The sequence below is a fragment of the Melopsittacus undulatus genome, chromosome 13 (genome assembly GCF_012275295.1).
Source record: "Melopsittacus undulatus isolate bMelUnd1 chromosome 13, bMelUnd1.mat.Z, whole genome shotgun sequence".
Lineage (NCBI taxonomy): Eukaryota > Metazoa > Chordata > Aves > Psittaciformes > Psittaculidae > Melopsittacus > Melopsittacus undulatus.
The window spans coordinates 9,176,391-9,433,504 of record NC_047539.1 but is presented as its reverse complement, the minus strand read 5'-3'; the positions used below and the strand labels follow the sequence as shown (position 1 = coordinate 9,433,504).

Genomic DNA, 257,114 nt, shown 5'->3' with positions numbered 1-257,114 from the left:
AAATCACAAGCCAGTGAAATAGTGCCATGGGTTATGTGACAGATTTGGGAGAAAACAAGTGGAAAAGCAGAATGGGGACAACTAAGAATAGCGACTGGTTGGAGCAGCAGCAGTTTTGCTGTCAGTTGTTGCCAGTTTGCAGAGACTTGCTCCAGACAATTGAACAGAAAACAAACTCTGAGCACTGGAAAGCACTGGGATATAATTAGCACCTTCCTTTTTCTGTCTCCTGGTCCCTTAATGATAGCAGCAGCCAGGCAGCAGCGTGGCATTTGCGCCATCTCCAGGATAGCTCAGGTATTGCAACCATAAACACCAGCCACACATGGATTAAAAGCTTTGGCTTTCCCGTTAATTCTTGTTGGCAAGATGTTAAAAACACTGTGTCACATTAAGTTTGTGGCCTTCAGTTGTATCAGAGCTCCATTGATCTCTAAGTGGAAATAGCACTAAATCATCCTCTCTTTGCTGTGCTGAAGTTCCCTGCTGTACTCTTCTTTCCAAAATAAGCAGTTGTGGTTGTGTTAATCTCTGCTTAGCTGCCCCAAAGTCAGTGTCCTTGCAGCCTGTAATCAGTCACAGTGTCCCCCTGGTTGTCCTGTTCTGAAGGGTTTGCAAGGACAAAGACTTGGTGCCTCACTCAGCCTTTCTGAATGCTGAAACACAGCATCTGAATGTGCAAGTTCCCATCTGTGGGTTAGCCCCTGTGCTTTGTGTAGCAGGTTGTTTGCTTGCTTGGGATATGGGAAGAATCTGTGCCTTGCCTTTCATGCAGATTTCCAGCTCACTACTGCTGGGAGATGGGAATGGATTTCCCAAACTCACTTTTCTACCCTTTTACAAGAAAAAATCTCTTTACTTTGGGCCCTTCTTTATATGATTATGTGGAGAGTTTAAAGTTTTAGGGCATCAAGAACTTGGAGGCTTTTTCTCCATCTTGGTCTCAGCTTAGAGTAGGCACTTTTAGCAAGACCTCAGACACTGTTGCACACCATTCATCTTGGCCAACCCTTGCAGTTAAATGCTTTCATATGCTCACGTCAGTGGCACCCAGCATCACCATCTGGTTATTTCTGTAGGGCACACAAAGCTGTAACATGACAAGAGGCACATTGAGAACACAAAACCACCTTTCATGACTTACCCTGGACTGCATGGTCAGTTGATGAGTTTTTTCTCATTAATGGCTTTTGCAGCAGCATGGGGGTTTACTTGCAATTTCTTGCCAGTCTGGAGCCTTTGGGGCATAATATAAATGACAGACTTGGGATTTCAGGCAGTACCCTCCACTTTATCTTGGATGTGAAAGACTTCCAAGTGCTGTACTGAGCCAGTTCCAGAATTCCACAAAGTATTCCTTGCATTGGCAGGTAAAATACTAATGATTTCTGGAAAGTGTGAAAAAAGAGGAAGAAAACTGACTTTACACAAGATGTGATCTTGAAGAGTTTTGCAGTTCTCTACAGGTAAAGCAACTGTAGGTCCAATTCCCAATGCCAGCACAAGGATGGGAAACATCAAATTCCCTAATAACAGTCGTACCAGCTGTACTAAGAGCTTAATAGTAATTCTGCAAGTGTGTCTGATTCACTGCCAGTAAGAGGATAGGAACAATCTTCCAAATAACACAAAAACAAATCCTAAAGTATTTATTTGTTCCCAGTTTTTGCTTAGTTAGGAATCAGACTGTGTTTAGAAGCTATTAGAATTGGCTTTGGGATAACAGAAATTCTGATTGCCCTTCCCTGTTATTTTCTAAGCTGACTGAGCTGGGAAATACATCTGGGCATTAGAGGGGTTTTGGAGAGGTTTTGTGATTTCAACTGTTTTGAGAGCGCATTTGGGTGGAGAAAGCTGCTTCTGAGAACCTACAAACTGCTACTACACATAACCTCTCCTGCCTCTTCCTTTTCTTAGGAGGAATTGCTATTTTCTGACTGTTGATGGACTCTCCAGTATCTGACTTTTACAACATCATCCATCAATATTTCCCGTCTGTCAGAGGAACTCTTTGAATTATCACATGAGAACTGCACCACTGACAAACAGGAAAAGGAAACCGTTGGTTGGTTCCTCAACAATCCAAAGGTCTTTATGAGGATTTGCAAAGGATATAAACTAAAGAAAGCAACAGCACTCAAACACAGTGGGCATGAATTGGTTTTGGTTTTTCAGTCTAACCTAGGCATCTTTTTATCAGTTGGATGTTGTTTTTGTTGTGATCTTAGTTTATAGTTACAGGCATAAAGCTTCCTTTGCTGAACTGTAGCAAGTTAGGATTGTTCCCATGTTATTTCCACTCCATCAGTTGGAAAGAGTTTAGGTTTTGATCCTCTTTGAACCATTTCCTGCAAACTGACAGGAGTTAAGTGGTCTGTTCCTCAATTACATGCTGCTATACTGCACTGCTGGAGTGGTGCTGGGCCACTTCATTCCATCACCTCTGTGGTGTCCTCTTACTTCCATGCACCTGAGAAGAGCCTGAGGTTCTTCTGGATCCAGCCATCCCTTGTGCTACACAGGACAAACTTCCTCAGCCTCTGTATGGAGCATGTGGCTTCTCAATCATCTTCTCAACTGTCTCAATTCTTACTCCCCCAGTTGAGGGCTGCTGATCACATTAGTGATACTTCCTTTAGGACACAAGAGCAGAGCGACCCAGTTAACATCATAGCCACAGGAGCTGTTAGTGGGAAATCACATACTGATTTGATTCACATTTTAAACTACTGCTCAAAAACAATCCCACTGCCTGTGAGATACAAGTGGGGGATAACAAAGCCACTAAGCAAGAGCACACAGCTATTGATTCTTACCAAGGTACAGGTTTTCATGGGCTGTTACCACTGAGAAAAAGTTTGTTCAACTGCCTTTAGAGTCCTCAGAGTGGAAGAAACAGCTATTTCCCTTTCTCTTCCCTACTCCTGCTTACAAAGAACTTAGAAAAGTGCTGAGCATAAAGGCAAAAACTCTTTCTGCCAGATTAGCTTCATCTCCTATAACGTGTTTCAGCCATACTATTGTATAAGCTGTACAGGGAAATAGCTGGGCAAGAGCTGTGGAGATAAGCAGATGCTGGACAATACTTTAAATACTTAAATGAACAAAAACTGGCTTGGAAACTGTTTTTAGTTTGTTAAACTCGATCCTCATCACTGCTGCCATGGGCAACACAAATGTTAAACTCCAGAGAAAAAGTGACTCTCTTTGGCTGCTCTGCCCCTCATAGATAGCATAAAGGAAAGAAAAGAATCGGTATAATGTCATAAGCAGAAGGGCTTTGAAAGACTAAAATACTGACCTTTTGGAAGGGAAAAGCACCCCCAGAACAACACATGCATTACTCACAATGAAAATATTGTGCATAATAGTGCTTCCCAAGGGACCTGGCTTTGTTTCAGAGCCACCAGGGTTCGGCATCAAGTACAAGGCTGTTTACTTGCCTTGATGCAAGTAGCAGCATGGAGCAGAGGCTCTGTATTACAGACACATGAAGCAAGAAAGGACCTCGGGAGCTGAGGTCCATCCCTCTGCCAAAAGAAGCATCAGCTCACCCAGTTCTGACACGTTCTTCCGTAACCTGTCCTTAAGGAGCCTGAACCAGGGAGGCATCACACATCCTCAGGCAATCTATTCCAGCTCTTCACTATCTGCACCACCAGAAAGCTTTTCCCAATCTCACCAAGTTTTGCTGCAGTTAAAGCCCACAACTTTTTGATCAATTTATCATAAGCAGTTAAATCTAAATTCCCTTCTTTAAAGTATCTATTTATCAATTAAAAGATGATGACATCTCCCCTTTTCTCTGAACACCATTTTTTCAGCCTTTTACTAGGCAGTTTCCAGTCCCTGATCATTCTTACCACTCTTCTTTACATTCATTTTGATCTGCACCTTCCCTGAGGTGCAGTATCCTAACGTACCTAACTCCACTCCAGCTCACTCCCCAGCAACCTTAGGCAGAACTGGGGAACTTTACCTATCTTGTAGCCATTTCAGTTTATACACCCCAGTATTACCTTATTCCATAGGAATATTCAATCAATCATGATGCTTTTACATTTCTTTCCACACCAAACTCAGTCTACACTTGCTCTGCATACTCTGTGTACCCAGTTACTCCTGGCTGGGCAGCATTTCTCACATCATACACATTTGCATAGTTCAACAGATCACATTGACAAGCATAGAGTATGTATCAGAAAGCACCAAAATATTCTGACAATAACCTGATAATTAAATATATTGTACAAATCAGCTATTTAACAGTAACCAGGTAACTGAAAGGTGTGCCCAGACTTGCATTGATAACTGCATGGGATGCATGCTCCTGCCAGTCAGCACTGCAGGTGACAGAAAACCTTGATATAAGCCCAGGATAACATGAACTAAACTTTGCTAGAGAGGAATCAAACCACAGGATCTCTGTACTGCCAAGACACATTCAGAGTACATTCTGTACATTCAATGTACACCTCCTGCACACCTCTGCAGAAAACACTGCAAAGGGGACAGTCTCTTACACCATTCCAGGACAGCAATACCATCCTAATGCTGTTCCACACTCAATTGTCTTACCCTAACCAGCACTCCTGCCCTTGAGGGAACACTTGAGGGAATGTTAATCACAGCAGGTTGAATCATCTTGGATGGCTCTCCTAGACAAACCCAAATCTGGACTTCATTCAGCAGGCAACACAGACATGATTCAGCTTGGCATTTTTAGTGTATGTACACATATGCACATGTATTTGTACAACCATCATAGGATACACTTTCATAGTCATTTAGGAACTTTAACCTCTGCTGTCCAAATGGAACAAAAGTCAAACCAAACTGTGGAGTATCACAGCAATAAACATCCTTTTTTTGCCTGCGCTTAAGCACCATCTATCTGCTACCCACGGTAGCTGACACTCGTGTTGCAGTGTGGTTCTTTATCCTCACTTACCCTCTTACTTGCCTGTGACTAAACCTACTGCAGAACAGGAAAACTATCAGGGTGGACACAAAACCAGCCCACCATTCTGGCACTATTTAAATCTAAGGATTAGTTCTGTGCTCAAGCTACTTGAGTGCCTGTACCACAGGAGATACTGTATTTGTCTTTGTTCAGTGAAAGAAGCATCTTTAACTACAGAGAACAAGCAGCATGTTCCCCTCATACATTCACATCTGCCTCACTTAATTTGTTCGTAGGTCACTAACATCTTCCCATTGCATTAGTTCCATGAGGCTCATTTAAAGAAAGAAGAAAACACAACTGTAGCAGTCACTTTAGAAAGTGTTTATTCAAAAGCTTCATAGCACCATCTTGTTTTTTAAAACATCCAAATAAAATGCAGCAATTAAAACATTGGGGTTTTTTTCTGTTGAGCATGACACTAACTCCACCTGGAAACATACTTATGGTTATTCTTGCTAATGGAACTGGAAAATAGCGCTCCTGTGCACACAGACATGGCACTGGGCCTTGACAGGGGTTATCCAGTCCTAGCTCAGTAATGGAAGAATAAAACCAAACGAAACAGGAAGCCTCAAGGAAACATACACCCAACCCCCCAATTCCTGCTGGAAAACAGTATTTTCAAAAAGGTAATTTTAGCAATTTCAATTTTTGTCCTCTTTGAAACTTCAGCAAATGCAGAAGTGTAAATGTATAAAATCTTTGGGGCATTCTTGTACGGTACCAGTCAAAGCGTGGATGGTTAATTTATAAAGATCTCAATGTATTTGTTCTAACAATCAGCTGGTAATTTTAAAGGGCCTTTTATGGCCATCTTTTCTAGGGAAAACACTGGACAAAGTCATTCTACTAAGTTACAATGGTGACTTTTACTCAAAATTTCAGGTGAAATTAAAGTGCCATTGACAGCACTTGTAATACTTTTCCATGATGAGGTTTTGGCCTTTCCCCTGTTTAGCTTTTGGAGGAGCCTGAGAGCTTCATTCAGGTGAGTCAGTAAAGCGCTATTTCCCAATGATCCTTAACTTACATTTCAAGAGTATGGACCATGCTGAGGGCTTGGTCACATCATCATCTGGCTATGGCTTCCAACCACCGGAATTCTCTATTGCATCTAATTCTGGTTGACCATTAAGAGGCAAATATTCACTTGGCTAAAGCCCCCATAGGGTCCCACGCTGGCAAAACAATTGGTTCCTGCTCCATCACTGCCAGGATGTCTTCTGGTACATGCTTCTTGTCCACCACCACTTCATACACGTACTCAGAAAACCAGTCATCAGTCATGATCAGGTAACCTGGAGATGAAAACAGCTCATTACAAGAGAACCACCACTAATAGAGTGAAGCAGATAAAGTTTCACTTGTGTATGATGTGTTAAATAGGACTAGTCAGATATGGTATCTCTCAAGACAAAGAAATTAACCTTCAGGCTGACCAGATGTACTTCATGGGCACTGAAAGACCAGGCAAGAAGCCTGCTAGGAAAAACAAGACCCAGAATATTCATTATTTATGCTCCCTCTGCTAAAACAGGCATTGAGAATATTCAAGTGAATTATAATGCCTTGAGAAGGCATTTAAGGCAGTTAAGTCCCTGGCTTTAGATGTTTTCAGGGTTTGGTTAAGAAAAGGGAAATTTTCTGGGTGAATATCCAACCATCTGTGGCTTAAGGAAACTTTGCTGGTTTAGTTCTTGCAGTGAGAGGAGGCCATCTGCTCTCCTCAAGCATAAACCATCTCAATCACACTTTAGCTGAACTAAATCTTCATTTGTAACTCCTTAATATAGTTCTTACTGAGAATTTCAGTGAACAGCCTTTGAACTGGGGGGAAACAGTCACTCTGACAGTATCAGAGGCTTTAACAGAAAGCTGCCATTGGAAAGAAACTGTTCAAGGTGAACTGAAAATAAAGAGAGGCTGGGAGAAAGCAAACACTTCGAAGACAGATGAGCAGGCTTTATGTAATAAAGTTCCTCATGTCCTTATACAGTATCATCCACAATCAAATGAAACAAGAAAATGTCTAAAGAATATGGACAATAAATGCATCTATCTACAGCATCTTGTTTCTAAAGCAAGAGATCAGATAATTCCCATAAATTAAAAACCCTATCAATTGTAATCCAAGCTAGAAGCCATTTTGGAAACACTGCCAAAGGGAGCTGCCCTGATTATTCTCTCTTCAGGATATGAGTTCTTGGGACACACAAAAACCTCTCACTCCCAAGAGCCAACAAGTAATTGCACCCTGAGAGGATAATGAACTCTGCTGCTGACATCCTGTATCTCAGAGCTTGGCAGTGCTGATTAGGATCACAGTGTCTGAACAAGGAGGAAGCGTCAAGCAGGACTTCAGAACATGCAAATAAGTAAGGACACTGTTTGAGAAGGCCTGTGCCCAGTGGCACAATGAAAGCCATTATCAATTTCTTCATTAAAAGCAGATACATACTTTACACGCAGCAGTATATATACACCTAAGATCCTACCTAAGGCAACCCTGAGCCCTGCACTGCAGCCAGGTGATGGGCAGAAGTGAAAAAGAAACAGGAAAGTTTCCTGCTCTTCTAGGCAGGGTACACAATGGAGTTTCACCTCAGGAAACTGATCTATTGCTTCTGTTCAAACCAGTTCTGTGTTAAGGCCAGAATACTGAAAAGAACTTGGAACAACATCACCTTGTAACACAACACAGCACCTGCCTACAAAGAGTACTCCTCTGTATACCAGGTTAGTCCACACTTCTCTAACTTAGCCAAAGGAAAAGCATTTTACACTCCCAGCTGCTGGCCAGGGAGATGTCAGTTGAGGACCAATGGCCTGCAAATTATTCCATAACCTAGGATGTGGGCACCTGAAAATAAAGCCCTGGAAAATCCCCAAAGGACTACTACAAGCTACGTTGTGCTTGTGCTGTGATTCCTCTCTTGGAGGAGAAACTAAGTGTCCTTCTGTCATAGCATACTTATGGGATGATATACACACACATACAAATACAGACATTAAATATCTATAAGTAAATCTGTTAGGTATGTATGCAACAGCCAGTACAAGAGATTAGAAAAGGCAAAAGGGAGCTGACTTCTAGCTGGAGATGTATCACAAGAAGGTCTTTTTCATGCCAAAACAAGCAGATAGACCCCTATCAGCTGGATGTGATAAGGTGGACTTGGGCTTCCTCTTGTGCTTGGTTTCAAAAAGAGATACCCAATGGGATAAGCTGGGTTCAAACCTAGGTAATAATGTCCTGTGTCAGGACAAAAGAGCACACAGGATAATTGCATGGTTGACAGAGTGCCAGTGAAACACACAAAGGAAACATTTGACTGGGAAGAGCCTTTTTTTACCTCAAAAAACAAGCAGTGTTTGCCAGCAGCTGTGTTCGTTCCTTGAGGGAAACCAGACAGGATTCCAAGAAACACTTTTTCAACAGATCTGAGTGTAGTTACTAGCTATCTATGAAAGGCAATCAATACTTGGCTATTCCCAGGGCTTCCCTGCCTCCAGGACAAGCACTACCACCAGAACTCAGTTCTGTGCACTCAGTGTGGTTTGACCATGTAACCAACTTCATCCCACAACACCCAAACCAGGAATCACAGGCTTTCCAGTCCTGCACCATGCAAGTCTGGGGAAGCAGGTGGTATCCGGCACCTTGGGCTGTACTGGAAGCAAAGCAACAGGAACCCCATATGAAAACACAGTTCCATTTCCTACCAGCACCAAGTCATTTGTTTGCTTGGTTTTTAATGACTCAAAGCCTGTCTCTGGTGGTTTGCTGTGGCCTTTGACATCCTGTCCAAGAAATAAAGGAGTTGGGGCTTACTCGTATCCCCCACACCCAACTGGGCCTCAGCTGGGATGTGCCAAGTTTAACATCATTCTTGGCCTCTTTTACTGATGTGGATTCTGGTTCTCTGCACAGGACTTGTCCAAACACAACTGCCCAATTCCTTAACAAGGCAGATAAGATTAAAAACCCACTGCTAGAGAGATTCCATGGCATAGGAAGAGAGCTAGGACAGACCACAGATCCTCACCCTCCTACACCAGCTAGTGCTGGACACTGAGGAGTCAAAAGGCAAGAGAAAGGGGAGGAAATTCTGCCAAGTCACCTCTTCTAACATCCAAGAATGGGCTCTGAAGGACAGTGCAACTGCCTTCAGCTCAACAGGGGTTTGCTTGGTCATGCCCAAGAAAGTCACTCAGGGAATCACCTCCCTGACAAAAATAACTCTGAAATACAGTCAAGCTTCCTAATCCTGATGGGATTTTCTCTCAAGGCACTTTTCCAGGCAACTCCCTAACCAAAGCAAAACATACACAGTGAGCAAGACTTCCCAGAGACCACAAGCTCTACCAGCACAGAACAAGCAAGTGACAGTGACTAACCCAGAGTGCACATGGATGCCATGCACATAATATGTGCATACAAAGTACAAGCAGGGTCCTGTTAGATCTCAAAGAAACCACCAGCTCTTCTTAAGAACAAGTCATTTTAGAGCCATTTAAAAAGTGAACCTGTGTTTGGAAAAGAGAAAGTCTAAGGAGGATAAACTATTAGCAAACCAAGCAGCAAGTTAAGCTTACAAAGCTAGCAAACAAGTTCAAAGTAATCTTCAAGATGACTAGGGAACTGGGTTAGCTTAGTGTTTCCTAACTTGAAGCCCGAGGCACTGCACTATTCATTTCCTGTTGCTGGAGCTTTTCTTCTTTGCTTTTGGATTGTATGTTTGAAGTGAGGAAAGCCAAAAACGCAAACCTGGCTCTCCACACATCAGTCACAGCCTCTGCAGCTCCATCACAGCATTCCCTGGTGCTCCAGCCAGTAACACCAACACAAAACTGCTTCTGTTCAGTCACAGCTCCACAGGTACAACTCCTGCAAGCAGTGCCAGGCTTCAGTCCACTGCACTGTTTGGGAGTATTAGCCAGTATCCCAAAACTGAGCCAGTTTTTGTCCAGGTCTAGTAAAGAACAACTCAACCTTGGCCAAGCAGCACAGCCAAAGCTCTGACACGCACCTGTGAACTCCAGAATGTTTGGAGTACAAACTTAAGCCCACAGAGTGGTTGTAAAGCAAGATGAGTAAGGCACTTCCTTCCTGGAAGCATTCCAGTAACACTAGTAGTATCAAACATCACAAACTGAGTATCTGGAGTGTCTCTACTATACATAAAGGTCCTTCATTACCTTTGGAGACATGAAAAGTTTTGATGTCACTTCTTACTATTTGGCTTCTTTCCTTAATCCACCATTCCAAAGTACATTTTACTGCTGTCACACTGATGAGCGCTGAAGGCTGAACATCAACACAGCTTCATTGTTTGGTCAAGACTGAAGATTGTTATTGGAATACTTTGCTGTGAATGTACACAGCTAACTCAGAACAGACACTACTGCAGCACCAAGGGGCCAGAACACCAATTAAGACACTTACAAGAATACCCTACACTGCAGCTAGCTGTTTGTAAGATATCAAAAGCTTATGAACAAGACCACATCCTAAACCAGATGTTTTCTAAAATAGCCTATTCCCATAAGAAAACCCAGACATCCTGAGAAATTTCAGCCATACCAAGTCTTGTGAGAACAACATTTGGGATTAATGTGCAGCAATGACTGTTGTGCAGTGCCCTAGCACACACTGGAGTCTGTCACAGCATGCTCATCAGTGAGCCTGTGCCAGGCATGAGTTTGCATCCGGCCTGCCTCAGACAGGGGATGACTAAAGTCATGGAGTTTCCCTCCACTCCACTTTACCATATGCTCTGCCAGTTAAAATAAAGTATTTAAACTTTGATATGAGCTTTAAAGTCTACCAGTATCTTCCTATACATGAAAAGTTTGGTTACTGGATCATCAAACACTGTAAAGATAATACATGCCCTGTATCATTAAGCTATCTACACTCAAGAGTTCCAGTTCTCGCCCCCAGCATAGGAGCCTCTGTTAACTGCATCCTCCTGCCTTTGGGACCAAAGGCTCTATCTGTCAAGAAGTGTCAGGATCAATCACTTATGGCCACCTCCCACAACCACAATCACCTCTACAGCTGAACTTGTAGCCACAGTGTCAGCTTTATCCAGTGACCATTTCCTGCTTCTCCAATGTTTACATTCAATTTACTTAGCTGTAAATCACATCTAAGTGAGGAATGTTTGTCTTCCAGGAATACAGTGCCATAACTCAGGGATGTGCATACATGTGCAGGCTTGTTTCATGCATGTCCTGGTGAAGGGCACACAGCACATCCCCTTTCCCCCTCCCACCTCCGTATTTCCAAACACTAAGTTCAGCTCTCCATTCCCGTGACTGTAGATTACCTTTATTACCACGGTCTTCACCCCAGGAGTTTTCCACTCTCCATTTTTCAAATGCATCTTCTTGCCCATCCTGTGACAAAACAAGGTGATGGCTATTCAGTAGTGAAGGACCACACGAGTTTGTAGCAGCCAATCCTTCCTAGTCTAAATCCAGCAACCCACAGAGCTCCACTCCTAAAAGGCATCAGCAGCTTTCAGACAATGGTCAGAATGATTGGAGAAATGTGATCTCCTAAAATACTTGTCTACCTGCTTACAAGAGGAAGTGTGGTTGAGAAGAGCCTGCAAGAAGTATTTATTTTCACCAGATGATTTAAATTTAACCAAATTTGAGCTTGGACTTAACTGACAGAATTTAAGCAGCCTTCCCTATGACCTGTCATGGGGTCTTCTGAAACACAGAACACAACTCGCTTGAAGTAGGAATCAAGAGGAAAGGAGCAAGGACAATGAAGCAACTCTAAGAATTTATAACAGTAAGAGCAAAGACAAACACTTCAGGATCTGGCTGAAGGACACAGCTCCAAGTCTGCTGCTCTGAAAGAAAAGATGAGGCTTCTAATGAGCATGGAGTACATGAGTTCATGTTCAGGAACGTGCAGTATTCCAGCCTGCATTAGGTACACTCATTTGCTCCTAAAGTAGTTTTCTAATACAAAAAACTAACCTGCAAAGCATCCCATAAATCCATTTTTATTATTCAGTGGAATATTGCTGTATTGCTTCTATTCTCACTTTAAAAAACAGGACACTCGGGAGTTACCAGACTAGGGATAAGTCAGCTCCTGCTGCCCTCAGACACACTGGGATAAGCACGTTTATGTACATTATGTTGAACCAAAAGGTGCCTTTAATCCACCTCAGTTTTATGTTGTAAAATTGTAATAGGTTTTTTTAAATCCTCAAAGCTTTTTTATAAAGTAGGTAAACCCAAGGTATTACATTTTATAACTCAGTTTATCAAAGTTCCTTTAGATTAAGTTAAGGTTTAATGTAAGACAACATGTTCAAATAAAAAGTAGAAACAACTTAGTCCATTTTGAATGTGGAAAAGCCTCTAAATGCTGAGCTTGTTTTAGGATTATTTCTTTTAAACTATCTTTGGGTTTTGAGCTACCATCCTTACTGCTCTTATACACATCCTTTTGAAAATCAGAGATCAGGTCACATTTCATGCAACGATACATTTAGGCATGTAAAAGAATTAATTTAAAAACACAGCCCATAGACTACAGCTGCAATGAATACAGCCACAAACTGGCTACAATAAGAACAAACAGGCTTCAGTCTCAAGTAAGTAATAGGTATTAAATATTAGAAAAGTAATGTCCAGCTGAAAAACAATGGCTTTAGAGATGTGTTCATGCAACACATTTCTACACAAACTGGAAGTGTTGAGAGCTCAGAATGCAGAACAGGAGAAATAATACACTGAGTTGTAAAAAGGAACTCCAAAGTTCTGACTCAGCATTCCCATCTCGAGTCTTCCAGCTCCAGAGCTCAAACAAACTTTCAGTTCTGTGCAAGCAGCTGTTTAAGCCAAGGTCATGTTGGACAGGAAGAGATCACTTCAAAGAAACTTTAATAATGACAGCTTCTGGAAGTTCATGGAAAACAACACTGCAGATAACCCCAAGTTGTAAGTTTTCACATGGTTCTTTTTACTCCACATGTGCTTTGTTATACTGCCAGGAGCTGATTTAGTTGTGGATTCATCTCAGCCTACTGTCTTGCCACAGAGCTATTTTGGACACCATCTTCCTTCCCTAACTATGAGTAGGTCAGGGAGGTCACATGCCAGAGTTGCAGGAGGTTTAGACCATTGCAAAGTGCCTCCTACTGGCATTTTAGCAGTAAGAGCTTCCTGCTGTAAAACGACTAACCCATGCAGTGGAAACATTTGATGTGATACTTGATTGCTTGCTCAGCAAGATACATCAGGAATCTGTAGTTAAAAATCAGTTACTGTAGGTTTTCTGGTTTGTTAAAAATAGAAGCTTACTTCCTTTTCCCTTTCTTCAGTAAATGTTTGTGGGCAGAAAGAAAGAAATCCTGGACTTGTCACAAATTCTTCCCTCTTTGTTAAATATTTATAGTTCTGAACACCTGAACACCACAGGGACAAAAACCCAGAGTGCTGTGGTACACATGAACACTGTGAATGAGCCCAGAACACAAACACGCTGCCAGAACAGTCAGATACATCCATGCAAGCATCAGAACTTGAGGAGGAGGACTCACCTTCTCACTGACAGCTGTCAGCACCATGGCATGGGTCATCATGGATTCCCCAAAGATTAACCGTTCCGCTTTGTTCAAGTTCTTGACAGAGACACCAAACACCAGCTCATGATTGTATCTATTGGGAAGGCACATAAGCAATATCAAAAGGGATGCAGGGAGAAATTCTCACTAGTAGTAAACCAGGGAACCAGTAAACTAAATCAGGAGCCAGTGCACAGGCATAAAACTCTTTTTAGTATCAGAATAAATGTAAAAGTTGATCTCTTTAGGAGTTTCACCAAGTACTAAACAATTCAAATGAGTAAGAATGTTTAACAACCACTCGTGCATCTTTAAAGGACTCAGAGTTTAGCTAACAAGTGAAAAAACATTATGTTGCTGCTGAATTACTTAAATATACTCTTGGGGGGTTATATAATCTAAAGTATGTACAAATTAGTTTCTTAAGCAGCTTAAGGACTCTTTATGTCCTAGCCAACTATCCCAAATGCTACCCCATTTCAATTGTCTACTTACATATTCAAGTCATTGATTCCCAGCTTGCTATAGAAGTGCTTTGCAACATCACAGCCAAACCACACAGCCTACAAACAGAAAGCAGAGTCACATCTGGGCCACATCCCAGCCAGTTTTACAAGGGCTGCCCTGTACCATCCACAAAGAGAAACCAAACCAACCTCGCCATCCTTAATGGATGCTGCAGCTAGTTTTTTCAGGACATCCACAGGCTGGTTGTTGTAGAGTGTTTTCCTCCCTCCTGCCATGTTGCCCAGGTACTCCACTGTGTACAGCCTGTTGTATGGATTCTGAGGCCGAGGATCATTCACTAGACAAATCTGCCAAAACCCAAAACGTCACAAATGAAAGTGCAACTTCACTGAAACCTTGGAGAAGTGAATCCAGCTGGATTTCAGAGGATTACTTTGGTCCCAGCTGCCTGTCCCATCAGCAAACAAACCACTTGGCTGCAGTACCAGAGTTTTTAAGGTTTTGTTTGGTTTTGGTTTATTAGTTCACCTCCTAACTGGCATAGCAGCTTTGCATGTTATTCCTCCACTCTAATAGCTGTCTCATGGCAGTTTATGACTGATTAGATCATCACGTATCTCATCATTACAAAATCAGGATGGAAATGCAATATGGGAACACAGCTAATTGTAGGGTAGAACACAAACAGGCGAACGGGAAGAATAAACATCTTTGACTTGTGGGTGTATTACCCATAACATATGGGTTACAGGGGTGTACAGGACACTTGCAACAGTGGAAATAAGTGACTTGGCAGCAAAGAAAGGTCTTGGGAAGCTTGGAAAGCCTTTTAGCATCCCCACCTTGTCCTCCATGTTGAAGTAAGGCTTCACATGCTCATTGTAGAACTGCACTGGTGTCATGGGGCCATATTTGTGGTAGTTCTTCTCCTTATCCCGGAATTCCCAGCAGAAAGTCTCCGGAGGGTTGCCCAGGCAAGTGCTCACTATTCTGAATACCTGCCCAGAGAAGCAAACTGCTGTGAACTTGCTGGAACATGCAGCAGTGCCTCTCCTACCACAGCAATGCCACTGAGGAGTGGATTTGTCCATGTGAGAACCAACTGGAGAAATGGGATCTTACCACCACCTCTGAAGAACATGAGTAAGCACACACACAAATTACTTGCATTCAGCTCTGGAATTCTACATGTTTCAACAGTCCCAAAGGAAAACTGAAAGGCCACAAGAAAAATGCAGAATCTCTCTCCAGTTTCACACCCCATGTTAGCATCAGGCAAAACAGAATCTGCACACAAATTCCAGGTTTTCTAGGAATGCAGCGGCCAGAGCAAAGGCCAATACACTGCCCAGGCTCATGCCAACATTTCATAAGTAATTCTGAAGCTCCTCCAACAAGATGCTTTCCCAGTGCAAAAGAAGCTTTATCAAACTGATTCTAGAAAGGCTTAAGCATCCAGCATCACATATTCCACCAGGTGGTTTGCCCCATGCAAATGCAAAGACAAACCAATCTTTCTGCCATGCATATAACAAAGCATTCTATGCCAGTGTTTCCCCTGTACTGATCTTTCTTTCATGTAATGTTCATTTAGATTTCAAACAGACTTTTGCTTCTTTTCAACAGTAATCTTCCCATCCTTTTAATATGTTTGACAATGTCTGTTTAGGGTTGAGCTGGCAGGCTATTTAATTTCATCTAGGATCCCTGCCTGCTGACTGTGACATCCTTCACAGATGGCAGCTTTCTGTTGCTTCTTAGCATAAAAAGCTGACCAGATTTCAAGTCATCAGCATCCCTATAAATCAGAATATGAAGCTACACTTAACCACTACTGTACTTTCTCACAAGGCTTATCATAAAATGTGCTAACTCGTAGGCAGTGGAACCAGATGACTGTCTCTAAGGATATTAGCAGGACCCGCCACAGGTACCCTGGGGACAAAACAATTCAGTCGTATTAAAACAGGTTTGAATATGGTTTACTTCAAGCTGACACTGGTCTGCTTCAGTGCTGGCCATGTCCTGAGTCCTCTCCTTGCAAGAAAACAACAGGTTATTTAAAACGGGAGAAAGGGGAAGTCAAATCCCAACTGCACCTTCTGCACTAGGATCCAGTCACTGGTTTGTGGCAGCTTTCTGAGGCTGTCAGTCTTCACACCTTCCTCTCACTGACTTTTCACAGGGGAGGAGACAGAATACCTTCCCCAGAGCTGACTTACCCTTTCTGAAGCTAGTTGAGCTGTTTTATAGGGATCCTAAGGCTCCCTAAGAATTAGCTTTGTGCTGATGGCAAAAGGAGCACAGTTCTCATGCTAAATAACACTATTTGGCTGTGCACAAAATATAAGTAAAGGTGTTGTTGCTCCAAGCAGTTTAAGAAAACAAGGAGAGATAATTATGGGTTGAATCAAGGGTGTGGGCTTAGTGTTTGCATTGGAGGAGCTCGCACATTTATCTCTCAATAAATATGTTAAAGAGCAAATGTAAATCCCTAAACTACTATAAATATTTAACTTTGCACAGACTGCACAAAAAGTAGCATTTGCTGTGGATACACCCACATTACCTCAAATAACCACAAGTGGTGAGGGACGAGGTTACGAAAACAAAATAGCCAGAAAAAATATGCCTGAAAGGAGAGCAACACACAAGCAGGCTCCAGCCAGAGGAAGGAAAGTGATGGAGACAGAAGTCTTCAGGGGCAGTGGAACTTGGGAATGGCCTCCCTCACTTGTTTTGCCACCACACCCAGCACAGCCCATCTCAGGATCTCACAAGCTTCCTCTATCAATCAATAAATAAGCAGACATTTAAACTAAAAGGTGACTTATATCACTCCAGTGACAACTAGAACCAAGATAAGGCAAAGATACAGTGGCTTGTGCTAAAATCCCAAATGAACAAGGGGGAAAGGATACTCCTGATAAGGAAGAGTCTACAAAGGAAAACAGTGAAGGAAGAAAAAGTCAATCACATGCAGTGCACTGATTTCAGCTTCTGACCTGCTGTGCACTGGCTTGATAAGAAGAATGTTTATACAGTTCTGGAGTGAGTATTTAATCTTGTGTGCCAATGACTGCCCTATTTTAGACAGAGCACTGACTCCCTGCAGGAGCAAACCAAGATTTGCTATGCAAATAAAACCACACAGAACAAACCCAAGCTTTGTTTTGCCACATACAAAAATAGATGCAGTATTACTTGTATACATATAAACACATGAAACAAGAGCAATCACAAGCCTCTCAAACTAAGTGTTTTTAAAGTACACAAGAGAGGCACAATTGCATATTTCAACTACAAAGTGGATTTACTTTCAGTCAACAAAAGTTGCAAACCACTTGCAGGAGAAAACACTGTTAACATCAGCAAACTAAACACAGCCTTTCTACAGAACAAACTGCAATCACTTAATAAGCCTTTAATGTCAGGTCCAGGATCTCTCATTGGAGGGCAAGATGCTCTAAACAAATGAAGAGCCATTGTGCAGTCAACTGCATGCCACTGCCCTGAAAATTAACATCTCTAGGAAGCTTTTGATGTCTGCTGTAAAATCCTCCAAGGGCTTCTGGACACACACTGGATGTCAATCATGTTAATTCACTTGTGAACTAAGTACTGGTTGGCAACAGAGTTGGGTAGGCTCAAAAAACTGAGTTCATCTGAAGTCATACCATAAAGGTTTTTGTTTCAATAATATAACCCTGCCTAACACTGATGTTTACTGGGGTGCAGAAAAACTAACATACATAACCAAACCATTTGACTTCCTGAGTCCTCTAATGACAGATATTAAAACCACTTTGCATTGAAGTGAAATAGATCTTTCCTTTTAAAATGCACAGGGTCAACCTAAAACAGTCTGAGCTTTCAACATTACCTTTGGCTACTTAAGAATCAAGTATGAGGACTATGATGCGTGTCACTCATTCAGTGTGACCAGATGGAGGGCAGCCACTACCCATACTGGGTACTACAGACTTGCCAATTGGTTTGATTTTGAGTTAACTCACAGAGCCAGGAACAGATGCTTCAGTTCCTTCCTTTGCCGCCCTTCAGTATCAGACCACAGCTGGATTCAGCCTTGTGTTCAGCTCACAGAGAACTCCCTTTTGTTGTTCTCTTCTGCTCTCTCGTGGGGGATTTATGCAACAACACTTGTGCAGTAAGATTCTACTTTCAAAGCCAGCAGAAAGCAGTTCTCAGACTCTTTCCTACTAATAAAAGCTTGATAGCCCACTATTTTGCTCTCTAAAGATACAAAATAATGCTTTCCCACAAGAAAGGGCAGATGTGTCTAAAATGTCATAGTTTGTGGTTCTATAAATTCAAGATATTTGTTTGAAAGTATTAGAAAAACTCATAATGACATAAGCAAGCCACTTCGAGAACACATAGTGAATACCTCCAAGCACTCTGCCATACAAAACACTGCTACTTAGGCGAACAAAAGGCAATTGGTTTGGATGATCCATTAGCTGTAGAACAAGAGTAAGAAATCTCATCCATCCTAGCCTTGCTTTCAACAAGATTGATGTCATACAAGTGTATTTACCTCTTCTATCATCGTGTCCATCGCAGCACAAAGTTCTCCTCTCATTGTTCCACTTTCCACCATATTTCTTAGCCGCAAACAATATTCTCTCATCTGTTTAAAGAGAGTCATTTTATTCTAAGGATCTGAAAGGGTCACCTATTATGTTTTGGGGACTTCCTATCTGGTTGTTTCAAGCACTGTTTTACTCTCCATGTTTTCAAAATCAAAAGAAAAACCCTTGCAGAAGCTTTGTTAGATACTGATTCTTTTCAAAAGATATTTGAATGATTTAGAAGATATCACAAAAATAATCTGAAATGAACAAATACTTGCAACTCAATTACTATTTTCCAACCATTCATTTGAAGCTTGCAGCCATTAGCTCTTCTTAAGGCTGGATTTCTCAGTTCTGTAACTGATGCTGCAACATCCACTCATATCACCTCTGACTCAGAACAGACTGTCTTTATACTGTAAAATTTATGTTGCAATTCTAATGCATAATTGATCTCTTGGTTGATAAACGCAGTGGAGCATTTCCCCACTGCCTGCAGAACTGCAGCAAGAGCAGCACACACTTCCCATTACTGTCACAATCCATAAGGCCAGGAACAGTGAGCAGGGCTCCCTCAAGACCAGCTGGCTTGCCATGTTCAAGACTAGAATAACATTAACACCATTCATTATGTCTCAGCTTTTCAGCACATTTTACTTTTTTTAATGTTGATTTCTGCAGGCATTTTTCCCTGAGCATGTAGCAAATGAAGTGGAGAAAAATTAACCACAGCTCACTGGAAAAAAGCTTTAATTGCCTTTTTATCTAGATACCTATTCTAGCATCTTCCCAGATGGATTCAATCTGCAGTTCAAGGAGCAAGCTTGTATCTTCCTTCAGACAAAGCTGCTCTTTCTGTTCTGAATGCTGATTTGTAAGATTCAGTGTTTTGAAAATACTTTTAATTTTTTCCATCAAGTTTGTCAGTAAAAACGTCAGATGCCAAGTGCTAGTTTTGCATTAACAGACTTAAATCAGCCACACATCAGGAATTCACTTCTTAGAAATCCGAGGATTAGGAACAATTGCTACTCAACCCATGCAGGGTACTTTCAAGTTACTGAAGCCCTGCAGTGGACATCTTCAACAAATGCTTTCCTGCTCCGTGCTCTAAGATTAACAAATTGCTGAGACTTTAGGCTGTTTTTTGAATAAAAGCAAAGGAAATTGCTGACACACACTTAATACTTCAGTCAGTAAAGAGAAATGAAGGTGTCTAGAACACTTGAAACAGGCTCAGCCTCATCCTTTCCCCTTAGTTACATCAATTTTACCTTATGATTCAAGATCTCATTCATCCTTCTAGTAGCCTCTGTAGTATGAGACTCCGGGAAGTTTTTCTTGGGGACAACACCGTACTTTTCTAAAGGAAAGTAAAAATACTACAGATTAACCATTACCTAATTCCTATCTACATAATACTATAATATTATCTTCTAATAATTATCTACACAGTAGATGTTAATATTCTGCCTATACCCATCTAAAAGCTACATATACTTGAGGGTTGTGCAGAGATTACAATGGAAAGTCTCTTATTTAAAGGTTATTAGTAGTCAAAGTTTACATCTTAATTTGTGACTGAATGTTGACCTCTGGTCTGTATTCCACACGGTCCCTGGAAGTGGAATCCCTGAACTGTTCAGTATCATGTAATCTATAACTTTTAGGTGTTGAATTAAGTTGTGCTCTTTAAGAAGCTCTTCTCACCAGAAAAAACAATATTGAAAATTAAGCCCCTGAATTACCTTTGAGAACTGGGTCTCTTACAAATTATTCCATGTATTTTATTTAAGGTTAAGTGACTGACTTCCCAGACTCTTTTCCTCCTAAACATCTATAAGACACCAGCAACAGCTCAACTACTTCCCGTATTATGGCACCAGTCAAATATTGCACTGGCTAATAATGCTCTGGGTGTAACAGCAGCATCCAAACCCTCCTCTGCCCTGAGTAAATATTTGTAACAACTGGATGGGGAAAAAAGTAACCTCCAGGCTTCAAAGAAACAAATTCCTTTTGTGATTCTAAACTTACATTATTGGCTTGTTGATTTACAAAGTGTCACATTGTTTCATAACACAAAAGCAAACCCTAGTGTAATTTAGACACAGAGAAGTATCTCCTTAATCTGTGTATCAAAGATCTCACTTCAGCTGGGTCTTTGCAAGACCAGCACTGCCACATTCCACATCATTTCCCTCACTGATCTTTACAACACCTATCTTCAAACTTCAGCCCTAAGTAGTTTTGCTTCTGCCTTGTAGACACGCCCTAGTCTAGCAATGGGTTTTTTCCTTACCATATGCCCTAAGAATTGAATACATTAATATAAATATATATATAAAATCAGTGTTGAGTTGATGACTGAAGGGGATTGAACCTTTTTACTGAACACAAAGTCCAAGATATCTCATTACTTCTGTTGATCATCTGAGCTTCTGTCATCCACAGCAATATGCAAGAGTTAAGATCCCACACAAGATTTAAACCTTGTATTTATGAACTGGCATGATAAAGGTCTTTGATTTAAAAAGGTAGTGGTTAATGGCATCATGCTCCTTAGCAAACCCCCAAGTCTCAAACTGAATTATTTCTTCTATTTCACTCATTTCTCAAACCAGCATGCCATTTCAAGAAGGGATCAATGCTCTTACCAATAATATTAACCAACATATCCCACTGGCCACCATCATTCGTGGGGTTGGCGAGCAGGAACTGCACCAGTCTGCCTCCCACAGGCTCATTCTGCATAGCTGTTTCCACAAAGGCATTTAAAAAGTAGTAACAACGTTCCACCTGAAATGGATGGGAAAAAATACTCTTAAGTCTGGCACATTATGCATTCATTCCTGAGTATTCAGTTCTTCAGAAGTCCTAACTAGATCATCCACCTTATTTTCCATCTGACATTCCAGGGCTTGTATTATAAACTTCTTTCTGTTACAGACCAAGGAGTTAGCACAGAGCTCAAGGGTAGGGGAACAGAAAATGCAAAACATGAGTTTTCCAGGAAGCATGGCCCAAAGTAGTCCTAGAATGTCTCTGTTTCCTTTAGGGGAAGCAAGGAGACACAGCTCAGAGCAGGGCAAAGGTTGCCCAGAGAAGCTGTGGCTGCCCCATCCCTGGCAGTGTTCAAGGCCAGGTTGGACACAGGGGCTTGGAGCAGCTGCTCCAGTGGAAGGGGTCCCTGCCCATGGCAGGGGTTGGAGCTGGATGAGCTTTAAGGTCCCTTTCAACCCAAACCATTCCATGATTTTATGATTAACATCTTGATAACTTCCTTCTCAGGCTGGAAATCCCACTTTGCTTGACTAGTACTTAAAATCCTGATTTAAGTAACTTTTGACAGTTCTTCTCATGATTTCCACCTGTAATGTTAAAATAGTCCAGGCTAAAAGAAAAGCTGTCCCAGTACTAACACCCAATTGCACAAGCTGTCCTAGCATAACCTGCAACCTGTGCTACCATACCTTATCCCAGAAAAAGAGATAGGACTGGCTGAATTCAAACTCTTCAATGTTGTATTTCTTCATGAAGGGAAGGCGCATTGCATTGAGACATGAGAAAATCCAACATCTCCCTGAGAGATCAAAGGAACAAGGATTAAACTGGAAAGCCTGCACTCCAGTGCTCTGTAACGTCTCTGTTTTAAACACAAGATCCATGACACAGCTTTGCCGCAAGGCTTTGGCCAGGATGACAAAACACCAAACAGCTTGTGAGAAGTTCAGAGCCCTTTTACTGCGAATGCAGCAAAAATCAACTGATTTTATCTTGCACGATGCAGACGGGAACAGAGGCAAGCACTGAGTCTGAAGACTGTTACTAACCCAAGAGGATGCTGCAGGGATACAGCTTTACCCCAACGCCAATGAAGTGATGTCAGAGGAACACCACAGCCGCTGAGAGAGCACACCGCACCCCGAGGACACCAAACCCCGTCCCGGAGCCCCTTACCGGAGTTCTTCTGGTTGGTGACGGGCTTGCCCTCGGCGGGCACGGCGTGCTGGAACACCTGCACCGTGTCCTGCACCACCTGCCGCTGCAGGCACACCTCCAGCGGGTCGTTGCATGTCGCCACGTTCTGGGCCAGCACGAACTGCGGCTCGGCCCGCAGCCGCCGGGCGAAGGCGAAGGCCTTCTCCGTGCTCAGCCCTGCGGGACGAGCGTGGGGGGGAACCGTCACCACCGGTAGCACACACACACCCCCCAACCCCCCCACTGCTCAGGTAACGGGGGGTACATCCCCCCCCCCATGGCAACAGGACCCCCCGCGCGTTGCCATGGTAACGGGACGGACGGACGGACACACACCCGCACCGGACAGCCGCTCACCGCGGGCGTTCATGGCACAGCTGGCGTGAGCTCCGCACGGAAACGGCACCTCCGCGTCCGGGCCCACCGCACGTCGAGCGCGCCCGGGCGGAAGCGGTTCTTATAGCCCCGGCACCGGAAGCCGGAAGAAGGGGCCGCACGGCACCGGCCGCGGTGGGAGGGGGGAGCCCGGCGTGGGGGCGGACGGCGCGCAGCGAGGGACAAGATTGAGGCGGCTCCGCGCTCCGCTCGCTCCACCCCCGGCGCTCGAACCGTCCGCGGGGCCCCCTGAGGCAGAGCCGGCTGCGGCCTGCGGCTCTGCAGGGGCCGGGGTGCGAGGCTGACCCCAGCCCGCTGCCCCAGGGTCTGACCCACTGCTCCGGGTGGAACGCGGCTCCGCAGGCCCGGCGCCGGGAGCGCTGGTGTTGCACGGTGCTTGTGAACGTTAGTCCAGGCCGCGCTCCAGGTCACGGTGCGGATGCTTCCTGTTGAGTAAGAGCCCTGCTCCTCCGAGCAGAGTGTTTGCAAGTCACAGGCTGGAGTTAATTTACAGCACACAACATGTGTTTACAGTAAGGCACCATTCCGACGTGTGGAGAGGCCTGGAAAGCTTGCCAGGACCTTGAGGAAAGCGCTGGAGTGGTGGTACTGCAGAGAGGGATGGAGAGCGTTCACACTGGGATTCCCACTGTGTTCCTGAGGGCTTGGGGCTGAGTGCCCATCCCCTGCTCAGCACCCACGGAGACACAAGGTATGACAGCAGTGCAGAGTACCAGGCGGCTTTCCCCTTGTCCAGAAGGAGCTGTGATGCCCACAGGATGCCAAGGAAGGGAATCCCAGGTGGCTGCCACCTCTAACACATTGTGGTGCTGTAGGACAGGGACGAGAAAGCAGCTGCCAGGTCAACACCTCACTTCATCTGGAGCAGCATCGTTCTGTGTGGCAGCACACTGTGGATTCCTCAGCAGGGCGATGCACAACCCGCATGCCTGGCTGCACGTGTGTACTTTGTAGGAGTAAGTATGGAAGGCAAGACGTGGCAGCAGCTCCAGCAGTCCACCCCCCATGGCACTGCTCTAAGCAGTAGGTTAGACTGAACACATGCAAAGAACCAATTATATTTTGAAAAGATCATATAAACTTGACCCAAAAAAACTTGTTTCAGTGCTTTTATCTCAACATCTCACTCAAGGGCTTCATTCCAGCAGTAGAAATTATGATTTCTGGGTGTGCACAGGATCCTTGTGGTCTTCACCTGCAGCAAAATGGAAAGAACAAAGGAAAAATCACCTACAGGGGGGGAAAAAAACCCATGTGAGTTGAATTTACCTGGGCTGCATTCAGCTCCAGGAAGCACACCGAGTGCTCTTCTGGTTTAAGCCTTAAGACAAGGCTTAAAAGAAGAGGGTTGGTTTGGAAGTTGCGTGAATAAGCAAATACTTACAGAGCTGTTTCATTTGATGTCTTGAAGCACTGAAAATAAAGAAGCAGATTCATTATCTTTTGTGTTTCCTGACCATAGGGATATTTAGATTAATGTATTACAAGTGCATAATGCCCTCCACCTTAAAATATCTACTCTTTGATTACCTACTACTAGTTCTAAAGCAGGAGGTCGTATGTGGAGTTCCTTAACTGTGGAAAGCAACCCAAGAAAGTAGAATGGCAAAGGCAGAAGAAGACAGGGCATTGCCACAAAACAATGCTATTTTTTCCTAATAAATTAGAGCTTTTCATACCTTAAAAATGTTATCTTTTTGAGCCACAATTCCAAAAAGGATAGTGAGTGTAACCACCACAGCAGCAGCAATAATGGCCTCCGTGGGGAAAACAGGCTGTTTGTCTGTCAGGAGAGAAGAGGTGGAATATGTGATCGATTGGTACAGTCACATAAACCAGGACATTTCACAGAACTGACTTATTTCTGACTAGACTTATTTCTCCTCCTGTGGCTATCACTGCTGATTTGAAGTGTTGCTTTCTGCTGTCTGCAGTCTGAATGTGTGCATTAATCCCCTGGAAAGAAGGGAGCCAAGTCTGGTTTAGTAACTGAAGGAAGAATGGAAACGTTGGTCCCTGAAGAAGAAGGAGGGCCCCGAAGCACTCTTACACATGGTGATAAGGGTGTCCAGAAGTGTCCCTGACACAACTGATGTTGCTTTCCTTCCTGATCTGAGAGTGCAGAAGTGAGGGGGATCTGCACAGTTGGTGGACAATGGATGCCTGAGACCAGAGCATCCAGCCCCAGCAAGGCTTCCACCACCCAGTTGTTCACAGAGCTACAGTTGCTTATAGAGGACACCTTCTCTCGCCTTAAGCAGCTCTTTTGGCATGACGGAACACGATGGTCAGGGTAAGATGCTTCAAGTAAGACCTAAGGTGCTTTAAGCCACAGTTGAATGTGCCCTGTCAGTGTGGGAAGTGAGAGTGGGATGACCCTGCCTCAGGTCATGCTTGCCACACTCCTTGGAATAACAGGTAGGGCAGGAAAGGCCCTTCCTAGTGCTGTAGTCCCACGTGCAGGTGCAAGGAGAGCTCCTTGCTGTTGCTGCACCCTCAAAAGTCTACTGCTTACTATATTTCACTTAGATTTCATTATATAAATGTATTGATATCATTGTAAAATAGAATGGAGAGTTACTTGTAAAGCTTATTGTTTGGCAGCAGCTGTGTTACCTTCAACTATCAAGTGGAAATCCTTTCTCCACTCGCTGAAAGGATAACTCATCACACAGGTGTAGGTCCCGTTGTCAGACATCTGCACTTGTTTGATGGAGAGCTGAAAGACCTCACTGGTCTGGTGGATCTGGTAACGGTGCTCCTGCAGGGTCAGGGTGGTGTTGTTCTTGTACCAAGCTGCATGGGCCTGAGGGTTGGATTTGGAGTTGCAGGACAGAGTAACGTCTTTGTCTTCTTCAATGTGGAAGGACTCTTCTCCAGACAGGTGGGGAGGAACTGCTTGCAGTAATGCAATGCAACAGGTCATTAATAAAGCTGCTCATCATGTAACACAACAGAAGTGCCCTTTACACATCCTTTGTACACCTTGCTCAGTGGTAGAACATAGCACAGTTGAGCAGTCTTTCCTGATTCCCGGGAATCAGCAGGTCACTCCCATAACTCCTCTGCCCTGACTTGTATCCTTGGGAAATAATCTAGGTGGAGACAGGGACATAGGTGGAGGCAGGGACATATCCAGCACATCTTCTTACTTAAGGGCCCACCCACTAACTGTAAAAGAGGCATTAGATCAGGTCATGAACACCAAGGTGGAAAGGGAGTGTCTTATCACATGAGCTATCTCTTCCTAGATGCATTTTTTCTTGGTGAAGGCAGCATACAAGGGTACAAAACACCCCCCTTCACCTAGTGCCCAGACACTGAGGTGCTTGGCCCTCGATTTCATCCCACCCCTGCCATTCTGCACACTTACCCACCACTACAACTCACACTGGACATCCAGGATCACAGACACCTGCACAGACGTGTCCCGTGCCAGCTTGCACGTGAAGGTGACTCCGTTGTCGGACTCAGTGACTGGGGATATGCAGATGTTACTGATGTTCACTTTATTCCCATCTTTCAGATCCACTTTTCCATCTCCTCGGTACCAGAGCAGCTCCTCAGCCTCACTGCTGTTCTGTACCAGGCAGGAGAGGGAGAGAGCAGGGCCAGGTGATGTAAGCAGGGAGAAGTCAGCATTGTGGTTATTTACTGACAACTCCAGACCTGCAAAAGAAGGAGAATGAGGGCACTGAGTATCCTAAGCTGTTCTCTTCCCACAGAAGCTGCCCTGCTACCTTCTCCAGCCCTTGACCTTGAGGAGGGACTGAGAGTTTCAGCCTCAATGTAAAAGCTCTTTTCAGGTGGGACTTTAGTTTTGGAGACAAGTCTCATTTCAAAGCTCCCTTCACACTTAAAGTCAGGGGTTTGCAACTGACTGTGAGAACACCAACGCCTGACCTGTAGTAACAAAACATCTCAAACCCAGCAGTGACCATGTAACACACAGCGAAAGATCATTCCACCAGTCGTGCTCACCCTCTTGCTGCAAATCACCATTGCAGCATACCTGTGTCCTCAGGTTTTGTGCTCATGGGTTGACAATGTGCTGGTTTTTGGTTGGAGCTGAATGGGCTTGGGAGTATAAATGGGTTAATCAGCCCCTTGGCCATATCCTGGCCAGTCTGAGTCTGGAAACTGAAGAGTTGCAGTTTGTGTAAAGGACAAACCTCAGGACATGCGACATAAAGAACCAGTATGGGGAAGAAATGTTTCTAATGGGCTGAATCTTGCTACTGTAGCCTGGGTTGTAGATGAAGGAACTAAAAATACAGCTCAGAATATAAAGGTGCTATAGTCGTGTGAATGTAAACCAGGCTGGAGCTCCCTGTCCCTTCCCTGGAGTTGCCAGCTGGCCAGAGCTACCGCACTTCTCATGCTTAGAGCAGGTTTGGGAACGGTGTCCTCATCCCTGTGCAGCTGCTGCAATGGGAAACGCTGAAGCTTCCCCATTGCCTTCTCTGCTACTCTCAATATCAGACCAGTTTCCAGGCAGTCCTCTGGGGGTGACCTCCAGAACATCTGTGTTCTGGGCTGCTGGTGTGGCACACCACCCTGGGCACTGTGGCACACCACCCTGGGCACTGTGGCACACCACCCTGGGCACTGCCCAGCCCGGGCCAGCTTCCCATGATGGGGCTTGGGCAAAGCCAGGAGGGATTTATTCCATTGCTTACCTGTGGCTACACGCACCAAAAGGCAAACAGCAAGAAGAGGAACCTCATAGGGGACTGCGAGGCTGCTCCTCTGTGCCATCTCAGAGGGATGTCTGTGGAGAGAGGTTAATTCCTTGCTGCCATCGGCCACCCTGGGGAGAGCCCTCCCAGATAGGTACAGGATCATGGAATAAACTAAGTTGATTTATTGCAGGGATTGCTCCAGCTCAGAGCAGAATCAAGGGGGATTTTCCATCTCTAATCTCTGTTGTGTGAGTTCATTGCCTCCCATCATCTGTCTGCCAAGAGGAACCTATCTCCAGTCATGCAGCACTGGACTTACCTAGGGAAGAGTCTCTGGAGAAGCTGCTTCTGCCAAGAACTGCACAGCTCCTTTCCCTCCTCATTTATAAGGTTTCAATTTTAGTATTTTATGGTAGCTTAGTAAGAAGTGACTCCATAAAATGGGTTCAAGGCCTCGTTCAGTCCGTGGGTTTCTGAGCTCTCAGAACAATGAAGAAAAGTATTCGCTGGGCTCTGCTGGGTGTTTTATGAGACTTGCCAAGGCAATGAGTAACTAATGAGAGTTTCTGCATTGGCTGTAAAGACCTTCAGCCAAAAAGAATACCTTTTCCCTCTCAGCTTTCTGGGCTTCCATGACATGTTTCAAGACATAGGAAGTTTATCCTGGATTCCCCTAGGGCAGGAGCAGACTGATTTGCTCCTCTCTGATTTGCCCTGAAGCTTTGTTGCCGTGTCCTGCTTTACCTGAAAATGGTAAAATGCACTGATTCAGACTTTGAACTGAAGCTCCTGCCTTGTAGCATGTTGGCAGAGGAGAGAGCAGAGCCACTGTCCTGCTCACTGATGTGTGCCTGCTCACATCAGTGCCTTCAGCAGGATGACAGCGATGTGATTGCAAAGGATGGGGTTCTTGCAGCCTCCAGAACATGTTCTCACTGTTGGCAGTGTCCCCACAGGCACAGGGCATGTCACTCCTCAGGACCTGGCTCAGCAGAGCCATGAAGAGCATTTCACAAGCAGCAGGAGCCTGGAACACCTCCTCAGCATTTTCTCTGCGTGCAGAGTAAGCGGCCCAGCTCCGTGGCTATTATACACGGAGCACAGGAGCACACACCTCTGTTCAGTTGTGGGGCTGTTGCAAACATAGGGCATCTCTGAGTGTTTCTTAATACAACTTTGTTCTGTGTTCATTGGTTTATTCTTAAAACTAAGAGGAAACCATTTTCAGGTTAAAAATATATGTATCCAAAAGTCCCTTAAAGAGACAAGCGTTCAGGCTGAAAATTGCTGTTTCAGAGCTCAGTGTCCAGCCTTTAACTTGCTCTTTACCTTCAAACTCAAATTAAGGCACTTTTAGCTTCATTCACCACTTTTTGGAAGTTGTGTGTCCTCTCCTTATAGCATTGGTTTGAATGTTGGCTTATGGCTCAGGACAAACTTCAATCAAAATGCTCTTCCTAGAAGGAAAGTGACATTTGTGGTTAGGTATAAAGCTGAGTTGGGATAGAGAGGGATGCCAAAGTGGTCACAGCGGGACCAGGAGAAGAAGGAGGTGTTTAAAGTGAGAATGTAAAGGATGAAAGAACAGAGTTTTGGGGTATTTTTTTAGTCTAGAAATGAGAGTGAAGGAAAAGGTTGTTGGACAAGAGCTGTTCTGTGGTGGGTTTGTCATGAAGGATAGCACAGCATCAAGCAGGACCTGGGGAAAGCTCTGTGCCAGGCTTGCAGCAGGTCTGTGGTAGGTGAGCTTAGGTTCATCAGGTTTATGTTTCCTAAATGAAGGCATTATTGCAGTGTTCTGTTTTGCAATGGGCTCTGAGATGTGCTGAAGGAAGAGGAACTAGAAAAGCAACGTTTACTTGGCCAGAGGCACTCAAAGGCAGCAGTTTTAACTGGTAGCAATTGCATTCACAATGGCTTTTTACACTTTTCGTTTTATACGAGGTGTAATTAACTTGTGGGTGTTAATTACTGAGGTCTGGAGTTCTGTGGGATGCATTATCCACCTTTCCATTACGTTTAGGAGGGATGTAAACTTCATGCTCCAGAATGTGAAGCAGCCGTTAGTGACTCAGAGTGGAAGGAACCTCTTCAGTGGGGTACGTCCTCCTTAGCTCTCCACACAAAGCATCCAGCCCTCTCATTTGAGGTATTTGGATCAGGCAGTGTCAAGGCAGGATTAGACAGACTAGAGCCAGAATAATCCACTGTTCATCATCCTTATGGCAACACCAGCCCAACAAACCCAGAATAATACTGTTAGATATGACTCTAAGCAGGCCCAAAGGGAATTAATTAATAAACACCAGTCTATTCCTGGGTGTAATCCAAGCCTTGGAAACCTGAGAAGAGAAGATTCAGAACAGGATAGAGATTGGGCAGAAGTTTTTTTCCACTGGGTCTCTTTAACCTCCAGCTCCAAACTTCACAGTGGGTTGGGTTCCACTTGGTTGTCCTCAGTGCCTGCAGAATGGGGGTAACAACTCATAATCCTCTGCATTTCCACTGGCAGATGAGCACTCAATTTATACCCAGGAGGGTTGTGAGGGCTGAAGGTTGCTCCTGGAGTTGGGAGCATGGCAGGATCTGTGCAGATGTGTGGAAGCTGGGCTTAATTTGTCAAGCAAACAATGCCTGTACCATGGCTGTAACCCCACTCCAGAAAACACGTTTCAACAGTGCCTGAGGCTCTGCTCAAAGACTGCTCCTATCTTCCTACTCAGTGCACTTCCCTGCTCCTAATCCCTTTTTAATATGTGGTGCTACATATTTTGCAACACTTCCATTGTTGGAGAATGATTGTGATACCCGAACTCACTGCCTCTGCTTGCCAGTAGCTGGGTTGGAAAGCCAGGCTATCAGGGAATGCTCCTGCATCTTACTCAGCACTCCTGCTCCCTCCCACAAAACCTATTTTTCCCAAGTGTCAGGATGATGGAGATGTGATGTGTCCTGATTCCTCTGATTGCCAGCCTGTACCCCACATGTTTTCCACTGCTGAAGTGGACAGAGTTTGTTAATAATTCTATTTTCTGATTGTCCTTATGTAAAAGGTCCCACTCTCTGTCACTGAACGCAGAGTGATCTTCAGTCTAGTTATTATGTGTAAGATTAGCAAAAGCAGCACCAAAGCAGTGAGTATCTGGAAATTGCTTCGAGGGCATTAAAGATTCAAGTGAAAAGTGGGCATTGATGAAGAAACGGCTCCCGAGGTGGATCAAGAGGAAGTCTTCAGGCAGGTGAAGTGCTGGGCGCTAATGCCATCTACTGGAGAGACACCCACAAGAGCTGGCACCCAGAAACCAGGCTCTGGGAAGGAGGAACATCACCTCCTGGGTGAGATCCCTCTGACCACCAGGGTGGAAGCTCAGAGGCAGCAAACCCTGCAGGAGCCTAAAGCAATGTCTCACTCATGGACGGCTTTGCCCAGAGCTGTGTTCAGGGGAGGATGTTCCTGAGGTGGGAATTCCCTTTGTGTGGTTTTTGTCGGTGCTGTGGGAAGTCCCCCGCAGAGTCCGTGCTCCTGGTGATGCAAGAAGAAACCCTATCTTGGGCTTTTACTGCTACTGCTCGGCTCGTATTTCCTTTCCAGAAGTGTGAGTACATTGGGTTTAGAGAACCTCAGTCATCACTTTCAACAATTGCTCTTTTAAACCCCCCTTTTGGAAGCAAGTGCAAGAAATGGAATCATGTTCCAGGAGGGCAAGTCTAACCTTTAATGAGGAGCACTGAGGCACTTGCCAGTGTTCTCTGTGCTGTGAAGAAGGCAGCCAAGGGACTGTAGCAAGGCTCAGGGCAGTGAATGAAAGCCCCAGCAAACTGCTGCAGTGCAGAAGGTGCAGCTGCCTGATCAGTCAGCACTAATCCCCCTGTTCCCTGGCTTCTCTGGGTTACATCCAGCACTGCAATCACCAATCTTGACTTACAAGACTGAAGGTAATACCCTAATGTGGCTGTTGCTACCCTACTCTGAGAAATATGGTGCCAAATAAAGGAAATGGGAAAAGAACCTGACATTAAATTAGCAATAGAGGTCTCCTGCAGGAGATAAAAGTGACTCATCTGTATTAAACTCCACTTAAATGTTGGCACCTGTAGTTTCCCATCTCAGGAGGTCTGGTTAGCAGCTTCCAACTTTCACACCTAGCAATGCTCAGGGAAATGAATACCATCAGTCTTTGCACCATCCACTGCTGAAACTCCGTTTTCTACCTGATTGAACCAACTTGTGTCCTGCCTGAGCTGTGGGGCTAAACTGCATCATAGCAGTGATGGTGTGTCAGGTTCCCATGACTTGGTTCTTTTCCTAGACAGAAAATGCGTCTCTGCTGCTGATGAGTTGGATTTCAAGGGGGGTTTGTTTCCTCTGGGAAACAAAAATGGGTGAGGATGATGCTAAACTGGGTGCCTGTTTCTTGCCTGGTTTAGATGCTCTCTGACGGCCGGCACAGGACATTCCCTAGCAGCATTCCAAGATGTGCTTCTTCTTCAAGACTCTGTTCTGCTGTGGCCTGGACCTCAGATATTTTTATCTACCTAGGAACTTTCATCACCAGTGGGATTTCTTGGAAATGCTCTGCTGGAAAACCAAGTGCTGATTTGATCTTGTGAAGTGCTGCCAAACCATATTAGCAGCTTTAACCTCCCTGCTGTGGCGTCATCCCTCATTCCCTCTGCAAGGAATCTGTGGAGACAGAGCTGCTCCATCTTTCCAGTTCATGGGGAACCATTTGCTGCCAGTCTTTAGGAGGAAACCACACTCTTCCTCCATGGCTGGAACAACTTCAGAGTGTCTTAAGGCAGAAGCCCCAGCCCTCAATAAACACCTTCTCAGGTGCCAGCGTTGCAGATCTTGGCAAGCATGACCACAGGATTGAGCTGAGGAGGAGGAGAAAAAGGAAGAAGGAGGAGGCAGTTCTTGCAGGTGGGTCCCTGTGCGGCAGAGCTGCTCACCCAGGGACCTGGAGGGCAGAGCTGTCTTAGGTTGGCCCAAGGAAATGGGAAGCTTTTGTTGTTACTGGCTGCTGAGAAAATGATTGGGTGACTCAGCAGCCTTCAGCCCCACGCTGCTTTTACAGTTGGTTTGTTGAATTTACAGACAATTGGGCTTTTATCAGCTGAAAAGGGAAATGAGCTCAGTTACTCTGTGTAAATCCAGAGCAATTTATTTGTAGACTGGGGACTTAAAGCTATGTAATGGTGATCACTTTTGCGACAGCCAAACTCCCTCTTGTCGTTTCTTCTTCCCTTTTGGATTAAGAACATCCTGATGGCTGAGGTCTTTTGGCTTTTCCAGTTTAATTAGATGGATAATCCCTGTTCCTTGCTTATCCCTCTCTTAATGACTCTGCAGCACACATGAGCCCCAAGAAAGAGAAGCCAATTTACTCTCCTTTTCCTCAGCACCCTTTTGAGCTGTACCACAGTTGGCTTACACCAGGGTTTGCATCATCTGATGTCTCACGCAAAGGATCCTGGATTGCAAGGAGGTGAAAGGCTCATACCATGAAGTGTTCTCTCAAAATCAGTTTTATGTGCTAGACTCAGAGCTTGTGTCTCCACAGGAAATGCCGGAGCTGGGAAGCAGATGTGAGCGTGAGACACCACCGAGAAGTTAAACAGAGTCGATGGGAATTTGCTCTTGGAGATGGAGACTTTGACGTTTTATGGACTGCAGAGTAAGCTGTTCTGTTTGTTATTCCTTATCATCCCACCTGCCCCAGAAAAAAGAATTGGCAAAGATCTGAATGGAGGAAACCCCAAGTACTGATGCGCGGATAGACTCCACAACTAGTTAAAGTTGTAAAGTAGGTATGCTTTTATTCAGCGCTGAGGTGTATGGGGATGGCTCCTCCAAAGCATGCACACCTCAGGGTTGTTCTCCCTTTACATTTATTCTCTTAAGGTATACATAGACACGAGGTTGCTCAATCTGCCTATACATATTTATTATCTATCCCCGCTTCGTATTACAATGAGCCGGAAGGTCCTTTGCACCTGCGCAGTGCCCTTCTGGTCATGGGCAGGGGTCTGAGGATGGAGTAAATGAGTCTTCCTCTTGTGGGTAGGGGTCTTCAAGATGATTCTTCTCATTTACGAGTCTTCCTCTTCTTAAACTTTACACCTTTTAACCTTCAGACATGGCCTTAGGGGTTGGTCGGCGCCCAGTCTGCTTCTCCCCTGCTTCTCAGTAGGACCAAACACCTGTGCTTTTGTCAGTAGAACTAACACCTGCTTCTCCCCCTCCAGCAGTAATCAATGCCTTGGCAAGATGGCAATGGCAGGTACTTAGGACAGACAATACTTTTGTTTAAGCAAAGGAATTCCTTTAACCCCCTGGTACAATTTCTCTGTATTACCCCCCTGTACATTGGTTACCCCTGTATCAGTACTATGTCTACATCTCCTCAGGCCCACAGCCCTGCAGTAGTTTGCAGTACAGCAACATGCAGCACAGAAAGTCAAATGGTGTGAAAATGTTTCTGATCCCCTGGAGGCCCCGTCTAAGCTGGTGGCACAGGAGGGCAGGCACAGGAGTGCTCAGCTTGTTCCGCTGTACACAGTAACTTGGTCTTGGGTTGTTGTTGGCATCTGCTGCACCCGTGCACAGGCTCCGTGGGCTCCAGCCCTGGGGCTTTGGCAGGGGAAGGCTGAGCTCTTTTCCGGGGGAGGAGGAGGAAATTCCGCTCTCCGACAAATCAAATCCCTCCCGTTGTCCGCTCGCCCCCAGGGCCGTGAGCGTCCCCCCTCGCTGCGGCCGGGACTGGGGCCGGGGGCAGCACGGGCCACAGCAGCGGAGCGGCCGGCAGGGGGCGCCACAATGCTCCTCGGCGCCCCACCCCATGGTGATGCGGCGCTCACCGCCGCCTCTCATTGGTGCCTCACCACCCCGCCCTGGCGGCTCCGCCTCCGCGGCCGGCGCTCATTGGCTGGCGGCGGAGAGAGCGCCCGCCCGTGGGCGGGGCCAGCGCCGGTACCGCCTCCTCCGGCTGCCCGGCGGCTCCCGGAGCGGTGAGGCCGGGCGGGCGGCGGGGCCATGGCGAGCGCGGTGCGGGGCTTGGGCCGGGGGCTGCCGGCGCTGCTGCTGCTGTGCGCGGTGCTGCTGGGCCCGGCCCAAGCTGTCCACATTAAGAAGGCGGAGGCGGCGGCGCCCGGTGAGGGGCTGCGGTACCTGCACTCGGCCGAGCTGGGCGAGGCGCTGCGGGCGCTGGCGGCCGCGGCCCCCCCGGGCCTGGCGCGGCTCTTCAGCATCGGTGACTCGGTGGAGGGGCGGCCGCTGTGGGTGCTGCGGCTGACGGCCGGGCTGCCGCCGGAGGGGGACGGTGAAGAGCCCGGCGGGGCGGCCGTTCCCGGCCGGCCGCAGGTGAAGCTGGTGGGGAACATGCACGGGGACGAGCCCCTGGCGCGGCCGCTGCTGCTGCGCCTGGCCCAGGAGCTGGTGCGGGGCTGGGCCGGCGGCGACGCGCGCATCGGCCGCCTGCTCAACAGCACCGACCTCTACCTGCTGCCCAGCCTCAACCCCGACGGCTTCGAGCGCGCTCGGGAGGGTGACTGCCGCGGCGGCGGTGAGCAGAGCGGCCGCGAGAACAGCCGCGGCCGGGACCTCAACCGCAGCTTCCCCGACCAGTTCGGGGCAGCCAAGCCCGACCTGGAGCCCGTGCCCGAGGTGCGAGCCCTCATCAACTGGATGAGCCGTAACAAGTGAGTGTGACCCCCCCGCCTGGTTCCCCTTTCCGCTCCGAGGAGAGCCTTGGCTCCTCTCCCCGGCAGTTCGGGCTGCCTTCAGCCTTTCCCTGCGCTTCTGAGCAGGGCTCGGGGGGTGGAATTTCTCCCCAGTGTTCATCGCAGCCCGGTCAGCTCTGCACTCAGCGGCCGGGCTGACCCTCCTGTGCCAGCCTGTGCAGGGCTGGGGCTTGCTGTGCACCTGCGGGAAGCTCCACTAGCCCCGCTGGGCACAGGCATTCCCGGCCTCTGTGGCCTGCTGTGTGTCCCACTTTTCCAGGAGCCCACAACTGGAAACTTCTCCTTACCTGCTTCATCATTAGGTTGTGTGTGTGTCTTGCTCTTGGCGTCAGCAGTGTTTTCACCATGAGCTGTAGGGTGCTTAAAGCATTGGGGGTTTAAGTATATAGCTAGTCTGTGTACAAGCATGTTGAGAAGGCTGTGCTGAACAGGGCTTTCCCCCATCTCTGTGCTTCATGGAAAATTCCCTGAATTCAGCAATAACCCTGTGCAACAGCGTTTCCTCACACAGGTGCTACTCCTGCAGCTCTCTTTGCCATCTCTCTTCCTGTGGATGTAGGACTGAGCCTTGAGCCCTGCGCTGACCCTCAGGCTCTCACCCTCCAAGAGGGTGAATGGTGGGAAGCTGCGGTGGCCAGAGCAGGGCAGGAGAGATGGTGCCTTTGAAGCCCAACAACCTGCTCTAGTGAAAGGTGTCCCTGTGCATAGTAGGGGACTGGAACTGGATGAGCTTTAAGGTCCCTTCCAACGCAAACCATCTGAGGATTCTTTAGAGAACTATGGAAGGTCCAAACCACTGAGGTCAGTGTGACCAAGTGTGTGAAGCTGTGCGGAGGAAACCAGAATGCAGCACACTGAAACAAGCTGTGGCTCTCTTCCTAAAGTTGAGATAGAGGGAGAAGTGGGGAGGGGATGGATGCCTGCCACCTCTGATCTACCTGGTTGGCTGGATCAAACCAAAGCACACAGCATTTGGTGCTCGATAGTGTTGGGTCGGTTTTAGGGACAAAATTTGCTTGGCCAGACTATTAAAGCTTGGTGGATGCAGTGCCCATGGGGGTTATTGCTCTGGAGGGATTTCATGAGCTGCATCAGTAATGGCTTGTCCCAGGGATCCTTTAGGACAGCTCAGATGCAGCAGTTTGCACTGAAATCCCTCCAGACTTGGTTCAACGCAGAATTAGTTACTAGGGAAACTCATGCATCTTCTTAATATCAGTTTGGAAATACCCCAGGCTTTTAGGTGTTGTGTTGGAGGTGGGATTGGCCTCCAAGCCAGGGTGAAGCAGGAAGAACATGGGGCTTTGTGTTTGCCTCTACCTGGCAGCACCAGTTAATGCTGGTACGATTGTATCGGACTAACACAACCTGCGTTAGAAAAATGAGTGGGTAAACACAAGTGTTTGATTAAAAAAGAGATTGTGGGTGTAATGCAATTCGTGTGAGCTATTTTAAGCAAGTATTGGTCATGTTACCTCTGCTCAGAAACTAAATCCCATTTGACCAAATGAAGGGGAGAGCTCTTTTCCCTCAGTGCTCTGTGTGGTGGAAAGATAAAGAGTGTGTGTGCAGCTGTTAACATAACCTTGGTGTAGCTGCAACCCTGTGGGTGTTCTCCTTGCTCAGGGCTGCTGGAGCAGGGTCTGATCTCTTCCAAAGGGTCACTGCCACTGGGCAGCTCATCCAGTGGGCACATTCTGCTTCATTGATCCCAAATAGAGTTTGGAGGCTCCCAAGAGTGTGGTTTGGGTGGGAAAGCAGCAGAATAACTGGCTGGGCAGCTGTAGCCAGCATCCTGTTGAAGTTGTTCCAGTATGACTCTCTTTTTCCTTGTATCCTTCCCAGGTTTCTGCTCTCTGGCAATCTTCATGGTGGCTCAGTGGTCGCAAGCTACCCCTATGATGACTCTCCCACACACAAGCCCACAGGAGTCTACAGTAAATCAGCTGATGATGAAGTCTTCAGATACTTGGCAAAAGCTTATGCGTCGCATCACCCCATAATGAGAACTGGCAGACCCAATTGCCCTGGCGAGGAGAGAGAGACCTTCCAAGATGGTATCACAAATGGTGCTCAGTGGTATGATGTAGAAGGTAAGATGTGCTGACAAGTCACTCTGGCTCTAAGTCACCTACCAGAGTGTCGCATAGAAATAGCTCCTTGCTCCCGCTGAGATCTGCCATCCAAACCAGTGGTGATGATCACAGAGGAAAGGATGGTGGGGGAAGTGATATTTTTAGCTTTGAATGTGTTCTAGCAGCTCAGAATGAAGGGAGGTAGCATCACAGGCACACCAGTAAGGGCTTGATGAATCACAGCTTGGGAGATGTTTGTAGGGAAGAGATCACAGCAAACTGGAGGATTATTCCTGACCTTGTTGGATGCTGGAGAGTCATCCTGCATGCAGGAGGCTTCGTTTGCCAAGTGAACTGTCCATAGGTCTCTATATGGTTACTGAATTTTGATACAGGAAAGAGAAAACTATTGTTAAAGGCATTAAACCAAAGCCAGTATTCCTTGAAGGATTTTTTTCTAGCCTTCAAACTTGTGATTTTGTAAATTATTATAGAATAGCCTGCTGTACAGCTATATGAAATGTAAATGTGTGGCCTGAGCTCACCTTGCTGTTCTGAAAGTGGGGAGAACAGCTTTCCTATGGACTGCTCTGCTGCTAGACCTGTGTTAGACATGAGGAGAGGTGGGATCTAGAAGGGATCTGAAGTTCAATCTCTGGGGCTGCTAGGAGAGCTCTTGATACCAGCCAGTTTACCCCAGGTGCCACCGCTCTGTGTGTGTGTGGAGGTGGCTGGCCTGGCTCAGCCGTGCAGTGTGTGTGCTGCTTTTGCTGGCAATGGGATTTAAATGATAATTTAAGTGATGAGAGGCTCTGGTGGGGAGAGAAATCTTGGCTGTGTCATTAGAAGTGGCACCATTGCCGTGCTCCTCAGCGGATGTTGTACAACCACGGCCTCGCCAGACACTGCAGGAACTCCTGTGGTGAGGCCACCACAAAAACCTTGCAGAAATGATCTGAGGAAGCTCTGTTGCTTTGCTGTGCCCAATCTGCTTTGCTTTCCCTCCTGCTCGGGCTGAGGGGTGATGGCAGCAGCACTGAGCAAGCAGGGACATGGGATTTTGTTTGTCCTTCAGAGCGTAACAAACTAGTAAGACCTGCCCAAAACAAGGCTTCAGAGCTGAGTCCTGCACTAACCCTGCATCCACCTTGCTTGGGAAGCAGGGAGAGGGATCTGTTATTTGGCCTAAACACATCACCTCTGTGCTGGCAGTCTTAGTTTCAGTGGTGGCTGAATCATTCCTCAGGATTTCAGTGGTCAAATAAGATGCAGTTTTATCTTTCTTTAGCAGCTGTCTCCTTCCTTCCACCCTCTCGAGTACACTGGCCATGGTGTTTGCTGGCTCAAGGTTCACTCTGCTGCTGTGAAAAGTCCAGCAGGAGGAAGGTTTGTGTAATCTGCTGAATTTGTTTATGAAGGAACAGGATATCCTGGATGATCTGTGCTGCCTTGTTCTGGTGGCAGTTGTTATCGGCCAACACCTCAGTCAGGTTTGTTAGCTGCAGCTCTAAGGTTTTCTGCCCTTCCAGTGAAGTGGGGTGAGTGGTTCCAGAGCTTTGGGCCAGTGTTCCTGGGCCCCTTGTGAGCAGCGTTTTTTGCTGCAGGGTTAACTCCTTCATCCTCCTGCTAGGATGTGAAGTGCCTGGCTAATGGCTGTGGCACTGATGTGTGAGCCTTTCAGGCTGCCTCTGCCTTGCCAGCCAGCAGAGCAGAGGTTTCACCTACTTTCCTTTCACAGGAAATGGCAAAGTGTGACCTGAAAACCAGTTTTCTCTGTGCTGCCATTGCTGTGGTTCATATTCTGTCCAAAAGCCTCCAGCATCCGGCCTCTGCAGAAATAAACCCCTTTGCTGTGACAGACCATGGTCTTGGCCTCAGCGCTGATGGCTGCAGGTGGTTCACGGGCAGAGATTATAGAAGGTGCAATGACACCAAGTCTCAGAATGGAGCATTGCTGAAGTGGCAGACAGGAGCCTGTGTTGTCTCTTCCTGAAGCAATAAAGTTGGACTTGCTGAACTTAAATGGCTTTTCCAACCTACTTGATTCTATGGTTCTGATTAACCTCTTACTGCTGTTGAAAATGCAGCTGTGGAGGATGGTGGCAGCCCTTGGAGCACCTCCCAGGCTGAGGGGTTAACCCACAGGTGAACCAACCAATACCAGAGGCTGGTACATGTGTAATTTGAGGTTGTATGAATTTAGTGTGTCCCTTTGGGGTTTAACGTTTCTTTTCAGTAGTGGATGAAGAGCAGGCGAAGGGGAGTCAGGTGTATGCAGTGTGACAGGAGCAGCAAAACCACCACGGTGGCTGCACTGAGTCATCTGACTCGCTCAGCTCCGTGCCAAAGACTGCTGAGGCTCACACAGGGACCAGGAGGCTTTTCCCAGCGACTGCAGCATTTAAATGTGTGGTGGAATGAGGCTGGGGAAATCCCAGTATCCTGCAGGAGATAACCGGAGCGCATGGTTCTGTGCGCAGTGCAGGGCACACACCTGTGGCCTTCAGATCAGGAGAAAATGCAGGCTCCAAGTAACGCCAGGAGAAACAAAGCAATAAGAACTAATGTTTCCACAGGTGGAATTTTTCCTGCCACGTTTTCTCATGTGGAATCAAACAAACTGGAAAGCAAACTGCCATGGGATTCATTGTGCTGGAGTTAACCGGTGCAGGTTTATGCTGGTGCCAGATCTCATTAACTTTCATTTGAGCTTGCAAACAACCTCTTGTGTGTGTCAAGCCGAGGTGGCAAGTACAAACCATAGGAGTAATTGGTAAGGTCAAGTGTTCATAGAAAAAGTGGCTTTCTGCCAGAGAGCTGAATTTGCCTTCTGCATTCCAGCTGCTATAGATAAGCACGTCTGCCACCGAGATGGTTTTAGAGGCTATCTCTCCTGTGCATGCTCTTACTCTTCCTTCCTTTTTAACCTCTGGGGGGTTTAACAACTAAATGCCTTGTCTGAATCAAGCAAACGTGCAAGTGTTGGTCCAGATGATGCTTGGAAAGCTGTTAAGAAGCTGCTGAAGTCTTATTGTGGAAGGATGTCCCTGCCTTTACTTTGTAAAGGGCCCAGTTCAGCAACTGAATTCAGCTTAAGATTCAATAGGCTATTTTGTGGGCAGCCTTGGAAGGGCTTAGTGTTATTTGCAGTTCCTAAAAGTTCTTTTCCTTGCTGGCTTGATGCTGATGGCCAAGTGCTTGAGGTGTTTCTGGTCTGTACCAGAAGGTGCTTTTGAAGTTGAAAGTGGATTTAGGTTATGTGTGCTTAGAGGTAGCTTCAGCTGCAGTAGCAAGCCACACTGAGCTTCCACACAGCTTTTAGTGGCAACAGAGTAGTTAAAATGGGTGCTGAGAGCAGTGGGTGCTCATGGTATCGCTGTGGTGGCTGTTTCCTGAGCATGGCAGAAGGCAGCTGCACAGTGTGAGCTCTGGTCGAAGTTTTCAGCCATGTCTGTCTGGCATGTGCACAGTTGGCTGCTCTTACGTGTTTGTAAGTGTTTCCATACAATTCTTACTGCAGCTTTTTCTTTATTCTTGAAAGAAGTATTGGCTTGATGGTTTGAAGGTCTCTTCTCACCTCTAACCTGAGCTGCAGCTCTTGGGAAGACTCTGCCCTCCCAGGAAGGCTATAGGGCAGTGCTGCTCTGGGCTGTGTGGTGCAGTTGCTGGAGCTGGAGGCTCATCCTCAGCTCCTCTGAGCTTTAATGGTTGCAGACTAATGGACCAGCACATTCCTCTGCTTGTGTGGTGCTGACATTGCTGCTCCCCTGGTCTCATGCTGTGAGACAATCACTTCTGTCCACAGGCTAAGCAACTTGTGCCATATATTTAATCACATCTCTGGCTTCCTTTGTGCCATCTGCTCTCTCTGCAGAGCAGACAGGACAATTCCTCTGCTTTCACTTAGTTGCAGGTCTCTTATCTCCTAATGTCTGCTCCAGCAGAGCTGGAATTGGAGAGGTTTCTGCAAAGTGCAGATTGAAAATAGAGCCCTTCCTGGCTGCCCTGGAAGGCTTCTCCTGGCATGTGGTGTATTTATGGTATCTGGCTCCCCAGGCTTGACTCCAGAGAGCTGCATTCTCCTGCTCCCCTGCCTGCTTGAGGTTGGCAGGGAGCAGAGGCTTGCCTGTCAGTGTGAGCCCTGCAGCACTTGTGCTGCAGGAGGTCTGGGATCCTTGCCCAAAGTGCAGCCCTGATGCTCAAGGAGCAGATCAGAGCAGGGAAAGGTTTGTTCTGAGCATTCTGTGACCTCCTGCCAGCCAGGACTGGCTTGCTGTGACTGGAAGCTGCTCACTTCTGCTTTGGTTTGCTTTCCTTGCAGAACAGATATGATGCTTCAATGGGAGGCTGAAGCTTTAGGCCATGTGAGCTAAAAGACACTCTGGGATTACCCCAGGTATTACCCAAGCAGGCAGGTAAAGTAGAAGCACTGTTGTTTGACAGTCCCCTGTCTTGGGTGTACTTTTTCTGTGCTGCCTCTTGAATGCAGTGCTCTGCTAATGGTAGGCTATGTACAGATCTCTTCACACCTCCAGATCTTCTATATATCCAGGACAGATGGTATATGGAAAACCACGTCATTCCATATGCTGTAAAAATAACTGTCCTGCTCTGCAATGGGGCCGTTTGAAGGCCAAATATGTGCAGTGGATACAGTCCAAAGTTTCAAGCATGCAATGGACTACTTTTGAACAAGATTGATGGAGCAAGCTCTAATTCAGTCCATTGCTGCTCTATTATGGGTGAGCATCTGTCCTAAATTTGCTTGAATGGCAGATGAAGCCCTAAATATGCTTCATAATGGCTCTGGTTCACATATGGATGTTTTCAAATTCATTAGCATCCTACCAGGAACAGATGGTTATGGGCTGGCAAATTGTTTCACTCTGTGTGGTGTCCACTGGTGAGGGCAGCCCACACTGGGTTACTTCCCTGAACCTGGTAACAGGAGCTGAGCCAAGCATCAGATTTGCAGGTCTTGTTCTTCTAAAGCCCATGAACTGAGCCTGAGGGTTTTGAAGTCCTCAAACATTTTGGGGCCCCTCATGCTGGACAGAAAAGTCTCTCTCCTGGTTTGGTCTTGGCCTGTACAATGCTCTCTTGGCTGCACGTACAATAAAAGCTTCCTGTTCACTTAGCAGCAGGCTCCCAGAAGACCTGAGAGGAACTGGGACATCCTTGTTGTGGTACCATCCCACACATCTTCCAGGGCTCTGTTCTAAATCCTAGTTCATGCTGTCAGTCCACCTCTGCTTCACCCAAGTGCAGTGGGGCTATTGAATCCGGAGCAGTGGTCCCTGACCTTTTGGGACAGTGAGTGCCCACAACCACCACATTTATTAAAAGCCTCCCCTGCCTGGTAAGGTGCTGCTGATGGCTTTTCCTGGCCATGCATTAACACAGGCTCTGCAGATGCCAGGTAGTGCATTTGCATCCTGGTATTGATCCGTTCTGGCCAGTTAATTGGCCACACCACTGAGGGTCCATCACTTGTGAATGATGAGGAAACTGCTCAGACAAAGCGAGTGAGGTTTATAACCATAGCACTAATGTAGCACTTTGGGCATAGCAAAGGATGCATAGCACTTTGGGCATAGCAAAGGATGGGAGCACAAAGTACTCATCTATCACTTGCCTGCTGGGGTCTTGCAGGCTGGTGCTATGACATGAGCTGCAGGTTGGCTGCTGCTTTCTGTCCTCCTAAAGTCTGTGTTGCCTCCTGTAGAGCAAATGTGTAGCTATTGTATGAGAGATGGGCTTCTGAGAGCCAGTTTGACATCCTCAGCTCATCCAGAAGGGATCCATTGCCTGGGTCCCTGCATCCATCTGACAATGGTGGGAGTTGTTCAGTTGGTGCATGGAGATCTCTGGGCTGAGCAGTTGCAGGCCCTGCTGTGCACGTTGGGATGGAGCCATCCAGGAAGTGGTTGCCAAGGCCATGGCACACCAGTCTGCTGAACTGTAACTGAACAAGGTTCTGTAACCCAGAAGAGAGCATCAGCACAGGTAAGACTTAGTGTGGTGTGTTTTCCACGCTGGCACAACTGCCTGATTTGGTGGTGGGAATGATGTCATGTGGCCATGACATCTGGCTACAGTCACGTGGTGGGATTTGTCAGGATGCCTCTGAAACCGGTTTCACAGACTTGTGGTGGTTTTGGAACATCCTTTCCACTATTGGAAGCTCCCACCAGTGTTCAGAGGGCTGAACATCAGCAGCCTCCAGCAGCACGCTGAAGTCTGAGCTCCAGATGATGAGTGGTGATAGCTGCGGACCTCATGTCCTGCTGGTGCAGGATTCATCCTTGCTTGAGAAACAGGTTTGCTTGCTGAGGGCTGAATGTAAACTTCAAGTAGGATCAGGACACTTCTGGGACAAGGTGACCTTTTTGATTCATAGCAGTACCTGTGGTTTCAATGAAGGGCAAGAATACCAAGATGACCTTAATACTGGGGAAGCAGCTGTGTGCACTGTTGGTTTCTGGTGCTCATGGAGGTTTGGCTGGTGTAGTACTGAATTAGCAAACTGTCCCCTGGTGCTGCAGCATCCTTAAACTGATTGAGACAGCTGCCTTAGAGAGGAACTGTGGAAGGAGGCTGGTCACTTGGGTCTTGGGGGAAAAGAGCACGTTTCTCAGGAGGACAAATGTGGGTCCTGTTCTGGCTGCTGGGGGTTGCAGGAGTCCTCAGGAGTGAGGGGTCATTGCTGCCCTCAAATCAAGAGGTGAGGTTCCTGAGGGTGACTTGCTGCAGTTCTCACTCACACCGTGTCAGACCCTCTCAGGCTTTCTGCTAGAGCTGCTGTAAATACCAAGTAGATGGAGAGCATTTACTTGGGAGTTGGAGGAAGAGAGCAGCAGAGGAAGTACAGAAAGGAAGGTTTTGTTTCCTCTTGTCTAGAGTTTTGCTCAGAGGTTTTTTGGGAGAACAGCTGTATGGTCCTTGAAGCTGATTTTGGCCTGCACATTGGAGCTGCCACCTCCCAGGTTGATAGCCTGGTGGGTTCTTTTGTATTAGAGGCCTGAAGCTCATTTTGGGTGGAGTAACTTCTCTTGCAGGAAGACCCCAGAAGTCTAAAGGTGGCTTGGAATGCATAGGGAAGGACTCAGTGGCAGTAATGTTCAAACTCCGGTGTGCCTGACCTGGCACCCTGGATTGGCAGTGTCTGGAAAATGTCTTCACAGTAACATGAGCCCATGTGAATCCTGAAGTGCTGTGCTGCTGCGTTCAGCTGACAGCAGTGAGACTGAAGGGACTGTCATCCCTGAGCTGTCTGTGCCTGACTGACCCAGCGTGCCTGTTACTGACTGAAACTGAGCTCAATCTTCCCTAGCACAGGCTGTCGTGATGATCTGATCGGGGTTGTTTGCTCTGAAGCGAGGGTAGCATCATAGTGAGATGCTGTGGGGGGCTGAAGGACAAGGAAGAGTGTGCTTCCTGTGGTGGGATGTCTGTGCATTGCTTTTGGGACATCTCTTCCTTGTTTTCTCAGGCGGGATGCAGGATTACAACTATGTGTGGGCCAACTGCTTTGAGATCACATTGGAGCTGTCCTGCTGCAAATATCCTCCGACCTCTGAGCTCCAGCAGGAGTGGGAGAACAACCGGGACTCTCTCCTTGCCTTCATTGAGCAGGTAGTGTCAACAGCAGCAGGGAGAGCTGGGTGTCCACGGTGGGCTGAGAGCATCGTGTTCACTTGTTCTTGTGGCTTGGTTTGCTGTGTGTGGTGTGCTGTGCAGAGGTTGGTGGCTAGAAAGCTGCTGTGTGTATCTGTGGTTCTGCCACAGTTCCCACATCCTCCAAGACAGCAGAGCTCCCCTGAGAGGGGCCTTGTGGGGTACAGTGTTAAGTCAGTGCAGTTACTGCTGAGTAATGTACTCACTGAGTACCTGTATGGCCTCACTGCCATGAATCTCCAGTGATGTTCAAAAGCACCAATGCTGCTGAGACCTTGGCTTGCATCTGTCTCCAGATGCCCATGGATGAGTTGAGTAGGTGACAGTTTAGGCTGGGAAAGGAGCTGCATTTTATCTCTTGATACAGCATGTAACCCTCCTGTGTTCACGTTGCTGTGTTGATGAATTAGAGGATTTCTTAGGGATGATCAGTTCTGAGATCTTGCTGCCTTCCCTTTGGTGTCCTCTGCTGTGCTTCGGGTAGGGCAGGGGGGTGTTGCTGGCTGGGGATGTGGTTCCCCTGTTTTTGCCTGTCTTCAGGCAGGCTCTTGCATTGTTTTCCTCAGGTCCACATTGGTGTGAAAGGCTTTGTCAGGGATGCAGTCACTGGAGCTGGCCTGGAGAATGCGACCATCGTTGTTGCTGGTATTGCTCACAACATCACTGCGGGCAGATTTGGTGATTACCATCGGCTGCTTGTGCCTGGGACCTACAACGTGACTGCAGTTGTAATGGGGTAATGTCTCTGTGGCAGCCTGCAGCCACACTGCCAGCTACTTGTGTTCCTTCATGTATTTCTTGTCCCAGAGCTTCTTGTGTATTTAAGGGGCTTGGCTGGAAGGACCAGTGAAGGACTCCAGCTTAGAGCTGCAGCTGTGTTTGTTCACCCCATGCCCCACTGCAGCAGAGTGCTGTTGGATGCCCAGTATTTGTCACCTTCATTGCATTGCTTGTATTGATCTGCATCTAAATTCTTGGACAAAAGGAGAAAGTGGAGTAGGGTCACCCCAGTAAGAGTCTGGGTGTGAAGGTGTAGCTTGTCCCTAGGCTACCCCTGTGATAGTGTGTGGCTTCTTTCCTGGTGAGCCTGTAAACAGGAACTTCTGCCTCTGTGACACAGCAAGGAGTGCAGCCTAGCTGGGTCTGTAGCAGTGGGATGTGTCCTGGAACCTTGTTCTCTGGTGAATCTCTTGCGTAGTCCATCCCAGTGGGTTCAGATGGGAAGAGTAAACTGGAGTGGTGGAGAAGCCGCAGGGGGCTTTGGCTTTGAGGAAGGAAGTTCTGGAGTGCCTCCTTGCTGAAGCCAGCTGTCTATTTCACAGCTACACACCAGTGACCAGAGAGAACATCGAGGTGAAGGAGGGGGCAGCAACAGAAGTGGATTTCTCCTTGCAGCCAACTGTAATACTGTCATCATTTAACGTCACACAGTTCACAGCAACGTCTGCTCCTGCCTCTACCATCACCCCCACCCCTGCGCAGGCAGAGGTCTCGAGCACAACCTCTCTCCATCAACCCATCCAACCCATGGACTTCCGCCACCATCACTTCTCAGACATGGAGATCTTCCTGCGGCGCTACGCCAACGAGTACCCCAGGATAACCCACCTCTACTCTGTGGGCAAGTCAGTGGAGCTGCGGGAGCTCTACGTGATGGAGATCTCGGACAATCCTGGTGTCCATGAAGCAGGTAAAACATGGAAAACCCTTTTTAATGAGGCACAAATGCAGGTGATAGACCCTTTTGGTGTTGGGGGAGCAGAAGGGTAAATAGGTAAATGACCTGCAGAAAGGGTGGTGAGAGGTCTCCAAGCCTTAATGAAATGGTTATAATTGTCTCTTTGGTGTGGCCGTGTGTCTGCAGGTGAACCAGAGTTCAAGTACATTGGGAACATGCATGGGAATGAAGTTGTGGGGCGAGAGCTTCTCCTGAACCTCATCGAGTACCTCTGCAAGAACTTTGGCACAGATCCTGAAGTGACAGATTTGGTCCAGAGCACACGGATCCACATCATGCCATCTATGAACCCTGACGGCTATGAGAAGTCCCAGGAAGGTATTGCTGCCTGTGCTGAAATGTCTGTGGGGTTTCTAGCTCTGAAAACAGCTTTTGGGCTCTTGGTACCTCTGAGAAACCTGGAAGTCTTGGAGGAGAAGCAGTCTCTGCACAGGGAGGCTGGGAAGGGTCATCGTGTGTGTGTGGGATGAGCGGGTGAATCCCACATTGCAGGGTATGGGCAGTCAACTGATGCTTGAGGCTGTTGGAAAGAGCTCTTATGCTTCAGCACTGCTATAAGCTGCCCCTCTTTGGGTCCCCTTATGGTTTGTGGCTTTGTGGCCTTGTTTAATATAAAAAGACATTCCTTTGACACAGCTCTTGCTTGCTGTGTTTTGGTCCATGCTCTTAGTAACATGTGATGTGGGAGCCAGGCTGTCTGCAGAGCACTCGTCCAAGGATAATATAGACTTCTATCGTGATGTTGAAATTGGCAAAAACATCCTGTAGGGAAGTCCTTAAAACTCTGTGGCTCTTGCAGATTGGCAGAACAAAGCCTGTGTGTCCAGAGGGATTTTCTGGAAGCAGAGTTGTGCTTGGGTTTAGCAAAGAACTTGTCCAGCGGGTTTGAGGAGGTGAACTCTGAGGTTTCTGTGGTCACGACATCCGGCTCTGGCCTTGTTCATGGTAAACTGAGTGGCACAGAGAGCCTGTGCAAGCACCTGCAGAGAGGGCTTGCAGACACCTCTGTGTGCAGAGCAGGCCTTTTGCTGAAGGAGACCATGGGTGTCCCCTCAGTCTGGGGTGCAAGCAGCTAGCACTGTTGTGCTCTCTGCTGTCACCCATTCATTGATTGTTGTAAGCTCTGTAGTAAGAGGATGAAGCCTCTGCACTGAGGTGAGAACTCACACAGGGCACAAGCTTGAACTTGTGTTTCCTTTGCAGGAGACAGAGGAGGCACCGTTGGCAGAAACAACAGCAACAACTATGACCTGAACCGGAACTTCCCAGATCAGTTTGTCCATGTGACAGACCCTCTGCAGCCAGAAACTCTGGCTGTCATGACCTGGTTAAAGACTCACCCATTTGTGCTCTCAGCAAACCTGCACGGAGGTAACGGCAGCCAAACCCAGCTCCTTCCTCTGCTGAGGGCCACGGGGTGGGAGTTTGCAGGGATATCTCCACAGTGTTCTAGTGGAGGCAATCAGGTTTCTGCAACAGGAGTAAGGCCATTTGCAAAGGGCTTACACAGAGTAGATGAACCCTTTTGTGCTGCTGGAAAGTGGCTCAGAAGCTGGAAATGGAGGGTGAGAACCATGTTTCCCAGCACATTTGTAGGGAGTTGGAGATGCTGCTGGGAGAATTCCAACCACTTCTCTGGAGGTAGCACATGTCTGGGGAGTAGCAAGCACGCTGCCTACTGGGAGATGGGGATGGATGCTCTCCTCAGTGGTTACTCAGCAGCTGGATCTGGGAATGTGATACAGTGCTGCAGCTGTTAAAGGCTTCATAACAGTTCTAGAGTGAAGAGAACAAGATGTAATCCTGAGGGTTCCCTGCCTTGAGTTGCATGGCAGAACTATGACATTTGCTGTAATTTAATTATCTTTTTGGAGTGATGTAAATTAAATCTCTGTATTACAGCTTATTCCCCAGACAGTTTGTCTGCTGGCTTGTAGCTGTGGTAACGTGCAGGTGGCTGCGTTGTGCTAGCATGTTGAATTCTGTAGTGCAGCAGTACCATGTGTGGGTATGAGAGAGCTGGCAGTTCTCCAGCAGTGGTGATGTCTGGGCTTCCACAGTGCTATTAGTGCAGCTTGCTTGGGGAAAGCTTCAGAAAGCCAAAGGGGTTATAATCTGTCAGTGCTTGCCATTAGCTCCAGAAGGCTGAAAAACTACAGCAGTTGGGCTAAGAGCATGGTGCATGTTCTAGGAAATCCCTCCCCTTGCTTTCCCTCCTCTGAAAGCGATTATTATAAGGTTATGCTCATCACTCCTGTATGTAAGAGCCAAACCTTTGATGTGTTGTGGCACAGGTTCCCCTTCCCACCTGGGTGTGATCTTCTCTCTTCCGGTGCTTTTGTTATCTCTTCTACCCTCTGGGCCTAATGCTTTGTTTAATGCCAAGTCTTGAGAAGCAGAACATTGATACTGGTTGGAGGAAAGGAAATATTTCCCCTATTAGGTTGAGGGATCACTTGGAAAGTGTGCAAGTATGAGTCAAAGCTTGTTTCCCTTGCAGGTTCTCTGGTGGTTAATTACCCCTTTGATGATGATGAGCAAGGAGTAGCCATATACAGTAAATCCCCAGATGATGCTGTGTTTCAGCAGTTGGCACTTTCCTATTCTAAGGTAAAGCTCTAATGGGAATACAGGCACATCCTGCTGGGATAAATCCTGGAGCACAGGAGCTGACACACTGAAGTGGTAGAAAATGCTCTGTATATGCTGGGAGGAGAGCAAGGAGGGGTTGGGGTTGGGTGTGGGTGCAGTGTGTTTGTGCTGCAGTCATACAAACATGCATCTACAGGAACCTCTGTGCTTGGTAACCCTGAGTGTGTGACTCATGTTAGGACAAAAGTGCCAGTGCCTATGGAGTGCAGACTCAGCTTCACACGTTGTATCTTGTTTCATAGGAAAATACAAAGATGTACCAGGGGAGCCCTTGTAAGGATATGTACCCCACTGAGTACTTCCCACATGGCATCACTAATGGGGCTCAATGGTACAACGTTCCAGGTAAAGTAGACCTTAAATCTCTTGCACTGTTTGTCCCCAAGTTAATGCATGTGCAACTTAAAGCATTTAGTCTGCTCAGTCACAAACTCTGCATTGGTCAGCCCAGATTACTGGGACTCAGGTTTCTTTTATAACCTCTTAAATAATGTACCCAGATAAAGTTATTCCTGGGGGAAGGAATTTATAGTGTAGTTTTTCTGGTTATTAGTAAAATGGTTTCATAAAATTTTACAGCCCTGTATTAGCATGAAAGGTATTTACAAGAGGGGTTGTCATTTGTCTGCTGGTCTGGCTTCCCATTGCAGCTTAAATCTTGCCATGTGTAAAAGCCTTCTCTCTTCAACTGTCAAATGTGTGCTGTAGTTTGTATGTCATCTTCCTGTACTACCTGATACACCTTTTTTCTAGATCTGTGGTACAGTTGCCTTCAGAAGACCTTGTCAAAACCTTCTTCACATTCCTGTTGTAGGTGGGATGCAGGACTGGAATTACTTGCATACAAACTGCTTTGAAGTGACCATTGAGTTGGGCTGTGTGAAATACCCAAAAGCTGAGGAGCTGCCCAGGTACTGGGAGCAGAACCGCCGATCCCTCCTGCAGTTCATGAAGCAGGTGAGACATGCTTTGACCTCAAGCACCTGTAGGAGCTGCCTCTGGGCTTTGTATTAGATGTGCCAGGATGAACGTGCTGCTCTGTGGGCTGAAGAGAGTGCTGCTTCCTGGCCACACTGGCTACCTGCTCCATAGAAATCATCCCCATCAAACATGTCTCAACTCCTCTTTTTCCTTTTTCTCAACATGCAAAAAATCTGTATGGCAATAGCAACCAGGTGATGCCAGTGCAGGCTTTTTATTTAGCACTACCTTGGTTTTCCCTTGGCTGGAGTAGCCCTTACATGCTGTTCCCATTTGAGCTGGAGCTAGTGGTAGTGCTGCACACCCAGGGAGTGCAAACAGAGGTGTGGAGCAGAAAGTGCTCTGGTGGCACCCTGAGCCAAACAGTTGCTCATTGTACTCGTCAGGTGGTAGTTGTCCATGCCAGCTGCTGGCGAGTTGAACCTGAGTCCTTTTGGAATGTGTCTCTGGGAATGCTGGACCTCCTGGGCTGGGAGGTGGTGGGATGCTCTCATGGGTGTCAATGGAGGGGGAGGCAGAGAAGGAGCTGGCACTCAGTAGGGCTCTGGGTCTGTGTGCAGGTTCACCGTGGCGTCTGGGGGTTTGTGCTGGATGCTATGGATGGAAGGGGCATCCTGAATGCCACCATCAGCGTTGCTGACATCAACCACCCAGTGACCACCTACAAGGATGGAGACTACTGGCGCCTCTTGGTCCCGGGGACCTACAAAATCACAGCATCTGCCCGAGGGTGAGCAAACAGCAGCAGAACTGACTTCTCAGTCTATAGTTCCATCACCTCTGCCCTACAGCAGATGTAGACATGGGTGTTTTTCCTGCCCTCTGACCTGTGCACACTTAGCAGTGTAATGCTGCCCTGATGTCAAAGACTGCTCACCTGGCACCAGTGTGCAGTCCAAACCTTCCCTTGTCGGGAGGTGATGTGGGGAAGGAGCTGATAACTTAAATGTCTTTAGGGGAAATTCTCTTGCTGGCAGCTGCCCACAGAAATGACTTCATCACTTCAACTGCTGCCAAAACCTCTGTTTTGAACCAGCCTGATTTCTTGTGTGGCCAGTCTGCCGTGTAACCCTGCAACACCTGAGCCAAAAGCAGCCCAGCGCCATGTTGAGCCCTGAGCTGCTCCCTCTCCTCCTGCCATTCCCATGTCCCTTGGAGCTGTTCTTGCTCTTCATTCTTACATATCTCCCTTTTGGCTGGGAGCAGTAGCAGTCTCATGTGAGTGTCTAGTCAGGAAGCAAGGTGGTTTGTTGTGCGAGGTCTCAAATGCTTGATGCTTCCTTGTGCCTTCTGTTCCCTGGGCAGGTACGATCCAGTCACTAAGACGGTGGAAGTCGGCAGCAGAGGTGGGGTGCAGGTCAACTTCACCCTTTCACGGACAGACATCAAAGTGGAGGAGGGGAAGGTGCCAGTCTTGAACACCCCGGACACCAGTGACCCCAGTGAGAAGGAGTTTGAGACCCTGATCAAAGACCTCTCTGCTGAGAATGGCCTGGAGCGCCTCCTGCTCTCCTCCTCAGGGAATGTCGCTCCCTACCGATACCGCTTCTACAAGGACCTTTCCGAGTTCCTCCGAGGCCTCTATCTGAACTACCCGCACATTACAAATCTCACCAGGTGAAAGCTCACAGCAGCACTGCTCAGCTCCTCCCTGTGGTAGGGAAGTAGTCAAGTGAGGAGCCATGAGCACAGTGTAGATGGGGAGCTCATCCCTCCCTTTCCCTGTGGTCGCTGAGCTTGAGGGAGCCAGGTGCAAGGGCTTGATGGTGGAGCACTGGCTGCAGGGCCTTACGGATGCATCTGTGTGCTTTTTCCAGAGGTGTATTTTACTGATTTAAACCTGGGGTGTTGTCAGCTCCCCAGGGGTGCCTGGGACTGGTGATGTTCCAGCACTGATATCCCAAGTGTCTGCAAAATACCTGTGTTCTGTGCTCTTTATTTCTTCTGTTTTCCAAATCCCTTCTAACATCCACCCTGCTAAAGAGTCCCCAGAATTAAGTGATCAGTTTAGCTAACGAATCTCAGATGGCTTTTTCATTGTCTGCCTTCAGTTTTTCATTCAGCAGTGTGAGATGTGTTTGGGTTAGCTTGCCCTGAGCCAAGGTCTCTGCCCTCCTGCAGGAGACCAGCTGCTGCAGTCCTCTGCTATTCTTTGTGACCTGTAGCACTTGCCCTCTGTCAGCTTTTCAAAGCACAAATCTCTTTGTCCCAGGACCTCATTTGCTTGTTGTTACCAGGCACAATGTGCTCATGTGCTATCCCAGCTGATGCCAAAGCTGCTTGTCTCATCTGTAGCCTCTATTGTCCTTGCAGTTGCATCAGCCCTGATTGCATTCCCTGCTTTGCTCGCATTCCGTTTGCTAACTTAATGGCATGACTGTGGCAACAAGTTCTACATTACTGGAAGTAGGGCTGCTTCTGTCCTCTGCTGCATAAATTAGTTTAATGTCCAGATGTATCTTGCTTTGAAGGAAGAAAAAAGCCACAAACAAAGCCAATAATGGAAGCACAGAGGCATTTAGCAGTTCTACATTATCATCATAACCTATATAGAGATACACAGAGCATTGGGTGTCTTGTACATCTGGACCTGGACATATTTCCACAGATGCTTGTGTTCAGACTCGTGTTCCTAGTGAATTCTGTTCAGTGCTGCTGCAGATCTGCTCTTGGGATGGGGTTGTGTTTTGTCTGCCTTTGCAGCCTCTCAGAGGTTGGCAGCAGTTCCCTCCTGTACCAGGGGTGCAGCTCTGTCCCTAAGCTCACGCTCTGCTTTTCATCTCTTGGCAGTTTGGGTCAGAGTGTCGAGTTCCGTCAGATCTGGTCCCTTGAAATCTCCAACAAGCCCAACCAATCCGAGCCTGAGGAGCCGAAGATCCGCTTTGTTGCTGGTATTCATGGAAACGCTCCTGTTGGTACTGAACTGCTCCTGTCACTGGCAGAATTCCTTTGCATGAATTACAAGAAGAACGCTGCTGTTACAAAGGTGAGACACCAATGCAAGGGATTATCTTGGAGTCTTCCAGCTATATCCTGAGAAAGGAGTGCTCACTGGGAGAAACTTGCCTTAGGATCACTGCAAGTCAGTGTTAACGTGTGTAGTGGGGGAGATGTGAGATCCTCAGGGCAAGTGGGAACCCCTAACTGCAATTCCTGGGATGAGATCCAGGCAAATGAACCCTTCTAATTGCACTTTATGTGCTGTTTCTCCTTTTTGTGCAGCTGATTGACCGAACACGGATTGTGATAGTGCCTTCCCTGAATCCAGACGGACATGAGATAGCCCAGGAGAGAGACTGCACTTCGAAGATAGGCCAGACTAATGCTCGTGGCAAAGATCTGGACACAGACTTCACAAGTAAAGCAAACTGAAGCACAGTGATGTGTAGTGTCCCTGTAGTAATGAAGGCTGCTGTAGAAGGCTACTTCTGGCTGCTCTAGGTTTGGGTATAGTGATTTGGTTACAGAGTCTAGCTGTACAGAGAGCAGCACTCCTGCCCTGGAGCCCAGGGAGCAGAACTCCTGGGAAGCTTCCAGTGCTTGGATCCCCCTTACAGATGGTGATTTGCAAGGAAAAGGCAGAGCAGAGCTCTTGAGGAATGGTCCAGAGGTTGGACAACACATAATATATTTTCCATTAAACTTACTTCTTTCAGCCCCTGATTTCTGAAAAATGCATCTGCTCATGCTTCCCAGAAAGTCTCCGTTTATTTTCCATGCTTTTCTGGTTTCAGTGGCTGCCTGTCATTGGTGACACTGAAAGCAAACACATATGAAATAGTCACGTGTCACATCTGTTCAGCTTAATTTCAGGCATGACCAAGAATGTACTTCTGGCCTCTCAAACAGCAGAGGAAACTGATGTCAGTTCCCTTTTGTATTTGTTGTTCTGGTTTATAGGCAATTATTCCCGCTACTTGGACACACTGGAGCCTGAGACCAAAGCCATTATGGAGAACTTGATATTGAACAAGGATTTCAGCCTCTCTGTTGCACTAGATGGAGGATCTCTGCTTGTCACTTACCCGTATGATAACCCGTCACTGACAGGTATGATGAACACCTCCAGGGCCTTGCATGCAGTTACCCTTGGGCTCTCTCTCTTCTTGGACTTCTCTTTTGGGCAGAAGTCCATGTGACTGCATGGTTTAGGAGTACTTTTGTGCTGATGGTGTTCTGTAGCCTCCTTCTGCGTCCAGCCCTTTGTATGTGGGGCTGACAGTCTGTTAAGTAAAGCTATAAAACCTCACAGGATTCAGTGGGGAGCAGAACACTGACTATTTCTGTTGTAGTTCAACGTTTCTTCTGCTAAAGCCACTATGAAGTCTGCTTTTGATACCACCTCAGTGTCAGGGAAAATCTGGAATGGCCTTGAAACAATGTGTCTCTGTTTAATACAGGGTCTTGAGGTTAGAATGGGAATCTGACCCTCCAGGGAATAGGAGCTGCACTCTCAAAGTCTGATTTTTCTCTTTGTAGAGAACAAAGAAACACTGAAGCATTTGGCATCTGTGTATGCAAACAACCATCCACTGATGCATTTGGGCCAGCCAGGCTGTCCCAATAAGTCAGGTATGTTTGGCTGAATCCTTTAACCCCTCTCATCGTGTGCTAGACTCTACCTGATACCTGTGGTCTTGCTCTCACAGATGAGAACATCCCTGGTGGTGTGATCCGTGGCTCTGAATGGCACAGTCATGTGGGGAGTATGAAGGTACTTCATCACAGCACAAGGCTTCCTATCTCTGTTAAACAAGCATTGAAAATGTATTTGCTCTGCTGTCTGAGCAAAACTCTCCCACTCTGCAAAGCTTTTTGAATACCACCTCTTGTAACTGTGGTTTTGGCTTTTGCAGGATTTCAGTGTCATGTTTGGTCACTGTCCCGAGATCACAGTTTATACCAGCTGCTGTTACTTCCCGAGTGCAGGACAGCTTCCTGGCCTATGGGCAGAGCACAGGAAATCTCTCCTTAGCATGCTGGTGGAGGTGAGTCACAGCTGGGGAAATTGTGGCAAGGAGGGAAGGTAGTGGGCTGGATGGGAGGGGGGAAGAGGGAGAGAACAGCATGGAGGGTCCTTGTGGCTTTGGTGGTGCTGTGTAATTACAGACAGTCATAACTTAGACGGTATGAGGAATGAATTGAACAGAGGCAGCAAGTGACCATAGTATGTGTTGACCTGAGAGTTAGTGGTCTGTGCTATGTTGCCTCGCAGTGGGTTGAGTAGTCCTTGCAGTGCTGTGCACTTTTATTTGTTCTGGGAGTCAGGGATGGAGAATGGGCTGGGTTTTAAGAGGAAGGTTAGTTATATGTTTTAGTTACAGATGTGCCACACATGTGGATCTGAATGTGATGTGTTTGAAATGATTTCTTTCAGGTCCAAAAAGGAGTCCATGGCTTTGTCCAAGACAAGAGTGGCAAGGCGATTTCTAAAGCTATCATTGTTCTTAATGAAGGTTTGAGGGTCTTTACTAAAGAAGGTGGCTATTTCCATGTGCTGTTGGCTCCAGGTTTGCACACCATCAGTGCAGTAGCTGAAGGGTACCAGCAGAAACATGTCAAGGTAGGTGAATGTCTGTATTGGAGATTTTCCCTCTGTTCCCTGTCATATGAAGGCATCCCTGCCTGGTCTCTGCCTTGGCTGTGTTTAGCTGCTGGTTATGTGCCCGGGTAGCTGTTTTGTTCCTTGATATAATGAATGGAGAAGAATTTCCTATCGCAGCAGGGCTGTTTCAGGCCATGGTTTTTCTTTCCATTGCACTTGTCTTTGCTGACCAGGGCAGGACTGGGTGGATGCCAAGTATCTCTTTCATGTTGACACCTGAGAGAGGTGAAAGCTTAGAGACACTCTGAGCTCTTGTATCTTTCTGCAGGTCTTTGTCCATCACGATGCCCCCAGCTCCGTGTTCATTGTATTTGACACAGAAAACAGGATATTTGGCCTGCCAAGGGAGCTGGTTGTGACTGTTGCAGGTAAAGTGACAAAACCGATCAAAGCTTTGAGCTTTGTTTTCTGTACTGGTTCAGGCTGGCAATGACCCTTCACTGAACTGCAAAAGTAGCCTGAAGACATAAGCCATCTCCTGCTTTCCCTTTTGAACATGTGCTTGTCCTTGCAAACTGGTCCAACAACCTTTGCATCTGGTGATGCTGGGCTAGCAGAGGGGAGGGAAGAGGATGTAGAGGATGTTGCAGAAGTCTGAAGGTTTTAGAATGAACTTTGACATGACTGGAATGGGGGAAGCCTGGTTGTGTGTGGAGCTGGGAGCTAGATCTTGCTTCTTCTTCAAGGTGCTGTGGCACCAGGTAAGCATTAGTACTTACTTATTTTGTCAAGGTGGCAACTGCTGGAAGGCAAGAGTTTGTACCCAGTCTGCAGAGGAGCTCAGTGGTGCTGTTACAGATTGGGAGCACAGAAAATGAAGCTAGTGCAGTCCTGCTCTGGAAGCAGCTGTCATGCATGGCATGTCTGCCATGGCCTAGGAGGAAGGAGCAGGGTCATAGTGAAGCGAGGAAAATGGTTGTGATTGAGGAAGGGAAGAGAGATGGTGGCAAGCTCAGGAGCCTCCCGTAAACTTTGATGTCTTGTCTCTGGCAGGTGCAAGTATGTCTGCTCTAGTCCTCACTGCCTGTATCATCTGGTGTGTCTGCTCCATCAAGTCCAACAGACACAAGGATGGCTTCCACCGCCTCCGGCAGCACCACGACGACTACGAGGATGAAATCCGCATGATGTCCACAGGCTCAAAGAAGTCACTCCTGAGCCATGAATTCCAGGATGAAACAGACACTGAAGAAGAAACACTGTACTCCAGCAAACACTGACTTCCCAGGCAGGAAGGAAGGTTCCCATGGACCAGACCCAGTGGTGGGGGCCAATCCCTGTGGTTCAGTTTTGAAACATTAGCTTGCAGGATGTGTCCTCCAGAGGTGCGGGTGGCTGCTCCCAGCTCCCCTCTATTTGCTCTGTTCCTATGTACATGCAAATTAGTGGGTGTTGGGGGCTGGTTTCAGGCGAAGGACACTGCTTGTTATGGTTTTGGATCAAGATCTGGAGGCTCACGTGAGGTTGTTTGAAAGGCAACAGGATGGCCAGCAGAGTTCCTAGCACTTCCCCAGCATCAACACAGCAAGCAGATGGTGGGGAAGTGCCCCAAGACCTGCAGGGAGTCATAGTTCCAACACTCCAAAGCAGTTTCTTCCTGTTTTGATTTCATGTTTTCCACTCTATACCTGGGGGGAAGCCACATCCTTCACTTGACTCCATGTTCTGCAGCGCAGCCCTTGGAAAAAGATACCCCCCCCAAAAAAAGAAACCCCATCCCTTGGTTCTCAGCTGCTTCCTTGGAGCTTCTCCCCACCAGGAGATGCTGTGGCCTGCTATGATCAGCAGTAAGAGCTGGGGGAGATGACATCCACTCTTGATGTGAGCTGGAGGAAGGAGCAGATGTCAGAGCTTCAGAGGACCCTGACAAAGTTCAGTTGCTTGCCAGCTCCGTGGTACTGCTGTGCCTGACTTCTGGGGGAAGAAAGAAGCTTTATACCCATCACCCCTGGTTGCTTTTCATTTGTGTAGTAGACTTGGTCTTTGGGGTTTCATGTTAGCATTGCAATGGCACAGTGTCTGAAAGAGCAACTGGAGGTTGTTCTAAGCAAGTGGATAAACTGATGGTGTTGGATACTCTTAGAAAAGCAATCAGTTAATGACTCCACCTGATCAATCTTGCTCAAGTAATACCACTGTTCAGGGGGAAAGAATGAAATGTGACCACTGTTTTGTATTGCACTCCTATTGGAGCAGCAGGGAGAGGTCATGGGAGTATCCATGGCCCAACTTTGGTCTTAAATTTTGAAGCAAAGCTGTACCTAATACCATTTAGTGAGCAGAGCACTTTGGAAACAGCCTTGTCAAGCTCTGGTGATGGTGGGCATGAGCGTAGCTGCTGGCTTGGCTCTGTTCTGCCCTGAAGTATATAGCAAGAGCTCCACCTGCTTGCATGTCTGTTGATGCAGGGCCCGAGGTGTGAGGAAGGGCTGAATGGCTGTCCTGAAGGAGAAGGAAAGAGCAGCCACAACCTGTTATGTTACACTTGGCAGGAAAGGGGAGCTGCAGTGTGCATCCCCCAGGCATGTGGGATTTGGGGGGAATAGAAGTGATGGCCAGAAGGGAAGAATGGCTGAAATGGTTGATTTCCAAAGCCTTGATGCATCTCTGTTCTTGTGCTTTCTGGGCAGAAGGTTGGGCTTAGAATAGGCACTTACTTTCTTGCTGCTCATGTTCTTTTTTTTAATCCTTGCTCTACTGACTTGAACTCCAGGGTGCAGGAGCCTGGCACAGTAATGTCTTGGGCATCAACTTGGCCCTGAGCTGATCTGTTCTCCAGCAACCTGTGGAGGTTCACTAGTGAATCCTACTCGTGGTGTCTACTGGGAGGTGTTTGAACCCAAATGTATGATGGGGTCTGTTCTGCAGGGTTCTTACTTGGTCCACCCTGGGGAAACAGTGCAGTGGGTTCCCTATTGAAGGCTGCTGGGCCCCTGTCACCTGGGGAAGGAGCAGTTCCTCACCCCAGCATGTGGTAGGTGCCCATCCAGAACCACATACCTGTGCTGTCATGTTCATAGTCCCAGCTGGTTCTGTGCAGCCAGCTGGAGGGACAAAGATAACCCTTACCAACCAGTACACCTTCTTCCCTGCTCCACAGGGAATTCTATTGCAAGAAATGTGTTAAGATCAGGCTTGGGTGCAGGGAGATGAGGCTGAGCATTGCTTCTGCTCCTGTCCTCCATTGGTGTGGTGTGAAAGCTGCTCTTGAGCCATGAGCATCTCTGTGCCTGCTCCCAGCTCATCATGCTGTGGATTTAGGCCATGACCCTTTTCCATGGGTGATGGTCTGCAGCACACCAGCACTCAATAGTGCTAACCCTGCCTAACCTCTGCACCCCTCCTGCTTCTGAGGGCTTTAACAAGAGACACAGCTGGGCTTTATGTTAAAGCTTGCAAATGGTCCTTAGGGCTCTGTTTGGGTTTCATTTGCTCTGGCAGCAGGTGCTGGGCTGAGCTGGCCTTGCTTTGTCCCACTAGCAATAACCCTCCTTAGAACTGGCCCTTTCCCTCCCAGAGTGGTTGGCAGTAGCTTGCAGTAGGTGAGTGGGTTTGAGTGGGTTTGAGATGTTTTGCCAACATGTGAGACTTTTCTACCCAGCAGGACCGGGATGGGAGGTGATGTCTGACTCTTGCCCTGTGCTCGGGGCTGCAGCAGGAACCACTGGGGCTGTTTGTCACCAGTTGGGGAAGGCAGGAGCAGCCTCCCCTCACTGACTGTCCATCCATCCATCCGCCCGTGAGTGTGTCCATGCACTGTGCCTTCAAATGTCCGTTTTTTAAGGGACTTGAATCGCCTTTTCCTGGCGGCGGGAGCGAGGCCTGGCTCTGCCCTCAGCCTCAGTTTTGTACCTGTATACTGAGATCCAATAATCCCTATAAAACTATTTTGATGTCCATTTGGGTTGTCTCCTTCTTCCTCCAGTGTGGGCTTGGGGCTGCAAGGAGGATGCTGCAGCAAAGCTGGTGCAGTTGTAGCTCAGCTCCTAGCTGAGGAGTTCAGTTCTGTGCCCCTTGCTGGAAGGTATTGAAGGGCTGGAGCTGGTCCAGAGCAGGGCAATGGAGCTGGTGAAGGGGCTGGAGCACAAGTGTGATGGGGGATAGCAGAGGGGAGGGTTGTCTGGAGAAGGGGAGGCTCAGGGGTGACCTTGTCACTCTACAGTTCCCTGCCAGGAGGATTGGGTGAGGTGCATGGATTGACCAGCACCTTCTGAGTTCCAAGTGATGGGACAATAGGAACCGGCCTCAAGCTTCGCCAGCGGAGGTATAGATGGAGCTGAGGAACAATTCCTTCCCGGAAGGCATTGGAACGGGCTGCCCAGAGCAGTGCTGGACTCACCATCCCTGCAGCATGGAGCCGAGGCCTCAGTGCCAGGGAAGCTTGGGCTTCATCTCCAAGCTGTTTCCAGCCTGGTTTATGCTATGGGATCTCCTCCCAGCCGCTGGGTGGCGCTGTCGCGGGAGGTCCGCTCCTCCCGCCGCGCCTCCAGGCCGCCGCTCTAGCTCGCCCTTCTCTCTGGCGCGGTCTCGCCGGGCCGCGGCTGACGTTGGACAACAAAGATGGCGGCGGCGAGCAGCAACTACTGGGAAGGCGAGTGGGGCCTGGGCGCGGCGGGGACGGGGCAGCGGCGGCCAGCGGAGCACCCCCGGGCAGCCGGAGCCGCAGACGGGGCCTCTCTGCCCGGCCCCGGGTGGGAGCCGGCGCGGCCGCAGGCAGGGGTGGCCCCGTCGTCCCCTCAGCCATGAGGCGGCTGTGCCGGGCTGAGGGCCCGTGGGGAGGGGGGACACCTGAACCCGACCCTCGCGGTCGTGTGGGGCAGGGCCTGGCAGTGTTCGGCCGTGCCCCCTCTGTCAGCGTGGGGCGAGGATCCCCCCTTTCCCCGTGGGGTTCCCCTCCGTGGGGTTCCCCTCCGTGGGGTTCCCCTCCGTGGGGCTCCGCCTCGTCCCCATGCACGCGTGCGGTATCCGGGGCCGTCTGTGACTTGTCCCCGCTCTCGGCCGCCCTGTGCAGATCTCCGGAAGCAGGCGAGGCAGCTGGAGAACGAGCTGGACCTGAAGCTGGTCTCCTTCAGCAAGCTCTGCACCAGCTACAGCAGCTCCCGAGACGGAAGGCGCGACAGGTATAGGTACTAGCCCGTTTCTTTATGTTTTAAACGCTGCTTCTGGTGCTTGCTTCGTTTTTATAATCTGCTTCATGCTGGTTCCACCTGTGGCTGTTGTGCTCAGCTTCTTAAGCAGCTTGTTTCAGCACTTCTCACTGCTGGTGTTGGGCTTGATGCAATATTGAGTGATACTGGGTTGTGAGTCAGAAAGGCGTGTGGGCTGCAGGAATGCCTTGTGAGAGTGTACATGTCACTGAGGAGTCTGTACTGTAACCTTGGGGTGTGAGTAGTAATGATGAGAGCTATGTGTTTGGTTTTATGTATATAATGTATATGGTTCATATATATATGAACCCAGTTCACGTTCCCTAATAGTGGGTACCATCGTGAGACAGCTTAGTTTTACCCTACTGATGATGTGTTGCTGCAATAGTAATCCTGCTTGGTGCAAGAGGAACTGCAGGCTCAGCCCTCTGGTGCTTGGCTGAGGAGCCACTGGCGTGAGGCTACCATCTGCGGGCTTATGAGTGAACTCCTCTAAGTCAGAATCCCTCCTAGATGCTTGATGGTGTGCTGCTGCATCAGCGGTCGCTCGAGATTGAACAAGACTAATTTCCTGGGTCAGAATGCATGGGTTAAAGCCCTTTCTGAATCTTCATTAGCAAAGACAGGTCTTCCTTGTAGGAGAAGGAAACCTCCTATCTTCAGACCCAGGCAGATGGAGCTCATCTAGCCTTGTGTGGTCTTCCATCGAAGAGAAGGGCACTTACAAAACCAACGACCTGCAGACTTTGCTGTCACCATCCTAGCTTGCTAGGTCCTGGCAGTTAAACCTCAGGTGTAAAGGGTGGGGCCAGTTGTGCACACACTGCACCTCACCTAAAGCATCCACAGCGCAGGCTGCAAGGGCTTGCTCTCACTTGTCGGTATGGACAGGAGACAGACAAAGCGGCAGGTGACAGGGTGCATGGGGAGCTGCAGAACCAACCTTGCATGCGGACGGACCAGCGCATGGGGAGCTTGAGATTGCCCCAGGAGATGACAGTCCTGGTCGGACACTTCCTGATTGCCTGAGCACCCTTTTTTCCAATCAGATTTGCATATCCCACATGCGCTTGGTCATCGTGCTTGTAGTAATCATGGTTGAAGCCCTTCCCAAAGCTTTGCTTGCAAAGCCAAGCCATCAGTTCATCAATATGAACCAGATAAATAGGCATGGGTATATGTATATGAGTAGTTTCTGTTTGCTTTAGACAGATATATGTTTGACTGAAGAATTACTTTGATGAAACTTTTCAGGTCTTTCTTGCTTATGGGCCAGGCTTGAGGTGTTCCACAACTCCTTTGTCCCTGTGTGCAACCTTTAAAAACTGCCATTCCTTCCTTATTAACTTTGGGTCCCAGCTGTGTATCAGTTGTGTGACAGCTCTATGGATGTATGTTGATGGTTTTGTTTGTTTAAGTTGATAATTGAATCCATTTTCAACCTTTCCATGAGCTTCTGGTTCTGGAAACCTGAGAGATCCTCAAGAATGATCATGTTACTCTTGAATCAGAGTCTTGGTCTCTCTTGTTTCTGGCTCTGTTGCTTGCTGTGTAATCTAATTGTTGTAGTTATTTTTGCTGGTCTTACTTCTCTTACAAGTAGATTACCAAAGCAAGGAATAGTCTTTGGAAGGTGTTAGTTGTCATGTTTACACACAAGCATACCCTGTGTTGTGCTTCTGTTCTGTTGCTTAGATGTGACTTTTTGTTGTGGTTTTAATTTATCTTAGAAAGCTTCTAGAGAAGGTGTGAAACTGTAACTGTGATAAATTGTGTGGCTTGCGTTGCTCTATAGAGCACTGACTGCTTGATAGGTTAGTGGGTTGTCCTTACACTGTGTTTAATTAAGGTGCCTTGCACTTGGCCTTGTTGAACTTCATGTAAAAGATTCCTGAGAGTCATGAAAATATGATGTCCTTTGCAGTAACTGCTCCTCTTTCCCCTTAGCTCTGACACAACTCCCCTCTTAAATGGATCCAGCCAGGACAGAATGTTTGAGACCATGGCTGTGGAGATTGAGCAACTTCTGGGAAAGGTAACTGTGGATTTACTTCAGCCTCTAGGAAACATTGCAGCGCAGGTTCCTGTGATGCGTGGTGGGAGATACTAATGTGGGTGTTAGCCGAGTGTTTCTGGAGGTACATGTCTGTTGTTAGAGCTGGCTCCTTCAACGTATGCGCTGTAAGTTTCTTCCAGGAATAAGCCATTTCATGGTTTGGTTTTGTTTTCCTTCTCCAGCTTACTGGAATAAATGACAAAATGTCAGAATACACAAATAGTGCAGGAGTCCCCTCCCTGAATGCTGCCCTGATGCACACGTTACAGCGTCACAGAGACATACTGCAGGTAACGCACCCGGGTCCTTCTTGCTTGTATTTTGTTTCTTTCTTTGGAATCATAGTTAACAGTGCTGGTATCACAGTGTGCTTCAGTGTCTGACCAGAGGATTTAAATGGCAGCAGTCTCAGCTCACTGTTCTCTCCAGACACCCCAATCAATGAACTTGAGTTCAAAATTGCATTTTTTGTGTCATATTGGTGATACCTAACTAAGAACAGTAGAACATGCCATTGTGTGTAGGTGTCTTTTATACAGCATAAGGGAAAAGGTAATGGATTATCTTGTCTGTGTGGCCTGTCACACAGCAGTGTGTGAACCTCACACATAAAGTATGATGGTAAAACCATCTAAACTGCTAAAAAAGGTTGAAGGGAATGTGATGGCTAAAACTACTAATTCATGTTAGAAATCAGCCATGTTTGAAACTGGTGATGTTTTTATGGCATAGTAGTGTTAATAAGACATTTTATTTAGCTGGTCATGTACAGTTTGGTTTCTGTTTCGTATCTGCATTTTATTAGTAAAAGCCATGACATTTATATGGAAAGCAGTGCTGAATACTTACAGTGGTTTTGGAGGGCACCAGTTGCCAATTTAATTGGTTTTCCAGCAGCAGTAGCTGCCTGAAGTGTTTTCAAATGTTGAATTGCAATTTGAACGTTAAAAGAGTTGCCTTCACTGCCCAGAAAATGCTCTTTTTTTCAGCTGATGTAACTTAACAAACCCATAAGCACCTTCACCACACCCAAGTAGGTTTTAGTAATTCAACCAGTAATGGGGAATTCTAACACAAAATGATAATTCATCAGAAAGGTGAAGTGAAATGAAACTGGGAGAAAAAATGACCATGGATTTCCCTCTTGTGACCTCAAAAGTTAACAACTACAGTCAGAGCAGTGAGTTTCAAAGACACAAAGCATTTCTGATGTTAATTTCAGAAGTTGGTCTTGCACTTTGTGTTAAAGAACAGTTTGCATTTTGAAGGATGGTTGGATCTTGATTGAGTGTATTGTGTTGTTAAACTGGGCTCAGGTTCCTCATTTTGTTTTATTACAGGATTATACACACGAATTCCACAAAACCAAAGCAAACTTCTTGGCAATACGAGAAAGGGAGAATCTGTTGGGATCAGTACGGAAAGATATCGAGTGAGTTTTTTGCTGTAGCAATGGTATGGGACTGTTCTTGGCAGGGGGAAGCTGGAAACCCTCTTGTACGAGAATCCTTGGCATAGTTTATTCCTCTGTACTCTGAATATAGCAAAAATAGTTACTTGAATTCACAGCTCTTACTAAGGTCATGTTAAGATTCTGTTTTGTTTTGTTATTGGATTTCAGATCATATAAAAGTGGGTCTGGCGTGAATAACAGAAGAACAGAACTATTCCTTAAGGAACACGAGCACCTTCGAAAGTAGGTGTAATTTATGATTTACTCCTTTTGGGGATGAAACATTCTTACTTTGAAGTGTGTGTGAAAGCTTTGTCCATTTGTGAATACGTGTGTCCATGGTGAAAACCTTGCACTTGGAATTGTGTGACAGTGCTGCTACTTATGTAGCTGGATAAACTTTTATTGCTTGTGCTGACTGAAATGTGTATAGTAGGTAGTGGTCGTGACTGTTTCCAGTGATTTCTGACTTTTAGGATCTTGTCAGCACTAAGTGATCCTTTGGTGTCTTCAGCGAGCTTTTAAAAAGACTTCTGAATCAGACCTTGCACTTGGCCTTTGCTTTTATGGCATAATCACTGGGATGAAGGTTAAAAAACTAAGACAAAGTCATTTGTCAGGCAAAGAAGAACGTTTTTCCTTTTGTCTCTACTGAATGCATACAAATGGTGATGGAAGAGACTAATTCCAGTGTTACACGTGCACTTAAATACTTGCAAATTGTCTCTAGTTTATTGGCCAAGGTAACAAACAAAACAGCACTTTCTTTTTATTCTTGGTGCAGAGAGAGCATTAGATTATGAGTAGCTGCTTTGTGTGATCCCTGTTCAGCAAAAGCAGCATGTTTTGACAGAACAGCATGGGATAGTTCATGTTTTCTAGGTAGTCAAGAAGTAGCACTCATCTTCATGCCTCTGTGTTCTTGACTGTCCTTACGCTAAACCTCAGGCTTGCACAAGAGGGCAGCCTTGCACTTGAAATAAATAAGTTACTCTAAAGCGACCTGTGGCTTTCTCCAATGTGCCGCCTTAAAGAGAGCTACAACTTCCAGCCAGAGCTGCACAAAAAGCTTTTACAAGAGATTAAACCCAAAATCTGTGACTGTGGCTTAGCACCATTTCATCCTCAAGTTTCTTTAATATCTTTAAAACTTAGAAATTAATTGATTTAAAGCTCAGATTATGACTTTTGTTAGGTTGTATTTCTTGTTAAAGATACATGATGACGAAATGTAAAGTTGCCAGGAAACACCCCCCCCTCCTCTTAATATTTTGGAGGTGAGTGTTACCTGAGATGTTGTACTTTGAAGAATTAATTAGATTTAATGAAGAATTAATGAAGAATTAATGCCAGTTAATCTGAGTAAACCTGATTCTTTCTAGATGTTGTGTTTTGGTTTTCCCTGTTTGTTTTTGGAGGGGTGATAAATGCATTCATATGTCTGGCATTTTGTTACAGAAGGCTACAAATAAGGTACTCCTGGAGTCATAAAACACACTTCCAAGAAAGTGACATTTCCCTGAAGGTGCTGTTCTGAAAGGGTTGAAACAATTGAGAGGAAAACTTCATTTTGTAAATGTTATCTGCAGGTGTCTTCAGAACTGGAGCCCAGCATTCGCTGATCTTTGATCTCTGTAAACATGCTGAGCTCTCCACTATGATTTTAGGGTAAAAATGCCTAAAAAATAGAATTAAATAAGGTGGTTTTGGAAACAGTTAAACCAACTTCTAAGTGATAACTTGAAAATGTCAAGACTTTTGAAACCTGTGAAAAGAGTTTGAAGAATGGGGATGGGAACTTTGCAAGTGTATTATTATATGCTGCAGAGGAATGAAATAACACTTGAGGTCCTTTCCAATCCTAACTATTCTATGATTCTATGAACACTGCAGGAATGATATATTTGTATCAGATGTGGGAGCATTCACTTGGTCTTGGCCCTGCTTAATTTATTACACAAAGTACTTTATTACATACTTTTCCATGATCTGATAATGGAGGATGTATGGGCTATTACCCACTGCAGAGAACCAGGCTCATCCGTCAGCCTTGTGCTTTATGCATTACCATGTGAGACAGGATAATCAGAAACTTGACTTTACTCTTGGCAGCTTTTCCATGACTGCTCTCTAAAAAGCTTGCTGGCAGCCCAGGGGGGTGTTCTTTGTGATGGTATCTTACTTGGGAATAGGATGAGGAGATCCATAAAGCTCTTCTCCAGAAGGGACTTAGGGCATAATCATAAAATAGTTTGGGTTGGAAGGGATCTTAAAGCTCATCCAATTCCGCCCCCCTGCCATGGGCAGGGACACGTTCCACTAGAGCAGCTTGCTCCAAGCCTCATCCAGCCTGGCCTGAACCTCTGCTTTTTGCCTGAATCCATCTCCTGTTTTTCTGTTCTATTCTGAATGTCATCTCTTCTGGAAGAAGAATGAAGGATAATCTGTTGGTTTTAATTTTCCATATATAGGTAATAGCAAAAAAAGGAGGAGAAATAAATCTGAGAGTGCAGAATTTTTATGAATAAAAGGATCAAGCATATTAATATAGAATGATAGCAGCTGAAGCACTTCACAAACCCTTGCTGCGCCTGTAGTACATAAACCTGCTCTCCATTAAGCTGTGAGGATCATGCATCCATTTGGATGCACTCTCCTGGGTGGGGCTGGCTGCTGTGTCAGTGCTGCTGGCACAAGTCTGGTGTGCACTTTCAGGTTAGGATCATGGTGCTGCTGGGATAGCCCTTGGGGTGGGGGCATGCAGGGCTCCCAGTTCTGGGAGCACTAGGGAAAACGTGTGGTGTTCTCTCTTCAGTGGAAAGCTTTGCTGATGCCTCAGTTCATTTTATAAATCAGCTGAGTCTGAGTTTTGTTGGAAAAGGAGATTTATCTAGAAATATAGTTGGCTGTGGATGAGTAAAGTTTCTAAGTTTCTCAGTTTCCCACTTCTATACAGGTAGTTCAAGAGATAAACCCAGTAATGCTTAACATTTTGTAATAAACTAAATTGAAATGAGTCTGGAATGCAGTTAATATTTTTACCTAATACCTCACACCTTTAATTGTGTCAGGTACTAAAGACCAAGTCTAGCGTGGTCATGTTTGCAGTTGCTGTTTGCTCATTTCTTGGGTTTGTGCCATTCAGTGAAGGTGTTTGTCTTGTCTTTTCTGTTTGTGTGCTTTTGACCAGGGAGATAATCAAGTCATCCATTTTCTTGTAATACTGTTTTCTACCTAAAGAAAACAATTTTGATGAATAGATCTGGCTTAGGGCTTGAAAAACTGCCCTGAAAAGTGCTGCCTCAGAGGAAAGAGTCAGCTTGGTGTTTGCCCTGAGAAAGTCTGCAGTTGTTGATGAGTGACAGTCAGTAAAAGGACTGATGTGTTTGATTAAATTAGCAATATTGTGTGTATGCAAATGAAAATTGCCCTTGTGTTGGTACTTTAATGGTAGGTGAATGAAACCCTATGAGGTGATAGTGATGAATTTGTGTAAAAATTGATGAGGGCTTCAAAAGTTTAGATAGAAATTACAGATTTTATTCCCTATGATGAATTCATTGTAAAACTAGATGAAAATGAGACCACTTCACTGATCACCAGCATTTGATGGGGTAGGTTTGTTCTGTCATCGTAGGGCCACTGTACAACTATTACTTTGTTACTCAGCTCCACGCTCAAAAACTAGACATCTGTCCTCCAAAAGAAGAGGCTGGTGATGAAGAGGTGCCTGGATCATGAGCTGTGGTTCTAATTGCTGACGTGTTTCTGGTGGGTGTCCCAGTGGAGGCTATCAGTCTATCTGGTAAAAAAGATTTCACCTTAGAATTATGAGGTGTGATGCAAGTAGATGAGATGAACCTGCTCAAGTGTTCCTTAGGTAAGGACATAAAACACTCCTGTGTGGCTTAAAATTTAGTACTGCATCAGAGGGTAGGGGGACCAGAAGAGATGGGTGAGAAATGTTGAAGGAGAAAAGGAGGAGAGCAAACAGATGTGTTCTGTATGGGAAAGAGGAATAAGAGAAGTGAGCAAAAGAAATAACGGGAATCTGCAGCACTTGTATAATGGTGCTATTAATAATACATACCTGATTCATGGAGATGATTAGGATAAACTAATGTTTGTGCAATACTTCATATATGTGAAGTACTCTGGAGTGCTAAATATTATCATGACTATTATTATTATTGCATTTCATGTTTCAGCAGAGCTGTGTCAGATTTCCTGTTGTTGTTTGGGCAGAAACTGCCACAATCAGTAGAGAATAATCACCGTGAAACTGCTTTCCAACTTTGTAATACAGCCCAGATCTTAATAGAGGGGGTGACCTGTTGACCATTTTTCCTCTAAATACTGATGTTGCTTACAGATCCTCACTTCAGTACTGCTTTGCACAGAGAAGTCAGCTTGATGAGGTATGGAGACACTTTACAGGGGTTTTGATTAGAGGTGTGTTGATGTTCTGGGGAAAAGCAACCAGTTTTCTACCTTAATTTAATTTCCTTTTGTTATCCCTGCTCTTCACACTCTGATTTCCATTCACCATGCTGTTGCTGCTCAGGTTCCTGTGGATTTCAGTGGACCTTCAGTACAGAATTAGAGCCAGAGTACTGCTGTTGCCTCCCCTTCCATCCCTATCTTCACCTCCAATTGCAGCAGGAGTATCACATGAAAGGGGTGTAAATTTTCTTGACCCCTCATGTTTAATCTGTCTCTCAGCACCCCAGGAAAGACAGGACCATTATCCATATCCAGTATCCATAACATGGGCTTTTTAGGCAGGGCTGTACACTCTGTCCGGGCAGCAGCACGAATAAAGTGGTTTTCAAGGAAGGGATTTGAACAAGGAGGATTTTTGGTATTGGAAAAGCTGACTTAAAGATGCACAATGTAATCCTGTTTGAAAATACAATTCTGTTTTCTCATTCTGCTCCATCTCCTATTGCTGCAGTTCTCTGGATTGCAGTTGTGCATCAGTGATTCCTTGCTTTAGCCTTATCTCTGAATGGGATTGAATGGGTTTTATCTCCAAACCTGCTGGCAGAACCTCTTGAAGATTCATGGCAGAATGACACAAAGCCACTTCCTAAATAGCAGGATTGGCTTCCCTGTTACAATCCCAGACTGAATAGGAGATTTGGACATATCATATACTTAACCACAACACCAGACTGAGAACAGCTTGTCTGTTTTCTTATTCTAATAGTAAATAATGCTCAGTAGGGGAGACAGTTCCCATCTTCTGGAAGAAAAACCCAGGAACTTCACTGCCTGTTATGTGGCTGTAATTAGAAAACTGTGAGCAAGTTATTGAAGTAGTTTAATGAGAATTTGAGGAGGTTCAAAGCCTGAAGGCAATGAAGGAAAATGCTCTCCTGAGTGTTGTTATTATTTATAAATAACTTAATCTAAGAATGTGAAAATCAGCCAAGGACTTTGTAACTTTCTAAAAATAGGTGAAGCTTCATTAGAGTAAAATCAAGTAGTGCTTTTCATCCTCCTGTGCTGTGTTTAGGGCTTTAAGAAACAAACCTACCCCAAAACACTAGACCAAAGAGTAAATTCATCTCCCAAGGTTTATGTGTATGCTTTCCTATAGAGTTGGATTGCTTTAAAAAATGCTGTAATCAATAATTTCCCTGTCATTGATGGCTGTTGTGATATTTTTATACCTCAGTATGTCTAAATGTACCCCCAAGAAAGAGACTGCAGAAACTCTGCCTGCTCTGTACAGAAACTACAGAACAAACCCTCACAACACAGTGTGAAAGAATTACCTGAATATACCATTGAAAGAAGGGTGGTTGAGACTAAACCTTGGCTCTGGTTCTCAGTTCTGGGCTTTGCCTTAGAAACAACACTATGCCCTTGATGAGGGGAGAGGGAGAGATACAAAACCACTCTTCAAACTTCAGAGCTCTGTGTTTGCTTCTGAAGTTTCTTGCTGGCTTCAGAAATAAACAAATCAGTGATGCATGTTTTATTTGTTTTTAGCTTTCCTTTCAACACTGTTTCTTAACTAGGACAGCTTCCCCCTCCCAAGGTCTGTATTGAAATTAGGACTTTGACAAGAGCTGAAATCCTTCTTGTAAGGGTTGGTTCTGAAAAGTAGGTGTGTCTTTTGACCAGAATCAATGACTGTGGAGTTTTACGGAATTTCTTTGTTGGAATCTGAGAATCACTTCTGATTCCAGTGCAGCATGTCATTTTTTGGCCAGTATGGCTGTGTACTTCTTTATTCTCTCAGGTCTGAAGTGCTTGCTTATTATTTGCTATTGAAACGCCAGTGAAAACAAGCTGTTGAATTTTGTTTGATGTGTATGGGTAGGTTAAATAGTGATTATTTCCATTTTTCTCAAATACAGAGTATACAGCTGGAAAGTTACCACATTGCTGTATAAATGTCATGCTTGAGCTTGTTTGTTTTGAATCTCTGTGCTAATGCATCAGACTGAGGTCCTCATCATCCTTGGCTGCTGAAGGGTAGGCTCTGCAGATATCTTAGTGTGTTGCTTTACCAGTGGTTTGATAGAAAACATTGGCTCCCATCTGCTGAGGGTAAGTAATCCATGGTGGTAAGCAGGAGTAGGGCCAGATTCCCACTAAAGCATGCCTGGTTTAGCCTGGTAGTAAAATTTTGCTTAAAACCTTTCAAGAACCTTAGTTTTGTTGTCAAGTGAAAGATGCAGAGTGCTTTCCTCTCACTTGAGAGACTTGTTTGTATTGCATAGTCACACTTCTGGAAGAATGCATCTTAGCATCAGACTTAGGTAAGAAGGAAGCCTCGGAACAAAATTGGATCAGAAGAAAAATGTGGAGATCTTTACCAGTTAATGAATTGCATCCTTAATTTGGATCGAAGACGGTTTAAAAGTAGTGTGCACTTTAAATTCTGAACCACTGGTGTTTGTTATGTTGTACAGTTAAATTTGCACTTTGAAGCGTCAGTTTCTGAAACTCAGTAAATGGGCAGGTAGATAGTTGTAACATGAGATACTTCAGCCAAGTCCTGGATGAAAGCCATACAGCTTCCTACACGTACCAAAGAAACCCTCAAAACCACAGCAGGTGAAGATGCAGTCAGGAAGTGGAATAAATTTCTATCAGTGGGTATTTCAGGCTTGTCATCCTAGGGATAACTCATTTCTGTGTTAGTTTCACTGGAAGTTAAGATGAGAGTCATTACAAAGCCGTTTATATGATGGGGCTCTTCTAGAAGACATTTCCCCCTCATGTTCTCTCTTCTTGGTTACTTAGTGTGTGAGGAGTAGGACAGTTTTTTTAGGTTTGTCTAGCTTTAATCAAAAAGCATAAACTGAAAAAGCAACACAACCTTTTTGTTGCCATACAGATGATAAACAGCTTGTGTTTCTTGCAGGTTGTGCATCTAACTTGTCTGTGTGTGCTCAACAGATGAGTAATGGCTGATTGTCATGGTAGAGCTCATTTTTCAACAGATCAGTGTTGGGTATCAAATGCTGTGTTGCTTCTTGTTGAGGGGTTTTCCTTTTAGTTAAAGGTATAATCTAAATTCTGTGTTTTAAACTGGAGGGAATGATGAAAACGTCGCTCCCACTGAAGGCTGGTTCTTCATGCAGCATGTGAAGTTTGAGGAAATGCCGATATAGTCCATTAGTAAGTTACTGGAATTATTCTGACAGTTGTGGTTACTGATAATGACTTACAGTAAGGCCTGCCCTTCTCAGTTCATTTAACTTTGTTCCTATGGGTAATATGGAGCAATTATATGGGAGGGTCAATCTATCCAGGAACTTTCACAACCATGAATACAGAGCTTCTGGAAACCTCATTATGTGGCCGTTGGTGCCATCCTGGCCTTGGTCTTGTGCTTACTAATAGGCAACCAGCTCGTGCACTTCATTAAGATGATAGGAACTGTTTTCATTTTAAGTTCTTAACTGCATTCTTTGGGTAAACTGTATGCTGCAGATTATGGAGAAGGCTCTTATTTCCTTATACATTTGCTTGAAAGGAAGAAGTATTGCTATTGCTCACCCTCTTGGGACTCTCAGGCATCAGGCACTCTCCCCAGTAGTCTTTAAATGTGCCAAAGAGCTTTCTTGGCTACCTCCTGTTTTTACAGAAACATTTCTTTCACTCTTGTTAATAATTCCCAGACAAGTCAATGGAGTTTAGTGGAGGTGCAGAATATATCTTTGGAAATCCAGGAGGAACAACATGTTGGTGTTCTGGAGTTGTGAGGGTGGATCCCTGTGTTTAGGGGGAGAGCATCACTTGGTATTTGCTCACATCCATTAAGTTGATGTTTAAACTGAGTTAGAACAACTCATCTTTTCATTGGTTATGGTGCATCTCTAGACATGTTTACAGAGGTTTGACAGCTGTAAAGAAAGTACTTCTGTTAGTTTATCTTAAACCCAGATTGTTGGAATTGAGAAGCTGTCAAGGCATTTAGTGCTGGAGCTAAGAGTCCAATTCGTAGTGAATTTTGTGTCATAGGATTGTAGGTTGGAGGGAGTAGGTTTCACCAGTTTGTTTTCCTGGAAATCCTTTGGCAGATTCTTCCCTACAGTGAAAAGCATGTCTCTTGGATGTGTTCTTTCCTCATATACAAGGTACACATGAACCATCTGGAAAGAAATGCACCAGCAAATAGTGTTAGTTAAGTCCTGCCTAGAGCAATAGGTTGTGTTCCAGTGCCTTTCATTCTAGATGTAACAAATTACTTGCATTGATTAAAAGCCATGGGATGTTGTGCCATTGTGCTTTTTTTGTTTGTTTTCCAATTTTGCAGCTATTCCTCATTCTTATTAAAAGTGATTCCTGAGTGTCAGGCTCCCCAGAACAGTGATGGGCAGAAATAAGTTTATTTATGTGTTGAGAGTTTGTAGATGTGATGTTGTTAATAATGTATTGTTCCTTTGGAGCAAATCTGTACATTGACTTAAGGCTTATGTTTGTGCTGGATTGGGATGTTTGATTGTTGTAGGCTCTTACCTCACCTTACCTACTGTAGCCAACATTACACCTCCTTAGCATTTAGGTTTATACTTTAATTAACATACAAAGGGAACCCACAGAAGACATCAGTTTGTGTCAGTATTTGAACCTTTCTCTGCTCTCAGAATGGTTTATGTAGGCAAACTGTTCAGCCCTGAAAATACCTATCTTGCCTCATGTCTTTGGTTTTGGGTATTGTATTCCCATGGTATGTTTGGCTCACCATGCTCTTGTGTTTGGTCTCAGTAACAGGCTTCTATACCAATTCTTGTCCTCACCAGCAGCTGTAGAAGACTGTTCAGAGTAGCTAAGCAGCTCCAGTGGAATTCACTCTTCAACACTAAATTGAATCAAGCTTAAGACAAGTCTTACAAAATGTGGAATATCTTGTTTGTTATCACAGAATGCTTTACATTCTGCTTCAGTTTTTAAATCTTCAGATTTTTTAGACTATGAGATACATCAATGACAAGCAGAAGAAATGAGCTGGTGTGTGGGTTTTTGGTGTGTCTGCACAGTGTTTCTTTCATTTGTGGGTTAGCAATTACTGCTATGGTGGAAATAACTGACTGTAGAAGTCTGATTTGTTTCATCATAATCTCTTTATTTGCATTACAGTATCAAGTGTGTTTTGCAGTATTTGCGCTGCTGGAAGCTCCATGTACCCTGGTGCTAGTGATTGATTTTGCAGCTAGAACAAAGTAAAATTATTATTTCTGTAATTATTCCTAATGAAAGTAAGAAAAGAGTTATCAAGTGCTAAGATGAGTTTATTCTAGAGGGGTTTTTCCTAATCCTTTAGAATTATTCTTTATGATAATGTTGCCCCTAATTTCATCTGAAGGGTTTAAAGTGCATTGAGAAATGAGTTGTGTGCAGATGAGTGTTACAGCTCTACTTCATTTCTCTGACAGGTGCTTGTACTGGGTGTCTAACTAGTTAAGTCAGCAGCAAAATCTATGGATGTGGGAGAAGCATGGTCCTTACCTGAGTAATCATACGTATGACTGAATTCTAATTGTTGGCATAGAAAATTGCTTAAGAGAAACAAATCAGAAAATGCCTTCTTTAGTTGTAAAATCTTGATGTGATGGACAGGCTCATTTTCTATCCTAGAGGCCTATTTCACTTCATTTCTCCCTTGGATTAATTAACCTGTCTGCATATTTCAATGACAAACTACACAATCTTCTGAAAAGAGCAGTTGCACAGAGGCCTGGTGATAACACGCATGACTGCAACTGTGGACTTGTGTCATTTATTACAGGAGGTGATTGCCTCAGCATCCTTCAGCATTCTTTTCAGATAGTATTTTGCAATGGCTTTGTCAAAATGCCATCTGTCTCGACAGGTGAAAGTGCATAACGTATTGAAACAGATGGCAGATCAGATTAATACTGCCCAGAACCATCGCCTGCTTACTTGGATGTGCATAAAGTGATGTCCACTGGATTGGTTGTCTTTGTTTGGAAAGCAGAACAACAAAGTCAAGAGATTTTGTTTGTTTTTCTTTTTAAAGAGCCTCTTTTTGTAGTGTTTTGAGTGTGAGTTAAGCAAAATTACCTCTTTCAATGATGTTTTTTATTCTGTCAAGCAGTTTGAAATGTTCATTATTCATAGCTGTGAGAGCATCTTCTATTTGTGTAAAACAGGTTATTATTAGTCAGCAATCTGCGAACTTCCCTTGGCTCTCTGTTGTACTTTGTGTTCCTCATCTCCCTTCAATCTGACTGTTAATTTCTATGGTTATGAAATACACAATGATGAAACAAACTGCTTCTGTCGGAGTGTTGCTCTAAGTGAAAGCTACAGTCTGTATTTGCCAAGAAGTTGGAAGGACTTTGAGATGCTGCGTGAGTTCATGTTACTGCCTTTAGAAAAGCCTTAAGCATCTGCTTAAACTGAACTTGGACAGGAAGTCTTCACTTCAGAACCTAGTTCAGTCTGCCCTTACTGTGCATCAGTCATTCTGAAGAGAATTCTTATGCATCTCCTCCGTTGAAACAGTTGGTGTGATCACCGTGTCACTCGGGAGGCATTGATCTTGTGCCTTCGGTTTCCCGTTAAAGGCCTTGTGTTGGCATTTGCATCTGTCTGCATTTGTTGCTGTTGAGAACTCTTTATTACTGCGTTTATACGTTTTTATTCTACGTGTCATCATTTTACAGGTAGCCACATTTCCAAGGTTTATTTTTATGGATGTGCACCCATACATACCTATATAAAAAATAATGTGGTATAATATAGTTGAATCTGAAGCTTTTAACTACTTTTTGCGGTTATGTCTCTAATAAAACTGCCTAACTATAGCTTTCTCTAACATAAAAAGCAGTGAGTGTCTGCTGCAAACTGGTAAGCCTAATTTTTGTGCTCTGAAAACCTTGGAGAATATCCTAGTTCACTTGAGGTCTCCAAATGTGTTCAACATCCCTGTCATCTTCAGCTCATCAACATGAACGTACTATGATTTCATCAGTTAAATGGACAAGGAGCTGGTGATGGCAGGTTGTTTTTTAATAGGACTGTTCTAGCAATGTTCTGTTCCACAGAATTTTAGTAACTCATTTCCAGCAAGGCTCTTGATACCTCTTTGTTATTAATTTTAAAAAGGATGCCTTCTTTTGCACTGCTCTTGCTTTTCAGGCTGTTTTCTGATGCTTTTGCAGTTTATTTTTATGCACTTCCCACATAATACACTTGTCTGTTAGAGGCTGCCTATGTTTGAAAGGCACATGCTCAGTTGAATTTTGTATCTTTGAGAATCAGCAATTGCAGAAATGTTAATGCATCACTTTGCTGCTGCCTTGGGACATCATCAGATGCTGTGAGACTTGAATCTCTTCTACTAATTTGTGTACAGAACCATGGTGTTTTACTTCTCTTTGCCAGTGGTAAATACCACACAGTGAATGAAAATGCTTTTATTTGATTCAACTGATGTACTTGCGACTGATGTGAATCTTTGGAGCGTGGCTCTGTTTTGGGAGCCCAGAGTGTTCCAGTTCCAGTGTTTTCAGCATTTGCTGCCCCAGTTGAGCTCTTCTCGACTTAAAATCAGGCAAAATATTTTTAGTGCTCTGTGTGCTGTCTCCATATTTCAAGCCCTGGACTAGACTGAAATAGCAACCTTTGTTTTCACTGCTTTTCACAGACAAATAAGGACATGCTGTTAGCATCTCCCCCCCCACCATGCACCTTACACACGCATGCACACACCGCACAGCGTGCTCCTTCCCTGTGCCTCCAGCTGGAGGTGTGGGGGGATCTCCAGAATTCCTGTGGGTAGAAGAAAAGTTCCAAATCAGGCAGCTCCAGCTGAGTCAGAGGCTGTTGGTACCTTCCCTTCCCTTCCTGAGGTGGCAGAACACTTGGAACAGGGAGGATGGATGATGAAGACTCTCATATTCTTTCAGTGCCTTTTAATCCTTTTAGTTTGGCAGCAGTAAATTCTGCTTTCATACTGGAAGCAATATGCAGTGCAATGTAGAACTCCTTTTTGTTGAATTGATTTCCTTCTTGAACTGCAAACTTGTATTTTTTTTCAGTTATTCTACACAGGTTTACCTAAATCTGTGGTAAACAGAGCAATTGTAGGGATGTATCGTTGTTTCCACAGGATGGGAAGCAGGGATGCAGTCACCTATTTGTGTCAGTGTTACATTTGAGACATTGATTGCTGTAACAAGGTATATTTTAGACTGTGATTAAAAACCTGTCTATAAGAACTTGAGTAGAGAAAAAGAGGAATTGCTCCAGTCTTCTGAGGATCTTGTTTGCCATTCCAATCTCGCACATCCATGTTTAAATGACATGTTCTCTCTGGTGCTGTATTTTAGGCTGTCCTTTTCCCAGCAATGCTCATAGAACTCAATTGATGTGAGGCAGTGAGAGGGAAGGGGGATGCGTGTTATCAGGATCTTTTTCTTACAGATGGTGTGTATTCTGTTTCCCATAAGCATCACTTTATTCTCATCCAACTGCTATTACTATAGAAAGAACTTGCCTCTAACCACCATAGAACAGTGTTTGGTAAACCAGCTCTGCAGCAGTGTTCTGAGATGCTATTACGTGGAACCAAGTCTCAGCTTCTGTTGGTAATTAGGGTTTCTGAAAGGGTAAGCAGGAATGGCCAGGATTAAAAAGCAATAAAATTAGATTCTTTCTTCCCCAGTACTCATTTGCAAACTCTCCTGAGCACCTGGTACACATTAGGCTAAATTAATGCTCATTAGCCATGAATCATGGAGCACCTGCTGTTGCATACAGGTAGGAAATGCTGCTCCTGAGGAACACTGCCTGTCTTCCCCAAAGGCTTCTATTAGCTATACCAAATCTATGTAGTAGCAAGAAGTGAAATAAGCCATTCTAAGGGTGAATCTGTTAAGATTTGTGTTATGGTGACCCTTGATTTAATAATCTAAAATAATACTTAATGTTTGTTCCTTTTTTTAACCTTAGTTCTTTTTCTTTTGGCTTTCAGCTCAGATCGACTGATAGAAGAAACAATAAGGTAGGAATGAACATAGTAATTTTCATTATTTTATGCACAATTGGCATTTGCACTGAATTGTTTCTAAAGCTATCAGTCATTTCATTTGTACAATAACTGTATTGTTTGCAGCTCCTGGGTAATATTACGGTGACGCGGTGGGATTATTTTTGTTTGGGGTTTTTATTGTTGCTCAATGCTGAAATAATGATGTTGCTCAAATATTTTATTCATCTTAATTTAGAAAATCTACATTTCTATTCAAGGGCGAATAGCCCCTACAAAAACAAAGAGAGTGACTGAGCAGAATGAATGTCAGGTTGAGCTGTTCAGGGCTATTCCTATAGTCAAGATGTTTCTTCTCATCGACACTCTTCAACAATGGGATTTGCTGTAATCCTTCAATGTATTCAGCATGCTGCTGTGCAGCTAATATAGATAAGGGCTCTTACCACAAGGGCTTAAGAGGTTTTTACTGTTGTGTAGTTATTTATCGTTGGGGTTTTTTAACATAGTTTGAATACTTAAGTGATATCTTCTCTATCTGCTCTAGGAATATTAAACCATAGTATCACCAATGACTTGTCTCATCTGTGCCCTTCCCAAGCTTCCACTGAACTCCGGGATTTTGCAGACCAATATTTCAGAGTGCCCAAGTTAATGGTTTTAAAGTTTAGATTATTGCTTTTTAAATAAAAAAAAGGAAGAAAGAAAACAAGAGAAGCTTTCAGATAATGCATGTACTGGCATAAGTGTTCAAGGAGAGTAATTAGAGGTGCAGCAAGGCTTTGTGTCTATTAAGGGCTGGCTAGCTTAAGTACACACAGTAGGCTCAGTCTAATTAACATGGTGGAAGAATGTGTTAAGCTACATTAATGTGCCGTGATGAACCAGAAGGAGTGAGAGCAATAGTGCCTGAAATGTGGGTATAATCTCAAAACAACTTCATAAAGGTATTTGCCAAACTTAGCACGGTTCTTGTCACTATTTGTTTTTGGGTTCTAGGCCTCTCCTGATCAAAATTCCTCTCCCTTTTTGTCATACTTGTAGCCCTCTCGTAAAAATGCTCAACATTTGTTGAATCTTACGTGCTACCACTCCACTAGCTAGAGCATTAAACAGCATATGGTGATTTATTAAGCTTAATATCCTGCAAAATTACTTGTATTTTATCCTTTGAGCACTTAGCTTATTGATTAAATGCCATCAGAGAAGCTGAGACTGTGTGTGATGAGTGAAGCTCTGTGTTAATTTACCTGTGCAAGGGAATGTAGCTGTGGCAGATGGCAGCTTGAAGCAGGGCGCTTGCCTGAATGCTCACCTTGGTTCCTGCATCAGTTCTGAGCCTACTCAGAAGCTGTGTGGTGACATCAGGTACCCAGGCTTGTTTCAGACTGCTTTGAGTTTAATTCGTATGAGCTGCAGTCCTGTGGTTGACTTCAAGTGATTGCTTCTCAAGTGGTAATCCCAACTCACATCTTGGGTCAGAGCTCCTTGGTGCTGTTTACTGAAAGCATTCCTTCTGTTAATAAAGGAACCCTAATGTTTAAGAGGCTGGATTTCAGCCCTCCTTGTTGCACTATTTATTATCTAGAGTAAATTAAATACTTGTTGTAGTTGCCAAAAATTCTACATTTCTTTTTGTAGGCAAAGATGTCATTTAGTGACTCTATTGAGCAGGAGAAGTAATTTCATTTATAACATCTTAATTCAATTCCCACTATTGAAACCAGGTGAATTCTTTTGTTTTACTCTTTTTCTTGTCATCCCCAATGATTGCAAGTATTCAGGTATGATATTAACTGGTGGTAAACCCTGCCGCATTTGAAGTGAATTTTCAGATAGAAATTTACCCAGCTTGGGATCATCAATTGCTTTATCTATTGTAAACCAAATAAAAGAGGGAATTGTGCGGGGGAAGTTGTTTGAATGCAGATTCCTCGGGTGAAGTGAGATGTAATTAGCTTGTTCTGGCTACTAATACTGCTCTGTCTTCAAGGCTTACATCTGCTTCATTACTCATTATTTGGGTGCAATTCAGGAAGTCAAGAAATCACTTTGTATTTTTTTAGGGGTTGTTATTAAGCAGCGATTCCAAACACTGGAAAGCATTTTCCTGTGGGAAGAGGCTTCTGTTGCCAAGCTGCATAACAGTGACCCCACTGCCAGCCACTGCAGTTAGCAATGATGGTGAAACCCTTCCTCTAACTCTCTGTAGAGCACTGAAGAGATGCCAGAATTGACTCTTCCTCTGTGTGGTTCCACCACGGGAGCAAACATGTGCAAGACAATATACGGGCACCTAAGCTGAGATGATTCAATAACTCAAGTGATGAGTATGGCTGTCCTTCCAGATGTTTTGATAGTGCTGAACTTTTAATCCATTTTTAAATGGATTATGTGATTTAGGTTCTTACTGCAGCAGACTTCTTTCCAGAAACGAGTGGGATGTGATACTTTGTACTGCAGTTCTTCTGGAACAGTGCTCACTTCTCTTGGCCAGATATAGATAGAAGCATAGATTTTGCTTAATATGTTTTGTGTTTTGGGGGTTTCAGTTTCAAACATTCACTTTTCCAAAATAGCAAACAATTTATTTCTTCTTTTCCAACAATTTACAATTTTAGGCTGGCCCAGTTTGAGTTTTTTGTATTGTTTTGCATGCACAGTGTGACAAGTTCTGAAGGTTTTATTGTAATACTCTTCCTGAGGCCTAATTCAGGCTGATGTGTCAGTGTTTGTATGTTAACAGATTGCACGGCTCCCAGACTAATCCCATAGACTTAACCAAAAAACCTCCTTATGTATTTGGGGTGTTTCTTTAGGTTATAACTAGGATTTAATAAAAGGAGAAAAATCACTTGCACTGAACCTTGACTTTACAGAATGGAAAGGTAAGAGTTAGATTTTGAGTGCTGGCTCTTTTCAGAACAGCCTCACCACAGTGTTTGAACATATACTCTCTTTGTTTTCATCTTGAGCTTCATCAGCAGACACCACAGTCTTTAAAGTAATTTGAAAGATTGTGTGTGTATGTATGCCTGTGTACACTGGTATTTATAGATACAAGTATGTACACACAAAGAAGTGATATAATCAGAATTTGTAGCAATTTAAAACCAGAGCTTCCATTTCTATGCAGAGTCACAGAGTCCATTCCCTTAATCATAAATGTTGTCATGAATTTAAATGAGCAAGTATGATTCATGGAGTACGAAATGAAGCCCAAGTTCCAGTAATACATAAATTATTTGATTTTAAAAAACAGTCCTTGTAACCTTTAGAGCTTTGTTCTAGTTCCTCATCAATGTGGATTTGGCTGAGCTGACTCAATGGATGCAGCAAAGAGTTGACTTTTAGGTACGTTTCACTTGGTGTAATGTCCTGTATGAGTGTGGCTGCTACACGGGGTGTAAATACCTAACAGCTCAGTCATTTGTCTAGGTAAAAACACTTTCTTCCAAGTCAAGGAGCATTAAAGATGTATCTCTGCATGTTAAACTAGTTTCACTGCTGGAAGTATTTAGCACTCTGTACTTTTCCATGCCAGTGAAAACTGCAAACTACACACAAATAGCAGTTGTTTTGCTTTTGAAGTTGCTCACATACCCCCAGCACTACTGAACATTCCAGGATAAACTTGAAATATAAGTGAAATTCTGAGGAAATATAGCTGCAAGCACAGGAATTTGAGATGCTCCTGCTGATGTGCAGTAGAGATGAATGGGCTCTTTGTGGCTGTGACCTGGGGCTTACCTAGAAGAGATCTCTCCAGTTATGCAGCAATCTTTAATATTGTACTTGAGCCGTGTTTTAGTGTTAAATATAGAGAGCAGGATACCATCTGGTTTTAGAAACTTGGTTTACACCCAACTCTGGTAGTTGAGGCCAGTGCAGCACTGAGAACAGTTCCTGCTGGTTTCCAACTGAAACATTAAATCGGGATCATCTTGATTCCAGTAAAAATCATTTAATCTTTTATCCTAAACGCTGTGTAGAAGTTCCATAGAGTGAGAAAAACATATTCTTAATGTGGGGAGATCATGGTGTTGAGTAAGTAAATGGAGCCAATATTGTGAATGGGAAGAATATGATTAATTTTCTCTAAAATGCATTTGTCAGTGAACAAATGGCATCAGTAAGTCAATGAGCATATGTTAGAGATGGGAATGAACCCAAAATTGGCTAATGAAGGATATGAGGAAGCTGCAGTACTTAAGGCTGTACAAGACCAGTCAGAGGACTACTCCCCAAAAGCTGTGTGTTTTCTAATAGCTATTCAGTTTAATAGTTTCATTTATAGATATAAAGGTTTAGGCAAACCAGCTTGTGGTTTGGATCATCAAATTATACGTGAAGAACAGTGCTTTTTGCTTCAATTTTGCTTCAATTTTGACTTGTTCATGGTGGCTAGAGTCCAGTTAAACTCTTGTTCATGGAGATCACAATTCCATTTCGTTACTAGACCGTATCATACTAAAAATTATAATCACTGCAGGCTTTTTCCTCTGAGCCCTTCAGTAAAACTTAGCCCATTTTTCTAAGTGATGGATAAAAGAAGTGAAGAAGGTTCCAATCTTGTAATATGTAAACTTAAACAGTTACTGCCTCTTTATATGAAGTAGGCAGCCTCACTCCTCAGATGTTAAAGCAGGAACCTTGTGTTCTGTGATAATCTGTAATAACAATTTCTAAAGGCATTTTGGAGGTGTCTCAGGAACACTTTATGTACTGGCACTCATCTTGTATTTTCACTTCTTTAAATTAATGGATACCTTAATGAGTCATTGGATGCATCTTAGGAAAACACATGGCTTAATTCAGGAGTGCTTTGGGCAATGCTGTATTAAAACTTCATCTGGACAAGTATCAAGTCAGTGTGGTGGTATAAGGTAAGCTCTGGGTTACTGAGTGAGGTTTCATGTGTGCAGCTAGGAAAGTGTTTTGTTTTCTAGCTTGGTTCCTAGTAAAGTCTCCCGAGTGCTCTTCTCAATAGCAAATGTGATGGTTTTGTGAGTTTGATGCTTTTTAGAGGACTAAAATACCTGTATGCTGAACTGTAAATGTATATAATCTGTCCAATGCTGTATCTTCTCACAGGTGATATGATTTGATGTACTTGCTGTTCTAATCTTGTAGCCTTTTTCAGCCTTTGATGGTAACTGCTTTTTCTATACTGATATACAGCTGTTTATTCTCTGTTCATGATATCTGTTAACACCTTCTCTTAGCTGCTTTTCTTTGTATGCTCATAGGTAGGCAATATTTTGATCCTTCTTTTCTCCTCCGATTTTTCACTTTCATTTCTACCAGTTTTAGTCCTGAAAAGGCTGTCCTGTGTAATGGAAATCAGTTACAGTAGATGAGTTACTGTATCCACAGGAACAAGCACACACAGTCTAAGAGAAGCAGCTTTATAGACTTTCTTCTGTTGTTTTTGCAGATACTGGCAACCCCTTTATAAACATCAGGAGGGTGACTTCAAGTCCTGTCACTTCCAGTTAACCATCAGTTTCATTTTCACTTTGTGCTTATGTGGCACTTCAAAAGCATAGAAGAAAAAAATACTAAGTAGCCAGCTGTAGACAAAAAAAGCTTGAAGGTTTTTCCTGGTTCTGCCCTAAAACTTCCCCTTTTATATTTATTTTTTTAAAGCTAATACATCAAAATGGTATTAAAATGTTAAATCTTATAGAAAATGCCAGGGCTTTGCCTACGTGTTACCAAACTGTTTGTAGTCTTTTTGTGACTGATGAATCTTCAGTTTCCTAAATGTATGTCCAAATTTACCAGAATGCTAAAATAAGCTTAAAATAATATATTGATCTGCCCTGTCAATGCATGTTGTTCTATTTAAAAGAATTCCCTATATAGAGCTCTTGGAAGAGTATTTTCTGTGACCTGAAAGCTACCAGAGACATCAGCTGACCCTGCTGGCCCCTCTCTCTCACACAGGTTTGTGTGATGAACTTGTCTTGCTTGCCAAGGTATTCTTCTACTGCTGAAATCAAAATCATACCTATTATAACACTCAGTCTTTGGCTTGGTGATCTGTTAGTTTTTTATGGACAAACCGGTTGGAAAGGGCAGCTTCCACCTGTGGTAGCCCTTTTCTTCATCTTTCTTGAAGTTTGCCTTATCAAGGGCTATTTGAGATGGAGTAGGCAGATATAATGGAAGAGAGCCCAAAGGAACTCATTGCTCCAGAAACACTTTAGGGATCATTGATCCGGGCTGTTTTCTTTGTTAAGATGTTTGTGAACTGTGATCCTGACCTTTTGCTTTAAGACTTGAAGGGCGGTTGTTAGGCTTGGCTCTGCTGGATTTTGCCTGCTGTTCCCATGAAACTGTCTGCAGTGTCTTAGTAGAGAAGCCAATGGAACACCAGATCCAGAGCTGCTCATTGCAAGTATTTTGCTTCCAGAGAAGCTTGAAATAAGTTTTACCAACCAGTCTTTGCTGTAAAAGCATTGGGAACACCTGTTCTGTGCTTACTTAGTGTATAAGTACAATTTGTGTGACTTTTCCTACCAGTACATGCAGCTAGACCATGTATTAGTGAAGAAATAGAGTATAAAACTTACATACGCATGGATAATATTCTTAATTAGGACCAGAAATTTCTCTCATCTATGCTTTGCTGGAAGCATCATTTGATATGATTTCATTATACACCAGCTCCCTCAGCTCCAGCTTCTGGAAAACAGGTTGGGCTTACTGTGAAGAGATGTTAATGCAGGAGTATCCAACCTTCACCACTTCCCTGGAGTCAGGGGACAGTATTACTCTTGAGTCAAAGCAAGTAGATCCCAACATTCTGTTTGCTTAAATGTCTCCAAAGACCTGGTGACTGTATGGCCCAGCTTGATTGTCCAGAAACCTTCTGTGTGAGGCTGTATGAGCTGTGTCAGGTCTCAGACTGCACTTAATGTCTCCTCTCAACCGGCACGTTCACTTTGCAGATTGGTTTGTAACTGCAAGTCAGGGTTTTATTATCAGGGAAGTATTACTTGCTTAATACTTCTGTAGCCATCATACCCTGATGGCAGACAAGAACTTTCATATGAAAGAGTGAGAGTAAGTATGGGACTTCTCTGATTAAACAAACTTCTAAATGTAAAGCCTATGCCAGAAGAGTACCTTTAGGTTTGGTTGTAATGTAGTGCTGTTTTTTGAGCTGGTGGAGATATGCCAGACCCGTGCCTGTTTCAAGAAATCTTAGTGTTTTCAGTTGTTAATGGGTCATATAAAAAGAGAAATCGTGTAAGTGTAAAAGATAAAGATTAATGGAAAAAATGTGCTTTCATTCATATGGCTTCATCTCATTCATTGTTCTCTAAAGAAGTGTTGCCTTCTTGCTTTCTTCTTGTTTTAGTTCTAGATTATTCTTAGCACCAGCAACTTGATCCACTCTTCTTCTTTCTCCAGCATTGCCATGGCAACTAAAGAAAATATGACTTCGCAGAGAGGGATGTTGAAGTCAATACAAAGCAAGATGAATACCTTGGCTAGTATCCTTCCCTAAAATACTGTGCTGCCAGTGCAGAAGAAGAGGTATAGTACAGTTTTCCACTCTTGTCATTTGGGAATCGAAATGCTTTGCGATGTCAGTGGCTAGATGATGACTGAAGCATCTTAAAGAGGGATGTGGTGAGTAAGTTGGTTTTACTCAAATTTAAATACTGCATATACATCAATGTAGCTTAATTTTCAGGTGGAGATTTGCAGCAGCATTTTATGGCCTTCCCTGCTGTGTGGTTTTGTAAAAATGTAATTTCACTTTACTTCTTGCTTTCTGCTTTTAAGATTGTCCAGAGCTGAAGCTTGGCATACATTGCTTCTTGTTATGGTTTACAGCTGAGTATTCATGACCTCTTGCCTTGTCACACTCTTGGAGATGTTCAGACTTTGGCTCCTTGGTTTCTCTTCGTATTCTGTGCCCATGGCTAAAGAATGTGCCAGATTGTCAAGTCACACGTTTGTCCTTTTCCCACTTAACTCCTTCCTGTCATAAGGGCCCAAAGAACAACATTAACATCATTTGATTAGGCAGATTACATCCTGAAGAGATGGATCTTGGTAACCCATAAATTTCATTACAGTTCTTAGCAACTGGCAAGAACAAAAAAGATTCAATAATCTTTGGCCTTAAAAGATTCTTGATTCCAAAGACATGAAGCTCTGAAATTTATTATCTTGTTGGCAGTTGTATTTTGTACATTAAAAGACAGATTTACATCTTTATGATTTTACAGTAGGAGTTCTGCCTTATGTGCTATACTTGAGCAGTGCATAGTCATGCAATGTGCATGATTTTCTCAGTCAAATGCCTTTGGTTGTTCCCTTCGCCAGTAACAGAATTCCATTAAATACATTCCACAGATGTTTTATGTAACTGCCCCATATTTTTTCATACTTGTTTAAACACAGTTATTGAAAGTAACTAAGCCTCACCTACTGGAGATTAAATTACATCAAATGCTGGTAATTTAGGTGATGAATTCTGTGTCCATGTGAGCTCTAAGCTGTTCTGTTCTCCATTTCTTTGATTATTAGTGAAGATTTATTACTGCAGCTGCCTTTTCCAGCTTGGGAGTAGTTCTGCATTTCTGTGTACTGTAGTGTTGGGGTTTCTACATACAGACTTTGGGGCTTGCTACTTAGGAAGTCAAGTGTTTGCTGATATGACCTTGACTCAGACTCCTTAAAGATCGGTTTCCAGCAGTGAACAGTCTGATTCAAAGGATCAACCTTCGGAAACGACGGGATTCCCTCATCTTGGGTGGCATTATTGGTATCTGTACCATCCTACTGCTGCTGTATGCTTTCCATTGATGGATGTTCCTCGATGGACTTTGCTAAACTCATCACCACCAACCCTTTCCCCCCCTCAGTCAATAAAAAGTGAGTGGGGGAAGCACCAGACTTCCAACAGCCTGCTCATCACGGCTGGGAGCATCAGTGTGATGTCTAGAGCTTATGATGGTAGACTGCGACACTGGGTTTGGGTTGAAGCTGCCGTGTTCCTCCTTCCCTGCCATACATCTTCCTTTGGTTTAAATTTGGTGGGATTTGTTTGTCTTTAATTCCCCTTTTCACTGCAAGGTAAGTAAATATGGGACACTTACCAGAACAGGTGGAAAAACTTCTGTGCTCAGCAGTGCTGGGGAGGTCTGTTGTTGACTTGTAAGTAGAAGATCATCATTATGCTTGCCTTGGGTGGAAACTCAGCAGGAAACCTGGTTTCCCCCATAGGCCAAGCACAATACTGAACACTTTTGCCCTGTGAGAAGAATATTGCAGCTTTAAGCCGTCAGGTTGCTTTACTACTAAATACATGTTCTGTAATCCCTTTTTTAACTCATGGTTGAGATAGTTATTTCTGCGTCATTTGTGCTGTGAAAACTGTGCTTCACACGAATTCCTCCAAGTAAAAAAACAAACAGAAAGGGTTCTTTAGTTCACTTTTTGCACAGGATATGAATAAATTACCCTCTGAGGAAGAGTTGTAAGGTTTCTTGTGGCTTTAAAGGGACTAACAAGTCCCCCTTTGTAAAGAGGGAGCACAGTGTCCTAGCAGCTGTTTACTGTAGTGTTCAGTCATCTGAGAAGTGACCAAACATGAGTTCCACCTAAAAGCAATCTTTTGGGTGTAAATACTTTGATTTTGGCTGGCATCATAAAAGTCTATAAAAGACATGATAAGCAGTTTGAAAAGTCTATATTGTAATTTAGATAAAGTTATTCTAATAGCATTATTATTTTTACACTGTAAGTAGGATATAACCTAAATGCCAATTGGAAATGAGAATTACGATGGTTCTACCTGAGGCAGATGGATCTGCGTGTGAAACTTAGGGACATAACACCTCATAGTAAAAATCTGAATGTATGAACAGTAAAACAAGTATTATTTACCAGTATCTGGGGAGAAAAAGAGTCTTTTTTTTGTCCAGACATGCACCATGAATCCTGTTGTGTTCCCATCTCTGAACAGAGCTGACGTCAGGAATGGCTTTGATACTGCACATTCACGAATTACAGATTTTCCTGTTCTTTCAACAGCTCTTTTCCATCTGTCATATCATAACTCAATACATTCAAACCGAGGCACTGAAATAGCTTTCCAAGAACTTTTAACTCTTTTCACAATCAATTTACAGTGCTCCTAACAGATTTCCTGTATAACGTTACCCACAAATGTCAAATAGTCTCCGAGTTCTCTTCTGGAACAGAGTCTGGTGGGACAGACACAATTTTCTACTGCTTTTTATAGTGTCTGTGCAGTTTCTTTTGGAGGGAGTAAAGGCTCCTGCCTATGTAGTGTGAAAAACCCACACTGTTGCACCTCAACTGTTTGTGTGCATTGGAAGGTTTATTTGCAGACTAATACTTTGTGCTAAAAAGTCCACAAAGATTTTCTAATCAATCCTCATTGGGATTGGAAAGCATTTGGACTGATACATGTAAACCTGTGGGGCTGTATTTTAAATAAAGGGTGATTATCTGGTTGATTTGGGAATGTTCCTGGTTTGAAGTGTTCATGAAAGGGGTTTATGAAAAAGCCTTGATGGATAAAGGAGGTTTATTAATGAATCCCTGCATTGGGAGATCAAACCTCTTCTCCCAGTGCTTTCTCTTTGATTCCTTCACCACCCTGAGGGACCCTGATCAGCAGTCGTGCTTCTGTTTAGGATTTGTAGGACATGGTTGCTCTATAGTTGGCAATATAAGATCTGCAGTACCATAAATAAATTCACTTATTTAATCTTATGACAACCTTTTTGCTGGACTTCATTGATGATTTGGTGCATATATTTAATCTTACTGTGTGAAAAAGCTGCTATGGGAAAAATATAGATTATAATAAATATGTAAACAACTGATTTTTCATGTTATGAAAATGTAATGGAGGAACTGATATATTTTAGTATAAAATAACCAAAATATACTGAATTGTCTCTGATAAAGCTTTACTGGGAATGGTTTCAGTGTTGGCAGCCCCTCCATGGTTTTAATTTGTGTTGGTTTTGAGACGAGGTTTGTGTTGAATAATACATTTAATTAACCTTGTAGTTCCCCTTTATCATCTCCTGGTAGTGCCCTAGCAATGTGAGCAGGTGGGTTTGCTCTCTGGTGTGCTAACGTATAGCTGAGGGGAAAGACTCACTAATCCTCCTGGCCATCTCTAATACATGAAGCTGTAGTTGGAGCTATGGCTGTCAAATGAAAACAGTGGATTGCAGTTTTTCATCTCAAATCTCAAAATATAGGTTTGTATGTCTGCTGTTGCTAAATATGTTCTCTAAGCTTTTCCTTCTGTGTGGTTCCTCTTGCTCTGAGGGGGAAAAAACATGGTTCAAGTCTCATTTCTGCAATTCCTGGCAAAGTTGCAGTTCTGTAACTCAACCAAACAGAATTGTGCTAAGAAAGTTATTGCTAAGGCATTGAATTGAAGTGAGGAAATCCAGAGTATTTCTACAGGGCACATTTCCCACACACACTCTTCAAATCTCAGCCATAACATACCCCCAGCCCTGCATGGGAGCGAGCCTGAGCAAGGCAGGAGGCTTTGGGACCAAGCAGTGGGGGCTTCTGGTAATACAAGAGCAAGGCCTTCCTGGGAAGGCACGATACTGATTCCAGGAGCTTTTGCATAGCAAAGGGTGGTGTAAATTCCTGTTGGATTCATTACATGGAATAATCAACTAGAATTTCTCATTTGTACAAGTCCTTCCTTTCAGTGGTCTTAAGGTGGTTGTGAGAAGAAAGAGTCAGTTCCTCCCTGGATGTTGAAAACAAAAGAGCAGATGTAGTTTTAGGTGATGTGAAAGCTTCAGACAGCTTGTCAAGAGCTTGTCCCCTGCAGAGCTGCATTCCTGAAGCTCCCCCCAAAGCTGCTGCACAGAGACTGAAGCCTGGTCCACCACTTCTGATTGTGTAATGTGTGTAGTCACAACTGGTTTAGCTTCCAGAACATAGCAGCCTGTGTCCCAAGATCACTTAATGCAGAACCTTTTCCTACTTTTACATTTTTTCTCCCCAAAAGCTTTCATTGGACACAGGAGGAGAGGTAAAAGCCGTATTGCTCTGAAGAAGGAAGTCATTCCAAATCCCCTTAGAGCAGTGCCGGATTATGAAATCCTTGAGAGCAGTGGGCCTGTGGGGCACCGTGCAGCACAGGAGGCTCCAGAGAAAGACATTCCGAGCCAAATCTGAGCCATATCCTAGGTGACAAGTCCTCTTGGAGCCCTTTGTCTCTCCTGTCAGCTGGATATGTGAAACCAGTGGTGATGCTCTCAGTTGGGAATACCCAAGTGGCTGTTGGTCTGTCTCCTACTGAGTGAAGACAGCAGTTTGAGTCAACACCCAAGACAGAAACCAAAACCCTTTCTCACAAAGTATCCCAGTCCAGACCCCTGTAACTGATTGCACTTTCTGATATTTTGCTTTTCATACAGCTTCTTGAAACTTATTTTATTGTAACTGTAATTATTTTTGTTCTAACCTATTGTGCATTCTCTGTATGTATTAAATAAAAAGCTTTGATATGTAATTTAATAATAAATTAGGATTCTAAGCAAGGTGTTTGGTTCTTTCCCCTTGAGAATTTTGCTTACCTAAACCTCAGGGAAGATGCAGACAATATTCATCTCTCCAGCTTAGGACTGACACTGGATGTATGAAATAGTGTGTTTCTCTGGGTACCAAATGTCAGATGTGATGGAGCATTTCCTGGCCCCAAATCCATGGTGTGATGGGATGTGTTTCCTCCTGCCTGTATGTGCAGAGCTGGACTCCTCTGCTTCCGTTTCAAGCACCTGCATTGGAAGGGTCTGAATGTAGTCAAGACTTCCAGATGGAACAAGGATGATGCTCTGTAGAGGTAAGCTTTACCAAACTTTCTATATATCCTTAGCAGAAAACATTCAGTTCCCAACTGCACCCCAAAACTGATGCATGGATTGATGCTGCTTTGAAGAGATTTGCTGGTTTAATAGCTTATTTTTCCCCTGCTTCTCCAATCACAACACAAAAAGGAAGGGAGGTACTTTGAGCATGGTACAAGCGACTGTAGAAACTCTCCATGATGTGCTGTTGTGTCCTGTGGTTTTGTAGCACCTCTGCAGTCTGAGCCCCCTCCATCCCTGGGTGTTCAGGCAGCATCATGCCTGAAGGACCTGCCTGTGTCTGGTGGGGTTGCTGGTGGTGCTCACACTTATGTAGTTCCTATGAAGCCAGGCTGTGAGAGCTGGGTTTGTTCAGCCTGAAGAAGAGAGTGCTCCAGGGAAACCTCAGGGCAGCTCCCAGTGGCTAAAGGGAAGGCACTTTGGGCAAGGGCCTGTAGGGACAGGCCAAGGGGAATGGCTTTAACCTGCCCAAGGAGAGACTGAGCTGAGCTCTTAGGCAGAAGCTGTTCCCTGTGAGGGTGCTGAGGCGCTGGCACAGGGTGCCCAGAGAAGCTGTGGCTGCCCCATCCCTGGCAGTGCTCAAGGCCAGGTTGGACACAGGGGCTTGGAGCAGCTGCTCCAGTGGAAGGGGTCCCTGCCCATGGCAGAGGATTGGAGCTGGATGAGTTTTAAGGTCCCTTCCAACCCAAACCAGGCTGGGATTCTCAAACAACAAACCCTGCCTGGCAGTGTGACTCCTGTCCCTCTGCATGAGGTTGGGATGGAGGGAGGAACAACTCTTGGCTGTTGTGCTGTGCCTGCAATGCTGCTTTAAAGCAGAGGTAGTTTTCTGTATCCTTAATGTGCCTACTAAATATTCAGGAATGACCATATGCCTCCTCAGGGGAAAGCTTTGAATGCTTCAAGGTAGAGAGAGACACTCCAAAACCTTGTGGAAATGGAAAGGCCGTGCTGGTTTCAGCTGGTGGGAAGTGCAGTTGGTCTTTCCAGTTGCAGCGCTGGGAATAAGTGGTGCATAAAATTCCATCTTCGTTTGGATTAGAAACTAAATTGTTAATGGAGCTGAATCCTTTTTTCCAGCTCCTTGTGCAGTCAATAATTTATAGTGGCACAGGCGTAAGAGACATATTTTTAACCATCCGCCTCCCAGAATACTGTTGTTCATATTGAAATCCCCTGTCCTTCCTGACAAGCTCGGGCGCAGTGGGTGTTCCTGCATTATGGATGAGCCACGCTCTGCTCCTTCAGTACTGGTGCAATTCCATGAGCAGATTTCCTGCTGAAAGGGAGCCTCGCGCTCCATTAGGAATTCATAGGCAGAGACAGGAGTGCCTTTGTTTTCCCCCTGCCTGAACGTGGGAGATGGCTGCTGCGTGGACTTGATTTCTGACTGTTGAAAGAGGAGCCTCAGTGTTTGCAGGAGGTGTTTACATCTGCTGCATGCCAGAACGGGGGTCTGCAGGTACCCAAGTGCTGCCAGCGCTTGTGCTTCAGCATCTCATTAAACACTCAGAGCCTCCTCTTGCCTTCATGTTCCCCTGCCTCTGCAAGCCAGCTCAGCCCGTTACAACCGTGCTGTGCTCATCCCTCGCTTCATCTCCGTGCCGTGGCAGCCCTCCTTTGCTCTCTGTGCTAATGGGACCCTGAGGCTTTGCTAACCCAGTTTTGAGAGCGCTGCGGGTAAAGCAGAAGTCTGGCCATAATTAAAGTCCCTCTTTAAAGCCTGTGAAGCAGCATTTGCAGTTCTCTCATTGTGGGTTATTTTCTCGTTGTCTTCACTTTGCATCCTGTGAATGAGTTAGTACCTGGCCAGCAGATAACGCGGTCAGCCTGTGGTGTGGTTGAGAGCTCTTCTGCCATAGTGTCCATTTAGGCCTTGCATCCTGTGCTGCTTTACCTTTGTCTCCCCATCAGATTCTTTTCTCTTGCTTCATCCGTGTTTGGCTCCGAGTGGACTTTTCAAACACAGGAATTTAGTTTTGGTCTCATTGTGATTTCTTTAACAGAAAATATCTATCCTGGCTCTGAAGTCCATGAAGGGTGTCCCAGGGTGGCTCGAAGCTCATCACCAAAGCTACACCTAGAGCTGGGAATCCAATGATAGCTGCTTTGGAGTGTGAGCCCAGCATGCTTCTCCCCAAGCATGGGGAGCAGGAAGGCTTTCATCCCTTCCAATGTTGGTTTGGGTTTTATCTTCCTTACCCATTCCCAACCTCCTGATGCGAGGTTCTTGGAAGTGGGGCCCATATTCCTCACCTTCCATCTGGGACCAAAGATGTTTGGGTGCCTGTGTCCAGGTGGGAACACCCGTGTGTGCTCCCCCACCTTCCAGCATCGGGGACTTGAAACACCCAAGTAGCAAGGCCAAGCGCAGCAGGGGGTAGATGTGGATATTTCCCTGCTGTGCTATAAATGGAGTTCCCTCTGGGTCAGGCGTGTATCACCAGTGCTAAATTTACTCTGAAATATTACTGAGGTGGGGAGCTTTGTGAGTCAGGTCTATAAAAGCCTGCATTGCTTATGTAAAGGAATAGAGCTTGGGAAGAGGCAGCGGGCGGGAGGGCTCAGCCTGCAGCAGAGACCATTCCTGGCATGATCCTGCCCTCTCCACAGAAATAGGTCCTTGTGCTCAGGTAGCAGCTGTGCCTTCAGGGCTCTGCTGGCCAGATCTTCCTGTGCCTCCATCTGCTTCAGGAAATGTAAAGGATTCCTGGGTAAATAAGCTTGTGAATGAAAAAGAACCCAAAGCATTTGGGGATGATCAATTCTGGTCATGCTTCAGGGATAGGTCAGCTCCAGCTGTGCCATGGTGCCTCTGGGAGGGGAAAGGAGGGATGGGAGGGGTGCTGCCATGGGGATTTCAGTATCCAGATCTCTTCCATTCACTCCAGTCCATGTGTTTGGCCTGTGAAGAGGCTCCTGGAGGCAGCTGTGTCTTTGCTAACAGAGCATCCCTGTGTGCTTCACTGTGTTGGATGTGTTGGCCGTCCTGCACCACCACCAACCTCCTCAGGTCTAAGCACAGACACATCCATGGGGAGTGAACCTCTGTGTCCTCAGGAAAAGCTGTTCCTTAACTCGACAGCCCAGTCCCTTCTGCAAGCGTGGTACCCCTGATGCCCTTCAGAGGTGGGTGCTGGCCTGGCACAGCTGTTGACCCATTCTTGGGGACACTTAAGCTTATCCCCACTGTATGTTTTGCAGTCAAAACTCAAGGTAACAATAGAGCATCACTTCAGGTCTTATCACTATTCCTTTAATTGTATTACATTTTGCTGTGTACCTGGGCCATCTGTTTCAGAGCAGTAATGAACTACAGTGCAGTGGGTGACGTGCTGGTTTGTTTTCCTGCCCAACTGGAGCTGGAGAAGCGATCTGTTTGCATCAGGGAGTATAAAACACAGGTTTTATTCAACTGGACCTGAGACCAAACAACTGCTTTAGAACCTGCAGCTGATAACGGAACGTTTCCAAGAGGCAGCGAGCTCAGCAGAAGAAGCATTTCACCAGGAAAACTTCAGCTTTGCTTTGTTTCACACTGTGCTATTAAAGCAAACAACTCCACAAGCCTCAGAAGCGTTCAGCAGCTCCTGACCAAGAATAGCATCCGACATTACAGCTAAGCTGGAGACAATGGGGGCCATCAGTTGTCTTTTTCCTTAGCACATAAAGGGGTAGTTTAGCTCATGGAGAAATCCCCATTACTCTGGATGGGAGTTTCCACCTTCTGAAGGATGCAGCAGTGACCACCGTAAAGGAAAGAGCAGTGCCCTGATCCACTGGTGCAATTCCCACTTAGCTGGGTGAGCTGGGCTCTCCTCCTTTCCGTTGTGCAGTCCTAACCACTGGTCCTATAGAGTTGATCAGTTATGTCTTGTCTGATAGCAAGCATGGTTTGAGATGTGATAGAAACATCTACCTTGTGCCATGTGGGATCAGCTGAGTCCTGATGAAACGCTAGGTGATGTGGGAGCTGTGGCTCTGTGTGGGCAGGGGACCGGTGACAGCTTTGCACTGGAGATAGCAGAGTCATGCTGCGAGGAAGTCTTGATCCCTAAAGGGGAAGGCTGGTTCTGGGTAGGGAAATGGGAAGATGGAGGCCTTTGGCACCCTCACAAAGCCAAATTCAGCCCATTAGGAGTGTGTTACATTGAACTGCACACCTTGAAGCTGTCCCCCGCACACCCTAATGTCATCTTGAATCTCCACAGCCACAGAAACCACTTCAGGAGCTGGGGACCAACTTTTCGTCCTTTGCTTGAACCCCAAAGCTCGTGCAAATTCATTAGCAAAGGCAAACAGGAGGTGAAGGGGGAGCCTGTGGTGTTTAGCAGCAAACATGCAACATGGAAATTGGATGTAAACCTCTCGCTGTTCCTTTGCCAATCTATTATACATGAGCCCATCAGAGCAGTGTATTAATAAAACAGGAGGCTAAAGCGCTCGGCACTCCCATCTCCTCAGTGAGGCATCGGAGGCGAGGCTCTCAGCTTCCTGCTTTGAAGTCTGGAGCCTGCCTCTGCCCGGCTGCTTCGGTGACATGGTCAGGATGCTCCAAGGGGAATCTCACCACTGAAGGGGAATCTCTCCATCGAGCTGGGTTTATATGTGAGTGAAATCCAGGACAAAGCCATTGTTCTTCTTTCAGCCTTCTCGCCTGCTGAATTCTTTAAGCAACACACGCAAAAGGCCAAAGATGGCTTAAAGCAACCTCCGGCATCGTGTGCTGAGATGCAAATTGCATCTGTTCCTCGAAAGCTCTCCCCACCACCCGTGTTCTGTTATGCACAGGTACCACCAACCGCAACCACAAGTCCCTTTGCTTTGCTGAGTAGTGGGGTATAAGTTACACTGAATTTCCTAACTACCTCTGGCTTGTTTCTCCCTCAGGACAAATAAAGGGGCTCTTTGGACCTCCCCTGTACCCACACTCATTGCCCAGAGCCTTTGTGCCCCCTGCACTTCAAGGTGAGCAGAAGCAGCAAGAGGATGCTGCTGAGTAACACAGGCGAAGCCCAGGAGTAGCTGTAGGTGGTGTAAGCTTGGACCTGTGTGGCTGTATTTGTGGCTGGTGGCTGTTAAAGGTCTGAGCAGCTGATCTGCGAGCTCTGGTATGTGAAATTGAACATCAAGAGCACTGATTTAGGCAGTGTTACTATGGGGAGGGTATTTAGGAGTAAGACCCAACAGATCCACTCAAACCTGCAGTTTTCAAAGCAGTGGGGAATGGAGGCACCAAAGAAATACACTTAATGCCCAGAGCCAGGTCGGGGTGGGTAGCACAGTGTAAGGGAAGGGCAATGGGGTAAAGCAAGCTGAGCTCATTGCAGTGTGCTGGAGGCTGTGGAGCAGCTCTGCCTCACTGGGAGGTGTTTGGGCAGGGCTGTGCTGCCTGAACCATAGGAAACCTTAGGGACAGTCCAGCACTGCGACAAGCGCTGGCCTACAGGGGCTGGGCTTTGTGCTGTGGGCAGAGGCAGATCTAGAACTAACTCCTGTCCCTTTGAGATGCACGTGAGAACAGGTCTGGTTTTCATGAGTTCATGAGCATTTAATCTCCATCCTCTCTGGCGTTGAGTTCCTGGGGTTTTTTTCCTATTTATGTATCTTTTGCCACCCAAAAACCGCTACAGTTTGTAGCCTGATGAAGGGAAAAAGGAGTTTATCATAACACGACTGACTGAAAATTACAAGTACACCAAAGCTTTGCAGTGTCACATCGGAGGGATTTGGCTTTGGACCATAGGGATTGCCTTGGGTGGTCTGTTCACCCTGCTGCCTCACCAGCATGGGCATAGCCATTTCCAAAGCTGACCACAGCAAGTGAAAGAGCTGCATCTGTTTCACTGCAGCGTTTGCTGCTGTGTTATAACCCATGGGCTCCATCGAGGGAGCAGGGCCCCAGGCAGTGCTGGTGGCTCAGTGCTCCTCAGTGCACCCAGTTTCACCTGCCTTTGCCCTGAGGAACCTCACTGGCTCCAGGCAGGGCCATTAAGTGGGTTTGATGCTGAATCACGCTGCGGGCTGCCAACATTGCAGAGAGTTTACATCTGTCTTTTTCCATCATAGACATGGATGGAAATGGAAGTGCTGTGTCTGGTACCAGCTCTGGGGCCATAAAGGCTCATTTGTGATCCCTGCTGCCTCCCTTGCACGAGCTGCTTTGCTGGGAGAGGGAAGGAGTCATCTTTGGGAAGCTGCGAGGCTGTTACATCCAGTAAGTCCTGCCCTGGGCTGCTCAAGTGTGCTGTACAGAGACAAGAGCTGTGTAGGACAACCAATTCATCTCGGACTTGGCACTTGGTCTCTCCAAGCTGAGCTGGGTTGGAAGCGGCAGTGCCATTCATTCCCAAAGGATGCCAGAGCCGTGTGGCGAGAGGAGGGTGTCAGGATTCAGCTGAATGAAGTGGTTGTGCACTTCAGCTTCAATAAGGATCAGTGGCCTTGGCTGAGCTGTGTGCTGTTACACAGAAACAAACCCTGGTAGTGACCCAAGGAGTGTGCGATCCACAGCCAACAGCCTTCCAGCCTGGTTGGGAAACAACTGAAACCAGTGGGCTTGGTAATGGCTGGGGTTTCAAGCCTCGGTTTAAGGGATTTATAAAGGGACTTGGTTCCTGGAGCTGTCTGCATTTAGGCTTTTTGAATGGAGGCAGATGTTGCTGTCACCCTTGAAATCTGTGGTTGGATCAATAGTTTTGGGGTTTGGGCAGATTTGGAATGTGTTCTCCTGTGCTCGACTGAACTGCAGCAGCAGGGCCAGCAGTGAGCAGCGGTTCCTAGTGGCTATTCCCCATCCCATCCCTGTGTGCTGCAAGCAGGGAGGATTTCTCCTCCTTCCCTGGTCTGGCAGCAGGCCTCCCACAATAGAACCATGGAATAGTTCAGGTTAGGAGGACCTTCAAAGCTCATCCAGTTCCAAGGCCCTGCAATGAGCAGGGACATCCTCCACTAGCCCAGGTCCAGCTCAGTGCTGCTTGATTCTGCAGCATGAGGCCGACCTGTCCAGACCTTTCTCTGCTCTGCCCTGTGCTGTTTTCTTCTGCCTTTTGCTTATATGTATGATTTTCCACCCACTGCACCCAAAATACCAGCTTCACCCTGCGCTTGCTCTGGGAGTGTGAAGCAATAGTTAAATGTTTGGATGTTTTCTCTCATTTAGACAGAAGAAACAAGCTCAGCTTTGACCATGCATGTTACATTTTAATTTATCTCATGCCAAGAAATACAAAGAAAGTGTATAGGATATACCACATCATCCTGCAGGGAAAGAAACACCCATCAGCAAAGAGAAGCACCCAGCTGCGGTTCCTGATGTGTTCATGCTGTGTGTGAAACGGGGCTCTTCCAGTTTGGCTTCAAAACAGGAGGAGCTGGTGCATGGACGGTGGTTGTGGCAGTGGGGGGATAGACCCTGCACTTCCATGCAAAGGATCATGTCCTGGGCACCATCTAACAAGTGGCATCAGGGTTGCCTTGGTGAATCCTGCTCATGTTCCCTTTCTGATGTTTCTTATCCCGGATGGGTATTTATAGGTTTGAATTTTGCTACCTACTGGTGTCAGCAAATGCTTTACAAACATTCCCACTCTGTAAAGGCTGCTTTGCCCCAGCACCCCCTTGGCTCGGGCCCAAGCTTGGGAGTTTTCAGCTCAACCCAAGCGGTCTTTGCCTAAATGAAAGGGTTTACATTGACAGAAAAAGGACCTTCAACCTGCAGTTGTTTCAGCTTGAGTGTGCAGCCCTGGCCCTGGTCCTGTGACCAGGAACAAAGCGATCAGGTGAGGCTGGGCGCATTGGGGATACAAAAGGAATAAGTGATGGGAGCAGCCCAGTGGGGGCATTTCTGCAGCCTCCCCCTGGACTCTGAATGCAAACAGGGGTTTGATTTTATGTAAAAGGCAGGATCTGCTCCCCTTGTCTACATGGAGAAGTCTGTATTTGGAAGGGCAGCTACTGCAGTGGTGTGTGCTGGAGTCCGTGCCAGAGCCTTAGAGGAGCAGTTTCCTTCCTCCTGGATAATCCCTGTCAGTGAAGCCCAGCATTGATACCTCATTGCCAACGAGATCCATCCTGGATTGAGGAAAAGGCAGAGGATGGGAAGGAAGAGCCTGTGAGGCTCGTGCATTGCTCTAGCGGGGAAGCATGTTAAATGTAAATAGGGGGTAAATGGGAACAGAGCGAAAAACCCACCAGAAAAATCAAACCCTCATTAGCAAACAAAGTCTGAAATAAAATCTTTTGTTGCTTTCTTTCCTCCCTTTTGCCTCCTCTGTCAGCACCCATCAGTGTGTTGCTGTGATCGACTGATTCCTGCTAGGCCTTTCCTCACCATCAGTCACTGCATCTATAAGAAGCTGGTATGAAACCAAGCTACCTTGTCTGTCTTCCACCTAGCACTGCTGTACCCAGTGAAGGCTCTTCTGTGTCACCACACAGAGCCCAGCTCTCCCCAAACCCTTGGCAGAGGAGCCCAGGGACACCAGTGATTGAGAGGTGCCAACAGCCACGTGCTCTGCTCAGAGGCTCCTTCCCAAGCCATGCAAGCTGTGTATTTATATCCCACCAGGACCTCACACTTGTCGATCGTAACTCCTACTTGCACTTGCATTTAGAGACGTTTCCCACCTTCTCCAGCTCTTCATCAAGCTATCCTCCTACCAGCTCCACTGCAGGTAAGGCTGGATTGCCATCGCATCGCTTGGATCTCTCACCTCTCCATCACTAGGGGATAGGGATTGGCCAGACCCTGAGGATTTCATCACTGTTGTAGTCGTAAACCTGGAAACCTCGATTCTGACATGTGTGTGTGCAGAGAGGAGGTGCAGCAGGTGGCAAAGAGCTGTCACAAGTACCAGGGCTTGTTTGTGGGGATGGGGAGGGAAAGTCTCTCCACGACATAGCTGTGATTGCCATCCTGCATGCTAAAAGCAGGTAAGGAGTGGAGCCATTGTGCCTGTATGAGGCAGAATCATGAGGGATGCTGTTGCTCCCCATAGACCAAAAGAGGACCCCTGCCTGCTGCTGGCCCCAGTTTGAAGTGCTGTGATTTACCTCTCATAACACAATAGTAAGTGAGGTGAGTGTCAAGGGTTGGGGGCTCAGCAACTTTTTCTTCATGAATACAAGCTGATGCACCTGAAAAAAGAGCCAAAGAGGCAGTTGGGGTAGGATGAAACAGTGGGATGTGGAGAGCAAGGATCTAGTGCAGGCTGCAAAGTGTATGGGGAAGCTGGGGGAGAATGGGGAGAGGAGACTTTCTGGCTAATCCTGGGGAAGCTGTTTCTCCAGCATTGGAAAGCCAGGATGCAAGAAGGGAAAATACTGTGTCAGGAGTAGCTGTAGAGGCTTCCCCCTGGATTTGAATGCAGGGTAGGAACACAAAGCTGCATCCAAGAGGGCAGGATCATTGTATCTGATCAGAAAGAAGCTTTTAAAGTGAAAGGCATTTAAATGTCTCTTTTTTTCCCTATTTTATTATAGCTAACAATGAGGTGAGAAGCAGTCACCTCAGCAGCCCCATGATCCGGGTGAAGACAGGAGGCACAAACCACGTTGGGTACAAGCAACAGATCATCACCATGGGGTCTTTTGGGAAAGCTTCTGCCTTCTCCTCCATTCAGGTGGATTCTGGTTCCTCTGTGCTTCCCCAGCCTGGGACTTACAGCAAGGACCATTGCAGCTGCCTTGCAAAGCCCCCTTCTTACAACTGCAGGTATCCCAATGCAATGAAGCATGGAGCGTGTTTGCGTAGATCCTCTTGGAAAAACCCAGTGTGAAGGAAATCTGTATTCAGACGTGGTTTTAATGGGGAGGAGCCAGAAACACAGGTTTCTTTATGGAGCTCATGTGACTGAGCAACTCTGCCATCAGTGCAATTAGAGCAGCGTAATGCTAACCCACCTCGTGGGGGGTGGCAGGGTTTAATCCTGTAAATGAGGGAAAGCTCTTTAGATGAAAGGCTTTATATAATGATAAAAGAGCATTTAAATTCTTCCTTAATATATGTTGGGTGCTCTCAAGTACTATAACTCATTGCGGCAGTTTACCCTGAATGTCAGCTCTTCCTGCCCAAGGAGGAGCTTGCTCAGCTCTTACCATAAGCTGAATTTTGGCAGCCCAAAGGGCAGAAGATGCACAAACAGGCAACACTGCCCATATAGATCTAGGGGAAAATAATGTGTGCTCCCCAGCAAGCAGCTTTTGGATCCAAGTGTTAAAGAAGGAAACGTTTGGGGGGTTTGTTGGCATTTCATCAACCATAAGGGGAGATGCTGAGTCTCTAAGGAGGGTTTCTGAAGAGATGTGATGCCAAGGGGCACCCTGGCAGGGCTGTGAATGGGAGCTTGCACCCAGCAGCGCTCAGGGGCCTCTGTTTGCTGAAGAACACAAAAAAATGAGTTGCAAAAGAAAGGTTGAGAATTCAGCCCATTTTAGAAGCCAATGGTTTGTAACAGAGCGTTGGCAAAGTGGTGGATAGGCATGGAGCCCCGGAAAAAGTGCTGTAGGGATGTGCTATTGCTGTGAATCCTATTTAACACAGGGAAGAATGGTAACAGCATATGTAGGGGATGTGGCTTTCTGCAGTAACTACCATGCAGGCTATGGGCATCCTTGTCACCTGTGTGATGGCTCCTCTTTAAAGTGTTTTCCTTCATTAGGCATTACTTGAGTTCAGGGGTAACTACAGCGTGGATTTACAGTGCACCCTACACTGTGCTAACCCCACGTGTGCACTCACAGGCCAGAGGTTAGTGCCAAGCAATTACCATGTGTGAGGTTTCTGATGGTGTGCAGTACATTCTCCATATAGACAAGCCTTCGGAAACGTTTGATTTGGTCTGGGGTTTGGGTTCTTTGGGAGCAGAAGTGCCTTGAAGCACCTCATACCTTGGTGCAGTCCTCATTTCTTGGTGCTAGGTTGCCAGCTACAGCCAACAGAAGGGCCAGGGAGTGCAGCTCTTGGTCATGTACTTGTGCCCGCAAAGTTCTGATAAAAGAGAGGCTCAGCTAATGCAGAGCCCATGGATATGGTCAGAAATCACCTACAAAGCCTGAATAAATCACAGGCAATAAAACTTTGCATAGTCCGGGTGGTCGGGTAGAGACCAACCTCAGTAACAACCCACAGCACGGACAGGGTGAGGGGGAAGAAGAAGGGATGGGGCTGAATGGAGGCTCGAGGGAGCATGTTGGGATCGGATCCCATGGGAAAAAGCATGGTGTGGAAGACATGAGGGAGTGCACAGGACCTACAGGCAGACTGGGAGGAGCAAAGTCTGTTTTCTTGTTATGTTAAATATAAAACATTAAAAAATAACACTACTTGTGGAACTGACCCCAGCCAGCTCCAGGGATGCTGGAGACCTTCAGAGATGCAGAAGAGGGTGTTAGGGATGCAGGGACAGGAACAGGGCTTTTAAACTCCTCTTTGCCTCTGAAAATCTCCTGGAAAGCCCTAAACTGAAGCCCAAAAGGGTTGGAAAGTGGGGGCTGGATCATGCTGAAGCTTCTGTGTGATGGACATGATGTGACATAAATATGTAAGTGGGTAGAACGGGCTCTCCGTGCCATGATACTGCTGCTACAGATATACCAGGCTCTTTTCTCAGCGCCATGAGTATGAACCTCACTTTGGGTGCACAGAGAAGGAAATGGGTGGGTTCACAGAGAAAGCATTATTTTCCATTCCATTAAAAACCCCACCGCCGGGTCAGGGTGAGGAGGAGCCTGGGGTTCTCATGCAGCAACATCCTGCTCTGCCAGCTCTGAGATCGGCCCTAAGCGATAAAAGAGCTCGTAGGATCAGACATGGAGAACATTCCCAAAGGCATGCAAATGGTCATTGTCTCTTTTTTGTTTGGTTTTTTTCATCAAAAATACAAAAGCACCCACCACATCCTCCAGCTTTCGCTGCAGTTTCGTGCGGAGCAGAGCCGTGGTCCTGCTGCAGCTCTGCTCTTCCCTCCTCCTCCATGGAGCAGCTCTCAGCTCCCGATGGCAGTTTGAGCTTTGGGCTTTTTTCTTATTGTAGAGACAGAATCTGACAATTTAAAAACCAACAACTCCCCATGGATTCAGTGACTTGTGCCAAAATCCTCAGGAGGATTCCTCAGAATGTCCTGTTCTCGCCTTTTAAAAGAAGCTTCCTTCTTGGAACTCCCTTCTCTCGTACTTTAGTTGTCTCCCCACTCCGTGAGTTTTGCTGGAGGGGAATGAGGTAGTGGATTTCCCCCTTCTCCTCTCTGCGTGGCATCCCATGTCCTTTCCCATTCCTTCTGGCGATGTTTGTTATCCCATCACTTGTACAAACTCATTTCCAAGAGGCGATGAAGTAGAAGCATGCGTTCCTTCCGACGGCGCTCCAGAGCAGGCTGTCCAGGGCTGCCCACCTACACTGTGACAATTTTTTGTTGCAAGGCTGAAAGTAAAACCCCCAAAAGGAAAGTTGTCTTCCTCCTCTGCGAGGCATTTGCATGCTTTAAACATCTTCTAGGAAACTGCAAAATAAAGAGAGTCTTAGGGCACCTTCCAGTAGTCACTGATGCTTCCCTTATGCACTTGGGTTGGGCTTCGTTCTGAGGTTCCTGTTTGCCTGTGCTGCATGTTTGTCATGATGGTTTGGCAAATGGGTTTGTGTCTGGGAGGTTCCCCAAACATTTTGGGGTTGGGTTGCTGGGCAGGTTATTTGTGTGCTGAAACCCTTCAGGTTTTACCCCACTATACCTTTGTAAACCCATCACAGGCTTTGCCAGGGCAAGATCTGTCACCCAGGGAACCTTGTATGGTCACCACCATGCAATGGGAAGACTTTCCATTCTGGCCCTTTGAACAGAGTGTGCTGCTTCTGCAAGGGCCCCATTCTCCAAGGTGTTCTGCATGTGTGTGTGCACTGTATGATGGTCATGATTAGTGCACTACCACTGCAGTTGGGGTGAGAACTGAGCATCACCTGCCTTAGGGGTGGTGGTTGGTGATGGTGGGCATGTGTGTCCTATGTGTGTTATAGACCGGTGAGGGTCCTGCTCTAGCTGGGCTGGGGAAAAGAGAAGGAGATGTTACCTCTGACGCTGAGTGAAATGTAGAGCACGATGATGACGGTCCCCAGGACGATGGAGACGATGCTGAGCAGCCTCGCCATGCGCCCGAGTCGCCGTGCTCCATCCAGGTCCCCTTGCTGCCCGCTGTTCCTCGACTGCGGGAGACACAACAAAAGGCTCTTAAGGGTAACCTTGGCTGTAGTTCCCAGAATGAGAGGTGACGTGGTTCCCTCTGTGAGCCCATGGCTTTGACAGCCCATGGTCTTGCTGAGCTTACATGGCTTGGAGAAGCCCCCTTGAGAGGCTGTTCTGCTTGTCCTGGGTAGGAGCTGGACTGGCTTGAGTCTGTCTTTTGTTAGAGTGACTAAGAGCGAGCCCCAGCGTGGAACAGGAGGCACAGCACAGCCCCAGCCCCTTTCTCTTCCATAGAAAACCCTGGAATTATGGAGTTCAGTCCCCAGAGCAGCTCAGTTCTATGGGACTGCATCCCCCAAGGGCACCACTGCCTTTCTGTGCAGGAAAAGCATCCTGCCACCATCATATTCTGCAAATCCATAATTGAGAAGCAATGTATATTCCAAGTTTAACAATCACTGACAAGCTGCAAAAGCAAAAGCAGTGACATTTCCTAAGCAGCATGTGCCTCTTTGCTGGCCACTGAGCTGAAAGTCTGTGTGAGAGGAAGGGGCTTTCATAAAGCAGACACTACCTGCTGACTTTCCTCTTGTGATGGGATGTGATTTGGTGCCTCTGGTTAGCCTGGATTTCTGCATCAGCATAGATGGGTTGTGTTCACCAGCTCTGTTACTAAATGCAGTCCTCCTACAGTGAGCTGCTGCTCTTGTGTGTGCTGTAGGGAAGGAAGGAATAGGCCATGCAGCTTATCTATTCTGCTTCTAGTTCCATTGTGATTTCCCCTGCTGCTCTTCAGTTCCATTGTGATTTCCCTGCCTGATTTCTTCAGGCAGCCCAGTAAAAGCTTTCCTAACTAAAAGAAATAGCTCCCTGGCTGTGGCAGAAATGAGGAATTGGATGGGGAAAGCACCTGGAAATTATTGTGTGTAGACTCGTTAAAGAATTAAGAGAGATGCTCAATAGATGGAGCTAAAACAGGACTTGCCTGGTGCTGATGTTGATGGGCACTGGTGTTGTAGCCAGCTCTCAGTGGGATAAATTGCAGCAGTGGCAACCCAGGGTGGATGGAACACACAGCTTGGAGACTGCTTTTCACTGCTCCATCAGGGCTGCCCACCCATGGGCTTGACAGAGAGCTAGACCCTGGGGTCTCCAGGAGGTTAGTGAAGCTTCCCTAGGGAAGTGCTGCTGCGGCCACAGCTGCAAGGTGCTGGATGAGTCGAGCAGATTTGGGCTCATACCCAAAGAGAAAAGACATAGATTGGATTGAGCATGGGCTCACCCAGACCTTGCCTGGTGCCTGAGAGAGGGTGATGCTGTAGCCTGACTCCTCCATGCTTTGGTGCCAGGTCTGGCTGCCCTGTGTTCAGCAGTGCTGCTGACCTGCTGGGCCAGAGAAGCCTCCACCTATGCCAACCACACACAGCAGCCTGAAGACCAAGCCGAGCTCACCAGATGAAGCACAATACACAGCTGCAAGGTAAACTTCCAGAGTAAGTGATTAAATTAGGGCTGATCTTGCTTCTTGCACTTGTAATTGGCAATCACTTGGTTCTCAAGTGAAAAATACTGGAAATTAGAATTCCTTGTGAGGAAGCAGCATCACTGCTGAGAGAAGAGGCCACAGTGCTCCTTGGCTTGCTTGGAGCGAGCATGCTGGGTCTTCCTGCACTTGGCTAAGGGAGGCCCTAGCACTTAACAGAAGGGCTCTGAGCAGCACCACGGCGAGGTTATTGTGGTGAAATTACTCACCGTGCGTCAGCATTTGCTGTGTGTGGTAGAGAGGCTGGAGCCCCTCCATCAGCAGAACAGGAGCTCCCTGCTCGGGAAGAGGCAGGCGGTCTGTGAGCAGTGCGGCTCTCCAGGCAGAGAAGCCTTCCCAAATTCACATAGTGCCCTTCTGCCTCCCATGAAATCCACAGGGAAAGGGTGTTGGAGGAGGGGAATTGGATAAGGGGGTTTAAGATCTATATAGGCAATGTTTTCCACCTTGATCCAGTGGAGGAGTTGGGCAAAACTCCCCTCAACTTCACTGAGGACAGCCTTTTGTGGATATTTTAACTGCCTTGGAGCAGTTACTCTTCCTCTAGAGCTGGTTTTAAGTATTTAACATTTTTCCATAGGTTAAATCTTGCCCTGCTCCATCCGCCTCCAGCCATGCTGCCTTGGCTGAGCCAGGGGTTAGGGAAAGAGGCAGATCAGGAGCAGGCTGCAGGGCTGCCTGCATGTCCTCCATGGACCAGCTCCTCCCTTTGGAGTTGTGGCTGGGGAAACAGCTAAGAAAATAAATACGCTACCTAAAAAGAGTTAGTGATGGAAGTGTATTGTCCCTGCCTATGGCAGGGGGTTGGAACTGGATGATCTTAAGGTCCTTTCCAACCCAAACTATTCTATGATTCTATTAAAACAATCCCACTTTCCTTTCAAAAGAAGTCTATCTCAGAAACAACAACTGCACTGGAAATGGTCTCCTCTCAAATGTTTTGAATGAAATAGGATGCCCAGCACAGCTCCAGCACTAACTGTGAAACATCACTGAGGATTCAAATGAACGAATACTTGACACTATTGCACCATTTCCACTTTGCCTTGTGCCCCTTTGGCAGCACCATGACCAAATGGTCTCCAGCCCAGGCTGTGTGCTGGCTGCTGCTCCGCAGTGCTCCGTAGAAGTGCAGCTTTAAAGGTTTCCATTCTCTTGTTTTAGTTTGTGGCACCATGTAAACAACATAGCAGAGCCTCAAAGAGGCAGCTGCTGCCACTGCATCCCTGCAGCCATCCTGCTCCATTCTCTTGACACCCTCTATAACACCATCCCCACTGCTGGCACCAAGAGAGCTCAAGACTTTGTTCCTTCTGGTCTCAGCAGCCCGTTTGACAGACCATATCCAAAACCAGCAGGATGCAGCCGAGAGCCAACTCTCATTGCAGAACAGGAGGTGACAAAATGAAGCCTCATGGGCTGGCGGTGAGAGCCGGGGAGGACGCGGTACCCAGGGATTGACAGGATCCCTGCCCTGCTCACTGACAGCTTCCAACGGTTGGGATTCCTTTTTGGGCTCCGGTTTTTGTACCATGTGTAGTATTTTTACAGGGTGTGGGATAGATTGCCATGAAATACACAGCTTCAGCTGTCTTCCAGGGAAACACATAAGGAATTGGATATATTTATCACTACAGCTTCTGGAAGTGTTTATTGTTCATTTATCCTGAACAATTATAAAACATAGATCGGCACTGGCATGGGCTGTTTAGCAAGCTTTTGTTACTGTACGTATATTATCCATTGGTGTGGAACAGTTGGATTTTAGCTCTCTAGTATCACTAATCCTGTGTTTTGCTTTCCACATAAAAACATTAACATCTTGTTTATTAATCGAGACTCGCCAAGGCAGAATATCCCAGAAAGGCTTGAGGGCTATGGGGGAGTGAGTCGCCGTGCGTGTGCCAAGGGACTCCCTGTGGTAGTGCAGCAGCAGAAAACCAGTAGGACACTAGAAGTGGGGCTGGAAGGACAGGCTGCACCACAGCACCCATGGGGCCAGGTAAGGCTGGGTGACTCAAAAGAGTTGTTAATCTTACCTACATTCAAACTGTTCCATGTTCAAGCTACTGCTCAGGAGGTTCTTTTGCCTGATAGATTGTCTAACTTGCCTTGCTGCAAAAGAATGCAATTACTTTTCCATGCTAGATACAGGGATGGGGAAGATGGATCGTCACCTCCTCTTCCTCGCAATTGTTTCCAATTTATGAACTGGCTTTAGTTGCACTCTGCTGCCTTCCAGCAGTTACTCAGAATAATAACCCTAACACTTGCATTGAAGAAAACATTCTGAGAGAGATAAGTCAACATTAGACCTAGAGGACTGTGCCATTTAACATGAATTAATGATAATCTGACTTCTCCCACATCTTTGGGGCATGACAGTACTGATTTTGGATATGAAGCACTGTGCAGAATTGCCCTTGGTGTTACTGTATGCTGGTTCCAGGTGGATTTACATTTGTTTTTCAGTTCACTTCATTTGTTTGGACTTTTGTACACTGATTAGTGACCAGACTCTTCTTCCCTGATGTGTCTGCACCTTGGTTGGAAGGTGAAGGGATTTGATAACAGCCCTACAGCGTGTGTGGTACCCACCCATGCCCTGCACTCCTCCAAGACGGGTCCCAAGCTGCACTGCCCTTGTGTCCATCAGCCCCACTCTCTGGCTTGGGGAAGGACCTGAACCCCTCAGTGCAGCCAGGTCCTTGCTTGGTCAAGAAAACACATCCAAGCGTCAGTGGAGGAGCTTCCAGTTAACTCATTTCCACAAGACCAGCATTATCAGGAACAGGCTGAGGGCCAGAGCTGATTTTCTTTTTCCACCTCTGGCCATAGGCCCTGCTGGGACCTGAGAGCAGCTTTTGAAAACTGATTTATGAGACAACTCAAAAGCATTCATTTGCTTTCCTCTCTTGTTACTGCTCATTACTCAGGAAAAATAAGCTTTCATGTGCAAAAAGCATTGACTTAGGAAAGGAAAATACAATGGCAAAGCTAAAGGAACATCAGCACATTGTGGAAAGTTCCCCCTGCTGCACCAGGAATCATGAAAACCTGGTTCCTGCTCAGGTCTGGGGGTTGGTTTTATTCTGTAGGGAGATCTAAGCCTGTGGGAGCCTTGGGAGTCACCAGGGACTACATTCCTCCCCCGTGTTAGCATCAGCTGATGCCCCAAGAACTATTCCTGCTGCCTCTGGTCAATGCTGTTACTTGCTTTGGAAGCAGAAGGCAGCCAAGTAGTCTTTCTGCCTTGCTGGTCCTGCCTGCCTTTGGGTTTAACACAGTAAATACACCCTGGTACCTCTCTTGTCTAGCTGCATTAACTAACTTCTGCTCTTTCATCACTGTTTATTCTTCTACTCCATGGGGTTTATGTGGCCCACAGCACATCCCCACCGCGCTGGAGGCTGTAACGCCTGCAAGAGAGAGTGTGAGAATCTATTTTGCATGAAGGGTAATGTGGTTGGAAAATCCCCGTGAGAGACCTTGTTTATTACCATGGATATGCAATACCCAGCTGCTTTCCCTCTCGTTGCAGTGCAAAGCCAAACAAGGCTGGCTGGCTTCCCCGTATGCTGCCTAAAGAGGCTCCACCACACAACTGTACTACGCAGATGACAGCTGGCAGTGGCAGAAACGATGATTCCTCCTCAAAATGGAAACTGGTCTCTCTAGAGGGCTTTCTGTGGCAATTGCCAGTGTCTGTCTTCAAGTTGGTGGTGGTGGGTTTGGGGGAAGTGCTGGCTGTAGGTACCCTTCAGTGTATTTGTGTGGTAAGCAGGTAATTACTTTCCCTGACATGATTTTCAAATAGAAGATCTGTCTCCATTGAAATTAAAGGTATAAAAGGTGCCCACAGGCTGAAGAGCAGAGTAAGGGAGTGACTATACTTGCAAGGCTGTGCTGACTGATCTACCTCTACTTGAGATGGGCGAGAGGCTGGCTGGCATTATTCTCCCCTGCTCTGATGCTGGTGTATTTGCTGCGGTGTGGGGGATATTGAATGGAGAAAATAGCTTCTTCAGGGCACCTAACAGAGCAGCAGGTGCAGCCTGTCACTGGGAGGTGTCCGAGGAGCCAACCTCCAGCCAGGGTCTCCCCAGTGCTGCAGGGTTGGGCTCGGCTGCTGGGTGGTGCGGAGGGAGGGAGGGAGATCCCTTGTCCTCGCTTCGCCTCGCAGCTCCTGCCCGGGGAAGCCCAACGAGTGGCTCTGGACCCGGGTGCGTCCGGATGCCATGCTCGAACCCCCCCATCCGTCTCCATCCCGTCACCTCCCCGGAGCTGTCCCCGTTGGGAACCGGTCCCCTCCCGCCTCCCTTCGCCAGAGCGATGGAAGCTCCGAACAGCGGCGCGGCCGAGCCCCCCGCGATCCCGGTGTGACTGCGGGAGCTGCGCGGGCTCCTCCCGCCCCGGTCCCCGCCGGTGCAGCACCGCGGACAGCTCCGGCGCGGCCCCGTCGAGGCGGCGGCAGCGGGAGAGGCTCCGGGCGGCTCCGGGCACACGGCGGGTCCCGCACTCACCATGATGGAGAAGACGAGGCCCACGATGTTGATGGGCCAGACGGGGCAGAAGCAGGAGAAGATGGCGAGCACCAGGTAGTCCCGCGGGCGGCTCTGCTCCGGTGCCGCCGTGCTGGTGGCGATGGAGGAGGCTCTGCCCAGGCTGAGCCGGGACGGCGAGAGTGGAGGCGCCTCCAGGTGCCCGACCGACACCGACTTGTAGGAGAGCCCGTGCCCGTTGCGCTCCGCCTCGCCGGGCAGCGCGGCCGTGAAGGATTTGGAGCCGCGGAGGCCCTTTTCCTCCCGACCCTCAGTGGCCGCCAGCAGCTTCTCGGTCTCCTGGAAGCGGGTGGGCAGCGCCGTGCCCGAGCCCGAGCCGCCGGGCGCGGAGCCGCTGCTCGCCATGGCCCGGCGGAGCGGGCTCCGGGAGCGCCCCGCAGCCGCCGCTCTGCGCCCGGGGCCCGCCGCCCCGCGGGAGGCCGTGCAGGAGGAGGGGCCAGCCCGGTTCAGCCCCCGGGGCAGGATTGGGGCCGCGGACCGCCCCCGGGGTGTCCCCGGTCCCCCCCGCCCCTGGGCTGCGCTCAGCCTCCGCCCGACTCGCTGCCCCCGGGGATGCGGTGGGTGGGAAAGCCGGGGTGTCCCCTGTCGCCTCCAACCGAGGCTCTGCCCCGCCCCACCGATCCCCCCGCTCTTCCCGGGGGCTCCCACGGGCTCGGCTCCTCTGCAGCGGAACGTGAGAGCCCAGCCCTAAGCGGGGCGAGGGGGATGCCGGGGGCAGCTCCGTGCCCGCTGCCGGTGCTCACATCCCTGGTGTCCCTGGGGCTCTACTTGCTGCAAGCCTCGCCTCGGGTGGGTGGGGGACATGCGGCAAAGACCAGAGCCACACACCCGTCATCGCTGCGGAGAGGGGCTGGAGCTGCCCTGTGCCTTTTGCACGCAGGGGCTGCCCCGGGAGTGATGGTGTCTGGGCAGTCGGTGGGTGCCCGGTGGTACCCCTGGTTCCATCCGCTCTGGGAAAGCATCTCAGGGTGAGAGGAGGCCCTGGACACTCTGTGAGGAGCTCACCCTGCCCTCGCTTTGTGTGGGTGACAAAGCGAGAGACACAGCGGCTGCAAACACCGGCACCAAATCTGTGTGGTCTTGACCTGCAAAGGAGAAAGGGCGCTGGTGCAGGGGTGGGTTAATGCAAATAACAGCATCCTTGGGAGCAGAGGATGCTGTGAGGGGAAGGATGGAGGGCTAGAATACCCCACATGGCTGGATGGCTGGCAAAGATGGATGTTTTCCACCCTTTCTGTATTATGCGTCAGTCCCAGATTTGTCAGGGATTTCCCTGGCAGTAAATGCCATCTACGGGGCACACCCAGCACCTTCTGCCTCTCCAAAAGGTGCCTAAGGAGCAGTGGGGTAACCACCAGGGCTGGGGGTAAAACGCTTAGATGCGAATTTGGGTGGGGAGAGTTGTTCATGCGTCAGTTACTGCTGGGTTTCATTTAAACCTTCTTTGACTGATGGTACTGCTGTGCTCTCCCTCCACACGTGATGGGTGCCGACAGAGAAGGGGTATGTGCTACTCCGCGGGGGAGCCAGAGCAGGAAAAGCCACCGAGAGCGGGGATGCTGTTGGGAGAAGCAGGATTCCTTCAGAGGACATCGCAGCAGGCCTTCTCTTGGCAACGGGAACATCTGTTGGATATTAAAGCCAAGATGCCTGACACCGTCAGCACTTTAAAGAGGCTCCTTTGCTGAGCAAAGAGCTCTCTCTCCTGGCTGCAGCAAGCTTTCCTCTGCTCATTGCCCGGCTCCCTTGTCCCGCCTGGGGATTAAAGGAGGAGGAGGAGACCCTGGAGAGGGACTGGCACAGGGGAGCAGAGGGTTGAGGTGGTTGTTCTCTCTCATATTGCATGGTTGAAATGTCCCCCCGCAGGGAAAGAGCGCAGACTGCCCTGTGTTGGCAGGCAGTGCTGGAGCTCGGCTGGGAGCACTGGGAGGGAAGCAGCAGGGCTGGAGGAGCTCTGTGGGGGCTCAGCACTGCAGGAACGCACACAGTGCAATTTGCCCTATCCAAGAATCTGCCGGCTGTGATGTGTGTGGCTGTAAAACCCAGCCTGATTCCTGCAGCAATTCCAGTTTGCTGAGCCTCAGGCTGAAGGGAGCCCTCTCAACATCCCGGCCAGTCCGAGCTTTCTAAGCCAAAAGGTAGGGACCTTTTAAGTAAAATTCCCCCTTCCTCCCCACTCCTGGGATCATCCGGGAGTGCTCTATCAGCCTGTCCCAACAGAGCCACTTTGCCACAGTCAGAGAGAAACTGCAGACAGATGGGTGGGTTTTATGCAAGCCAGCATCTGTCTCCCCTCCCAGCCTCACAAATCTGCTGGGCACATCGGCACCAATGAGCTTAGCAGCCAAAGTCCCAGGGCACCAACCTTCCCCTGGTTCTGCTCCCCTTCTTCCCCAGTGGGAGCCAGAGCAACCAGCCAGCCAGAGGCTTTAGTGTGATCCCCGCAGCCCATCTGTCCACCCCACACACATTAACATCAGTGCTGCAGTACTGGGTTTATAAGCCATGTTTTCTCACAGAGCAAGCAAGAGAGAATAAATAACAGTGATAACCAGCAATGGTGAGACCTTGCAACAGGAAACACGAAGCTGCCACTTCCAGAGGACTTTCCACGTTCCCCAGTGTTATGACAGAGCAGAGACCCACAGCAGGGTCCTGTATGGGGGCTCACAGCTCTTCCTGCAGTGCTTCTCTCGCACACAACAGCCCCTTCCCGCTCCCCCCATGTGTCCCGTGGATCCATTACCTTCCCAGCACCATCTCTCCACCCCATCCCAACGGGTCAGTGGATAGGGAGGCATTGCTGGTGTCCCCAGCTCTGGCAATAGCCCAGCTGCCAGGGGATGGCCCCGGACAGGGGGTCTTGCAGGCTGCCCGTGTATCTCTGCTGGCAGGCACCTCGCAGCCCAGGGTGGTGGGTCCCGCTGGAGCAATAGGCAGGGCTAGGCATTGAGCGATCCTCCTTCAGGCTCTCGTAGTGATGGAGCTGCCTCTCGGGGGAAAACACAGTGTAGAGAGGGGATGGAGGGCAGCGCTGCAAAGCGGCTGTGGAACCAGGCTCCCATGGCAACTGGTGACGGCTGGGCTTCACCCCTGGCTCCTGCACAGGGACCCCGGCCCGGCTGCGACACTCGGAGTGCCAGCAGCAGCCGGCACCATGCAGGGACAGGGACAGAGCCGTGATCCTGTTGATGGCTCGCCGCAGGGTAGCGATTTTAGAAAGCCTTTTGCCCCCCAGGTCGTGTTTGAGGGCCAGCCGCAGGGCATTGAAGGCTTGGTTGTAGTCTAGGATCCTCTTGCGCTCTCTGACGTTGGCAGCCATCCTCCTGGCTTTGGAGCGCACCGGCCTGCTCCTCTTCCTCACCTTCATCCCTTCAGCATCACCCAGGCAGGTGGCTGCTTTCCCGCTTCGGGAGACCCACAAACCCTGCCCATAGCACGCCTGGGGTGTGCTCCCTGCTTCCAGCTCCTCTTCCGAGCTGTCGGGCTCTGGCTCTGTGCCTTTCCCCATGGCCGCTCCGGACATGGCTGTGGTGAGGGGGAGCAGGAGAGGTGCTGCTGTGGTCCTGCCTCCTGTGAGATATGGGAGGCACTCCTCCAGCGACACACAGCCGCCTCTAAAACCCCCCCATGGGCTCATCACGTGGCTGCATCCCGACCCTCCTCACCTCACCTGCCTGCAGGTGTGCTGCCTGGCCCAGGGGCACCGGGCGAGTCCGGCCTGGCCTCTGCCTGCAGGGATGCTCCTGAGCATGGTGCTGGGATGGAGCCTGGGACACCAGCTCTGGGGTGCTCAGAGGTTGCAGTGGGATGCTCACAGGGGGAAGCACCTCTATCAAACACACATTGCAGTGGCTGCTTTAGTCTCTGCTAAGAGTTTGGGCAATGCAGGGGTTCCTTCGATGCTCTGGCCTCTCCTCTGCTGGGTGAGCCTGTGACAGGTAATTCCTGGGGTTTATGTGGTGCTGTTGGACAGCTGTGGGACAGAACCACCCTGGGGCTTGGGCTGTGCTCCCACACACTCACTGCTGCTGCAGCATCTCTTTTTTCCCAGCTAGGGGAAACTGCAGCACAGAGTAATGAAGTTACTGAGGAGAAGACAAAAGAACTCCTGCCCCAGGAACGGGGCTGGAGCACGGAGATGCTTTTGAGACAGTGCCTTTGAGCTGTTCCATGCAGCTGCAGCCCAGGGAGCATCCATGGTGGGCACAGAGATAGGTGGGTGCCTGGGTAGGAGCAGCCTGCATGAGACAGGGGAGGAATGTGGGGGACTTGGCACGCCTCTGCCCTCAGAGCAGAAAGCAGGAATGTGGCAGGGGGGATTGGGGCTGGTGATAAAAGAGCTAAAGTGTTACCTGCCTCCAGAGCCTTCCTGTCCTTTCCCAGCAGAGAGAAGGAGCCTGGGGGCAGAGCTGTCTGGGCTGGTGCTGCTGGGCCTGCCCGGCACTTACTCTGGGGAAGAGGATGCTGAAAGCAGCTCCTTGTTCTTTGCATCCATCTCCAGGCCAGTGGGACACAAGGACTTGCCAGGTGCAAGTCTGGAGGCCATGCGGAGGGCCAGGTCCCTGTCCCCCTGACCATTACATGAGTTTGTCCATCATTTCATTAGCGAGCAGTTGCTAAATGCTTTCCTGTGCAAGGGGTAATGCTATGAAAAATAGCCCAGGAGTAGGTCTGACAAATTGTTGGGGTGACTGGTGCCAAACCAGAGCCCTGGGAGAATGTGCCCCCCTCGATTCATCCCTTCCTATCCTATTGTCCCTGTTCACATTTGATCAATAGCCACAATTAGCAGGGGGCTATTTGTCTATTGCCCTTCTCCTCTCTTGGTTCTTTGAAGTTGGAGCTAATTTAGGTGCCTCTGCTCCAGGAACCCAATAAATCAGGAGCCAGGGCCTCGGGGATAGGGGAGGACCAGGCAACAGGACTTCAAAGGGAAGTGAAGCTTGCACATATTTCTGAGCACTCACCTGTGCTCACTATGGCTCCCTTGTTCTCCCCAGCAGCCCTCTGGCTGTCAGGTCTTGCTCTGCCCAGGAGTGGATGCTCCTCCAGCCACTGACTTACCCATTGAGCTCAGGTCAGGAGTGAGGAGCTCTTCGGGATGCTTGAATGCCAGCAGGATGTGCATGCCAGTCCCACTTAGGGATATACCTGTCCAAAACCCAGCTAAGCAAGATCTATCCCTGCCATGGGGGTGGTTCTGATGAAGTCAGGAGGTGCAATACAGAGCAGACATGGAGGGGACTGAGCTGGGCACAAATCCAGTCTCTGCTTGGGCAGAGACAGGGGCAGAGGGCAGGCAGCAGTGCTGGGCCTGCCCCCTCCTGCCCAGAGCCCCTGTGAAATGCTACTGGGAATTCCCAGCATCTTGGCTTCTGGGATTCAGCCCCAGCTCTCGGAAGCAGGCAAGGGCAGACCATAAATCATGGGCCATGGGATGCCACCCGCTGCCTGTAATTAGTGCATCCCGCTGGGCTGTCCCCACCTCATCCTGGATGCTTCCTACCTAGGTGCCCATTACAGGGTGGGAGGCCAGCAGGAACGCCCATCCAGGCCCTGCTCCCTCGGCCCCTGCTGATTTATTGCTGTGCTCTGGAGAGATTTATGGGCTGAGATGGGGAGCCAGAAATGGGCTGCAAAGGCTCTGCCGGGCCCTTCTGCCTGACAGATGATGAAAGAGCTGTAATTATCTGTCGCCATGCATAAATCAGGCCACTCACGGCACCCCCCTTCCTCCTCGCCAGCCTCCAGAGAAGGGTTTGACCCCCAGGGATACCCCATCTCCCCAGCACGTGTCACTGGGGCACTGCTCACTGGTGGGCACCTGCCCATCCTGGGCAGCATCTTCACATGCTCATGGGTCCCACAGACCAAAGTGTTGTGTGTCTTCACCCCCAACACTACTGCTGAGGGGGGCTGCAGCATCTGCAAAGAGCCCTGGTCTGGCTGCTTCTCACCCACGTCCATCCAGCACCCCAAATTGCTGCCACTTCCTGGTGACAGCTGATGGGACCACTGGGAGATGAATAGCACTCACTGGAGGTGAAACCTCGATGGGGTGGTGAGAAGGCAGCCAATATGGGCTGGGGGCTGCCTGGCTCCTGGCAGTGTCCCAACACCATCCATCCTCCTCCGGAAGGCTGCACCTCGGGAAGGGAGACACAGCTGTGCTGGAGGGGCACCATGGAAAGGGAACTGGTGGTGCTGAGGCGTGAGAGCCAGGAACTGGGTTGCAGGGAGATGCCCACCCTTTGTGCTGGCCCCTACTTTTGTGTGGTGATAGAGGAGAAGGAAGAGGCAGTTGTGACACTGCCTGCACCCTGTGGGTGAATAAATAGGGTGCTTTGTTCTTGCTGGGGCAGGGCCAGGTGGCAGAAGGGACACAGGCTTGTGAATCAGCCACAGCCAGCCATCGTACAGTGCATGGGAGGAGGCAGGGGAAGGCTGCACTGCCTGAAGGCTCCTGCCTCTGCCACTGGCACCCTTTGAGGTCTCTGCCCCAGTTGCATGGTAGGAGGAAACCACCATGGGTTGGAAAGCTTCATCCTGTGGGGTGGGATTGAGCTGGACACACGTGTTGCCCTGGCAGCTGAAATGCAGCAGGCACACACACCATGACAGAGAGTGGGCAAAAAGCCTCACGTGGGCTTTCATCACCCACCACAGGAGTTTGTGTCCATCCTGAGGCCAACAGAGCAGGCAGAGCATCGCTGGTCATAGGATCAGGATGGCCAGCAGATGCGCACACGGTGGCTGGGGAAGGGCAGTTCAGCTCCCCCGCGCCTTCAAGGCACAGTTGCTGCTGGCTCGGGGAGCGGTTTCTCGCAGCGTGTGGGATTATTTGTGCCATTCGCTGTCGCTCTGTTGGCTGCTCCGCCGCTGCCGCACCAGGCGCACAGCATCCTGCGGAGGTGCGGATGGAGGAACCGGCAGTCCGAGCAGCCGGTAACACAGCCCCGGTTCGGGCTCCCCAGCTCCGTCCCATATGAAGCCCGCTTGGGACACCCCAGGCACAGAGCGGCGGAGGTAACCGGTGCCCGAGCGCTGCCTCCCCCGGCGGCCGGAGCCGAGCCGGGGGCGGTGTCCGCGCTGCTCCCCGCCCCGGCAGGGCCGGGCCGAGGCGGGGCGGGCCGGGGGCGGACCCCGACGTCAGGCCCCGCGGCGGCGGCGGGGGGCGGAAGGCGGCGGGGGGGAAACTTCGGTGCGGGGCGGGGATGGCGGCGAACGAGGCGGCTCGGGCGGACTTCGCTCGGCACTGGCAGGAGGAGTTCCCCGGGGAGCCCGCGCCCCGCATGGAGCTGGGCTCGGTGCGGGCCATGGAGCGGGAGCTGGAGCGGTGCCGCCGCCACCTGCGCCGCCTGCAGCGGGCGCTGGCCGAGGAGCGGTTCAAGGTGGGGTACCTGGAGGCGGCTCTGGCCCGGGCTCCCCCCCCCCCCTCCGCCGCCGCCGCCCCTGCCCAGCGCCCCCCGCACAGCGCCCGGCCCCGGCAGCTCCCCGGAGGGAGGCAGCGGCCACAGCTCGGACGCGGAGGACGGCTCCTCGGCAGGTGGGTGCCGCGGGGCATCCCCCAACGCGGACTGGGGCGTCCCCAGCCCCGGTGCCAGCCCCAGCGCATGGGCGAGGGCATCCCCAGCCCTGCTGCTGTCCGCCCTGAGCTCCCGTGCGTGCCGAAGGCACAGTCAAGGGCACAGCGTGGTGCTCCATCCCCATTTCCCCATACCATGCCACGCTGCTGCTGAGGTCATCCCAAGGCCCTGTGTTGGCCCTGTCACACAACCACTGCACCCCATGCTGTGGCATGGCAGAGGATCTGACGGTCTCCCCAGGCTGTCCCCATCACACAGCCAGGGGGTCCCTTGTCATTGCATGAGTGAGGTCACCTTAAGCCCTTGTGCCACCCCCATCAAACATCTAATGCCACCTGCAGCCCTTGTGCTGTCCCCATCCCACCACTAAGGTCACCCCAAAAGCTCCTGTGTCATCCCTGTCCCACTTCCAAGGACATCCCATGCCAAGGCCTCATCCTTGACCAGAGCATGTCCATCCTCTATAGCAGGCTTTTGATGATGTGCTACTGGCCCAGCTCTGGGGCTGGGACACTGAGAGAGTCACTTTCTCAAGGTGTAACCTGGCTCATGGGGACACCTTTGCTCAGGTGACACCCTGTGACATCCCATGGAGAAGTCCTGGAGCAGCTGGAGCAGCAGCATGCCAGGGTGATGAGGTGTCCCGGGGTGTTCCACTGGGCGGATTGAGGACGGTGTTGTTTTGCAAGTGACTGGCTGTTCTGTGGCACTGACGGCGCAGCCGGTGAGTGCTGTCACCCGTCACGCTGTCCTACTTCCAGCGGCCTGCAAGTTGTTATTGCATCAGCTTTAAACCAGGTTCAGGTGCTGTCCTGACAGCTAGAGAATGTCACTTCTTACATTGCTAATTCTGCAGTTGACTGGGGTTAATTTTGCTCTTGCTCGATGGTTTAGGGTGGTGGTTTTTCCCCGAGGCTCTATCATGCTTGTTTAAGGTTGCCTGGGTAGAAAGTGCTCTGATCTCAAACTGAGCTTAATATTTAGTGTAATTTGTATTTATTGCAGTAGGCTGCAGGGCTGCAGAAGAGCTCAGTTTCTATTTTACCTTCTTGAGCTGAGTGTCCAAAGTATGTGGCTGCTCTTGGTGTTGTCTCTGTGCTGTTCTGAGCTCACTCACACGTGTGTCTGTGCTTCTCCCCAGTTGATGGGGACCAGCCGTGGGATCCTTCTCTCAGCCCCATGGTGAAGACCAAGGACACTTGATGTGCTGCCCTTAAATGGCCACCCAAGTCCCTCTCCATTACCCCATCAGTGGGCAGTGGTTGTAGTTTCTGGATCGCTGCTCAGCAGCCAAGGGGAATCAAGGGCATCGGAGCAACCAAGCACAAATCCTTCTGATTTACACTCGGATCTTGTATTTTATTTATTCAGGGCAATGCTCCTGAATGCTTCCAAACACCCAGGACTGTGCAAGGGATCCTTGTTAAAGGGGCTTCCTTGGAGCACAGCGTAAGCCTCTGAGGGTCCTGGCTTCATAAGCCAGAGGTGTCCCCCAGCCCCAGGCCATGGCTGGACCAAGACCTTTGCAGCTGCTTGGGGTGAGTCTTTTGGGCAAGACCTTGAAATCCAAGTTTGCATCTGCTGTGGTTAAATGTGGCCTCTTCCTCATCTTCTTCCCCACACGGGTCTTCATCACAGTCTCATCCCCTGCACCAAGCACCCAGCTCCTTGCTCCATGGCACAGCCAGGCTCTGTTGGCTCATGGCTGCTACAATGAGCTTTCCCCAGCCTTTTCCCAGGCCTTTCCCAAGAATCAGCACTTTCCTTTGTTGTACGTGAATAAGGGAGCTTGTGTGTGCTGATGGTGCTGACATTTAAAAGCAGAATTGGAGAGTCCTGTAAGATGCATGTGGTCATTGCTCAGATCCTTCTTCCTCCGGACACTTGGTTAACTTTGTGCTCCACTTGTTTCCTTCTCACTTCTCTTTAGTTTTCAGATATAATTAACACCTCCTGATGGCAGTGCTGTTTGCTTCTCCAGGTGGTGTGTAACTTGGTTAGCATTGTTCTACCTGGCTCCCTCTGTTTTAAGGTGAATTTGGGAGCTTAATGGCACCATGGCTGTGGCTGAACGTGGTTGTTTCACTGTAACCTATAGCAGCACTGTCTGGACAGCAAGTGAAGGAGTATTGAATATTGTCTTTATGGGGATTACTGGGGAAAGACAGTAGCTTTAAGTAGCTTGTGATTAATCTGATTTGAAGTGAGGAAATCTGCAAGATGCCTGTTTGTGGCTATTGCATGAGAGCAGCGCGTGTGACAGCCAGATACATGATCCTGGCATCTGAGATAACGCCTGTGCCAGCTCACCCGGGACCAACAAAATCTGAGCATCAGCCACCAGATGGCTAAAAACGAAGCGTGGAAAGGACTAAAATTCCCTTCATCTCGGGCCTCACCTCTCCCTGTGGCCAAACACGCAGCTGGCCTCACAGCTGAGCACACACAGTGCTGTGTGCGGCCGTGCCGGTGGTGCTCGGGGTGTGCTAGATGCTGCCTCCATCACGTCACCTCCCTTTTGCCACAGCATGAGTCTGGGGTGAAGGGTCTGGTGCTGTGGGTTGGTACCCACAAGGAAAGGGTGAGATGAGTGTGCAGGAGGTGACTTGCTGGTGACCAAGAGGAAGGATGCAGTGATGCTCTTCAGGATGTGCTTTGTGTCCAGCAGCTGGGTAGCATGCACAGAGGTGGAGTAAGCTCAAGGGCTGGATGTCCCTGCTTTGCCCTTAGGAAGTGGAGAAAGAAGCTGGCTTTGCCATGGAGCTGGGATGCTGCAGGAGCTCCTAAAGCTCCTCTGAAGGCTGCTGGGCTTTGGAGCTCCCCAACCTGCCCTTTGCAGCACTCTGCACCCCAGAAATGTGAGCTCTGGGGTGGGAAGCGCTGACATAGCTGGAATAGTCCATGATGGGGTTAGCTAGCAGATCTGGTTACAGCTGTGCCTGTGAGCTGTGCTGTAAATGAAATCCCCAGCCCTCTGTTTAGCTGGAATTACACTTTCTGTCATGGAAAGATCCTGAAGTCACGTGGGCTGTTCTGTTCACCGCCTTACCTTGGGAAATGGGAAGGGAGGCTGCGGGTCCCTGCCTCAAGTGAACACAGAAATGCGGCAGCATCAGTGTGAACCAAAGGGCTGAGATGGGGAACAGGACCTGGGGCATCTGAGTCCCCCCATCTCATCCCTGCATGCCTGGCTGAGGGCTGGATTGCCATGGGTGTCATGCTGGGAGCTCCTGGCATGGTTTTGGTGAAGGCAGGGCTTGTTCTTGCTGCTCCATCCCTGCTTTAAGCTGATGCTGCTGCTGGCAAATACACGATATTGCGAAAGTGGCATCTCTGTCCTGGAGAAACTCCTCTGCAGCTGGGGATGATGGAGCAGCGCTGCAGGTAGGACCGTGTCCTGTGGTACTGAGCCACCCTTAGGCCTTGTAGTTCCTTGTCTCTTTCTTGGAAAACCCATTAAAACCCCAGCAAAAGGAGAATAGAGAATAGCGAGCGAAGTCCAGAGTTTATCCCAGCGCATCTCTTACTGTCTGGAGTAGGTTGCTGTGTCCAAGAGGTGAAGGAGCAGTGATCTCACAGCGCCTGGGAAGGTGCCGTATTGCGTTGTCTGTGCATTTATTTCCCCTCCTTCAGCACCACAAGGGGACCTGGGGGTCTGTGCTGGAGCAGGGAGGTGCATGTGTGGGGGTTATCCCTCTCCAGGAGCCCATCTACCACTTCTGTGTCCTTATAGTGATTTTTTATACTTCCTTGTATTTCCCCATTGCTGGGAAGTGCTTTTTTGGCTCTGAAGATGCGGAAAGTTCCTCTTCTGGCTGGAGAAAGCCAGGCAGAGCCTCAGTGTTTAATTTTAACCTCTTAGTCGAGGACAAAACCACAGTGTGTGTGTGTGTGTTTGCCTGCTGGGGACCTTTGAATCATCTCCATCTGCTCTGGGGCCCAGCAGCATTTCAGGAGGTGGCTTTTCTCCACGACAAATGATGGCAGCATTGACAAGAACCCCTGTGTGTTGTGGGGCTGCCTCCCCAGAGAGCGCTGGTGCCTGAGATGGGGTCTGCAGGGTTAATGCTGGGGCAGGTTGGCACTGCTGAAGAAAATCATAAATGAATGCAGAAGTTCATGGGGCTAAAAAGCTTTTGAGTAGAACAGTTTAAAAGCAGAGCTTTTAAATGAGAGCAGTAAGTGCTGGTTGCTGGAGTAACTTCCTTGTGATGGGCAAATAGCAGAGGGCTTGTGAAGGAGCTGGAAGAGCAAAGGGGAAGCTCTAGGGCAGCGGACGCAGCATCTGCTGGGTGGAGGAGCAGTGCTTCCAGGAGCCAGCACCCTGGGAATGCTGAGCAGGATGGATGCGTGGTGGGACTGGGATCCCTGTCACCAGGCAGGGGGACAGTGGGTGAGTGAGCCCTGGTGCTCGTGTCTCTATGGCTGGGTTTGGCTTTCCCCTGTGCTACTCCCCTCTGCCACAGCCCTTGCATCAGCTGAATGTGGTTGCAGTGGGAATCCAGCTGCCGCCCAGCATCATGAACCTGTATTTCCTCTAAACCAGATCCTCAACATCAGTGTGAGCATTCCCAGGGTGGCTTCCTCTTCTCCCTGGCATAGCTGTGGTTCTTGCTTTCATCAGCCCAGACATGGTGACATCTCTCAGACAGGTCTAGCTCCAGCATCCCTGCCAACCCTGTGTGCCATTGGCTGAGCATGGTCCCAGTGGTTGGGTATTTGGCCCCCAGCAACTGGGGCAGAGTCGATGCTGAGCTCCCCCAGCTCAGCAGCACTCAGGCGGTGGGCAGTAGTGATGGACTCTATCAGCCCCGGTGCCCTGCAGAAGGGAAGGAGGGACACAGTTCATCTTTGGGTTCCAGCAGTGCCATGGGCTGTACCTGCCATGGGGCAAGCACTTTGGCTTGGCAGTGGCCCTGGGCCCCCAGGCTTGGTGCAGTGATGGTCACTTGTGGGGCAATTGGTCGTCCCCAGGTAGGAGCAGCAGCAGCAGCAGCAGGGCACAGAAGAAGCCCTCATTAGGTGGCTGGCTCCAGCCAGAAGTGCCCTGCGGGGCCTGAATACATTTGCATTATAAGTCTATTGAAATCTGGTTTGGTTTTTCTTTTCCCCTGGAAAGACACTTCTGTGCAGTGGGGCTCTTTGTTTGGCTGATTCCTCCTCCCCTCCTGCCCTGAGTGGCCAGTGATGCTGCCAGTTGGGATCCCAGTGGATGGCTCTGCTCTCTCTGCTGCTGGATGCTGGTCTGCTGTGGCCAGCCCTGCAGCAGTGAACAGCAGGAGGTGCTTTCCCCCATGCTGACTTTTCCCTGTGCTTCCCTTGGGTTAGAGAGAAGGAAACCTGCTTTAGCCAAGGCAGCTCACTGAAGTGTGCATCCATCCCAGCAAAACACTGCCTGTGTCCTGCTTCATGGCACGGCTGTGTTTGTCCCACTGAGCAGGCACTGGGAGGTTGGCCAGGGCTGAGCAGCAGGAGGGAGCACACAGATCTTGCTGCATCCTCCAGAGACGTCTTCAGATTGACTTGGCTTTCCCACCCCTTGTTACTTTATCAGTGTTTGCTAAGCGGGATAATTTGCATATGTAGATCAGTAGATCAGCAGCAGCACTTCTTGGCTCTCTTGGCTGTAGCCTGAGCAGAATCACAGAGGATGTCCTGCAGATCTGCCCCGAGATAAATCCCAGTTCAGGGATTGTTTGAAGCTCTGGCACACAGGGAGAGCTTTGTGCTTGGACCAGGGCTTTCTGCCATGGGTGGGTTTTGTTCTGACACCGAACCAACACCTCTTCCTGATCCTGTGCAGGTCCTGTGTTGGGAAGCAAACCTGGCCGAGCTGTCTTGGCGGTGCTGGCACTGGGGCTGGCTGGGAGAGGAGCAGCCTGGGGCTCTAGTGCTGGCAGATACGGCCACAATCTCCTCCCTCTCAGAAGAGAGACGTGATGCGATAGCTGGCTCAGGCCTTCATCTTCATCAGTCTTAGAGGCTTTTTCCTGCAAGCAGCCACCACCTTTCTTTCCTTCTTTGTCTGGTATCTTGAGAAGCCAAGCTGCTGCGCTCGGTCTCTGCCCTCTTCCCCATGTGTGCTGAGGGGGGAACCTGCTCAGTTTTGGCTTCCTGCTTGGCTCCCTGCAGAGTGGGGAGGTGCAGGACCATGCCCTGGGACTGTGAGTGGAGTTTAGAGCTGATGCAGTGCAGACCTCAGGGTTTCCATCCTGCAGGAGAGTGATGCTGGAGGAGAAGTTTAATGCTGAGCTGAATTGAGGAGCAGCACATTCAGGACAGCCAGCAGGAAGGATCTGCTGCTCTCCTTGGTGGAGAGGGTGGAAACGTCTAAGTTTATTCCTCTTTTCCCCCTCTGCAATCTATGGCAAGGGGAGGACTGCTGCTGTGCTCCAGTGGGGACAGCCCAGACCTCCCAAAGAGCCCAGCAAGGTGGGTGCTGAAGGAGCTTGGAAATGTGGACTCCTGGCTGGTGTCTGGCTTGGATTCTAACTTAAACAGAGGAGATTTAGGTTGGAGATAAACAATACGTTCTTTACTGTGAGAGTGGTGACACACGGGAGCAGGCTGCCCAAGCAAGTTGTGAATGCTCCATCCCTGGCAGTGTTCAAGGCCAGCTTGGATGGGGCTTGGAGCAAGCTGCTCTAGTGTGAGGCATCCCTGCCCATGGCAGGGGTTGGAACTGGATAATTGTAAGGTCCTTTCCAACACAAACCATTCTATGATTCTATGATCTTCCACCACCAGCCCCAGCCTGGCCTTAGACAAGCACCGGGGCTCGTGTGGCCATGGCTGGAAGAGTCTCTTGCACAAGAGTCCCTAAATAGCAACGTGTGGGCTGGTGGGCAGCGGCTAGACAGGCGCCAGGCGGGCAGTGTGGGGCTGCCCCATTGCAGGGAGGAGCTGTGGGACGTGGGATTTGGCTCTTGCTGCAGCGATGCTCCCAGCTGGAGCTGTGCTGTGGTTGGAGCTGGGGGCGGAGAGCATGAGTGGCAGCATCTCCTCACAGCCAGGGCTGCTCTGTGGGTTCTCCCCCCAGCCCTGTGGAGAGGAAGGAGGTTAAGCTATTTTGCTAGTTTGGGGGTTTTGCTGTCGTTGTTTTGGCAAACATGAAAATGGCACAAAAACCAAAGTGAAAAACACAGCTCAGTGGTTTGGTGGGGCTGTTTTGTGTGCAAGGGTTGGTGTGTGCAGCCAGGTAAGGCCCATCAGCTGCAGCACAGTTTGAGCATCCCAGTGCACGGGGAGGCTTCCTGGGACACCCACCCGACCAGGCTATGGGGCACATGTCAGCTTGGTCCTCCTGGGCTGTGGTGTTACACTGGAGGTGACCAGCCAGTGAATGGGCAGGAGTGGCCAGGAAGTGTGTCTGGCAGGGGAAAGAACATGGAAAACGTCTGGAGTGCATGCAATGATCTGTGCATGGAAAACCAACCACCCCATGGCTCTGCAGCCACTGTGATGGAGGGGGAGCAGCTGCACCTTGTGCTGCTGGTGCTGATGCTACTCTTGCTGATGCTGCTACCACTGATGCTACTGTGGTGTCCCCAGAGCGTGGTTTCCTGCTGTGAATAGGGTTAATGTGCTCAGCCAAACCACTGTCACCTTCCTGGTGGCTCACTGTGCTGGGTGGCAGGGCCTTGTGCTGAGAGGGGCTGTGAGGGCTGCAGGGTTTGGCTGTGGAAGATGGAGGGGACTCTCTATTGGAATCTTTAATGGATACTGCGAGGACAGGCCGTGGTACCTGGAGCCTAGGCAGGAGCAAATGGGTGAGTTGGTAGGAGACGGAGAGCAGCAGACACTGTCACATCGTGGCCACCCTTGGGCATGGCACTGCGCTAATGGCTTGAGGACAAGGGAGGTGCTGGCACCGGGCAGTGTAGGGGTGATGGTGCCCAGCAGCATCCCTTGAGGTGGCTGTGCGGGGCCCTGGGCTCCCCGAAGTACCTGGGATTGGGGCAGGTGAGGGGTGGGAAATAGCAGCTGTGTGGCTGCACCCTGTGACTCAGCACCCAGTGACTCACAGTGCGTAGGGTGGTGGCTGTGGCATGGGTCCTTGCCATGCCTGGGCTGGATACCGCCCGCAGCAGGCAGGAATGTGCCAGGGGCAGCAGTGGCTCCTCACCCTGGATGCCGGTGGCTCCATGTACCACAGCCTTGGCATTCCTGCGCTCCCCAAAATGTATTGGCTGCATGTCCAGGCAGCGTGGGCATACCTGGGAGCAGGGATCGGGTGGTGGCAGTGCCTTGGCAGCGTCCTCTCAGGTTTCCCAGACAGAGCAACTGCCGATGCCACCCATGTCCTGGCACTTCATGCTCCAGTGGCTCTACCTTCCCCTTCTGCCTGGCGGAGCATTATCCCTCCTGCCCTGTTCCCATCTGGCCCAGGCCCATTCAGGCAAGATGCAGCTGAGGGCACGGGCAGGGAATGCTGCCCACATTGCCGGGACAGGGGCAGCGGTGTCGGCACAGGCTGAACCAGGGCAGTCTCTGCACTTGAACGCTTGGCTGGCGCCCTGACATATTGGGGTTGATGACTCTGGCACTTTTATATTTCCTTTGGCTACATAGAGCTGGGGAGGGTGGTTTAACCCCTTCCTGTCTGTTCCCTGCTCTGCTGACCCTGGCTGTGTGGGGCAGGTCAGCTCCTGGAGGTCCTGGTTCCCCCCGCGGCTGCCAGAGCGAAGAGGAGCCTGTATCCTTCAGCCACACCGGTTTGAGGGACTGGTGAGGTTTTGATGGGGAGGGGGCACAGGGTGATAGGAAGGAGATAAAACCATGGCGGAAGGGTGATGATGCTGGACTCCCCTTTCCTCCTCACCTTCCTTCGGGCAGCCTGGGGCCGGCCCTATGCCCTTAACCAGCACCTTCCCCTCCTCCTGCTCCCCAGACCCCGCCGAGGGGCTGCGTGTCTGCGTGCGGGGGGGACGCTGAGCTGGGCTCCCCGCGGCAGTCAGGGGCGGGAGGCGGGACGCGCTGCCATTGCCAGGCAGCACCTCCTTCCCCGGGCACCCCTGGCAGCAGAGCCGCCGTGTGCCCGGCTCTGCCGTCCAACCCCGCCGGGGCCCGCAGCCCCCCGCCTCCCGCCCGCGCCCGCCGCCTTTGTTGTGCGATGAGAGCCGGCACAGCCCACTGAGCATGGAGCCGCTGAGCCACCGCGGCCTGCCGCGGCTCTCCTGGATCGACACCCTCTACAGCAGTACGTGGCCTGGGCTGGAGGGTGGTGCTGAGGGGGGGGCCGGGGTGCTGGGTCCCCGCTACCTGTTGTGTAATGCTGCGTCGCGCCGGGGAGGGATGCTGTGCGTGCTGGGGATGCTGTGCGGGGGGCTCCCCGGCTGGGCTGGTGCTGTGCTCCCCTCCCTGAGCATCCTGGTGGCAGGGCAGTCCTGACTGGAGTTGGTCCAGCATCCCCCCGTGTTCTGCATGAGCAGGATGGATGATGGTGGCCTCGGTGTGGTGGGTCTCGCTGGGGCTGGAGCAGCCTGACAGCCCATGGGGGTCCTTGGGGATGTGGATGTTTAATGCTCCGCGTCCCATCCCTATCCCTCTGTGGCGGTGAGAAGGCAGCTCTTCGCCAGCAGTGATTTTGCAGTGAGCTCCAAGGCACTGAGCAGAGGATGCTGTGGCAACACAGTGTCGGTACCCAGGGGCTGGGGGCGTCCTGCAGCATCCCAGGGGTGTGAATCCCTCCATCCCACAGATGGGCAGCAGGGAGGAATGAGCTCTGGAGCTGCGCTGGTCCTGATCCCATGGCAGCTCTCTCAGCAGCAGCCAAGGGAGCCAGAGACGTGTCTAGGGGATGTGGGGACTCAGTCTCAGGGTCCCTGTTGTTCATTCTGGGGGAGCATTGAGCTGCGTGGGCTCAGCCCTGGAGTTGGGTTTTGGAGTGCAGTGTTGAGCTCAGAGCCTGGTGTTTGTGGGGCAGTGAGGGATGGCTGTGTGGGAAGGTGGGATGATCCAGAGAAGGGGGAACGGTACCTCCTTCATGGACCTGGCATCTGCTGTTCCCTGGAGGGAGACAGGGGCTGCTGGGGGGGGCACGTCGCATAGGGCTGAGCTACCCCAAGTTTTCCAGCCCAAACACCAGAAGCCAGAGGGCCACATCCAGCAGCAGCAGTCCCAGGGTCCAGTGCAGCTTGTGCAGGCAGCTGGGATGGAGCCTGGAGGCCGCATCCAGCCCATCCGCACCCTCCTTCCCAGCCGCAGGCATCTCTGCAAAGCAGTGGCTCTGCCATCCTGAATCCTGCTCCAGCCACTCTTGCCAAGGTGCGGAGGAAGCTGCTTGGCATGTCCATGTTTCGGGGGATGTGGGACAGGGTCTGGCCTTCGTCACAGCAGGGAAGGTGGTGATGGTGTGGAGGAGATGCTGTTTGTGTTGAGCCACCCTTTGGAGGAGGCCCGCGGAGGCAGGTCCGAGGCCAGCTCACGCATCCCTGTTGTCATGGTGAATTTTCACCCAGGCACAGGGAAATTGTGGCGTTTCCCCAAAACCTCACAGGCTCCATGCGGATGTTGAGCTTTTCCTGGCAGTGGGATAGGATGGGCAAGCATTAGGGTGTGCTGATGCACTGCTGTGGTGCTGGGGAGCAGCACATATCTGTCTGGAAAGGGAAGAAAATGCCACCCTGAGCTGCTGTGACTGTGCTGCCTCTGCCTGGGCTGGGCAGGAGCCAGCCAATGCCCTTGGATGCGCTTCCTTTTGGAGACCATAGTGCTAGCATTAGCTGGGAAGATGTGGCAGAGCAGAAACATCCCTTTCCTGGGGAAAACAGTCCCCTGTGGGAATGTGTTTCTGGCCCTGTCACCTTCCTTGGTCCACATGCCAGCCCACAGTACCCCTGCCCTGATGGTGTCAGCATCCCATGGGCACCAACCCTTGCTGCATTGTGGGGCTGGATCCAGCTCAGGGTCAAGGGGCTCTGCTGGAGCTGGGGTTACAAGCCTGTTTCAGGTCAGGGTGTCCTCACCCTCCCATTGTGGCTCCCCTGGTCCAGGCCACCTCCCTCCCATTGGTCCCCACTCCTTGGGGTGGAGCAGGAGCACTTCCATGGCTGCTAAAAAACAGGAGCAAAAATAGCAGTGGGTTTTGGCACGGGCACAGGAACAGGCTGCAGGGGCAGTGCAGCTGCGGGAGGAGGAGGGAGGCGCTTGGCTTGGGCTGGCTGGGTGGCAGGAGCACCCCACAGGCAGGGAGATGCAGAGGCTGGACCCTCCATGTCCCCTCGCCCAGGAGTGTTCGCCTTGCCTATCCTGGTTGCTCGATGGTGCTTGGCTCCCTCCATGCAGTGGGTGCTGGAGAGATCCTGGCCTTCCCCATAAATACCGTGCGGAGCTGTAGGGACAGAGCTCCATCCTCCCTCCTGTGACTATTGCAGGCTCCTTCTCCTTGGGCGCCTGTTGGGGCACTGCCTGTACATCTCATCCCCAGCTCCATGCTGGGACCGGGATGTAGATCTGCTCCAACTGGGAGCAGTGGCTGCCTGAGAGCCAGATCATTCCTGCATCCCACAGGCCAGTCCCTTCCCTGTCTGTGCCATCGATGCCACCTTCTTCCCTGCAGGGCTGCGGGTGTCACCTCCCAGGGTCCCCAGCTGCCTCATTAGCACTGCGTTCCTCATTACCTTGCTGCCAAGTCAACCCAGCCTGGTTGCCAGGTCTCCTGCAATGCTGATGCCACTCTGGGTGCCCTGTTGCCCACCCTGCTGTTAAGTCTGGAGCTGCAGATCTTGGCCTTGGTGGAGGGGAGGCAGTGGAGCCTCCAAGTTGATGTGCCTGGTGGGGACCAGCAGCTTTGTCCCCTCTGCAGCTTGGCTCTCCTTAGACTGTGCCTGATGGGGAAAGGAGCTTGGGTGAGAGGTTGGGGTCTCTCTGGGGCATCCCCAGCTCAGGGGCAGTGCCTGGTTGAGCTCAGAGGTGCTGTGTGGAGTGGGTGTTTTGGGGAGGTGTCCATCATGGGAGGACACCAGCGCTAATGCACCTCATGCTGTCTTCTTTCTGGAGGTATTCCAGCTGGGACCCATCAAAAGCAGGAGGGACAAGGGACATCCCACCATGAGAAGGCAGAATAGGTTAAAGCCAGGGATCCCCTTTCCCTGGAAGCTGGGGACCAAGGGGGATCCCCATCGATGCCCATCCAGCTTGTTCATTTCCAGTCAGCTCCTGGGTTTGAACTGGGCTGCAGTGGCCAAGTGAAGGTGGTTCCCCAGCCTCTGCAGTGTGGTTATTAGTTACTAATTACACAGACCTAAGCAATTGTGTCCTGGGGTATCCTGACAGAGCTGCAATGCATTTGGCCCATGTCCGTGCTCTCCTCCCTCCCACCCCCAGATCCAGGATGGGACTCCCACCTCTCCCCACTGCCACCAGCAGGGCTCTCAGCCTGAGCAGGCTTCGCAATACTCTGATTTAAAGATTTATCCACTTCCAGTAGGAAGCCAAATGCAATATTCATGTGCTGAGCAGTGTCAGTGGGAGTCAGGGGACTCCTTGGCCAGGATGGCAGAGCTGTGGGGGCACAAAGTGTCAGTGGTGCAGCATCTGAAGTGACTGCTCCAGCCCCTGTGCCCCCCTTTTTGGCCAGGGTATCAGTCAGGGTCTTGTCTGGGTCTCCCTGCTGTCTGCACACAGGGGGTCAATGGGGACAGCCATGGAGCTGCTGGTTAAAGGGGAGTGAGGGACCTCCATAGAGTTGGGCCATTCCCACCGCCTCTTTGGGAGCTGCTGGGGGGGTCTTAGCCACAGGTCCCGGGGGGGGGGGGGGTTGCTGGCTGCACCCCACGGCTGCCCCTGCCGCAGCCATGCTCCCTTCCCCCTCCCCTTTGTCAGCATCTCGGGGCTGCTGCAGACACCTCTTCCTGCCGCCACCGAGCTGATGCCGTTTCCATGGTAACAGGTTAGGATGTACCCCGGTCCCCCTCTGTGCCCCGCGGACCTGATGCAGACCCCAGGACCCCCTAGCTCCTACCTAGGGCTCCAGCTCCCCAAAATGGGTTCCCATGGGCAACAGGGCAACACATGGGCAACAGGGACAGTGTGGGGCATCCAAAAACGCGTGCTGGCCTGGCTTGGTGGTGGCTTCATCCGGCACTGGGGAAAGCAGACCCTTTCTGCTCTCCCAAGCTGCCCACCCGCCATGGAGCTGTCAACCATCCGCCTTCTACTAGGGGAGTGGCAATGTCCTCCATGCTGCAGACCCAGGCATCCTCCCTGGCACCCATTCCCACTCTCCAAGGAGGATGGGCATGGGAAAGCAGGGAGGATGGTGGCTGTGGCTGCCAGCCCAGCTCCTTCCCTCCCCAGGGATGGCACGGGGATTGCAGATGATGGGCAGGCAGGGCAGAGCTACTAGTGTGGGGCCAGGGCGTCTGGCAGAGCAGCTGGCCCTGCACAGAGGAGGCCTGAGGCCTCTCTGTGCCGTTAATTATGCAAATGTAGGGAAGTGTGTCAAGCAGAGGATGCCCTGTGGGGCTGAGGATGCTCTATGTGATGCTCTGCCTGATGGAGCAGGCAGGAAGCAGGCAGCCGAGGCTGGTGGTGCCAGGGTGGGCTGCGGGTGCCGGAATGTGTGTCTGTGCATGGTCCCGGGTGTTGGACACAGGGTCTGTTGCCTGCAGGTAACCCACAACTGGGTGTTTGTGGTGTGCTGTGTGGTGACCCTCGGCTATGCCGCTGCATGGATGCTCACCACCATCCTCTTCCCCTGGCAGACTTCAACTATGGTGCGGATGAGTACGACACCGAGGGCAACGAGGAGCCCAAGGCGCTGCCAGAGGGCTCGGAAACCATGCCCTACATCGATGAATCGCCCACCATGTCCCCCCAGCTCAGCGCCCGCGGCCAGGACAGCGGGGACGGTGTCTCCCCTACACCCACCGACAGCCACAGCACAGGGGTAGGTGTTCGGGATGCAGAGCTCTGTGGCAGGTGCGGTTGAAGCCGGGGCTGTGGGTACCCGCTCGGTTGTGTCAGCAGTGTTGTTGATGGTCTGATGCTGCTGTGACCTGTGGAACCGTCCTCTGGTATCCCAAGCTCCGGGGTGCAGCAAGCACCTGTTCTGCTGCTGGTGGTGCCACGTCGGTGGGACATGGCGTGTCCCTGCCCCGGTGGCACAGCCAGGACGGCACGGGCTGGTCGGGGAGAGGGGACCGGGTGCCGTAGAGCAGCCGGGCTGGGTGAGAAGTGTGGGGCTCGCAGGGAGCCCGCAGGCAGCCGCTGCGCCGCGCTGCCGGCTCCATCTAGCGGCACTTGGAGGTGAACCGCCGGCTGGGGAGGGACCCCTTGCATGGGTCCCCCCTTGTGGGGAACTCGGATTTAACCCCTCCTCTCCCGAGAGCATCCTCTGGATTTCACGGGAGGGATGCTCGGAGATCTGAGGGGCAGGAAACCAAAAGGAAAACTGTATTTTTCCAGGATAAAAGATCATGTACATCCCGGGGACATCGGGGCTGTGTGCCCGGACCGGTGGGCCCCTGGCACGGCAGAGGGTGCTCATGGCCCTTCGGCACAGGGCTTGTGGAGGGGCTGCCGCTGGGGTCCCGTAGAGGGCTGGAGCTCAGCCGGGACAGGAAGCCAGGCTGGGAAACGTGCAGGTTTCTGTCGTGGAAAGAGTTAAGCCTTGACCCGGATGCTGAGGGAGGAGAGGCGAGAGGTGTGGCTTCCTCCCCGGGGTCCGCCGCTGCGCAGCATCTTCCTCCCGGCACCCAGCGCCGCCCTACCGCGCTGCCTGGGGACCGCAGCCACCCTGCTGCGGGAAGGAGCCTGCCCCGGGGCCGGCTCAAACCACCCGGGCTCAGCACCCCTTGTCCCACCCCAGCAGGATGCTGGGCACTGCCCTGCGAGCCTTGACGCCGGGATTTGGCGATGGGCTCCATCCTGGCAGGCAGTTGGGATAGGGGAGAGTATCCCTGGGAAAGCCGGGTTGGCAAAGACCCTAGGGGTCACTGGCAAGGCTGTGCTTTTGGGGGCTGGTGGAGCTGGCTTGGTTGGCTCTAATAGGATTGGGAAGTGTCGGAGCTCAGCAGTGGCTTTGCCTCCATCTGTTTATGTAGAGCTGCTTGTGTCAGGACTTAGCGGGGCACTGTCTGCTTATGGCATGTTTAATTCGGTGTGTCCAGCACTGTGATGGGCACAAGCTTGCGTGTGGGTTCTGCTGTGTCATGGGTGCCAGGCTCACCCCATCGCTCTTCTCTGGTAGGGTGGGACTGGCGTCACTGCCTTTTGGAGTGCAGGAGGAGGTTTCTGGTGGGGCATCTCTTCTTGCAAGCCCCTGGGGCAGCTGTGCCCACATTTGGGGCACCCAGAGGCTGGGTGCAGACACAGTCTGTCTCTCCTCCCACCTGGGAAATGCCTTGATCATGGTGTGAGGTGATGGCCCAGGCCCTGCTTGGAGAAGTGCTTCTGGTTTGGCACTGTGGATGCTTTCCCCTGGGCAGACTCTGTTTTGCCCTCTGGAAACATGGCCACAGCAGGCAAGGGCCCAGTGCCCTGGCATAGACCCCTCTTAGCAAAGCCTGAGCTGTGGTGTGGACACAGGGCTGAGCACAGACTCTGGAAGTCCCCATGTCTGTGTCTCTGCCCACTTCTCCTAGCAGGAGTTGGTTCCAGGCTTGGACAGGCGCAGGAGGCAGAACAGATGTGGTTGCTGGTTCCCTTTTTGCTGCTGAGGAGCAGGGGGAAACTGCTGAAACAGCTCTTGCATTAGTCTCCCTTCCTCCAGCCTGTTCTTGCCCTGTTTGCCAGGGCCCATGATGCCACAACACTGCTCATGTCTCTGTTCCCTGGCTGCCCCTTGGTCGTGGTCAGGCTGGGGCAGCAATGAAGTGCTAGTGCTGGTCCATGCGGGATGCTGTGGGAAGGCGCGTGTCTCAGCTGCATTATCCTGCCCTGAGTCCCTTCTGGGGGTGTGGAGCGAGGTCTCCTTAAGGTACCCGGTGACGCTGCTGCCCTCTAAGGTCACTTTTGCCGGTGACAATCCCTGTGGTCTGTCTGCCGGGACACGGTGGGACCAAGGGACCCTGTCGGGCAGGATGGGCACTATCCTGTTGCTGTCGGCTCTGCAGGGTGCGGATGCAGGGCTCGGGCAGGGGACAGGGCACCCTCCCCGTGGTTTCCCCCTGCGCACGCTGGGAGAACCGGCTCGGGGCAGGCGGCTGCTGCGCGCCCCAGCCTTGACCACACGCCGCCGGCGAGGCAGCTCCACCTCCAGCGCCTAGAGATGCATTTCCTGTAGCGAGCGTGCAGGGCGGAGCGGCAGGGCTGGCTGGGGCAGCGGCCCTGCAGCACCCGCAGCCCCTCGGGGGTGAGCGCAGGGCCGGCCGGTCCCTCCTGTGCCACCGCTGCGGACCCCACAGCGGCCGCTGCCACCACCTCTTGGGGCCGTTGTGCTGCCCCCCCCCCCGGGATTCCCGAGCTGAAGGCCGGAGCTGTGGCAGGCGGGAGCACCGGGGATCCCATAATGGCTCCTTTCATCCCACGGCGGTGGCCGGTGGCCAGGGCTGAGTCAGGCCAAGCTGGCTCAGCTGTGTGAGCCCCTCGCCCGGAGCCTCGCGGGGTCCCCGCTGCCCAGCCGGCCATGGAGGAGGAAGAGGAGGCCATAGGGTACTTGGATAAAGTGCTGGAGGATGAAGATGACTCTGAGCCGGGAACTCCCACCAGCCCCGTGTCTCCGTTCTCGGCCGGCGAGAAGGTGGGCAGTGGGTGCTCCCCACTCCTGTGCTGGTGGTGGGGCTGGGGGACCAGGGCATCTTGCTGGTGCTGGTGATGTCCAGGACTTGGGGCAGCTCCTGGGTCCATGTGGTGGGTGCTGGTGAGGGGCAGGAGCATCACTGCTGTCCCTTCGGGACTGCCTGCAGCCAGGGCACGGGCCGGGGCTGCACAGGGTAGCGGGTGCAAAGGGTTCAGCGGGTGCTTGCACAGAGCGGGATGAGTCCCCATCCTTGTTCCCATGGGGAGCGGGGCTATGCGTGCTGCTTGGGGGGGGCTGTGTGGCTCGGCAGAGCTGGCGCCGGATGCTCAGGAAGGGGCTGGACCGCACTCTGTCTCTGCCCCACTGCATGGCCACCAGCAACCCTTAAACCACCCCAAACCCCGGTGCTGGGAGGTGGCCCCGGGGGGACGCATGTGCCGGCACATGTGCAGCCCAGCACCCTTCTCTTGTCCACCCTGCCTGTGTACCCTCAGGGTGCTGGCACAGGGCTGAAGTGCTCCCTGGGGTCTCCTGCATGTGGCTGCTGTGCCCCACCTTATGGTTGTTCCTCTGGGTTGTGGGGGGCCAGCTGGCATCATCCCTATGGGGTGCTGAAGGGCCCGGGTGTGGACGGGCCCCTTATCTCTCCAGCTCCTGCGCAGGGCTCAGGCTGAGGGAAGCAGGAAGAGCCTGTGACTAATTGGTGGCAAAGAGCCCACAAGCTCCCAGTGCACAAACCTGCTCCTCACCATGCACCCCTGTGCTGCACCAGTCACTGTGTCCTGGCATTAACAGTGCAGCCTGGCAGGGAGCTGCAGGGTGGACACCCTGGTTGGCACTGCAACCCCCAGTGCCAGAGTGCGACAGGGAGATGCAGATCCATGGGCATACCCACCCATGGCTCTTTGGATGCAAAGCCTGGTTCCTGAGTGTGGTTTTTAAGTGGAGATCCAAGGCATGCCAGGCATTCAAGGTGGTCCAGGGACTGGGATGCTTGAGAGCCTGGTTGAGGGTCCCAGAGCCTCCCAGCCCATCCATGCATCGCCCATCTCCCTGCTCCAAGAGGGTCATGGAGCATCAGTGCTGCAGCAGATCTGGTCACTAACTGAGCTGCCAGCAGCAGGTCCCCATACAGCCCAGGACCTGTCCCAGTGCCTCTGGAGTGGCACTTTCCTGGGAAAGCCTCAGCTGGGGAAAGGGTGGTGCTGGATCACGTGTGAGCGCCACAGAATCACAGGATTGTTTAGGTTAGACAAGAGCTTTAAGAGCACTGAGTCCTACTTCAACCCAGCACTGCCAACTCCGACACAAACCCGTGCCCCTGAGCGCCACATCTACACGTCCTTTGTACACCTCCAGGGCTGGTGACTCAACCCGTTCCCTGGGCAGCCTGTTCCAGTGCTTCACAGCCCTCCTGGTGAAGAATTTTTTCCTAATATCCAACCTAAACCTCCCCTGGCACAACTCGAGGCCATTTCCTCTCCGCTGCTGGGCATGATTTCACTGGGCGCTTCTGGACTCTGCCCTGGGAGAGTCCTGCAGCTCTGTGCACCACCCTGGAATGCTGCCTGCAGTGCCGGGCTCCCGGCCAGCCCTGAGCAGGGAGGGGAGCGAAGCTGGTGCAGCCCTTGGTTCCCAGCTGGCTCCAGCCTGGCTGTGCTGCCCGGCAGGCACGTGCCCAGCCCTTGCCATGGAACGTCCCTGTCACTGATGGGGATACCCATACAGGGATGGGCTGGTGGGATGAGGGGTGTCCTCCTGTGCTGCCTGCTGGCTCAGCCAGGCTCTTTGCTGTGTTGCACAGGGCGAGCGAGATGCTGGAAAAGGCCTGGAGATGCGGAAGCTGGTGCTGTCTGGTTTCCTGGCCAGTGAGGAGATCTACATCAACCAGCTGGAGGCCCTCTTGTTGGTGAGCACAGCCCTTCCAGGGATGTTCCCTAGCGGATGGATGGATGGATGGATGGATGGATAGATGGATGGATGTGAGTGAGTCATCTCTTCCTGGACAGCCTCCCCCAGGCAGGCCTGGCCCAGATGCTACCTGTGCAGGAGCAATGCCACAGGAGTGATGCTGGATCCAGCCTTGCTCTGGCCCAGCTGCCCTGTCTCGCCTCCGCTGCTGGTTGTGTTCCCAGTGGGGAAGTATTTATAGCCCCGCTTCCTCTTGCGGACTCACTGGCCCTCGTGGTGGAGATGCTGTTGCACAACGTGGGCTCACCGCTGCCACGGCAAACTCTGTGGGGATGCATGCCTGGGAGCAGCCCCTTGGTCCAGCTGCTGGCCCAGACCCATCCCTGCTACCAGCTCACGTCCCCCTCACCTCGATGTTCCCCTCTCAGTTCTAGTCTCAAACACTCTCCCTTCTCCCTTGGCAGCCTATGAAGCCACTGAAGGCCACAGCCACAACATCGCAGCCTGTCCTCACCCTCCAGCAAATTGAGACCATTTTCTACAAGATCCAGGACATCTACGAGATCCATAAGGAGTTCTATGACAGCCTGTGCCCGAAGGTGCAGCAGTGGGACAGCAACGTCACCATGGGCCACCTCTTCCAGAAGCTGGTATGGCCTTCCCCAGGTCTTGCTCCATTTGGAAGAGGAGAAGGGCCAGGGAGATAGAGCACCATGCTGTGGAGCTCGGCTCATGCCCTGCCATCTGTTCACTGGTGGCCGTGGGACTTGTTGCATCCCTCCTTGCAGCAGTCCCTGCTGCCTGCCTGTATTCATGCCCACAGTTAGCGGGTTCCAGGAGCAGCCATGACAGGGTTTTGGCTGGAGGTGGATGGTGTGGCTTTACCATGGGGCTGGCAGGTGTGTAGGTTGCTGCCTCTTTGCTGTCTGTGCTCTCTAGGGTCATGCTCTGGGTCCTGCCACTGCTTCAGACTTGTGATGGGAGCAGAGGTTGTGCCCATGGTGCTGTGGCCGTGCTGGGGAGGGGAAGAGGAGCAGGCAGGTTGAAGGGTGCCAGGAAGTGGCTGTAGCTTCAGCCTCCAGGGTTCAGGCTCTCATTACCTCTCTGCTGGACTTCAGAGGTTTGTGGGGCATGGGGCTGGGCAGGAGCCCCAGCATCCTGCTGTGGAAGAGGACTCTCCCTGTGGAGACAAGCGTGTGGCCCAGTTGGCTATGGCCTGGCTGTGTCCTGCCGGGAGCAGACAGCTCTGAGCAGTGTCCCCTCGGTGGCTGCCTGGTCTCTCACACTGTGGGTAGCTTCAGCATCCCACTGGATGCCTGGCTAATCCCTGCTCCCCGCAGGCCAGCCAGCTGGGGGTCTACAAAGCCTTTGTGGATAACTACAAAATTGCACTGGAGACAGCAGAGAAGTGCAGCCAGAGCAACAACCAGTTCCAGAAGATCTCAGAGGTAAGCTGGGCTGGGGGGACAGGGCTGCTGTGACCAGGTTGTCCTGACACAGGGTGGAGAGTGTTGTCCCATGGTTTATACAACTGCATCTGCCCCATCATGGGGATGCTGTCCCTGCCCTGGAGGCCCTCAGGGACTGTCCTAGGGCAGGAGCATCAGTGGCTGTGAGGGAAGGTTGTGGTCTTCGCATATTGTGGGATTCCCCCTGCCTTGTGCAAGCTCAGGTTGGGTTCAGCCCTCCTTGCTGTAATTTCTGAGGTGCCAGTGTAGTCTTCTGCTCACCCCATCCACTAAGCATGGATGCTGGGTACTGGGCACCTGTGGCTTATGTCCTGTTGGCTGCATCTCCATGCCTGGCTCCCCTATAGCAATGGGACCCTCTGTGGCTGCAGGCTTGTTCCCTGTTCCCTCCAGCCCCTCCACAGCAGCTCAGTGGGACCAGCAGCCTCCCCATACTGGTCCATTGTGTCCCTTCTGCTGGGCACAGCCAGAGCTGCTCCTGGCATCCCATGCAGTTCACACCTCCACCTCAGCACCCACGTGTGGCCTCCAGGCTGGGGCTGGGATGAGGTATCAGGGTGCAGAAGGGTGAGGGGGGGATCCCATGACCTTGAGCAATGACATCCCCCCGAGGGCTGCTCTCATGGGCCTTTCCCTCCCTAGGAGCTGAAGGTGAAGGGCCCCAAGGACTCGAAGGAGAGCCACACGTCCGTCACCATGGAGGGTACGGCAGGCGCGGGGAGGGGGACGCAGCCTTTGTCTGCGCGCAGATGAATGACTGAGCTGCTCCCGAGCGGAGCCCTTTGTGTTCCGTGCGCGGAGCCGGCAGGGAGCAGGGGGCACGGCTCTTGAGGATGCTGGGGGCACACGGCAGCCCCCCAGCCCCTGCCCACCCCATCCCGCTGCACCCAGAGCCGTGCTGAGGGGCCGATGCCGTGCCGCAGCCGGGCTGAGCTGCTGCGGGGCGGCAGAGATGGCTGCATGGAGACGGGGCTGCCATGGAAATCCTCGTTGTGGTCCGGCTCTGCTGTAACTGCACCTACGGTGAGGCGAGGGGGAGGGCTCCGCATTCAGGTGCTGGTGGGGAGCGGTGCTGTGGGGTCACTGGCGCTGGGCTCGCTGTCCTTGCTGGGGGGGTGGAGGCTGTGTCGTGTTCTGCAGCCTGAAGTTGGGAGCGTCTTTGTTCCAGGCTCTATTGAATCATCTTGGCTCCGGCATACGCGGCCACGCGCTCGGCTTCCCTGCGGGCAGGGGCTCGTGGCAGTGGTGGGACAGGGGTTGAGGATCCCTCTGTGCTGTGCCGGGGGGATGCTGACAGGGAGGATTCCCTGTTTGCTTGCTGTGGGCTGTGAGCATGGTGGGACTGGGATGTTCATCTCTGCATGGCTGGGGAGGAGAGGCACTGGGTATCCCTGCCTGCTGAGGCTGGGGCCCTGCTGCCTGCGTGGGGGTCCCAGGCGGGTGGAACTGCTGGTGAGGAGCCTGGTGCTCTTCTTGCGCTGGAACAGCCGCTCTCTGGCTCCCTGGTGTTTTACATGTGCCTGTAGCAATGGCAGCATCCTCCCCATGGATCTAAGGTGGGGGAATGAGGAGGGGATACGCTGCCTGCCCCCCTGCATCCCAGAGGATGGCTGCTGCAAGGAGCTGGGCTCCGGTTTTACCTGCTGGCACAGCTGTGGGGCATAAAGCCTCTGGTTCATGGTCCAGCCCTTCATCCTCACCTCCCTGTACCAGGACAGGGGTTCTGCTCTTGGGACTGGGCATCATGAGGCAGCATGCTCTGGGGAGAGTGAACGGGAACCCCCTGAAACTCATAGGACAGGATAGATGCAGGCAGCACATTTGCCTCTTCCCCAGCCCAAAGCCAGGCCCTGCTTGGCCCTGGCAGTTTGGGGAAGTGCTCAGAAGCAAAGGGAAAACCCAGAGGCATCAGCCTGGCTGTAAGCAGTCAGGGGGACATGTGAGTGGCTGGGTACAGGGAGCAGCACTGTCAGTGTGCCCTGTGCCTTTGCCTGCCCAAAGAGCTGGGCAGGAGGAGGAAGGTCTGGCTGCTTGGGGTGAAAAGTGCCTCTGAAGAGCCCCCGGGGCTGCTTTGCTGCTGGGAAGGTGCATGGCAGCAGAAAGGGGGTGTCTGTGCCCCTGCTGTGGATGGAGCCTCGTGTGTAGTCATGGGGGGCTGCAGGGAGGGAACATGGGGCAGCAGCATTGGCAGGATGCCTGGTCCTCCTGTGTTCTCTGTAGGTGGGGGTTCTGCTGCTGCTGGAGCAGCCTGGGTTCCCCTTGCACCCAGTACTGACTGGGGTGTCCCATGGGCTGGCAGAGCCCAGCAGAGGCAGGTCAGGGGTGAGACCTGCTGCTGAGCCAAAAGAGAAACTGAAAAGGCTGCTGGTGGTGATGAGCAGCTTCCGCCCCACAGCCACCGCAGGCAAAACTGGTGGTGCTGGTGTGCAGCCCCCACCACAGTGGGGAGGGAGGCCCTCACCCCACAGGGAGGCTGTGCTGGCACAGTCATGGTGGGGATATCCTGCAGAAAGCTGTGTGTTCATACAGCTCCTCTGCCTTTGCCACCCGTGATGTGTGGCAGCAGAGGGGAGGAGGCCATGGTGCCTGGGTTGGTGTCCCCATCGTGCCCTGTCCCAGGGCTGGGACAGACCTTACTGATGCGGGCCCATGGCTGGAGCAGAGCAATGTGTGTGTAGCAGTACTTGGCAAGCACCATGCTGCAGTCACCCCAATGGGGACCCAACAGACACCTGCACTGCTGGTCCACACATGGTGCAGAATGGACCCCAGGTGTTCACCAGGGCTTTGTGCAGATGCAGGGGGGTCTCTGTGCATCATGTGCATCTTTGCCCCTGCAGGATGTGGTCCTGGCTCTCATGGGTGGGAGAGGGGACAGGGCCCTGTTGGTGGGTGGCTGCTGACACCTCCTCTCTCTCCCCTCAGCGTTGCTGTACAAACCCATCGACCGGGTGACACGGAGCACCCTTGTCCTGCACGTGAGTGTGACACCAGTCCTGGGGTGGGGGACTCTGCCCCGTTGCTCCTGGGGACCCGCAGCCATGGGGAGTGCTGCTGAGGGGTCTCCAGGGTGGGTGCTGCAGGCAGGGCAGTGCCCTTGGCCACTCACCTGTGCCTTTTCCCTTCCAGGACCTCCTCAAGCACACCCCAGCTGACCACCCCGACTACCCACTGCTCCAGGATGCCCTCCGCATCTCACAGAACTTCCTCTCCAGCATCAATGAGGACATAGATCCCCGGAGGACAGCAGTCACCACCCCCAAAGGGGAGGTAAGCCAGCGGGGTGGGCAGTGATGGGGCACAAGGTGAGGGCTGAACCCTCTGCCAGCCCATGGCTGGTGTCTCCATCCTGGAGAGCTCCATGGTGCTTGGCCAGGAGATGGAGGGTTTCCTCTAGATGCAGTTAGGGTGCAAGGTTAGGGTTCTGTGTGGTCCTTGCTGCTTGTTGGCACCCTGCTGAGCATATGGGACTCAAAATAGCAGCCAGAGGACATAGGCTTTCCCATGCTCCCAATGGCTGAGCCATGGGGGGCAGGAGCATCCCTCCCCCGTGGTTTGTTGGCCTTTGCTCCCTGCCTGCTCTCACCCCAGCCCTGCCGCTCCACAGACCCGGCAGCTTGTCAAGGATGGCTTCTTGGTGGAGCTGTCAGAGGGCTCGAGGAAGCTGCGGCACGTCTTCCTCTTCACCGACGTGCTGCTCTGCGCCAAGCTGAAGAAGGCAGCAGTGGGGTAAGGAGGGTGCTGGGCATGAGGGGGACGTCACAGCCCCCTGTCCTCCAGTGGGCTGGGGGACGTGCCGGGAGGGGGTCAGGCATCACTGAGCACCCACTCCCCGGCTGCAGGAAGCACCAGCAGTACGACTGCAAGTGGTATGTGCCCCTGGCCGACCTGGTGTTCCCTTCGCCGGAGGAGTCGGAGCACTGCCCGCAGGTCCATGTCATCCCTGACCATGAGCTGGAGGACATGAAGATGAAGATCTCGGCCATCAAGAGCGAGGTGCAGAAGGAGGTGAGAGGAGCATGGGGTGCTTGGGGAAGTGTGGGACCTGCTGCCGGGGTGGGTGCCTTGGTCTGGGACAGGGATGGGACATGGGGCTCCTCTTTGCTCCCTGCCTGTAGAAAGCCAACAAGGGGCAGAGCCGAGCCATTGAGCGCCTCAAGAAGAAGATGTTTGAGAATGAATTCTGGCTGCTCCTCAACTCACCTGCCATCCCCTTCCGCATCCACAACCGCAACGGGAAGGTGAGGAGGGTGGGCTGGGGGCTGGGCTCGGTGCTGCAGGTGCACAGCCTGCTGCATCGTCCTCTGTCTTCCAGAGCTACCTCTTCCTGCTGTCATCCGACTATGAGAGGTCCGAGTGGAGGGAGGCCATTCAGAGACTGCAGAAAAAGGGTAAGTTTGGGGCTGTTGAGGTTCTCTTGGGTCTCACAAGGAGGCCCCATAGGATCACAGTCTCTGGTCCCCATGGCCAGCACTGGCTGCATCCCTCTGAAGCTCCTCTCTTGTCCTCTCCCAGACCTCCAGGCCTTTGTCCTGAGCTCGGTGGAGCTGCAGGTGCTTACTGGGTCCTGCTTCAAGCTACGCACTGTCCACAACATCCCGGTCACCAGTAATAAGGATGGTGAGTGTTACTGTGCTGGTGGGTCCTTCTTTGCCTCCAGATGATGCTGAGGAGGAGCTGTGGGGTCCCTTGTCTGGAGCTGGGTCCCTACTTGGGGACCGTGGCTGTGCAGGGGACAGCCACCCACCAGGTGGCACTGCTGGAGCAGAGTCTGGCTCCCAGGCAGCACAATCTCGGCTGGAACATGGGAATGCTTTGGGATGCTCCCCAGCATCCCCATGGGCTGTGCAGGACCAGGGTGTTCCCAAGGTGAGACCCACTCAACAGCAGGAGACCTTGGGATGTCTGTCAGGGATGATCAGCAGAGGGGGATGCACATCCTCTTCCAGGCCTTAGGGATGAACATTGGGATGTCACCATGCACACCCAGTGCTTGCTATGGCAAAGGCTGCCTGGGGGATGGCCAGCCCACACACTGGCCATTGGGTATGGGAGGTGGCTGCTGAGCCCTGACATGGCCTCTGCTCTCCCCACCACAGATGATGAGTCCCCTGGGCTCTATGGGTTCCTGCACGTCATCGTCCACTCCGCCAAGGGCTTCAAGCAGTCGGCCAGTGAGTGAGGGTGCCCACCCTTTTAGCTTGGGGGGGCTGGTGTGGTCAGAAGAGCTGGGGTCCAGCATGTGGCCCCGCTCTGCCCACAGTGGTCCTCTGGGAGCTGATGGGGCTGTTCCTGGAGTGCTGAGTGGTGTCTGCTCCCCCAGACCTTTACTGCACGCTGGAGGTGGACTCCTTTGGCTACTTTGTCAGCAAAGCCAAGACCAGGGTTTTCCGGGACACCACTGAGCCACAGTGGAACGAGGTGAGAGGAGGGTGGGATGCAAGGAGGGGACTGTATCCCCCCTTTCCCTTCCAGCCCCAGTTTTGAAGGTGTTTTGGGATGCTGGGGCTGAGCCATCCTCCCTCTGCATCCCAGGAGTTTGAGATTGAGCTGGAGGGCTCCCAGTCCCTGCGCATCCTCTGCTACGAGAAGTGCTATGACAAGACCAAGCTCAACAAGGACAACAACGAAATTGTGGACAAGATCATGGGCAAGGGGCAGATCCAGGTATGCACTGGGCTTTTTGAGCATCTTCTCACCCACCTATGGAACCTTAGGGTGCCTGGGCTGGGAAGGTTGTTCTGGAGTGATGCCTGGAATGGGAGTTGCCTGGCAGCATGGGAAATGGGGGACAGGGATTGTGGCTTGGGGTTGAAGGCAGTGAGGTGGGTAGGCATCAGGGGTATGAGTGATGATCCCAGGGCACAGTGGCTGCAGGAGAGTGTGGGACAAAGCAAGAGGGGCTCCTGTGGAAGTGACAAAGCCAGTGGCATTCCTGTCCTGCTGCAGCCTGTGGGTCTGCAAGGAGGGGTTTGGCCCCTGCCTCAGGGGGTCTCTGGGTGTGCAGTCCCCCATCCCACCCCACCAATTGTGGCTGTCCCCTTTTCCACCATCTGCCTCTCCTGTGTCTCCATCAGCTGCTGTTATGGCAACGGGGGTTTCCCAGACAACAGCTGATCTGCCTCTGACTGGCGGTTGCCAGGCAGGAGCATGGATGCCTGGGCTGCCTTGGGATGCTCCAGGTGAGCTGGACCAGGAAGGTGGCAGCCCCCAGACTCACCTTGGCCAGGCTGCAGGGAGGCCGAGGGCAATGGGGATGGTTTGGGATGGGGGTACCTCTGTGTGCTCCTGGTGGGGACACCGGGTCCAGCTGCATTCCCTGGGGGACAGCGTCATGCCTGGAACACAGGGCTCCAGCCAAGGCCACTTCAAAGGGCCCAGTGCAGCTACTGGCTCCGTGGGAAAGCGGCTGAGGGCAGGTCCCAGGGGAGCAGCATGGAAATGGCACTGAGAAGGGGATACTGCAGGGAGATGGCTCTGCACTGGGATGGGAGCCGGGCGCTTGGCTTCACCAGTGGCTTGTTTATACCCCATATCACTTGTCTGTTGCCCGCTCCACGGGGAAGCGGTGGTGTGAGGGTGGCATTGGGCCAAGGGGAGGGTTGGAGCAGGGATGGGGCTTGATGCCCCTGGGGATCAGTCCAGCTGCACGCTCGGAAATAGCCTGGGTCAACAAACATGAGTCATGCTGGGAGACAGGGGTTGGGACAGGGACAGCACAGCTCGTCCCTGCTGTGTACAAGTCATGGGGAAGAAAGGGAGAGAGAAGAGGCACTGGGGGTGCTTTTCCTGGGGCTGGTTGGAGCCTGGTGAGGTTGGGGCTGTCCTGTCACCACAGCTTGGCCCCTGCCTGGGAGTTGGCAGGGCAGGGATAGGCAGCATGGCTATGGGCAGGATGAGCAGTGCTGCACATGGGGCTGTGGGTTGTGGCCAAGCCCCTTTACCCTGAGCTGTTCAGGCAGAGATGCTGCCCTGGCTGGTCCTTGGGCGCATTGTGACCTGCTGCTGGTTCCAGTTAGCAGCAGGAGTGGGAGACATGGAGCACTAGCATCAGCAGCTCAGCAAAGGCCCATGGTGTATCTGGGGCTGCCAGGATGGCTGACACCCCCCTCCACACCCCCCTCCTCACCCCCCAGCCAGTGCTGTGCTTAGTGCCCTGCTCTAATCTGATGGCCCAGGCACGTGGGTCAGCCACGAAAGCAGCTTAGCATCATCAGGGGCTGGTGGGATGAAGGGAATGGTGCAGCCCCTCTGTGGGGGGCATCAGGAGCTTCCTGAGGCTGCAGCAGTGCCATGGGTGGGAGTCGCATCCTGCTGGCACAGAGGTTGTGGATGGGTCCATGGAGGGGCCATGGCTGGTGCAAGCCTCTAGAGCATCCTGGCAGTGAGCCCTAAGGGATCTGCTGTGTGGTGAGCATCTGATCCCACCCTGAGCTCCATCCCTGTGGCTGGCAGAGGGTGAGCACCCTGTGCCATGTGGGTGCAGCCACTGGTTGCTCTATGGGAAGGTGTGTCTGGGTTGGGACTGGGAATGGAATGGCTCTGCTGTGGCACCTGGTTGGCATTAATGCTGGTTTGTTGTTGTTAACCCTGTTTGCATGCAGTTTCCAAGGCTGGGATGTGGTGTGGTCAGGGTAGAGGTGCCATGGAGGGCTTGTGTCCCTGGCACTGGAGGGCTTGGCCCTGCTCTAAGCTGTCCCAGTTGCTCACAGCAGCTGGGCTGTGCCCAGTGGGTGCTGGCAGGGGTGTCTGGTACTATGTTGAGGTGGCAGATGGGTGCAGAGCAGGCTGCAAGCATTTGTGTCCATATTGCAGAGGAGAGAGGCTGTATCTGGCCCCTGTGGCCTAGGGTGGGCAAGGAGACAGGCAGTGGGTGCACAGAGGGGGTCTCATGGTGGTGGGGCAGGATGGAGCAGCCCCATCCTCAGACCCTGTTTGATGCACAGAGTAGATCTTGTGTTGTCATGGGCACAGTGCCTGCCATACCCGCAGGGAATAGCTGCCTGCCTGTCTGTCCCCCTCGATGGGCTGGTGGAGGCCCTGGAGGGGGTTATTTTGGTGTCAGGGCTCCCCAGACCTGCAGAGATCCACAGGGTGACCCATGTGCACTCAGGGGGCTGCTGAGGTCTGCACTGGGAGCAGTACAAGTCCCTCCCAACCCTGCAGCTTGCCACATCCATGCTTGTCAGGAGAAGCAGCAGGCAGGGACCCTTCCAAGGCTGGGGCACAGGGCAGAGCCCTGCCTGCACCCCATCCCCTGCCCTGCAGCCCAACACATCACCCCCTGGCAGGGGGGCTGACAGGGGCCAGGGCACGGTGAGCGGCTCTTTGCTTATCCCTGGGTCTGACAGGAGACCCGTAAAGCCCTATCCCTATGCTGAGACCGGGAGAGCCAGCCTGGCTCTTCCATGGAGCCGGGAATGCTGCAGCCGACAGCGCCGATGGCTTCCGGGGCTGCGGCCGCTGCTGGCGCTGAGAAGCAGATAATGGATAACAGTGGATAGTGGTGGATAACGGTGGATGAGGGTGGATAACGGTGGATGAGGGTGGATAACGGTGCGGGGGGGGTAGCCCCTCCAGCCCTCCCAAGCGGCTGCTGGTGGCAGGGCGAGAGTTAAACGCGTGGGGGCCTCCGGGGGGGGGCTGCCTTTGAGTCACTTCCTCGCAGGGGGAGGGAGGTTTTGGGGCTGCCGAGCTGCCTCTCCACAGCCTGGCTCACACCCTGAGGATGAGCCCTGGCCGCTCGCCTCCCCGGCCGGGCTCCCCTCGCCGGCCTCCGCTGACCCCACCGCAGAAGGGATGCGGGTGCTGTCCTAACCCAGCCCCGGCCACCCTCATCTCGCCTCCCTGAGCCGAAGCGGACATCGGGATGACGGAGGTGCTGGTGCAGCCGGAGGGCAGCCCTGGCCCCATGGGCGAGCAGCCGGAGCACGGCGTGGAGGAGCCCGAGGGGAAGCGTCCCCCGAACACGGGCGCCCGCCTCTGGGGCAGGGTGCGCAGCAAACTGCTCCGGCAGAAGGTGCCTCTCGGGGTGCAGGGGGGGACGGTTTTGGGGTGATTGTGGTGGGCACCAAACGGGCTCTGGGATGGGTTTGCCGTGCGTGGTGCTCGTGGCTTTTTGGCTGGTGGCTTTGTGGGGTAAGGAAGGGCTCTGATGTGGAGGGGTTGTGGGGTCCATGCATGGAGCAGGGAGGCTGGTGGGTGCTTTGGGAGCTCTTAGAGGCATTCAGAAGCTTGTGGGGTCCTCGTTGCCCTCCTTCTGTCTCTCTCTGTGTGCTAGGGGGACTGGGGGGGCTGAGCCATTTGCACTGTGGGGTCTGGCAGAGGGAGGGTTTGGAGCCCCCCTGCCCCTCCCCGGGGCTCACCCAGGAGGCAGAAATGCTCCCGGGGTGCTGCTGCCTGTGTACCCCCCTTGCTTGCTTTGCAACCCCTCAATCCCGGGTCCCTCCAGGCTCCTCCTAGCTGGGGGGTCACATCATCCTGCCCATCTTCACGCTCAGATGGAGGGCAGGGGTGGGCAGCAGAGTTGTTGAGAAGGGCACGGCACCATCAGGGGTGTCCCAGAGCCCTTGCGATCTCACGGGGGGCTCCAGGGGTTCCCTGCATGGGGTCCCCCAGCGCAGGGAGCCTTGGCTCGGGGCTCGGTTCGGCGGCGGGGCCGCCTGTGACGCAGCGGCATTAACCTCGATTCTGAGCCGCCGCTCCCGCAGAGGGGATTAAGGGGCAGCCGGGGCTGTGGGGCCGCTCGCCGCTGGCTGTTGCTGGGGCAAAACGGGGTTTGTTTGCAGCCACACGTGTCCTCACCGCCCCCCTGCTGCTGCCGTCCGGGGGCTGCAGGGCAGGATGTGGCCCCGGGGTGTGCGGTACCTGCTGCTTCTCGGGTCGCTCGCAGACAGGGCTGTGAACGGTTGCTTTTTTTGGGGCTGTGCTTTGCCGCCGGCAGCATCTCCTGTTGTGGGGGCTGCTCTGCTCCCACGGCATGGAGCGGATCAGGGACCCGGGAAGTGCCTGTTCCCTGGGGTGGGAGCTGCTGGCATGGAGGTCTGATGGGGGCATCGGCTTCCCGGAGGCCAGGCTGGGGTGTTTGTGAGTGCTGTGCTGATCTGAAGCAGCTCTGGATGTAGGAGATCCCCCAGGATCCCACTCCCAATAGCCATGGTGGAGATGGCCTCGCTGGCTGAGTCACCAGTTTGCTCCCGATGGCTTCACCCCACACTGGTGGGTGACCTCATGGGTGTGAGGTGTGAGGAAAGGACATGCCCAGCCCAGCATCCCCTGCCCTGCTGCAGCATCCCAGTGCTCAGGGTCCTGGAGAGCTGCTCTGAGGGTTTGGAGCTGTCCCAGCTCTTCACCTTGGAGCCCCAGGAACCCAGCACTGCCTGGATCTGTCTTGGCTGCAGCTGCTGGCACAGGAGCTGCATCCATGGTGCACAACCTGGAGGTGTCTTGAGGACAAAGTCCTGGGATGTGGCCTCATTCCCTTGAGTCCAGAGTCACACATGCACGAGACAAGCAGCAGGTAGGGGCTGTGGGATAAATTCCAGCAAGACTGGGAGTCTTTCTGCCGCTGGAGCCTTCCCAGGACACACAAAGCGCTGCTGGGATGCTTATCACCTGCTATGCTGCAGCAATGAGGGGCTTTGACCTACAAGCAAATACCTTTCCATAATTTGGGCAAACAGGATGATGGCACATCCCTTTGGTTGGGAGCAGGAGATGTTTCACCTCCCTTGGATAAGAGGAGCACTGCTGCGAATGCCGGCCTGGGTACGGATGTCATCACAGCCAATAGACCCCTGAGATGCAGGAGGGAGCAGCCTGGAGAGATGCTGGTGACGTGGCTGAGCAGTGTCCCAGACACAGGCTGATTGAAGCCAGCTGATCTGCCAAAGGGGAGCTGACATCCTGGACAGCAGCATGTCACTTGTGCCATCCTGCCCACGTCCAGTGCTGGCCTCTGGGGCTGCCAGGCCAGCAGTCCTGACCAGCTGAGGATGTCCCTGCATTGTGCTGGAGCAAGGCAGCTCCCTTTGGAGGAGAAGGAGATGGTGTTGGTAGCGGAGATGGGGCGTTTGCCAGCGTTGTGTGGGCAGGAGCTGCCTGTGGCTCTGTGGGTGGATGCTCCTGTCCATCCTCCCACCCTTGGAGATGGAGCATGGGCAGCTTTGCTTCCTGCAGGGAGTGGGCAGCGTGGCGGTGCTGCCTGCTGTGTGTGGTGACAGCGGGCAGGGCTGGAGAGCCAGGCCATAGCTTGTGGGTGCACAGGGACCTGTAAGCTCAGGCTGGTGGCACTGACTGAAGTAGCCTACATTCGGGGCCATGCTGGCTGCTTCAAGGAGCTGGATTGGTTCAGTTCTGCCTGGCCAGGGGCAAGTGGCTGCAGGAAGGTGCTGTGCCTGGGGTAAGATGTGTGGTGCTGGCGGCAGCCAACCTGGCTTGTATTAGAGCTTTCTTCAAAGCCTTGCTAAAGACCTTCCAGATGTGAGCTGCCAGGAGCTGGGAGGACCCAGGGGATGGGGATGGGAAAGGCATATGGGATGGCTGCAATTAAACTTGTGCTGCAGGAGGCACACAGCTCCCGACCTGGCTGGGGGTGAAGAGCTTTGCTGCTGCTGCCTGGGGCTCACAGGGTCGGATGCTGCTATGAGAAGGACTGGGCTGTGTGGGGAAAAGGGATGGAAGCCCCAAAGGACAAGCATTGGGTTGGTGTTGGCCTTGGTGTGTGTATGGGGATCTGGTGCTGCTGAGGGTTGCTGGAGCATCAGGGCTTGGTTGACCGTGATCTGGCTGCAGTCTCGTGATCCTGGTGTCCAAACCTGCTGCAGGGCCCTATGGGAGCCCAGGGCAGCTGCAGCCTTCCTCCTCCTCCTCCTCCTTCTCCTCCTTCTCCTGCTCCCCCCACTGCCGTTCCCAGCAGCCGCAGGGCTGGCGTGGTGCTTGCAGGGCTGGAGCCAGCGAGAGGGCTCCACATCAGGAGCCATTCCCAGGTCACGCTGGAGACCGCAGCATTCCTTGTGGCACCGTGGTCACTGAAGAGCTGCTTGGGTTCGATGTGGCACGCTTGGGCATAGGGAAATGCCACAGTACTGGGTCTGTGCCGAGAGCCAGGGTAGCGCAAGCCTGTCTCCAGGAGTGTGGGGTCTTGGTATGCAAGAAGGGACGTGAGGGACCTCAGGGTCCACCCCTGTCGTGACATGTGGTGGCTTCACGGGCAGCCAGGAGAGGGGAACAGCAGCTCCATGGCCAGAACAGCAGCTTGGACATGTTTGTGCTCGCCTGGAGCATCTCTGAACCCAGCAGCTGTAGGAAACTCCCTTGTGTCCTTGATGAGTGACCCATGTGCTTGGCACAAGCCTCGCTGGGCAGCTGCATGCACACAGTCCAGAGAGCCCACACCATCCCCTTCCTGCTCCTGCCAGCTCCCACATCCCATCCCTTTCCCAGAGGGAGCATTAGTGCCGGGCTCTGCCCCGCTGCCTGCCCTGTGCATTACAGGGATCGATGGAGCTGGATCGATACCACCAGCTGGGGACCAAAAGGCATCTGCACCCATCTCTGCTCAGCCCTGGGGCCTGGCACCCACTGCGGCACGTGCCAGGGCCTTGAGAACACCAGCACCTCACCGCGGTGGCCAGGCACCGGGGCAGCGTCACCGAGTCCCCTGCTAGCCCCAAAGCCAGAAATAGCGGAGCCTGTCATTCCCAGGGGTTATAAATATCCTTGGCTATGGGGAGATGTTGTTTTTCTGCATGGAAAACGCTGCCCTAGTTCTGTTTTATCAATCTGCAGCCAGAAATAGTCCTAATTTCTTGGAAGTTTCTTGCCTCTTGGATGTGGGTTAAAAATGCCTCAAGGGGCTCGGGGTAGAGCAGGGCAGGGGAGGCTGAGCCCACCTGGCTTCAGGGCACAGCCAGAAGGAACCCAGACCTTCCCCTCTCCATCCTCCTGCTATGGACAGCAGGTTGCCAGGGAAGAGCATGTCCCATACCCCACATTGTCTGTGGTTTGGGGGCTGTGGGGTGGCAGTGGGGCTAGCATGGGGCTGTGTCCCCACAGCGCTGACACGCCATCTCTCCCCACAGCTGGACCCACAGGCCGTGCAGACAAAGAACTGGCACATGGATGTGATTGAGATGAATGGGGTAAGCCCCTCACTTCGAGTGCAGCTCCTTCTCCAGGGCTGCTTCGTGTGGCAATGAAGGTGATGGGCCAAGGTCAGGCTGCAGGGACTCACCCCTGTCTCCCACAGATCAAGGTGGAGTTCTCCATGAAGTTCACAAGCAGAGATATGAGCCTGAAGAGGACCCCTTCCAAAAAGCAGACTGGTGTCTTCGGGGTCAAAATCAGCGTCGTGACAAAGTACATGTGGGGCTGGGGGGCTGATTTGCTCCATTCCCTGTGGGTGTGGGGTTGCACCATGTCCCCTTGCTCCCATCCACACCAGAGAGCTTGACTTTTGCTCTCTGCTGGGGACTTTCCCGTTCCGTCAGCAGCCCCATCCTTCCCACCCACCCTGCCTCTGGTCTGGGGTTTGCAGATCAGGGCTGGCCACTATGGGAGTCCCTGGGAATGTTTGCTTATGGCTCTGCTTTGTGAACCAGGCGTGAGCGCTCCAAGGTGCCTTACATCGTGCGCCAGTGCATCGAGGAGGTGGAGAAGAGGGGCATCGATGAGGTTGGCATCTACAGGATCTCTGGTGTAGCCACTGACATCCAGGCATTAAAAGCTGTCTTTGATGCAAGTGAGTGTCCTGGGAGATGGTTTCCCTCCATGTCATGTTCCCTTAGGAAGGTTTGCAGGCACCAAGCCTTCCTGGTCCCCTGCCTTGCAAGTCCAGGGTCTGCTTATTGCACTGCATGTATGGAAAGTGTGCTGTGTGCCCAGGAAGTGGCCGGGGGTGAGGAGGAGGAGCAGGAGCATACAGCAGAAGCCCGGAGGTCCCAGCCGTGTCTGTGCCCTGGTGTCTGAGCCGCGGCTGCGCCTGCCTGGCTCCGGACAGACACTGAGTCAGGCAGCATTGCAAATGGATTTGCAAATCATTCCGCATCCATTGCCCAGCCAGGCGGGAGGTGCTCGGCTTTCCCAGCCCCAGCCTGGCTCTATGGGCCTGGTGATGCTGTCCCTGCCCTCCAGCCAGCAGCCTGCCTGCGGTGACAGAGGGGATTGAGCCCCAGAGGGGAAGGAGGTGTAACACGTGGGTGCTCTCTGGACAGATAACAAGGACATCCTGGTCATGCTGAGTGACATGGACATCAATGCCATTGCTGGCACACTGAAGCTGTACTTCCGTGAGCTGCCCGAGCCCCTCCTCACTGACAGACTCTACCCTGCCTTCATGGAGGGGATTGGTAAGAGGATGGGGAAGGGGTTGATGGCCAAGCATGGCTCTGTTTGGCATTGCCTGCTCCGGGATGGGAGACTCCTGAGGGTGCTTCCCAGCTTGACCCACTCAGTTCTGGCTGTCCTTGCTGGCTCCAGGTCAGCTCGGGGCTCATGGTGCTGCTCCACAGGGAGCAGGCAGCACTGGCTGCCGGGAAGCATCCGGCTATGGTGTGTCCCACTGCTGCACAAGGTGTTCCCAGCTCCTGTCCTGAGCCCCCTCCCTCCTTGTTTCCAGCCCTCTCAGATCCTGCTGCCAAGGAGAACTGCATGATGCACCTTCTCCGCTCACTGCCTGACCCCAACCTCATCACCTTCCTTTTCCTGCTGGAGCACTTGAAAAGGTAATGGATTGGCTTGTGGTTCCTGCGGGGATGCCCAGTGCAGGCGGGAGGTGCAGGATGGGTTTGTCTCACTGCTTTGCCATGGGGATTGGATGTGAATGGAGCTAGAGCCACTAATTCCTGCAGTGCCTGTTTGGCCGTGGGCTGATCCTGAAGTGGAGGAGGATGGTGCTGAGCTGCTGTGGAGCAGGGCGAGCAACAGTTTCTCAGTGTTGGGCAGGCAGCAGTGGTTCCTTCCTCTCCCAGCCCCTCCAAGAGGGTGCAGCCCTAGGCATGCTCCACCTCCCCAGCACACCATGAATCCCTATGGCTGGTGTCAGTGTTGGCTACAGGAAGACTGAGTGCTGTGTCCTTTCCCACCAGTCCAGCAACAGCCCCTGCAAAACGAGGTGCAATAATCCCTGCAACTTGTCTGCAGTGGGTGGTCAAACTGCAGCCATGCCCCAGAGCTGCAGGTAACAACACCCTGTATCACTCATCCCAGGGCAAGTGCAGCACTGTGTGGTTTGATGGGCTCTATCCTGGCCCAGATGCAGCCCATCCATATCTAGAGATGGACAGTTCTGGGGCTCTCTGGGGCCCCACAACCCATAGGGAGCACAGGACAGCAATGCACATGTAGAGCCTGGCCAGAGCTGCCATGAGTTTGGGACCGGTGCTCACGGCTCATGTTACTTGCATCATGAAGGTTTTTTCCCCCCTTCTGGTTTGGCTAAAGCCAAACAGAAAAAGTGATTGAGCTTGGGGGTGGGGAAGGAAAAATCCATTTCCATCCTGAGAACTGGGCACAGCCAGTTCCCACATCTGCTCCCCTGGCCGGGGCTCAACCGAGCAGCCTGTGCCGCGGAGCACAGCTGCCTCCTAACATGGCAATGTTGTGGCCCTGGTTCCCTCGCCGCAGGCTGGCCGGGGTCCCAGGGGGTCGCAGGGGCAGGGAGCCGTGCGGGGAGGTGCGGGGCTCCCCGTACCCTGCTGGGGCTTGGGAGGGGTGGAGGCTTCGCAGCACAGCAGCCAGCGAGGGCTTGGTCACTGCCACATCACAGCCGGGGCTCCTGGCCAGCCCCAGCGGCTCCGGAGGAGGCCGTGAAGGGGGCAGAGCTCCCTGCCCTGCACCTGGGTTTAGGGGGGCTGTGAAGGGCAGTGGCAAGCTGGAGGTGCCCCGCTCGCCCCCCACATAGCCCCGTAATGGCCCCATTGCAGGAGAACAGCATTAGGAGCTCATCTTCCCTCTCTTCCCCATGCACTGCAGGGTAGCTGAAAAGGAGCCTATCAACAAAATGTCTCTCCACAATCTGGCCACGGTCTTTGGGCCAACACTGCTGAGACCCTCAGAGGGAGAGAGCAAGGGACACCTCACCCTGGCCTCTGACATCTGGTCCCATGATGTGATGGCCCAGGTAAGAGCTGTGCTGGTGGCTGTGTGGGGAGCAGAGGAGTTTGCTTTGTCTGGGTAGACCTGTCACTCTGCTGGATGTGTCTGCACAAGGACAAGCTGGGAGGTGGCAGCTCTGCCCTTGTTTGGCCCTAATGCCCCCTGTTTGCGTGCTACAGGTCCAGGTCCTTCTCTACTACCTGCAGCATCCTCCCATCTCCTTCACTGAGCTAAAACGCAACACACTTTACTTCTCCACGGACGTGTAGCCTGCAGGGAGAAGGCACCAGCTGCAAACACTCCCAGCTCCCTGCTGGGGGACACGAACTGGATCGCAGCCCCGCAGGGAGACCGGCCCGGACCCCGGACGGTGCCGCCTGCAGCTCCTGTACAATCGTGTACCAGAGGCCCGGTCCCACCCCAGGCGCCGTGCCCCTCTGTAAAGTAGTTGTGTCTTATGTCCCTCCTTGTGTTCAGGAATTGGTTTTATGTATATTTGTTCAACAGAAGAGGTAGTGACTGACAAGGGCTGTGGATGCAGGCTTCCCCCTCGCTAGTGTTCTCCTGGACTCCTCTCTGCCGCTCCTTCCTACCAGGCACCCTTCGTCTCACCCAGCTCGAAGCCTGCAGCATCCCACGAGTGCCTGTTTTGCTGCCCAGCTCCCCTGCCCCACGCCTGCATGTGCAGCATTGACTTGCTTCAGAAGCTGGGAGCTCATAGGCTTCCCTCCGCCGTGACAGTGACCGGCTCTGCTTTGGCTTGTTGCCTGCGCAAACGTTGGACCCTGTGCCTGGATCCTGCTCTGGCCCAAGCAAACCTGCGAGCACGAGAGCAGAGGAGCAGGGTGCTGCTTCCTCCTCACCACGTCTCTTCTGGGTGCTTTCAGGCCAGTCCCCTCTACAGCCCTTACCCTATGCTTTGCCTGTGCGGGTGTAGTATGGCAGCTACTTCCTTCGCTGTACCTCGCCTCCAAGTAGCATTTTGGGGTAACCCATCACACAAGGCTGGAGTGAGAGGGGTTGTGCTGGTCTCCATCCACAGCAGGCTTGAGAGACAGCCAGCCAGCCAGGCAGGTCTGCTTCCTCCACCATGGGCTGACCCCAGGTCTGTGCTCTGGCACCAATAGGTCCCATAAGGGCACGTGGATCCCAGTTTCCCCAGCAAACCCTGTTGGAGTGGGGAATGGGGTCCCTGCCGTATCCATATGCCCATATCTCTGCTGTAGTAAAGCATATGCACTCCTGCAGCCCAGCACTGCCAACACTGGCTGCACCCTGTGACAGAGCCTGCTGGGCACCAGCATTCCTGCCATGGCCATGAGAAAGGGGATGTTTTTGTTTCCCTCCTTGGCTTTCCCTGATGCCCAGGACAAATGGCAGCACATGGCCCTGCCTCGGTGCCAGCCCTGCTGCCAGACGTTTGTGCGCTGCAGCAGCTGGACAGTCACCAAGCCTGGAATCTAGTGCAGAGGGATGGGAGGAGGAAAGCCTTCATGGCCCTCACTACCGAAGGCAGAAGGGCTTTGTTCTCTAACAAAGCAGTTGCTGCTGGGTTAGCTGTGCCCGGCCAACTCAGGTCTGTTTTAGTTAGTGGCTCCAGTTCTTCACCCCCAGGCTGATGGCTGGAGGTGTCACGCCATGTCCCAAGGCAGGATGGCCACATGCCTGTGCTTGTTGCCAGGCTGTGCTCCGGCTGCCCCAGTGCCTGGCTCCCAGTATGTCCCCCACCCTCCCACATTCCCAGGTAGGTGCCTGGGACCTGTTGGGACACGAAACCTTTCGCTCTGTGAGCTGAGTCCGTGTTCTCATGGGAAAAGCCCCCCCTTCCCCGATTGCGTTGGCCCTGTGCTCTCCTGTGCCAAATGGAGATGGATGAGAAGTGACCAAGTGTATCCCTGCTAACAGTGGCATTGCCTTTACCCTCCTGACTATCAGACTGTTCCAGGTAGAGCCCGGCCGCCTGCCACCGATGCACCAGGTATGTCCTAAGCCCACCTTCCCAGGGAAGGCAGCACCTGCCTACCCTGCACCAGCAAAGCAACGAAAGGAGGGGATGTCTTTCAGTCCCCCTTCCAAAGGGCTCACACTCCAGACCCTGCTCCTCTTGACTACCAGCTAAACAGAAGGGAAACAGCATTGCAGAAAATAACCAGGCGTCTGTCTTGGCCCTGGACCCAGTAAGGAGGCCGAGTTTTAAATCTGACTGCACAACGGATCCCTGTGTGTGTCTGATTTGTTACATGTGTCCAAGCCTCTGTCCACGATACTGTCATTCCAGATGGAGACTCTGTACAGCCAAATCCCCCCTGTGCGACAGTGGCTGGGGGCCCGGTCCACACAGCCCCGGCACAACAGGCTGCGGCCATCCCTATGACTGGCTTTTGCTTGTCCCTGCAGGAAAGAGAGGGGGGTGGACTCTTGCAGCTACAGGTAGAATAGAACTGTTAATTAATATTTGACTTTTGAAAGTTGTTAAGGATATATTTTTGTTTGTGTTTTGTTTCAATTTCTGTAGATTATAAACTTTAAATGGCTGTAAACCATGTGAGGAGAACAAAAACAGGTTAATAAAAATGCAAAGCCCCAACATTTGCACAAAAGGAGCCTTGTGGTGTTGCTGTTTGCACTAACTGATCACCTTGGCATCACAGCTTCTCTGTCGTGGAAATCCTGCTAGTTGCACTTCAAGCCAGTGGTATATGCACAGGCATTGTGCCAGGCAATCTTTTAAGAGAAATCTTATGGTTTGGGCTAGATCCTTGCATTTCAGTACATTCTGGAGGAAAACAATCCTGGACTGTCTGGAGCCAGCCTGTTTAATCAGCCCAGAATTACTCAAGCTTAAAATTCAGCTGACTTGCACAGCTTCTGGCCTGAGGATACTGAACAGGCGCAGCAAGGGACATCAGGCGATCTGGAAACCTCATCTGATAGATCACATGGTGCTGCCTCCCCACTTCTTTCCATGTGAGAACAGGAGACAATATGCCTTCAAACTGACCACCAACCATCGTATCAACCAAACCACCCTGCTAATATTGCTCTTCCAGGTAAGCAAGTGCTGTCACCATTCTGGGATCTCAAACTGTGAATGCAAAGGAGGGAAAGTGAGTGGGAGAACCTGTGAAGTGTGTGCACTGAATCTGAAATCCCACTGCCTCAAAAAGATGAGGGTGGGTGTCTGCCCTTCCAGAATGGCTCTGTTGAAGTTTAAAATCAGCCTAAATTATCTTGAGTATATAAATTACCCCCTGAGGTCTGAGAACAGAGCTTGGTTAGAAAAACAAGAGTGCTAACACGAATGCAAATCAAAAAGGGAGCTGCTCCTTGAGCTAATGAACACGTTTGACTTCAATACCAATGCTCTGCAGAAATACCACTTCATTTCCCCCAGTGTAATACTCAGAGGTGGTACAGGGATTGTGATGGGAAACAAACTGTGTGCTACGTGAATGCCCAAGTTATCTCTCTAACAGTGGTTTATTCTCACAACTCTGTGTTACAGTCTTGCTATCAAACTGCTGGAACTAATAGTGTGAGCCCGTGGCAGTTAAAGCAGTAGCAAGATGATTTTATTCCCACAGTGAGGTTAAATCAGGCTAGCCAAGTGGCTACAGAGAATTATACCTCTGCAAGAACCTTTCCCCACCCCACCCCCCCTTAAACTGTTTTGTTCATCTGCCAGTAACCACACGGATCTAAGGCTAAGGATATTGCTTTTCCCTTTAAGACATGGTAAAGAAATCTGGCTCTCATCTCTATACATGAAATAAGGCAAGTTGTACAGATGGTGGTTTGTCTTCAGCTGGTATTTTAAGAAAAGCCTGAAACAACTTATTTCTCCACAGGATCTTACCTCTCCCCAACAGAGTAGCAAGCTGCAAACTGATAATCGTTCAACACTTGCAGCACGTTCAAATACACAGTAAGCTAAATCACTGCTGTTCTTTTTGATGCTTGTCCTCCTGCCTCTTTTGATGCTAGCAACAAACTTAATCAAAATCAGACCCAAAGGACTGAAAAAGCTCAGAGTCCAGGCTTGTTTCCTGGAAACTGACAGTCAGCTGATCCATCCTGGAGATACTGCTTGCTGCGCCTGGCTCCATCCTCACATACTCCTGCAAGTCTGCCTGAAGCAGCACGCCAGGGCTCAGAGCCAGATTATTGTTAGTCATTCAGGAAAAGTGGCCAACACCATCCAGCTTGCACTGATCAGGACTCTGAAGGCAGTGGAAAGGTAAGCCTGATGGTTCTTGTGCCGTGATGCAGGCTCTTAGCAGCAGCACTGGAACAAAAGGGGAAACTTCCTCCCAAGAGATCCCACTGTTACCGTAGATAGTAATCAATTGCAGCAGAGAAAGCAGCAAATCCACCACAGCCGATAACTCCCGCCTTCAAACCAGCTGCAATGCAAAAAGGGTGGGAAAGAATGAGACAAAATAGGAAAGATCTTTTTCTTTTCAGTCAGTAACTAGCTTACGTTGTGCTGGCTTGAAAAGCTTACACCTGCAGGAACCCGGCAGTCTGCTACCATGGAACACTGGCACTCCCACTGCCCAAAGGGATGGGAGGAACCTGGCACACACCGGACCTAAAACTAGCACAGCACAATGGCTGAGCCCTTTGTTGCTATGTTTGCCCTCAAGGGACAGAAAACATCAGTGGCCATTGCTGATTTCAGTGTGCTCTGATGCGAACACTGCGAGTGGTTTGCTGTTGGACTAGGGAGGGATAAGAAGAGTCACTATTGCTTTGAAAGGATTAGATCCAGGACAGACACAACTTAACAAGCTCAATTAGAAGCACTTTCAAGAGCACTTTCCTTTGTGCTCTCTGGACAGTTTTTTTCTTAGGAGAGGTGAGAGAAGTTTGATCTTTCTGATGAGCAGAGCAGCTCTCTTCCTACTTGGGAGCTTTTTACAGATGTCGTTAGCACTCAGAGCTTCCCAAAGTCCCCATTAGTGCCTGCCAGACTAAATTCCCAGTGCTCCTGCTCTTTCATAGCTAAACAAAGCTGTCTGTTTGAATTGATACATGAGAAAGGAGGAAAGCATTTTCCTCTCTGCAAATTAACAGTTAATGCCAGTGAAATATATATACAAGCAGAGCTTTGCTAACACAAGAGCTGTAGCTTCAGAAGGTTGCTCAGTATGTATTTCTGGCTCCCTCCCCTCCTTCCCATCCACACAGAAGAGTGTGGATAGCTAACACTACTTCCTGCTTTTTCTTTCAAGTAAATTCTGTTGATTTTCCTCAAATCTCCCTGTCCTGTATGACCAAACCTCCCCTACCCACACATCCTTCAAGCTGACAGGAAAGTGACAGAGCAGTTCTGCCAGTCTGAAGTACACTCCCATACTGACATCACCATAACCCAATGCAAAGAGATTTTCAGTCTATGTTCTGTTTAAAAATACCACCTGCTGCATAACCAAATCAGTCTTATCACAGAAGCAGGCACTACCAACCTCTGAAGCCGATTGCTCCTCCAGTGATGCAGCCACTGATAACACTGTTCTTCCAGTCTGACTTTCCACGATACTGTGGAATTAGAAATGAGAGTCAACAAGTAAATATGTACTAAACACTCAGTGTCTGTACTAGCACCAAGAAAGATGGAATGACCTTCCAGCCCCTTTTCAGCTGAGGATGTTTTTCCCTCTATTCTCAGCAGATGGCCCCCTGCACACTCAAACAGAAGACTAGGAGGGCCAGAAGAAAGAACAGGTCACACGGAGAGGTAAGGCAAATCCATATGGTGCAATGCAGTGCTACAGCAAAGACTCTCAGGTGAGCTGCTCCAGCCCCTGGAGTACAATACTGTGCACTACAGCCAGCTCAGAGACTATAGCAGCACTATAACTACACAAGTGCAACACTGAGCCTGGCCACGCAGCCTGGTTCTCAGCACAGGTGATAACCACAGTATCCTGCTGACAAAGATGGAGTATTTCCACAGCCAGAGCAAAGATGTCTTTGTTCTGCTCCATTGTGCAAGCAGATAGACTTTTCTTCTTTTCTTCTACATGAGTTATGAAATAATTGTGTCTTTCAATTAAAAGGCAGGACTCAAATTCATAACAGGCTTGTTTTCCTGTTTAAGAAAATGAATTATAGATTCACCACTGATCTGCACAAGGTCACTTCTTGCTGTAGGGGCAAGATGAAAATAGGCCTATTACTTAAGAGCTTTGATCAGAGGATCCCTTTCTCCATATGGAGTTCTTAGAAGCCCAAATTACCATGTGGCAACTCAGTCTGATATTTTACAAAAACAACAAGCACTCGTAGCTAGGGTTTTAAAACTTTAAAAAGTTACTTTTCAAAATAACACCTATACTTGCCAACACATTCAGGACTTGAACTGAAGAGTACTTTGCTCTTCTTCAGTATGCGCTTCTGCTTGTTCTGTCAGAGAACAGCAGTTCTGAAAACAGGTCTCAAACCTGAAAAGCTCTGATGGTCAAGAAACAGAATACACTAGCCTACTCCACTGCCCTGTTACAAAGGAGATACACATACTTACTTGGATGTAGTAGAAGAGATTATTAGTGTACAAGAAAACGTTTCTTACTGCTTAAGAAGTTCTTACTCACAGATTCAACAACACATTCAGTGCAGGAGAACATGGCACCCACAATGGCGAAGTTCTTTGCATAGGATATGCCCCGCTGCCCCATATCTTGGAGGACCTCTTTTGCTGTTGGCGTGCGATACGGATCCTTGGGATCAAACCCAACATTGGTGTCGATGCCGGCTGTGAAGACACCAAAGGCACCTCCCAGAACAAACCCTGTAAAAGACAACCAGTAAGAAATTAACCTGGGCTGGATTCAAGCAGCACATTCCCTGCAGGCTCCAGAGAACCTCCACTCCTGCTGTCTGTCAATGCTGCATTGTGAAAGGAGAAGTTTAAGAGCACAAATGTCCTGTCTGGAAGCTGTTGCTGACAGGCTGTGCTCGGGAAAGGCTGTGAGCAACTCCTCCTTTACAACGAAAGCAGACAAATATCCCTCCCTGGAACCTGTGACACACACTGGAGGCTTAGATGAAGGAGAATTAAAACATGGGAGGCCCGTGCTGCAATTTCATCTCTACCCCCCCTTTCCCGACCCCATGGACCCCCGCAAGCTCCCCGCAGTCGGCCGCCCCGTCCCTCCATTCTCTCCTTGCCCCCCTCAGCCGCCCCACCGCACCTCCCACACAGGCCAGCGCCGCCTTGAAGGGGCAGCTCTCCATGACGCGCTCCACCATCTTCTGCTCCTCGCTCTTGGGCGGGATGGGGATTCCGCCGAACGTGGCAGGGTCCCAGGCGCGGGGCCGCCGCTGCTCGCCCACCAGGTGCTGCAGCAGCATGCTGTACTGCAGCGGCGGCCCCGGGGGAGGCTCCGGGCCGCCCGGAGCGGAGGACGGCGGCGCTGCGGCCATGCCCGGCCTCAGACACCGGCCACCGCCTGGGCACCGCGTCCCGGCCCACTCCGGCAGCAGCGGCGGCGGCGCGCGGAGGCTCACGGGAGTTGTAGTTCCGCTGAGGGCAGGTGCCGAACGCTATAGGAAGGTGGAGAACTACAACTCCCGAAAGGCACCGCGAAGCGCAGGGTGGGTATGGGCGGGTCGCGCGGCTTCTCACGGGATTGGTCCCTCGGTGCCGGGAGGACTACATTACCCGGCGTGCCGTGCGCCCTCCCCCTGGCGGCCGTTGGAGCTGCTGCAGGTGAGGTGAGGGCTCCGGTTGTCGGAGCATCTTCGGGAGCTGCGGCGGCAGCGGCAGGTGAGCGCGGCTCGGGCTCCGGTTCCGGCCGGGGTAGGCCGGCGGCCTCTCCCGGGGCAGCCCCATGCTGCGGGAGGCGGAGGTGCCGCAGTGCGGGGCTGAGTCCCTCTGCCCTGCTGAGGTGTGGGGAGCGATGGGAAGCTGTGGGGTGTCGCGGGGTCGGTGCTGTCCTCCCGCCGTCCTCCCCTCACCAGACTTCGGCTGCGCTGGTGTGTGGGGGGCAACAGGTCCGTGTGGGGAAGGTCGGCTGTAGACGTGTCCGTTGGGCAGACGGGATGAGGGTACCTGAGGCGCTGCTGGCTGAAGGTGTGGGGCGGCCGGAGCCCGCGGTTTGCCCCGACAGCCTTCGGGCGTCGTCTGAGGGGAGAGCTGAAGAGCCACATGGTAGCTCAGTCCCTAGCCCAGGCTCGGATGTGTTTCACTCAGGCTTGGTGGAAACGCTGGAGCATCAGGCCAGCGCAGGTGCCTTACTAAGGAAACCCTAGCTCCGGTGTAAAGCAGTTTTACTTTAGGACTTGTGTATCTCGAAAGGGCTTAGAGATAACCAGAATCTGTCTCTTTGTCACAAATGCACACTTAACTCGTGTCAAATCATATAGAAAGCTTGCCTCTTGGAAGCTGGTTCTGTTTGGTAATGAGACAAGAAATGTTGCTTTTGTACCCTCGGTAAACCAGGTGCCATGAGCATTAGAATACCTTCAGTGTGCTTTGCTTGGGTAACATTTTGTTCAACCTGTTTTACTTTCTTGTTCTTGTAGACTAAAACCAATGTTCTCTTTGGCTCGGCACAAGTTAGGATAGGTATGACTCAAACCCTGCTTTCTTGACTTCTTTTTTGGCTATTATTTAATTTAAATCTGAAAAGTTACTGTAGGTTTTTAAACTGCTGAGAAACAGCTGTGATGGTTTCAATGGGATGCTTTGAAGTAGCGTGTTTTAATAATGAAAAATTATTTAAAAGATTTAATAATTGTTTTTCGAACCATGCATTAAACATGGACACCCTGAAACCTTCCTGAAACACAGCTCTTTAGAGGTCCCAGAGTTATCCGTTTTCTTTGCTTTTATCCTTCGTGCTTTTGTCTTGTTTGTGTCTTAGTTCAGGACTGGGCAGGAAGGTTCAAACAACAATTTAAAACGATGGATTTTACCACTTCAAATATTTCATTACACAAAGTTCATTGCCAATAACTTTCCTCTTAAATTCCACTGCCCTCTACTGGCAGGACCAGCAGGATCCACCTGCCCACTGCTCTTCCCTTTCCACTTGCTTTTAACTCCTATTTTGTTTGTTCGGCTTCCTTTTTTTAAGGTCAGAAACCATTGAAAAGTATTCAGTTAACATCTACTGAAACAGTCTCTATACAAAGCAGAGAGGGTTGCTGGCAGGATGATCTCCCTAAGGAGCCCTGAACTTCAGATTTCAATCTTCTCCTTGATCCAAAATAACCTCATTGGGCTGATTTTGAAGTCCTACTGCAAAGCCTATTTTCCAAAGGCATAAAGGGAAACAAAAATATGTTGAATTTGGAGTCTGAGCACTAAGAGTACAAGTACAGCTGGAATACTCTTTTGACTCTTTTCTGTGTTCCTGGGATTTGGAGAAAATGCTGGGTTACTATTTATTTATAAAGATGATATAAAAAATATTGTGTAGCTACAATTACATAAAATGCTTATAAATATCCATATCTATAAATATATGTATATGTTATATTCCTCCCCTCACGTATTTTATCTCCTTATTTCTGCTTTGTGTTCTACATATGAATAAATACATGTGCTTGAGTATTTGAATAACATCTACGTGAGCAGACTTTTCATGTGGGTGAAATCTGAGGATTAAGGCTTGGAGAGAGGATCAGAGAGTTCAACACATCATTTGATAAATAAGTTATTCAAACGAAACTTTCAGCTGTTTCTTTACAAACCTGTGAGCCTTCATTATTGTGCGTGTGTGTAGCCAGCACATTTGATTCTCTTCCTTCACCAGGCTCCGACTGTCTGAACTCTGTCCCTGAAATCCCACTTTGTTCTTGGAGCTGTTGAGTCCAGTGTAAGAGCTTGAGGTAATTTTTAACCTTGCCTAGTCCCAGATGAAACATTTTTGTTTCATTTGAGTGTGCCTCTTCCTTGTGTGATGACAGCATTAAGTGCACATAATTGAGTTTTTCTTCTGCCTGCAATACACAATGTTCCAGTGTGCTCAGTGTCTGTTTCAGCAGAGGGCAGCACATGGGGATGTGAAATAATTGTGTTTCACTTGAACTTTACAGTGACTCAGTCTTCCTCCCACACTTCAATATTCTGCAGACAGGATAAACCTTGGAAATAATGGGGGTTTTGTCTGAAATCCTGTTTTTGCATATGTCTTACTTGTAGAGTTCCCAGGATTTGCATAGGCTTTGGCTGTCATTTTTTGGCATTGCTATTAAAAAGTTTTCATAGTCCTTAACTTTATTTTGTAGAACTGCCAGTTCCAGAGTCTCCTCTCAAGTGTGTGAAGGAGGAAGTCAACAGTAATTAGATTCAATCAATTTTTTTTCATTCATGTCTACCAATCTGCATCTTTTCCCCCTTACCAGAACTGTGATTATTTTGGGGAATGAGCGGAAGAGGGGGTAAAGTAACAGGTATTCTAATGAACAAAGGGAAAGCTTTCAGTTGTACCACAAGCAGAAGAAAGTCTGGCTGCTCTGCAGTTGCCTTTCCTCTTGTGTAGGAAAGGAAGTGTGCTGGGGCCTGCTGGGCTCCAATTCTGGCAGCAGCATTTAGTATTTCCATTCTGTAGCCTTCTCATCTATATCACGTTTGATGCCTTCTGACTTCTCATCCAGATTGTGAATGTAATGTTCGTTTTGTTTGTTCTTATTTAAAATATTTTAGGTTTGAGAGGGCATTGGAGAAGTTCTTTGTGAAATACACCTAAATTCAGTGAAGAAACCTTGCTTCTGTACTTCCCTTAGCTTACATGAATTTAACCAATATATGTTTGAGAATGCAGCTATGTTTTTGCTGAGGTTGCAAGGCTTTCCATTTTTGAGAATACCGGCACTATCATGGCAAAGAGCTGAAGTACTAAAACAAGGTCAGATTGTAGCTACCTCGCAGATATGTAAGAGTTAAAATTGAAAAGGCATCTTGACTTACTGTCAGGATGTTTTGTCTTTAGGTCAATAGAGAGACATTTCAATAAAGTCTCCTTTTAGGATCAGCAGATGTATTCCTTGTGTCTCTGTTCTGTACCTCAGAAGGAGCAGGATGTGGGTTTTCAAGATGAGTGTTTGATCCTGTCTGCTCTCTTTAACGTTTGATATCTCGAAGTGCGATTCCGTTTTGAATGTACGGTGGTTTCTTTGTACTTGTGCCACTTCAGCATGTTCCTTATGCTATTCACAATTTCCTTAATATTACACACACTTATGTTTTCACCTGCAAAATTTGAAATGCACGTGTAAATGCATGGGCTAAAAAAACCCCAACCTGTAGAAGTGTTCAGACATCATCATCTCCCAGGGATTTTAGCTGTTGCTATAGAAGCCTAAATTCTCTTTTGGGAGACCTTTCCAATATAAAGAAGTTGATACTGGAGGAAAGTTGTCATGGAAATATGCAGCAAAAAGAGAAAGGAAATCTCAATGTGATGACTCTTACATAGGCTTAGCCAGCTTGGTGATGTAGCTTTTTATCTAAGGGCTCTAATTCTGCAGATTCTCTTCATTACATTCCAATGGGCTGGAATGCTACAGGCTAAAACCTAAAGAGATAAATTATTTAACATTTACATAACCAAAGGTACTTCTTCAACTCACTGAGCTTCATATTTATTCACATTCAGGTTTCCTCACTTCATAATAACTTCTAAACAGTAGTATGACACTATTCTTTAGGCTACCCAGCCCTCCAGATGCAGAGGTAAAGTCCCTTTGGAGCTGGGTTTGAGTCCCATTACTGCAATGCAGCCACATCAGTTTCCAGGTGTCAGGCATTTGGGGTGGGTGCTGAGAGCAGTGTTTTCTACAGCCACCACCATTGTTTACCTGTTGGAAGGAACCCCTTCCAGGTGACGTTGGTAGGCTGGGGATTTTCCAGCAGCCTATTTCTAGTGTGGGATGAGCTATTAGGAATGGAAGCTCTAAAAAGATTTACAGACCTCCTGGTATTGAAATAAGGCTTCTGGAACTAATTTTAAAATGACTAAAAATAGTTTATTCTGCAGGCTTCTGTGCCATTCAGATTTGGACAGGAGTCCTTTGTGTCTGGCTAAATGGTTGTATAAGCAGATCCCTCTCCATCAATTTCTTGTCTACTTATACCATCACTAAGCCTTGTTGGTTCCCTGGTTTCAAGCTCTTTGTGTTTTTCTTACTAAAGCTTCCTGATACCTGATAGATGTGATTATGAGTGAGCTGCCTTTAAATATCTATTACTGGTGTCACCATGGTAACTGCTTTAAGAGTTTCCTGCTGGTAGAAGGTTTCCAGCTTTCCGAGATACAACAGGGCAAAATGCTTAAGCTGCTGTTCTCAATGAGATTCAATGAGGTTTGAATGAGATCACATGCAATCAAAGAGCTAAAAATGGCATATTTCTCATCTTTAATAATGACGAAAGGAGTATAGCTTGTTCTGGAGTCTGTACTTGGATCAGGGGACAGGTACATGAGCAGGGACACCCCAAGCTTTCCCTGGAGATCATGCTCTCACCTGCAAGCTCCTGCAGGAATAGAAGGATGTTGTTCTCTGTGACAGAGCCAACAGATAGCCTTTCTTTTGATCCTGTCAACAAATGAACTCATTAATTCTAATGACGGATGCAAAATAGTGATATTCCACTTGCCACATGAGCGGGCAGAGTTTCTGGTGATTCACTGTGGCGTAGAAAACATTGAGCTGGTCTGTGTATTCTCTCATTCCTCTGTATTTCCAAACTGCTACTTTTCTTGCTTTAGGCCTTTAGCTGCTGTGTTAGGAGGGCAATATCCAGAGTGACTTTTCCTGCTGTCCTTGATTTCCTAATCTTCCCTTTCTGTCACATGTACTTTCTTTCCCAGGTTACTGTTGCTTGGCCAATCCATCCCCTTTTGCCCTGTAATGACCGGTGTATCTATGGGCTTCTCTGCAAGATGCATTCGCTAATGTCCCTTGTGCTAACTGTCACCTCAGGGGATTGTTTTGCTTTCATTTCTTTATTTATGGTCAACAGGTCACAGACTCCATAGGATACTTCCTTTTCATGCAATCTGTTCTTTTGCTTCATTACCCTCCTATTTTAATATCTGCTGGAGATTTTAAGTTATCACTTGCCTTTATAGAAACTCGGAAAGCTAAGTACCTATCTTCTGTCTCTTTCCCACTTCATTAGCTGTTGCTGCTGCTTGTGGCATTTAGACTTTCCACCTTTCCATAATGGAGGCTTCTGTTCATTTAAAGAGCTGTTCAGTGTAGCTGTTTAGTACAAGAAAATGGGAGGCTGAGCTTATGGACCTTGAGGAGAAGTACAATTTGCATTTGCTTTATGTGCGCGGACAACAAACAGGACAGAGCCAGGAGTGCTGTGCTCTGTGATGGCAAGAGGATGAGTTCATGCTGATGAATGCTGATGTTTGTCCTTACCTACCTCATAGGCAACATGATTTACATACTAAGTTATCTTTACTAAGCTTGAAAAGGCTTATAATTGATTTTAGTTATAATCTTTATTATGTGCCAAATCTGGACTGAGGGTTTAAAGTCTGAAGTAATTATAATTACTAACCAAGAAATTTGAGGAAATAATTCTCATAAGAAAATCTTGAAAGCAGAACCTATATCTCAGAATAGAATTTACTTGTATTATGCCACTGCATGTTTCTTAATAGTAACTACAGAAACATAGTAGTTTCTGTAACACTGTGGTTAATACTGGGAGGATCTCAGTGTCTGGGTACTTCAGATTCCAGCTGCATGGTTAAATTTCTTAAGTGTGCTCTGTTGATTCAGAAGTGTAAGCAGCAGCAAACACGTTTGTTCATATGAGCTGTCTGGAAGCAAGGAATTGATGAACTTTAATTTAGATTCTCCCTTTTTTTCTGGATTTATGTTACCAAAGGCAAACTTTTATGCTCTGATTCTGGGTGTCTCTTGCAAAACTGCTGACTTACTAAATGGGAGCTAAACCAGACGGGCATTGTAGATCCTTACTAGCTTGAGCTAGTTTGTCAGTAATTTAGGTGCCTTAGTTTTCCTGCCTCTAAACTATATGAGCTGTTAAGTTACTGCAATGATTAGGTGATACTGTTCACGAAACCTATAAAAGAAGCAGGGATTAACAACTCAGATATTTCTATGTGAGGAACCAAACCTATTCTGAAATCCTGATCTACATTAGAGGGCTAGTTCATCTCCTGGGACTTGAACTCCTTGTGCTATCAGTTGTCTCTGTTAATTTGTTCTAGTTCTTGTTGCTGCTGGGCTCCCCATGGTGCTTTCTGTGCATCTAGGCATACCCCGCAGTTCTGCTTCCATTCAGGGGCTGTCAGCAGTTCCAGTGCACATCCCTCTGAAACAAAGCTGACAACTCAGGTCTTTCATTTGCATCACCCTGAAGCACACCGAAAAGTTCAAAGCAGTGGGGAATTTCACCACTATCCTATTGGGACTTCTTGATTCTAAGCAGCCTTCAGCACGTATCTTCTCCAGTCCTCAGTTTTCCAGCACAGCATTCCATTGTCGATGATCAGCAAAAATGTAATGAAATGGTTTTCTGTTTAGGGCTCCTTAGTGTTTGATGGATGCCTGGTGTAATTTCTTTCCCATTAGGGGATAAAATGCAGGCTTTTCCAGCATGCGATACCCCTGGACAATGAGCAAAAGGAGTGCGTAGGGTTGTGCAGTATTTTGCCTGTGTAGGTAGTAAAACCTTGCTGTTCTGCTTCAATATGGTAATTCTCTATGAATTGTTAATGATGCCACATTATAACCTATATACCCAAAAATAACAGTGAGGGATAATAAAGAATGAAGAATACTCCCTTTTGCTTAAGTCTTTCATTTGGTCATTGAAATAAAAGATTTCAGTTAAGAACACTGCAAGTCTTATCCTTTTAGGGAAGAACACTGAGTATTGCCTTTTCCACATATTTAGATCTCTGCATTTTGAATTGAAGGGTGACTGCAGGAAAGCTGCCCTTGCTTTATTGCTGTCTCTGATGCCAAAGTGCAGGTATTCAAAAACAGCAGAGGAAAATAAACTTTGGATAGAAGTGTGCAAAAGTGATCAGAGACTTTTATTCTAACTGCATGAAATACAATGACTATTCCTTCACCACAGATTTCCTTCCTCATTTTGTCTATTTCTGTGGCCTGGCTATTTTTTTTTTGGTAGCTAGATATCTGTTAACTCTTCAGTGTTCTACTTGGGAATAACAGAAATCCTGAGAAATGCTGGCTCCTCTTCCAGATTCTTACTTTTGAAACAGGCAGTTTCCTAAGTCTATTTTTGACTTAGTGACTGTTCCCTTGGAAATTTTCAAGTTGTTGTCTGGTCTTCTGAAATTTTGGCAATAGGCACCAGAGGAAGCTGTTTTTCTTGTCTCTTATAGCACTCCATGTTCCATAAAACATATTTGTCTCTTTCCAAATCTAATTCTTCTAGTCTCTTTAGCAACAAATATTTTCTCTAATTGCAGGTCAAAGCTGGTAGCTACAGACTGAGCTCCTCAGGTATATGGATGGGAACACAATACTGTGTAATAGCCCCTTAAGAACAGGGGAGAAAAGATCCAAGTTCTCCAAGTCTCCCTGATGGAGCCTTTTTGGCAGTAGTTTAGGAGTTCACTCTTTATATCCACCCATTCGGTCAGCATCATCTTGTGAACTGAACAGCAGTTGTTTTTGTCAGGATGGAAACTGGTGCCCCATGATTCATTCTGCAAATGTCCGCTCACTGCTTCAACTTCCTGACATCTGTAAGTGGGACTGAGAGAGTAAAGTTTGTAGCAGTTATGTATAAAAAGGAAGAAAGCACAGAGTAAACGATGTCCCAAAGCCATGGCCTGACTCCACTAATACCCACTGTCTGAAGTAGACTTTCCTTTGTAATTACTTTTGGTTTTATAACTCCAGACAGTAATGTTCTGAGCCTTATAACTGAATTAGAGACTCGCTTTAAGAAGACGTTGTTATTGACATAATAGTCTTGTTTATGGAATTTCTCTCCTCTGTAATTAAGGTTGTTGCATGCACAAAAGCAGTTAAATATAGCATAAATATCTGTAAATGCAAAGACATTTCAAACCTTGTTCCTTGTGTGAGCCTTTTTCTACGCTCCATGCATTTGCCTCTCAAATGAGCTATGCAGCTGGAAATTCTGCCCTTTGCCTGTGCCATTATGTTGTGTCTCATCCATATTTGTTCTTGTAAAATTGCAGGAACAATGTAGGTTGCAACATAAAGCCTATAAATTCCTCAAATGCTGTATTTTAAAGGTGTATTGATTAGTGGGGTTGGTCTCTTTCCCTTACACCTTGTTGCAGAGTTGTGGGAGCTGATGGATTGAGCAGCATGAAAGCAATATGCTCACTGTTAGTTTGTCTGTCAACCAAACTTACCAGCTGGGTGAGAACCTGGCACATTCTTTAGAGAAGTTTATTTCGCTACTTGAAATTGTTTTCTCATCCTGGCTGTGTGAACGTGATTATGGTTAAAGCCCTGGACAGGCCACAGGCTTGCTTTGAGCCTGGCCAACTCGTTTTAGCTGTCTGTTTCTGGGCTCTTTGTTCATTAAACAGGCAATTTTTCAATTCAGAAGGTTTTGTGCTGATTAATTCTTTGGTCTAAGTGAAAAGATCAGATAATTATAGTAATAAGTGCTCCCAGAAAACCTCTAAATAAACAAATGTACTGTCTGGTCTTGCTAGGTTTGGGGATATTGAATGCCACTCTTCCAGCCTGTTTACCAAAGCTGAAGCATGTAAATGCTGTGACTGTCTCCTTATGTCCAAGCACTTTCATTTTTAGGTTTTGGTCAAGCTATATTTATCAAAGCTAAAAATATCTTTGTGAATGAAATATAGTAGCTCATCTTCCCTCCCTGCTCCATTTCAGTTCGTTCTTTCTTTTGTCTGAGGGCAAGAAAAAGTTATTGAGCTGACAATGCTTGTTCTCCCACTGAGCCCCATCAGCAATGGCAAAGGGACAGGGTGGCTCAGTCCAAAAAGTGAGTGTATTTTCTTTGGGCAAAGAACCTTTTTGGCAAGGTGCCTGCAACTGATGGTCCCTGTCATTTGAGTTCAGGGTCCAGGGACCTGCAGTCATTTGCTTCCAAGTCTGTATTTTTCAGGCTTTGAAGGTGGTCCATAATCAAAGCAGAGGGGGTGACTTGCAGTCCCTCTTTTGGGTATCCAAGTGACCTCACTGTGTGTGCTTGCAACATTGAATGTAGTGTCACTTCCTCAGGTAGGAGAAACATGGTGCTTGTAGATCACAGCATCTACAAGAACTTTGTTAATATGAATGACAAAGTATTTCCACCTTATCTGAGCTGTGAATAATCTCAAACCCTCCAAATGTGAGTTGTTTAGAATCACAAAATGGCTAATGTATGCTTGAGACCCCTAAAGCTTAGACCATTACCAAATGATAACAGTCATGTGGTCTTTTTGTTCTGATGTGTTAAGATCTGAAGGCAGGAGTTCCTCACTCTGAAGAACATCCTGAGGAAGCTGGATCCCAAATCTATAACCTTTAGAAGGGATTCAGCTTGGACTCAGCCTGTCTTAAGGCTTGGTTACTCCACAATAACCATAGTGGTGCTAACACTGAACTGAAATGTAAATTTACTCTTGGCATAACATGAGTTTCCTTTAAGACCCTTTGGCACCTTGGGCTAAGGAGTTCCAGGTGGTGTGGTAAGGTTGAACTGTTCAGATGCAGCAACTCTTTTTAGGCTGATCTTGTGAATGTTCCCTATCTCTCTATTACGGGTTATTATTGTAGCATTAACACTGCTTATATACCAGGTTCACACTGCTGGGAGAGAATTCCTGATTTGTAGCCACAGCCTGAGTGTCTTGGGCCAGAGACACTGGAGTGTGAACAGCCCCTCCTCTGGACAGTCAAACAGAAAGCCCATAGGCTTGGGACAGCTCAGGAGAAGTAACTCAGGACTGATTCTAGTTATTTCTGGTGTAAAAGCCTCTGGTTTAATGGAATCTTCCTTCCCTGCACACACATACCTTTCCACTCTTTTGAAGCGGTGATGGAGGCAAGTGAAATGTCTAAGGTGTCCTGGCTGTGATTGCTGACACTGTGGGTGAGACATTATCACTATTGAATATAAAAGCTTCTGAAAGCTGCTTCTGTGGTTTCCTCTGAAAAAAAAACCTTCTTTCTGTGGCCACCTCCTTGCCCTTCCTACGCTGTGTGCTGCTTGTTGCTACTTGATTGGACCATGCAGACTATTTGGGGTTTATGCTCTCTGCCCAGTGTCTGGTTCTGCTGTTGGGGATGATGGGATAGTGAAAGAAACTCTTCGTCTGCTTTACAGATTGAAGCATCTCAGTGTTTTGGAGGTGGGCTACAAATTACTTTCTTGCATAAATCCTCCTTGCTTTGATGAAAATATAATATTTCTCATTCCCCTGAGTAAGCAAGTGTGCATATGTGTGTGTGTGCTGAATGCCAAAGCGCTGGTGAAGCCAGCTTGCTTCCGTATGTGAATCATTTCTCAAGCAGCTCTCTGTCTCACTGCAATGTGGTTTTCCTCTCAGGGAAGCACTAAGCCCTGAATTTTTAGTCTGTTTTGCACATGCTGTCAGAAGCTAGTGGAAGACAGTTTTCTTTTTAATGCAGAAAAGAGAACAAGCTTTTACTGTAAGTATTTTAATATCTTTTACTTTTTTAAGTGGGAATTGTATTAATTTTAGTAATGTTCTAGGATCACTAATGTACTCTTAGAGTGAATGGACTTGCTTTGCTTGACAACTACTTTTTTTTAGTAGTATCTCACTTTAAAGCTAAAATGCATAAAACAAATGTATAATGGAAACAATTGTGTTAGCTGAAAATGGGCTGGGGGTGGTCTAAAAGCCATTACAGTCTAAAAGCCATTATAACAAAACATGCCACCATGTGAGTCAGAGCTGGCTACTGTATTTTTCTTCTGCTCAGCTGTGTAGATGTGGTGACAGAATGGTTGAAACTGTTTCTGCTTTCTTTGCTGGCAATTTAAGGTTGTTCTCCAGCAGTTACATGAAGCAGGAGCCTGAGCAGACTTTATTCTGCTACTGCATGTTCATGTAGTCCAGTCAAAGGGCAGAAAGGATCAAGCTGTGAAGCACATAGGTTCAGCAGCTCGTGTCTCTGCAGGGGATCAGTGAGAGCATTGGGGAACGTGCCAGATGGGTGCCCTCTTAAAGCACTACAGCAAAGAGCTCTTCAGATTGTCAGCAGGACTCTAATTACAGCAGTTTAACAGTTGTTCCTTAAAATTGTACCCTGGACTGAAGCTTGGTCATAATAACAATAGTAATAATAGCATTTATATGGCATGTAATATGGCAAAGTTGTGAAGTCCTGTATGTGCAGCTATAGAGGGTTACTGGTAGAACTGGTTTGAGAACAGAGATTCTCTACCTCTCTTTTGTACTCAGTCTGAGTTCTTCTAGATATCCCCTATTAACCCTCTCTATCTCATCTTCAAAGGAAGCTGTTTTCCATGTTCCTCTTCTACCTTTTCCAAGTTATAAAATGCTCTCTGTTTCTAACCTCAGGAGGAGAGAGGGTATTTGATTTGCTGACCTACAGTATTCTGTGCACAGTTTTGACAGATAACACAAGCATACCTCATCCTAACATGCACACATGTATGTACTACCCCTTCCCTTTCTAGTTTGTTTCTACAATTGTTATAAAACAATTGAATTTTATTATGTAGCCCACCCAGGTGGGTGTTTAAGTCCATTAGTGGCCCTTAATTCACAGTTGTAACTGTTGATACTGTTGCCTGAATCTGTTCTGTTCCTGTTTAATATGACTATTTTTAAAATGCAGAAGTCCTCTCGTTTCTTGTGTGGCTTTGGAGTTAAGTCCTCATCTTTGCAAAGAACCCTGTCTCTTAGAAGTTCACACTGTCACTCAAATAAATGTTCAAAAGTTCCCTGTTAGCTTTAGTGGGTGATCTATTCTGCACTTTAATGGAAGATAACTATCTCAAGGGATAACTTCTAGATCGTGACTATTTCTCTGCCTTGTGATGGATGGAAAATGGGAGCCGGGGAAACATCTTGGCATGTGGCAATCTGAGGCTGTTCCCTTGTGTGCTGTAGGACAGATGTTGATTTATCTCATTTTTACTTTTCTCTGTGGGGTTCCTTTCCAAGGCACATGAATGAGTATATCTTCATAAATATGCCATTTAGTGGATAATTGTAAATGAAAAAACTAAGGCATTAGGAAGATGACATGGCTGAGGTAGTTCAATAAATCTCTGATGGTCCTGAGGATAGAATCAAGTGGATCTCAAATGAGTGCATTGACTGCAGTCTCATCCCTTTGCACTTCAAGGGGACAGGAACAGGGAACCTATCAGTCTGTGCTTGTACCAGTCAGTATTCCTATGTAGCTACATGCTGTGTCTCTGCCATTCCAAAAAACATGATCATTCCTTCTCTCTTGTAGATGTACCTACCCTCTGTGCTACAGAGAATGTAATGGCAGGTAATTATCAGGCAAACCAGTTGTAATTATTCTTAATTTCTTTAGTAATTATGTAGCTCTTGCTCTATCTAAAATGAAACCTTCTTTTCTTTGTTCCTTGTGGGTTGGCAAAACATGAAGTGTGAACTATATGTGTCACTTGCTTTGTGCTGTATTCACCAGGACAGTAGTTCAAAGAACCTGAATTAATGAGCAGTAGCTACCTTGAAATGGTTCTAAACCATTTTGTTCTCAACTTGCAATATACATGCACATGAATTAAACCCATTTATTCAGGGCACAGTCATAGTGGGGAAAGTCCAGAGTGACCTATTTTTTTTCCTTTTATTATTTTTTTTCAATTATAACATGGTTGTAACTTCAAAAAGGAAGTTTGAAATCAATGCAGCAGTTCTACCTTTCCTGAATCTTTCCTTTGACTTCTGTCTCCAAAGGGGGGATGGCAGTACTATGTGAACTGATATACTTGTCATACATTGAAATAATGAGGGAACTACAACTTCTAAAAATGCATTCTCCAAACTCTGTAGTGTGAAATCACTTCCTGGATGTAGTTTTGATGTGACTTAATAAAATCTGTCGTTTATTGCATAACCTCTGTGTGTACATTCTGTCGCTACATGCTTGTGTATGGCAATGTCTCATGGCAGGGGGGTTGGAACTAGATGATCTTAAGGTCTTTTCCAACCCTAACTACTCTAGGATTCTATGTGCTACCCCTGTCTGTCTCTTCTTACAAACGGATGTTGCCATCCTGCCCTTCAGGTTGTCCTTTTTCTTGTGTGCATCCATTAGTAATTGCCACATTTAAATCTTTGCCCTGGAGGTAGTGAAAGATCATATCACTCTTTTGGCCTTTCAGCCTTATGAAGAAAATGCATCTACTTAAACCAGACAAGCAGGGTGTGCTGTGTATGGATAGCCAGCATACAATTGTGCCTGTGTATGCATCACTGAATGACATTTAGGCTTCTTCAGGTATTCCACCATCCAGCTGGTAGTTGCCACTGCCCTTCTGGAGGGCTAATGAACAGAAACAGATAGGTTGGAATTTTTTTCCTTACCCCCATGTTGTCTATAAGAGCAGGGTCATAGGTAGTTTAGTAGTTTCTCTTTGGAGGTGTGTAGTTGTGACTGGTTAGATAATCAGGGTGAGGAAAGAGGAGGAGATTGAGTATCCATGTACTAACAGTACAATTTAAATTACAAGAGGAACATGTTCCCAGACATTTAGAAGTACAGCTTGGGCTTCATTTTCAAGCATCAGTCACTGCTGGATGACAGTTCTGGATACTTAATCTAGAGAAGTAGTAAAATAGCTGTATTTTCCTGTCATAAGCAGCCAGTAATACTGAACACAGACAAGAGAAATACAGCTAAATAAATCCTTTGTCCACATGCACGCATGAGGATTTGGTTGCAACTTCTGAATCTTTTTTCATGAGATCTAACTTAGAATTAAAGGTTGACATACCCAAAACTCCTGGGAGAACTGTGGAGGAGGATGAGCAAAAGGTTTTGCACTGCTCTCATCTGTCTGTGCCTGGAAAAGTCATCAGTGACTCTAATGGTTGCTGTGGGAAGAGGATTTTATTTTGAGCAATGTTGAGACATGGAGTTTTGCAGTTGCTGACATGGACTCGGACAGTCTTGGGTTGGTTTTTGGAAGCTGAGTTGATGGCCAGAAACCTGCTGTTTGTGGCTGGCTGGAACTGTCCTCACCTGGGCCATTTCTGATCTAGTTTAGACATCCTTGTAACTGGTCAGTATATTTATATACTAGTTGATAAATATAAGTTTTAGAGAGTGATGAAGAACACACTAAGGAAATAAGCAAGAAATGCCTTAAGAGACAGCATCAGTTTTGTGTTGCTGCTGTAATCACAGATAAAGTAACTTTTGTCTTTAGGAGAACTAATAGATTTTCCATTGTCTGTGGGTTTCCATCTGATGCCATGAAGGGAAAGGGATCGGCTCTGCTGGAGTCTCTCATATTGTAGAGGGAGGGAGACATGTGCCTTGCAAAGGAAATTCTCATCTGATGCCACTTTGAAAGTGCTCTTCCAGGATTTTTTGAGTCCTACAGAAGAGCAGTTAGACAAAACAAAGCAGACTGCAACCCAAAAGAGTAAACTTTCATATGAGGATACAACCTTCACACAACCTTAGTAAAACAAGGATTTTGAAGATGTGACTCTGAAGCGGTGTCAGAGCTACTGATGGTTAAATGTTGGGACTGGTATTTTGTTTTACGCTTTCCCAATGGTTAGTTGGGTGACAATGGGCACGTATGTGCCTTGATGTCTGTGTATTTGTTTTATATCTAAACTTTATCAACACTTTTAACTGCTTGCAAAAGCACCTGGAGTCTATAGCTGCTGTGTTATTATAGTGTGTTTTTCTCCACTCCTGAAAGTTAAAAAGTAATAGTCAACCCACCTTAGCTTGGGGCGTGTACAAACCCTACAGAGTTTGTCCTGCTGCAGCATGCGGTTTGGACATGAGAACTTCCAAGTGATGTCTCCTGGTGCTCTACCAACAAAACATGAAAATTCAGCTGCAGATGAGATGGGAAAGCAAGTCTGCTGAGGGAGACCAGGAGAAGCTGCTGCTCAGTGCGAAGGGTCAGGTTTATAAAGAATACTTTTGGGGCAGCAAAATCAAAAGCCTTTGAGATGAGATGTGGGGAATTGGGCATAGCTTGTCTGTTCCTTTGAGCTGTGTTTCAGGGAAAGGAGGTGGTCTGGCTTGTGACTGGGTTAGGATTTTTTGTAGTTATTGGCTCTTTAATCCAGTTCTAACAAAAGCTAAGCTTTGTACCAGCAAAAAATCCAGGAAGTGTCTCTATGTGGAGTAATGGATGAAGGTTGTACTGAGAGCCTCAAAGACACTAAACCCAATGTAACAAACTAGAGAAAAGAGAAGATGGGTATGTTAAATACCGAAATACAACACACTGAGCTGCAAGGAGCAGATGCCTAAGGAGACAAAGCCCTGCAGCATTCAAAGCCAGGTTGGATGGGGCCTGGGGTGACATGCTCTAGTGTGAGGTGTCCTTGCTCAGGGAAGGGGGGTTGTAACTAGATGATCTTGATGTCCTTTCCAACCCAAACCAGTCTGTGATTCTATGATACTAAGGTACTAAAGATGACCAAAAGAGTAGACAGTTTAATTTTAACTGTTAGCCACCTCTTATTTCCAAACAGGTTTCTATCTGCCATCTATATCCAAGTTACCAGTTACTGTATTGGACTATCAAATTCCCTGGTTTGTGACCCTGACTTGATTCCTGCTATCTGCTAAGAAATCAAGATGAGTCATATGGAAGCATCTGTCAAGCCCAAAAAAATTGTAGTTTAAATTGAATTGAGATGGAAGGCAGAAGGGAATTCTATTTTAGCCCAGCTGGCTATCCTGCCATATAGCTTCCTACATGCTGCCAGAAAATCCTTTACAGCTTACTGAACTTGTTAGATATTTCTATGTTCCAGTTGATAGTTTGTCTGAAAATAGCAGAGATAGATTAGGTTAGAAGGAAAATAGTACAAGTATGATGCAGATTTTAGATGCTTAAACCACAACAGAAGAAAATTGTGCTTTGATGTGTAATAAAGGCTCTGGAATAGTCTGACCTTTTGATGTAATGAAAAGTAACTGAATTACAGGAAAGTGGCACTGGGGACTGTGGGTTTTAACCCACCGAAGTCCCACACATGTGTCCTTGGAGAGTCCTGTCTGCAAAGCTGGCATTGCTGACCTCCTTTTCCAGAACTGCTGGGCATTCACAGGTCTCAATGAACCTGCCATCTGGTGCACAGCTCTTCAGATCTAGTAATGAGTTTTCATAATTCCTTATTTCATTCATTTTCCCAAAGCAACTTGAATGACTCTGCTTTAATTTGCCTGTCCTGTTGAGCGAGTAGCGTTACAGGCAGACATGAGCACTAGAACTTAAGTCATGTAAAGCACGTGGGGTACAGATAACTTGTATCTGTAGCCCCCCACCAGGGATTTTCCTGTGTGAATTCATCGCTGCAGATATGCTTATAATTTTTATGTACTTACTAGTGTAGCTGCCAGGTTTCTTGACTGTAAAATACTATTGCTTGTCATCACTCAAATCAACCTATCTTTTTAGATATTCAGAGTAAAATAGACTTTAATAGTCAGCAGAATGTGCTTCCTAGGAGTTTGTTCTAGAGGACTAGTGAATTTCTCTTTTGATGGATAGCCAAACCTTGAGATCCAAGAGGCCTCACATTGTTTCTGCTGATGCTGACTGGGAGAGTTGGGATGAATTCTTTACCCAGTTTTTCTAGCCAGAAAATGGGAATAATTCTAGACTGTTCTAAAGACCTTCTATTAATAAATGCATATAGACTGGCTTATAAGCAATGTCTATTCAATCTTGAATAAATTGGTAAAATTTCAAGTCAAATGGACTGTCTTTCCACTGTAGAGCTTATGTCAGCTGCCCAAATAGTCCACATCAAATTATCCAAATGCCCTTTAAGCACACCAGTGAGAAAGTATCAGCTATAAAGCATGGCCTGAATTCTTAAATGCTGGTGCTTGCAGGGAATTCTGAGGCTTGAGAGCAAAAGCTCTGTCTGGACCAGCTTTACAATTTTTGTAACCCTCTGATTCTCTCCTGTTTCAGCGGAGGTGATGTTCAGACACCAGCATTTGTAAGGATAAAAGATTTGGGGTTTTTCCTTGTTTTAAAAACCCCTGCAGTTTGGAAGTGACTGGTGATAGAACTGACTTTGCTGAAGCAACAGATTGTTGGTACAAACCCTCATTTATTTCAGCACAGAGCTGCTGCTTATCTTCAGTTTCTACATGTTTTCAGAGTACAATTCCAAGCAGGGCATCTGCAGAGATTTAATTGTGGCCTACTAGTGACCTGCTGAGGCTGATGCCGAAGGAAAGACTGAATCGTGGGCTGGTGGTATTCTGTTTGCTTTCCAAGCAAAGTTCCCTGTGAAATGTGAAGAAATGAAAAGCGGAATCATAGAGCTTCAGGCGTTGCTTGAAGTGAGTCATCTTCCAGGAGAGTGAGCAGAAGTATCTCATCTGAAATGTACTGAGGCATAATGGGCGTAAAACTAGTGATTTTTGTCATTGTATTTGCAAAGGCAGCTTAACTGCATCTCCTGTGGAAAGCTGCTTCTGAGCTCTCTCTCTGGGTAGCATAGAGATCAAGTCATCATCTCTCTGGGGTCCTTTCAGAATGAAATGGTGATATTTAGTTAAAATGTAGTAGACTGACTTTATCAGTGTATTCTAAACCACTGGGAGTTATCTCATGGCAGAAACAACAGGTAAACAAGGCTTGGAAAGCTGCGTTCAAAATGGTGTTGAACTTGAGTATGTATGTACTCCCTTTGTCCTGACTTGTGAAAGACTTGAAAGATCAAAATACTTGAAATATTCATTCTTCCAAGATCCATTCAGCTGTGATAAGTTGATCCCATTCCCAAGCTCTTATTCAGGGATAGTCCATGACTATGACTGGCTGCTGTCAAAGTCATTTTCTGCTGGCTCAGAAGCATGGTCTCTGCCAGCTACTATTGCCAACCTTGCCCTGAAAATCACTTTGAGGAAGTAGAGGCTGTTTCCTAGTTATTGCACTGCTCTGACAAGCTGCTGCCTAGTGTAAGATTTGGAATAGGGTGAATTTGGGTGTCCCAATCTGAGCATCTTCAAAGATGTCCTTTTCTTTCCTTACCGGTTTAGAATTATGTTGGCTTTTAACTGTTCATCTGCGGAAGAAGTGGTGTGTTTAAGACAAGTAGATAAGCTATATATAATGGTTTTAATACAATCTGTTACAATCTGCTACCTACCAAACTCAATCCATGAGCCATTTCATGATACTGAACTTCTGCGTTTCCCATTGTCCCAACTGCCCAAATCTTCCATGAGACTTTTTTGTTTGTTTTCCTGTAATGCAGTAATTGAATTTGGAGGAATGGAAAAGCTGATGTTGGCTCTGAGAATGGATTTCTTATTCTCATCAAAGAACAGTAAGACTTTGGTTTTTTACTTTTTTTTGGGGGAAGTGGTTTTATTTAGTACTTCTCCTGAAGCAGCACTTCTAATAACTCAAATGTGTGTCGCTTACCTAGGAATGAAAGCAGCTTAAGATATGTGCAACCTTATTCTTTGAAGTACATGAAGGCTTGTGGAAAGTATTGGGATCCCACTTCAGAGACCAACATCTCTATCTACAAGGCAGATTCAGGGTAGCCCAATACATCAGAAGCCTCACCTCCCTCTTTTACAAATGCTGATTTCCATATAAATACAGAGAACTAATAAACACTAATACATCCAAATATACCCAATTTTAGCTTTACTACATCTGCTTGATGTAGTAAAATATTAACTCCACATGGCACATAACTCAGCTATCATTACATGAAAAAGCCATTTTGCCTCAGGCTACTGGCTGGATTTCTGAAGTTGTGGTTTGTTCTTTCTAAGTACCTCTTCTAACATCAGGGTCTAATGAGCATCTTGCTCCACTACAACTTTAAAATGCCATGGATGACTCAAACTTAAATTCTTTGGGATATCAAGAAAGCATCTGTACAGCTTAAGGCAGGAAAGTCTGAGGTACAGTTATGAAGAAATCCAGAGGGTATAATAAAGCAAGATGCATGTGCAACCACTGGATCTGCAAACCCCCAAATCTGCATAATTTGCAGATGTAATCAGGGAGATAGTTTGCATGTGCAATTGCTTGTTCACCCATATAAATACAGTGAATGGAATGCCTATTGAAAGGTAGGCTTTAAAATAATGTGAAGCACTGAAGCTTGCTAAGGAAGATCATGAACTGTGGGAATGCTAAACATTTATATATTGTAATATAGCTTATGTATCTGTCAGGATACATAAAAAAGAGCCAAGTGATCAGCATATTCATTAACAAAGACTACTCTTCCTCTAATGAGATCAGTTGATGGCTCCACGCTGTATGTGTTAAGAATTATAATGGAGTAATGACTATATTTAGTAATAATAATACCTACTAACTTATGACAGGTTGGAGCTGTGGAGGAAGTAGACAGCCCTCCCTGCAAGAGGCACCAAGGATAAATAGAGGGAATGTCACTTGCTGGCTTTGTTCTCTGTAAAACAGTGGCAGAGCACTTGACATTCCCTTCTGCTTCTGTGCAGCAGAACACTCCTTAAATAGACCATAGTGGCACCTGGAAGGTGCTGTCAGTGTCGAATGTGACTTGGCCCCAAGCAGATTTGTTTCCCATGAGTCCACTGAGTGTTCTTATTCATGAATGTGAAATAAAGTGTAAAGTTATGAGATAGAAAAGGTGACCTAAGCCCTTTTATTCACTCAGCCAGGACTAAATTGTTTCAGCAGCTCTGTCAGAGGGTTGTTGCCCAAGTTCACACCAGCCCTGCTGGACTCCTGTGTGATAAACCTAGTGCAAGCACATTCCCTTTGCTGAGACAAGGGGGTGATCTCTGTAGATCTTTTGGTTGCCTTTCTAACAGGCAAGAGAAGTTGGCCTCTGCCTACACAAGGCTGATGCTTAGCTACATCCTGTGTCTATTTTGGAAAATAAAGCTGTAGAAGAAGAATGTTGCTCATGTAGAGGGGGAGGGTAGGAGCTATCAGGCAATGTCCCCTCCCTCCTACTCCCAGCTCAGCAGCCTGGTGGGGCTATAAAGAAAAAAACTCCAACTAATCACTTTATTCTGCTCCTAGTTTGGATGGGTAATGGCTGGGGAGAATTTATGGCTTTAGATCTACCAGATTGGAGCTTGCTATTGAATTGGCAGTTCTCTACGTCCTGAAAGAAACAGACTAGTTGTTCTTGCTGGCAGACTAAATTTGTTCAGCTGTATCCAAAAAAAGGAATTCATGTGTATTTGCTGATTCCTGGCAGGATTTCTTTCTTGCATAAGCTTATCTCTGAGGAATAGTGGATCTGGATTTTTGTTTGCAGGGAAGTGATTTTATGTTTTTAAGCATGTTTTGTAAACCTTGGTATTGTGAAATATCTTTTTTATCACTGTGGCAACACCAACTGCTGTTTCTCTAGAAAACTCTGATAAGGTAAAGATATCATTTTCCATATGACTTAGGAAACTTGCTTCTCATGTGACTTATAAAGTGAGTATTATTTCAGTTAATGATGCTGGATCTGTCAAGTAAGAGAAGTAGTTCTTTTTATCCCAAGATTGTCTTCAAGTGCAGTGGACTTCACTGTTCTCAGATACTCTTTGGTTGTGCTTCAGCATTCAGAGGTGCTCTGCAGTGCCCGATAGAGGTCTCTGACTTTCAGTCCTAATAAAAGTTAGTGTTCCTTCTGCAGTGCTTTATGTTACCAGTCAGTATGAAAAATACAGTCTACTCTGAGGATTTGATGTGTATAAGAGGGAATAATGTTCAGCACTGTGTTTTCAGCCCTTTAAACTGATGCCAAATCTCTCTGCTCTCTTTCAGATGATACAAAGACAGTTTATATTTCTGATGTGTGTACATATGTATATAATCTATTTATTTTTTTTTAGGTCTGTAGAGTGAATTATTTGGGGAGAACATGAAGAGTGCTGCCAAGCCTTGGAGTGCAGTGGCAAAGCCAGGGAGTCATGGGGCTGAGAGAGGAAAATCTCTTTCCACCACCTCAACAGGAATGAAGACGTCCAAGTCTTCCACATCACTCGCCTTTGAATCTCGGCTCAGCAAGGTACTAGCCAGTAGGGACTGTGCAAGCATCATTATAGCCTTGTTTCTGCTGAAAGCTTTGGTTTAGTCCTGGAACATTACTACACCTCCAAGACTTGGAGTGGGCTTGACTGCTGTGCCAAGCATAGGGAGATTATAATTGTGCTGTATATTGACTAATGCACATTTCTGAAGGTATTTTGCATGTGATGGGGAAGACACTGTATTTGCACAAGGTATGAATGGGTTCCCTTACTGTATGTGAAGGAATTGGCTTAACTTTGAACAGTGAGAAAAAGAAATAGCAAATTCTTAGTTCAACTGATTGCTACACAGGTAAAGAAATTGAAAGAGATTTATTCATGGATTTCCAGAAGTCCTAAAAATCTGACTCTTCCTTCAAGGCAAAACATATTAACCAAAGATACTGCTTGCAATGGAACACATTTTATGAATTCTATCTTTCTATGTAGATATACTTCAAAAATAGCAGAAACTTCTGTCAAAATAGTGTTTTTAAGAAAAGGGAGAAATACACCTGAACTGCTGCTGCATCTGTACCCTTGCAGCCAGCAAACAAAAATAACCTTATTGTCTAAAGCACAGACCAAGATTACCCTTGTTGAAAATAGACTGTGGGCTTCCTGGTTACAACTGTTTCCAGCACTAAAAGATTAGTAAACAATGCATAACATGGTGCTGCATTTTAATCATGAGGAGAGCTAAACTTCATTAATAGCCACAGCTTCTCAAGGATTAATTTCATTAACTTGCATCATATTAATAGGATATTTCAGTGTAGTGCTCTGGGCAGGTTATGTTCATCACTGTAGTATGTGCAATATGGCTGAGGCAAGCATCTCTGAAGGGATGCTACTTAAGAGACTTAATCAGGAGATCTGGTATAATTAATGTGTGTATAGTGTTCAATGCAGAGTATTTTCTTCCTAATTACAGTATCTTCAAATTGTTCATCATCTGCCAAGTGCAATATCATCAAAGTGGTTTCTTTGAAGAAGCAGGGTAGAAAAAGGCACCATAGTTTTTGCTGTAGAAGAGGCACATTGAAGAAATTGGAGACTGCAGAAGTCTCTAAAGGTCAGGAAGTCAGATTGTTCCATTCTGCTCTTAAGAGTGAGCTGACAAAATCTCTGCCAGAAGGCAGAACATTTGCTCTCTGGTATCCTGGAGCAGATCAACACTTTAGCTATTGAACCTGATGTGCACACAGGGTCCAGGAAACCACAGACTCTGAGTCAGAGGAAGAGATGAAAGGGAGAAAGAATTGGAGCTGAGAGACTTCATTTTGCTTAAAGATTTTACTTTAAGCAAAGTAAATTCGGGGACTGCTGAATAGGGAGAGTGCAGCTTGGGTGCTTTCTTTTCTTTTAACTCAAGCAGTGGTTTCAGCTTGTGGTTCATGGACCCCCTGAGTGTTCCTGGGCAACTTCAAAGGAGTGAGGTTTGATAAGTGAAAACAGTTTAGGTGTCCATTAGCTGAAAAGAGTGGAAAAAATACAGCTCTAAGGAGACTCTCCAGAGCTTTGGTCTTTTAAAATGATTCAAGTATTTTCCCTGAAATTAATTACAGGCTGCTATTAGAGGTACCCAGGCTGTTAGAGAGGGACACCAATGGGAAAGCAGTGACCAAAGTTCTTGAGAGAAACTGCTACTTCTGCTTGTGGAAGCAACATAATTCCAGTGTTTCTCCTTGCACCTTATGGTCATTGTGCTTGTATTGCATGGGTTTCTTGAGTATGTACCTAGAGTCGGTTTGCTTTACCAGAAATCCCCCTCCCCCAAAAAACCCTCACAGCAACAATGTCCCTTGCTTTGTCATGTACTATAAAGCTAAATAAATTACAGTGATATCCCCTAATGCTTTTTAAAAATGCATAGTGTAATGTGCCCTGGAAAGCACACGGTTCACCTTCTTCCAAGCTTATGAAACATCAGTATTAACCTTTAGAATTGTGCAGCTGATCTAGTCTGGAAACAATGTGTTTTTTTGTTGGGAATGATTTCCTTGGTGATCACATGCACAAAGTGCTTTCCCGTGAACAGACTTTTCAGTTTCTCATCTGAATCAACAGTCTCCAGTCACACATATGGCATTAGGTCCTGCCATGAGGTCATGGGTCATCTTTGCTCACTGCTTTTCAAAAACCAAGGAGGGTAAATAGCTGAACTCATACCATGTTGAAAATAAGGCATATCCAGTTGGTAACTGTTAAATCTTGCACTGGCAGCTCTTGCCTTTTATTATGGCAGCCTGAACTTCTCAGCTAAATGGCTTTGAGATTCTGGCTTGATCTCTGGAATGTTCTTTGTTCATTTTGGGTAACCTAGTTTATGGAGCCATGAGGTTTGGTGGCTCCTGTTTGGCAAACACAGGAAGGAACAGGCAGTTCCTTACTGTTGGGGTAGCTCAGACACCTCTTCAGAGGATCTGAAGTCACCACTGGGCCAAAACTGTATGATTCTGAGTGGAGAACCAGCAGATCCTTTTAGGATCTTTTTACTTTATATACATTAAGGGCCAGTTATTTGCTACTTTGACCTACTCAGTGTGCCAGGCTCTGCAACTGGCATTTACCTACACAGCCCCAATACACAACTAAATGCAAACCAGCAAGGAAATGTGGTGAATGCTGTTCACAGCAAGATCAGAGAAGCCAGATCTACGGGCTCCAGTGTTCTCCTGTCTTTCAGTATTTGCTTATTTGAGTGATCTTTCCTATTCTTATTCCTCACTGTTGAAATAGTATTTATCCCTTGACCTGCTTCACAAAAATGGAAAACAAATACAAAAATATAAAGAAATACATAGTATGGCTATAGAAGCAATTTCTATGAAGCCCATATTTCTATTGGGCTACTTTAAGGAAATGTTCCTTTTCTGCCAGGGACCTTGCATTTTGAATGACTTAATGGAACTCTTCAAGGTCTTAACCTTCTGGTTGCTTACAATGTCTGTTGCAGCTGAAGAGGGCCAGCAGTGATGACATGCTTACTAAGCCAGGGGTGACAGCAGGTCCTGGAGTCAGCAGGCTGAAGAAGACCATTACAACAGGAGCCATTTCTGAGCTTGCTGAGAGTCGCCTGAAGCCCAGCACAGGTAGATACAAAGACTATGAATGACAGTCTGCATTATGTGAAATGTGCTGTGTCACTTGGTTGACCAAGATCCTAGCAGAGTTTCCTTCTCCCTACACTCTGTAGCCCATTATAATTTACCTGCTGTGACAGTCAGTGTGCAGGATGGGACGTGCTGTGCCCTGCAGATTGGCCTTTCACTGTTAATCTGAAGCTGAAAGGGAGGAGTTGGGGGTTCCCAGGAGCCGTTCTGCTCAGCTTCACCCTGCTACCTCTGCCAAATGAGCAGGATGGTTACCGTAGAGGCAGGAGACCAAAGATCCAGCCAGAGCATCTCCACATATGGCTTGTGCTTCTAAGCTGTGGGGTGGCACTCTCTGTCCCTCAGCAGCCCCATCAGCTTGTTACCATTGGTTCCAGAGCTAAACCCATTTCTAAAGGCAGCAACACCATCTGCATACCAAGGGCTTCTGTGCAACCGCTCTGCCTTTCCTCAGGAGCTCAGCAAACGCTTGCTTTTGTCTGCTCCCTGGTGGCATTTCCAAGGGAATGTGAGATCTTATTAAATTTGACCATGACCTCCCTATTTGTCACAGCCTCTGCAGGGTTTTTCTGTGTAACAGAACAATGTTATTAACCAGGAAGGGATTTCTGCGAAGAAGAAAACCCCAAAATCTTCACATACTTTCCCCTACCCCTGAAAGAAAATGATGCATTTTTAAACAGCATAAATCTTCACAGTAAGCAAAAGACAAATCACGTTCTGCAGTTAGTCAGTGTGTGAACCCGCAAATTCAGGTGACTAGCATTTGAGATTTACCATCAATAAGGAGGCACGACGCTGACAAATGATGCTTGGGAGGAATAATGTGGGGAAAATAAAACCTGTACAGATGATGCAGCATAGGATCCTGGGAATGCAGCCAGGGAAACAGCACTGCAGGGACTCCAGAATGGAATACGTATGTCAGACACAAAAATACTAGCAATGGAATAGAGAGCCCCCTTCTGCATGTGTGTATAATAACTGGGATTGAAGGAGGGATAAGATTTATGGTGATGAGTACAAAGGGTAAAATGGTTTATTGAGATCAAGTTACATCTGGATATTGTTTTGCCAAGTCAAATTGCATCATTACATCTGACCCCTTATATTGCTTTGCATCAACATTTGTAGGAGTGGGAATATTAGCGCTAGGCAAAGAGACCAAGTGTGGAGCTACATATACTGTGTAGACAAACATTGGACATATATGTACTACCCCTCTAAAATTCCTTTTAAATTGGACAGAATTATCCCTGGTCCTATAGGGACTATTATAGGCATGTATATAAAGACCTGTACCTTAGATATCTTTAATTTTCACAGTGATTCCATGGTTCAAAAGAGTGGAAATCTAACTGTATTCTGAATATGTGTTGCTCTTGTGGCCTCTCATTGAACGGTACTGGATAGTTGTGAGTAAGGATACAAAGTTTGAATGGTACTTTCTGATTATCACATTATGGAAAGATACTGATAGGCACATTCTAATACAGTATATTGTTGCTAAAAGGAAAATTAAATATCAGATATGACAGGGGCATGCCATGTTCTTGGAACCTAAGAAAAGGAGGGAACACTGAGCTGCTATATATGATTGAAATGGCACAAAAATAGTCTCTGATTATGATCAAGACTGTCCTGCAATGCTGACTGGCTGTGGGGCTACTGCAAGTAAGAATGTTCCTGTATGGGAAATACAGATGTTTGTGTATGTAGCCAACTGTAAATCTTGACATTTTCGTTCCGAAACCACTTGCATCAGTTCTGCATTTTCCTTTCATGCCTTAACTGCAGGCATCATGCCTCCCCCTCACACCTTCCTCCTTTCTTTGTACTTTTTAGGTTGAGGTTTTTTTGTTGCTTGAGCAATTTGATTATTTTACTGAAATGGTATTATATTGGTTCCAGCTGCACTCTGGCAGGACTCAGTGGGTATTATACTATTGTGTAAGAGAAATCAAAAGAAACAAGGTATGTGGAGGGGGTAAAGCTTAGGTTTCTTTCTTCTTTGGGGAGTGACTCTTCAATGTTTGTATGTTGGCCTTGAGCAATAGCATGGGTTCCAAATGCTGCAGATAATAAATAATTGACATCAAGATTGCTTGTTTAAATGGGGTTGTTGTCTGCTGCTCTTGGTGGACTTGAAGTTATTCATTTTAACCTTTTGCTGACATAACTGCCCCTGTCTGCCTTGTTGGAAGCTAATGCAGTAAATCATAAACAACTTAAAGGGAGATGAAGCCAATCTCATGTGTCCGTTCCTGGCAAGTGGAGTTGAGCAAATGGAACTGGAGACAGGTTCTGGCTGGAAGTTCTGTGCTGTGATGTTTGGCTTTGTGACTGCTTGGCAGTTTTGAAGTCCCAAGTAATGGGAAATGACGTTCAGGGAGAAATAAGTGTTTTGGATTCAGCTCCTTTATCTGTGTGTTATGTCTTTCCATGTACTGTCCTAAAGTAGCAATTTGGCTTTAACATAAACCTAAGCTTACAGAGCTCTGGTGTTGCTTTTAATATTTAAGTTAATGAAACAGCTGGAAAAATTGCAAAACAGGAGGAAATAGGTCACTAATCCTGAGAAATATTTATTTCAATGTATGCATTTATAAAGGCAGCCAATCTATGAAACCACATAGCAAAGTGTTTAAATAGACAAATGTGTATCTTTGTGAGAAGCCAGGACTCTCTTCTTCAGGTTCAGGTTTATAGGAAATAAGTGATTATTTGGATTCTGATCCTTTGAGGTTTGCAAGCCAAATAACCTTAGATAATGTAATTTCACAGATAATGTCAAAGCTTATGTGAGCATACACTTGGGAAGAGCGTTGCATAGGGGCACTGGTAAGCAAATGGGAAGTTTGAAGGCTACACAGGTGAAATGACTTGCTCAGTGGATCCTACAAGTCGTTCCAAATCCTTGCTCTCACTCTGTCACTCACTCCCTACAAACTCCCAGGATAAGCACTCTCTGAACTTTTCCCTCAAGGCTGTCTAGTTTCATCATGTTCATGTGCTTCCTTGATGTTATTTCAGTGCCAGCAGCTATTATCTGTCAGGTTTGACAGGAATAAAAAGAAGTCTTATGCTGGACATCAGAGGAGAGATGCAGCCAGGATGTGTGACTAGGCTGTGAGTGAGCACGTAGTCCAAAAGCATTCAGAATACTTCAGGCATCCCTGTTTTTCACAGTATATTGACTTTCATATTGAGCTGTGCCAGCTCCAATCTGCAGTATCAGTTATCTTTGAACAGTAAGTAAGAGCTTTGCTTTATTTTCTCAGGCTGCTTCATCAGCTTATTTCTGTATTCCTACATCTATAGAGACCTATTGAATTTGCCTCAAAAACAGTAGGAAACTGTGAATAACAATGCTATAATCTCCTGAGTCGCTATTTATAGATATTGAGTATTTTACTGACAAGCTCAGGATTGCTCTAAGGCTTAAACCATGTTAAAGACTGGTGCTATACCATCTCACAGTGACGGATGTATCTCCAGAGGCCAGGAGAAGCCACAATGTGGAATGTGAGGGATCAATGGCCTGCTGTGTCCTCCCATGCTTCATCAGAAATCTATGCATAAAATGGAAAAATCAATAATTGGCACAATTTTCAGCCAAAGCAACAAAAGTGTTGCTTTCTGTGCCTGCCTGCTGAGTTGGTTAATATCAAGGGTTAGAGACAGTGCCAATACCGAAGCATAGAGGAGGCAAATTCAAAGATAGAGTTTCAATTACCTCTCAGGCATCTTGCATGAAGCCTCTGAACTCTGCAGGTTACCTGGACAAAAGCTGCTAATCCCAGAATGGATCACTGCCAGCATGGGAAATGAAGCTGTACAAAGCATGCTGCTGTAATAAGCCCAGTCAGTTGCATGGTAAGATAAAAATACAAGGAATTTGGCATAATCAGTGAAGTCTATAGAAGGTTTTGAGGGTTATATTCTGCTGTGGAGCAGTTTAGTTTGAACAATTGTCTATTCCAATACAGAGGGCTTTGGTTTTGATGAGTTTCTGTGAATTGTCGCTTACATTCCTGCCCAGTTGTCAAAGCTAATGTCCCAATGACTAAACTTGATGCCTGCCAGTCTTCCGTTTCTTCCTAGTTCTGGAACAGCACATAGGATTAGCCCCTTTGTCCATCACTGTTTGTTCACATGTAGTTTGTATAAAAAGAAAATCCCATTTTCCCTGTGAAACTGTTGCTTCTACCTTTTCTGTGTAGACAGTGATGATATTCAGAACAGAGGGGCTTTAACTAAGCAAGGGCAGCTGGCCACTATCAGTGGTTAGTGCTGGGGAAGTATTGGGAGTGTCACTTGTGCAACCTGAACAAGTTCAACTGCTCTTGATTTTGGAGGGGAGACTGGTGTATGGTTTAATTGCACATATCACTCATTAGATGTGCTTCTTTCCCATCAGAATTGAAATGTGGCAGAACATGGGCTCCAGTGGCTCTTGCACATTTATAAATTGTCATTTCAGGATTCCTGTTTGAAAGTAATACATGGACTCTATCAAATTTACTGTTTTCTTTCTGTTAACTTCTCTGTTTTGATGAGTGTCTGTCACTTTCTGATATTGGGTAATCATTTAGATTGATGTGAAACTAATCCAGACCAGAAGTCTCTTCTACATCATCAGAAAACTCAAGGTTTTTATATATACATATATATACATATAAATACATAAACATATATATACATATATATACACATATATGTACATATATATGTGTGTGTATATATATATATATATAAAAGCTTATTTAAAAAAAATCCTTGAAAAAATCTAACTGACAGTTTTTCTTCTTAAGATGCTAATGCTCCCCAATTAGAACAGGAAAAAGGAAAGTGATTTCTTTTGAAGGACAGCTCTCTGACCTTAGGGCCCTTTTACTTTCCCATACATCAGTTTTTGACAGGGCCTGCTTATTGTGATCTGTCACATCAAAGGACTGCTATAGGTTTGTCAAAAGGTTGCTGCACTTTGCATTCCGACTCGTTACTGTCTCCTTTTTCTTGTGAAAGATAGAGACAAGGATGAGAGACACTAATGAGATTGGTACGTTCTGTTCCACAAGACTTCACTGGGAACCAAATGACTGATCTCATCTGGGGTTTCCCAGGAACAATAAATATGCTTTAAAACTTCATCTGGAAAGCTGGTTATGTTTTGCTACCCTTTTCAGGTACGAGACACAAGTTCTGCATAATTATTCTTCCTTCTAAAGCAAAAGAGATTCTAGCTCCATAATTGATATAAAAAGGAAAGGAAGACTCAAATTGCTTTGTCAAGATGTCATTCAAATAGGCAAGTAGTGCTGGAGGAATTTAACATGCAAAACAGTGTGTGGAAATACATGTCTCTGTGTATGTACATAGATGTATAGAAATGTCTGCATGGTTGGTTGTAGCATACTGGTGTAAATGTGAATCTGAACATTAACGTCCCTAGCATTACTTAGCAAAATATTTAGCTGTGATTTCCCCATGTATCAAGCAGTCACTGTTTCAGCACCATTTTAGAAGATTTCACCCACTAACCTCTAAAGGGAAAGCTTAAGGATTGAGATAGATGGAATTTGGCATGCTAGATATAGTCTATGGCAGCTACTTGTCAAGTTTCTCCTACTTCTTCCAATGACTTGTTTTCTGTGCTAGCCTGCGTACTCAAATGCACATGTTCACTTCTCATGCCTTTGCTGAAAAAGGTCCTGTATGATGCTTGTTGCCATGTTAGATTTTCACTTTCTCCTAATATTTGCTCTTTCTTTCTGTAGCCCTTGGGTAGTTCCACACCTTAGAATGTGCACTGCTTCATGTGACTGGTTTTCTGGACTCTTCTTCCCCTTTGATAAATATGTTGCTGTGGTATGATGTTTTAATTGGAGAAGTCACTTACTTTAGAAGGGCAGAAGGCACTCACTAGTTCATTTAATGAAAAGATAGCAGTGATCTTATTAAACACTATCTGCTGGCTCAAGATCTCAGTTGCATGATGCCTTAAACTGGTGAGATCTGTCAGTGGATGTTGTCTTTTCTGAAGGTGGCATGTGAAGGGTGACTGATGTAATTATTCTTTTGTTCTGTTGTTGGCTGTATTGTATGAACCTTCTTCCATAGCTGGGAATGAAGTGTGAGCAATGCATTACAGTGACTGTTGGGATTTCCAGTACCTCATCCTGTTAAGGATAATAGTTTGAGACTCATTCACAGGCTGTCTGCAGTCATCTTGCATTATTAAACAAGTAAGAATTAACTTCTGCCAACACTGTCTGCAGCATGTAGCTTTCACAGTTCTGTTGCTGTCCCAATCTACTGCACAATTTGTATCTACTGCACTGAATTTCCATGAACGCATCCTAAGATTTTGCATGCAACTTCTTGCTAAAACCATCTGTGAAGCAGAGACCCTTTCTGACATGAGAGAATGACTTCACTGGCTTATCTTACCCACCCTGGGACCTGAGCCAGTTAAGAGGATTCAGTGTGTGGTAGGGATACTGAGATGCTGAATCTTAAAGACTGTAATGACTCGACTTATTAAGTTGTTGACAGTTAATTGGCTCAAGTCAGCACCTATAGGGAAGATCTTTTACAACTGTAAGCAAACTGTGATGATCACAAAAGCCTTGCAAGGGATACCTGAACAGCAATTGCTTGGATGGCCCAGGAATAGCACAAATCCATGATCTCTCTGTTTTCATTTCTTTTCAGGCTTCTTAGTGAAAGTTATTCAGCAAAGTCAACACAACCTTGTGGGCACTACCTGCCCTATGTTAATGATCAGCTTTCCTTCAGTTGGTTTGAAGAGAAATGATCCTTAACACACATTCTTTAGAACTAAATGTATCCCAGCCAGAATGCCCTGGCAGAGTGCCATTGTGTTTGCACTGAAAGAATGGGAGGGAGCGAAGGAAAGGAACGCAAAGCTGGCCTGGTCTAACAAATAACAAGAGAGGGCTTGGCAATACCTTGTATCTATTTTCCTTTCCACTGATATTTTTTTAGCAGCTTTTGGCTTATATTAGATTTTAATACTGTAAAGTAAGAGGGAGGGATTGACAGCTACATCTCAGATGGGTTTCTGGAAGGCTGTGGTTCTGTGCCAGAAACTGTGACCTCACCAAGTATTCTCTCCACAAAAACCATGGTTTTGGCATGGTTAAAAATACAATTGCTCCTCTGGGTTTCAATGTAGATGTTATATTCCTAATCCTTGGGGACCCACTACTATGCATGATATATACATCTCTGTAGATTTCTTTTCCCTGCTACCTATGTACTTAGGGCTCATAAACTCTTTAGCATTAATGGAAGAAGTAGAGCACGATAGTGTGAACACTGGTATTGATAGTCAGTGCCCACCCTTAGGGCCCATTCAGTTGGGTCCAGACTTGGACAGACAGTCCAGACTCTGGAAGTGCTCCTCAGCATCTCTTAAGACCTTAGCTTTCTGTAGAAATTGCCAGCTGTTTGGTCTCTGTGAATCTGAGATCATTTTGTGGCATCTTCACACCTTTTGTTTTGAACATGGATTATAACTTCAACAGAGTTATGCTAATTAATTTGCTGTGAGAGTAGGATGCAGGAAAGGTTATGCCTGGCAAGAAAGTCCAGTTGTTCAACTACTGAGTTGAAATAATTATATATGTGACACCTTGAGTAACTCATTCCCATTCTTACTATATTGAAAAGTGATGTTTATGGGGCTTTACGGGCAGTCCCACAAGTGAGCAGTGCAAAGGGATGAGTCAAGCTTCATGCCTAGGAAGAAACCAGCTAATCTGCTTTATAGAGATTAAATTGTTAATTCATTTTGATACCTTTATTACTGGGGAGGAAGGGTGGATTATGTAAAATGTTCAGGTAACAAATAGTTGTCTAAAGAGTGAGCTATGTGTCATAATTTATTAGCTAGTCATCACACTAGAAGTCATATTCCTTTTCCTTTTTGCTCAGTTTGAGCTGCAGGCTCCATAAAGGTAATCTTTTATCCATGATTTCTGCTCAGGCTATAGCTGGATTTTAAAAATCATATCCTACCTTTCACTGTGGACTTGGATAGAAGTCTTTTGTCTGACATCATTCTCCCTATCATGGTGTTAGTATGTTCTCATTTATCTTCCATGCTACTGTCAGGGGTAACAGATTGGTTCTTCCAGTCATGAAGTGCTCAGATTTCAGGTGTTTGCTCTGACTCAGTGATTACATTTTATAACTACTCCAGGCTTGCAACTGTACAGTACTAGGTCCCTGTTAGACTGTTCCTCTTTGTATTATGGAAATAGAAAGCAGGTGTTGAAATAATAAAAGCTCAGTGTCAGAATTTATCAACTCGAGATTATCTTGCCTAATGCGATTGCTATGGTGAATCCTGATGAAGAAAAGCAGAAGTCACTCTTTAGTCTATAGTAGAAGAAAATCTCTTGGAGATATGTTTCAACATCATTTGGAAGACATTTGTACCTGTACCTTGGAGAAGCGCAAGCTGAGTACCCATCTAATAAGATACAAGACTTAAGAGGTCATAAGATGACCATAAGAGATGAAGAGATCATTCAGAAAAATAATGTACTGTCAGTGATCGTTTTCTTTATAGATCTTAAATGGCTTATTCTTTGAACAAAGCATTCTATGCTTGGTATGTCATCAGATGGGGTAGGGAGGAGCTCTTTAATGTCATCCCAATGTACACAGCGGTATGAAACCTTTTAGCTACATCATAAAGTATCAGAGCAAGAACAATGAAAAACTGAAGGTTGACAACTCTCCATGTTATACCAGTCTAGTGGAAGATGTCCCTGCCCATGGCAGAGCTGGAACTCAGTTACCTTTAAGGTCTTTTCCAGTCCAAACCATTCCATGATTCTATGAAATAGCAGCAAAATTCTGTTTCTAGCGTATTAAACAATCTCCAGATTTGGGGCAAAACAAGTTTTGTCTTTGCTCTGGAGGCAATTGGCTGCTCTTGTCTTCACTGGGGATCCAACGTTCTGCCCGGCCCCACTCCCAGCGGCATTCCGGCATTGCCTTTTGGCATTTCCTAGTGCGTGGCCCAGAAGCCGCACCCTGGCCATTAACCCCTCTGCAGGCAGGGCTGTTCTGGGGCACTGTGCTCACGTCTCCACACCCGGCTCCTGTCTGCGCTGCCTCTTCCTAGAGCCAGCGCCCGGCTCGGGCCCGGCTGCAGTTCTCGCCTGCGGCCCCTGGGTGGCTTCCCCCGCCACGAGTCCCTCCGCCTCCTCCTCCCTTCGCCAGCCCGCCCGGTCCCTGCCTCTTTCTCCCCCTCCCTTTATTCCCGCAGCCAGGCAGCTAATGAGCTGCACAGGCCGGCCTCGGTGCATGGTATTGTAATGAGGTAGGAGGCAGAGCCCCAGCTGCTCCAGCATGAGCATCAGGCTCTGTGCCCTGTGCCAGGAACTAGGAAGGAGCTGACTTCTTTCTCCCTTTCCAAGTTGAGTGAGGCGTAGACGGCAGGAGCAGGCAGAGGCAGGTCCGGCTCCGGCACCCACACGGAGCATGAGCGGGGCGCCGGAGCCCTAGGGAGGAGCTCGGGGAGAGACCGACGATGGGCAACCAACCTGGGCGAGTGGAGGAGCACGACCAAGGTCTGTACGGTCCCGGGGGTTTAACCGTGGCGTCCTGCTGAGTGGGAGCGGAGGCTGTTGTCATAGCTAATGCTGTTGGCTTGGAGCCTGCTAGAGACGTTACTGCTCTTTATCTTGTGCCTTGTAAATGCTGTTTGTTAACTGCTCCACACCTGAGATCGCAGCCCTGTCCTTAGGGAAGCTGTTCTGGAGGAAATCCTTTGCTGGTGTGAACAGAATACCTACAAGGGAGGGACCTGACTGCCTCACAGATATTATTTTGTGCAGTCTCCATGATGCAGCTAGAAAGTTACAAGGCTTATCTAGTGATGTACATGCAACTTGTCAGGATCTGCAGCTTGGCTGCGTTAGCCTTCACCATTGTTCGTGGCCTGAGGCCTGAAATTTTCCAGGCCTTGGCATTTAAAATGATGCCTTTGTGGAAGGTCTTCCCACCATTGTCCTTTCAGAAGTGTAGTGCTTTGCATGTTAATCAGTAGCAGATTTTATAGACAGCTAGAGCCAGTATCAGGTATATCTAATTCCCCTTGTGCTAAATGTCTGTGCTGTACCAAGGAAGGCTCCTAATGTGTTCCTGATGCTGGAGTACTGTTTGGTTGCCTTTTGATTGATTTTTGCTTGCTTCTCAAATGCTGAATGGGGAGAAAGCCAGTAGGCCCACTGTTTTCTGCTGTGTATTCCTTAGTTTCTGTTTGAGCTTTGAATGTACAAGAACACTGGAATTGGTTGTATTTCCTGGCACTCTGTTCCTTACTGTTACCATGGGAATTTCATTCACAAAATTCCATTAAAGTTGCAATTGCTTCATCAGGGTTTCTTTATAACTTTGGGTTAGATGTGTTTTAAAAGCAAACACATACATACCTGGTCTCCAGTATTGCGGGGCAAAGCAAGAGGCAGAGTAGGCTGCATTGCTACTCCAGGCTCTCACACAATAGATCCAGCAGTAAGTGCTGGAACAGCAGTTAGGTGTACTGGAGAACTCTCTAGCACTATGTTAATCAGCAGGCTAATGAAGAACACAAAAGCTGCCAGTATCCAGTCACCAGAAGAAATGCTGCCCTAAGGGAAAGTTAAACTTTAGGCTGGAAAGTATGGCTGCCCACATCCCCAGCCCCTGTATTGCACTGACCACTGCCAGCTATAGAACTTATGCTGGAACTAAACGTGTTACTGTCGTTTGTGGAGGGATGGTACTGACAACAAACTAAGAGAGGGGTGTTTAATGGCACAGAGAGATACGCTGTGAACTTCTGATCAGTGTGAGAAAACTGACTGATTTTGCAGGACTGGTGGTGGGACTTGAACAGCTTTCTGCTATTAACAGCAATGATAAATGAGAGTGCAGAGCCCTTGTGGGCTTTGAAAATCTCTTTCATCCTTTGTTTTCTCTTGTCCTGCGATTTATTTAATTTTTTTATTGAAGGGGAAAGATTTATGCTTCTGTTGCACCTAAGCAGTTGTAAAACTGTTCCTGGTTTTTAAGTGTAGACTGTATTAACTTGTGTTTTAATGTCTTCACAGTTCATGAGGTATGAATACGCTTGAAAAATGCATTTTGTATCAAACTACATGCTCAGAACTTCTTTTGTCGTGAAAAAAGTTTCAGGAACATTCCTGCTGACAATGTAAATTCTGACCACATATTCCTTGTTGTGTGGGAGAGCTTTAGAGGATAATGTAAAGACAGCTGGAGCAGGGTTTGTGCTGATTTCTGGCAACTAGGATGCAAACCCGTGTTTTTCACATTAGAATGCAATACGTGGAAGTTTCTGGTGTTGGGCTTTGTTTTTCCTTGAATGAACTTGATTCAGCTCTCCTTCAGGAATACCTATATCTTGAGGAACTGTGGTACTCTGAGTTCAGTCCTTTTGGAATAACCAAAATAAACCCCAGGAACCAGCCTCTTTATTGATCTAGCTCATGAGCCAGCTTTAACTGCACACAATCAAGTCTTGACCTGTTTCCCTGAGCATGATCCTTGGGGTCATCTCGTTTGTTTTTCTTTTCAGGGAACTTTATGGACACTGTATGGTAGATCTGTGTAAGTCTTTCACCCCAGATTTACCATCTTGGGGTACTGGGGACAGGTTTTTAAAACCTTTGTTCCTGTTGGTGCCACTGGACACTCCAGTCTTTAAAAGTCTCATCCTAAATGCCTCTGTTATGATACAGGCAATAGCCTAGAGTAAAATACTTCTTTTCATACACTTATGAGAGTATGATGTACTGTAACAGCTTTTCCTGTTAAGTGTGCATAGGAATACCAGGACATGGGGATGCATAGCTTTTGGCGAACAAGGCTACAGCTTTATGACAAAGATATATTTTACTTTCAAACCTAAATAAAATACAGGTCCCAGAAGCATCACTTCTAGAGTCTGATAGTGCCCATGTGAGTGATGCTGACTCCTCAGCTAACCATCACAATTCAGAATATAAAGATACAGCTGTGCTAACTCCAAGTTCTGGATCTGCTAGTCAGTGCTGTGAAGGACCAGGAAGGCAGTCATTGCCCCCAAGCTCAGCAGTTTGAAGTGAGAACATTAATGCAGGGGAATGGGAAAGAAATGTAATAGCTGAGGAAGACATCCCACACTGCATCCTTCTTGCAGGTAATCCACTGCTGCTGTCTAATGGGTATGTGTTGAACGCAAGATTGACAAGACTGCAACAGCCCAATATCTCTTTTAAGTTAATCCACATGTTCCTAGGAGAGTAAGAGCATCCAGAAAGGATTTAAGGGGACTGCTTGTGATAGTCTTATAATGCTCTAGGCTTTTCCCAATTTAAAACTTGTTCTAAATCACCTTTACAGTAATTTCTAATAACTTTGTGGTGTGTAGTCCAAGTTTGCATCACGTTTGCCAAAACTGCTGGTGGCAAGTGGTCACTTTTCCTGCTATACCCAAGTACTCTGGATATTAACATTTATAAAGTATATGGAGGTTTTAGAATGAAAACACCTATAAAGTACAGAAAAAGACCTCAAACAGCAAAGAATATTGCTGCAGTTTGTCAGTACAGTTAGTTTCCTGCTTTTGAAACTGGCTACCCCAAGCTAAAAGAACCATTAGTTTACACAAACACAGGCCAGAGCATCTGTGGAATAGTTAGAACATTTCGTGGGAGTTGGGTGCACTGGTGTTATCCAGTGCACTGTATTTATTCAGAGAAAGCCTTTCAAATATTAGTTTGCCTTGGAAACAGTGAGGTAGCCTGTGTTTCCAAACAGGAGTGCTGAGATTCCTGGACTCTGGTTGACAGGGTGATGGTGGGGTTTTGTTTATCCTCAAAACATCTGCAGGTGATGTGATGATCGGTATCTTTGGAAAGAGGTGGAAAAAGAATGACTCAAAACATACAAAAGCTTTCTTGAAAGCAGCACTTGAATGGGAAATGTTAACTTCTCTACTTGGAACAAGGTGGTGATGGGGTTATCCAAGGGTTAGACGGTTTTGGGGACTGTTCTTATTTGTAAAACATGCTTACATGGCTTGGATGAGAACATCAACTGTCAGTGCATACACTAAGCCTGTATTGCTCTGTTTTGTTATGTCTGTTTTGTCCTGACCTGCTGGTGGCTTCATTTTATGTTTGAGGAAGGGATTCTTCAGTGTAGGATATATAGCTTGTAAAATGACACTTTAAAGATTAAAGGGTATTATAGAAATACACTACTTCTTGTGATTCCTGTTTTTCTTGGGATGTGTAGCCAGATTTTTTCTGGGTACTCTTTAGTCCTATCATCTGCTTCTATTCCTTTCTCCTCCTAAACATGGGAGCTATTCATTTTCACTCTGCATGTCAGCGCACCATTTCTGCCAAGCCAAAGCTCAAGAGAACAGATGAGTTTAATGATGGTGTGGGGGAAGGGAGGGAGAAGAGAGGGGCAGCAAAGCTAATGAATCACATAACAGCTTTCATGGAAATACCGACAGCAAGTCATGTCCTCCTCAAGCTTAGGCAGCAAGCCATGGGCCTTTTGTTCCCAGTGGAGCCAACAAACCACAATTTGCTCTCCAGTGGATAGTTTAATTCCTTAGTCACCTCTTCCTCCCACAAGCCATTCTTGCAGGGGGGTTTTACAAATGCTCTTATTCTTTGGAGCAGTAACACACTGCTGATTAAACTGGTATTGAAGTAGTTTATTGTCCCCTGGAGGGTCATTTTTACTTGGAGGCTTGTCTTCCAAGGCCAGTTAGGGCCAGCTCAGTTGATTAGTGTTGTGATGTGACCTGACTGGCCTGACATTATTAAATCATCTCAGAAATACCCACAAACAGATGTCAAATGGCAATAGTCTCTTCTGCTCTGCAGGCCAGTGGAATGAGTGTACAGCCAAGAGACTATGTCACAGTTTTTAATGGCTTCGTAGAGGAATTTAGTCATGAGAATGACTAACTTGCTGCCTCTAAAATTATTTGTTTGAGGCAGAGCTAAGTGATAATCTGAGGTCCCCTGATTGCAAGATGAGAGGCCAGTGAATGCTCAAATAATGGGAGAGATCATCAGTAAGTTCTGTGCTAAGGCAGTGGTCTTGACAACAGTTTTCAGCATTGGCTGAATATGCTGAGTGGGAGTACTTTCCCTGTGGGCAGGACCAAAGCTTTGACAAGAAGAACTTTTAGGGCATGGCAGGCAGCAGGATGTGGTTTATGCATTTTATTTAGTGTTAGATTGTTTTGCTGATGAAAATTAAAGCCAGTCTTGGGTGAAGGCAGGGAGCTTGTGCTGGGAATCTTACTGAATGGGCTGCTCAGCACAAGCTTGTCCTGTCTTTAGTGCTCTGCTTTGCCCTAGTGCTGGTTGTGTGATAAGGAAACAGCCAGTGGATAGTTGTGATTGTTGGTTCTGACACAGCATTAAATGACTCAAATGAGGGCAGAGGGTGGAAGGAGGAGGAGGGAATAGTGCTGGCCTTGGAGGAAAGTAAAGCTTACTTCTTTTGTATTTGGCTCTTTGAGATCTTTAACGTTATAAAGCTAGCCAAAGAAATCTGAGCAAGTATTGCACGTTGGTCTTCCCACTGAAACCTCCCAGAGCCCTGGAGGTGCTCAGGAGTTTATTCAGAAGCAGTCCCGTGTTTTGGAGCTGTTTCTGGTATTTCAGCAGAGTAATTTCTTGTATTTTTCTTTTCAATTCCTCCTCCATTTTATTAATTTACTCCTCAGAAAGATCTGATTTCCGTGGGCATTGTAGCTTTCAGAACAACGTGAAATTGTAAAACTGAAGCAAAGTGGGTATCTTGGCTTCTTTGGCACTGTATTGCTTGACAAGGACTTAATGTGATTTTTGGTTTTGTGATTCTCAGATTGCCACTAGCAGGTTGACAGATCTTTGATGCTTTCATTAGCTTTTTGATACTTTCTGATGCTGTATCGCCAAGCAATTTGAGTATGATATATCACTGTTCATATATCACTGAGGATCACTGCTGATAGCGGACACTGATGGATTTTTCCATGCATCAACTTTTTTCTTCCCATAGTCTGAAGTAGGTGCATTCACATATTCTCTGAAATGTTCCATCCATTATATTTCATGGAGTAGTAATGAAGCATCAATAGATCTGGATTTCATGTTCAGAGGCAAAGTACTCTGTCCTTGTGTGATCTGTGCTCATCAGTCAGTTCTCTCAGGCTACAGCATTATGTCAGAACTGCAGTTTTCTGCCCTTTTAACCAGTCTGTGTAGCCCACAACTAACAAACTGTTTTTATCAACAGTGAAATTGAAATGTAAAGCATTTTTATCAACAGTGAAATTGAAATGTAAGGCAGATTTGATTTTGATGACTGGAAAAATATATCCTTGGGAAAATGTAAGGCTAACTTGAGTTTACAGAGTCCTGTTCTGTGCATGCACAGAGGATGTGTTGACCGAAACAAGGACATACATCTTTCCGTTTGTTACCAAGATGAAAGAATCATGTAGGCTTTGTATCTTGACTGGAATGTGTTCAACTGCTTATATAAAATGCTAGAGACTAAGTAAATGTGTCCCTGTCTTGTCAGCAGCATTATATTCTTCCCGTATTCTTGTCCTGATGGATACTTTGGTGTGAACTGCTAAATATCATGAATAAAAGTATGACACTACTGAAGCAAGGAAGAATTTTACCAGTAACTTCAGTGAAGTCATATTTAGTAATGTATGGAAAGGGCTTTAGGGAGAGGGTGCAGTTAGATCATATAGTTATGTTGGCTGTCTATTCTTCATTCCCCTACTGAATTGTAGTTTATCCTTAATCTTTCTTTTGCATTTCGTTGCCATGGACTGCTGAATAATATTCAGGATAACTTGATGAATGGTGGTTAGTTATGGTTTTATTGCTTTCAATGATCTGCTCCATTTCTAAACTAGGATATCGTCTCAAAATATAAAGGCTGCTTCAAACAAAAGACAAAAGGGTTATTGAGCAAACTCTTAATCTTTGAGGACACTACTCTTCTACACAGCTTCTGTCTCAGGACATGGCAGTAGGATTCTTGAATCCAGCAGAAAAACCTGTAAGGCCATATGGTTTTCTTACAGGCTTTTAATTTTAACCTCTTTACCTTTTACAGGTAGAAGGAAATTTTGCCTTTTACCTTCATTGTTTCCTTTATATAGGTTTGTGCAAAAGCATCTTAATACACACCTGATTTAATAGGACTACATGAACACATAGAGATAACGCTCTTGAAATGCTGTGGAGAGCAAGGTAGAAATTGATGATCCATTTGACTATCCATCAGTCCTAGGCTTACAAGCTATCTTGACAAGATGAGAGGCACAAAGCTCTGGTGCCATTTCTCCAGGAGCAAAAGCTGGTGAGGGTGAAAGTGTCAGAAGGAAAGAGACAGTGCTTTAAGAGACTGAGGATGTTTTCATAACCCGGATCTCCTAGATCTTGAGAAATGCCACTTTCATAAAGCCCTGTTTAGTTTGAAGAATGGACTAATCACGTTAGAAATCACTCCCAGCCTCCCCCACACATAGTTTCTTTGAGGCTGCTTGACTGTGGAAAATCTTTGACTGATCTTTTAATTAAAAGCTCTTCTTTTTAGTAAGGAGTTAAAACTTCCTGCTTTGAAGTGGGCAACTTTTTATAGATAAACATCTCATTATGTTATGAGATTTCTTCCTCTCCTGTCTCATTTCTTTTCTTGATGCATCTCACCCTGTGTTGATAGTCCTAATGGCTTGAGCCCCGTTCCCAGTATTGGCTGTTGAGGACAGTGTTGAGGACCCTGGCTCCCTTATCACTATACTAGGCAGAACTAAAGCTCTGGATGAGCTGTGGAAACTCAATTGCAGTCCTTTCCCCACCCCCTCACTGAAGCAGGCTGGAAAGGACAATAAAGCTGGGTTTATTATGTGGTCATTACATTTTAGTAAACAAAAGGCATTTGTAATACCAATGCAATGCATACTGGTTATTAAACATTGTAGTTAGAAAGAAAAGCCTCTAGCTTTTAAGTTCTGCCCTCTGTTTTAGGGGAGGAGGAGGATTGTCCTTTCTTGTTTCCAGTTTTGATCCTTTTTCCCCCCACTCTTTCTGGATTTAGCAGGGTTTGAGAATTCATGAGGGAAGAAGTTATTTTGGCTCAGTCAACCCTGGCCTTTTGGCTGACTGTGGGGCAGCATTCCTGAACTGGACAGTTCAGGTCATGGTTTCCTAACACAAAGCACTCAACAGCAATGCTGTGGAAAGGCATTTTCTGCTGCTCCATTCCTCTGGAGTGGCTTGCTGCTCCCTCAGTGGGATAAGCTGAAGTGTTTATGGGAAGGACAGTAAATTAGCTCAGGATCTATCTACCTTGAACAAAGAAAACAAAAGGGAAGAAAAACTACCCATGCAGATATTGGCCAGATTTGTTCCAGGATTGAATTCATAGCATGGCCTCATGAATAGTTAAACAGGTTGATTAAATGAGCATCCTAATTGTGCATATGTTGATGTTGAGCATTTCCCCCACTTATAATTGCTTTTTAGTTACTTTTTGTGCTTATAGATGGGGGATGTCAGGTAGATTTGGGAGCTAAGTGTGATCTGTAGCACCTTGTCTGGAAGGAGGGAGTTGTTCTCACTCTTCTTTCCTACTGGATTCTTGGACCAAGAGGTTTTAGGTAACTTTTCTTCAACAACTTCCAGCCACAGCTCAGCTGTTAAGGTTCAGTTGGGACACCCATTGTAGATGCACTGTACATGGAGGAATGTATCTACTCACTGCTCCGATGACCGTTATTAACTGAATTTATATGGTTAGATTTAGGGTTGGGTTTTGGTTTTTAATTTCCTGTATTTCTTGAAACACTCCACTTGTATCTAGCAAAACTGCATTTTCCAGCAGTGGAAGTTCAGCTGTCTTGTCACCACTGTGAACCAAGTAATGGCTGAGTGATGAGTTTATGGCATAGATTAGCTGGGAAGCAGTTTTCTGAGCTGAAAAGAATTGTCTGTTTGCCTGCATCTGGAATCAGGAAAATCCTGGGATTCGTACCCCAGCTAGGCGTCATTTATCTTTAGAATAGCCCTAGTACAGCCATACAAGTTGAAATAAGCTTTCTGCCTTTACCTGAGGAGAAATCCACTGCTATTTCTGAGCAGCACCTTCCTGAGGAAAGTGTTAATGAACTTTAAGGATGCCCCCAGAGCAGTTGCTCACCACCTTCTGGACAGCATACCAGATCAAACTACAAATCCCTTATTTCAGTGAAGCACCAGAGGTTTCATCTTCATTCACTGAAAGATGCATATTTATGGATATTTTTTTATTTAACAGTTGGCTCAAAGCTCACTTTGCTGTGGGTAAGAGATGATTATACCTGATCTCATCTCATTTTGACAGGTGCTCAAGCAGGAAATGTTCCAGGACAAACTAAATCAGGAAGTGTCACAGCACACAGAAATCCCTATAATTTTGGTGTGCTCATGTCACAAATATACAGAGTTGAGGCCCTTTTAAGGAATCTAAAAATCATATTTTTTATAATTATGAGCTATGCTGGTTGTGGAAATTGTCAAATTGGCTAAAAAGCAGCAGGTAGGAAAATTCTGTATTTTTGTAACTTCCACCAGATTAATTTTGGGATGATGCTACATACTGAAAGCTTTAGTCATCCCTTTTGTGGGGGTACACAGGGGTATAGCTTGCAGGTGACTTAAGTGTTTGGCAGGCCCACTGGTATTAACAGTTCCCAAAAAAGTAGGCTTGAGTTGACCAGGGGGACATTCCAGTAAGTAGGGTATAGAGTTTCTCTGAACATTTGCTAGACCATTTGCTTTGGATGTCTCAGTGTTTGTTATGCCAGGTTGCTGGGTACTCCAGGAATCCAAAGCAGGGGTAGATTGCAGTGACACTCGTAACCTACACCCATGTTGGCAGACATGATGTGCATCGTTTGGTTATTCCGTGGTGGTTTGCATAGCTCACAACCCAGTGGTGCCCTCATGATGCTCTTGGAGCCCAGTGAAGCTTCTTGGATGCTTCATGACTCTTGAGCAGATTGGAAGGTGGAATTTGTATCTGTGAAAGCAAATGCAGTTATGCATAGAACAATTCTTTGCTCTTTTTAGCTCTGCCATTGTACTTCACAAACGTATCTTTGGTCCTTAGACTTCTGAGCAAAAGTTCCTTCTTACAGTAGAGCCTGAAGCTTCTTTGTGCTGGGTACAAAACTGTGCTATGTTCAAGACAGGCATATCCAAGCTTGGATTTTCATTCAAGACTTAACAAATCTTCAGAAAACCAAAATAAATAGCTTAAGAAATGCTCAGAACTCTTTTGTGTGGACATAGGCATGTCTCTCAGGGCAGAAAAGTTTTTAACTGCTGCTGTTATTCAGAGAGGAACTGTATGTGAACAGGCCCATAAAGAGGAATGTAAGTCAGCTGAAAATCACAATGAGACTTTGTGAACAGGGTTTTGATCAGATCTAGTCTCATTTACCTTCTGAATGTGTCCTTGTTTCCACTGTAATAGCACTGAGCTGTGACAATGTGAACTTAAGCTTCAGTTCTTGTGGCTGTGCTAAGAGCTTGCAGCCACCAGAGGCTAAGAGCCGATCCTCTTCTGTTTGCATTTTAACACTTGAAAGTTATTGATCAGGGTGAGTCCAATAAGCTAAAGATAAAATACTTGTTATCTTTAAGAAATTCCTTAATTGTGGAACAGATTCCCTGGGTACTTTCTCTTGTAAAACCACATTAGAACTTACTGAAGGAGACAATGTAAATAGGGCCTTTTGTGGATTCTAAGAGTACTGGACAGCTTCATTCTGCACCCATCTCCTTGTCTTGTTTTAAAGCTAGGTGGGGGTCAAAGATGAACCTTCCCAAAGAACTGCCAACCTGCAAAGGTGTTGGCTCTGACTAATACTTTGCAAACCCACTAACTCAGGACAACCATGACTGGCCAAGCCTAGGTTCACTTTGTTCACTGTTGCATAAGGTAGCAAAGAGCATCATCTTTCTGCAAGACAGCCCTAAAAGATGTTATTGAGGATTATCCAAAGGAGTATCCAACACTGGTCGCTGAAAAATGCTGACAGCTAACCTGTTTAGCTCATTCCCTTGGTATATCAAGCAGATCAAGCTGGAATAGTTTGTCACAGTATAATAGTGTCATTCTTTACCCTGACTTTTACCTAAGCTAATAGTGGACCAGAAGTTTTGGACATCTCACTCTTAAAACATGAAGTTCCAAACAGCTGAAGCTCTCTCATTCTGACCCCCAAGAAGCAATTGTAACTTAGAACTGATTCAGGCCTTCTTCGTGAGCTGATTTAGTTACATGCATCCATTCAGTATGTGTTACCAAGTTGTCTTACTGTTGGTATGCCCAGAGGTTTAAGGATCAGAGTATTAGCCTCTATGTTCTGCCACACTGGTTATTGCCTCTGTGTGAGAGCACAGCAGCATGGGTAGGGGTTGCTGTTATATCTGCCCTCCTTTTCAGCATGTATATTTGCTTTTTCTCATGCCACCATGAAAAATGTCAGTGTGTTTCCTGGTCATTGGGGTATCAGATCTCTGGTTAGCAGGGAAGTTGTATTTTAGCTGTTTCATTTACTTAAAGGGGAAAAAAAAGGCAGGGAACACTGATGAAATAGGTGCATGCAAGCCTCTGAAATTTCGCATGAAGAAGTACTTTAAAGAGTCAAATGTACATTAATCCTTCTTCTGTGCTGTTTAGTCTTCATTTCCCAGAGGACATTCCTAGTTCATTCTTAATCTGTCTCAGTATCAACCTCGGGATCAATGCTGGAGCAGGAGGAAAGTGATCTGCTGGGTCCCCTGGGCTCTCAGTTAAGCTTTGAGCTCTTAGTGGCTCAGGCACTTCTGGAAGACTGATTTTAAGCACCAAGTCAATTAGGTTCTTAAACTTCAGGTTAACAAAAACCAGAAAGTATGGCTGGGCTCCCTGCAATGTGTACTTCTTTATTGTAGGGAGTTAATGGAGTGCGATGGCTCCAAGTCTTTTCTGATTTGGCTGTGACTAAGTTCAGATCAACAATGTCATGAAGTCACATCTTAATGCATTGTTTGTTCTCTGGCTAGTACTTCAGGTACTGGAGTAATTTTGAAAGTGGCCCACAAGCTGCTATTACCTGCCTTGTAACACCAGCTTGTAAATCTGTTGTGAAAGTCTGACTGATCAATGTCTAGTACTATTCTAGATGTCTTCAGGCATCCCAGTTACTCTCTGTCTGCCTCTTGAGCAGAAGACAGGTACTGTCAAATCTTTCAGTTCAGTGAAGGTATTTTAAATATACCAAAAAGGCATCTGAAGTGTCACTGACCATCTGTATTTTGTCTTCTATACTAGGTGTCATAAACCAGATGGGAGTGAGGTACACCTGTGACCCAGGTTTGTTTTGCATGAGAAGCTCAAAGTTGGCTAAAAATTGTAAAAGGACCTTACACAATGAAGACTGAGCACCTCTGAGTACATGCCTGCATTACTCATGTGTTGCTGTATGTTGTTAATGCTGCTCTGGACCCTCAGCAAGACTTAGCAAGGCATGTGGTCATGCTGAGTCCAGGATCTACTGAAACCACAGCTAGAGGATAAGATGAAAACTGAAACTGATAAAGACCTATTTCAGCTAAACCACATATGATAGAGTGCTGCAAAATTGTATAGGGAGGTTTAATAACTCTTTATTTGCTATACAAGCACAGGCTGTTAATAGTGTTCTCTTTACTTAGCCATTGTGCTAGATTCTTATAGGCCACTTAGTTTATACTAACCTTTCTCTCAAGGTATCACAGCAGTTGCTTTTCTATCTGAGGTTTGGGAGTTGTGTTCAGATGGCAAAATTTATTAAATATCTTAGCAAATGGGAACAGAATTCCAGAATAATGGAAGAATTAGTCTCCTGTTGGCAGGGAGACTGTGAGTTGGCCCCTAACTTCTTGTTGCTACCTCTTGTTTCACTGTCCCTTTTTGAGATGGAAGAGGTGGCAGAGACACAGGACAGTGAAATATCTGGTTTGTTGTAAATGCAGGAGCTGGAATGAGAGAGATTTAACAGTCCTGGAGCAGCAGATAATCATGAGCCTGCAAACTTGTCTGCAGGCAACAGTTTGCCTTTTTGAAGTGCATGACTTTAATGTTGCAGAGTGCTATGAATAGCTTTCTTTTATTTCTTGTTATTTTGCCCATGACATTTAAATAAGGTATCCATTGTTTAGAAACATCACACCAAAGATGCATCTGTCTTCATGGTTTAATCTTACATGACTGAAATGCTTTGTGAAATGAGTAGATGGTCAGCACACTTAAATTATACAGAGGAGCTCCACATGCAGGAGGCTTAATACCTACTGAAAGTATGGAAGGATGAATTACTAACATGGTTTTTAAATATGCTAAAGGACATGTTTTGTAGTGTTCTTAGCTTGAGAGTTGACAGGGTTAAAATTTAGGAAGAAAATACAAAATGGAACATTCCCTGTAAATCCAGTCCCTGGAAGAGCAGAAGGCCATGGCATTAACCTTTGGGTTAATAACATGTTGATGGAGGGAAGGATTAAGAAAAGGGCAGGTTGTGGGACACAAATGGCACAAAGGCCAGAAGTGAGTAATCTTGTATTGACTTCAGGTTTAAAAAATAGATTTAAGTTATAAATTGGAACATTTTGAAAGGTGTTTTCTGGGTCAGATGAAGTCCTTTCCAGCTGAGATTCTTCCTCTGCTCTGAGTTTGGAGAAGCAGATATTTGAACTCTTAGTTCTGCGTAAGAGTCAAGTAGAATAAGTGTAACTTCAGGGCTAGTGCTTTACTTGGAAGACAATGCTATGTGCTATCTCAGAGCACTTGGAGTGTGAAGGCAGGCAAACTTACTGAATCTTCATTCCCAAATGTCATGTATGCCCCCCCTGTCACTATGGTAAAATGTTTGCTGCCTCCTGTCCCTTCCTCTGCTATCACCGCAATTACATTACCCAACCTGCATGGACTTCTGAACACCAGCCCTGTGTTCTGCCTTGGAGGACTGGGAAATGGATTTCTCCTTTTCAGTCCATTTTTTTCTGCTTGTGGATGCCCCTATGGGAGCTGATGCAGCAGGTGCTGAGAGCTTAGATCAAAAATAGATTATTATGTGGAAAAACTGAAGAGTAATCCTGATCCTTCTGTGAAAAACAACATAGCAGTGCTCAAAATGGGATTAAAATGGCTAGAGATCATGTTGAGGGGTCAACTTTTATCTCATTAAAGTCCCACTTTGTTTCTGACTCCAATGGAAACTCGGTGAGTATTCCCTGGCAGAAAGTGGTGCAAACAAAGCTGTACAGCAGGCTGCCAGCCAGGAGTTCCAGGGCCCTAACCCTTACTGACCTTACTGGGTGAGGCCTTTCATTGCTCTCTGCTTCTCTGTCCTGTAACCTAGAGTTAACAATTATGTGCTTCAGAGGATTTGAGTTAAACAGCTCTTCATTTTAAAGCACTTGGAAAATTATATGCTCTACATACATGTTAAGGTTTAATCCCTCACACCTGAATAGCATGGCTGATTTGGAAAGAGGAAGAGTTCTTGCTGGGTGCCAAGGCAAGGAACATGATGCTGAGGTCACCTTGGTCTGCTCAAAACAGGTTTTCAGGCAATAACTCTCAATGGAGTAATTCCCAGTTCCTCTGTAACCAAGCTTTTAGCCCGTTAGTAGAGTGAAGGTAGACTGAGAGAATGGGAGGTTGGGTATGGTGCAAAGGGAATGAGAAATACATGTTTGGTTAGAGCTTGGATGCATGAGATGGTGAGAAAGACTTAAAGTGCTTAAAGTTAGCAAGAGCTAAGCCACAGGTTGGGCAGGGTGGACGAACAGCGAGAACAGGAATGGGGAGCCGTAGCACCATTTTGACCAAAGATACTTAACAGTTTGGGTTTTGGTTGGGGATTTTATCTTCTTAAAACAGAAGTTATCATTTGAGATGCAGAGCTGATTGTTCTTCTTTCCTACTCAAAGCAAGCAGCACTTTCTAGGAAGTTCTGCAAGATTGCAGGCACCTTACACAGCAGCATAAATCAACCCCAGATTGGGTTCTGAAGCTTGGCAGGCACGTATCTAGCTGGAGTTTCCCATAGACCATAATCAGAGTGGGGTGTGGAACTAATCAGGTCATCAGGGTGACTTGTACAGCCCTAACGGCAGTTGCTGCATTGTGGGTGCCTTGGGCTGTGGGACTGGCAGTTCCCTTTATAACTGCTACACTGCTCAAAGTCAAGGTCATTGAGAGGGGGAGTTGTCCATGAAATAGGCTTTAAAGTATTGCTAATACTTCTTTTGGTGCTTTGTAATCAACACTCACATGCATTCAGAACTACTTCTTTCTGGGCTCTCTGTGACATTAGTATTGTGTGGCACTGTTTTGGAGAGTGGAGAGGAAAAGTAAACACTGGTACGTCATGAAAGAAACAGGTTGGTTATGGTTATTGATGGATAGCAAATGCTTTGTGATTTAGGACAAGTCAGGAGAGCATGGAGTCTTGCAAAACATATGGGACATGTTGAGTAAGCTCAGAGCCTGCACTGGTTGGCAAGCTGGTGAAGTACAGATAATCCCAGTTAAATTTAATTGTTATCCTTAGGTCTTCCATTGCTGAGGATCATGTTCCAGTTGTCATCTAGTGGCGATTAGAAGCACACTGGTTACTAAGAAGCACTACCAGAAGTGGTAAAAAAAGTTACCTTGGGAAAAGGTGATTTTCTCAGTGCCATGTGATTTGTACCAGAGTATGGTAGCATTGTTATTTCTTGTAACATATACAGTACTGCCTGCTGCTTCTGTAACACTCCCCAGTCATGTGGTGGCAGTCATGCCATTGCTCTCAAAGAGAGGAGTTATTCAGGGTACTTGCTTTGTCATTAAACTTTATTATAACAGTAGAAACCCCCTTCAGACTGAATAAAAGTCCAGGACATAACAGAAGTTTTTATAATCCACACCTTTGGCTCCATTGAAGAGCATCTGTGGCCATTTGTAATGAGTATTTTTACATCTCAGATTTATAGCTATGTAAAGCTGTAGCTTTACATCTATGATTTATAGCTCGTGTGAGTACTGCTTCTCTGGACACTTGTCTTGCTGTATGTCCAAGAGATGCATTCAAGTACCTTGTGCTGTTCTGCCTGGACACCTGGGGTTCAGCCTCTGAGCAAGAAGGAGCTGTGCTGAGCTGATGTCTCTCCGCTGGAAGTGATGCACCACATCATGGACCATTCAGTTTTCCTCTTGTCCTTCAGTTTGTGGCATTAGATGCATCAACGTGAAAAGCTTTGCTCAAGCTCAGTATGAATGCAGTTTTGCAGGTGCCACATCTCAGCAGTTGGGAGCCCTTGGGTTAAGAGATGGGAATAAGTAGTAAGCGGGGGGGCTTCAGCTCTCACAAGGGCTGGAGTTGTGCCAGCAGTCGTTTGAGCTGCAGTGGAACAACTCCCATCTCTGCTTGCATTGCACTTCCCACTGGGGAGCCTTGATATGCTGGTGTTTCCAGCTGTAATGACTAAATGGAGCTGTGTGGGCTGCTGGCTGTATGGCCAGGCTATCCCTGCTATCTCTTCCCGTACACACTGGAGCCTTTGTCTCCGGCCGTATTGTGCCTCTGCCATGACAGAGCCCTTTCTGTGCTCTCCTCCCAGCACAGCCTCTGTGTTCAGGGGGCTTTTCTTCAGCTGCTCTTTGTCTCCGTGTGTTTATTGTGCCTGCTGCAGAGTGTGTTTGTTTGGGAGAGAGGAGGAGGGGCTCCTGTTTGTGCGGGGTTTATAAACCCAGTGCATTCTTCAAAAGAGATGCTGAGCAAACTGGGTGGTGTTGGTATTAACTCTTCACAGCTCTGTGTTACTGACAGCCCATCCATCACTGCCCTGAGACAATCCCCAGTGTGAGAAATGCTGTGGGAGGGTTGTGAAGCTGCTTGCTGTGTAAGGAAGGGAGGCTGCTCCCCCTTTGGTCTGAACTGCCCTTTGATTTTCTGTGAATGCTGCACAGTAAAGAGTCTCCCAAATGTGGGGAGATATGATTGATTGTAGGATTTCCCCTCAGTCATTCTGGAACTTGTTTTAATTGCAAACACTGGCTCACTAGCCCTTTCTGTTTGCATAACTGTCTCTTGCATCCTGTTTATGTGGCTACATCAGACAATATCTCTTCATTGTACCATATCCTAAACTTCATGACTCTGTACTTTAGGGCTTTTCCTTTGGAGCAAGGTCCTGAAAACAGGAATTTTTAACATTTATTGTGTTGCCACTTGCATGTAATACCTCCCTTTTGAACCAGCTTCTTTAACCAGCTGAATACATCCATGGATAAGATGGCTTTTATTGTTTCTCCAGTGCCCATGGTCCCATACTCCCAGGGAGCTTTGGAAGATGAAGATAATCAACTTGGAAATGTAATTTCCCTTGTAATCACATAGTACTGTGCTTTAAGTCAGTTGGGGTGGAGCAACAGCCAAAGAGAACATCATCAACTTTCTAATCTCCTTTTACTCTTCCTCCTTAGGAGGATGGGAATTTATAACATGAAAAATCTCTCATCCACCTCTACAAGAAGCTGCAAGAACACAATTGTTTCAGTGTTAGCAGTGCCAGGAGCTGTGTGTTTCACTGAATCTGCAGTCGGCAGAAATGTTTCAGACCCTTTTTATGATGATCTGCATAAATGGAGCATAATGCAACTACTTTACTTTTATGTGTGATAAAATAATAGTGTGGTGATAATGTGTTTTCTAAGAGGGTGTCTTAAGTTACTGAGCCTCTTTTTCCCAGAAATTAATAGGCTTAAATTCAGCATTTCACAAAGTAAAGAACTCTTATTTTCAAATAATTATTATCCTGGTACCGGAGCTTGTACTTCATGGGTTACAGCATCTGCGTATTATTACATTGGGAAAAGGTTCCTCAGACTGTTCCTTTGGGAGAGGAGAGGAAGAAACACAAAGTAATAGAAGCCTTTGAAACATGAATCCACACACTCAGGTGACTAAACCTATTCAGACACTCAGGTGTGTTTTCCAGCACTGCTTTAGGCTCTAGTAGTGGTTTCATGTGACTTGTTTTCCTTATGAACTCGCTCACTTTGCCTCATCTCTTTCTCTCCAAGGAACAGTGTCAGCTGCAAAGCGCTCGGGGATTCCAGCGCCCCGGGAAATAGCATCCTCTGTATCCAGAGAGCGAGCTGTCCTGCGTGGCCAAGCCAATGCTAGGAAGACACAACCCAGCCCCACTTCTTCTGGTACACCGACTCCTACCAAACACGTGCGCACCACTAGCAAGTCCAAGCAAGAGAATGAAAGTGGTGACAAGGCTGTTCTGGAATCTCAGGTTAAAGAGCTCCTGGCAGAAGCAAAGACGAAAGATTCTGAAATCACCAAACTCCGCTGTGAATTGAAGAAATGCAGAGAGAAAGGATCACTTAATGCAGAAGGAATGGGTGCTTCCAACCAAAATGTAGAAACAGTGTCACCCGTTGACATAGATCCATTAATACGGACCCTTCAGGAGAAAAACAGGACTTTTCAGAAAGAGCTTGCTAGCCTGGGAGAAGAAAATCGTGCTTTGAAAGAGAAATTGCTTTATCTAGAGAACTCTCCTCTCTCAGACACAACAACGAGCAGTGGAGGCAACAGCAGCCTCCCAACCCCAACTACCCAAGAGTCCAGCTTTGGAAGTCCATCAAAACATGTGTCGAGAGGTGAAATGGATGAGCGCAGGCAGCATGTGAATGGGGGGACACTGCGCAATTCGGGTTCTTCCAGCAGTGATGTGACTAAAGCTTCCTTGTCACCCGATGCGTCTGATTTCGAACATATAGCAGATGTACCTTCCAGGTCAACATCCTCCAACAGCAACCACTTCAAAGGTTCCAAATGCTCCACTACAGGAAGTTCTCCAAACAATATTAGTGACCTTTCTGTTGCATCTCTTACAGAGAAAATACAAAAGATGGAGGAGAATCACCACAGCACGGCAGAAGAGTTACAAGCCACTTTGCAGGAGCTATCAGATCAACAGCAAATGGTGCAGGAGCTGACAACAGAAAATGAGAAGCTAGTGGAGGAGAAAGCTCTCTTGGAGACTTCCTTTCATCAACACAGAGATAGGGCAGAACAACTGAGCCAAGAAAATGAGAAGCTAATGACTCTCCTCCAAGAGCGATCCAAGAATGAAGAAAGCAGAGCTCAGGAGGGGAAGGTCCTTGAGCTGGAACAGAAATGTGCAGAAGTTCTTGAGAAAGCACAATTTGAAAGAGAGAAACTGCTCAACATTCAGCAACAGTTAACCAGCAGCCTACGAAGCTTAGAAAGGGAGCATCAGGATGCCCAGCAGGTGATTAAAAGCCTGAGAGAAGAAAATGAGAAGCTTCTTAAACGTCTGGAAGTGGAACAGCAGAACAACAGCACAATGACAAAAACTCTGGAGGACTGTAAAATTGCCTTAGAAGGTCTGAAAATTGAGAATGGCTCTCTCAAAACTCAGCTAGAGAGTGAGAAACAAAAGGCTGCTGAAATCAATGTGATGGGATGTACTACTGACAACTCTGAGGTGCAAGAGATGCTGAAAGTAGCCCGTGCAGAAAAGGATCAGTTAGAAGCAGCTTGCACTGAGCTTAAACAGGAGCTGCTGAAGGCAAACAGTGAACTGAAGCACAGCCAGGGTCTGCTATCTAAGGTAAAGCAGTAACAGCTGTAAAATGTGATGGTTGTTTATCTGTCCTTCCACAAATAGGTAATTGTTGGTCTTTAGATTATTAAGCCATTGGTTATAAGTTTTCAGATGTTAAATTGAATGGATTAGCTTTGAATGGAAGCTGGGGTCATATGGTAGTCTGCCTGTGCTGCTATATGCATGTATTCCCAGGAGTGACTGTTAGCATAGCTGTGTTTATAAATTCAAAACTCACTTCCCCATATATCTTCTGAGGAATTTACTATTTAGTAAACAGAATTGTCTATCAACACTGGAACAAAGAACAGGTACATAAAAACTTTGTGTGAACAAACATTACTGAAAATCCCTTGGTAATTCACATGGAAAGAAGGGCATGAGTAATTAGCAGCAGATATTAAATTCTGAATAATTAGGATTAATTAGTAATGAATTGTAGGTGCAATTGGTCATGAGACTACGTGAGCTAATCCTCAGAGAAGCTGATACTTGCAGCAACATGATGATGCATGGTCAAGCTCCAGATGACTTTATAAAGCTGAGCTATTTTTACAAAACAACCGTTTGGGGCTAGGTAAAATAATGGCAAAATAAGATTCATTTCAGAAGAGGTGTTTTACTGCCTCAGTTGGTAGCTTCGTAGCTTTGCTCCAAGCAAGCTGAAGTCAGTCACTGTTTATGTTTTGTGTGTGTTCCTGAATATTCAGAGGAGAGCTGCAGTGTGAGGCGTTGTAGAACAAGTGTTAATAAATCACAAGCCAGTGGCTGTGTCCCACCACTGCAGAAAGAGGGATAGTGTGTGCAGGCTTTCCTGTGTAGGGAAGGGATCACGAACGGTAAAATTGGCTAGGGGAAGAGGATGATAGTGTTGCCAAAAATCACCTCCATGGTTTGATTTAGAAAAGCCAGATGTCCTTTCAGCTTAAATAGGTGACCACAGCAAATGGAGTTAATAGACGAAGCTTCCAAGTGCTTACTGGAGCTGCAGTTTATGAAGGATAAATGAGAAACTGCTGAGTGCTCAGACTCTGTACCAAACTTTTATTGCTTGGTTTGGAAACCACAGATTTCCTCCTTTTTACTCTTCCTTTCTCTCAGATTAAGTTGTTTTGAATCACTGTCTATTTGTGACACCCAAACGAGACCACAGGCTTCTGTAAAGCTGCCCTTCAGCCGCGCTGTCCAGTGCTGCTCACTGAATTGGCAGCCTACACCTTGCTTTCTCTTGCTTGTTCATAAGCAGAGATCTCCCCCCAAACCTGGAAGCATTGATCTGTGGGCCTCAGCCAATAAATTGAAGTGCAGCAGATTCTCCCTTTAGTAATTCCAGATGTCCTATATCCTGAAATATGTTTATCTGCAGTAGCTAGCTCTGCTTACATATGTTTTCATAACCCATTGAAAATGTACATGCTAAAGCAGCAAAATTGTTATTGTGGATGAACTGATCATCATCGTGGCCCATGGGTTATGATACCACTCTCATGATGTGATACGTAGATGTGGAGCATTCCAGGAATATATTTCTTCTTGGTTCATTACCATAATCATACAGAAAACTAAATTTCCTTTGTAGTGTCTTATTTTCTTTATTATCAAGAAAGAAAACTGACATTCATAGATCATCTGTTTCCTGAAACTGTCTGAACTGCATTGAAGCTCAGTTTATGCAATGCTTAGAACACAGGTTTGATTCTTAAGTCCATGAGATGCCCATGAAAGTCTCTAATGAGTGATAACTCTTAAGAAATACAGACTCGCAGCTTTCTTTGCTCCCCTCCAGGCTGAGAATGAGTGTGGTCAGCTGAAGGAGCTGTGTGACCGGCAGGCTGAGCAGCTGAGCAGAACCAGCCAGAAGCTGCAGGAAAAAACATCAGAGAATGAAGCAGATATAAAAAACCTGAAAGAGACCATTTTTGAGCTGGAGGACCAGGTGGAACAACATCGTGCTATAAAACTTCACAATAACCAGCTCATCAGTGAGCTAGAAAGTAGGTGGAGCCAAAACAAAGGATTCAAGTGAACTTTAGAGGCTCTGTTATAGCAGCAACAGGGAGGAGGAGGCATGTCTTGCTGTGTGACAAGGGCCTCACTTTAGAAATACTCCAATTTGGGCCAGTAATAGAATGGGTTGGAAGGGGCCTTAAAGATCATTGCATTCGAATTCTTCCTGTTCATGCACAGTCACTATTTTAAGTTAGTGCTATAGAAATATTATTAGATACAGTCCCCAAGCTTTATTCTTCAGCAAAGTTTATATTGCCCATTCTAGAAGTGGAATTATTGGTCTTTTAAAGAGCTTCTAGGGCAAAGCCTAGGAAGAGCTGTGCAGTTGAGGTTGCTGCTGCGTTGTGGAGGGGCAGCTGCCACCTGGTGGAACGAGAGATATGTCTCGCTCCGGGGAGTGAGTGATCCTGGATGTGGGATTCTATAAATCTAAGTCTGGTTTAATGCTTAAAAATAATGACCTGTTTCAGAGATGCTTGGGTAATAAATCTACCATTGATTCCATTCCTGATCCATTGACAGAGTCTATTTAGTCTTTCTAGTGGTGTTACTAGAAGCAAGACCAAACAGGCTTGTCTGCCCTCCCCATTTTCACCTTTCAGCCTTGCTCATGTCTTTAATAATCTGTTTCCTTTTTTACTGTTCCTAGGTAAAGCAATGAAGCTGGAAGAACAAAAACAAGATACAGAGAGGCAGCTGAAGGCTCTGACTAAGCAAATGAAGGTAAAGCTTGGACTCCTTGACAAAGCTAAGCTGAGCTTTTCTTGCAGTATACTGGATTGAGAGAAGCATTGTAATTTCTAGAACAACTGTATAAAGCTCTACATCCTTTCATTCACCATTTCTCTTATTTCTAGCTGGGCTTTTATGGCTGTAAAGGAAAAAATATAATACATCCTTTGCAAATTACTTTTTTTTTTAACCTATGAACTTCTACTTTGGAACAGCCATTCCTGTTTCATGAATGATCAGTAGCAATGAGCTCTTTGCAGCAACAGTACCTGTAGTAGTATCACAAGTCTGAAAGATCAATAGCTATAGGAAGAGCTTTGATTTACTTTCTGTATTGGAGTGGAAAGCTCAGCATCAGTTTCTTCTTTGGCAATCTTGTTGATACTGTGTAAAGAGGCAAGTGTTTAGTTTGACTTTGGTGTCATCTTGAAACTGTGGTGAAACCCTGGTTTTGTGATCACTGCAAGAGAGATCAGTAAGAAAGTGCTCAGCGCAAATAGGTGCACTTTTACAGCAAACAGTTTGGGGTTCTGATTGCTCTTTCTAGGAAGATACAGAAGAGTGGAGGCGTTTTCAAGCTGATCTGCAGACTGCAGTGGTTGTTGCCAATGATATTAAGTGTGAAGCCCAGCAGGAGCTCCGTGTGGTAAAGAGAAAGCTTCAGGAGGAAGAGGAGAAGAGTGCCAGACTACAGAAGGAGCTGGATGAAATGAAGGGCAGCAACAGGTTGGTTACTTACAAAGGCTGGGATTTGATCTGTGACTGCTAACATGCATGCAAACAGTGCTTTGTCAATAACAATTCATTGGCTTGGACATGCACGTTGTCTGTTTTTAACTCTTCTGCCAGATTTTGTCGTCTCTAAAATGTTTCTGTTCTTTTTCTTTTTGGCAATCTAATTCTATCAACTAGGCCATGAAGGTTTTAATATTAAGTAACAATTGCCAGTATATTCCTACAGCTTTGTTCTCAATACAATATTCTACTGTGGTTTATTGCCTTCGTAACTCTCTGTGCAGTTGTATTAAACCATCTGTGAAAAGTTTGGTTGGCTACATCCAGAAGAGAACTACTTAGCTTGAGAGGAGTCAAGGACTGTATGTGTTGAAATGAAAATGAGGACAGGCTGGACTTAAGTTCTGCAAGTCCGATACGTGTTGAGTGATCAATGCAAGTACTAGGTTTCCTTATTTCACATCTCCTGTCCTTAATTTGAAACCTGTTATGTGATCAGCTGTGTTAAATGGTCTGGATGGTGGCCTGGGTTAGCTTTTAGCCCAGAAGTGACTTTGTTATGCATTGGACACACCTGTAAGACATTTGCTGTGTCTCAGTGATTGGAGGGGGAGCAGTAATTGTGAACTATTTGGAGATATACCCCAACAGGGTAAGCTGTATGTGTGGGGCTTCCCTCTGTGTCATGGTAAGAACAGAAGTGACTTTTACAACTAAATCTGGAACCAGTGCAGATGTCTTACAACGTGGTTTTTATGCAATGCATGTACCATCTTTCGTGCCAAAAATCCTATTACAATTGAAGTACTGAATAAGAGATGGAAAAACAAAAGATGTATTAGAAGTGAGAACCAAAATTTCTAATGAAGACAATGCTTTGCTCTTTTTTTGCATTGATGTAAATAGAGCAAGCAGAGCTACAGTGATGAAAAACTGTACAGGGGGAATGAAAAAAGACAACACAAACCAGTTGTACTATTTATCAATAATGTGTGCCAAACTGGTACTGTTCCTTTAGATTTTTCAGTTTAATCTGTTTCTTAGTAGATTCATGGCCACTGGCAGAATAGCTGTGAGAACACAGTGAATCCTGTCATTTCCTTCAGGTGGAGTAGCAGTCTGGCTTTGTTGCACATGGTTGCTTGCTGGTTTCCATTCAGGAGTTGCCACAAGCAGCTGTACAGTAGATGACAGAAAAAGGATGGGAGGGCTTTTGTGTGAAGGTGTATGGATCAGAATTCCTGAGTTGAAGAAACAAAAATAAAGGAATGTGTTTAAGCTCCAGTTTCATGATCAGAGTCCCCAGTGGATGTAAAGAAAAGCTATTACAGACTATGTGTTCAGACAGAATGATTACCAGACAGTACTTAAGTTCTGGGCTGTTTCCATTGCTAGTTTGTTCTTAAGGGAGTTTCTCTTGTATAGCGTGGGTCCATATGTAGGTGAGAATCATATACCTGTAGTTTCCCTTTATTCTTCTTTTTATCTGAAGATTATTCTTGAAGATCATGACTAATCTGAAGATAATAATACTTAAACTGAATAGATGACCTGCTAATTTGCAAATTGGGATGTTTAGCTTCCATGTGTAAGGAACATGGCTGCATTGTCAGCTCTTCGGCATAAAAAGCCTAAGCTGCAAATACTACTTTCGAAATGAGATCCCCAGAATCCATCCATCCATAGTTCCAGATGGAGGTATTCAGACATGCATTTAATTATGTCAGATTTGGCATTTGTGTCTCCCTCTTTCACATATGTATAAATAAATGTCTGTCTCTGTGTCCTGTTAACTATCTGTATAGCTTGCTTCAAGTACTGCATTGGTCATGGATCCAGATATGCTGTCTGCAGTGGGCAATACTTAATCTCTTTCAAAGACAGGAGTTGAGACCCAGTTTTGCATGTGATTTTAATTGAAGTGTAAAATAATTTAAGTACGGTTTGACTCGGTGTCCATGCAGAGAGTTGCAATCAATGCACAGGATTTCTGTGCTGAGTGGTATGGAGAACATAATGAAGCCTATGCAAGTCACTGCCTAAACAAACCAGTGATAACAGCTAAGCACTGAAATGTTAACACTGTACTGACCTATGAAACCTATTCTTGAAGTTGCCAAAGCTGCAGCTGAGAGCCAGTTCTCCACTCCCAGATGGTTTTGTATTCTGAGGTCACTGTCTTCCCCAGCACCTCAGCTTCTTTCACCCAGAAGATTCTGGGATAGTCTCATTGTTGCTTTTAGTCAGCCTTCACAAATGCTGCTGCTCAGAATCAGCAGTAGACTCTGGTACGTGTGGTGACTTGTAGTGCATGCTCGGCACTGGTGGAAACAGTTTGTAGCATGATACTTTGACACAGTCTATAAAGTATTCCTCGTTTTTGTTAATGCTGAGCAGCTGTGCACTCAGCTGAATTTCTGACAGTCCCTAGTGAAAGTTCCCTGTTGGAGTTTGAAGCTCTGATTGGAAAATGTACCTTCCAAATAACTGCTACTCAAAGGTTTTTGGCAAAATCTCAGCCATCTCTTGAGTGTCATTAGACTCTACCTCATAAATTGATCCTGAAGCCAATTTATCTTCTATGACATCCTGCCATTTTAATGTTTGCTTGTGGCTGCCTGAGTTCCTGCCTCCAAGTTTGATTTCACTGTTACGTTCTTCTAATCAGACAAAAAGTCATTTTTGGTTCAGGAACAGCCAAAGAACTTGCAGAAAAAAATCCTGATGAGGTCATCAGAGTTCATCTGAATGAAGGTAAGAGCCTCCCAAAGGCATCTTTAACACAGATTTAATGTCTAATTCTATGACTAAGAATGCTGGGGGGAGGTTGGACCACCATCAAACAAATGGAATGAGGAAGAGAGGAGTTAACTTGTCCCAAGTTAGTACTGATTGACACCTCCAAATTGACCCATGTTTCAAGCAGTCCTCTATGATGTTTTTGCATCCTAATTAACATTATTTCTCTGCAATAAAATGCAGAAGCTTTTACAATCCACTGCTGTGTAACTGTCTCCTCACAGGCAGTGGAAATTGAAATCATATAGTCTCCATCCTTGGAGGTTTTCAAGACCAGACAGGGTAAGAACCTGAGTAACCTGGTCTGACCTCATAGCTGACCCTGCTTTGAGCAGGAGGCTAGACTAGGTGACTTCCTGAGGTCCCTTCCAACCTGAATTACCCTGTGATCCTGTAGCAAGTTTCAACTTTTCAAAACACCTTGGAATTAAATATATTTTTGTAGCTCTTTTGGAATTGAATATTGAAGCAGTGATTAAAAAAAAAGAGTTTGTAACAAAGGAAGAAAGTTATTGCTGAAAGTACCTCAATTATAGATGCCTTTTTTTGACTTCATTAGACACCCATTTCCAAGCCTTTCTGGCAATACACTGTTTAGCAGCAGTGAAAGCTTCATGGTCATACTTTAACTTTTTCCCTTCAAGTTCTCAGAATCATTTTGGATTATGTGCCTTGAACCAAGAATATGGAAGGAAGACAGTTGGGCTGAGAGTAGTGCTCAGAAACCAGAGAAATCCTATCTGTAATTACATGAGCAACTTCTTAGAGTAATAAAACAATTTAACCAGATCTCCAAACAGAAGTCTAAAGTGAAGAATTTGATGTATTCCACTAATTTGCTTCTGTTCTTCCTCCTAAAGTCTCAAATGCCACAGCATGGCAGTGTTACACGCTTTTTCTCTTGGAATTAAGCTTGTACTGTGTATTAAACCCTGCTGTCAGTCTGTATGTGTTGATGTGCTGCTCATTTGTGCCTGTGTTTTGCGGCTGTTCTGTTTTATAGAGGTTCAATAGTTCATTCTGCTGTCACTGAAAGTAAGCAAACTAGAATGTCAGAGCAGGGTTCTCCAAGTGCTCCAAGTCACTAGTTAGTGACTTCTCAGAGTTGTGTAGGATTATTTGGGGGTTTTGGTTTTATTTTGCTGAACAGATTATTCTGTGCCCTTTAGTATAAGAACCCTGAAACAGATGCTGCGACTGAGGTAAAGCAGTTACCTGGAGGGGTTTATGTACCCATTTTAAATTAATAGTCCTAAATTATTAGAGGAGAGGAAAGCCAGGAACGTTACCACCCCAGTCCTTTGAAATTGGTTCCTTGGCTTTAAATACTTAATTTCTTTCTGTATGAGCAGCAAAGATTTCTTTTCTTTGTACTTTGTATTGCTGTTTGCTCAGCATCTCCCAAAGCTGAATTAGTGGAGTGTTAAGGCACTCCTCCAAGCTTCCTAGCAACACCATCAGCATTTCCCCCCTTCTTTCTATTTAGTGATGATGGGATGATTAATGTAGAGAGCTGTACATCAGGATGGGCATTATATTGCTTCTTATAACTTCCCTGATTGTTGTCTGTATCTCCATAGGTGCCTGATCTCTACCAGTTAACACAGCCCTGAATGGAGGCATAGCCAGGCCTGTGGGAGACTTCAGGACATATCTTCAACTTGCAGCTGAAAAGGGAAGTTCCAGTTTGAGAAAGCACCTCAAGGTTTTTATTGGCCTGCAAAAGTCAAGTGTACTGCAAAGTGTGAATGCTGCTCAGGTCCACCTCCTCCTCATGGGGAAGTGCCTATTTCTTTGTTTCAGAAGGCTTCTTGCTTCAGAAGACTCCATGAGGTGGAAGAAGCCAACGAGGCCATAGGAAGTAATCCCAGAGATCTGGGGAACTGAAATAACTGAGGGCTTTTTGGAGAGATGGGGATTATTTGCCCTGAAACAGAAATTCAAACATGCTATTTTAAGCTTAAGCAAAAAATAAAACTGTGTATGTCTAACTTGTAAAATCAAATGTGCATACACATTATGAATTCTCCGCTAGTATTATATTCCTAGATCTGTGTGTGTCTAAATATTTATGTATATGGATCAGCGTGTCTGTGTATATATACACACACAGACTCAAGAAGGAGGTTACTGAAATCCAGCAGAAAAGCTAAATAGAAACATGAACTTGTTTTTTTCAGTTTCAGCTGCTTTGATGGTTTCACATCTTTAATATTGTATTGACAAGGCACTCACCACTGGGTGGCATGTCTGACTTGGTGTGACTTAGGAAGTGGGGTGGGGCCCAAGGAGTGTGTCCTGCTATGACTTTGACAGAGAATGTCGCATGTGAGGTTTGTCCTGGCTATGAGAATTGCAGATGGAGAGATCTGAATGAAAAGAAATGAATATATCAAGCCCCTAGTAAATATTCTGTCAGAAAGGAATCTTTCTCATGCCCTTAACTCAGGTGAAGTATACAACGATCAGGGAGAACTTGCTGAAGTTCAGCTTTCCAACTGGAGATGTCTGGAGACAGCCTTACTTGGATGCTAAGGAGAAACTCAGAAGCCACTGCCTCTACCAGGAGATCATCAGGATTCATTCCAGGACTGGAATTTCATGTTTTGGCTGTGGGATTCCCATCTCTTCGTTCTGGATGTGAAGACATAGCAAGGGCCTGTCTCAGAGCAGGCTGAGCTAGTAGAGAATTCTGCAGATATCCTGGCTTTGGCATGGCCTTCACCGTTGTGCCGTGCTCCTGGAGTGCATGCATATATGCACACTTGTGTTGCCTTTCTTTTCTGTGCTGGCAGCTGTTGAATGTTGTTTCCTTATGTTTAATAAATATATATTAAAGTGCCAAATAAATGCTTAAGTGTCTGGAATTGTCTGCTGCCTGCCCTTGGCCTCTCTTCCGTTCTGTGCATCAGTAGCTATGTGTCTCTTTGTATCCCTTGGAGTTCAGGAGGATTCACAACAACAACAGGAACTGTATCAAAGACTAGATTGCAGAGTAATTATTTCTGAACATCTGGTTTTGTGGTCCTAGGCCACCTGTAGCAAAGAGCAGCTTAGAAATTTCACAGACTTGTGGAAGTTGCTGTTGCCAAACTGTACATTGAGCACAAAGACTTGCACGTTGTTGGTGGTCTGTTTTCCACATATTCCACACCTATTCCACACCTAGAAACTAAGGAGACTAACTCCTGCTGATAGAGAAGAGCTCACTGCATCTACTTCTCTTGCCAATGGATGAAACAAGGCAGTGGTTTTGTGGAAAAGACTGCACATTTTGATTCCTTTGTGGCTAAAGTGCTCTGTTTCCTCCTGGGGCTGCTCCACTTAAGCCAGCTGCACTTGCAGCATTTATCTATATAAACCATTCATTCTTGTTTCAAGGAAAGCATACAGTAGTGAATGACATTTAGATCAAATCGGTTCTTTTTGTAGCAGAGCTTACTTGGTCTTTTTGGATGGCCTAAGCTATACTAAGCTGAATAAATTCTGTGTACAAGGAGTCAATTTTGGCTTGGAGTTATGGCTTGTCATTGATTTTTCTAAGTTGTGTTTTCCTATCCTGTCCTCCTGAATTAGCTTGCTACTGCAAGTTAAGCTCTTACTCTTCTGCTTATCTCTTAAGAAACCTATATATGTACACATACATGCATCCCCTTACCATATAGATATTTTTTCCTCATTAAAAATGGAAGATGTTCACCAGGTTTTGTAACCGTCCATTGCTTATTGGCTGGCATGTGTGGTTTTAGTTGAAGCAAATGAGTCTCAGTACTATTCTTCCTGCCTTTTGTGCCAAGGTTTGCAGCATGAGAGGACTCCGTTTTCTGATGTGATTGTGTTTAGGAGGTTGTTTCAGGGTACATTAGGAGCCTGTTACAGATGTACAAACTTCAGATTACAGGAAGCATCCTAACAAAATTGGAACCGGTAGCAGCTCCAGCACTTGAATCTTCATAATTACCCTGCACAATGCCAGAGTAATGGAATGTGATTTCTTAATGGCCTTTTCTGTGTCACAGCATAGAGGCTGGTCTAGTTACTCTAACTTCATTTAACATGTTTGCATCCTTCTGCAATCAAAGGCTAGACTTAGGGGATGAGTCTGAGGCTTGGGCTGTTCTTGGAGTTAAATCCTAACCAATGAAGTGGTGGCTGCTTTGAGCATACCTCTGGCTTGGTTTGGTTTCAAGATTTGCCACTTGGCCTCCAGGCAGTTACTATTCCTTTCTTATTCTGGTAATACTCCACAAACCTTGTATGTACCCTTGTTACCTGGATAACTAGACAGAACTCTAGCATAGTAGCCTATTTAATCCTTGGAAGTGTAATGAATTGCAGTGGATGGCTTAGTATCTTGAGGCAGAAATCTGTTCTTCCTCTGTACTTTACTAGAAACAGGACTGCTTTAGCTTTTGTGCTTCTGTGTAACTAAAGTGCAAATACTATCACCTATTGGTCTGGTTTATGCTTTATGAAGCCACAAAGGGAAAACTAAAGGGTAGAACTCAGTCAACAAAACACTGGCTCCCTCAGAGCTCTGTGAACCTTACCCGATCTCCTTTCCTCCTTATTGGATTAAATGGAGTATGGAACTGAAATGGCTTTTTCTCTAGCCATCTGCCTTTGCAGGCTGCCCTGGCACACAAGAAGCTTGAATGAATTAGCAAAGGAATAGCCAATGTCTGCTTAAAGACAGCACCTCCTTAAGCTCTGCCAGAAATAGAAACATGTGTCATTCTTATTCTCTTATTCATTGACACCCTTCAGACCCCTGTATTTTGTAGACTGTGATACTAAAAGGAAAGAAGATAACTCTGACTTCTATTTTTAGCTCAATGGAAGTTGTTCAACCCCATAGGCACTTTCTGGATGGAGACCTCTGGCCTTCTTATGAAATGATTTCTGGTTTTGCTTTCACATAGCTCTTGGTGCGTACAGTGCTTAGAAGTAAGGAAAAGTGGTGACTTGTAAATCAGCATGCATTTCTTAAGCAGCCAGGAGATTAGGAAAGTAACATACGTGACTAGACTGTGTTATTAATTGCAGCTTTTCTAAGCCAAAGCTGAGTAATTATACTCAAAGTCTACCTGAGAGCTACTGGGTAAGTACAGTGTCAGTGCTAAGCAATGTCAGCCAGACCTGTAAAATGTGTGGTGTGACTAGAAGCAGCAGTTATACTGGATGATTACATCTGCTGTTTAACACGGCTGTGGTCTTCCATGTACTAACTCCTTTGAGCACCTAATCTTGACTTCAGATTTTCTTTTCAATAGAGTAACTTCATGATTTTTCCTGTTAAAATATGAGCCTTATTGCTGTTTTGAGTTTGTCTCTCTTCATTCCAGCCGTTGAATGTTGGTATTCTTATGTTTGCTCGGATGAAGCACTTAACGCTTTTATTCCCCCATATAGCTGCCTAAGGATTGTGATCGAGGTTTTATATGTTTAGCAGATGTCCTTGTTGATAAGTTGTAAGAGTTGAGTTGCCAAAGTTTTTCATTATAAAGTAGGTTTTCTGGTTTAATTTTTATGTCACTTACCTGAACCTGTCATTCTATTTTCAATGGTGGCATTTTAACTGGTAACAATTACTCCACCAGTGGCCACACCAACTGAAAACACAGAGTGTAAAATAACATCGTTCTCTTTGGTTACTTTCCTCGTTACACACTGAGGAGCACAGTAGTCCCTTGGCCCCTGTGCTGTATTGAAAGCCCATCTTCAGGTAATTATTGATCACAAGTCTCATCAAGTTTTTTTTGTCCGTGATAATTCTCCATCCTGTTTGAGGATGGGGAATGGAGGTGATATCATTAACAATGCAAGAAAGTTTGTTAGACTCAGTGATTTCATATTTGGCAGCACTGCAAGGAAAGAACATGAACTTTCTAATGAGTGGTTCATGTTCTGGGCATTACAATAAAAGATGTGCACTGTTGGATTTGCCTTACCATACATGTGTTTGCACTTCCTGTTGCCCCTGACTTTGATCTGGTTTTTGCTTCACAGGCTGATAGCTGAAGAGGTAGAATCTGTAGAGACAGATACAAGCAACCGCTGGCAAGGAGTCTGCATTAGCAGAGCATCTCCCACACCATCAGAATCTACAGCCACTGTGAAGTCACTGATAAAATCATTTGACTTGGGATGCTCAGGTATTTGAACACTGTATTTTGTAGTAAAAAAACATTTCTAGCAGCAAGAAGGTAATTTTTACCTTTTTGTGCTGCTTCTTAATGGATATTTTCTGTCAGTGCTTGCTACATAAATACTATCTGTGGCATATCACTGCATCAGTGGTTCCTTGTTCTGATGAGAGAGACATAGTTGGTTCTGAAATGCAGATGTTTCCACGTTTTTTTGCTTGCAGGTAGCACTGGACAAAATATCACAGTTCACAAAGTCCCCAGGAGCCCTTTAAGTGGAATTCCAGTGAGGACAGCCCCAGCAGCTGCTGTTTCCCCCATGCAGGTACAAGGAGCTCTTTCTGTCCTCATGGTTTTAAAATGCAGTGTTTGCTGCAGCATGACATAGCTTCAGCATACCAACATGCATATGTTGAAAAGGGGAAAGGGAAACTCATCTGTTTATTTGCTGTGAAACATCAAATGCTGTAGTGCTACTAACAAAAAGGATCAAAGTGAGTTTGTCTTTGATTCAGCTTAGAGTCTCAGTGGACGGATATGAACTCTTTGGAATACAATTCTGAACTTTAGTCACTGTTGACCAGAAAAATAGGTGTTGCTTGTTGGGAGTGAGTTACCAGAAACATCTGACTCAACTGCATAGCTGGCATGTAAGCCAGGAGGTGTGGGGTAAAATAAGTTTTTAAGATGTATGCTCCCAGCTATCCAGTAAGATCATACAGTGCTGAATGAAGGGCTCTTACAGTTGGGTTTTTTTGCCTCTTGAACCACAGCTCTCTGGAGTATTGGACTTCTGATGTCACTGCACTGATTTCTCTTAGCAGTTACCAAACCTGTGGTGCAATGTTACTGGAAATAGTGTTTTTGTGAATGATAGAGAAGCAAATGCACTATGCTTCCCAATTTCTATATATGCTAAAGATAGCATGCAATCAGCCTGCTGACCTTTCTAAGCTAGAGAAGCCATTGTATGTTTTCTGACTAGGTGGTCACTGAATTTACAACAGGATGTTCCTTTCTCACTCTGGGTAAAAGACAGTTGTGGGACTGAAGTGTTTAGGTGAGTGTTCTGAACTCAGATGGCTTTGAAAGGCTACTTAATGAATGTGTGAGCACATTTCCTTCAAAGAATCAGCAAAGGAAGTTAAAAGAATGGTATTAAACAGAGGTCTGGGAACCTTCTGCTAATGCCTGGCTTGAGGGAGTGTTAAAGCTGAAAACTGGTGTCAGGGCTTCAGAGAAAAGAATCCTTCTGACTTATGACTTGAGGTGCTGGGGACAGAGGCAAGGTTAGGAACAGGCATTTTTACTTTGGGTTTGTGACACTAGATTATGTTTGGCAAAAGGAAAATGTGATACAAATGGGAATGTGAAATAATTTAGGAACAAATGTGTTACCAGCTAAAATACCGTTCCTTTGTTAATTTATTTTTCACAACCATATATGCAGCTCTAGGTACAGCTGCTACCTTGTTGATGGGTTTCTGTATCCCTCCACCTGCTTTATGATCTTGAGGTAGCAGAAACATCTTTCTGCTTACCTATTTAAACATCATATCTGGTATTCTTCTAATTATCTTTTGTACATTTCTTTCGCAGAGACATTCTGTTTATAATAATGCCAAGCCAGTCAATAAAGGTGTTGCCAGACATGCAGATCTTTCAGACCTTCCTCTTGCAGGTAGGTTGCAATAAACATACAAATGTTGCCTCTTTTTACCAGTGAAAGCTTGCTGCCACTAACTGTTGGCCTCTGCCTGGGCCATTGTTCCTGTTCTCGTATGGTCAAAGGAAAAGAAGTGTCTTCAGAGTCTTTGTTTCAGAGAGCTTATTAATTTTGTTGTGTTTCCATTCCCATCATGATTGTAGCCTTAGAAACCTAAAAAATAGCTGATTTGTAATGGCTTGCCAACATAAACTTGCCTTCTTTATTCCAAAGTGTCCATGGCACCTCTCTAATCCATGCTGTGGAACTGGAGAGGATTGGATTTTGTTCAACATGTATGTATCTGGAACAAGGCCAAAGCACTGTCTTTTGAGGGTTTATTTGTTTTTAAATTGAGCTTCATTTGAAATACATCAAACATTGTAGATACTGAGGTGACTGGTTTAGGAGCAGTCATATTTGGGCTTGAAATAGTTTGTTTTGAGAGTTCTCAAGAGATGCGTTTGTTTTTATTTCACACTTTGCTTTTGTTCTCTTGTCATTTAATATTCTCTTCTACCAGTGTTTGTTTCCCATTTTCTCTAGGGCCCTTTATTTTCATTATCTAGTCCTGAATGTAGTTTTTGCATTGGAATCAAAGCTAGTAACAACAGATTGTTGAATTTTTAAGGACAGCTGAAATACGTTCCCTTAGTGAAACCTCAGTGAAACTGCAGGGAAGGACAAAAAAAGTTATCAGTCACAACTTCTTCATTGGTAGACTGGATTTTCTGCAATAGTTTGCTGTTACAGGCGAGAAATTAGAGTCTGGCTTCATTTTTAGGCTCTTCAGTTAATCTGCTAAGGTTTTCCCCATCATTCAAGCTGAAGAGATACTGGATCTGAACAGCAAAATGAGTTATAGGGTAGGTGGCAGCATAAATAACATCTTTTCTATGCTACTGGCATCTCCTGCAGGAATAAATGCTAAGCAAGCAGAAGTTAACAGTGGGACAGACAGAGTTTACTTACTTGTATCAGCTGGCTTCCAGTAAATGACTTGCATAAGAGCATGCAATAATTCTAAACAGAATTTAAAACCTTCTTAATCTCTATGAGTTTACTGTAGAATGAAGTAATCTATCAACTGTGTAATATAATGCCAGTCCTTAATAATAAATGTCCCACTTCAGGCCATGGATAATTACTGTTATTACCCAGAGACAATTGTTCTGTGAAAATCTATTGAATATGGTTTACCATCTAACAAGTTCCTGTATTTACAGCTTCTCTTTGTACCTGGGTTTAATTTAGTTCCAATAATCCATAGTAATGGCTTATTCACTATAAAGCTGTAATAGCTCTGGTTCCAATCTAAATACTTCTGGAAGGCAGTTGATCCAAGCCCTATGCAAACAACACTGAATTAAAAAATATCCCCAGGGAAATTCAGAGTGAAGTAGTCTCCATAATAATAATCTTCTGGCTGATTCCATCTGTGCAGTACCACAGTAGGGTTCTGTGATGTCCTTAATATGACCCAAATGTTACATCGTTGGAGAGGGTTTACTTTGTGGAGAGAGCTGATCTTTGCCTGTGATCTTTTTTTCATTTCAAATCAGAAGTTTACTGGGTCTGTCTTGGAGTACCTAAAATAAGTCAAAGGAAGGACACTGAAGTAAGACTCAAAGTACAAAGCCGGATACTGTTAACTTGCACCACTTCAGGCACTACTGTATAATTCAAGCCAGTAACTGCAAAGTTCCTTTAAATACTGCAAGTATAGTGTTAACAGAATAGGATTTTCCTTATGTTGCATATTTCACATGCAATTATTGTCCTGTTTCTCATTCCAAATGACTCCTAATATCCCTCCTCCTTCATCTTTTCTTTCCATCTAGATGCTGCCAATATTCTTTATACCTATCTGGGATCCTTCCTTCTCTTTCCTTTTTCTGTACCATGTATGAGCACATCCTGAATGATTGGCACGGCACTTCCTGATTAGACCATGCCATTAGCCAGTCCAGTTATGTTAATGGCAATTTAACAGTGCTCCTTTTTTGCTATTCTTATAAGCTAGCAAGAAACCTACATTCCTCTTCATAACATTCACATTTTGTTTAGTTATATGCCTTTTGCACTAGATCTGTTTCGCTAAGCAGAATTTGCTTAGATTTGAAACAGTCCCAAGAATCATTGATTGTTTGCCTGTCTTACTGGTGTGACTATTTAAATTTGAGGCAATTGCCCATAAATCCAGCATAATGAGGAGCTAGAAGAGTCATACATTTGGAATATATAGTGGAAAACCAACACAAAGTATGTCACATGCCATTTCTTGTTTGCTGTGGGTTCATGGTGGACACAAAGAAGGAACAGTGAGTGGAAGGAACACCTTGATTAGGGTATATGCAGTTCAGTGCAAAACTCTGCCAGCAGCCAAGCTGGCATGGTTTCTGTCCTTTTCCATCTGGACTTAATAGATGGGAACTTATCAGCCCTGTATGCTGTGGAGAAAAGGTGCAAAATGCCTATAGCTCACAGCAGCTGCACATGCTTACAAAACTCAGGAAGCAAAACTAGGGCAGCTGCATGCCTGTTTGAAGGATGTGTTTATCTGGCAACTGCTGATACACACACCCCACTCACTGCTGAAAAGCAATTAAGGGCTGATTCAGTGATAGACACCTTTGCTGAAGGTGAGATAAGAAGGAATTCACACCTCTAGGTGATATGGCAGTAACTGATAATGAACATCAGGAGGGAACTGAAAAGGAGAACAAATTGTGTTCTATAATCAATTAATTTCTGATAACAACTCATAATGTGCTGGCATAGATCCGGCCTTGTTGACAGCTTGCCTACAGAAAGGAAGCAGCCAACTTTCCCTGTGTAACACATCACTGTACCTCACGACTGATGTGAATCAGGAGATAATTTGTTTTCTATGATCTCTTTAGATTCTCTTAAAAAAACTATTGGATTCTACGGCTACTAATTTTGTTGATTTTTATACATACACACTCACTTGTATAAATATATATAATTTAAAATGTTACATAGAAATATGTAATATGTGTAATAAAAATATAGATGCATCAGCTGTGAATATATTAAGACTTCCCAAAGTCCTGTCAGATAGAGTGCCAAGCATCATATGATAACAACTGCCTCTTGCTGCTGCCTGGATCTGGGTTGTGTTCAGGAGACAAGAGGCTTTCTTATTACAAATGACTAATGGCAGAAAATGAATTCTTGTACTAGAGCTGGCCAGTCATGCTGAAGATATCTGGTGATCAGCTTTTGAACCTTGAAGACTGTAGATTTTGGTATTTCCCCTCATTCACCTGAGGCCCCTACCCCCCAGCAGGAGTATCAATCACAGGAAACCAGGCAGTCTGTACTGTTGAAATCATCAAAGCCATTCCTTGTTGTGATCACCTCTAATCTGCTCAAGGTTTCCTAGCCCCATGTGTGTTTAATGAACAAATGAGTACATTTGTTTAGAATCAAAACAGCTCACTGCATGTTGTGTGCTGGGTGGCAGGACAGTGATTAATCAAATTCCTCAGGCTGCAGACTGACAGGAGTTCTTTTAATTCCCACAGACCTTCTGAAGGGGAGAAATGAAGAGCTGAAACCAGACCATTACCTGCGTAAAAGCCCCTCCCTGGAATCCCTGAGCAAACCTCCTATGGCCTTCAGCAGCAGAATGCTTACCTCTACCCCCAGCAGCTTGAAACCCCAAAGCAAACTCAGGTACCAACTGTTTCCTGGGAAAAACAGCACACAGAAAGATTGACAGCATTACCTGACACTGTGATGGATGTTTTAATCTGGTGGACCTCTGTCTCCAGTGGAAACTCTGCTGGCTACTCTGTCCAGTTCAGAATTACCAGACTGTAGCAGATCCAGATGTCATAATTCAGATTATAATAACCAAAGTTATGTGTAAAATGAGCAATCATGGAAAAATGAGGAATTATGGCAAAATGAGGATAGAAAGCTCTCAGCAGCCACGAAGTTATATACAAGAATTCCATCATGTGTACGAGTGGTATTACTGTAGCTTTGCATGTTCCGGAGCGTTAAAAGCTAAAAGCTTTGAAGTCTAAGGAAAGGGTGGACACATAACTGTCTTCTGTCTTGACAGAAGATGTACTTTCTTCTGATCTCCACCATTATTTCCAACAGTAGAAGCTGTAGAGTGGAGACAATGCAGGTGTTTTGACTGTTGGCCTTGACTGCAATACAGGTTCCAGATTTTTCATTTTATTCAAGAACTCATTCTGCAGCAGCACAATAAGATGTGAATTTGCTGTTACAGATTCTTTAGATAGTTTCTTTCCATTCTACATTCTCTATTCCAGTTTTCAGTATGTAAAGCAAGAGATTACTTGAAAATGTTATAAGTGGAGTTGATGAAAATGATAGCAGAAATGCATGATTAACACACGCCATCAAACGTCCATGGGCTGATGGTTTTTCAGCTTTATGTGTGTGGTTATGCCAACTGAATTTGTCACATTTAAGGGCAAATAGAGGATGCAAGTTCTGAAAGCTGTTACAGTTTGGTTTACATTTAGGTTCTGTGCTCCCATTCTGCTTTGTCATGCAGATATTATTTACACACTGGTAAAGAATAAGAGACTTCAAGCATATTTGTCTATTCTGTTTGCTTCCCTGGATTAGTGTGGAGAGAAAGGACCCACTGGCAGCCCTGGCTCGAGAGTATGGTGGTTCAAAGAGGAATGCTCTGTTAAAATGGTGCCAAAAGAAGACTGAAGGTTACCAGGTAAGGGAAGAGGTACACTTTTACTTTTCTCTGGAGAGTATTTCATCACTTCCCTGTAGGTGTGCAGAAAGCAATGTCACTTCAAAGAAATATGTGTTATTTCAGTCTGCTGATTTTCATGTTTACTTCTACTGGATGTTTCCATCCTCTTCCTTCAGATTTCTTAAACACTGGAGTCCCCAATATTACATTTTCATAAGTAATTAATGTACAAAACCCAAAATACTGCATCAAAGGTTGCTGATGGTTAGAAACAGAGTGTATATGTGCAGCAGCTTCAATTCAGCATCCATTTTTGAAATTACATTGTAGTATTTTTCTGTAAGCTTTTGTGGGCATTGTGCTATTGTGAGATTTTTTTCATTGGTCATTTCTGTAAAAACCAAAGAAATATTTCTTTATGTAGCCTTGACCAAACGAAGTTTGCAGCTTGGAGCCCTGCTCTTTTTAATCTCCTGCAATTTAACAGGGATTTTACAAAGCAAGTTTTGACCACTTGAGAATGGGTGAACTCTTTGCAGAGTGAATCCAGTTCTTATATGGCTGTTGCTGTGCTTACCAAGCTCTTCCTGGTGTTTGTATGCAGTTGGGTTAGGCCTTTGGTTCTGCTTGTAACTGAGCTGTAGAAGGCAGTTACAGACAATAGCTCATCCTGTGATATATGCTGGGTGTGCAGGACATTCTTGGTTTGATATAATGTGGAGATTTTTCTTTCTTAAGAATAATATTGTTTGTTACTTAGAGCAGAAGACAAAAGCCGTTATCACCACATGATATGCACCCTGGAGCAAGTCTTTAATAAAAGCAGAGTCTATCTTTTAAAGTAAATAATAAAATACTTTTTTTTTTCCTGCACAACCAGCTCTTTATGAAGCATTAGCTGCAGGGGGCAGGAGTTTGGAAGAAAAGACAGTAGCTTTCCCTTTAAATAAACTGAGCTATAAAAGCCTGAGTCATTTCTTAATGCTGGCATATAACACTCGCAGGACAGGTATCAGAAAAGCTTTTGATTTTAGACATACCTTAGAAAGAATAAGGCCAGGGTTAGCATTTTGCCCCAGGTTCTGTGAAACTGCCTAAAAGGCTACAGTGGTGTCCCCTGAAACTGTGTCCTATGTTCTGTGTTGATTTGTTTTATAGCTCTTCTACTAAGATTCTCCTGGTCTTGGATTTGGAAGCATGGGGGAACAGTCATGTGTAGTCCTCAGGAAACAATTTATGAAATACAACTTTTCCAAGTCTAACTCCTGTTAAGCAAACCCATCTTGAGGAACACTTTCTCCTGACAGTGTTGCTCTTTTTTGTTTCAAATGGTATATGTGGTGAGCTTCTTCCACTTCTCTTAGAGCAGTGTAACTCTGAGTTCACTGGTAGAAGTGCTCTCTGAGAGTCAGCCTGTAGGTTTTTTTTTCTCTGATTATACCCAAGTTGGACTAAATGTATTGCTTTTAGAAATTATTACGTGACTTTGCAAATACAGAGGCCTGTCCTGATCCTGTAGGTACCAGATGGGCACTAGAAGTGACAAGTATTCCCTCTGTGGTAGAAAAGACAAGGAATCTTGTTTTTCTATGCTGAACCCAAGTAGTAGAGCTAACAGTGTATCATCAGATAGCAGGCCACCCAGGAGGTATGCAGGCAATCTGGGTCTATTTGTTTTTCCTTTTAGTATTAGTCTCTGGAGGAAAGTATGTCCAGGCTTCAGAGGACAGTGGATGTCTTTGCTTCATATATGGCTGCTGGCGTGTTGTTGCTACGTGACTGTCCAGATGATGTTTCAGGAAAAGCTTTGTTGGTTCTGTTCCTGCTCTGATGAGGCTCTTGTTCATGGCTGTCCTCTGCCGTTACTCTGCCTAAAGCAGCAGAATGAGTTCTCAGCAGTTTTTGAGAACAAGCAGGCAGAGCACTGACAAACACTGTGTAATCCAGGAGAGCCTGAGAAGTTCAGACTCTGGTGTGGTGAGGGACCTTATTACGCAGAATTGTAAGATTTCAGGGCAGAAATTCGAGGGAGATGAACCAAAGAACAAACATGGTATTGATTTATGGTGAGAGCCTTGCTTCTCTATCTTCACTGCTGCATTTAGAGGCATTATCTCTTGGACATTCTTCCTCAGATTCTCTTTCCATTGCACTCTTTTGGTGCATTGACAAACTTTTCTTGAACTTGCTTTTCCCAGACCCTTGCACTCTTAAGATAAGGCTGATATTAAACTCCACAGGGAATTTTTATCCTTCTTGTGTACAAAGAACTGGAGTGGAGTAAAGAACGTCATCCTCCTTCCTGCCTTCCTTCCACTGCAATGGTGGGAATGAGGTAATGAACTCCACTGAGCAGAAGCCCAGTGATGTGCATAACTTCTTTTCCATCAATAATACCACTGTTTATGAGACATCATCTGTGCAAATCTCAATATAATCTGTCTGTCATGTTCTATCATGAAGCCCAGAACCACACATAACTTTGGACACAAACTGCTTTCAGCTCTGTGACATACCGGAATGAGAGAATAAGACTTGCTGCTTGGCTGCCTAACTTCTTTTTTTCAGTGTCCGAATGTACTGCCTTTAAGTTTTAGTAACAGTTGATCTGAGCTGGTGAGGAAGAGGGAGATTCCTTTGTTTAAATTATGAAGTTACCAGATTTCATTAAATAGTATGAACAAAATGGATTAGAATAACTGATATTCTCAGTAGCGGCTACTGCCAGTGTCCCAGATTCCTTGAAGAAAGCTGGATTAGTGACCTAGGAAGGTATCTGGGGATAAGACCTAGGGACCAGCACACAAGGCTCCGCTTTTTAAATGCTTTAATCCATACAAGGCTTATCCTATAGATAGAAATTGACATTTTGCTCTTGACATATATTATAGAATCATTTATGCTAAAAAAGACCTTAAGGATCATCAAGTCCAACTGTAAACTGTCCTTTCATTGACTGTAATGGGAACATTCCCTGGCTTTGAACTTCAGCATGTTCCCCAGGAGGCAGTCTCATAAAACAAGAGAGGGAAGCTGGAGGGAGTTGAGAGAAATGCAGCACAAATCAGTAGTGGCCTGGAGGGGGGGGGGGATGCTTTTAAAAAGAGAAATTGTATGAGTTTACAGTAACAGAGTGGAAATGTGGAAGCATCGATGTTTCTCTGATCTGCTGTGTCATTACTAAGATCCCTGTTTAAACAGTGAGTTGATAACTAAAAGATGTGAATGCAAAAGAGAGAATAACTATTTAGAATGTGAATTACTAGAATGAAAATGAAGTGGAAGTTCAGTTTAATGACTGTGAGAAAAGAACATGAAAGTGGGATTGCATAAACTGTGGCATAATCAGTGGTATGATTTCAGTTGTAATTCAGTGCTTAAATGAATGTTATCTGGCGTTTTGGCCATCCATTTTGAATAACTGTGCAGGGGGGGTGCTAAAAAATTCTCTGCAGTAAAAGGAATTATAGTGAAATAAGACTTTGGGTTCAGTGGCTTTGTGCAAAACTTCCTTTCAGGAAAATCTCCCACTTAAAAAACCTCAACCCTAATCTAATGTATGGTTCCCTATAAGAATTGTGACCTGGCACATGATATCTTTTGCCAGACATGCATAGACTGTTCCTTCTGCTTCTCTGAATTTGTTGACATCATGGTGTATAATGTAGGGTGATGAGATGACCAGATCTGAGAACTGCTTTTGTGGCTCTGGAACTCAATTACCACAAGTCCTTTAAACCACAAAGCCTGCTGAGAGCAAGTTATTTATGTTAAAATAGCTTTTTCTCTGTTGTCTTGTGGGTTTTTCTTTCATCTATTTAAAAAGATTATACATCATAGCAACAGTGTGAAGTAGAAATTGGGTGCCTCTTTTCTAATAGACTCTTTTCCTGTGAGTTGTAACTCCTGGAAGCTGCTGAGAGTCATTCTTGTTGCATTATCACCTTCCATAATCATGTCATTAGTAACTGTAATGTTATTTAAGTGCCCTGGTTCTGTTTGCTCTCTGTGGAGACCATTTGTCAAGGGGCCAAACCTCTCTAGATTAAGTCTATTGCTATCCACAGATGTATTGTGAAAACACGGAACATCAAGAGGCACTTAACCCATGATCATTAGAACTGAGGATTGTTGTTTCTGCCACATACACCCTCTCCAGAGAGGGGAGGGAATTGCTACCATGTTAGTGAATATGTTTTGCTTAGAAGAACTATTTTTGTGTTTTTTCCAACCTCTGCACATCATCTGTGGCACAGAGGAAAACAGAACTTGAGACCAACAGTTTTCTCCAATGCACAAGCATGGTTATTCTTTTTATCAAAGGTGTATTTGGTTTAACAGGACCTGTTTGGGATCCACTTGTTGAAGAACCACTATCTCTTATAGTAAAGCTAGCTGTGCAGTTGTCTGAAGTAGAGGAGTGCTAAATAGAATGAGGCAAGGAATGTTCTAGAACTGTCAAAGGGAAATGGCAGCTATAGCTCTGAAGACTTTTATATTTCACATATTCCTGACCTGTGCATTGAAGCTATTGAGTTCTGTCATCTCCCTGACTCCTGACAGCATCAGTACACTGATTTATGGATGAAGGCAGTAGGCATCTTCAGGAAAAGAAGCAATGCTCCCTACTAGCACTGGAGCCATCATCAGATGGCTGATAAATTGGTAATAATCTTCTTGGTATTTGCAGGACCAGCCTTGGAGCCAATTTCATATCATCTGGAGGAATCTCAAGAGCATGGGGAAACTGCTAACCAGAGCGGTTTTTATGTAGCCTTCATGTTGTGCAAGTAGTTCCTGGAGAAAAGAATTCCTTTTAATTATCCTGCATAAAATACACTAGTAAATATGAGCAAAACTAGAAGAAAATGATTGATTTGTTTCCATGCCTTATTCGGAGTTATTGGACTTTGCAGTAGGTCCCAGGAGCGCTGTGCAGTTTTAGAAAGCATGCTTAGGAGTTTGTAGGAACTATTTTTAGGTGACACTTTCTGACATTGTATTGTTTAGTCTGAATTAGCAAAACACAAATATCTGTGTGCCCAGCAATTCTGAGTATTTGCCTCAGAAGTTGGGATTTGTTATTTGAAGCTTCCTTTTCACAGAATCACAGTTTTAGGGCACTGACGAAATATCCTGATGGACACTGCAGCCTCCATAGTTTCCGGAAATGCAGACTGGCATTAAGAGGAGTCTGAATACTTCAGCTTTTGTCTTTACTGTGTATTTTAATAGAAATGCCATTCTTGTATAGTGCCTTAGCTGTTCAAAAAGAAGGAAAAAACCCTACCCTGAAGTATCCACACTATTATGCCTATTCAAGCCTTGAGAGATAACACATGGAAACAAATTACTTCCAAACATAACCTAAAAGTCCTTAAATGTAATTCTGAATGCTTTTAGTGCAAGAAGAATAAAGCTAGTAGAGCGGACTGTGTAAGAGTTGGTGCCTCTGCTTAGTGTTATGTTCTTCAGGTAGCAAAAAATGCAAAAGCTGAGGGGGGAAAAGGCTGTTGCAGTGTTTGCTGTTTGTCAAGTAATTATAGCAAGAGACTGGTTGACTAGTGGTTTGGCAGTGGATGTAATATAATGCTTTTTACCCTTTTGTTTTCAGTTTAAACTCAGACTAATACTAGCTCTTTGTTTATGAATCTGTGGCTTTATTTTTCTCACAGGAATTTTCATTCCTTTTCTTTCTGTGCTAGACAGTATTTCCTCCATATCCTCTTTGTTCTCAAGCCCTATTCCATTATCCCATGCTTTTTCTCATATTTTTTGCTTCATCTGCTGGCTGGGTGAGGTCCAACATAGATTAACTGTGGCCCAAAGATGTACAAATGCAGATAGGCTGATGAGGACACAACATATTCCCTTTGGTCAAGTGATCATGGAGCCATTGCGTTCTCATTAAGGAGGTGGACTTTGCTGCTTGGACAGCCAGCCAGGATGACTGTTTTTTGACTGCTGATGCATTAAACAGCATCAAACAGTGGGGACCTGCTTTATAGGAGATCAAAAGCTCCTTCGTGGCCAGTTGTACATTAACATGTCCATGTTTGGTTTCTTCCTTATTGTGGAAACAAAGGGTTATATTTAGAAAGAAGAAGTTAGTTATTTCTTTGCACGTCATTAGTGTGGGTAGTTGACGTTATCTTTCTTCTTAAGCAACTACTGTCTCAGTCTTTAAGTCTTGACCAAGCACTTTGCCTCACGTACACTTCAGTCATGCACTGTCTTGGACCACAGAGAGTGAACAGGGACATTGCAAATGCTACCGCAGTCCTCAGGGTTAGTGCTCAGGTTGGGAGTTCCATTAAAAAGCGTAAGAGCTGAATGGGACAAAACCCAGGATCAGTCCTCCCAGCCTCTGCAGCTGGGTCTTGGCTTGTAAAACAGTTGGTCAAACACTTCCTTTGACACTAATATACTGGAGCTTAGTTTTAAAGCCTTGAGAATCCCAGCACAGCTGTGCACTGTCCTAAAGAAATACAGGGGAAAAAAACCAAACAGTTGTTTCTTAATCACAAGATGTGCACTTGGGTTATGAGAGTGATTCTGTTATCCTTTTCTACATTACTTTTCGTGTTTGTGTCAACAAGTAGTGTAAAACTGAGTGTTTCAAAATTGTAATCTCTGTCTGTATATCAACATTAATCAGGTTTCTATCTAAAAATATATCTAGTTGGGAGAACTAGGTAAGCTGCGGCTTTCCATAATTCAGCAAGTAACACTGAGGAAGTTTTCTGGCCACCTTTCCAACTGAGGTCTTCCAAGCAGCCAAGAATAGGAGGTAAATCCCATCAGCCATTAGTCACAGTTCATGTGCAGTGTGGAAAGGCTGGATTCCCAAAGAACTGTGATCAACAACAAACCATCCCAGTTTGTGATGTAGGTGAAGAAAACACTGAGCAACCCCCTCCAGCTTTAAATGGCAGCCATACATTCAGTCTAAGCAGCATTCAGGGCAGACTCTCTTCTGGGGAGCACTCTTAAGGTTTCCCTTCTGCCACACCAACCTGTGTGCTTCAGATTAGAGGCTGATGGCCAGAGCCTGCTGAGCGAGCACAAAAAATCTGTCCTGCTTAATATTTACTGATACCATTAATGCAACAGAGTTCTCTGGTGGACAATGAAACTTTCCCCAAAGCACCACATGCTAAGCGTATCCCTTCTGTTGCGGGAGGGTCCACATTGCTTCCTAAGAGCTCTGCATCCACAGCACTTGTAGCATTTTGACATCTAGCAGTAGGATATATGTGCAATGGGGTTTTTCCCAGGAAGTTAGGACATTCTGTGAGTTTCTGAGAAATGGGTGAAATTTCTGGCTTTTTTTGTGCTTCTCTGATTTTTGCCAAAGAGGAGGTTGACTTCAGAGAAACTTTTTCCTATCCATGCAAAAGCTATAGGGAGTCTTGGGTAAGAGCTATGGAGATAGGAAGGGATTATCCTGTGTTTGAATAGAAATTGACAGTAAATTGGTCAGGAATTTTGCTTCCAAGTCTGCTTTGGACCATCTTTGTGACCTTGTCAGTCTTGCATATTACCATTGCCTTGATTTCCCCAGCTGTTAAAACACAGATCATCATATCCTATCATTAGATGATGATGAGTTTCAGTAATATTTGGAAAAATCCTTTGATGAAAAGCACAAACTTAAAAGTTTTTAATTAATGAAAATATGAGTCCAGTTTTGGCCAAAATAAATGTTTTCTTTTTCTAAGTAAAGCCTATTATAGCTGAATGTGTACATGCAGTTTCTCAGTGTGTCCCAGCTGCATCCATGGTTGGGGCTGCAAAATAAATGCAGCAGCCAAATTATGGCATGTTGGGAATAATCATGTTGATTACCAATGTGCAAGCCCCCTTCACAGTGATGCCAATGCATAAACGTGCTTCTCCACTGCAGCCAAATAACTTAAGCCAAGCTCTACCTTTTTTCACATAAAGGGCATTATCCTGTAAACAAATCCAAGTCTCTGGATTGGAGGGATAAAATAAACGCCCATGCAGTGCTCTCATGCGTAACTTTCTATCCTGCTGGGTAATTTTAAAAATAGCATTTACATTCTATCCATCCCAAAGTCCAAGACACTTTCCTTGTGTTGCCTGGATGCAATGACAATCAGTGAAAACACTGAATTGATTGGTCACCAGCTGGAACGGCTCCAAGCTGTGAGTTTAACTGGGAGAGAGCTGAGCCCTGCTTGCCAGTTCCATGAATATCTTTTGCTATTGAGACCTCTCCCCACGTTGTTCCCATCCTTTCCTGTGAGCCTGCTGCAGGCTGCAGCCTACCCCTCTGCCCAGGAATTCCAGGACATGGCTAATCTCTGAACTCTCAATACAGATAATTAGAAATAGCTGTGGGAGCAGTCAGTGTGGTCATTAGCAATTCTGCACCAGGGCTCCAGCCAGGAAGTAGCAGTGCTGCTGGCTTGGACACAGAAGGGAGCTACTTCCTCCCCCTTGCTTCCTCTCTCCTTCCCCAGAGTGTCTGTGTGATCCTTGGAGCTATGCTGCTGCATCTTCATTCTTGCAGCCTTGGAAATGAAGGAACACAGCCCAAAATTTTCTTCTCTATGGCATTCAGCAGTGGTGTCATTTATAAGATGGTGAGAAAATTGATGGGAGTGTTAGTTGTGTAGCAAGCAGGGAGTTGTCTTTCAGCAGGTGAGCATAACAGGTGTAATTTATCCTGAAGAGCAGAAAAGAGATACACAGCAAAAACAAGAGCTCATCAATACCTTATGTGATTATTATAATGGGAGAACTTGGTTTTTATGGTGCTGCTGTGTAATGCTCTGCCTCTCTAGATATAACTAACACTTGTTTGCCCACTCACTGTGACAGCGGTGTAAATTACACAAGTACCAGTCACATTCTATGTGTATCTTTTGTCACCATTACCTCATATGTACAATGCCTTGTGAGACTTTCAGGTAGGTGACTTATAGTAATGAGGCTGTTGTCATGGGGTAATCTGCATTCAAAACAACTCATTCTATTTGCCAGGAAAGCATCAAATACATTCACAGTGTGTTATGTTCATTGTGCCAGCAACTACTCTTAACCCTTGTTCACCAGAATTTGTTTTAAGTTTAAAAAGTGAATTTTTTTATATATAAAATGCCAATGAAACACCAAAAATGTGGGCAAAGTGCAGTGAAATGTTTGCCAGTCCTCACAGTGCTGGGAGTAATGGATCTGATGGGCATGACTGGATGCTATTTGGCTCATTAGGGAGGTTACTCATATGTATAGTTACAGCAATGATTTCAGTATCAGTAGTAACTGGTTTTTACCTTGTAAGCAGAGGCAATAGGAGGTCACAATTATTTTATCACATATGACCTTAAATATCTCTCATTTGATGCTACTTCTCTTTTTTTTTATTCTTATGAAACTTGTCAGTATAGCAGCAGCACATCTCTTGTAATCAAAATACCAGAACCTGCTTTGTGGAGGTCATGAACCCCCTCAATACCTCATGGAGAAAGAGCTGAGTGGATGATAAATGGTAAACCCAAGGCAACATCCGTGGCAGCAGTTGGAGCAGGGAGCAAACAGAACCACAGAGTGTGATGGGAAATAGTGTTTCTTTATGAAAAGGAATATAGAAAATAGGATAACCTTTAAAGAGCTGGCACCAATTCCTTATCATTTCACTGTGCTGTAATTACATAATTCAACAGCCTTTTCACAGAGTATTTTGTACCTGAGCTATATTGTGTCGTACATGTGTAATCAGCAGTAAGATGTATGAATTACTGACATAGCTGGTAGGGTTAGAAATATGGATGATGGGGACAAAACCTCAAAGTTTCAAAGAAAGATTGAAACAATTCTTATGGAGACTGCAGCTGCCTGAACCGTTTGAACTAGGGATATTAATACAGCCTGGAGGATAGAAGGTCATTTGGCTTCCTTCCCAATCTTGGCTAGCCACTTAATCTCTATACAAATATATATGGTATTGCTGTTCCACAAGTTATTCTGGATTTTTTTTTAATCAAGAGGCATTACTTTCTGTATTCCATGTACAAGGAAAAGATTTGTAAGGGAATTCAGAAAGGTTCCTGGCAGTACACTGATTAAATATGATATGCAAATCACTTTAGGCTTGCAGCTACCCATTGAAAATAGCTGTGTGCAATTGTCCAAGTCATCTGGGTGCACCCTGTAATTACACAAGAATCCAGGTGGTCTTTAATTTTAGGCATTCATGCTTTTCATCCATGTTAACTGGACCTCGCCACACTTCTAATCACCTGTATTTCCAATAGATTGCCCAGATGTTTCATGGCTTTGTTGGAGCATTTTAGATGAACTGGAGCATCTTGTTTGCTCAGGAGGTTAGTTCATGCTAAGAGGGAGCCCTTCTTCACTTGTATTGCTTCTTAGGAAGTGTTTAGAACTTGCCTGTCCAGAGCTCAGAGCCTGTATGCTTCCTTTGATAGAATCTCTTTGGCTGAAGACTGCTGACATGTTCCCAAACAATTAAGGTGTAATGAATCAGATTAGATTTGCAGTTTCGTGCAGCTGTTGATAAGAGTGGGTAGGTGGAAATTGCCTTTCAAGGTATCTTGATCAGGTTTTACATTACTAAGGTCAGAGTTTAGATTTGCAGAGATGTGGCTTATGAAAAGGAGGTTCCTGATCAGATATCTGTGTCTAAATATAACCATGTAAAAATACTGGGCTGTGAGATGTTTGCTCTGTGGAGATGTGGGTCTCTGGTTAGTGATAAGCAGGACAGATTGGAGAAAGCTGAGCCAGTTAAGGGGGAGCTGCCATTAAAAACAAAGCCATTTCTTTTGGTTTATCCAATATGCTTATTTTAACCAGTTCTGTCTTCAGTACTTAAGTTTATGTTCTGTATGGTTTTAACCTCAGTAATAAGCCACTCTGGCATGTTCCTAGTGTGCTATACCAATGACTTCTGATAGGCAGGGGGGTATGTTGTGTGCTGAGGGGAAAGGATGGTAAGAATGATGCTAAGGTCATATACTGCAGGCTTTCTTCCACAGACTTCCAGGCTACCTTCAAGCTGATTCATGTCCATAATTTATAATTCTGTCTTATAGACAAAATTATGACTCAAAGCCATTGCTGTGGGCTCAGTAACAGCATAGTGGGAATATCTTGTGTCAGTATTTTAGCATCCTCAGGCTGTAATGAAGAGCATATGATGTCATTGTTGCTTTTTACTGAAGACTTGGAGTCAAAGATCTAGTGAAATCTAATGGGATGGTGCTTTTTTCCTCAGAAAAAAAACCAAGAAATTGTTTTTAGTGAGAGCAGATCACACACATTTCCCTGTGTATCTTTACTGTGGCTCTCATAGTGAGCTGTTATCTATGAGCAAAGGTCCTGTTCCTGCGGTGGGCTGGGGTTAATGGCTTGCAGGTGTCTATAGTGTCTTTTAGGCTTGGGATGCCACTAATATCATAGATAATACGTTTGCTCTCTAAATACCAATCCTGGTTTCTTTTTTCCTTTGCTTAATGTCAGGTACTTTAATATTCATGGAACCAAGCCTCACTGGATACTTAAGTACTTTCAGATAACCATGCTCCCTGGTGTGCTTCCGGATCCCAGTCTCTTAATATTCCCAGTGCATGTATAGTAGTGCACTCATGAGCTTTCATTTTAAGTGAATGAGCTGTTTTCACTCACAAGAAGCCTGGGAACTACACTGGAAATAGTTTAGCCTTGACACCCGTTCTCTACACAGCGCCATTATCCCAGCAAACTTTGTACCCTCACGTCTTTCCATGATCCTTTTTGCCACTCCACACAGGGTATGCAAGGGTGGTTATGGGCTCATGTCACAAAAACATCCCTCTTCTGGCCTGACTCACTTTCTGTCAAGATTTTTCAACTACATCACCCCACTTTCACAATTAATTTCTTAGCAGCACCATGGAAGAGAATCCGGGTCAAGTGCTGTGTGACATGGATACGGTATGTCAGCTCCAAAGGAAGTTAGTAACCCAGAGCACTGCAGGCCTGAGCTACTTGGCACCCTTTAACCTGTGGGCCAGGGGTAAATCCCTGGTTCAGATGCCAGTTAGCATTGTGGATCCACTGATGTTGTGCTAAAGATAGACCTTGAGGCACTAGTGACCATGAGGCACACTGTGACCATAAGATGGCAAGGTTTTCTCCCTGCCTAACGAGCACAACAGCTCAGTCTGATCTGCAGTCCCTATTCCATTTTCATATTCCTCCCCACGTTGATTCTGCATACACACTGATAATGCATCTTCCTCCTGAAGGGTGCCATCCTATATAGGTTAACTTGTAGGTCTCCCCATATGAAACCGCATGCGGTTTTTCAGCTCTCAGCATGGGGGTTCTGCTGTAAGCACACTGGGAAACAGAAATCACCAAACTCTCCATCCTGCAGCCTGGAATTGTACATTAACAACCAGCATGTACACAAATAGCTCCCGCATGTTTATGGACTGTGTTGAGGAAGAGAGGTGTGGCAGAAAAACTGAGACAGGTTCCACTGCCAAAATAATCAAGACAAGTGAATAGTTTCCAAGGTGTTCATTCCCTAAATTGTTTTCCTTGTTTTCCTTTTTTTTCCCTGGCCTCAACAGAGCCAGAGATCTGAGAAATCAGAGTGCCTCTATTTTGATTTAATTCCTCTTGGTGTGGCATAGTGGAGAGGTATTGCAAGTGAAGTTGTATTGCAGCAAACCACAGAAGATTGATTTTCATTTACTGTGTCCTTATATCCCAAACTGAAAGTAGTTAACACAGAATCCAAGATGAAATGCCAGAGACAGGTTCATACCATGTATGAAATGAAAATGCATTTGCTTAGAGGAAAAAGCCACGATTCACTGATGCTTGTTGGATGTGAAAATGGCAACTGAGTGGTTTTGAGTATGTCTAAATGTTTGTCGTACTATTAACTGAACAGTTGAGCTGAGCCTTGCAACATTCATTTTGGGTTTGCATTTAGGATAAAAATTCAGATTTGAGTTAATGCTCTCTGTTGGCTGGACAGTGCTCTTGGACATGTGTGGATTTTTGGACCTAGTTCTGATTTTAGCACTTCTTATCTCTGTGTATTGTTAGATAGAAGGAAGAAGAGAACTTTAGGTGTAGTTAAAACTGTGAAGATGAGTAAAGTTACCAAACTGATGATGGGCTGGTGAAATACTGTAGGAAAGAACAGGTTTGTATCTTGCATGTCTCTATAATAATGACATCATGAAAATGAGAGTTGGATATTATGTTTCCACACAAACATGACTTGCCTTTTCGTCTAGTCCTGTTGCTTAACTAAGGCTTTGTTTATTCCTGTTTCCGTGGCCTTTGGTGGGGGGACACACACAACCTCCACTTTCCATTTCTATCATACAATATAAAATGAGAATACTGGCATTTGTTGGTCAGCTATTTGCTGATTAAAATAAATTGGCCTCAGTAAAAACACTTCTGTAATTTGGCAGTTGGTCCTTTCCCACTAACTGCAGGTTGATAAATTGTAACTTGTTTATCTGAAATGTCAAGAAAGAGTAATCCAGCTTTATTCAACTCCGTAACACAAAGTTAGACTTCCATGATGTGACTTCATGGATGAGACAAAGCCAAGACAGCTTTCAGAGAAAAGTGGTTTCTTCTTGTGATGGTATTCAGCCACTGTGTTGCTTTTCTTTTATCTCCGCTGACAGATGTTAATAGAACAAAACACATTGTGGTGGCTGGTGCAGTGCGGTAATGTCTGCAGCTGATATCCTGCTTTCTGAGCCCATTACACTTGTAGATTTATTACAGCCAAAGTGTTTTAAACTGAAATATTCTGTACTGCTTCAGCTTGAGTCATGTTTGGTTATGGACATTTATTGCTAATCTAAAATCCTGTCTGAGTGGGCAAAGTCCAGGCTGGACAACTGATCAGTGAAGCACCATGGCAAGTATATGCTAAAATACTTCCTGTCTGGGTTTGAGTGTGTCTGCGTTAACTGTTACATGAGAGGTGCGGTGAAAGCTTTGTCTTTTGGGGAATCTTGAAAGAAACTGGAAAGTAGCTGAAGAAAGCAAATAAAGTGGCAAAGAGTCTGAGTTGAAGTTGACCATGAGGGAAGGGTAGCTCCAAACCTGCCCTAGCATGAGTTGGTGCAGTACCATCACATCCTGGAGCCTTCGGTGCTCCAGGAGCTCTTACTTTTCTAAGGAATATCACTTAGTTCATTGATTTGTTTTTAGCTGGCATTTGGAGTTACAACTACTACAACAGGAGCAAAACTCAGCCATGAGAATTCCTTAGTGTGCTGGTATGGCCAGTCAGTGCAAACAAGAGCAGCAGAAATGTCACCTTGTTCACAGGATCAGAACTGGGCCACAAACGTATGTTTAACTACAACTGTGCCTCACAACAGAATCCCTGAAGAACCTCTAGTGATGTTTGTATTTGAAAAGAGTTCTTCACAGATGGGCTGAGTTTAAAGTACCAGTTTCTGTAATCACTCTAATCCACCTGTTGAACATGGGAAGTTCTAGACTTAAGTTGTCATGAGTAGGGAAACTGGGTTTCTTCTGTGCACCTGAGTGCATCCTTATAATCTGTGTGACAAAGAAGAATCCTACCATCTAGCAGCAAGGGGAAGGAAGGCGCGTTTTCACCATTTAAACTCGTATTCATATTAGACTATTTCTTTCAAAGCATTTATTTTTCACTGCCATCCTGTTGGAGCTGGGAATGTTGCTACAGACAAGTTGGAGATCTTTCTAGCTCAGCTCTGGGATTTCAATTGGGTGTTTATTAGTATATCCATGCTCCCTGAAACATGGCTTCCTCAAACAAACTCAGTCTTGATGGAAATGTGTGAAGACAAGATACAAGGTTTATGTCTGTTTCTGTTCCATCAGGATCTTGTTATTGTACTTGTTACCAGTGACACAACCACATTTATTTGTCAGTGACTATGGTATTAAGAGATTGAGCATCAGGAAAGTCCTCTCCTAAGTACTTACAGCTCATTTTGTGAATTAGGATAGATGATTAAATTCTCTCTCTCAAACCTCCTGTTCTTTATCTGTGTTTTGTTAAGTGCTCTGTGATATGCACATGAAAGATGCTGCATTGATAAAGAATATGGGAATGCAGACATGCATTCACACAAATGACTGACAGCTGGGCACATCTCTTGGAATGCATCTCTTCCAATGCCCAGCTCTCAGAAAGCTGCCCATTCAGCCATTGCTGTTGCCACATTTAAGCCTCCCTCTCATGTACACAGAAGCACATTCTTTATTTAGGGCTTGAGGACTATGTTAGTATTTAATCAGTTTGATATAACTTTTGATAAGGGGATAAATCAAGTCATAATTGTTAATTTCATGTTCTCTTAAAGTGTGTTGATGTGTAGTATCAGAAAGACAATGGTGGTCAAAATACACTGATTCACTGCCTCATTGTTCTACAAATCCATCCATTGTGAAGAACATTTAACTCCTTAATAATCCCTTATCCAAGACTTTGAAACTTGCAATCCTATATGGTGTCTTTCTATTTTACTTAAAAAAGAAGGGAAGAATGGAAAATGTAAACCTATGTTCTTTTAATGCTCTGAGGTTTTGGTTAATGAGTGCATGAAAGTATTGTTGGGAGATTTTGTTGTTGCATAGCACTGTTCAGAACAGTTCATGGTTTCTCTTACAGAACATTGATATTACCAACTTCAGCAGCAGCTGGAGTGATGGGCTGGCCTTCTGCGCTCTCCTGCACACATACTTGCCTGCACATATTCCTTACCAGGAGCTCAACAGCCAGGATAAAGTAAGTATTGTTGTACCGGCTCCTACACCATTTGTAATTCATGGTAAATATTATCCATTTTGCTGGATATGTAGTGGAGACACAGTGTTGCAAGATCTTGATTGATGCAGAATAAATAGATGGGAGCAACAGTAGGAGCCAAGTGTCATTTGAGAATCTACAGAGCAAATTGACTGGATGACAAAGGAAAGGAAACAACAGTGAGAAATGCAGAGACTACTAGTTAAAGAGTTAGTGACACGTCACTGGAATTCAGTGAGTCCTGCAGATAAACCTGAAGACAGCATCCCTTTGGAAAGGCTAAAGCATTTCTGGACTCCTGAGTTAACAGCACACTTTAAAAGTGCTGGATCAGTAGGAAGGTAGATCATTCACTGAGCTACTTGAACAGCAATGTATTTAAAAGTCTAACCATGTCAGCACATTCAATGTATGTTAAGACCCTCACAAAGAGGAATAATCTGAATCTACTTCAGACAACTAGTATTACAATAAGAATTATACTATATACAGGAATGTTGTATATTATATTAACACCTCTTCAGAAACCTTTCACTCATAATAAAGACAGAACCTTAGTGGCTTTTTTTGCCCAGTTGTAATCAGTTTCACAAGAACCTGTTTGTCAAAGACAGAGGGCTGTAGCCTGGGCAAAAGTAGATGAGCTCTTCAAAGACAAAGAACTTTTTTGTGAGTATACCTGACTAATACAAAAAAGTATCTATGTGAAAGTACTGAATCTAGTGATTTTCAAATATACCTGCTCATTTAAACTTACTGATTAACCAGATAGAGTTCAGGAATCATACTTTGATGGTAACCCTTTGAACTTTTGTTTTACAGAAGAGAAACCTGCTGTTAGCATTTCAAGCTGCTGAAAGTGTAGGCATCAAACCCAGCCTGGTGAGTAACCTTCTTTTAGCAAGGGAAGATACACTCCCTACTCTGATACAGAGCCTTTGCTGCCATGTGGCCAGCCAGCTTGCACTGAAAATGTTCATAGTGTTAGGGAAGGCAGCGGCACCATCTCTGAAAGTCTATAGAAAGAAGAGTCATAGAATTAATATAATTTTAAGGAACTTCTGGAGAACATCTAGGATTCAAATAAGAGTATTGATTATGTCTTCCTCTTAGAAGCCAGTTCCAGAAGATTCCTATTTTCATGAGCAGACTTGCCTGTTCGACAATTTTCTCTTGGTTTAGTGTTTTAAGGAACAGAAGGATAATTAGTGTGTTAAGCTGTTTAAAAAGCCTCTTCCAAAATCAACAATATGATGAAAAGGAAGAGATCAGTTTAATATGAAAGCAAAAATATTTTGGGGTCCATAAGGTAAATACAGAACCAAAGACATTTAAACAAGCAGCAATTTAAATAAAGAATTGATCTTTGATTGTTGATGGAAAAAATCTTTTCAGAACATAAAATGTATATGGTTGTTTAAATACTTTTTAATGAGTTTCAGAAATGCACTAGGCCAGTAGTCATTCCCATGGGCTTTTATACTGTATGTGGCTTTAAGCAGCTCTGGAATGGCAGTGGCAGTAGTCAACAACAGTCACAGCTACCCAAAGGACCTTAGGATGTTCCCAGTAATGGTGCTTGACTAAGTTTTGACAGTGTGTCTGTCCTGTGCAGGAACTCAGTGAGATGATGTACACCGACCGCCCAGACTGGCAGAGTGTGATGCAGTACGTTGCCCAGATTTACAAGTACTTTGAGACCTGAGACACAGAGCAAGAGGTGGACAGAAATGGGGAAGAGAACAAAGAATGCTACAGATGCACTCGATCACTTTAAAAATCCACTTGCTCCTCTTCCACAACCAACCTAAGCTCTTAGTTTGAAAGAAAGCTCTTCCATAATTCTGATGACATCTGGACTACAACCAAATAAATATCCATTGTCTTATCTACACAAACCAAATTAATCTGTAATTTTATTCCCATGTGGAAGCTGCAAAGTGTTTTCAAATACACATGGGATTTTCTGAAGAGGATCCCTTGTCCTAAACAATGTTTGCCTCAAACTAGACTCCACCAACAGGAGACCTGCTACAAAATGAAGATCTAAATCAATGTGGACTGTGCTGGTACTCAAGGGAGGCTGGGAGATTCATGTTAATACAAAAGCTCACAAAAATGCTCTTCTGGCCAAACATGCTTAACTCATCCCAAATATATGTTGTTTTCTTGCCTCTGTGTATTCTATAAAACACCATGACAGATGCACGTAAGTGTGTAGAACCCTAAACTCAGTTACTCTCACACACCTGATTCAGTAAGTATACTAGTGTGCTTGTAATAGTTTAAACAGCAGGCTAATAACAGGGTTATTTGTAACTCAGAAACTGTGTTCTGATCCATCACTAGTTAAAGAACTCTAAAAGAATCCTATTAGGTGCTGGGGCTTAATTTCAGATCAAACAGAGGGAAAAATAGGTTTATTGCTACAACTTTGTTACTTAATTACTATGGGAAGCCAGAGCTTGTTTTCCCAGCTGACTGTGCAGGCACAGTTATCCTAGGAATATTTCAAATGCAATTTGCTAGCTTTAGCCTGTAAGGTGCCAGTAATCAGGTGATGACTAAGCAATACAGTAACATCTCAGTAGTATATATTTGTGTGGATTGAGTGGAGTAACTTTGTTCTTCTGTGTTGATCCTGTATAATCAGCACAGATGTGTAATTGCTGTGTAGAGGCATGACTCCTGAGGCATCCTGGGCTCTGTCCAATAAAATATGGTCCACAGGGTACTGTTAAATGCTTGGAAGTGATGTTACCCTGTAAAGGAACACAGCAATATATTAGTACCAATGGAAGTTGCAACTTCACACGTTACAAAGATTGTAACTGGAATCCCTCTGTGTGTCATGAAAATCTCTAAGGTGCCAGAGAATAGCTTTCCAGCTCAAGGATACTGTTAGGAAAATGTCTGAAAGATACTGTTTAATTTCCATTATACCATTTCTCTTATTTCATCTCATGAAGTTAAATTTTGTGTTGGTCTTTAAGGGTAGCAGGATCAAAGAGGCTGCTTGATTTGTTCTCAGAGCAGGTCTTGGAGAGTGGGCTTTGTACAGGAGCCTGTCTAGCTGGTTTAGATAACGCTGGTAGAAGAAAGTTGTTGTTTAGTTAGCATGTTTAACCCTGTGACCAGACTTGATGCTTTGTGGATGTTAATTATAGGGAGCTAGGGATAATTTCTCTCTTACAAAAGAATAGTGCATGCTCACTGCTCTTAACTCCTGAAAAAGGGCTCATGAAATAGAAACAAATGATTTCACAGAAGAAACTTGGTTTCAGGTTTTCTGGGGCTTTCTTTACAGGCAGCTGATCTCAGCCTCTGGCTTCCCCACAGTGCTCTGTTGTTTGTTTTTCTTCGTACTATTTAATTAGTAAACAACCTATTTCAGACTTTGGTTTTCTCACAGCAAAATACAGGATTAAGGGGTAGGTGATAGTATTGAACAGAAATGAAACTGGAGGAATGCAAGGAGAAAAGCATCACTTGCTCTTAGTTTTAGTTTGACATTTATTCTAATTCATTACCCCCAGGAAAGTCTGATTCCAATCTTTTGAGAGTCTGTGTGATAAAAAAGGACAGTGGCAAGCACTTACGGTGCCCTTGCACTCTTTGTGTCATTCTATACTGTGAGAAAGCAGTTGTAAATGCTGGCCAGAATTATTTCTTTGCAAGAGAATGCTTCCTAGATTGAATTAGCTCTCCAGTATTTTTAAGCGTACACTCTGCCATCCCTAGAGAACATAGGATGAGTTGCTCTAAGTGTTCTCAGATACAAGTCTCCTGTTATGTGATAAGATGGATGAGAAAAATAGCTGCTAAGCAGAGTTCATTTTGGAAGGCAGTTACACTGCAGAGCTCCGCTGCCTTGTGGCTGCAGCAGCTCTTGTCCCTTGAGGTATCCATTGGCAGAGATCCCAATTCTGTCCAAGAGGCTGTGGTTCAAAGCATAGTGAAGTCAACACAGAAAATTCCATATTCCTCAGTGGGCTTTGGATCGGGCACTTGCAGGGATGAGAAAAACTGTTTTAATTCCCAGTGTCTGGTAAACATTTCAAAGTTGGAGGGTTCCACTGGATCCCAAAAGGAAAGATAATCTTAACCCTCTGCTCACAGGGAGTGTGTGTTCCGTGTGACTGTCAGATGTACGCTCAGTACATGTGCTATCTGATGTGTCAGCATCACTTGCCTCCAGCACTGTTCTGACATTTATTCTAATCTGGTTCTCCAAGACTCTAACCACTTTTGATTGAGCAACTTTTTGGGGTTTTCCCCAAATGATTTTTGCAGAGTAATGTTCCTGTCATCTTTTTGCAGCTTATTTTCACGTGTCCCCATCAGCACAGACCAAGCACTAATTCTACCCAATTCTAACGGTATATTCTTAATATTTCTGTTATTTACTTACCTAGGAGTTAAAACAAGGAGCCATCTGTCAGTAGGGAATAATAACCAGTTTCACTGTTTGCTGAGGGACACTTTTCAGTCCTCAAACCTGCAAAACTCATTTGGAAATGATGATACTTTGAGACTGAGAGATGGTCTTCAAGATTATTCTTTGAGCTTGAGAATGTTGTTTATTTGTTCGTTTAACTGTTACAACATTGTGCATTTTTCTTCTTCCTTTTGAACCTTGCACAGTTACATTTCTAGATGTGGATTTTCAGGAATTGTTGTTTTGCTTCATGCTGCCCTAAAATTTGAATAGGAATTAAAATTTGTTCCACCCAAGATGCTGCAGACCAGGAAATCTACAGGCCCTGGAAGACATCTCAAATTTGAACTGTAAAATGAAAGTTCTAGCTGCCTGCACAATTAGAGAGTTTGTTGAGTAAGTTAAGCTAGAGGATATAGGGACAATCATCATAGGAGTTCTGAGAATGCTCTGAAAATGTCCTGAAATGGATGGTGTGATGTGTTGTATCAGTAACAATTTGCCTAAATCCTTTCGGACTCTGTCTCTTAGGAGTAATGGATCTTTCCTTGATGCAGGCAGGTGAAATCTTTTCACTGTGTCTCTTTATGCTCCCTAAATGTACAGTCACTCTTCAACATACCTGCACATGCTTGTGTGTTTGTACTTGGGTAGTCTGTTGGACTGAAAGAAACCAAATAGCTGATTTTGGATAGGCACGTGAGAAGAATGGTTAGGATGGGGATTTCAGTGAAGTTCCATGGAGGGATATCGCATTGTGTGACTGTTGTACCATAGCTGCTAGAGAGGAGAGGAGGGTGAAGTGTGGAAAGTACGCAGTCTGGCTCCCAGAGCTTCTGGTGGGTCATAGAAGGTACAGAGATGTTGAGAAGTGAGCTCAGAGTCAGCCCTCTGAGAAGGTTTTCTAGAAAGGCTGATGAGCTGTTTCTGAAAGCACACAAGGGAACTGAATGATGGAGTGGGAGTCCAGTGTGTGAGGAGAGGGGCATACATGGGGCATGTACCTGGGCTTTTGGGGATAGCAAAGGACATCAGCTTGAATGCCCTTACTGTCATCTTGAGAGACATTTCTCCTAAGGGTGATCCTGGGGTGGATCTATGAAGACGAGGAGGGAAGAGAGCACAGAGCTTGCTGCATTTGCCAGGTTCCCCTTCCTGTGCCTGTGACAGTCATGGAAATCCAAAGGGGACAAAGATTTCCTGGTCCTTCCTGTGCTGCAGCAAGGCACTGTGCTAGGCAGGGTGATTCTTGATTTATGCACATTCTCCAGTTTCCTCTCAGTGAGACACATTCTCTTTGATCTTTGGCAGGTTTTCTTTTTGTGTTCTGAAGTTGCTTTTACAGTTTTACTCTGGTTATCTTGTTTTGTATCTGCAACCAGCACAAGTTTTATGTCCAAACCAAATAGGTGCACGCTGGCAAAATGATTTGGTCTTCCCTGTTTGATTCCTGACCTGGAACTCTTCCAAATCTGTCTTTTTGTGTCACTGACTTTCTCTTCCTTGGCAATGAAGTGTGAGCATTGGCTCACTGGTTGGTTTGTACCTCCCTCATCTTTCTGTGCTTCTGGTACCAGGTCTTCCATTAGGAAGCATCTGACAGGGCAGCTGTGTGCAAAGCTGTGCTTCACGGATCTGAGGAAAGGCAGGGTCTGTATGGGATGAGATTATGCATTTTCCTGTCAGAAGAAGGCTTTTGCCTATAAAGACTCAGGGCACTGAGCATTAAAGCATTTTTAAACCCAGCAATAACTTGTACTATGCTAGACTGTATTGGTTTTTACCAACTCCAGTGCCATTTAGACTCACCAATACGGTGCAGAATCAAGCTTATAACTGAACTGCAGTTACCATGTTTCTCAGCTGATGGTCTCTACATTTCTGACTCGCACATGTGCCAAGTTCCACTGGGCAGTGCTGGACACAATGTTTTTTATTGATTGTGGGTCCAGGCTTGAGTTTGTCATCTGGGATATTCACCTCTAACAAGTCTTTTAGCTTTCTCTGTTGGGTACAGATGTTACATCATAATCTAATTTATACAAAGAGCACATTAGAATGTATATACTAGGCATTGCCAGATTTGGGCATGCTAATATTTAAAGATTAACATTATTAAAATGTACGATGCAAAAATCTGTGTAATATTTCTAATAAATCTTTTTCTGTTTCTGACGTTTGTTGTAATGTTTCAAATGTTTCAAAACCAAACCAGATTCTCCCGCAGTCTACTAGGCAGCAGGACTCCCAGGAGAGGCTAAAAGATAACCATGGTCCATTGATTCTCCTCCACTGTCAGCAAAGAAAATTTGGTCAGAATTGTCTCTTCATAAATACATCAAGTTTCATGTTTTTAAAGTAATTCAGATGCTTTTGGATGCCTTCTTCTGAAATTGTCTTGAGATTGAGATTGTCTTGGAGATAAAGGAGTGTGGGAGATCTCCCAGTTTCTGAAACAAGAGTATTGAAGAGACAGTAGGAAATCATCCTAGTGCAAAGGTAAGGAAAGAACACGGAAGAGAGCGATGTGTCTGCATTGGGAGCTCTTAAGTGACTAGAGGCTTAAGAAAGAAATGGCCAAAAGGTGAAAGTAAGGACTCGTGGTTGCAGTAAGTATAAAATTAAGGTTTTCATTTGCACAATCCAAACTACTTTGCCTCTCCCCACATAAGCATCATGTTTCAGTGCTGGGTTGCTAATGCTGGG

At 46.7% G+C, this 257,114-nt stretch overlaps 9 protein-coding genes across 22 annotated transcripts; 4 read left to right on the top strand and 5 right to left on the bottom strand.

Annotated features, from left to right (window-relative positions):
- Positions 1-5,271: 5,271 nt before the first annotated feature.
- On the bottom strand, positions 5,272-23,098 carry BLMH (bleomycin hydrolase). Of its 3 annotated transcripts, none has more exons than XM_031043556.2 (12): positions 22,944-23,098; positions 22,587-22,784; positions 22,100-22,209; positions 21,284-21,425; positions 19,901-19,989; positions 18,590-18,682; positions 14,874-15,029; positions 14,220-14,378; positions 14,059-14,126; positions 13,540-13,657; positions 11,299-11,368; positions 5,272-6,264 (listed from the first exon to the last, which is right to left on the bottom strand). In XM_031043556.2, the coding sequence occupies exons 1-12, from the start codon at positions 22,975-22,977 to the stop codon at positions 6,113-6,115; spliced, it is 1,389 nt and encodes a 462-aa protein (XP_030899416.1). In that variant the 5' UTR covers positions 22,978-23,098; the 3' UTR covers positions 5,272-6,112. The 3 variants fall into 3 exon arrangements, with proteins under 3 accessions (XP_030899416.1, XP_005142960.1, XP_030899417.1); XM_005142903.3 differs by having other exon boundaries at positions 5,889-6,264; positions 22,965-23,097; XM_031043557.2 differs by having other exon boundaries at positions 5,889-6,264; positions 22,950-23,071.
- Positions 23,099-23,937: 839 nt separating this feature from the next.
- On the bottom strand, positions 23,938-28,137 carry TMIGD1 (transmembrane and immunoglobulin domain containing 1). Of its 3 annotated transcripts, XM_031043569.2 has the most exons (7): positions 28,005-28,137; positions 27,683-27,774; positions 26,394-26,672; positions 25,620-25,898; positions 24,683-24,786; positions 24,388-24,416; positions 23,938-24,198 (listed from the first exon to the last, which is right to left on the bottom strand). In XM_031043569.2, exons 2-7 carry the CDS (start codon positions 27,759-27,761, stop codon positions 24,195-24,197), a joined length of 774 nt encoding a protein of 257 aa, XP_030899429.1. In that variant the 5' UTR covers positions 27,762-27,774; positions 28,005-28,137; the 3' UTR covers positions 23,938-24,194. The 3 variants fall into 3 exon arrangements, with proteins under 3 accessions (XP_030899429.1, XP_030899430.1, XP_005142961.1); XM_031043570.2 differs by lacking the exon at positions 24,683-24,786; XM_005142904.3 differs by lacking the exon at positions 23,938-24,198 and having other exon boundaries at positions 24,384-24,416.
- A 6,584-nt stretch (positions 28,138-34,721) lies between these two features.
- CPD (carboxypeptidase D) lies at positions 34,722-60,055 on the top strand. Its single transcript, XM_031043553.2, has 21 exons — positions 34,722-35,386; positions 37,274-37,521; positions 44,996-45,138; positions 45,747-45,916; positions 46,503-46,870; positions 47,045-47,236; positions 48,122-48,289; positions 49,419-49,528; positions 49,813-49,915; positions 50,385-50,527; positions 51,112-51,281; positions 51,857-52,168; positions 53,342-53,537; positions 53,774-53,909; positions 54,452-54,601; positions 55,031-55,123; positions 55,201-55,265; positions 55,408-55,539; positions 55,929-56,114; positions 56,425-56,524; positions 57,150-60,055. The coding sequence occupies exons 1-21, from the start codon at positions 34,722-34,724 to the stop codon at positions 57,374-57,376; spliced, it is 4,077 nt and encodes a 1,358-aa protein (XP_030899413.2). The 3' UTR covers positions 57,377-60,055.
- Positions 60,056-60,690: 635 nt separating this feature from the next.
- On the top strand, positions 60,691-89,059 carry GOSR1 (golgi SNAP receptor complex member 1). 2 transcript variants are annotated; one of them, XM_034068933.1, is made up of 9 exons: positions 60,691-60,747; positions 61,168-61,276; positions 63,251-63,338; positions 63,542-63,649; positions 64,700-64,791; positions 64,981-65,055; positions 78,278-78,307; positions 85,715-85,797; positions 86,997-89,059. In XM_034068933.1, exons 1-9 carry the CDS (start codon positions 60,717-60,719, stop codon positions 87,119-87,121), a joined length of 741 nt encoding a protein of 246 aa, XP_033924824.1. In that variant the 5' UTR covers positions 60,691-60,716; the 3' UTR covers positions 87,122-89,059. The 2 variants fall into 2 exon arrangements, with proteins under 2 accessions (XP_033924824.1, XP_033924823.1); XM_034068932.1 differs by having other exon boundaries at positions 61,168-61,282.
- A 14,008-nt stretch (positions 89,060-103,067) lies between these two features.
- LOC117436943 (trafficking regulator of GLUT4 1) lies at positions 103,068-110,899 on the bottom strand. The gene is made up of 3 exons (XM_034069029.1): positions 110,439-110,899; positions 104,260-104,392; positions 103,068-103,697 (listed from the first exon to the last, which is right to left on the bottom strand). The coding sequence occupies exons 1-3, from the start codon at positions 110,820-110,822 to the stop codon at positions 103,690-103,692; spliced, it is 525 nt and encodes a 174-aa protein (XP_033924920.1). The 5' UTR covers positions 110,823-110,899; the 3' UTR covers positions 103,068-103,689.
- Positions 110,900-113,259: 2,360 nt separating this feature from the next.
- BHLHA9 (basic helix-loop-helix family member a9) lies at positions 113,260-113,988 on the bottom strand. Its single transcript, XM_034068965.1, has 2 exons — positions 113,584-113,988; positions 113,260-113,511 (listed from the first exon to the last, which is right to left on the bottom strand). The coding sequence occupies exons 1-2, from the start codon at positions 113,986-113,988 to the stop codon at positions 113,260-113,262; spliced, it is 657 nt and encodes a 218-aa protein (XP_033924856.1).
- A 3,928-nt stretch (positions 113,989-117,916) lies between these two features.
- ABR (ABR activator of RhoGEF and GTPase) lies at positions 117,917-156,828 on the top strand. 4 transcript variants are annotated; one of them, XM_034069041.1, is made up of 23 exons: positions 117,917-118,026; positions 131,773-131,957; positions 136,555-136,659; positions 137,126-137,311; positions 138,002-138,109; positions 138,773-138,833; positions 141,056-141,108; positions 141,260-141,400; positions 141,738-141,859; positions 141,973-142,138; positions 142,249-142,371; positions 142,446-142,521; positions 142,646-142,750; positions 143,230-143,304; positions 143,454-143,551; positions 143,666-143,797; positions 151,213-151,272; positions 151,380-151,489; positions 151,732-151,871; positions 152,344-152,478; positions 152,748-152,853; positions 154,103-154,250; positions 154,405-154,682. In XM_034069041.1, the coding sequence occupies exons 2-23, from the start codon at positions 131,850-131,852 to the stop codon at positions 154,492-154,494; spliced, it is 2,448 nt and encodes an 815-aa protein (XP_033924932.1). In that variant the 5' UTR covers positions 117,917-118,026; positions 131,773-131,849; the 3' UTR covers positions 154,495-154,682. The 4 variants fall into 4 exon arrangements, with proteins under 4 accessions (XP_033924932.1, XP_033924930.1, XP_033924931.1 ...); XM_034069039.1 differs by lacking the exon at positions 117,917-118,026 and adding an exon at positions 127,205-127,265 and having other exon boundaries at positions 154,405-156,828; XM_034069040.1 differs by lacking the exons at positions 117,917-118,026; positions 131,773-131,957 and adding an exon at positions 134,151-134,750.
- Positions 156,829-157,775: 947 nt separating this feature from the next.
- Positions 157,776-161,691, bottom strand: TIMM22 (translocase of inner mitochondrial membrane 22). Its single transcript, XM_031043578.2, has 4 exons — positions 161,422-161,691; positions 160,822-161,018; positions 159,694-159,766; positions 157,776-158,628 (listed from the first exon to the last, which is right to left on the bottom strand). Exons 1-4 carry the CDS (start codon positions 161,651-161,653, stop codon positions 158,552-158,554), a joined length of 579 nt encoding a protein of 192 aa, XP_030899438.2. The 5' UTR covers positions 161,654-161,691; the 3' UTR covers positions 157,776-158,551.
- A 10,798-nt stretch (positions 161,692-172,489) lies between these two features.
- SPECC1 (sperm antigen with calponin homology and coiled-coil domains 1) lies at positions 172,490-256,583 on the top strand. Of its 6 annotated transcripts, none has more exons than XM_031043582.2 (15): positions 172,490-172,548; positions 183,242-183,417; positions 186,378-186,513; positions 213,742-215,309; positions 217,090-217,297; positions 217,963-218,036; positions 218,593-218,771; positions 227,589-227,734; positions 227,950-228,050; positions 229,325-229,406; positions 232,982-233,132; positions 234,066-234,168; positions 249,833-249,949; positions 250,793-250,852; positions 251,586-256,583. In XM_031043582.2, exons 2-15 carry the CDS (start codon positions 183,271-183,273, stop codon positions 251,673-251,675), a joined length of 3,162 nt encoding a protein of 1,053 aa, XP_030899442.2. In that variant the 5' UTR covers positions 172,490-172,548; positions 183,242-183,270; the 3' UTR covers positions 251,676-256,583. The 6 variants fall into 6 exon arrangements, with proteins under 6 accessions (XP_030899442.2, XP_030899441.2, XP_030899445.2 ...); XM_031043581.2 differs by lacking the exon at positions 172,490-172,548 and adding an exon at positions 172,731-172,849; XM_031043583.2 differs by lacking the exons at positions 172,490-172,548; positions 183,242-183,417; positions 186,378-186,513 and adding an exon at positions 195,852-196,145.
- Positions 256,584-257,114: the final 531 nt, after the last annotated feature.

Excerpts from the sequence above, each read along its gene's own strand:
- GOSR1 (XM_034068932.1), top strand. The coding sequence starts at position 60,717 with ATGGCGGCGGCGAGCAGCAACTACTGGGAAG. Across the intron at positions 63,339-63,541 it reads TTGAGCAACTTCTGGGAAAG|CTTACTGGAATAAATGACAA; the intron begins GTAACTGTGGAT and ends TTCCTTCTCCAG. Across the intron at positions 65,056-78,277 it reads GAACACGAGCACCTTCGAAA|CTCAGATCGACTGATAGAAG; the intron begins GTAGGTGTAATT and ends TTTGGCTTTCAG.
- SPECC1 (XM_031043582.2), top strand. The coding sequence starts at position 183,271 with ATGAAGAGTGCTGCCAAGCCTTGGAGTGCAGTGGCAAAGCCAGGGAGT. Across the intron at positions 249,950-250,792 it reads AGCTCAACAGCCAGGATAAA|AAGAGAAACCTGCTGTTAGC; the intron begins GTAAGTATTGTT and ends TTTGTTTTACAG. Across the intron at positions 250,853-251,585 it reads TAGGCATCAAACCCAGCCTG|GAACTCAGTGAGATGATGTA; the intron begins GTGAGTAACCTT and ends TGTCCTGTGCAG.
- TMIGD1 (XM_031043569.2), bottom strand. The coding sequence starts at position 27,761 with ATGGCACAGAGGAGCAGCCTCGCAGTCCCCTATGAGGTTCCTCTTCTT. Across the intron at positions 26,673-27,682 it reads TTTGGTGCGTGTAGCCACAG|GTCTGGAGTTGTCAGTAAAT; the intron begins GTAAGCAATGGA and ends CTTCTTTTGCAG. Across the intron at positions 24,417-24,682 it reads AAAAAGATAACATTTTTAAG|TGCTTCAAGACATCAAATGA; the intron begins GTATGAAAAGCT and ends CTTTATTTTCAG.
- BLMH (XM_031043556.2), bottom strand. The coding sequence starts at position 22,977 with ATGAACGCCCGCGGTGAGCGGCTGTCCGGTGCGG. Across the intron at positions 15,030-18,589 it reads TGGACACGATGATAGAAGAG|GTATTCAGAATAGTGAGCAC; the intron begins GTAAATACACTT and ends TTCTCTGGGCAG. Across the intron at positions 14,127-14,219 it reads CATCCATTAAGGATGGCGAG|GCTGTGTGGTTTGGCTGTGA; the intron begins GTTGGTTTGGTT and ends TTCTGTTTGTAG.
- BHLHA9 (XM_034068965.1), bottom strand. The coding sequence starts at position 113,988 with ATGGGGAAAGGCACAGAGCCAGAGCCCGACAGCTCGGAAGAGGAGCTG. Across the intron at positions 113,512-113,583 it reads GCAGCCGGGCCGGGGTCCCT|CGCTGCCCTCCATCCCCTCT; the intron begins GTGCAGGAGCCA and ends GCCGCTTTGCAG.
- LOC117436943 (XM_034069029.1), bottom strand. The coding sequence starts at position 110,822 with ATGGCGAGCAGCGGCTCCGCGCCCGGCGGCTCGGGCTCGGGCACGGCG. Across the intron at positions 104,393-110,438 it reads GCCTCGTCTTCTCCATCATG|TCGAGGAACAGCGGGCAGCA; the intron begins GTGAGTGCGGGA and ends TGTCTCCCGCAG.
- ABR (XM_034069039.1), top strand. The coding sequence starts at position 127,205 with ATGGAGCCGCTGAGCCACCGCGGCCTGCCGCGGCTCTCCTGGATCGAC. Across the intron at positions 142,139-142,248 it reads AGAGCGAGGTGCAGAAGGAG|AAAGCCAACAAGGGGCAGAG; the intron begins GTGAGAGGAGCA and ends CCCTGCCTGTAG. Across the intron at positions 142,372-142,445 it reads TCCACAACCGCAACGGGAAG|AGCTACCTCTTCCTGCTGTC; the intron begins GTGAGGAGGGTG and ends TCTGTCTTCCAG.
- CPD (XM_031043553.2), top strand. The coding sequence starts at position 34,722 with ATGGCGAGCGCGGTGCGGGGCTTGGGCCGGGGGCTGCCGGCGCTGCTG. Across the intron at positions 35,387-37,273 it reads AACTGGATGAGCCGTAACAA|GTTTCTGCTCTCTGGCAATC; the intron begins GTGAGTGTGACC and ends TATCCTTCCCAG. Across the intron at positions 56,115-56,424 it reads ACCAGCAGAAACATGTCAAG|GTCTTTGTCCATCACGATGC; the intron begins GTAGGTGAATGT and ends ATCTTTCTGCAG.
- TIMM22 (XM_031043578.2), bottom strand. The coding sequence starts at position 161,653 with ATGGCCGCAGCGCCGCCGTCCTCCGCTCCGGGCGGCCCGGAGCCTCCC. Across the intron at positions 161,019-161,421 it reads GGCGCTGGCCTGTGTGGGAG|GGTTTGTTCTGGGAGGTGCC; the intron begins GTGCGGTGGGGC and ends TGTCTTTTACAG. Across the intron at positions 158,629-159,693 it reads AGGAGCAATCGGCTTCAGAG|CTGGTTTGAAGGCGGGAGTT; the intron begins GTTGGTAGTGCC and ends TTTGCATTGCAG.